The sequence below is a fragment of the Strigops habroptila genome, chromosome 2 (assembly GCF_004027225.2).
Source record: "Strigops habroptila isolate Jane chromosome 2, bStrHab1.2.pri, whole genome shotgun sequence".
Lineage (NCBI taxonomy): Eukaryota > Metazoa > Chordata > Aves > Psittaciformes > Psittacidae > Strigops > Strigops habroptila.
This window is the reverse complement of record NC_044278.2, coordinates 111556495-111808821: the sequence shown is the minus strand read 5'-3', so window position 1 is coordinate 111808821 and position 252327 is coordinate 111556495. Positions and strand designations below refer to the sequence as shown.

Below are 252327 nucleotides of genomic sequence, written 5' to 3'. Positions count from 1 at the left end.
AACCTCCTTGCTATATGAAGTATTAGAGTGCCTTCCTTTCTTCCTTAATTTGCAATTGATGAGGCATCTCTAAGTAGTGTTATTGATGAAGTGCTCTATTTGCTTTTCACTGCCCTGTTTTGTTCTTGGCCTTATCCCCAGGGCCTGTGAAACCCTTTAGAAATTCCCACTGGTGCCTTTGTAAATGAGAACCAAAGCTAATCACCTCCTGGATCTCTCCTGCTGCTGAAGAAACTAGGCAGTCTGCTCAGTGAGTCTTTCTGCTCAACAATGCCACATTTTCCAAAGTCCAGTTCAGAATTTTCTCTCTGTGAAGTGAGTTACCTCGGGGGCTCTTACAAGTGATGGGAATTAAATAAAAAGCCCTGCCTCCTGACATAACCAAAACCAATTAAGGACAATTCACAAGACTGTTTTATAACTGATGTAAAACAAGCATAGTTCAGTCTGTTAACCTACTTTTGCTTGCCACATCCCTCATCATTATCTTACAAGTATCATCATTTGGGGGTTTTTTTATGAAGGAATGTTCTACCGTTTTGTGATTTGAGCATAGGAAACAGTAAAAGAAAATTAACGTCATTGATAAGTAATAAAATTATCTATGTTCATATTTAATGCCATATGGCTGACACAGCCGAGGTAAATGATATCCCGAAAGAGAGAATGACAAGGAACTTTCTCGAATCAAAGGTGTGAAAGATTATTTCCGAGTAAAGGATAAGCAGACATCCTCTGATACTTTCTGAACTTGTACATGGTTGTAACTTTTGTTTGTAGCACATAAGAAGTGTACAATACATAGCCTGGCTTTCTTACATGTTTAGAGGCTGTCAAAGCTGTGGTGAATACAGCACAAAGAGGATAATTTTATGTATCATGTAAAACATGAGTGTGGGGAAGTAAAATGTTTCACACTTCAGTCCTTCAGTGTGAAAGGGAGATAGTATTTGTGTCCATTGTATTTAAATTACGTGCCTGTTGAGTAAGAAGGGGCTTTCTAGCTCTGTGTATACGTAGTCCATACATCTGGTATATGACAGATGAATGTGCCAGATGTTACAAACCCAAATGTTCTCACCCCTGGAACTCCCCAGCTTTGCTGCTGCACAGCCGAACACAGGCCTGCCATGTCTCACACTGTGAACACAGTGCTCCCCAAAGCTAGGGACAGTCACACATCCCAGGTATCCCAGCACAACCTGCTCATAGGGGATGTTTGGTCATGACCTGTGACTCCTTGACTAAATGTACCTGGAGCATTTGGTGTCCGAGCAGAGGAGGAATCATCCTCTGCAGTGGTCAAGGAGTGGACCGTGAAGCAGTACCACATGCTCAAATGATTCTCTCTATGCAAGCATGCTCCCCTGCTGCAGTCTTTGTTATAACCTGCCCTTACAGCTCTTCAGACATTCCCTTCCCTCCTCCTCTTCCGCCATCACACAACCCAACACAGTTTTTGAAAGGCCTATAAATAACAAGGGAGGAAGAGCCCTAATCCCTCCTGAAGGGTGGGCCGCCTTGTCCCATTCACTCCAGCCCCAAACATGAAAATCATATCCATCCTACCACTAAGCTCTCCTTGCTGGAGCTCTGTGGATCTCACATGTTTTCCCTGCTATGCTCACACCATTCCTGTGTCCTGTTAGCCAGTGCACTTAAATTATTCATGGGCAATGGCAGCTTCACACACTGTGCCCTTCCTCTGTAGTAGTCCACATCAGTGAGTCAAACAAGTCTGCAGGATGACTGAGTCCCATGATTGTTCTGAAAACCACACAACCAGAGACACCCTTGTTTCTCCCTTTGATTTACTAAAACGGTTCTCAGATTTATTACATTTTCTTGTCTCCTTGATGTACAGCTTAAGGGCAGTGGGCAGCCAATAAAAGATTCTCAGCGCCTCGGGAAGGGTGGATTGTCACTGGTGAGATCCCACTGTGATGTATGATCATCAAATCACACTGGAGGTGGCATGTGTTCCTTTTGTCAGGCTCCATCAGCTGATAAAGTATGAGGTCAGAAACAGCAAGAGCTTTGGCACACACAGAGAGGCTGATGAAGAACAACGTGATGTGGCTGTGATTTGGAGCTAGAGCTGCTTGTGGTGGCAAGAACATCTGTTACAAGATGGTCACGGGGTACATGCATGGATTCGGTCCTGCTGATGCATGATGCCTGTGCTGTTGAAGCTGGAAACTAGTCAAAACCAAGAGAGGGACTTACAGCTACACTTAAATTGTCACCACGTCTCCAAGATTGCTGTACTTGAGGTTAACCTGATCAGACTGGTCACCTTAGCTCACCCGTGACATGGTTCTTTACTGGCTGTGATGGCACGCTGACAGTGCTTTTGCCTTGCACCCCCCTCCACATGTTTGATAGAAGCAGAAACTAATGATCAACCCCCCCCATGGCAGGGGGGTTGGAACTAGATGATCTTAAGGTCCTTTCCAACCCTAACTATTCTATGATTCTAAGATCCATGAGCCTCTGACACTTTTTATTTGCCACTTGTTTGGGGTTTTTCTCATGCAGTCGTGTACATATTGGTGCAAGGTGTTACAGATGTGGACCTCTGGATTCAACCTGGAGCTAACCCTGCGTGCTGTAGCTTGATACCTGCTTACAGACTACTTCTGGTGAGCAGAAAATTTATTCTGCTTGCTGCTCTACCTGTGTAGTGCTTTCTTGTCCTCACTCTCATCACCAGCTCGTGGCTGCTCACAGAGTGAGATGTTAAATATCACACAGGCTAATGAGTACATCACATTCCATCCCAATGTGTACAGACCACTGCCTGGAATCAGGCATTTCACCCATCTTTTAATTGCCTTATGCTTTTAATGGTCTCTGCAGATACTGATTTATTGCAATGTACTGTAGCATGCATTTGCTTACAGCTAAGCAATGATAGCTGTGCAAGCCGAGCCTGACAAGGTTAGTACTTTAGTGCTGTAACAGGCTATGAAGTCTGAAGGTGCAGGCACCCTGTTCGCACGCAGCTGCCTCACCTCCTGTGTGCTGCATTCCTCAGTCTCTAGGGGCAGGACTTCCATTACATGCTGCAAAATATAACGTAGTTTTAGAAGATCAATTTTTAGTGTCACTTCAAATAAAGTAGTAGAGTATCTTTCCTCCTAAAGGACTAAATACATCGCAGCAGCTGTCTGGCTGTCTACAGCTTTGGGCTGCAACACTTCAGCAACTCCTTGCCATCCGTATAATGGTCTCCAGTCTAGCAAAGTTGAAGTTAGAATTACTCACAGGAGTTAAGTTTGAAAGTTCTGGTGCTTATTAAACCACCACTGGAAATAAATGGATTTCCAGAACCTGTAGGGTGATCAGGCAGGAAGGAAGGACATTGGGGCAAGAACTGGTTTTGATATTGTGAACCATTAGGAGCGTGGTTTTCCTGAGCTCTCAGCAGCATGTGCACTGAGCAGTCTTGTTAAGATGGAGATAGGTGTTCACATGTAGGGTAAGAGTCTCTGTACCTCTTAGATCTCAAATCTTTATTTTACAGTCCTGATTTATATGTCAATTTTCAGGCAAACAGTCATTTTAAATACAGGTAAATTTATGTCTACACTATCTGAAATAGTTCTGTCTTTATATAGTGCATGTGCACACAGAGATCTTAATCTACAGCTGCTGTGTTTAATAGCTACAGTTAGGAATGGTTAAGAATACTTGATTTTATCTCATTTATGCTTATTATTAAGGAAGTTGTGTACTAGTGTCAGTGTTTTAATAAAACACAATAAAATGATGATGGTACGATCTGGAGGTGATATTAAAAATGAGAAGGACACATCTAGAATATAAAATACAGTAGGAATTAATTCCTTTTGGTTTCCATTTTATTTACCTCAGTGGCAGAAATTTCCATGAGGAAGGCTCATGCAGTTCTATGGCTTTCTTTTAGAAGCAACGGAGTGTTCAGCTCTAGTAATGCAAGGGCTGGGGAGTTGGAGGCTTAACAGTGAGTGTAATGCAAGTGAAGTATTTGAGAGGTGTTTGATTATCTGCTCTGTTTAAGTAACGTATCTGCAGTGCTTAGGTAATGTATCTGAGTGCTGTGCTGGGCCAGAGGAGAGCCAGGCTCAATACAACATGGGTATGGCCAGACTGCTCCAGAAGGAACCAGTTCTAGTGTGAGCAGAAGCCAACTTGCTCCGCCTGGCTTCATGGCCAGCATCTCTCCCTAACCCCTTTTTATTTAGCAGTGTGAACCTATCCAGGGAGTTGTTTCCCATTGCCTCCAAGGCCATTACATGCCTAGTATGGGGATGCTGGCCAATGCTGCTAGGAGCACCAGGCAGCTGGAAAGAAGTGTGTGTGCTTCTCCCAGGAAGGTGGTAGCAAGTGGCTGGTCAGGGAAGGGAGCTGCAGGAGTGTGCAGTGTCCTACAAGTGGTCTCAGACTCCGAAGTTTTGGCATGAGCTGAAAGGACCAGCTACTATTATTACTGTTCTCATAGACATGAACACCACTTTCCTCCTCCTGAAGCTAGTTTCGGCTCATGGAAGCAGCATCCATCTTGTGCTTATCCTGCCACTTGGTTTGTAGTCAAATCTGTGCTGTGTTCACCAGACTAATGCATGAAAGAAATATCTAGGCTGCAATGTCATGCATACCAAAAGTTAGGAAATGCTTGGTTTAAATTTCCCCGTATAACCTGAATGGATGCTGCTCAGACATCCCATCTCTGTGCTGGATGCATGAAGGCTCAGGACAAAAAACATAATGGGACAGTGTAATTAAAAATCAGTTTAATGCCTGCACAAAAGTGTGGCTGAATTCAGGCTTCACAAACAATTCCAAATATGCCATTTCTGGCCATATTCCAGGATTTGGATGTCAACTGCTTCTACCCTGCATAGCAAGACTCTGATGTGGTGCTGATGTATAAACTCCTGCAATTTGTGAAGGCCAAATCTAAGCATTAATTGTCTTATGTGAGTGTAATAAATTACCTTACTATCATTTACAGTGAGTGCCTCCTGAGCCTTCAGTACTGTAACTAAGAGGCTTTGGTGGTCCTGATACGCTCATTCCTCTGTGCATGTCTGTGTGGTTTGGGTCTGGGATGTTTAAAAAAGATTGCTGTCTCGTGTGTTTGGCTAAAAAGATAAGGAGGAGGGGTACAATCCAGAATCCTCTTTCCTGCCCTTCAAAGGCAAGGGCCTCCATATGCTACTGTTGGATTGTTTATGAAGGAAAGTGATAGCCCTAATTTCTCAGCTGGGGAATTCCTGCCCCTGACAAGGAAGGGGAAGGATGAGAAGTAAGTTTTAGTCCTGGATCTGTTTGCACTACTGCAGAGAGAGAAGCCTAAGACAACCTTTCTTTTTCTTTTCTTCCTGCCTGGGCATGGCACCCCTCTATCCATCACGGGGGCCCCAGAGTTGGTGTGATGGGATTTGCGACGTGAAGCACCATCTCCCAGCTGCAGCTGCTCTGGCAGCTCAGCAATGCCTCCAGGCAATATCTGCCAACAGGTTCAACCCATCCTCAGCACGCTGATAGATGAGCTCAGGTGGTTCATGAGCGCAGACAGGTTGAAGGCTGATGCTTTGGCTGGGACACGTTTGCTTTGGCCAGCTCTCCTACAAGTACAACTGCAGAGAGCAGAGGTGCTTGTGGGGTTGGCAGTTGCCTGAGCCAGCAGGAATCAGAATGAGCCCTGGCTTGAACTCTCAGTGTGTGGCCTCACAGTTCCCTCGGATGCTTCAGGCCTGCTGGCGCGTTGCCAGCATGTTTTCATGCCTAAGGAAACTGAAAAGTGAAATAACAGGGGTTTAACATGAAATGTCTCAACCAAGCAGAGTGGAATTTCCCAGGGCAAAGATACTGCTTCACCCCAAGGGCATTCCCTGTGCAGAGTGTGAATACCTGCTTCCAAGAAATGGAGACTTGATCCCTTCCCAGAGAAAGGTCACGAGAATCCTTTGTAAAGGCAAGGGTTAAGTAACGTAGGATGGACTAGCGTTCCCAGTAAGAGATATTAATTCACTTTTAGAAAGGAAGAGAAGAAAAGGAGAGAAATGTCCTTGTTCTGCTCAAACATATCTTCATGGATAAGATTTAAAGCCTTTGTCTGTATGAATATGATGCTCAATAACCTGAACATCTGTTAGCTCAGTGCCCATTATAAAAATGCTTGGATAATATGCTATAGAGCACATTCCCACTCTGATTAAACTTAACACAAAAACATTTCAAATTTATACTATGGTGACAGTGAATATGAACAAAGTTATTTTCTTCACTGTGGGGCCTGTGAAGTCACAAGGAATGTAGCTGTGATGGGCAGCTTAGGAAATCAGGGCTGTGTTCACTCACAATGAGCATTTGCTGTTACAAAGAATATTCCGTTATTCTCTAACGATGATATCAATTGCTACTAGTCCAAATTAACTGTTTTGTTGATAACGCTTTCAGAGAGAGAGGCTAGAGCAGGAGAGGGGAAAGATATAATGAGCGAGATTTTCACCTTTGCTCTGCCCCTTCTGTAATGAGTAAAAGAAGAAGAGTGAAGAAGAATCCATAAAAGCCCCAAATGCAGCTGGAAGAGATGTTGTCCCGTGCAGAAACAGCCATTGGTCTGTCTTCTAAAGCTGCTTTCAGAAGCACTGGTGTTTTGAGAAGAGGATGCTGGAGACAGAAAAGATGCAGAGCAAGAGCGGAGTGGCTGCCCCAGCTCCACTGTCCAAAGGGCAGTTGCTGTGGGGTGTGTTAGCCAATGTCCCCTAAGTCATCTAAGCTATGCAGAATAGCTTGGATAAGGAACACTTCAAGGTATCTTAAGGCTACTTTAGCCTTACTTCTGGAGCTGTAAGTTCTCAGTTCAGTAAAAATCTGATTTATTATGATAATATGTCTCATAAAGAGAAGATGTCTCGTGTCATTTAGAGACTTCCCATTCCTCCCGTTGCAACTAAAGGCACTGAATTGAATCCTTAACTAAGGCCTACCCCCCAGAAAAGTGCCCGCTGACCTGAGAACGTCACCAAGAGTGTTTCTGTCTCAGATCTGCTTTTTCTTAAATGGTTATAGAGAACTTCAGAGCTCTGATTCTAGTACAAGGCAGATTTAACAGCAGCAGCTGAACTGGTGACCACCCCTGCTTGCCCAAGGGAACTGCTCCTAGGAGAGCCATGGGAAGCATCACTCTGCTACCGGCCAGTGAACCCACAGCCCAGCGTAGTGGGACAAACTGAAACCACCAGCCAGGATACTTGCCTCCTGTTTCCCAGAGAGGAATTCTGAGGTGGCTTTTTTTGTCCATGCTGGGGATTGTTCACTGGTATTTTAAATTGTGAACTTTACATCACCATTTTATCCTGCAGGATAGCGTGTTCTTCACTCGTCTGATAAGAATCGTTGGGCTTCTTTGTGTATAAATCTGTTAGGTCATGCCAGCGTTTTCCAGCTATTGTTTTAGGAGTCCCCTTCCGGTATTTAAAAAGGGGAAATATCTTCTTTAATATCATCTTTCCAGCTTTGAAGCTGTGCTGTACAACAAAGACAGACAAACATTTAATTCTCCCCTAATCCTTTAAATATCCTTACAAGCACATGGCATTCACGCACTGTTAAGCCCGTCTCCTGTAGCAGCTGTATGTCTTCTTTTAACTCTGCCTTTAAAGCCTGCAGCTTCAACTGGGGTGGAACAGGAGCCCGCGATACTTCATCCCGTGGTAGCTGTCTTTCTGGGTGGTATGGAAAGGGATGGTTTTCCATAATAAAGCGATCATCTGGATTGAATTGCAGATATCTAATCCTCACACAAGCTACTCCTGTTTGGTTTTGTGAAGTGAACAAAGACATCAACTCAGACAAGCTCCGGGCTGGATACGGGTATCTCTGGGACCTTCTGATCATTCCAGAGATTAGCCAGCCTGCCTTGGTAACTTTAACACAAAAGGGCAAGCACAGAATCAAAACCTTTTTCTTCAGGAAAGGGGGCTCAAATGGAAGATTTCCTTAACTTCACTCCCCAGAAAAAGCCTGAAGGGGCAGGCAAGACAGCTGAGACAAACCCAACCTTCTTAAGCCTCCTGCTGTGATTTTATGGTGTGGGACTGGAGTGGCCTTCAAGTAGCTGCACTGCAGGATAGGGGGTGGGGTGTTGATGTTCATATGAATTGGTGAGCAGTGATTGATTTAAGCCCCGCAAAACTCTTACTGATTTTTCCCCTTTTCTTCCTCAACATGAAAACTTTCTGCTTGTTTTCCATAGTTTTTCTGACTATCTGTGAGGACTCACAGACATTTAGTCCATTCCACTGGCTGAGGGCAGATAAACTGTAGCAGTATCATATCTGTCAGCTGCCTAACCAGGTCCTGAGGACCTTCAGACCCCATACCCTCCTCAGACAGTCCACCCTCATATAATCCTTCCTGTTAAAGACTCCTATCTGGCATCTGTCCTGAACCCGTTATTTCTTGGCCTGTACAAATCAACATGGAAATACATAATCTTTTTTCCTGGCAGCAATGACTTAATCCATTCAAAGACTTTTTATCCTATCCCCACTCATACCTCCTCTTATTTAGGCTCACCAACCTTAGTTCTTTTCTATTATTTGCATTGCTTATTTCTGCCTGGAGTACTTCATATTACCAAGGTGCTCCTACTCTGCAAGCACCGGTGGGGCTAAAAGCTGAGAGCCAGACATCCCCATTTTGATCAGCGTGGCCATGGGAGCCAGGCTTTGGGCTCCTTTTAGAAAATCTTGCCTTAGATCAAAGGCTGTGAAGCCTGGTGTCAGCATCCTCTGATGGCACCTTAGATAGTTTAATATAAAGTAGAATTTCTGGGGCTAACCTGCCATCCAAATACACAACTGCACCGTTGAGGTGTTGGTGGCCATTGAGAGACTTTTCTTTCTTGCACGCTTTTGTTTGCTGAAAGCTAAAGCTAAACCTGCTCTAATAGCAGCAAGCTTTGGAGGCACAGCAAAGGGTATGAAAAGGACACTGTTTAATTTATTTAATTTTTTTTAAGAAAACCAAAGCAGTCCACTATTGAGTCTTAAAATCACAGATGTAACAAGAGTATTTCTGGGGTTTTGTGCGGTTTTATGCACTTGAGTCACTTACAAAAAGGGTATATTCGATGTTAAAAAGGTAATGAAATGTTTTTCAGGATGGTTTCTTTTTTTCCTGTTTCTTCATGATTTACTTCTTTAAAAGGAACTATCTTGTTGACATTGGAAAGCTTCTCTTTGTAACCCCCTAAAACACTCCAGACATTTTCTATGAGAAGGTTTTAAACTCCCCAGCATAAACAGATGGTCTCTTGGTATTTGGATGTAAGAAGCTAGGAGATTATATTTTAAACCAGACTAGACTAAGTCTGCGGGGTTGGAGGGAAAGTTAACTAATAAGATTAGCATGCGATGGCTTTACAATAGTAAGATCTACACAATTAATCGAGACCACTGTGACACATTATAATATAAAGATGAGATGTGAATATGGGGAAACTCCTTTGATTAGTGGATTTGTTTCTGGAATGAAGGGAAAGGTTGGCTTTGAGGGAGTGTTATGCATGAAATCCTGATTTTAGCTGTACTAATGCAGTTAACTTGCTACTCACATGTGAATAGGGATACCATGTAGCCATGCAGCTTTGATGAGCCTTTTGGGAGCACACATGGTGTTTTTGCCTCTGCTATACACATCCTGTGAGCCTGGCTATCCAACAGGCCAAGGCTAAGATGGGCACACTAAAGAAACCACAGGAGAGAGTACAACAGGTTTCTTTCTTTACACCAGTTTTAATTTGATGTAGAGTTCAGATACTCACAGAGTTACTATGAATAACATATGCCAGCTAGAAGTCTTGCTGAAGGGCAAGTAACATGGAAGAAAAGCAGATCCTTAGGAGAAGGAACCTAAAAAAAGAATAAACCACCACTGGCAAAGTTGTTGTGAGGATTCACAAAGTGTTATTTCAGCCAATATGTGTATTTTCAGATGTTCCTCAGTATTTACCTTAAAGACACTGCTACGTTTGATGAATCAAATAATATGGCACATGCATTCTGACACATTTCTCTTTTTAAAAACTACACTTTCAGAAAATCTATCAAATTCCTTCTCAAATCAATTTAAAGAGATGCAGCCAACTCGCTGAGTCCACAGATATGCTTTTCATAGAGAAAGTTAGATGTCTTTCACTGGTGGAAATTACATTTGTATACAAATTATACTGATATATTAACCTGACTGGCACGTGTGCCCAGTTATTAATGAGATCAGTTTATGGAACTAGCCCTGTGGGCTACTTCTACAAGAAGGAGCTTTTCAAATCAGATCCTCAAATACTAACACAATAATTTCCAGTAAAGATTCCTCAGTCAGCTGCTACTCTGGAGCTAGTGCTCTTCCCTGTTGTACTTAGAGTCTAGATCAGCACAAAAGGCAATTTGAATACATTCCTGGTTTTATTTTCACCATGTCACTCCAGCATAACAGTGTCAAGGGCAATCTCTACCCTTCTGTGGTGTTCATTGACCTTCACAATGACCAGGAACCTTTTCCTTTCATGTCAAATCAACACTGAGAGAGAGATTTTGCCATCAGATCTGTTAACTTGAACATGAGCTGCAGGGGTGCACTCCATTCAGCATTTCACCCAGATGCCTCCCAGCACTGCAGGATTTTCCCGATGTTCCTGCACATGAAGGATAAACAGAGCAACTGTGTCTTGTAGAACAAGGCAGACCAGTCAGCCAGAGTGAAAACATCGCAGGCAGCCCTCCAAAAAGCATAGATAGAGCATCTTTGTTGTCTCAAGCCGTGTACAGGAATGCAGGACATGTCTGGGGAGCGCGAGCTGCACACCAGGCACATGCAGCACAGCCAGAGGGGCTTTAACCGTGCTGCTGCAGGAGATGCAGACTGGCTCTGTCACTGCACGTCCCGAGCAGTGGTACTGCTCGGTTGCCTCTAACCTGGTACTCAGGCAGCAAAGGCACAAACATCAGCACATGGTCACCACTAGCTGCAGCCGCATGCTGGGTGCTTGATCTTCAGCACAGAGGAGGTTGAAACATTACAGAGAAAACAATCATTTAAGCTTCAGCTCTTTCATAGGATTTCCTTATAATGACAATGCAAGATTGGCAAATGCTAGTTTGGGGTTGGGTTTCTTTTTTTTTTTCTTTTTAAACCTAGGTTTTTAAGTCCTGAACAGGCTGCTTTCATAGAATCATAGAATGGCTTGGGTTCGAAAGGACCTTAAGATCATCTAGTTCCAACCCCCTGCCATAGGCAGGGACACCTCACACTAGACCATGTCGCCCAAGGGTCTGTCCAACCTGGCCTTGAACACCGCCAGGGATGGAGCATTCACCACTTCTTTGGGCAGCCTGTTCCAGTGCCTCAGCACCTTCACAGTAAAGAACTTCTTCCTTATATCTAACCTGAACTTCCCCTGTATAAGTTTAAACCCATTTCCCCTTGTCCTATCGCTACAGTCCATGATGAAGAGTCCCTCCCCAGCATCCTTGTAGGCCCCCTTCAGGTGCTGGAAGGCTGCTCTGAGGTCTCCACACAGCCTTCTCTTCTCCAGGCTGTCATATGGGAGGTGCTCCAGCTCCTTTATCCACGTGGCCCTCCTTTGGGCTTGCTCCTGCAGTTCCATATCCTTCTTATGCTGGGGACACTGGAACTGTATGTAGTGTTCCAAATGGGGTCAGCTTGCTTGATGGGTTCTGTGAGTCCTCCAGTAAGACAGTAACTTGTGGCTGAGCTCGTTCGTAACAATTTTGTGATCAAGAAGGAAAAAATGAAATAAATTTTTTATCTTATTTAAACTGATACTTGGGATGTGATTTGGAACCCTATTAAAGGGGCTCTGCCAAAGTGGTCTGCATGACCCAGAATGCCTAATTTAAAAATCAGGGTGATGCAAGCTCTTACTTTAGTCTAAGCTTTTACTGCAGCAGGATCTTCTCCATGTTATCCCTGGTTCCTGCAGCTGCCGGGCTGCTGTGCTGCTATGGGAGGAAACAGAGATCTTGTCTGTGCCGCCCATCAGAGGTTGCAGACCTTCCCACCCAGTGTTCAGATGCAGTGGGAAAGGTCAGTGCTCACCCGGATCTGGTGCAGTTCCTGCTGTGCTGCATCTGGCTGGGCAGGGAAAACATTCACTGCCATCCGTGCCTCCCACCCCCTCCATGTGCTCTTGCTGCGTACATCAACGTGGGCACAGGAGACAAGTCTGGGGACATTTCCTGGCATGGAGGTGGCACAGGGTGGCTTGTGTCTGTATAATTATACCCTCTTATTCCTCTTATCCTGCATCGAAAGTTGGAATTGCTCTTGGTTGCGGGACCTGTTTGAGAGGACCATCATTGCACATGGGCACTACCAGGGACCTGCACAGCCTGGTGGCACAAACAACTGTGCTTTAGGGCCTGGGAGGGGTTCTTGGCTGTTTTTCAGCTCACTGACCTATTTTATTGCAGACATACTCTTGGGTAAGTGGGACTGTGCCCTATTTTTCACCCTGGAGTGCAAGGGGAGCGCTGTCTGCCACCTGTGCTGGAAAGCATGGGTACAGCCGGGGCGGCAGGACACAGGGCACAGGTCAGCATCACTCCCCTGTCCCTGCCTGTGCAGCCCCCAGGTGCTATTTGTGGAGCTATTTGTGAATGGGAGCCAGATATATTGGAGCAGCACTGGCAAAAGCACAGGCGGGCAGCAGCCAGCAGAGCTGGGGTCCTGGGGAGGAGCCAAGGAAAAGATCTCCCTGTGTACCCCATGGGTGTAGGTGGGCAAAAGGCAGATGTGCTTCATGGAAGTCCTAGAGCATCACCAGCAGTGAAGCAGTTGAGGTGTAGGGAGCCCCGTTTCATTTGCTACATCTGAATACAGCACAGCACAGCCTTCGAGCATGGGCAGGGCTGTGATGACATTTGTCCCTTCGAAGCGTCTCCTCTGCTACTCCTTGCCACTCAGTTCATGGGGTGGGAAGAGCCACCCGCTTGGAGATGGAGCCTGGATAACGAGGAAAGCCTCTCGAGGAACAGGACATCACTTCCTCAGGGCTGGCCTGCTAAAAATAGTCTGGCAGGGATGAATACTTTTGTGAAACAATCCGCAGCCCAACGCGATCTGGTGCATGCTGGAATTTCTTTAGGCTAAAATGAGGCATAAAGCAAGGCACGCAGGGAGGGAAGGAGGAGAAGCCCATTGTCTGGTTTCTGGCCTCTCATTAGGGGTCTCTGCTATTGGGGAGAGAGGGGCAATATCTCCAGGGTATGATCCAGGGCAGGGCATAGGCCTGGGGACCTAGCCAGCCCTCCCGGGGTACTTAGCTCTTGGGATACGCAGCTCTCTGCTTTAACTTTATCAGGATCCCATAGGAAATCGCTGTGCTGTAAGACAACACCAACCCATTCACCAGGAGCTAAAATACCATGTGTTACTTGTTAACCCTTGCGGGTAATGAAACCACGTCTTCAGTCAGTAGGAAAACATCACAGCTCTCCTGCAAAGAGGCAGACGGAGCTCCCAGAAGCTGCCAGATGCACATTTTTCTCACCCCGCTCCTAAAATATCACTGCAATTTTAATTTACTCAGAACAAACCAGCAGTTGACTAAACAGACATTCATTATAAAGTCCGTATTAAGAAATGAGACACTTGGGATAATTTTGATTGATTTACTTGGCAGAGTTTTGATAGCTACTGAAAAACATACTATTCATGTTTAGGTGAAAAATAAATGGAGTCAAATAAGTGTCACTGCATAGTACTAGGAGGTATATACAGCCACATGTAAAAATGCATAAACACAAACATTTCTGTACAGCAACTTTTCCTTTCAGTCTGTATAGAGAAACACTGGTTTATAATATGGGGAAAATATAAAGCAGACATACATGCAACAAGGACATGACAGTTACATAGGTCCCACCTGCCTCCCAAGAGCTGCAATAATAGTAACAATAATAATAATAACATTAATAATAAAAGCCTTTTTCAGGGAAAAAATTTGAAACCTGGAATGTTTTCATGTTGAGGTTTCCAGAGAGCTTCAGATGTCAAACATATCTGAAGGCGATTTAAAGGCTTGATTCAAAGCCCTGTGAAGGCAATGGAAAGACTCCATTGGTTTCGGTGAGCTTGGGGTCAGACCCAGCTGTTGAACCACGATCCCATTCTGCCCTCCCCCAAAATCCAAAGTTGAAGTCTGCAGATAAAAATAAACAATCGTATCATACAAAACTTTGTATATAGAATACAAAAGGTAACCGTTGACTTCTTGTATAAAATACAACTTTTCGATAGTATATTTATTTCACATATGTATAAATATAACCCAAATAATATGATTTTTATTATTCCTACCAAAATATTATTACTTTTTGGTTGGTATTTTTTTTTACAAAAGTTTACAAAACAAATAATTCTTTATATTTACAACCCAATACTGTGAAGAGTGCCCAGTCCATGATGAAAAATAGACTATAAGGGTAGTGCACTTAGCCATGGCAAAGAAAGAGAAAAAAGACACTAGCTCTGTTCAGATACAAGTGTTCTGAAGAAATGATACTGGATTCAAGTTTTGGTTGCAAGAGTCTTTTGAGCTCACATTCCAAATGCATCAGGACTGCAAATGGCCTCTACCTTTGTAGAATTTACTTCAGGCAGGATGACATTTTGATCCCAGGAATGGCACTCACAGCCCAGTGTCTTCTTTACTCCATGCTGAGGCCAACAGGGCAAAGCTCAGCTTTGAATCCACCACCGCATGATATCCTGAAGTCTTGGGACCAGCTCCTCAGCTGAACAATTTTTTTACATCATTTGAGGATCTGGAAAACAATCTTGTCTTAATACAGAAATCAGTGGTGGGCTCTTCAATGGCATGTGAGGGTAGTTGAAGTTACCTGACTTCAGTGCTCATTGCTCAGGATGATACCAACTCAGCCTTGGCCTTAGTGTCATCGCAGTTGTCTGTTCCTACCAGAGCTTCGGCAGTCAGTGCTGACCTGCTCATGGACGTGGTGTGTGCCTCTGTATGAGACACATGAGCCGACTTTCCCTCCACTTTGAACTGATGTAGCTGCTATTTCAGTCTAGTTTTGCACAGTTAACTGGGGACTCATTTGTTAGAGTGCATCTGTGTCTCTCCAAACTGAGGTGGGGCACTAGTGACCTGGGCTGAAAAGCTCTTTAAAGACTTGGAAAGACTTGTACTGTCATATCAAAAGGACCATGTGCCCCCAGCCAAAACTGGAGACAAGAGGGAGCTGTCTGGGCAGCTGAGCCACCACGTTACCCAGTGCAGGGGCGTGCAACCATCACTAGCTGGGGCAGCAGAAGGGACTCTTCAACAGGCTTTCTTGTCCTTCCTACGACAAGCATGTCATGGACAAGCCCACCTCAGCTGGCACATCTAGCTAAATGCCCATGTTACACCTTTCCTGGAGGTGCTGGTGCTTGTTTGTGCACCAGCTTCTTGAAACATCATGAACAATTGTGCCCACATAAAATGACAGAGTGAAATGACTGGAAAAGCCTTATTAAAGCCTCTCTTGAGAACTAGGTCAGATAAGTGCAGAGGCTGTTGTCAAGTAGCCTACTCATCCCAGTGCCACTAACAAGGATGAATAAAGAACTTGCACGGGGTAGAGCAATGCCTCTTGGCACCGAGGCATGTGAATGCAGGCATTGTATTCCTTTGCCACATCTCGTTTTAGCTAATTCAGAGGAGGCTGTAAAAGACATCACACCACATCATTTTACAGAACAGCATTTTCATTTGAATTGTAAGATCTGTTCCCTTCTGTGAATTCTCCTGTCTGACTCACTGCAGAGCTGTTTTACAGTGACACAGCACCTCCTTCTGATGTCCTTACTGACCAAGTTCATAGGAGAAACTTTTAACATGGTTGAGACTATTCCCTGGCACCGAGGTCAAGAGGTATGGAACAACCTGTATCCTCACTGCTCTGCTCTGTTTGTCTGTGGTGGCTGCAAGGTTGCTGACGACTGTCCATGGCAATGGTCCTTGCCTAGGATTAACCCCCTCATGATGCACAGAAATTGTTTAGCTGGGCCATCCCCAAACCCAGAGCAGGTGATTTTGTCCAGCACCCAGAAATATTGCCCCAAACTGTTTCATTTACATGCACAGATGTGGCTTAGTGCAGCCTCCTACTGTGAGTAACCCAGGTGGTTGTAAGTGATTTCATGCTAGTTTCAGGGGCTGAGCCACTCATACTCTGCTTGATGGAGGCTGTGGGGACCTGGGCTACCACTGGACCTCTTCCAACTCCCCCCATATGGCAAATGGAAAGAGGGATAGAATGCTGTGCAATCAGAACTGTAACCTCTCTCAGACAGAGATGCTGGCATTTCTGCTGGGGTAAACCTGTTCAGTAGAAGAGGACCGGCCTGAACTATGTGACAGTTGCCTGGGGCTAAGATGAGGACAGCAGCTTAGCTGAGCCACTTCATGCATTTGCCTTCCTCTAAGCTGGACTGGGAAAGTAGTTGGTAAGGGTCAAACCATGAGCACCCTTCTCACTTAAGTTGTCCATTAAGTCACTGGAGTCCCTGCGGTAGGGCAAGGTGGCAAAGTGAGGATCCTGAGCTTTCGTGTAGTTCATCTCATGTTTCCCTCAATGCCCAAAACGATTGTGCTGCTGGCAGGACAGTAGCGTCCTCTGATACGTGCTGCAAGCACTGATGAAAGGGAGGAAGTGAACTCTAGAGCACACCGAGTAACACACTGGATGATCTGTTTCCTTCTTCCCTTGGACAAGACCACTTTTACCCTTTTGTGTGCTACAAAACATAGAGGGCTTAAAACAAAATCATTGGGAAAGCACATGTGAGTTTGTACTGTGTAGAAGTGAACAGTTTTTGCAACACAATGAGATTTACACAGGGCCTGATGCCGTGAGGGCTGAGTAGTCCTGAGGAAGTTAAGGGCCATGAATGTGATGGCTGAAGAGCTCTGGACCGCTTGGGCTCGTACTCTGCACTCAGAGAAATGATGTTCCACAACCACTGTCTGGTGCTTGCGTGTGTGGGAAGCTAAACATGCTTCTCCATGCAGCTCCCTTGAAAAGAACTGGTTTGCAATGTGCTAGGCACCGGTGTGGGGAACATACCCTTCACGTGCTCTCACTCCTTTGTGGCAGGCTTGAATATCACTTATGTTATCGTTCATCAGGGAGACTTCAGTTTTGTTCCTAGAGCAACTCTTCAAACAGGGCAGTCGCCCTACATGGTATCTTAAAGGACAGCCCAGTCACTGGAGTGTAAATTAATAAAGCAGGTTGGTGGCATCTAAAGAGAAAGCTAATGTCCTTACTGCCTCTTCATCTGGTTGACCCTTGGTACTGTCACTTACGAGTGGTTCCCCAAAATTTCATCGAGGTTGATGTCTTTCATCCAGTCATCATTACCAGGTTCCGTTTTCAGTAAAGAATCTATAAAGTCTGAGTCACTGTTGAGTGCAGGTCCTATACTGTCACCTTGCTGGTTCAGAAAGTCAAATGCTAGGTCACTGCCATGGTCACTTCCTTGGTAAGCCCGGGAGTTTTGGTTGGTAGATGTGAAACTGGTTGACGGCAGAGATGACGGAGGTGTCATACTTGTTCCTGGCTGATTCAAGGTGGGCACAGTCTGTCCTCTCAGCTGGTTAGGTCTTATGCTGAGACCTCGTAGTGAGCCAGCGGATTGTCCATTTAGAGTCTGCTGCATTTGGTTTAGAGGAGGCCTCATTTGGACTCCTGCTGTTAACTGATTAGGAGGTGCCAGTGCACGCTGAGGAAAATGCTGGTTGCCTACGCTGCGTTGTAAAGACTGGTTAGGATACGGAGTGCCAGCGGGGAAACGGACCCCTGCGGGTTTCAGTGCATCCTGCTGCTTCACTGCAGCTTCCTGCGGCGCCCAGTTCTGGGCAGTGGCAGTAGCTGTGATCATCACGTTGGCCGGCCTTTGCGCGGGGATACCTGTGGCTCCATGGTTCACGCTTGGCCTCACTTGCTGTGAGTTGACCACCGACCCCGTCCCAAAAGCCGCTGCGTTGTTTCCCTGCGCCATGGTTTGCTGTCGAGACATCATGGGGTTATTCTGACTGGGCAGGACTTGAGTTTGGTTCCTGTGTGGCTGCATCTGATTCATTCCTGAACTCACGTTGTATGAACTTGGTTGGTTGCAAGGAAGGTTCCCATAGCAGCCCATATTCCGAGTGGCAGGAACAGAAGGCATTCGGGTCCCAGCAGGGGTGGACATAATGCTGGAGCTCTGGGTCATGATGCTGTGAGTTGAAATTGGGTTGGATAAGGACATGTTGTTGGAGCTCATACTCACTGCTGGTGAACCACCTGCAAAGGAGAAAACAAAAGCGTTAAAACAAACAAGAGCATCCATGTGTGGTGCCATTCATAGGTTAAAAACAGTTTTCTAGCAGCAGAATTTCTTGAAGAAGATACTTCGCTCTTCAGAGGACTTGCATGAACTTGCTCAAGGCCTTAAAGATGCCTATCATCCAAAGGGTGGTTTGGCCTACATGAAGCCATTCTGCCCTGTAGCTGACACCTGCCAACGAATCACAAGAAAAGCCTCCAAACCTCACATAAGCTCGCTTCTGTGGCAGATTTGCAGCTACATACTCTCTGTTTTGAGGCCACAATAAGTCATTTATGCAATGTAAGCTGATTGCTTATGCAGTGCAAGGTTCTGAATTAATCCCTGAGAGATTGGCTGAAGAAGACCAAATGTTTCTGAACACAGCCAGTGTAGATGGCACTGTGGAGACCCCGCCTCAGCACACAATGAGCTGCTCCACAGTTTAATTCCCTTTGCTATTGTTGCTTCCAGTACAAGCCCTACAAGGAGAAGTCAGGTTCAAGGCAAATGAAAGATGTTTCTTAACCCAATGTGTGGCTCAACAAGGAAATCTTTGCCACATTTGACGTACAAGCTATATTCTTGTACCATTCTGGGTGGCTCCCAAAGTGTGAGAGCTGTTGGATAGGCTTGCTACACAGGTACCACCACATTTTGCGGGTTCCCTGAGCCTCCCCCCGAGGAGGAATGGAGGAACATACAGCCCTGGGGCTTTGCTATTTTGTAGATAGCAACTATTAGCAATTGCTGGACATGGGACACTGCCTTGGTTTGATCCTTCATATATACAACAAAACCACACTGAATTTGACTAACTTTGACTTCATTGTCACTCTTGTATTAGTCTGTGTGATTTGTTGGTCCATCATCAATTCCTTCTTACTGCACAGGTCATGCCTGCACCGTTCTCCAGATACATTGTCTCAGTGTGTGGCACGTCTTCCAGTCCTTCAATCCTTCTAACCTCTTTTCAGAACTTGACAGTTTTCAACATTTGATTTCAAGGGTATTTCAAGACCCATCACAGCTGGTCACAGAAGGAGCTGTCGCACATCTCCAGGATGGATGTAAAGTAAGCTCTTGTTTTCTTGTTCAGCATCATTTCTGACTGTGTTTGTCTTTTGGTTGAAATCACACGGCCTGTTTAAAGTGATATCTGGAGACCTATCAGCCATTTCCTTATGTGTTATGCTGATTTTGTATAACTCTGTTTTTTTAACCACAACAGGCAGTACGAAGTCAGATGCTTTAAAGGACATGAAAGGAACAACTATTACTGTTATCAGCCAAAGCTGCGGTTTCATTGAAAAACATACCCCGCTGGTTTGCAAAGATTCTTGTACATCAGCCCATATTGCCTGACACTAATTATATTCCCTTCCCAATTCTTCCTTATTCAGGCTGTATCAGCTCCCCAGTATTTTTGCTGAGCTCTGCATTTGGTCACTAGGGCTGCGATTACCTACTTAACTCTTTTCATTTTTGGCATGGCATTAGCAGTCTTCCTTGGAGTTTCATGACTAAATAAAGAGTGACATTAAGAATTTGGAGAACCTCTCAGCCAGCTCTTTCAGAAGTCTTGAAGACAAATCATGCGCATACATATTTAAAGAGTCTATGTTTAGGAACAGCTGTTTAATATACTGTTCCTGTTGAAATTTCACCATAATGATGTTCAGTTCTCTCAGACTGAGAATGAAGAAAAAATTACCATAAATTCCTGCCTTTTCTGCATTATTTTTATACATCTATGTGCTATTTTCATTTATTAATGGATGCAAAGGGTTCCTTCTTTTTAAGTACTTAAAAATACTCTCTTCCTAAATCATTATTAACACTAAGCATGACTCCACAAGCAGAGCTGCTTGTTCCAAGTCAATATAAACAGAGGTCCATCTTAAGAAGCTCACATTATCCTGGAAGGCAGGCTTTCCCACCAACTGGAGCTAAGCTGGAGACACTCGCTATAGACAATCTAACTGTACTAACTTAAGCACCTAAATTCAGTCCCCACGCTGGGCAGTCCCTGTGGCAGGAGATGCTATGAGGATCCACTTGGTTTTACCCCCACAGGGACCATCAGATTCTCACAATCAGGGCTCAGCAGACAAGCTCACAGTTAGCCCTGTCTTTGGCTTTGCTAGTGGCTTGACTGCTTTCTGGCAATACTATAACATCTTTCCGCAGGGGTGATAGAGATGGAGGCCCTGATTCTTTGCTCCCTTATGCCAGCACAGGAATCAGTGATGTTTCAAAAGACCTGGAACAGACATCTGGGGAGAGCTGGTTCTCTCCCTCCATCTGAACTACAAGTCTGCGGAGTCCCTTCACTTGCCGCTGGCATGAAGCCCCTCCTGGGGTGGCCCTAGGGCTACCATCACACTGCCCTGCCAATGCCATGCTTCTTAAAGAGCACAAGCGGTCGGGACGTGGGTTGTACTTGTTGTGCAACAGGCAAAGCTTCCTCTTTCTTTGTATTGCTATTTTTATCCTTTTTTATTTTTAACGCAAATATTTTCCGTTCTGATTTCTTCCAGATGGGAAGAAACACTTCCCTGGCAGCGCTGTGTTCAGCAGCTGGGCACCCCAGGCTGCAGCCATTCCCAGAAACGCCTTCCCTGCCCGATTCACCTGCTCTTGTCTTGGGGTTTCTTTCACCATGGTGCTATGGTGAAAAGCAGATAGCAATAAAATGCTTAACCAAGTGTCACCGAGCCCCTATGTTAATTTATTCAACTTTTTGTCTCTTCTTCCATGACCTGAGCAAATCTATTCCCAGAAAAAGGAACAGATTCCCTGCTGTTCTTCCCTTATGCAAGAGTTTCCTAATCGCTCCATCTGGTAGCTCTGCTGCTGAGCTTCCAGTACAGCCCTTTCTCCCAGGCTGTCCCGAAGAGCTGTTGTCCTCTCTGGGCTCACTCAGCAGGGGCTGCAGATTTGAATGGACAAGTGCTGCCAATCCCACATGGTTCAAACCCAGGAGATGGGGCTCCAAATACCACAAGACTGGCAAAGAGTCCATCAGATTAAGAACAACAAGAAAAGCCACATAACAATGGTGATCTACTTATTTTGGAGCCTTTCAAAGATGTGGCTGCAGTAATTTCCATTTTCCCTCTTGGACTAGAAATGGATTGTTTTTAAGCAAAAGCCAAGAATCATAGAATAGTTAGGGTTAGAAAGGACCTTAAGATCATCTAGTTCCAACCCCCCTGCCATGGGCAGGGACACCTCGCACTAAACCATGTCACCCAAGGCTCTGTCCAACCTGACCTTGAACACCGCCAGGGATGGAGCATTCACAACTTCCTTGGGCAACCCATTCCAGTGCTTCACCACCCTCACTGTAAAGAACTTTTTCCTTATATCTAACCTAAACTTCCTCTGTTTATGTTTGAACTCATTACCCCTTGTCCTATCACTACAGTCCCTGATGAAGAGTCCCTCTCAGCATCCTTGTAGGCCCCCTTCAGATACTGGAAGGCTGCTATGATCCAGGTGTAGGATCTTGCACTTGGCTTGGTTAAACTTCATAAGGTTGGCATCGGCCCACCTCACAAGCGTGTCAAGGTCCCTCTGGATGGCATCCCTTCCCTCCAGCGTATCAACCGAACCACACAGCTTGGTGTCGTCAGCAAACTTGCTGAGGGCGCACTCAATCCCACTGTCCATGTCGCCGACAAAGGTGTTGAACAAGACAGGTCCCAACACCGATCCCTGAGGGACACCACTTGTTACTGTTTTCCAACTGGACATCGAGCCATTTACCACAACTCTTTGCGTGTGGCCATCGAGCCAGGTTTTATCCACCGAGTGGTCCGTCTATCAAATTGATGTCTCTCCAATTTAGAGACAAGGATGTAATGCGGGACAGCGTCGAACGCTTTGCACAAGTCCAGGTAGATGACGTCAACTGCTCTGCCCCTGTCCATCAGTTCCGTGGCTCCATCATAGAAGGCCACCAAATTGGTCAGGCAGGATTTCCCCTTAGTGAAGCCACTTTGGCTGTCACCAACCACCTCGTTGTTTTTCATGTGCCTTAGCATGCTTTCCAGGAGAATCTGCTCCATGATGCTGCCAGGCACAGAGGTGAGGCTGACTGTCTCAGTTAATCATTTGATTCCAGGAATGAACCTTTAAACAACACACCAAATCACAGGATTCCCCAGCAAATTGCTGGGGTTGCCAAAGCACTTGTTTTATGATCGCAGAGGTACCAAGCCAGTAAGCAGGGCTCTCTCTGCCTTCACCATGGGTTATTACCTTGCATCAGTGATGCTTGTGCAAATTTACTGAAGGTGATAAACACTCAGGCCCATTAGAAAACAGCAGTTTCAAGACTGCAGCAAGGTTGTTGCTGCTAGAACTTGTAAACAGAGCAAAGAAAGACACGAACATTGCCTGAGCAGCCCTTCCATGTGTAGCCAGGCTGTTGGTGCCATGGCCAGCAGAGGGGCAGGATGTTGGGCAGAGGGGTAGGATGTGAGCAAGCTGCACTTGGGAACTCATTAAAATCATGGCAGAAGCTGAAAAAGCGTTGCTACAAATGATAGGTAGGAAGGAAAGACTCAGATCCTTGGCTGAATCTGCAGAGCCAACAGTTATCAAAAAACAAACAAACCAAAACATCCTTTTTTTTCCCTCAGTGTGTTGTATAAAAAGATACACTAGAAGGCGAAGAATCCTTTTTATACTTACATGCACAGACGCTTTGCAGTATAAAGAACATCCTTTGATCCATCTGCTGCATTTCCCCCACCTCCTCTCTCTCCCCAGCATCTTCCCCTTACTCTGCCTTTGCTCTCAGAGCAGCCTCCAGCTAACCAGCAAGGTGAACAGCATGAAAGGCATGAAACAGGCAGTCCTGTGCTCCCAAAACTAGACTCCAAGGAGGCAAGGGCACAAGTGCTGGAACAAAGGACTAGTCCTGAAGTGTTGGGCATTTTCTGCCCTGAGCAGTTCTGGGAGAAACTGCCCAGTGGAGCTTTTACTCCACTGTTTGACTGATCTAATGAATGCAGCACTGAGGCCTTGACTGTGGCATAGTGAACAGACCAGAAGGTCTGTTTGCTCTGGTTGCCCATGATGCTGTCATGCAAGGTACATCAGTACAATCAGTATGAGGATTCTCATGCTGTACATGATCTGCCATTTAAAGGGAGGGATGGTTCTCATCTCAGTCTCTAAGCAAGATGTACCATGTACATGAGAGAAGCTATCTGGATGGGGTGAGGCTGCATAGTCAAGAGGACACCTCAATATCAAGTATTTGGGTGCACATCTGCCCCAGGCAGTGCTAACGGGAAGAGTACCAGCCCCTCCTTTCCCATGCCTGAGAGATGCAGCATTAGCCTGGATGGACCACAAGCTGGTTCTCCAGATCATACATCAGCACTTCTCGGTGGTGTGGGACAGTAAAGTAAAGAGCACAGGAGAGCAGCAGCCACCACCCCGCTGCCTCTGCAGAGGTGTAAATGGATACCCAGAAAATAAGGACCTGGTGCATGCATGGCTCCCCAGGATGGTCTTACAGCTGCAAGGAAGGAAGGAAGGAAGAGAAGAAGGAAGGAAAGAAGGAAGGAAGGAAGCAAAGAAGGAAAGAAATAGCTTTATTTAGCCCATGGGCACTTACCAGGATATTGGTTTGCTTGTTGCATGTTGACCACATTTCTTCTTTGGTCTTTATAATCTGGTGGTGGTCGTGTCAAGTGTCTGTTCAGCTGATCTTGTGGAGTTATTTTCTCCTAGAGGATTAGAGTAGAAATACGTTATTTTCCTTTTCTTTATGCTTTCCTGGCTCTGTGTTTGCCCACCTCTTTCTTTTCTCAGTACATACAAATCTGAAGTATTCCTTCCTTTCACCCTCTCTGGTGCACAGGAGATGCATTTGGGAACCTCTGCCCTCACCCACTGAAGTCTGTATGGAAAGCTTTTCTGCTGGCTGTATTGTTTTTCGGTCTGGCATAATTTACCTTAAAACCACTGAGAGGGCAGTGCTGGGCTGGTTGGTTTTCATGCCAATGACCATTGCCCTGTGCTTCCCCGTACATGTACATGGTGCTGCCTTTACTCTTACACTGGGAGTGCAAGCACTTCCAGTGATGAGGCCACAACTTCTCTGGATAAATGAAATCCTTCATTTCAAACACAAGCTTTCAAATTGTTTGGTTTTTTTTTTTTTTTTTAATGGAAATAAATTTGTAAACAAAAATATACTCTCTATAAAAAAACTGAATAATTTTTGTTTTGAAAACATGCCCACAAAAACACGAATGTTTTTGCAGTTTTGTGTTGTTCTTTAATTAGTGAATGGCATTAATTAAATGTGTCAGTATTTCTGAGTCTACATCTTTCTAGAGAAAAGAAAGTTTTGGATTCAAAATGTAAGGCCAGCATGAATGGGTCTGCCTTGTAGGCTGAGAGATGCAGATAGCGGTAAATAAGCCACAGGCTTGGGGTGTGTTCCCATTGCAGTCTGGGGGAAACAAAGCATCCTCCCTGCAGCCCTTCCCCAGCTGCCACAGGGCTCCCACATTGCTTTCTGCCTGCCTCAAGGACTTATCACGCTCAGCTTGTCTTCTAGGACTTCTTCTCCATGCTTTGGCAAGCAGGACTACCAAGGAACAGTGAATACAAGGATGCAGAGGGCACGTGTTACTGCTTTTGGCAGCAGGGACTCTGCCCCACTGCACTGGCCATGGGTGATGGACCATGAACCACATTCAGCTGACTCACTTCATGCAGTATCAATGGCAATGCCTGTTTAGTGGAACTGAATTAGTGGGTTCTAGCACTCATCACTGCCAGCAAGACCACAAATATCCCCCATGCCTCATAAAATGACCAGAAACTCCCAGCTGGTGCCTCAGATACCAAGGGAGAGAGAACAACTGGCTGTAAATATCTGGAAATGCAAAAAGAACAGAGAAAGGAGGACTCATCTATGATCCCAGCCAAGCATACAAACTTGGGCTGAACACTAAAATCAAGGTACCTGATCCTTGTTTCCACACAGGCACTTCATACCATGCTGCCTAGGTTGCAAAGCCTGGAAATCAACTTTCCTCTGTGGTTGCAGTAGCATAGCAATGTACCTTAGCTTATCTTGCAAAGAAAACCACTGACAATATTCATATGCCTCAAATTAAGCATATGCTTAGACTGTTCTCATAACGAAACCACAGTAGCTTGGATACTTGAGTTGTTTCATATAAACTGAAGAAGGTTTCAAAAGGGCTAAGCAAAGTGCTGAAAAATATGAGGCACACTTTAGAAGGTCTACGCATTGCCAAAATGACCTCAAAGTTTTGGGGGCTTTCTTCTCCCTGTCTTAGCTTTCTTTTCTATTGTTTCTACGATAATCTTTTCCATGTAAAAGAAGAAATTAGAAAACTTACGGCTTCTGCCAACATCTGCTGCTGTAGAAGGAGTTGTTTTTGCTCCATCATTTGCCGCTGCAGAGCCTGTTTCTTTTCCATCAGTTGCTGATTCAACATTGATTGCTGGGATGAGTTCATGTAACCACTTCCAGTGTTTGGATTTGAGCAAGAACTGGAGCTTGGAGTGGGGCCAGCTCCCTGGCCTACCACAGAGTGTTGATCCTGAAACAGAAGAAATGGCTTGTGAAGGATGAAAATAATAACAAGCATCAAGAAAGGGAAATAATCCTTTTTATGCAATTAGCTCCAGTACAGGACACACAGACCACAGGCTCTTAGGACAAGTGACCATTATAAAGGCTTTGTCAAAATAAGAAGGAGATTGAGTAACTGCATCCCTCATGGAAGGCTCTGAAGATGTGCCAGGTGGTTCCAGTGGAAAACCTCAATGTTGTACCAGGAGCCTGAGAAACATTAACAGAAGTAACGGGGCTGTGCTGGGGATCCTTCAGGAAACTTGCATTGGGCCCTATGGCAGTTTGTTTGACCACAAGGGAACCAACTCGGCGTCTGCTGGTTCCTACCATCTGGTGAGCAGCAGTGAGAAGTTAGACTCATTGCTAGAAGTGGCATCTATTCTTGGAAAACACAGAAGCGTTATTACTTCCCAGTGGGGTGAATGGCGCTGCTTTCATTCGCCCCATTACCTCCCTGACAAGAGCAATCTCTGAGAGGCTGCTAATGGACTCCCATTAGTGGTGGGATTAAGTAGGCTTAGAGTTTATCAACTTCCTTGGTAAAACAAATGTGTAACTGGACAGGACTTTGAAGAGTGCTTCAAGGTCTCCCTGGTCTTCATGATGGATCTAGATCCGCTTCCTTTTCCCTGTGTGAAGCTTCTTGAGGAAGGGATAGCAAAAAGTCATCTCAGAGGGCAATGGGGACTCAAACCACAGACATATAGGATGAGAACAAACATGGGATGACAATATGCTACTCATTTTCTTCTAGCTATGGTTTTCCTTGGCAGCAATACGTTTTCTGTCTACTTGCTCCACCAGTGTTTGGTACTTGGGCCTTTACCAAATCTAGGAAGTAGCTTTCTCAGTCACACACAAAAATACTCAGCCTGTGTTGGAACACTTGATAGTCAGGTATTCCTTAGCCACCCAGCTGCAAAGAAAATAGGATACACTGGGGAGGTCTCAACAGTTATGAGAAACATCATTTCTCTGACTCCACTTTGTTGCAATTCACCATAGGAACCTAACCACAAAATTGTCTATAGATGCAGCAGCATTTTTGCCCCGCACACAGGAATCCACAGCTGGGTTCTGATGCTCCCTGTTATGCAGTGGTTCTCTCAATAACAAGGTGTAGTGCCGGGGTCTGGTCTGCTACCTAGCTAAAGCTCTGCTCCATGGCCATTTCTAACCATGGCATCCAGGGAAATACGGACTGACCAACAGCAAAACAAGGACTGGTGAGGTGAAGCCTACCCATGCCCTGAAGACCATGGGGCATTGATGCTCATCACTTTGCAAGCTCCAGGGAAGCTCATTTCTGTGCCTTAGCTTTCGCACACCCACAATAACACACACACACTACAAACTAATCCAACTTATCTTTCTACCATCTGCCATGGAAGACATGCAATGATTGTATGGGTATTTCTATTTTAAAATAGCTCTGTGGCTTTTAGATGGGGCCACACGAGTGCATAGCTGGCTAGATACAGTATTTGATGACTGTTCCTGAAATAAAACCCATTACTTTCTTCTGGAGCCACCTGCAGCCCCCAGGGCAGTGTTACAAACCCACCCTTCAGAATTTATTGGGCTCTTACACAATTATATCCTGCACACTTTCTCTCAGTTCTCAGAAGGAATCCAGGATTGCTCGGCACTGCCACATTTTTCAGCCCTTATGTTAGCTGCAAGATAGAAAATACCTCCTTCCTCTCAACAGACCTGCTTGCCAAGTTGTTGCGCAAACTTTTTTGTCTTTCTTAAAATATTTTGAAAAGAAAAATATGTTACAATAAATTGGCTTTGACTTCTATATTCAAATGACAACTCTAGCTTGAACCCAGCCACATGTTACATCCATTAATAGAATTCATCTGTTGTGTTTTTGCACAGATAATGCAGGCTCCCCCAAATGTGCTTCCATAGTCCTGTGCAAAGAAAACCCCAACAAAGCCTAACTTTTTCTCTCCCTCATTCCCTGTCAGCCCATATAAGCTGTGGGGAGGGATTTTGTTTTAAGATAAACTGTGCAGTGTCCATTCATGGCACCTATCAAAGAAAGCTCTTCTGTAACAGCAATTGGCACAAAACACCAGCTGCTTGGCAAACAGACCCTGAGAAAACAGTATAAATCATCAACTTGGAGCCCGTTTGGGTTCTTTTTTTGCATTTGGTCCTTTCTCTGCTGTTCATGAAATGTCAGTGCAAGCCTATGAATCTACAATGTGTTACTTCTGCCTGCTGCTCTTCCATCGGCAGCGATGTGATGGGAGAAGAAAGAACAGTTTCCTAATAAATCAGGGGATTAGCTGCGCAGCAGTTTGACCCTTCATGAAACAGTGCTACCGAGCCCATCTCTCACCCTGTGCTTCATCACTGCAGATCGGATGGCAGAAGGGCTACACCGCTGCCAGGGACGTGGGGTTCTCCCCTGCGCTTGGACAAAGCACGCTTCCCAACACCCCTGCTGAGAAGGGCAGATTTGGGTTGGAGCTAGCCCGCTTTCACCCTGCTCTAAGCTTGGCTTTACTGAAGCAGCTTTACTATGACTCCACACATCTAAAGCTGCCGGTGGCCTTTTGAACTTCATTCCTGAGCTCCCATGCCTGTGGTTTATGCACTTTAACTTCAGAAACCCGTGACCAAAGAAAGCCTGGAGTGGGCCATGAGTGTCCTCTCACCCAGGGGTGCCTCTGCCCAGGAGGCTGTAAGGGCAGCCCAGCATCACTCCAGCCAGAGAACCCTGTGTGCTTCCCTGCATGGTCATACCATGCTGCTTCCCCGCATGGGAAGGGAACCTTCTTTCAGCATTGCTTCCAAGGAGGTGACACAGTGGGAGCACATCCCTGCACTCGGGTGTCAGGGATGGGCTGGAATCATCACATCTCTGACAGGTACAAGTGTCTGTCTGCTCCCAGCTCCTGCTCCACTTACTGCACTGTCCTCCAGCCCTGCAGGTGAGCTGGAGCTCTTGCAGGGCTCTGCCCAGTGCTAGCCAGGCAAGGAGAAGCAGTCGAGGGCTCAGCTAGTGCTCACCAAGCACCACAGGCCCCCATCTGCTCAGCTGGTGCCAGAACTCCAGCACAGAGATGCTCTAAATGCAAAGCAGGTGCGTGGCACCCTGTTCCCTGATGTTAGAGTGAGATGTAAAACCTACGAGAGGCAGAGTTGGTGAAAGCTCCTCAGAGCTGGTAACACAACTGGGGTGTTTGTTCGCAAGCGTCACAAAGAACATTATGCTCAAATGTTTAAATTAGCAGCAAACCAAAACGTTTAAGACTGAGTTTGCCTTTCACTGTCCCTGCTGCAGCTGATTTGTGTTCATACAAATGAAGGGAGGTTTTGGCTTCTAACACACATGAACTTTCTGAAATAGACTTTCCTTCTTTAATCCTTTTCTCCTTTTCTTTTTTCTTTTCTTTTCTTTTCTTTTCTTTTCTTTTCTTTTCTTTTCTTTTCTTTTCTTTTCTTTTCTTTTCTTTTCTTTTCTTTTCTTTTTTCTTCTTTCCTATTTTTCTTTTCTTTTCTTTTTCTCTTCTTTCTCTTCTCTCCCTTCCTTTCCCTTCCCTTTCCTTCCCTTCCCTTCCCTTCCCTTCCCTTCCCTTCCCTTCCCTTCCCTTCCCTTCCCTTCCCTTCCCTTCCCTTCCCTTCCCTTCCTCTCCTTTTCCCTTTTTCTCTTTTTCCCTCTCCTTTTCCCTTCCCCTTTCATTTTCCTTTTCACTTTCCCCTCCCTTCTCCTTCTCCTTTCCCTCACACCCCACCAGTGGGTTAGGATCTGTCTGGATATCATCTCTGTTGCCCTTTTTGGGGCATGCTCCTTTCCGCAGCCCAAGAATTCCAGAAACTGAGGTTCTCCAGCAGACCCAAGGGCCAAGCCAAGTACCAGTCTTAATGAGAAGAGCTGATCTCACTCATGCAACTTTAGGAAGCCAAGCACAGGGTGCTCCATTGAACAGCCAATCTTAGCACCCACCAGCCACCTTCTGAGCCACCTCTTTTCTGCTACAACTAATGCAAGCAAAACCAACCCCTTTCTGCTAAACGCTGGGGTTTCCATGGATATCTGAACTCCAAGCACTGCTTGCTTGTGTCCTTGCCTCAGACAAGAAAACAGAACTCCAGCAGGACCATGGCAGAGTGCCTGTCGAGTAAGAGCTCTTTTAGCTATAGTGAAAAAGCTGGAGGGTTTTCCTAGTTTTAGGAATAACTCCCACTCCTGACTGGAGCACAGAGGGCTTCCTTCTGTGGCAGTGTACACTGTGGGAGCCCCAAGTAGCTCCTGAGGTTACACTGATCTGCAGCACCTGAGGATCTGATCTATGTATCAGGGCTGGAAATAACACAGACTGGGCAGAAACACACCCAGCCCAGTGGGTCAATTCTCCCTTGACTTATTGCTCATAACAGCCCAATGAGGGTGGAAAACAGCATCTTCTGAGCACCTCAAACTCATTCAATGTTTTCTCATGTCTGGAACATAGAATCATGGAGTGATTTGGGTTGGAAGGGACCTTAAAGCTCATCCAGTTCCAACCCCCTGCCACGGGCAGGGACACCTTCCACTAGAGCAGGTTGCTCCAAGCCCCGTCCAACCTGGCCTTGAACACTGCAAGGGATGGGGCAGCCACAGCTTCTCTGGGCAACCTGTGCCGGTGTCTCACCATCCTTGCTGAAGAATTTCTTCCTAAATTCTAATCTAAATCTACCTTCTTTCAGTTAAAAGAAATTCCCCCTTGTCCTATCACTACATGCCCCTGTAAACATACAGCATACAGCATAGATGTGAGTCTCTTCTAAGTTCAGATCTCTAACCAAAAACTTCGATCAGATTCTCTCTAAACAGCATGCTGGAGCTCTCCCTTCACTGTACAGAGGGACCAGGATGCATAATTAGGCCCTAGATGCCTAATTTAGACAACTAAGTTAGGAACCCAGATTAGATGATAAGAACATTCCCTTACACTCCTCATTTTAGATGCTTCTAGTCACACTTGAGTAAGATGCCTGGAAGAGTGAGTGTGAACAGCCCTTGATCTGCCAAGCACCAGTGGATCACTTTCTAAGTAAGGATGTTATACAGAGTGACCTAAAAGCCTCTCAAGTTAATCATGCAGAAGATACTATTATAGGTTGAATTTCTCCTAATACCCTGCCAGAGAGTACTTTTATACATTCCAGCAAGATTGCTTTCATATGTAGAAATAGTGTTTGAAAAACCTGAATATTGCAAGATCCCAAGACATGGTTTTGCTGTGTCTAATATCCAGAGATATAGCTGGGTGAAAGCTGCAAAGTATTTCCCTTCAGTAATTTTGCAGAGTGTTTATAAGAAGTTGGCTCAGCCACATGGGACCATCTTCTGTGTTTTTCTCCTGTGAACATCTGAGCTCTCAGGACATAAAATTTCAGGGCCAACCAAGTTTCCAAGGCACATACACAAGGAATCACGGACACCAGCATTTGCAATTTCACAAGCCCAGGCTGTCTGCCAGGAATACTTATGCCTTCATCCAACCAGGGAAAAGAAGCAAATGCTGTGTCACTCCTCCAACAACCCAAGTGATGGAGCTCAAAGAGGAAATGTGGATGAATCCCTTCAGACACTATGGAGCTGGAAACGATTGTGACAGTAGGGAGCACACACCTGACTTCTGCAGCCTCATGTATGTGAGTCACCTGTTGGAGCAATAGGTTTGGATACGCAGTGATGCAGCAGATAGATACCCACATGCAGAGGGATAGGTATTTCAGCACACTCAACTGCTGCAGCTCTCACTGGGAGAGCCAGGCTTTTAAAAAGGTCTGGTTTTTTACACATGCTGAAATTTAGGTGGACTTCGGAACTATTTTCAGAAATAGGTAGTAATTCTGCTACTCAGTGTTGCAAAAGATCATACATAAAAATAGTGGAAAAGGACATTGTGTGCAATCTCCTAGGTAAAAATGGGTGATCAATCCCCACTATTGGTGAGAAACCACAAGCAAGAGACTTTGATGGATAGTTATTTGTGCAGTTCTTAATAGAAACCTTTTCTGGCACTTTGCCTTTTCAGTGCTAACAAGGAAGCTGCTCACTCCTGAGATCCTTGTGAACTGACTTTCAGCCTTTGGTGATTTATGTGTAGCCTTGCCATAATCCCTTGCTGGAAAGCTGCACACCCTATAGCCACTAGCAGGCAGTCTTACAACGACATTCCCACCCCAATGCCTTAGACTTGGGCAAAATGGGAGCTGCATCTTGCCGGGTCCGAGGCTCAGATTCAGCACTTGCACAATCACATAGCAACAGACCCAGGAACAGGGCCTCATTACAAGCCTTGTCCGACAATCAAGTCTTTAACAAGAACAAAGGTTGACAGTGATTAATCATTAAGACATTTCTTGTTCCTTGCTGCACGTGTTGGAGGCAGCCTCCTGCCGAGGCAGTCTGGCAGATTTCCTGTCTGCGCTGTACCAGGGCCCGTGTCCGCACACAGAGATGTCTTTTCCCAAAGCCAAGCACACAGATGAACGTCTTGTCTCTGTTTCTGAGCACGGCAAATTCGGAATGCATGTGCATTCTGCAAAAATAATAAACCCTCAGCTGTACATCTGATTGCTGTATATTGAGGCAAAACAACCTAGAAGGGATTTGTTCACGTCAGAAATTTTCCCAGAGACTTGCAAGGATGGATTATTGGTATTTTACCACGTGTACTGTGATGAACTTTTAATGTCATCTACTGGCATAAAGTATATACGAAGGTCTGCATCTTAGAAAGATTTTGTTTATTTGTAATGAAAATAACATGCACGTGTTGAAAGTTCAACAGAGGAGGTTATTGTGAAATGTCTGCATCAGAACAGGAATGTTGGCTCCATCGAAGTTGATGGCAAAACTCCAGCTGACTTCAACGGGGCTAGAATTTCCTCCCAGGTCTCCATCCAGCCACAGGGGCACAGTGGCACTCTTGGCTTGGAGAGACCTCAGCCTGCACCTTCTGAACAATATACTTTCCTCGTCCATAGACCAGCAAAAAGCCTCTGCTAATGTACCTGGGCAAAGACTATCCTGAGGTCTGTGTGGAGCTCTGGTTTTAAATGTCTCATGCTCTAACAACCACGCCAACAGGCATGAATGATGAAGACTCCTATCAGGTTTTTGACAAGATCAGACACATAATGATTTGTTCTACTTCAGCATTATCATTTGCAATGGCTGTAATATCCACATTGCAACATGCCAAGCCCTTTAGTTTATCACCTCACAATTGCAGGAAACCAAATTAGAGAGGTTTAAGAAACTGCCACTCCTCTATCTAAAACAAGAGCTGGTGTGAGTGGACCTCTTATGCCTAGTGCTTAAGGAGAAGGTATGTGCACGCTCACAGGCTCTGTGCTTCCGCTAAGGAGTGGTAATTGCCAGTTGAGGCAGTGAAAACTTCCTACACTGACTGAATTAGACACTTGTGATTATCTGTCTGTATCTTTGGTGTGGGCATATATTATCTGTCTATAGATATACGTTTTTCATCTAAATGTTCTTGTCTCATTGCCATATGTTTATTATCTTTCCCCAGAATTATCTAGCCTGAGGTTGATACAGAGCATGGAAAATTTCAGCCCACTTAGAAATACTATAAGTAATCAAAATCAGGGTCCTGTACGAGGAAGCATTGGATGAATTCAGTAATAGGTGTCACTCTTGCACATACATGGTTATGTTTAAATGTCCAGTTTGCAGAAAAGTGCTAAAAACAACGCTGAAGTCTTACACATAAGAGGCTTACATATAACATGTGGTTCTTTGTCATCCTCATGCCTTACCCTCATGTTTCCCCCTGAAGTAACTCTGACAGTCCCACTAGCCCAAGAGCACATGGCCACCATACAGGGGAGTGTGGTCCAGAGGTCCCGAGCTTGAGGAGACCTGGGCTGCTAAGATCTCATGGAGCAGTGCATAGTCAACTAGCTAAGCGTGGAATATTTCTTTTCTAAGCCCACCATTTGTTCTCAAAGATAAACCCTCCTGAGGGACATAAAGCTCAGGAGAACATTGTGTGAATGCAGCCATCTTCCAGGCCTGAACCTGCCCAGTGTTGTCACTGTAAGATCAGGTCAACACTGGTGCTGCATTTGCAAATCTATTACTTTCTAACAGATCTAATGGAAATAGAAGGAAACAGTTTGTGCCTTTTCTTCTTCATCATAAACACTAATGCAAAATTCTATAGGAAATTACTGTAAATTTTTTATCCTCTTGTTTTCCATGCTATTCTCTAGTTTCCTTAACTTTTCCCACTGGCATTTATCTAGGTTTTCTTTGAACCTTGCATATCCCTCGTCATATAGGATTCACCCTCCCTACTAATTGTCTGTAGTTTAAACACATTTGTGTCATTTCTAAATAACAACCACAAAAGAAAAAAAAAGGTTGATGACACAATGTGAAAATTTTCCTCAAGCAATGAACCAAAGCAAAGCAAACACCATGAAATGCCAGTTTTTCTGCAGATGGAACAGGCAACCTGAACAAAATATTTAATGAAAAAAAGAAAAAATAATTAAACACAAAGAACAACAACAGCAACAGAAAAACCACATCACTGGGACCAAACGCTTGAATACAAATGGACACAACATGGGTGACATGACTGTCAGAGACACATATTAAGATCAAAGCCCTCCTGCTGTGAATACACAGCAAGAACATAGCATCCTTAAACCAAAGCCTCTTGGGATCTGCTTTCTAAACCAACAGTTCTGAGCTCTGATGGAAGACAACGCCAAGTACTGAAAAGCAATGTGTGAAGAATGGCTCTGACCTGCGTCTCCGTGTGCTGATTAAAGCCTCTGTTGGGACCCGTGGTAGGACCAAATCTCTTTGTTCCAAGTTACCCATCCCGGTACAATGACTGATGCTAACCAAAATCAGCACCTGGGGTGGGGGCCAAGTGTCACTGGGCACCAAAGGGGTGAGGGGACAATAAATCATGTCCCCACTGTGACAGCCCTGGCACATGGGTGTGAGTAAACAACGCAGGGTTCAACGGAGCAGATCTGACTGCCCATCTGCTTGGTTTAAATGAGTCCCTAAAACACAACCTCAACTGTGGTCTTCCTTCTTCTTGCTGAAGGGCCCTCTCCTTCCTTTATAATGATCAGTTTCTTTGTTATAAAACAACTTAATTGGATGGGTATTAATTTTCAGGAATTGACATAAACCTTAGGTTCCTGCCATCCCCTCTTCCTCTCTGGATGAATGTGAGACAATGGTGCCAGTGGCCACAGCAGCCTGAGGGTTTGACAAATCTACCTATTCTTCATCCATCTGTGCCAACAGCATTTTCATGAAAAGGTAAAAACACAGCTTTCCTAAAGAGCACTTCCAGGATTGCCTCATTTTTCACTATGAATTCAAGATGTAGGAAGCAATGTGGTTTTATTGGGTATCCCAGCAGGAAGAATACTTCTTCTCTGGGTGAGTCGAAGCGTAAAGTCAGGTCCCTCAATTTTAGAAGTGCAAAATTCCATCTCTTCCAGGAGCTAGTCATTACAGCCACTGGGAAACTGCCTTCAGGATCAAGGGAGAAGAACAGACCTGACAGATCTTTAAGGGTGCTTTCCATAAAGCACAAGATCTCTCCCTCCCCAGGTGTAAGAAATCAGGAAAGGAAGACAAGAGACTGGAATGGATGGGTTGAGACCTGCTGGTCAAACTAAAGGGCAAGAAGAAAACGGACAGGCAGAGGAAGCAGGGACAGGTATGGTGCGAAGAGCACAGGGACACTGCCCAGTTGTGTAAGGATGAGGTCAGAAAGGCCAAGGAATGGCTGGAGCTGAACTTGGCCAGGGACACAGAGAATAATAAGCAGGGCTTCTGCAGGTATGTCAGCCAGAAAAGGAAGAACAAAGAAACTGTAACCCCCCTGATGAACACAACTGGCAAACTGGTAATGATGGGCAGGGAGAAGGCTGAGGTACTCAACAACTTTTTGCCTCAGTCTTCACTGGCAATCTCTCTTCCCACACCTCTCGAGTGGATGGAGCACAAGGCAGGAACTGGGGGAGTGAACTCCTTCCCACTGTAAGAGAAGATCAACTTTATAAGAAAGACGGGGACACTTCTAGTAAGTCCTGTTGCAATAGGACAAGGGGAGATTCAGGCTAGATACAAGGAAGAAATTTTTACAATGAGGGTAATGAAACACTGAAACAAGCTGCCCAGAGAGGTGGTAGATGTCCCATCCCTGGAAACATCAAAAGTCAGGCTGGACGGGGCTCTGAAAAACTTGGTCTAGTTGAAGATGTCCCTGCTCATTGCAGGGGGGCTGGATTTGATGACCTTTACAGGTCCCTTCCAACCCAAACTATTCTATTATTCTGTGACAGAGGTCACCCAATCCCACTTTCACCCCTGCAGAGTTTAGCTCTTTGCCTGGCCAGGATCTCCATCATGGGAGTTTATACTTTGCCTCACTGCCCCTCTGGCAGCATTACTGGACATGGCAATGCTGCATGGTTGTTACTTTTTTATCTGGCTTCAGAGGGAAAAAAGATTAATCAAAGATGACAGAGGGCCACTACCATTGTATAATAGCACAGGCCTTTCAAGGAGAGCCTGGCATCTCATTGAGCTCAAAGAAAGGTGCAACAGTACTTGGATGTAGTGAGTTGTTTCTTCTGTTCTTTGCCTCCAATCTTTAGAAAGCTGAAATGGAGCCAGCTACAGAGGTCAGAGTAGCTTGATCCACCAGGGACTAGCCCTGCCTTGGACAGCATGCCTGAGAGGAATTATCTGAGGAAAGGCTTCTTTAAATCAGACAAAGTCAAAAAGAATTATACTTCTGGCATTTATTTAAGCTATTTACTGCCCAAATCTTGCAGCGTGGGAAAGAATAACAGACTATCCAGAGCCTGCCTTATGCCAGCTACCAGATAACGAGCAACTCTGAAGAATGGGGCAGTTGGTGCCAACAAAAACCTTCTTGGACTTCTGCTCATTTTGCGTTATTCCTGTGCAAGAGCAGTGAAAACCTGTTTTGTATCCCTGTTTTTAAACAGACCTACTCATGTATGAAAAAGAACAGGTGAACAGGGTATCACTGTCCTGCTTGCTTTCAGGAGAGGAAAACCCAAATGCAATTGCCTGTGTCTACAAATCATCCTCTAATTATGCTGTGGCATTTCCCACACTTGGGAAATAGCAAAGTTCAGTACCCCACAGTGCAAGGACTAGGGGTCTCTCTGGTTAGCCTGTTACACTCATGCTGTCTCCCCTGCCAGACAAGCCCTGGGCTTTGCTATGGGGGACACAGCCTTTTCTGCTGGCAAAGCGTTTGAAGAGGCATTGGGGAGATTCAAGTTCTGGCCCCACCTTTGCATGGAGGTGGAACTTGGTCCATGGCTTGAAGAGTGAGCTGACCTTTCTCTTTTCTCTCATCCTTTCATCTAAAATGACTTCTCAATTAAGTTACCACAAGCAGTAGTAAGCACATCCTGGCAGCAAAACATTCTCTTTTCTGCTTCTAAATGTGGCCGTAGCTAAATGTTTTGTTTAAGTTTTCCATGTTCCTGCTATTCTGTCTGGAGAGGTCCTTGGGTCCTTGTTTCATGTGTCATCAAAACCGCAGATGACATAAACTTCACTGTGAACTTTGCTTTCTTGAATGTATAGCCTGGCTTTGACTGGCACCTAGCCTCTCACCCCTATAAGGAGGAATTGTTTCACTGCCTCCCCCACTGCCACTGTGTTCTCTACACCAGCCCTTTTCCTCCTCAGTCTCATAGCACATACTAAAAATATACAGGTAGTACTATCTTTAGAAGCAACTAATATAGAAATCCTTTGTCAACATTACATTGCTCAGCTTTTCTGCAACAATTTGTAGAGCCTGAATACGTTCCATGAACAAGACAGCAAGCAGAACTGAGAATGAAGATGTTCAGCATCCTGATGGTCACAGTCACAGAAGCTAATAAACACATAAACTAAGAAAGGAATCAATTTATTGTTATCAGGCTTTTCAGGGGACAGAATATGTACTTCTCACTGCCTGGTGGCAGGGCTGAGAAGATATAAGTACAGTAAGGAGCCTTTCATAGGCATCTGCAATGTCTGTTGAGATGTTACGGACCGGACAGCTTACACAAAACACTGAACTAGAAACACCTTATAAAACCCCAACACTTAACTGTGCTTACAAGGAGAGAAAGCAAAGGAGAAACCAGATGAACTAAATGAACTGATTCTGTGAGTTGTACTACATTCCGTAAATACTTGGTTAGACAGCACAGAGGTAAATAAAAAAAGGAGTTGGCTTGGTTTGACTTGGCTTGGCCTGTAGAGGTCATCCCTTTGCAGTCCTGACAAGAGAGAACTGTTCATTTATTACAAGTTTGGATTATTTTGGATTTTAGATACTCCAAGCCTGCATATTTGCTCTACTGAAAAACTATCTTGAACTCTGACATCCTTTTCCCTGTCCTAAAAAGCAAAAGTTGGATTCATTCTTGGGCAACAGACAGCATATGCCTCCTTTAACTTCAAAATAAGGTTTAAATGGGATTTACTCGGCTCACTGGTTTGTGCTATCTTGCATAGAAATAGATTTTACCCAAAGGCTGCTTTACAGGCTGCTCCTGCATGTGACCTTCCCTCTGGGCCACATAAAAGTTTCTGGTAAGTTTATCAGATGTTACAGGCTGAAGAAGCCTATGTAGACTGTGTGGATTCAAACAACAGGAAGAGACTGACACAGAAGAATTCATGTGCATTTTGATAAAACATCTCTAAAATACTGTGTCCCCCTTGTTATTACAAATACAGAAGTGATATGATGGGAAATAATGTGAGTTTTAACCAATGGCATAAAGTACCTCAAATGTGTGTTGGAATATGTATGATTGTGTGAATTAGATCACTTGGGACGTGTAGGGCTAGAAAGGGCAGGTTTATGAAGTAGTTGCTTGGCATGGTAAAGTGCTCTTTCCAAGTTCATCTTGTTCTCCAGACCTAAGAGGTGTCAAATTCAGGGAATAGCCCCTTTCTAGCAAGGTCTTGCTCTTTAAAAATGTTTCCTTGATTTTAATAACAAGGATGTTAGCTGTGCCTCTTGATTTCTGCCCTGCTTCTCTGCAATAATTTTTGTGTGACTAATCAGAGTTGAATCTAATGAAAATAAAGTGTTAATTAACTTTATCTAATCTCAATCTAATCTGACAGCAGCAACCCACATCTGCTGCCTTGCTGTGCACTCCTATTTGGACCACCTACTATACATGGATAATTAGGTGTCGCAATTACTATGGCATCTAAACCAAGAGAGTGCTGAGTGATTCAGACAGCCATCTCAACAGCCAGGCCCACCAGTCCCTGCCTTCCTAGACATGCAATGGGCAGGAGTTATGTATTGTCCCATCTTAGAGCCAGAAATGGATTCACTTCATGTCGTTATAAAGTTGAGTATCTACTCAAGTCACCCAGGCTCAACCTGTTGTTCACGAAGTGAAGGCAACTCATTGCCTCTAGAGGGTTACTGCTCAAGTCTGGCCTCTGAAACGGATGGGGTGAGTCTGGAGGTGTCCCTGTTCTTCTGCTGAGTGGAGGAGCTTGGAGGGCTAATTTGGACATGAGATTATGTTGAAATGAGACAAGTCTCACCTGATAGTAAGAAACACGAATAAGAAATTGCACAGGCACCAAGTCTGTAGGAACAGATTTAGGAGCAAAATGCAAATGCATTGGAAAGATCCCACAGGGCTTTGGACCAGTCTGTCATAAAGACAGATTCTTGTCTGCTGTGATACGCTCAAGGGGAAGCAGGCCAAAGGATCCCTAAAATGGCACTTTGTAACCCTGCTTCCATGTGTATTAAAGTTATCCATCAACACCATGACCCAACGAGATGTTTAAGTTTCTTAATTTCCTCAGGCTGATATCAGTGGGATATCACTGCAATCCAAAGAGCTCTTCATATTACACTTAAAATACTGTTTTTCACAATTCTGGGTATTTTCCATGTGTTCACACAAAGACATTTCCCACATTTACAGTAAAGTCCTTTTTCCCAGCTATGAAGATGAACTGAAGTTTATTCTGTTTGGGATGATCTGGTTGCAAACCAGTTAGGCTCTGGAAGTTAGGAATACTAGTGTCTTTGTGAATCTGGAACAAAGTATCATCTTTTTCTGCCTTTGATTCCCACAAGACCTGTAGAGCCAGCACCATTACCAGACAGGAGGCCTGAATGGTATTACTGAGTCATCAACATACAATTTTCCATTCCTTCTTCTTTTGAAAACATTAGCTTGTTAATAGGACAACAAAAGTGTCATTAATAGTTTCATTTAGCCTGCAGAAACTCTGGTGCTGGCAACACATTTGGGAGATGTGGGGACCCAACCTCCTTCAGAGCTCAAGCTGTGGAAGCATGGCTGGAGGGGAAGGAAGTGTCTCTGTGCACCATATAGAGATTTCCAGGTTTCACTGGCTGTTGGGGCAGGGTACATTTGATCTGGAAAGACAGAGACAGAGTCATGGAGCATCCAGGTGGCATTTGGAATGAGAAGCGCGTTTTAGAAAGCTCGTATTACACCAAAAGGCATGGAGGGGAATGCTTGCAATAAAATATTGTTATGGTGTGGACCTTAGTAGTAATTTACATGCCTTTAGACATTAAACTGAATGTGTTCCTTGTTCATTACTCCTGTCCTTAATGAGCTTATGCTTGTGGCCTGCCTGCTTGTGGCCGGTGCTGTTAGTAACTAAGGGACATAGAGAGCAATGTGCAGAGAACTCCAAATCCGAACACTCTCATGGAGACACGTCTTTGCTTCTGTCCTGCACCTCTTGAGCTCTTCTGGGGGAATTTTTCCAACTAATGCCTATCTTGTACATACAGTCATTTTGCAAGGATAAGGGACAATCTAATGTATTTTCCTCCCTCGTTCAAATCAGACTGATCTAGTCTTTGTCCACACACACTGTGTGATCTGATTTTCCTCTCTGAGATAAGTCTTCCTAAGCTGCTAAAAGCTGGTCTGAAAAGCCAGCTCAGAGGTCAAGTGAGCAGGATTTCATGATTTCACTGGATACCTTTAAGGAGAAAATGAAAGCTTTGGGTTACACTGCTAGTCTGCCTGCATTAGACATAAGCTGGGTGCAATGAAATCTTGCGGTGCTCAGTCCACTGGTGGAAAGCACATCCACCTTGAGACACCAGCAGTCCTCTAGCCAGGGCAGCTATGAGTTTGGATAAACAAAAACAAATGAAAGGGCCAGGCTGACACATTACAAGCTGGTGTAAGTAAAGATCTCCAGAGAGTCACCACAAGGACTTTGACTTTTCTTTGCTCTGTGAGCTCCAGCAGAGAGAAATTCTCAACTGAAATTAGGGGAAAAACTCCTACCAACTTAATGGTACATGAGCTCCCCAAGAGTTTTCATAGCTCTGCATGCAGAAGGATCCCCAGCCTCTGCAGCAAGCAGACGTTTAGAGGCATGGCATACTGAAAATATGTGGTATAAATGGCACAATGGTTATATAGATAAGCAGACAGCAGCTGATATATTCCTTCCTAACAAAGAAGGACAGCCCTCTACATCTGAGAGACCTATCAGCATCTTTGATATCATTGTTCTTGGGGGAACTACTGAATAAAGGGTCTCTGTCTTTTTGAGCATAATTACAACTGATTTTTTTTTCCTGATAAAGAATGTAGTCATTGAGCCATAATGACATTATTTGACGACTTAAATTCATCCTCTAATCCCTCCAAACTGGTATAAATTATTGAATAAGTCACTCAACCTTATAAAAGCACTTTAAAAACATTTTGTTCAGCATGATTATGATCAGACAGAATGTAGCAAGAGTTACAGTAAATTAGACTCATGCTCCAAGCTGGCTGCCATTCAGTATACTCATAGCTAAATTCTCACCTACTGAGTAAGACACTCTGCCATGGATAAATTAAGACATAGTCAGTTCTAAAGTGTGTTGGCAAGGACCTTTAGTTCCTTCCCATTTTTAACAGAGCACATCCATGTGATTTCTGGAGGTACCACCAGAGCGCTGCACAATGTTGTGCCTTGGAGAGATGCTGTGGTACCCCTGAGCAAGCTCAGGAATAAGGAACATTAATTTGGTTAGAGCTAATGTTTCTAGCACATCATTTCCAGCATGCAGATTAGCTTCTCAGACACTCCAAGTTTCTCTGCTGCCAGCCTAAGCAGTGACACAAGTTAACCCTAAGGTGCCTAAATCTCATCCAGAGGCAAACCTCCTTGCTTAGGAAACCACATCCACCAGCATCAGAGCCACTCCTGTAGAGTTCTTGTGCTGTGAGGAAACAGATCTACCCTGAATTCAAGACCACCATCAATGAAAGCCTTGCTGCATGCACCATGTCTCATCCTACCACTTCCCGTCTCTTATATGGCAATGGTGATGAAATACTGTCTTACATGATAAGGCAAGTCCTCACAGTGTTGTGGTACTGGGGTAGCGAAGTGGGATCCTCATCTCAACTGAGGTCCCTTACGAAAATTATGATCACTTAACATTGGTGATAAAATAACAGCTATAGGTAAGATAGGTGAGATAGCTGAGAACACAGTTTGACAGCACTAGTAATCATACAAAATTTGTTAGTTTTTATTAGTAGTATCAGTGTGACAAAACAATTATTCATGATGCTCCTTAACAAAGGGCATGTTAACTGCTTGAGTGTTACAAGTGACGATGACAGGTAATGCATACCAATAATTACAACAACACTGCTGTAATTTCTACATTTCTCTTAACTGCTGATAGGTAGCTGACAACTTTATAAAGCTGAAATGTCTTCACTAAGCAGCACCATGTGATTCCCTTTCCTCCTGCCTAGTAGAGTTGCTACAACCCTTAGACTTGAGGCGCAGCCATGGACTAGCAGATACTTTTGAATCAGGTCCATTCTGAGGAATTTGACCTGTCTTACAAAACACTGCCTAGGTTTGTTCCTGTGCTGGAACGGAGAGCCAGTGTGCTCGGGAGCCAAGCCAAAGCACTAATTCTGCCCAGCTGCCAAGGTATTCTGGGAAATTTCTGCCCACAAGCTAAACTTCAGCTTGTTTCTCTTCATTGTAACTGATGCCTCAGCAGAAACCCCGGCCTGACCTTCTCTGCTGCTCTTTATATTGTGCAAAAGTCAGTGACAGATCCACAATACAGCAAGACCCAATACAAGTTTCCCATATGAGTTATAGTTGGCTATAACAGCTTTCTCCTATCCCATTTTCTATTCTATCTATGCTATTCTATTCTATTCTAAATAAAAGACCATAAGAAGTAGCAAACAGCTCCAGTTACCTGAGTATCCTGTTTCCAACAGCAACTGATAATAAATACCTGCAGTACAAAGAACAGAGTACAGAGAGTGCTTCTTCCCTTCATATACCTTTTCCACGTCATTTCTGTACGCCTGTCAGGCTCTCCCAGATTTCTCTTGTTCAAGCTGAAGAGTACTGGACTATCTAATCTGTTCCCAGTTGAAGGCCATTCATACCTCTTGATCATCTTTCTTTACTGCTTTTCTCTGATTCTCTTCAAGAGAGAATGGAACTGCAATGCAGCAGTCAAAATGTGGGTGAATCATGGGCTGAAACATTGGGATAATGATGTTTAGCAGTCTGCTTTCTATTCCCTTTCTAACACTTCATACCTGCTATTTGCCTTTCCAATAACTGTTGATCCCGATATTTCCAGAGAACTACACATAATAACTCCATATATTTCTCCTGAGCAGTGGCAGGTAAGTCAGAGCTCACGATTTTGTACATATAGACACGATTGTTTCTTGTAACCATGTCTGCTACTCTTTATTTATAGACATTCACCATTTCAGAATGGTGAAATGAAACCTTTTTTTCAGAAACCTTTTCTCCATTTTTTGCTGCTGGCTTTTGGTTTTACACTGAATAATTTGTGCTATGAGCAAACTTTATCGCTCTGTTATCCCCTTTTCTAGATCTATGTGTCTGTTGCACATCAAAGGTCCTGACCTTAATCCCAATGATAAAACTTCTTTATTAAGAACCTGACTATTTATCCCCATAGTTTCTTTCCTAAGTTGATCTGATGTCTCTCTGGGCCATTGATAGTCTGAACTTTGTCAGATAAGAGTCTCCACATCTCCTATTTACATAACAGAACTGAAAGGAAATGGAAATTCCTTTTAAGCAAGAAGGGGAGCAGAAAACAGGTATCTGCCAAAACAGAACCAAGATCCACACTGGCACTCCCAAATTACATTCTTGGCTGTACTTTCTGTAACCAACCAGCAGATCACTTCCAAAACCCAGGATAAAACCCAAAGATCCCAATATCCTACATTCTGGCATTTAGAGATGCCAAAACAATCCCACATGTGAGATAAAGAATCTTGAAGTCTGTTCTATTCTATACCAGCTAGAATGGTCCTGCAGGGATTACTGTCACTGGCCAAGATCATTCTTGCCTGACCCTGGCCATGATCATTCTTGCCTGACCCTGGCCATGAAATGCTCCCTGTGCCTACAAAGCAGTGAAGAGTACAAATCTGGTTACACTGGCTTCCTGGCTACTTAGGGATGCCTGTACCTGAAAAAACTGAGTTGCCCTCTGACAAGTGTACATTGCTTTCATAGCATTGGAGTGACACATTTAATAATCTCTATCCTTGTATTCTACCTGGAAAGCCAGCACGTGAGGTGCTGATACAGTGAACACAAACCCAACATTTGTATCTTGGGGAGAAATAAAGCTACCACATTTGGATTATTACCTTCATGTTTTTTACTATTAATTACAGGCATGTTTTGAGAAGTGAGAAAAATGTAAGGATCACTGAGATATTCCTTTCATCATGACGTCTCCTGCAATCTTCTGGACCAAACCAAGCATACAGCTGGTATCTCTGCAGGGAAGATGTGGACAGGAGACTGAATAAGGTCACTTCCATAAGCTCTGAAAATGTAGACTGATATGGGCTTTTTTCTTCCTAGATATGTCAGGCTGGAGCATCATTACATTAAGAGGAAGAGGTGAAAAAAGAGAGTACAGATTTATAGGCGAGATGGAAAGATCCAGAAGACAGACTTCTGCCTCCCAGGGGAGTAATCTGCCAAAGAAAGCATCGAGTGACAGTAATACAAGGGGAAACTTCCTGATCTGCTTTCTAAGACCTCTCTGAGCTTTCCCTCAGAAGACAGAGTTCCATATTTCAGTGCCATCACAAGACCAAACAGCATTGTTTTATCTGAGGCCAAGTTCAACCTGGCAAACACTTGTGCCAGCGATGCCCAACATATTAGTCTGTGTGACCACTGGGCCCTTCTACTTGTTGTCAGAGAGCTCATTCAGAAAGATTTGCTTCATGTCAAATGATCCATGGTGCTCATCACTGCTTTCCCACCTGACAGCCTCTCCCTGATTCTCTCTTGCCCTACGCTGTTGAGTTTTGAACATTGTTCACATTTATATGGGAGAGGATTTGTCCAGTGTGATATTCCCTGAAAACTGGCCTTTGATAAAATCTTCTGTGCAACACCAGCACTCCCTCCCTTTTGTAATGACTCAGATGAGTAGGCCAAATGACTCAGTGGTTTGGAGAACTCAAATATCAAGAGACTATTGATAACAGCCTTCCTTAGCTTGAGTAAGGATTACAAATCTCAATGCTTTGGGACTGAAAGATTCCCTCATCACCCTCCCAGATCTATAAGTTGTTTGTACTCTCCCTCCCCTGAATTGCAAAGGCATAATTGGGTGATACTCTGATGAGAAACTGGAAATAAAACTTTCTTCTTTCCTATGGCTGCTTAGATGCCATGCTGGGATCTTCAGGGAACACAGCATGAAGAGACCAGCATTATCCCAGTTTCTGACCTCACAAGACCAAGAAGTGTTTTAGCATTTCCTCAGACTGCACCTTCTCTGCCTCTTTTCTCAAGGAAAAGGGAATGTAAGCACCTGAGATTGTTGCCATATTTCTACTGAAATGCAAAGGACTCAACTGCCAGAAAGCCTCTGGACTAACTGGGCATGGAAGCTGTAGATGAGAGTAGCATGCCCTTGTCTCCATGTCAGGTCCTCCCTCCTGTCCACCACAACAACTGCATCTGGTAGCATTAAGCTGTGTTAGCAAAGACTGGTAGGAGAAAAACAGACATTTCCATGAGCTGGAACAGTCTTAAAGCTCATAATGGGAGATGAGACACTGCGCAAAGAGAAAGACTGTGAAATAGATGAGAGGAAAAAAAAGTAAAGAATTATTACTGCTTTGCCTGCATGTCCCTTTCCATACACACATAGGAAGAACCCAGAACCACAGTGACCAAAATAAAGATGCTATCCAGATAAATATGTGTTGACATATTTGCTTTGATGTCGGTTAACAATAAGGAGTAGAGGGGACGAAAACCTTCTCAAATAATCACACTCTTAAAAGATTACATTAAGCTTTGATACACTGTTGATACATCCAGGCAGGAAGAAAAGATTACTTAAACTGAATGTGATTTTTACATATGTAAGTAATTTTATTTGTGCACATTTTTGTTCTACTTTCTCGGGGAAGGAAAATGTGATGTGCTGCGAGTGCCTAAAAACTTCATTTTGACATTTATCTCATTTGTTGAAAACAGATCCCTCCGAATTGATTTAATAAAAACTTCAAGTGCCAAGTTTCCTGCTTGGAGCAATTGTTTTAAGCAGTGAATGAAGGTATTTCAGCACCCTTCTGCCTTTTTTTGTTCCAACTCTACAAAACCACCTTTTTTTTTTTTTTTTTTTTTTTTTTTTTACTTCCAAATGTTCACTCTTTTCATTATTTCTTAAAAATTATCAACACTGAGATTCTGGCTACTTTTTGTTCTGTCCTAAATCCTGTCAATTCCTTCTCTTGCCAAATCAATAAGCAACCGAGTGAAGATGGGAAAGAATTAATACCAAACTTTGTTGGAGGTACTTAGCTTTTTGGCAGTGTGAGTGTTCAAACGCATTAAAAGTAAACAAAACATTTGCTTGTACATATCTGCAAAAAGCTATCAGGTTTTATGACAATAAGAAGGCAGCTGCTTAACTACTCCCCTGGTGTTCCAGATAGGATTTCAGAGTGCTAGGACTGACTCACATGTCATTTGGCACATTTTGTAGAGGGACAACGTACCTTGTTTTTCAGTAGGAGGGAGAAGCATCGCAGCACTGAGAACAACAACATTGCTCATGGGCTCTGAGTATATGTAGAATTCCTCAAACAGTAGGATTGACAACCTCCCTTCTTCCTCTGGCTACTATTATTACTGGAGTTGTTATTAGTATTGTACTAGTTTAATTTAATTACATTGGGTGTATCATTGCATTCTGACAAAGAAGTCCTCTGGTGTTATTGTCTTCTATGGTGTTACAAGTCTTGGGACAAGCACAAAGGAAACTTGTCAGATATAAGAACTAAACTCAGGAAGCTTGGAGAGCTTTGAATTGCAGTAGTAGTTGAATCTCAAAAGACAAAAGTTTGTCCTGCCTCCCCTTCCCAGTCATCCACTTATTTTCTCATAACTGGGACAACCACTAAGCTTTCCATGGTGCTGCTATCTGGGGCCCACGTAAAACTCATTGGTGGCAGGGATGGCATAAATGGTCTTATTCTCCCATCTTCTTGTTATTGGGAGAAAACACCCAAGTGATGGATGATGATGGTGCTTCCAATAGCATGGATTCCCTCTGAAGGAGCAGGTTGATCTGTGCACCCCAACCAAAGGAGTAGGTGAGCCCATGCCTGAGGGTGAGGAGCTTCATGGAGTGACCCCTCATGGAGACCAGCCCCAGAAAATTGCACATCCTTCAGTTTCAGGATCCAGGTGAGGGAGAAAAGATTTGATCTTTCAAGCAAGTGAAACACACAGTCATCCAAACAGCATTTTCTTAAATCCCTGGCCAGCTGGTTAGCCTTTTACACACCCATCATCTACCCACCTACCTGTGTGACTGCCTGTTATTTTCATCACCCTTATGTTTTAACTCCTCCAAGTCTTTGAGATACAATCTTTGAAGAGCTTTGGAAATTAAACCTTACAAGTCCCTAACAATTCACAGTCTTCCAAGTCATTACTATGAGCTATTGATAATTGCTAGTACAAGGAAGACATAGAGCTTCCAAGTTGAATTAAGCTGACAACACATAATAGATATATGATGCATCTACATTTCTACTCTCTTCTTTCTCTGTTTCCCTCTCCCACTCTTGTCTTCTTTACCCTCGCCATCTTCTTTCTACTTCTTAGCCCTAAGATCTACTCAAGGATCATGCCAAGGCCTCCTGCTGCTAAAGCAAGACCCCTGGTTTATGGTTCCCAAGGGCTTAACACTGGCCTTAGAGTCAGCATACTGGTGCATGCCTAGTCCCATCCACTCCACCAGCAGCAGAATCACGCTGAACCTACCCATTTGCCTCCCTGTAAAGTTCTGAGCTGAATCTCAGGTAGCATATGAAAGTGGAGCCCCACAGCAATGCACATTTGTATATGTTCAAATTCTGACTCTAAAGAAGGATGCTTGAGCTTATGATTTTTAATTCCTATCAATATGTGCTGTGAGGTACCATTTCTCATTTTCCATGACAAACCAACACAGGTATCTTTGTTACTGTTGGCTCATCCAACTCCAGTTTACAGAGAACTTCTCATGACGGCTGCTCAATGGATCTTATTCAGATGGGTGCCCATGCGTGCTGCGCTTGTTTTCTTTTTCTCTTTTAATCAGCTGGCAGAGCCCCAGATATTTCCTGATAAATCATATCTAATGTCTGCCTTGTGGTTTTCTGATGTGAACAACAACAACAGCAAAATAAAAAACCAAAGTGGTAAAAAGCAATATTAAAAACACATTTAGTGCAATGACACACTGGGGGGAAATGAAGAAAGCACTAAGCTCTACCTACTTCTCTACAACCACCTTGAAAGTTTGAAAGTTACAGTGAAAACACAGTGGGTTGTAGAGTGAAGCAGTAATGAGAATAGAGGATTAAATCAAAAAACAATTAACAGTTTTATTCTTGACATGCTGTTTCCTCCTTTTTGGTTTAATTTTATCTTTTTCATTAAAGCATTTGCATAAGTGCTTAACTAAGGTGTTAGTAGCATTATTCAGTGAAGTTCAACATTTTGCTGGATTAGAGGCACACATTTATCAGTCCCCATTGATGACAGTTATTGTTACTGCAGTTCCTGCTATCAAAAGCTTTCCCTTCCAAGGCTTCTGTAGGCTCATTTTTCTTCCCACTTACTCTTCTAGATTTTTAACCTTGTATTCTCCTTTATACCCACTCCTACTGATTGTCCTAAAGCTTTCTATTTGACCTCTTTCTCTCTTCCCTTCCACACACTCCTTCCCAGCCTCATGCAATCACAAGCAGTGGTGGCAGCTGTGATTCAGCAGCTGCTTGGCCAACAAGGGCTGGACAACCATCCCACTGGGAGAAGAGCAGCAGCTTCAGCACTCCAAGCAGTGGAGAAAGCAGGAGGTGGGATTCCCCCCTAGCTAGTGGCTAGACATAGAGTGTTAATTTAATCTTCTGTATCATTTGCTCGCAGCTGCTTTCAACTCTGCTTCTCCTTCTGACAATGTCCACGCTTTCCAGCAGATGGCATCTCCCCCTAACTTCTACCTAAGCTCACCATGTGCCCAAAGACAGAGCCTGCAACCGCTTTCTTCTAAAACAACCAATTTTACATTCTGTCTGTGCAGGAAATGTGCTGAGGGAAAGTGCAAGCAGGAATGAATCTACACCATTACACGTTCATTTTGCAGCTTGAGCTAATGTGTTTCTCTCAATGTTCAGATAATTATGGGTTTTTCACCTCTGGAGAAGAACCAACGATTGTTCACAGGTCAGCTCAAAAGAGTGCAGATCATTTGTATCTATTACGATGGGAACTTTAAAATGGAGTATAATCTATTACTTAACGAAGCCAAATGAAAGCAACAATAACAAGGGCAATGAGGCCTATGTACAAGATCTTCCTTTCTTAAGCAAGAGCTGTAGAGCTGGAGCAGTTGCAACCTTCAGCCCACAGCCAGATCCTGCACGAACACACGCAGTAGAACACTTCCTCATGCCCCAGAGTGTAGCTGCACACTGTCTTTCATTTCACCCCTGAGGACAACGTGAGCATGACTGAGTGACACCCAAGAACTTTGTCCCAGTGGTTTGATAAGTTCAGGTGGGCAGGATTTGGATCAAGCAGGCACAGCATCCCTGTCAGCTCTGCTCATCTGTGAATCCACCTCCAAATGCTCCTCAGAGCCCAATTCTTTTGTAGGTCATGATAGAAACAGGGAGGGACAGGGGGCAGAAAGTTGAGGAGGAGGATGGTGGGGGAAGCATTTAGGAAAAAAGTGAAGGACATATTGATGGGATGCACTGAAGGAAAAATTTATGACACTACCTCTTCTTGGGACACGGTGCTGGTTAAGTCCATCTCTATTCTATCTATCTCCAGTCGGTATTGCCTCACTGACCAGTAGAAAACCAGTATACTGGAGGAACACAGATCTTTTCAAACTTAGCTGTTATGGCCATCAAATGAACAGACAGAAATGATGCTACTGGGCTGGTGTGACCACATATCACTACTTAACCATGCTAACAAATAATTCTTCATGAACAGCCCAAAGTTTAAAAACCATGCCTCCAGATAAAACAAAGCAATGTGATTATCTGAAAATCAGGAATCTGCACTGATACCCTGCAAACAGAAAATGAGAGTAAGTATGTAAAGTAAATGAAACACTTTCTCAGGTCTAACTTTTGGCAATCTGGTCTCCCTGAATGCAGTCTACTGAGAATACCAGTGAGTCACATTCCTAATTGGATTTAAGAAGTACATAAAACAATCACAGAAATTATAGTAACCAAGAGGAGCTGTATCAAAGAAACATTTTCTTTCTGCTTTTAGGCTAAAAAAGTCTGCTCATATGAAATGTGATTAGCACTGGCACACTTCTCATATTTGTTAAATTTATTATCATTATTAAATTGCACGACTTGTGTTCTCAATACTGGAAAGATGATGATCTTAGAGTGCTTTCAGCCGCAAATTGACCTAAGGCTTTTATAATCTGAAGCCTCCTTCTTGGAAGGGCACACAAAGCCAACCCAGAAACTGAAGATGAAAACCGAAATATATATAATTTAGTACAAAATCCTGTGTAAATAAAACCTGGGTCTCTATAACATGCTTGCTGGTACTCTGTTCAGTCACGTTTCTACATAATGAGTGAGATTTAACAAAAGCTTTCAGCCAGAGTGTGTTCTTGTTGCAATCACTGGTCATTTTTTTTTCAGTTGAAGAGGGGCAGATAAACTAAAGTTGTGTGTTTTTTAAATTACCACCCTGTCATTTAACTGGAGTGGTCATTTCCTTTAGCGTTCTGGACATGAATTCCATTCCCAAAGAGAAAGCAGCTCAATGGCAAGAGCTGCTAATGCAACACGTGCCAGTTTCAGAGTATCTACAGTAGCTTATTTAAAGTAGCTGTCTAAAATCCCCTGAATTTCTGGGGAAACTGTCTTGGTGCGGACTTTTAAAACATAACCTGAATTACTACTTCAGTCATAACATGGCTTTTTGTCTTCTTTAAATGCCTTGTTTTTAATTGCTCTCAAATTTCTGATTTCAAGCACATAGTAAATGGGCAGGAGGACAGATATTTGTTGCAGTTTTTCCCCCCAAAGGCAGTTTGGTGCCTTAGGAAAAAAGTCAGGGGAGAAGATTAGTGCACCACAGGACCCTTTTTGATCCCGCAGCAGCACAGCAGGAGGCAGTGACCTGGTGCCTTGATCCCGGAGGGAAAGGCAGGCTGCAGCAGGGACCTTTGGGAAGAGGGACATCGGGAAGGTTTAACACAGAAGGCTACAGTCCCCACCACCCTGGGAAACAATCACAGGTTTTAAACAGCTCTTGGTTTGGGCTTTTATGGGAAACCAAGAAGACTCCTGCTCTGCACTGGCACCAAGCTGAGCAGCTCATGCAGGAAAGATGGTAGCAGAAGCCTCCAAATGCAAGGGATGCCAAACTCAAGCCAAGGGCTCAAGTGAGACAGCAGCTGCTGAGCAAGGGATGACATATGTGGCTGAACTGAAGTCCTATCTGCTGCTTATGCAAATACGTAGGGCCACAGGATGCTCTTAGTTCCTTACTGAGGGAACAACTGAAAGCAGGGTGATGAAGAGCTGTGCGTGTGTGTGTATGCTGCAGCTGGCACATGCTCAGCTCCTTCCCCTCCCCAACACAGGCTTGCAAAGGTCTGGAGGGCTCATGGAGGAAGCATCCCCTCAGAATTGCAGTCTCTTTTTTTCCCAATCACTGGCTAAAATGCAAAGGCGTAGGTTCGCCTTCAATCACAGATGTGGTGGAGACCATGGGGGATTTCAGTCTTGGACAACTAAGATCCCCTTCTGCCTATTCACTACGAGTAGAGGCTGCTCTGAGAAATGCCTTTGTGCTGGACTTGTAAGGGGCAGCCTTAATTATTCCCTTTCCTCTTAAATCGTCTCTTTGTGTTAAGGGCTCAGTCGTGATGATTTTTCATTTGAGAGGATTGCATCACATCAGACATGGGGCCATAAATCGTCCAGAACGAGCAGAGTAGTGACAGCACTGGCCTGTTTTACAGCAGGAAAGTGTAAAGTTTATTGTCATTTTTAGAAGTGAAATGATTTTAAAATGACCTAATCTTAAAGAAAAAAATAAAAAACAACCCAAAAACCAGTACCACGCTAAAAGCAACACTGCAGAAAGTTAATGTCTTCCCCAAACAAAGTGGCCAGGTTATGGGAAGGGGTGGGAGTGGGTGTGTTGGTGGAAGTGGCCAGAGATGAATGAAAACAGGAAAGGAGAGTAGCTCTGATGTGGCGCGATGGCCTGAACACCCTTAACCCTTTGCTGTCCCTTTCTGACGCTCGTGTGGCTTTGGGCTGCTTGCCTCAAAAGATGTTCTGACCCGTGAGTGTGCTCTAACTATGGAAGGGATAGATGGACTCATAGATGGACCCCGAGGAGCAGCATCCTGAGGCACATCCCTTCCAGGCTGTCCTTTCCTGGGACACAACACTGCTGGGAGGCTCTGGGATCACGCTCTACTTTGACGAAACATTTGGAAAGGACACACTGAGATAGAAGGGAGGGACAGCAAAGCGCAGCCCAAAGATCTGGCTTGGCATTGTGCCGGTGCAGTGTTTCAGGCTTAGAGGGGGAGAATATTTCCCATGTGTTCTGCACTGGCCTCATGCTGCTCCCCTGAAGCCAACAGCCCCTGCCCCACACCGAGAGCTTCAAAAGCCACAACCTGGGTGTTTCCCTTCTGTTGTTGCCCAATCATTCTGTATGGGAACACCTCTGCTGTCACATGGGATTTGCTGAGCTACCAAAGTGGAGAAACAAGCCCCCCAAGGAAAGACAGGAAACACAGAGGGAGAGAATCCGAGTCCTACTCTGCCTGCTCCAGTGCCACCTTTATCAAGGAACTTCTGTCCTTGGTTGGAAAAGAATGTGAAGGCTCCTTTTTGCTCCTATAAAAGTCATGTCTAACACTCAAAGCTCCTTTGCGATCATGACACGAGAGCAAACCTGGACTGAACTTCCAAGGAGTGTGTTAGCAGCCAGAAAATGCAGACGGGCAGCCCTAGAGGACAGCACATGGGTCAGTCTGAATTAGAACAGCAAGGCTGGGGGGTCTGCAGGGAGTCCTGCAGCACAAAGTCTCCCAAGCAGTATTTGAAGCGAATGATGGTTATCACAAAGGAGCCTGTACAATGCGTGTTCGGAGAGATGGAGCTCCAGCACAGAAATACTTCCAAACCCTACTCTCAGAGACGGCCCACGCCAGTTGACCATATAACTCAACTGCATGCCTGCGAATCAACCTCCTTGCTTGATGCCATCGCTTCGTTTAGCAACGTGTCCCAAAAGCCAGCTATTGGTATAAACCCAGCCTCCAGCCCACAAGTGTTGGGTTGCACTTTCAGTTCAAAAGGGCTTATGAACTCAGGTCCCTTCTCTGCACTGTGCCAGCCCAGTGTCTCCAGAGGCTATGGTGTCTCGTGAGCCTAACAAAAGGCAGTGTATGTCTTCCCCAAAAGGCCTGACTTTCACACTCGGAGCAAATGTTTCAGTAAGTTACAAGGGACATTTCTGTTCAGACAAATGCATTTCTGCAGCCAGCTGCAAATCCATCTAACAGTAATGTTTCTATTTCAGTAGGCAAGTCTATTATGTCAGAAACCGTCTAGCCACAATCCTTCAGAACACAAAAGCAATCGCATAATCCCCTTACTCTGTGTGAGATAAGCAAGGCTCCAATAAATGGAGCACTTCTTCTCTTGAGGATTTAATCCCCATTTGAGGGTTTTTTTTAATTGTTATTATTATCCTTTCTAATCACCCAGGAGTAAGCAAGGATTTCAAATGAAAACTGCCCCTAAAGATTTCCATCTTGGTGTACATGTACATATGTATGACAAATATGCATGCATGTGTACACACACATACATATAATTTTGCATACATGTATCACTGTATTCACTCGTAAGATTCACAAGAACTTTTATTCCGATCCCACAAGCGGGATCCCTTCCCAGCAGAAATATGAAGTGCTGCAGCTCCGTGCCAGTGGTTTCGAGTTGCAGGCTTTAAGCTTTCTCTGACCTTTGTACAGAATTTTAATTCTCTCTTTTCTTCCTTACTTTCCTAGCTCGAGGGTGACGAAGGAGACCTACTGACTCAAAGGGGTCCCATCACCTCAAAAAACAACTGAAAGGAATAGAAGTTGTGAGCTTCATAGGAATCATCACCCAGCCAGCAAGGTAAGTAAAAAACCAAACTTTATGGAAAAGAATTCACTAGATTTCCCTTCTGTTTTGACAGTAAAAGGGGAAACCAGCTCTTTTTCTTAAGTAACAAGACATTTGCAATCGGGGAAAGACATCATCTCCCCAGCTCAGAACCAGGTCGTGGGCTTGAACAGCATGTGTCCCTGGTGGGACTCTGTGTCCAACACTCAGTAGTGAGTTTCTGGACACGGTTGTCCTGGCTGCAGGCCTGCGAGAAGGAAAAAGCAGCTTCATACCATTTCCTTTGGCCTGGAAAGAGCTGCTTTCAGGATAAGTAGCAGATTGCTACTTCAAATGAGGAGCGAGATAGAATAATAAAAAGTCTGGAGATGTGAGAGTGAATCAAGTTTACAAGAACCCTCTGGGTCATGAATGATTAAGTGAAAGGATATTCTGCCCTGTACTAATGCCTCACAATTAACGCAGCATTTAAAGGATACTTAAGAGATGATATATATGAAACAGATCTTACTGGGAATGCTTTGTCTTGGGCTCAGCCCTAAAAGCCCCACAGTTTTACTTTTGCATACACAGCTGGCATGAAGACCCTGCTTCCCCAACACAGCAAAAGCATGAAAGAACAAAAGTTTATACCAAAGATACAAAACATTGAGAGCTGCAAGAGCTGCAGAGTGCCTGGGACCACTTCTGGTGCTAAAAGCAGGAGTGCAAAACGAAGGCAAGCAAAACCAAGTCATTCAAGCTTTTTCCTGTGGCGTGGGACACACACAGATGCCAGACAGGGCATGGCCACAGCAGGGAAGTGCCCTACAAAAGCATCTGCTCAGGCCACAAGCAGACAGTGGCAAGGGATCAACTTGCTGCTATTTAAGAAATTATTTGTCCCCTCAACTTGATGCCACCTCAACACCGGTTTTAATGAAGCGATTTCAGTTTGCACTGCAGACTCCCAGCAGAGATCCTGTGCTTGGGCAGTTACTAAATACCAGCTGAGAGGTCAGGCTGAAGTGGTAAAAGTGCCATTTCAAAACTGAAAAGATATAAACCTTGAAATCTGTCTGAAAAGCAAATAATTTAAAGCTGGTGAAGAACAATCTTTGCAACTGTTTTGACTCGCGTTGTAGCTTTGTATATGTAAAAAGTAATAGCAACTCTTTTGGGATAGATAACAAAAATGCTTTTGTGACACTTTCCACTGAAGCAATATATGCATGAATAGTTCTGGTTATTACACACATATGAAATATCACAATGACATACCACAGTTTATAATTGATGCAAAGAGCATATACAGTTTTTAGTGCACAGACTGCCATTTACTTTATTGTGGAGTGCACTGAAGACAACACATCTGTGATCTGTCTCGCCTTTATCAGCTTTTACAATAGAAGTGTGGAAAAAACCTGCAATAATCACTTCTAGTTATATTGTGAACCAAAAAATTCTGAGGTTAGTTTGGATTATTCTTAGGAGTAAAATTAGGCAAGTGTATAAATATTAGCGTGAATATCACAAGCTTCCAGCCTATGTGCACTGATCCATGATTCAGTGATGTCAATGAGAGAGATGAGTGTCTTGCCAGATTTTGGGCTGCTACAAAAATAAAAGTGCTACTGGTGTAGGAGTGAGGATGCACATTTTGAAGGGGTCAGGCATATTGTTTTCAAATCATCAGTGTTTTGTGGAGACATTGATATTTCAAAATGGTTTTTTGTTGAGGGTTTTGTTTTAGTAGTTTTGGGGGCAAGTGTCTAGTCTAAATTAACTTCAAAATACAGAAAAAGTGCAGAGGGAAACTTTAAATTCTAGTTCTGATATAAAGGAAGTTTTACTTTATTTCTGCTACACATAAAGTTGCCTCCGCATGTGATTAACATTAGGAGAGAACAGACTTCACGGATGCTTCATTTGGTTTGATGATAGAATTAAGTCCTTCATTGAAACATGACTTTTAAAAGGTATAGTTAGCATTAGATTTCAATTCAGAAAGTGAGAGATGTATTTTTCCTATGTCTATTTCCTAATACAACTACATACATTAAATAAACAGAATTAGAAAGATTATTTTATAGCACCAAAGTCACTGAAGTCACTGGAAGCGTTCCCATTGACTCCAATGGGTCCATAGGATAATCCTGCAGATTTCAGCACATTTAATTGAATGAATTAAAACCTTTCTGTTAAACTAAATTAAATACTTCACAAGGCAAATCCTACCCTTCAAAGGGACCTACCCAAAGAGTAGGAGATTTGCCCGAGGTTCGTTTCTAACTGATTCTTCAAGGAGCTACTGGAAGCCTCTTCCCTCAAACTGTTAATTCAATGGGCACACAGCATGAGTCCTCCCATCCCTCCTCGCTCCACTGCCAGAGGTCTGGCATTAGATGAGGAGGAACCACGAGACAATAATAGTGACAGGAAATGATAAATGCTTTTGTCTCTATCCCTCTTTTTGCCTCAAGGGCAAAACTTTTTATTGCAGCCTGGTGGTTTCACCTCTGCTCTGTGCTGGCAGCATGCTTGAGATCAACCTCCGTTGGGAGTGCTTCCTAGTGAGTGTAAATAAGCGTACACAACGTGCATGTGAATGGCTCTGTAGAAACTGGAGGGAGAAAAGACTGCTGGCACCAGTATCCATCCACATACAACAAACTTAAGGAAAGCTGAAATGATAGAGTTAGGAAAACGAGTATAGGCATAAGGGTCATGCAAAGTTGGCACCTATCAGCCCAGCTTGTTTCCTTCAGTAAATGGAATCTGTTTTGCTTATCAACAAACATCAGAGATAGATTAAACAGTGTGAAATACATTGCCATAATCCCAGTTTAGACAATCCTTTTGGCTAAATCTTGTTTTCCAACACTGGAAAACAAGTATTTGACCCTTAGGCTGTTAATGCAGAGTCACAACACACATAGGAGACTGAACAGGACTTTCTTGGCATGATCCTTCTCAGCTGACAAATCAACCAACTGGTTATTCTATCATTCACAAAGTCATTTGCATGGCCCAAGTCCGACTACGGAGATTTTTTTGGAGTGGGAGAAGAGGGCATCCTTCTACACCATGTCCCAGCTAGTGATGCCTGGTGTGGTGAATGGACATCTGGTCTTTGGACAGCAAAACCTCCTGGTTTCTATATGGCTTCCTGCTGTGCCCGCTGTGTTCCCTTTCAGCTTTGTTTCTGCCCACTCAAAACCACATCTCTGTCCTCAAAAAGGGCATGTACTGGCTTAGAGTTTACTAAGGGTAGGACTTGTTCCCACAGTTCTCTTTTGTCAAGCAGTCTGCTGATCCATCTGTGTGGTTTTACAGAGCTTTTGCATAGTATCTGTTGTGAATGTGGACACTTAGAGGGACGAGCTCACATTTTCTTTCCATTGCAAAAACCTCTAATTCGTGTCTTCTAGCTGCCAAGACTGTGAAGGCTACCTGACGCCTGAAAGTCAGGCTGTGTTCTTCTAGCCTGTGCATTATCACAGCAATAAAGGCATAGTTAACTTTTCTGTTTGTGATCTGAGAGCCAGAGCATGATCCAGTCAGTCCTCCCTCAGCTGTCAGTGCTATGTGTTGCTAATAGGAAGGCAAAAAAAGAGTAAAAACTTCTTTCTGTTAGTGAAATAAGCAGATATGACTCATAATGCACACCAGGGACCCATCAGTTGAGTAAGAAGGTATCTTTTTCATTCCATTCCTTTCTGTCCATAACCAGTGATGTTTTGGCATCAAAATGAGTATTGCAATAGAGGTACATATAGTCAAAAGCTTATTTTAGATGTTTTTCTCCAAAAACCTTAGAAGTTGGAAGGCAAGTAGAAATTTAGACAAGACAGGTATTCATTTTATTCTCCTGCTCCTTCATTTTACCTACTTTCTTCCTCCTATGCTTCTGACAGATCTGAGTCTAACTAGACAGGATGCAGTCGGTCCTCCTGGGGTGATGGTACCAGGTTTTGATAGAGACCTGATGCCAAGGGCTGGAATGGAATTATGTTTCAACCTCAAGATTCTCATCAGCTGGGATCACTGAACTTTTCTAGCTGAAGGCATCAGGCAGTAGTCCAAACCCCTCTCTGAAGGGACTTCAGTGAGGTCTAAACTGAGTGCTTAGGCAGTAGTCTTACTTACAGCAAGTATTCTGTAGCTAACGCCTCTGTAGCAGTTCCCAGTTACATGAACCAATCATTCATCCACCCTTCCAAACTATAGCTACTCAACATCAAACCTGGGATGACAGCCACCAGCAACTTGAGATCAGCTCTTCAAAATCCTCCGGTTTTGACTTTTGGCATCAATGTCTTTAGAAGAGGTGGATATGGCAAGTTCATGCTGCCTGCTAAAATCAAGTTACATGCATCTGAGAGACAGCTGTCAAGCGAAGAACTCTAGAAAACCTGACCTCCAGCTTGCCTAAGCATCTTCATCAAGAAAGTTAGTTTACTGGCTGAGTTCTCACTTTTGCAACCTCTCAACATGCAACAGCTCTCATGTCTTGTTCTTTCCATCGTCAGACAGCTCTACAGAGCTGAATCACACAGGACTCATCTGCTGTATTGGTCATGCGCATGAGTCACGTGGAGGGAGATGGCTCATAGCAGCAATCCCGGCCACAGATGTGGCTGACAGCACCAACCTTGGCCATGGAGATGGCTCATAACACCAACCTAGGCCACAGAGATGGCTCAAAGCACCAACCTAGGTCATGGTGTGGCCTCTGAGCAGGTTGCTGCAGCAGGCAAGCACATAGCAAGCACATAGCATGTTGTGTCCCCAGCAGCAGTTTCCCTGTGGCTTCTGTCCCAGACTCTGGCCCACAGTGCATACAGCTCTTGAGGGATCACACATCCACCCAAGAAGCTTTGCCAGGCATGGGCTCTCCTAAGACATGAAAGAGGCCACCACATTCCTGAAATGGGGACGTATGACATAGAAGCTCATGAGATTTGTGAGGGCTGGATTTGTGCATGCCTGTGACCCTGGTGAGATGCTGGAAGTGCCATGACCCAGCTCCCTGTATCGCTCCAGTGAGGAGTCCTGTAGTCCTGGACTGGGTCCTAGGTAGGCATTTTTCAACTCCATTGCATGGCCTCAGAAACTGCTAAGTGCTTCTGGAGATCTGGCTGCGACCATGCATGCTGAGGGCTTCAGAAGACTAGCCACACTTTGGCTGACTTGGACAAATTCCTCTGTTGTGTGAAAGAGACTTTACACAGGGGGTGGTACAACCAGGTAATGCTGCAAAGCTCCTTCAGGATAGCAGGAGACCCAGGCTTGTCCACACGAGGATGTATCCATCAGAGCAGGCACTCTGGCATAGTCCCCAGTGGAGATGTACTGTATACTGACAGGAGTCCTGCTGGCAGCTTTACTGCTGCTGAATGACATTAACCAAGCTGATAATGCTTGTCTGTCAGCATAGACCCCAGTGCACCAGCCAATGATGTGATCAGCAAGAAGGAGAAGGGGTGGCAGTAAGTACCCACTCCTGCAGTTGGCATTGCTGTGCTGGCCCCCATAGAACTGGGGGTCAGGCCATGCTGTATTTGAATTGCACGGGGCTGGACTTTTATTTACCCTGTAGCACGTTTGTATCACCCTGGAAGCGTCAAGAGCTTTAAGACAAGGAGTGACTGTGATTTCTACAGCTAATTTGATGTCCTTGTGCATGGCCACTGTAGCATCATCAGTGAGGATCCAGCCAGGCACGTTCCTCAGTTATGGCTTTATGTCATGACACTAACAGATTTGTTAGATCTAGGTACAGTGCTCAGGTTACAGACAGTAATGAGATGAACAAGGACAAATTCTAATCCTCCCTCTCTGCTTATGATAAGGGAAATGTACCTTTTCTCCAGTAAAAAGTAGAATTTCCCACAGGAGGAGAGTTTTTTGTGTGTGAATATTTCACACAGCTTTATTAGCTGTCAACTGTACGAACTAATCAAACTCGCCTCCATAACAAAAATTGGTTTTTAATTGCATGAAAATTATAAATTTGCATGATGAATGAGGGATCATAAGGCAAAAGAGACAGACCTTTAAAAAAACATTTTAGATTTCATGCTGCTCCAGCACCTTTATTTCTTGTGTCTTCCATGAACCTAAGCTTTTCAGTTTTCCCCCAAACACATGGTCACTGGGCTACAAATGGGACCTGCCACAGCTCCAGCTGGCCTTTTGCCATCTACATATACAGGAGCAGAAACAGCCCTGATTATGACCATGTTTGAATGCAAGAGATACAGTATAGTGTAATTAGAAGAGATTAACACATCACTCAATTCTAAAGGGTCATATAATCATTTAGGACATGGGAACAGTGTCAGTTCCTGATTTAGAGGCCTCAGTTACAGATATAACATGCTGTAAAGTGGCAGACAAAAAATCACAGTGCAATCTATCTTGCTTTCTGAACCCAAACTGACAGCAGGTACACAATGAAACATCCACCAGAACATGTAAAAAGAATGTTCACCACATCACACCAAGGTCCAGTGCTCTGCCTGCATTGTGGTTTTGTTTCAACAAGTTATTTGCAACAATATAGCCCAAAGGCCACCCCAACTGCTGTCACAGCAGTACTGAACTAAGGGCGAAAAAGGGATTTTTCCCATACCCAGCAAGCGAGGTAAGGAGTTTTTCTCCTCTGTTCAAAGACAACATGGTCAGAGGAATGTTTAGAAGAGCTATACTTTTCTGGCAAATGTACTTCTTCTCCTTTAGATCTCTTAAATCCACAGTTTTCAGCATCAGATCAAATGCCTGGGAATCCACAGATTACTTCTGGAGGTCAAAAGGTAACTAAGAAAAGCAAGGTTTCGATTTGCTGTACTGGATCTGCGGATTTCCTTGGAATAATGTGGGTTCACCAGCTGGAAGAAGTTGAAATGCAGCATGCTGAGCAGCCTGTCGGAAAGCTACAGGCTGGAGCAAAGTCATGGAAAAGAATTTCAGATCTTAAAATCTTGGCCCCCACTCCCCCATACCAGGCAATATCTGCATCTCCAGTCTGAATGCTAACAAATGCATCTCTTTGGGGTGTTCTTTTGCCATGAAACAGGCAAACAGAAATTACCCTTATGTGTATGCTTACATCCATCCAGTCCATAGAAACTGCTGGTGAATCATAAGCAAAGTGGGTGGTAAAGGAAAGAAGACAGAAAGAGAAGAGAAGGAAATGTAACAGTCTGCACTGGATCTCTTATCCATGAGTAATAAGGGCAGTTACGGAGGAAAAAATGTTTATCCCTTGCAATTACTAAGTGTACCTTTCATCTTGATCACAAAACTTTGGTAATGAGATTATGCCATTTGGCTGTGAAAAACATCATTTTAGCTCTACAGTATCCTCTCCCCAAGGATTTGTGCAAACATTACCTCAAACATCAAACATGCATATTTTAATGAACTGTATTAGTGTGCCTTCTATTAAACTACAGTTCAAAACACCAGTGTTAATGAGTTCTCCCTGTTTCCGATAAAACAAAAATAGCTGGGGAAGAAAAAATCACTTTTTTGCTGACAGCAGGGTTGAAATGATTTGTGTTTAACAAGTCAAACAAAGCTAGTCTTATTTTTACATTCATTTAGATGGTACAGCTTGGGCGATGAAGCTCAGTGCTGCCATCAGTGAAGCTTTCCTGATTTCCCCTGTAGGGACAGGCCAGTTCGCTGCCCTGTCACAGCAACCTGCAAAGTGTGAGAGGGCTTCAGTGCAGTTACTTTGGATTTGCACCCAGGTGTAAAGGAGAGCAACACACAAGCGCCGGCAGGAGCAAGCAGCATTTTGGGGCATACTTGCTGGGGTGTGAGGGCAGGGACATCAGTCGAAAAGAGCCGAGCTGCTCCTCCATCCTTACAAACAGGCTGCCACAATCGCTTCTGCTATCTGCTCTGGCCGCTCACAGCAGCTTCCTCCATTCCTTCCAAACTAGGATGCAGTCCCACGGGGGAGCTGAGGCATCTCATTTTTGGCAAAGAAGCTCATTCCCATGAAAGCAAGCACAGCTTTTACACCACCGTTTAATAACATGGCAACATTCTCATGCATCAGACTCATTTCCTCACTGCCGTGACTTGAGAAATACATACTGCCATAAAGCAAGCTTCCAGAAAGCGAAGCGATTTGTCAAGCTTGCCTTCCCCTCTGAGATGGTGTTTTAAAAAATGCTCAAACATACTTGTGTCTGTGCTGTTTAGTGTCACTGCAGACTTTGTACCCTTCCGCAGTACATACTAGACAATGTCAAACAGCTTATCTAGAAAGGAAAGCTTTCTGAAAAGCAACTCCAGTTTATGTGAGCACGACTGAGGCTGCACGCACTCGCTTAGCCTTAGCTGACACTGAAGTGGGTGCGAAAACATCAACACAGTCATACAACAGTGGAGCCGTAGGACAGAAGGCAGGGGGTGTGTGTGCAAAGTTTTGTCCTGGTCACAGCTCATAGCCAAAAGTGGGAAAAGCTCACATGGATGAAGATGAAACAAATCACAAGAGTATAACCTGGGCTTAAAAGACTGCACCCATTGAGCGTGGTCTGAGCTGCAGTTTGAAAGCAGATTGGGAAATACCAGGCTGAGGTGGTTACGTAGTCTATGCCTAGGTCTTCTCTATCTATCTGTGCCAGAATGGGATGGTTTGGGACCAGACTCTCAATGCTCATTGCTGGTTGCTTACAGGCCAGGACAGTACTCACAACCCAGCCCCACGGCAGATCTCATGTCTGCCCGTGCACCACCCTGATGGGGCATCCACCCCATTTGAGTTCAAACTTAAACAGGGGAGGTTTAGGTTAGATGTAAGGAAGAAGTTCTTTACTGTAAGGGTGGTGAGGCACTGGCACAGGCTGCCCAAGGAAGTCGTGAATGCTCCACCCCTGGCAGTGTTCAAGGCCAGGTTAGACAGAGTCTAGTGGAAAGTGTGCCTGCCCATGGGAGGGGAGTTGGAACTAGATGATCTTAAGGTTCTTTCCAACCCTAACTATTCTATGATTCTATGATTCTGTGATTCTATGATTCTATCATTCTACCTGCCTTCAGTTCTCCAGAGTGGGGTGAGCCATGGCATCGTGGCCCCTGCCTCTGCTGCTACCATACATCACACCACCTCTCCTGGGCACCTCCTGGGGGACAGAGTCACTCACTCCCTGGAGGTCCCTGTCTTTCCACTGACTGCTGAGGTAATGGGGATCGTAAGTGTGAGAAGCATCATTTTTAGATAAGTACAGTCCAGTGAGGCAGCTGGGAACCTGAGTGATTAGTAGGTGAAATTCTCCCTCCAGGCCTATTATATCATATTCCCTGAAATGCAGGAAATGCCAGATGAGACCTTCACTTGTAGAGATGAAAAAGCACTGCGTTAATGTTCCTATAGCACCAGACCTTTCTGTCACCATTACAGTGTATTGACAATTTTTAGTTATTTTATATGTATGGCATATAAAATTAACAAACATAATTTATTACCCTCTCACAGTGTAGCTGAATGTTTTACACAGAGGACCTATTCATCACTCTCTAACTAGTGCAAACAAACAGGGTTCCGCAGTGTTGATTGATGGATATATCGGGTTTCTTTACTGCTGCTGCTGCTCATACTGCTCTTGAATTAATAGCTCGGAGTTTACTTTGCACATTGTTGTCTCTTTTTTTAAAGAGCATTTGGAACACCTAAAGCCTGATTCTTATTAACACTAAGTCCCTGTTACACCAAAATGCCCTGAATATGTAATTAAATTTTTCTTCTATTAAAAGCTCCTTTCTAGGGTCATAATGATATAAAGGGGATTTCAGCTTGAAGGAGAATCAGAGACAAAATTTTTGCTTAGGAACTTGAAATAGCAAGGAGGAGTAAACAAGTTTCATTGTCACTGTTTCCACAGATCACCCTAGTAATTGGTTGAAGCCTTTTGAACATAATGTAAAAAGCAGGCACTAGCATTATGGGGGCTTCCCATACCCTGCTTGAAAGGGATCCTGCAGTAATGAGTTTAGATATCTAATTGCCTTCATTTTTTTGCAAGAGACTTTTGGAAGTGAGCAAGGTTAGTACCTCAACACTATTGCTTTTGGCTTCTTCATGAAATGCCCTTCCAGTTTGGATCAGTTATAAATGGCTGAAAACCAGCATTTCCCTCCCATTGCTTGTGTTCCTTGGGACATTTCTGCACCCCAGTGAAAGTGATTATTAAACCTGCCTTGAAGGGAGCAAGAGGAGAGCACATACGCCAGGAGAAACTGCTCTGTGTGTGTGTGTGTGTGTGTTAGGCTCTCTTAGAGCTGCCATCTTTAAAAAAACCCTTTCCAAGAGGCATGGCTCATGGTCACATTACTGTGCCTGCTCCCTCACACTGAAAAACAAAGAGTAGATCCACTTTCACAAGCCGTGGGGCTGCTGGTCCAGAATGTGCCAGGTCAACTGGAGACCTGTCAACTGACAAAATACTACCACAGTGAGGGGCTGGTGGGTTAGGTGATCCTAAAGTTCACTGGGGAAGACATGGCTAAGATGAATTCCCACCATTCAGGCACCATTTCTGGCATTCTTTACATTAATAACCTTTTCTGCTATAATCAAGCAGTGTTATTCTCCAACCAGAACTGTGCCTTACAGTGGTCACCTTCAGAGCGACCAAGAGATGTTCAGAGATGGACTATATGAACAGAGCCACTATACACTGGGACTGCATCCAATGTATCTTCCAGTTCCTCCCATTTAGGCATTTTGAGTGCAACTTTGCGTCTATATCACACTGTCTAGCAGCCCTTCACAAATATTTCTTCTGAATCTGCCCAACTCCAGTTTGGAATGCATGCTTAGAAACTGGTACCCACCATGCCGTGCAGCGAAGATGCCTACAGGAGATGCTCCCTGGTGTTAGGTACGAATTACCTTCCTCCTGTTTGTTTTGCTGCCTGATGACTTCCGTAGATGCCCACAACTTTTCTGCTAGGAGAAACAGTGATTAATTCTTCCTTCTTCATGTTCCCCATGTAATTCATGATATCTATCTATATCTTCTCTCTCAAACCTACTTATTGTCTGAAAAGTCCCAGATTAATTACAAGAAAGCTGTTTCTTCCCTTCCACATGCTGCCCCAGGTGGATGCATAGATTGCAGGTGCTGTTTAGGATGCAAACACCTCGTGGTACAATGGCATTATCCCATATGTATAGATGTTCGCATTCTCCCCAGTTCCACGACTGTGACTCTTACCATTCACTTTGCTGTTTTGAGCAAGCTTGGTGAGGGTATGTCAGGTGAGTGCAGACTTACTTAATTCCCTTCTCATGCACTACAGGACTTGCCCTATGTTTCTCTCAGGACCTCAGTAACTCTGTACTGATGGACGAGAAGGGAGACCTGAATCTGAGCGACGAACAAAAACCTGGTTTTCCCAGTCTTTCTGAGCATTGTTTTGAAACTTAAAATATCTAAATGTACCTTTTTGTTTACTATTGTTTATACAACATAACAATTATAATCAATATTTTGATTTCAATAAGGTCAGAGTTGCCTTTTGCATAGTCATGCATGGAAATATATTTGCCTTTTGTGTAAACAGACATATATAAAATAGTTGAGATGCAAATTCAGAAGCCTTGCTGTGAAATCAATTTCTCCTGTGATCTACATTTGAAAGTGTAGCTCTTACCTTGCATCTATTTGCCATTTTGTGAAGTGTTAAGATGCTACTCTAGCGTACATGAGCTCATTTTGATCACACATGAGCATTGCCATATACAGCTTCCGTCAGCATGGAGGATTTTTAAACTGGTTTAAGCTATATGGATTTAAACATTAATGAAATGAAATTCTGACTGCTTGGGTTGCTGAAACATCTAAATCTTTAAAAGCAAGTTTCCTGAAAATACTCATTGACTTTTGTAGGAATCTTGGCTTATCTGAATTTTCGACAGGGAAGTGCTTGGTCAAAAAAATGTAATTTGAAAAATCTATAAAAACTACAAAATTTATGCTAATTCTGAATCCAACCCTATTTTGGAGACTAAAATTAAAGCCATACATATGCATCTAAATAGATGGCCTGTTTTCACAAGTACTGATCTATTTAATCTCTCCCTGACTCAGTCACTTTGCACCAAGACACTTATTTAGATGCACCACATGTATTTCTAATGCTTTAACTTCACTGGCTGTGTTAGAAGAAAGTGTTGATCTCACCGTCTCAATTTTTAACCTTTACAGAACAGTTAATAGTTGCTCACTGCACAGAAGCTTTATGGATAAATTAGTGTGTAGAAAACAATTAGCATGTATTACATAATTTCATTACTTCTGCTATCACTACCATCTCAGTGTTCCTGCTGATATTTATGCATGAACTTAATTTGGTTTAGGTTTTGCTTGTAGCATTTGCGTGGCTAAAATAACATAAAATCTGGACATTTTACATCTTTTTTGTCCACTAATACTTATAGCATAATTCTAGCCACAGAAAGACCAGAGGTGTAAGAAAAATTTGGGAAAAGCACAGTAAAGACTACACCAAATAGTTACCCTGCGGGACACAAGAGACCAAGAGGCACTTTTGAAACATCATTCAAGAGGACATAGGGCAGCAACCATTCTCTTGCTTCTTGCCCTCAGAGTAACATATTATGTTGTCCAGATCCATGGGCTCAGATATAAATATCAAGACAGTTATCTAATCAGCAGCTTCACAACTGCCTCTGGGTTTTGTACGTTGCTTTTGTGAGGCTTGGTTTTGCATAGTAACCTCCACTGTTTGAAAGACTATAATGAAGGTGATTACAATGATTCATTAACATTGTGCCCTTTTCAGCAAACAGTCCAAACATTTCTATATTCCCTGGTATCAAGTACAGTGGTCTTCACATAAATGTCCAAAGGTCCTTTAGCCTTTTTAATTTCTTCCACAGTTTGACTTTAATTAATGATTCATGTGCAAATTTATATACAGCTACTTTACCAACTGACCAGCTTTTGATTTCCTTTGGATTCTTCAGGAGGAAGAGGGAAAATATCCTCAGGGCTCATAACAACAGTAGACCATCTATTTAAATGAATGTCTCCAGCCATGCCATCTACTCCACTTTGCTTAGTAGTGGCCTTCCCACTTGGCTCCTTCAAAGAAAGGGCCACACAAGGCAACAGCCAGAGGACTGTTTTGTACTGTGCTATGAAAGCAGAGGAATAGAAACTCATTTTTAAACTGAGTGTCTTGCTACCACATATCACCTAATACTTATTCTAAATTTTATCTTAAAAGCAGTTAGGTTTTTTGGCCACCAGCACTCTCCCCAGGACAGCCAATTTATCCAATTGCTGGGAATGTGCTGCTAATTTCTAGCCTAAAGTTTACATATTGCTGGTTTCGAAGGTGGTTACTAGGTGCACTGGTTGGAAAACTTGTCAGAAGAAAAGCAAGGATGGATATGTTAAAGCTATATGGGTTTTGGACTGATATTCTCTAGATCTGCATAAATAATTTGACCATGGACACGTAAATCTTACTCTTGAAAAAGATCAGGCTTAATAGGGAGATGAGTAATTGTATCTCCACAACCCAAATTTCGTTAGTATTTTCAGGTGGTGAGTCCAGAAAGTAGTTCAGGAGGATTAAAAATTTGAAGATTTTTTTTTTTAAAGTGCAGTATATATTTGGCTATGGAAAAACCTTCTGAAGAGCTGGTCCAATGCTTCCTGAGGCCCCAGAGCTCGGCCCACAGAGAAATGCTGCTTCTGGAAAAAGCTGCCTTTGATAGCACTTTGCATATGAAATAAGATTTTGACAACACAGCTGTACTTAGCCCATGAAGTAGATTTCATGTTTACCAAAGAGGCCTGTAATTTGTGGATCTAGAGTTATTTACTGCTTTTAAAAATAAAACTCAGCAGTGAAAACCCTGCATGAGGAAGAAAGGATGCCAAAATCGAGGACTGTAGCACCTTTGGGTTCTCCTGCATTGGTGTGGTGGATACTGCTGCTTTCTCACTGTGTTCAGCAGCCCACATGGCTGTCAGATGTTTGTCCGTGGTGTTTCAGCTCCACAGAGGTGGGTGCTGAAGAGGAATCAGGGCTCAAAAGGGACAGTCCCTGGTATGGAAGTGGGAAAGGAGGGCTGTGGAATTGAAAGTGATGATAGGGCTGAGAGGAAGACAGCAAAAGAAGGACTTTGCACCCTCCTTGTGCTATAAGGCTGCCATGGCGCAACAGGCTAAAATGGAAGAAGCATTTGGGTTTCAAGTACCTTTGTTTGTTGGGCTTTTTTTTTTTTAGCAAACCCTAGCCAAAGACAAAAAAACCCCAAGCCAGTCTGTATGATTCTTAGGAATATGTTAGTGAAACAAGTGGGCCGGTCATGCAAACAACCTTTTTGACAGAAAGCAAAGAAAGTGGAGAAGCCAGGTACAGTACAAGGAAATGAGACACCCAGGTTGTTCTGAGTTTGCTTTGGTTCAGTCGATGCAGCAGATAAACAGTTAATGCAGCCATTACAGAACAAATGGCAACAATCAAAAACCAACAGGAAAAAGCCATCGCTTGCCATAATACGAGCAAAAGTACTGCACTGAACATCCTCCCTGCTGGGAAGTGGCAACACCAGATAAAAGCAAGAGGAAAAAGGAAGTATTTTGGAAAAAACTCTCCCTACCCCAAACCTGTTTCTTCCTGCTGGAAATTTTTAGAGCCTGGTTATTACTGTTTAGGCAGGTTTGTCCACAGGACAAACAGAGGATGACGGAGCTGGAGGAAAGCTCCATTCTCAGCCTGTGAAATGCTCACGAGACACTTCAGAGTTTGTGGACCCTGTCCATAACAAGGCCCATGGACTCTGCTATAGGGAGAAAACACTGGAAAGAGACAGGCAGGTTCATGCTTGGCATACTGCAGAAAGGGTTAAAAGTGGTCAGTTCATCACTCTTCGGTGTTGTGCCTTGGAAGTTTTCACAACACCAGATGTGTGAGAAAAAAAGAGAAGCAAGCAAGCAAAGCGAACTCGAGTAGACATCCTGGTGCCCTGGAAGCAGTTAAATTAACACCCAGCAGGGACAAATTTGCAGCTTTGGGAACAAGCTTAAAGTTAGTCTGTTTTCATTCCTGGAGTGAATTTGCAAGTGTATGACAGTGAAGTATAGCCTGGGAAGAAGCAGGCAGCTTTGGATTAAGGATGGATAGCCAGAACTTGCTCCCACCCTCTCTCCTCCCACTCTGTTTTGCACTTAGACTGTGAACCTCCCAATACTTCTGCTAATCCCTATGTCTTCCCATGTCTTTTACCAGTTCCAGTAGGAAAAAAACCCCATTCTTTCTTTTTTTTTTCCATTCTAGTTGAAACCAGACAAGACTGGAGTCACCCCAGCAAATCCAGCTTTAGCTGGGATTGTAGTTTACAATCATTCGGAGAAATCAAGTTCTGCAATGGATAAAGCTGGATGCTTTTCTAACCAGAACCAAAGCACTAAATCCTTTAGTCATTCATCACTCACTTGGAGTCAGGCTGTGGCCTGTCTTGCAACCACTGCAAATTATAGAAAGGACTGGAAAAAGAAAAGACTGTGAGAGTACATCTAACCCATCTTCACAGAAATATGGAAAGCTCTTACAGTGTCTCTCCCTCTTACAGGTTACAGAACAAACGGGCTCCATCTTTCTTCATTTTCACACCTTAGTCATTGCAAGTATTTTTGTATCAGTCAGTCACAGGGAAGTTTGCAACCAAGGTGGGTTGCAGAGCTTTTTATGAGGGCCTGAGAGGACCATTGAATCTCCATTATTCTTCCTCATGTTCATCTTTTGCAAGGCAGGAAGAAACTTCAAACCCTGGAACAGCCTTCCCAGAGAGGTGGTCAATGCCCCAAGCCTGTCAGTGTTTAAGAATCATTTGGACAATGCCCTTAATAACATGCTTTAACTTTTGGGCAGCCCTGAAGTGGTCAGATAGTTGGATTAGATGGTCCCTTCCAACTGAAAGATTCTATTATCCTATTCTATTCTATTCTATTCTATTCTATTCTATTCTATTCTATTCTATTCTGTTCTGTTCTGTTCTGTCCTGTCCTGTTCTCTTCTGTTCTGTCCTGTCCTGTCCTGTCCTGTTCCATTCCGTTCCATTCTGGGCTCATGGACACTGAGATTCTTCTGCAGTGAGTTGTTGCCCCGTGTATGTGTCAGACATAAGTACTCTGAGCTGTGCCTTCCTGGTTACTTAGGAAGCTTAGGGTGATAAATATCCCTCCTTTTCCATGATTTCTGCATTTCTACTGATTCATGACATGATGTGGACATCATAAATCCTCATCTCTTCCTATGAAATTGGAGAATCATTCAACTCCAATGTTTCGACAGCTTCGTCAAGGCTAACTTTTACTATTAAAATACTCTATGAAAGGCGCTTGGCTTTTCAGTCAGATCAACTGCTTCAAGCATGCAGCACCCCTCCAAATTCCAGCTAGGGCTTGACAAAACAGAGCATTGTCAGAGGGGACAGAGAAGTGAGGACCGGTTTTGAAGTGACGACAAACTCAACATGGTTGGCCTTTTCAATGTGGTGTGGGGCTGCCCTCAAGACCTGACTCCTTCCCCCTGTACAAGATGGGAACCAGAATCTCAGGCATAGCCACTACATGTCCACCTACGAATGGATGTCTTAAAGGCCCCCTGGAGATCTGCCAAGCATCTCAATGGGCTGTTTAAAATCAATTTATATGCATGAGGGCAAAAAGAGGCATCAAAAACTGTTGTAACTGCTTCAGAGATCTCCTCTGGGGGACTGTGCAGGCTATGGGTGCTGGGTCTACCGAGAAGACTCTCAGACCAAGAGGCAAGGGGCAGTCAGGTCAAGATGAGCAGATGCGGGTTGATTTGCAGGCACTATCCTAGGACACAAGGATAGTGCCTCTGAGACTGATGCTGGGTGTGGTTCAACTCCAGACTCTTGCAGAGGACTCCTCTGCAATGGTAAACGTGTCTGTATCCAACAACTCAAGTTAGAATAGAATCATAGAATCATAGAATAGTAAGGGTTGGAAAGGACCTTAAGATCATCTAGTTCCAACCTCCCTGCCATGGGCAGGGACACCTCACACTAAACCATGTGGCCCAAGGCTCTGTCCAACGTGGCCTTGAACACCGCCAGGGATGGAGCATCCACAACCTCCCTGGGCAACCCATTCCAGTGCTTCACCACCCTCACTCTAAAGAACTTCTTCCTTATATCTAATCTAAACTTCCCCTGTTTAAGTTTGAAGCCATTACCTCTTGTCCTACCACTACAGTCCCTAAGGAAGAGTCCCTCCCCAGCATCCTTGTAGACCCCCTTCAGATACTGGAAGGCTGCTCTGAGGTCTCCACGCAGCCTTCTCTTCTCCAGGCTGAACAGCCCCAACTCTCTCAGCCTGTCTTCATACGGGAGGTGCTCCAGCCCTCTTATCATCCTTGTGGCCCTCCTCTGGACTCACTCCAACAGCTCCATGTCCTTTTTATGTTGAGGACACCAGAACTGTACACAGTACTCCAAGTGAGGTCTCACAAGAGCAGAGTAGAGGGGCAGGATCACCTCCTTCGACCTGCTGGTCACGCTTCTTTTGATGCAGCCCAGGATACGGTTGGCTTTCTGGGCTGCAAGCGCACACTGCCGGCTCATGTTAAGCTTCTCATCAACACCCCCAAGTCCTTCTCTGCAGGGCTGCTCTGAATCTCTTCTCTTCCCAACCTGTAGCTGTGCCTGGGATTGTCCCAACCCAGGTGTAGGACCTTACACTTGCCTTGGTTAAACTTCATAAGGTTGGCATCGGCCCACCTCACAAGCGTGTCAAGGTCCCTCTGGATGGCATCCCTTCCCTCCAGCGTATCAACCAAACCACACATTGAATGATTGTAATGGCTTTGAATGATCTCTTCCTTCTCTCTTTCCCAAATATATAATAATACATAGAATATACAGTAACATTTCCTTCTTCTCAAGGTTTGGCTGGCTTGCTTATTTAGATTATAAATTCTTCAGGGCAAAAGCTGTCTCTTACACTATGTGTGTACATTACCAGAAACAGGCATGCAGCAAATGAAGCAGGCAGATGGTTCTGGAATAGTTCTGTTGGAGCATCTGGCTGATTTTCTGGATCAGCATCACATACAAATGGTAAATTCACCCGTGAAAACTCACATTAAAGGAACATTACTAGGTCTGTTGCTGTCTTAATGACAGTCATCTGTGGCCTGGGGCAGGTCTCCACCATAAAAACACCAGCAGTAAAAGTGGCTGAGTGGAGGAATAAATATTTGCCATTAAAATATTCCTTCATTTTGAACCCTCAGAGAGACAATTTACTGGGACTTGCTCTTGAGGACTTTGGGGAATTAAAATAATAAGAAGACCCTAGGGAGAGAAATGGGAGCTGGGGCTTGTTAAATTTTTTTTTTTGTTCCTTGACTTCTTGAGGTATTCACAAATTGCCTACAAACAAGCAAAAACTTACAGGAAAGGGGTTTCACCATGCCAGCTCCACATGGCTGTGGAATTATATTGTTTTTCCAGGCTGCTTTTCCAAAATCCCTGCAGGAAGTTGACTCAGGGCTTGACTCCAGCCTCAGATGCACACACAGCAATAGCAGAAATCCTAACTTCAACTAAGTAAGAAGACCTTGTGGATATCCCACCTTTATGGATGAGATCACAGGACAAGACAAACTAACTTGCTTAGTGGCAGAAAACCAGACCTGAAAATATCTCTGGCCTGTTTCCTCCTAGTCAGCATTGCATCTTCACAGTTCCTTATCCCAGTCTTGTCCTGTTACACCTCTTTCCAGTTAATCTAATAAGCAAAACCTCAAGTCCTGTCTTTGGTGATTTTCCCTACTTTACCCCATCATCCCAGGCTTGTAAACTGTAATCTCAGCCACCAGGACCAGGGATCTCCTCACCTGCCCTTTCCTCTTTGTTGCCACCAACATCTTCTGTTGTGTCCAAGGTCCCTTGCCTGTACTCAAATCAACATATCTAGACATGCAGGTAGGTAGAAGATGATCTCCTTCAAATTCCTTCTGTAAAACTCATCTTTTCTTTGATTCTTAAAGAAGGCAGATCAACACTGTCCCTTTGAGAGAGGTGTCATTTTAAATCTGAGTTTATACGGTTCTTCACAGAATGCCATTTTGCCTTATCAGTGGACCTCCCAGGCATTTCCACAATGCTAATAAATAATAAATAAGACTTCAATGTACTGACATTAGCAAAGAACTCATCCAGGCAAGTGCAATGATAGTTTTTATTGGTATCCTCATGGAAGATACCAAGGAAGGTCTTCAAGGAAGATATACCTTCAAAAAGCAGTCCAAATGAGACAACAGGGACAATCTCAGCTACCTCCCAAATCCTCAAATCCAGAAGCATTTGACCTAAGTGGCTATTATTCTAATATTCTACTAGTATAAATACTTTATGCAGAGTTCAAGAAATCTTATGGAACTGCCACACTCTCTGAGCCTTTGAATTACAACGTCCTCAGGAATTGACCATCCACAGTGTAATTGTCTATATATTCATTCAGCAAACTGAGCATGAATGATATAAGGCACTACCAAGACAACTGTCCACCATGACAATACAGCAGCTTATGTCATTTTCTCTCTGGTTTTGTGTTCATAAATCAGCTATGATCCCGCAGTTGATGGTGGTTATGGAGTTATGGGACATACTCAAATTTTAATCCAGAATATTTAATTCAGAAGCCCTTGCATGAAGGAATGCGACCAAAATGGAGCTATCAAGAAAAGCTGTCATCCAAATATTATTTTTATAGAGAACACTGAAAGAAAGGTCACATTGTTGTTTTCTTACACTATGGAACAGTTTCTATTACTGCAGATTCCAAAAGCCTGGAATTGCTGTTATTTATGATCTAAGTCAAATTTAAGTCCTGGTTTGTACCAACTACCACAAGCTACTCTAGGTTTTCTCTCTTCATTTCACAAATATTTGCAAAATAATTCCTTCACACTTGAAAACAGGGAGGCCACCTCACCAAAATGTGCTCTTCGTTTCTTCTTTAGTGGTAAACACAAAGGTCTAGGAAAACATTGGTTTGATATGAATTATGTAGAGAAGCCACATTTTCTTTGTGGAATTTTGGAGGCTAAATGAGAGGTGTAAGTTATCGCTCAGCAGTGAACAATAACAAGAGTTTTTATATCTGCACTTTCAAAAGAGCTATTAGATCTTTTGCTCCTGGTGCTTCTTCCTCCCATAGCACTCCAACCATCTGACAATTTAACATACACTTTTTATTAAATCCATATGGTCCCCATGCTTTAAAAAAAAGCATATAGAAGGCCACATCCTGCTGCTTACTGTGCTGCTTTACACCCAATTACGCTCTCCTGAAAATACATGGAATTACCCTAGGTTTACACCGGAGAAAATAAGAGGATAATCTGTCTCAGCACCTCTGCAGAGCTGCCAGGTTAGTTGAAATACCATCTCTATCCCTTGCGCATGTTTCAGCTAAGCACTGATTTGCTGGGCATTTGAAGGGTGTAATGGAGGGAGCCTGCAAGGAGCGGTCCCTCCAGCACCTGGAGCACAAGCTCCTCACTGGTGGCACATCCCTTGGTGCAGTGCTGTGGCCTTTCTCCAGTCCAAGTCCATGCTGTGTCCCTGGCTCATGGAGCACCTGAAAGGCCATTTGCCTCGTGCTGCAAAATGCAAAGCCTTCCTGTGGGAGAGCCTGAGGCAAGAGGCATGTATAGGACATTCATGCTTGGAGCAGGTACTGGAGAAGGGAATGCTCAGGATTCAGTAGGAAGGGAGACTGGTTGGATTTAAAAGGAGCCTGCTAAGACCTCGTGAAGTAAATGATCTAAGTCATGCCCCCGTTAGGGCAAGTAAGGGCAAAATATGTGTTTAAACTGAAAGAGGGTAGATTTAGATAGATCTTCAGAAGTTCTTCCCTGTGAGGGTGCTGAGGCACTGGCACAGGGTGCCAGAGAAGCTGTGGCTGCCCCATCCCTGGCAGTGTTCAAGGCCAGGTTGGACACAGGGGCTTGGAGCAACCTGCTCTAGTGGAAGGTGTTCCTGCTTGTGGCAGGAGGTTGGAAATGGATAAGCTTTAAGGTCCTTCCAACCAAAACCATTCTATGATTCTATGATCCCATGATCCCATCCACAAAGCGCTTATAAAGGAACAAGGACTGAAAAGGCCCTGAGCTCTGCACAAGGAAATACTGTTGTGGGTTGTAACTATACAGACAACACAGATGCTTCCAGAGCCTTAAAAATAAGGACCACTGGTTGTTCAGGTAAAGTGAGGGCTGAAGCTCTCATGACCACTTGTGTTATCCTTGCCCCCAAAGCCAAGACTAAACAGGGCACATGCTCCCATGTAGCAGATAGAGTGGCCTTGCTCCATTAGAGTTCCCGTTCTCATGAGCTCAGCCTTCTTTTCTGCCTCCCTTGAGTGAATGAAGTTGAATAAGAAAATCTGGAGAAAAAGTCAGCTTGAAATCTTTGAGTTTAATTTGGCTTTAGGTCAAAACCAGAAAGGGATGAATAATATTTTATTTAGTAGATATGGGTTTTTTCTTTCTTTTTTTTCTTTTTAATTGTTTTTTTTACTTCTTCACAGAGGACTAATGGATCCTATTGAATAAGTCTGATGGCTGATCAAAACTTTGAAAATATAGAATAGAATAGAATTTTTTATTCTAGTTAAAAATGACATTATTTTTGTCCAAACCCCTTAAATCTAACTTCAGAAGCATCTTTCTCTGACAGTACTACATTTCTTCTCAAGGGGAAAGTTAGACTTTAAACTTCTACCCAGGCCAGTTACAGATTTTCTCCACATCAATCCAGGTTCTGTATAAATATTGCAAACATGACTAAACCTGTGCAGAATTTGGAGTTTCTAATTATTCCTTAAACAAAGAGTGTTGAATTTCTAAGTGTTTTTTTCATGACTGCGTGTATGTCGCATCTTGATAGACAATGGAAAGATGAATCTTTCCCACAACAATGGAGAATAAAACAAAGCAGCAAACAAACTCTTCATTCAGATCAATCTTCCAGGAAACCAAGATGATTTCCATCATTTTTATGACTTTTCCCTACAGTGAAAAGACATCTAATTAGCAAATCCCACTACAAGTTTGCTCCAATTTGACACAAAGTGAATGTGACAAGCAGAGAAATTATAAGCCTTACATTTCCAGTTAGCCAGCTTGGGCTGATAAAGCCAAGTTCAAATGATTGGGGGGGATCTTAAAGCTGGGGGAGTAAAAATCCAGAGGGTGAGCTGATTCAGGTAAAAATGTGAATTTATAATGTTCCAATGAGTGTTATCTGATGGCAATGTCACAGCAGACCTACACAAATGTGCACTCACAGTTCCAGCTACAAATCATTCCAGCCAGTTCTGAGAGGGTCCTTCCAGTCCAAAATTACATTGCTCTGAGGATGAGCTGAATTACACCAAGCATCAAACCTTGCTTCATCATGAAGAAATAGGGCATGAGTAAAATAAATATTACACATGAAGTTAATTAGTAAATGCTGGTAATTAATCATGCATTACTATTAATGATGTGTAAGAATCCTTAGAGGTAGAAGATGAACCTCCAGGAAAGAAGACTGTGTAGCCTAAATGAGGTGATGTCCCCATTGCTAAAATCAGTGGGAGTTGACCTGCGAGGTTGCTTTGGCTTTTGTTGTCTTTGTTGGAAGATAATAGCAGCAGTGTCTCCTCCCACTCTGATTTAATATTCAGACTGGATTTATGGTGCAAGCAGGTCCTGACCAAGGGGTTAGTGGGCTGTTGTCGCTGTGCAGGCAAGTGCTGAAAGAGTCCACAGAACTCATAAATACCACCAGGTGAACAGGTATGTTCAAACCTTGCCAAAACTGCCATTGATTGACCACTTAATTTCTAAGTATTGTTCCTGCAGCTACAGAATACTCCTCTGAGAGAGAACTACCTCATTTTCTAAACTTCAGCAGAACTTTGGAACAACTGCTAAGGATGTCTAAAAAAACGAGTTATCCCTCTACATCATAGAAAAAACAGCAATTTTTGCTGCAAAAGCTCTGTAATCTGTGTCTACGAAGCTTTTACGCTTCTCAGCTGTGCTGTGGGTCAGGCAGCCATGTCCTGCAGACACAACTGTGGAAAGTGGTTAGATGACAGGAAACTTTGGAAAACTACTTGCAGAAGTCGGTGACGATAGGCAAAACTCCTTCCTTGATATAATATCTAAAGTTTGGCACTCAGCAAAGCTCATTTAGAGCAAGTTCCCTAAGCCAAAAGATCTTGTGGCTGCACAGGTGAGAGATTCCACTACACTCATGATAAATCTTGCATATACTACTATGGCCAAGTACCATCTTGTTGGCTTGCCTCCCTGAGCAGCAGCGCAAGAGGACACAGAGCAAGGAGCTAACACTGCCTCAATCCTTTCCAGAATGTGACCTTGCATTTTTTTTTCAGACAAATAGTAGTGTTTGCAGAAGTCCTGCCTGTCTCCCCTGTGCTGACAGATTGCTGGAAGCTTCATCATGCCTGAATGAAGGAACTGTTAAAATTCAGCTGCCTGCCAGTCTATTAAGAGTACGGGGAAATGTGCCTAAGAAGAAAGCACAGAGTAGCCTAAGAAGAAGAGGAACAGCCAGCAGAGACCTTCCATAAAAGAGCAAGGCTATGCTTGCTTCCTTCCAGCTCTCATTCTCCATCATCTTCCAACCAAGCAACATCTCCCCACCCAAAGCTGCCCATAGGTTTCACCTGGTACCTCTTGCTAAGGGATTTTCTGCTGGGGAAAGTTATGGTTAGTTGGCTTGGGAATTTAAAAGAGTTCAAAGAAGAAAGGTGTCCATACATACAACTATATCTACTTCTTTTAAAAACATCAGACTGTTCACCCAGTTTGGTAAAGAAACTCCCATTCTGAGTGACTCATTCACAACACTGCTACTCTGGAACTTTATGGAAGACTTAGGCTTTCACTTTTAGTAGGTTCTTATAGCTGTTTTCCACATCCACAAATGTTTTCCACACCCACAAATGTTTTCCACACCTATATTGCCATTCCATACCTTCGAATGTGCTGAGCTCAAGTTCCACCAAAACTACTCAGAGTGGCTTAAACATCCCAAGGTCAAATACATTTGACTTGGTTTGCACCTTTCTGGGGTACAATGAGGTTGCATAGTCAAACTTCAATTGGTAGGTCTGAAACTTGGGATCCTGGTGCACAGTGACTTGGCAGAGCATAACTGAGCAATAACGACTGATTTTGTCAGAGCACTGTTCCATGATAACACAGTGGGAGCTGTCCATGTGGTATATTATTGTAGACATATCTGTGGCAACCTTCACCTTCATATCTAGGCACATATTTTATCCACAGAATATTCCCAGAAGTGTGAGGGGTGTTTACAAAGCTCACAGATAAGTCTTAGTTTTTCTCTGCCAAACAGATAACAAATGTGCAAACAGTATTTTTGTCACGTCAGTCAAAAGGTATCTAAAAGCAGAATTTCCTAACCCTGCCTCCCTGAAGAAAACGATGGCATATAAATTAATGTTGTAAAATACATCATCTAAGATAATATAGGAATTAATTAAAATTTTGCCATTCAAAAGAGCCTAAATTCTTGTAAGCTAGAATACTTAGATATGGGTCCAAAATAAGCATGCATCTGTCCTACTATCTCACCTTTCTGACAAGTATCTCCATAATAAATATAGCCGTGACATATTCACTCCACTGAATTCTGAAAAAAGTGTTATGAATATGTCTTTCTTGAAATTCTTATAAATGTGTATCCACAATATACCTGAATAGGTGCCAAATGTGCCATCACCAGCTCTGTGGAAATATGTGCTGAGATGGTCATTATCTGCCACCCGTACACCCTGGAGGAATGAGGCCAGGCTGCAAAAGCCCTTTTACTACTCAGACCAGAATGATTTTCTAACAAGTAAGAGGGAATTTGTCTTACCTGTCTGTGCTGCTGAGAGACTGGATACTGCAAACCTGAGATTTGCTGGCTTTGCTGCATTTTCTGAAGCATCATTTTTTGCTGCAGTGCTAGGGGTACGTTAGGTGGCCTTTGCAGAGACTGGTTCGGGAGAGGTTGAGCAGGTTGCGGCTGTGGCTGTTGTTGCTGCTGTTGCTGTGGCTGTTGCACAGGGGCTGAACCCTGTGCCTGCTGCGTGTAGTGCAGAAGGGCAGGCTTGTTTTGGGAACCCAAAACTGAAGGCATCTGCTGGTTTGTTTGCTCTGAGTTAAAGTGAAACAAAGGCTTTGTGTTGCCATGATGCTGCTCTAGGGATGGCTGAGCGCTGTTGATAAAGTTTCTGTTGAGGTCCTGAGGCTTCTGTTGCATGATTATGTCCATGGGATTGCTCTGGGGAGTGGTTGGTTTATAAACATAGTTGTTCATCCCTTTCGACTGATTTCCATTCACTGGTACCCCAAGCATTGCTGAGCTTTGTGGGCTGAACTGCTGCTGGCGAAAAGAAGGACTGGGGATTTTCTCCTGCATGAAGGGTCCAGGGGAAGGTCCTGATGGAGACAGAGTGGACCAGTTGGCTGTCTGGTTCTGCTGCTGCTGTTGCTGCTGAATCAAGGCATGTTGCTGCCGGTTGGCTGCAATCTGTTTAAGCTGCTGTGCATGAGAGACCTCCTGCCAGTTAGTCAATGGCCGACTGGACGCAGAAGAAACCTGCGATACCTGTGTTTGACTCTGAGGCACCGAAGGGATGGGTGAAGAGGTGGACATGGCAGTGTTGGCCATAGTGAAGGCTGGACCTGTAGAAGAAGGCCTCATCTGTGGGGAGCCCACAGGAGCCTGATTCATGCCTGGTGCATATTCACTTTTTATCACCATCTTATCCATCTGCAGAGATCTCACAGGGCCCCTCTGGTTCTGCTGCCCAAGGTCAATGTTGAATGGCTCGTCTTGTTTTATCGTGGCATTTATCATATTCTCTAGCTCAAGATCACTCATTGGTGGCACTGATATGTTAGTCAGTTCATTAAACAGTTCCTGAAGCTCCAGATCCATCATTTGTTCCCACGAGTCTTCCCCATATCTGTTAGGGAACATGTTCTCATGGGATGTCTGGCCATCTAAGTGTTTGCTGCAGGACATCGTTTCTCCTGGTTCTTTCTTTACCTCTTTCAAAGTCATATTAAACATGCCGTTCCCACTAGCATGTGTATTGTTAGCTAGGTTGTTGGCCTTTCTTTGCGAACCTTGCCCCACAGACATAGTTCCTGACATTGACTGGCTTTGGCAATTGCTAACATGTTGTCCACCTTGTCCCACTGAGATATTATCACCCACTCTTATCCTTTTAATGTCAAGGAAGGAGCTCTCTGAAACGCCATTGGGCCTCTTGTTGTTGACAGGTGACAGATTTACCACCAACTTTCTCTTCAAGGAGCCTTGGAGCTGAAAGAAGCAGAGAAAATAAAATCATTAGATGACTCTGAAGAAACAATCTGTAGTCTGTTTGCTAGAAGACAACAGGAAACTAAGCACTGCATAGTACACAAAGCTACTCTGGGCTTTCTCAGTCAATGTAAGTACGCAGAACTGTAGGAAAATATGTTGTGAGACATCTCCCTGCCACCACCACCCCTGTCCTTCTAGACACCAGCGTTTTTCAAGCAGTGCTGCCTCCTGTTGATCACAGATCCCCGTTTCCCCCATGGGAGCATGTGGAAGGAGGTGGCCAGAGCTGTAGCTGGCAAGGCCTAGGGCATATCTGCCCTAGATTTGCTCCCATGTAACTGTGTCAGACAGATCTAAAGTATTTTTACATAGCAGAGACTAACGCACTCATGAAATATGCTCTTGTGCCTACCCAGTGCTGCAGCATTTCACTCTGATGATCCAAAAGACCATTTTGGACTGCTGTAGAGTCCAAAGGTCCTAGGACACATTCTAATGGCACACACATCCCCATCTTATATAGCCCTATACTGGCCAGAGATGTATATCATTAAAGATGTTAGATGTCAGCATGTTCAAAACTGAAAATAAAGCCACTGGAACCATATTCAGGTTATGTCAGCCAAAGGTCTGGCCCATGATATACTGCTGGATTATTTTCCAGAGACGTATATTAATACATTAAGCCCTAATTGTTTATGTCCTGAAACATCTGTTATAAACCACACAGTCCACGCAACACTGCTCTGAGAACCGTAACTCTATTTCCTTTTCCTTGAATATTTAGAGCGATATTTTCATCTGCTCACAAGCCTTGCGGACCTACTGAAGGAAAAGAGGTTCATGGCTCTGTCCACCCAACCTACACTCATCTGCCATGGTTGAACACACAAATTCCCACCCCACACACACAAAACAAAGATGTAGTCCCGTGAGCTGAAGACTTTGGACTTGGTGCTATGCCCTCAAGCAAGGTGAAGACACCTGTAAGTGGAGTTGCTCTGAACATGTTTCACAAAAGAATGGATTGCTTTTAAACAAACACAGCTGTCATATCTTTAGCTACAGCACATTAGAGGTGTGCACACCAGGCAGTGAACACGCATGCAGCCCTCGCTCAGTCGGCACACACACTGTCGCTGTTTCAGCTGTGAGCAGTCAGGAAACTCTGCAGGGAAACTTGGCCCATCTCCTGCCTTTGTGCACCCGGGCAGGAGTGCACCAGCCTCAGAGGCAGCAGGACACAACATCTGACAAATACCTGTGTGCCAGTGAGAAAATGGCACCCGTGCAAACTGTGATACCTTGGGAGGCGGTTGGTGATGGGCAGAGGGAACAATGAGAACTCTAATTTTCCAGTCGAGTGAGCAAAGATGATTTATGAGATCTTTCTATCACTTTATCTGTATCATGCTGTTTCGTGTACAGAAGTCCACAGGCACGTAGTACTCTGTTGTGGCCCCTATTGCCCTCAACTTCAGGCTTATCTACAGGTAAAAGCTCTTCCCAGAAAACTCCAAGTGTGAAACTTTTATTCTGGTGTGAATACCAGTGAGTTGCTTGCAAAGAGCTCAACTGACAAAATACATATTTCCTCTGTACCTACTTATCCTTCCATTGCATCAGCAGGTCACTGAGTTTAGCCCTTAAAAATAAAGCTTGTAATTTCTCTCTCTGACATCGAGAATCTCATCTCATATCTCAAGTTAAGTTTGCAGCATAGCTTTTGAATCACAGATTGATGTTTTCATTTCATAACGACAGACATGTTGGTGCCTAGTTGTACAAGTCCACAGACCTTGTGCTTTCAAGAGCAACTAATTGTTGTTAGGTGTCCCCTAGGGGAAGAGATTTGGGTGGTCACTTGCAAAGAGCATGGACTGTCTTTGGTTACCGTGTTCCTTCTGACACATGAGTCACTGTACTTTCCTTCGCAAAAAAACCCCACAGAAGCTGCACTTCCTTTTACCATCATCTTTGCTGCCAGTGTTTATTAGAAACCATTCTCGTGCCCCCACATTCATCTTCCTGGGAAACAGGGAAGTCCCCAGGTCATCAGAATACATGACTTGGCAGCGTGTTTTGCTTTCAAAAGTGTTGCTGACAAGAAGGCATTATTCATGAATAATCAATAATGTATCCTCTGCATACATATATGCTTTATGTGGTTAATACACATTTCTGAGTTAACTTTGCTTTTGTTTGACATTTTGAAGCAGAAGGAACTGTTTAAAATGTCTTCATGTTTTCAGAGCACCTGCACCAGGCTTTCTGATACAATCAAAACCATGGGTATTACACTGTGCCGTGCTTAGTAGTTGCTTTTCATCTTCAGCTGAACTATCTGCTAGCAGATATGAGCTGTGAAGTGGTTTGCCTGGTGACATGCACAAGCCAGCAGCAGAGCCAGGGAGAGCATCCTGTTCTCCAGACACATCCCTTAACCAAGCGCTCCCTCCTTCGACATGGGCTGGAGGACTCCTGGTTTCATAACATATGCTCTGCTACGGTGCCCACCAAAAAGGGCACTATGGCGCTTCTAAAGAAGTAACAAGTGCTGGCTTATCACATCTCCCCAAAACCTTGCAAACACTGCCCTCCGAATGCTGACAACACCTCGGTCAATAGATGTCCCCACCTTAAAGCAGAAATAAGAGTGAGTGAGGCTGCAAAGGTGCAGGTGAGTCTCAGGGGGCTTCACTGTGTCTGCTGGAAAGGTTCTGCGTTCACATCCCCTGTGAGTTTGGGATGTGGAGGGTGAGGGCATGGGAAGGATGTGAGCAGCCCACAAGGATGAAACCCCTTCTCCCTCCTTATACCAAGCTGTTAGCAGTTATGTGTCAGGGCAGTTTGCAGGGGGCTGGTCTGTGTTTGTTCAGCAAGACGAACAGTGGCCATCACAAGTCTCTCTGTCTTGCTGTTTCATCTGAATGCTGCCTTCTGTAGGCACTGCTGCCCCAGCATTACTCTGTTTCATTTTCAGAAGGGAGTGGCGCCGGGTTCGATTACTCAAATCTGCAGTTTTCTAGCAATCGCTTTTTTCAACTCCTGATCGAAAGTCAGTACTCAAGCCCTTTTCCCCCAAGCAAAGCACAGACTCTTCAGAGGGCAAAAAAAGACCTTGCCAGATTTCAAGCTCCATCTCTTACAATTTGCAAGCCAGGATTGATTTGGGTCAGTAAACATAAAACCAAAGTTCCTCTAACACAGAGGCACATTCCTCAGATCAAACAGGCTGGTGATTACACATCTCAAACTGCTTGAACGGAGTAATACCGAAAGGCTCTGTGATGGGAAATGAGTGACATGACAGTAAGCAGGAGAGGAGGAAGCTTTCCATGCAAAGCTTCTTCCCACAGGTAGGTGGGCAGCACTGCATGAACCATCAACGAGGACATGCATTTCCTGGCAGCCTGTGTTATTGTAAGACCTGATGAATCTAATGCTGAGCAGGACATTGACAGCAGAGGGCAAAACTCTAGTGATGATTAGGTCTAAACACCCCAGTGTGCACCACGTCCTGTGCAGAGGGGCAGTTAATTTCTACTTGAAACTTATTCGGAGTCTTAAAAGGGATTTAAGAGTGGCAGTTTCTTCTTTAATGCTCCCTGACACCAGGCCGAATCAGCAGGAGTTCCACTGAGCTAATAATTAGGGCTCATCGAAATCTGGTATCAAATAATCCCTCTTTTGAAAAAAGAAAACAAACCACCACCTTTTGCTTCACCTTTCTTTTGGTTGTCATTTTGTACTAAATGTAAAACTAGTAGATTTTGCTGAATATTGATTTTTTTTTCTGGCTCAAAAGGTTTTTTATTTAGAAAATAGAAACAAAAACTTCTTTGGTTCAAAAGCAATATGTCACTGAGAAATTTTACAGATAGTTTTCTCCAAAACATCCATATTTAACAATATTTTTATCACATCTTTGATCCAGTTCTGATATTACCCATTGCCTTGTATTCGTTTCCACAGGGACTGTACAATATGGTCAAGAAAAGAATTTGGCTGCGGCAGCAGGAAATGATAAGGACTATCTGGCTTCACTTTTACTGAAAGTCTTATATTTTGTGTGCTTCATGCAGCTCTTCACTAGGACTTCCTTTAGAATTTGCTTTTTACTTCATTTAATGATGTGTAGTAGAAGCACAGTGCTTGACATAAGTCATAGGTTAAGCATGCAGCAGGCTTGAATTTCACAGCTCATGAGACAAGCAAAAGACAGGCTGTCCCTCTGACTTGCCCAAGTACCTCCATAGTGCCTGCAGATCCAAAAATACTCATTTCCCAGTGCAAGCCATTGTACAAACAGCACCATCTGACTGTCATCTTCACATGCTTATAGCCAGACACTCAAGAATGGACCAAAACACCAAAATGCTCCAAGTAAACTACAGAGAAAATATCCGAGTGTGATGGTTTTAAGTCTCCACTAATCCTTATTAGCTGAAGACGTAAAAGTAAGATCTGCCACTTTTGTTCTCCCATCTCTTTTATTTTCCTACTAAGGTTTGCAGCTTTCTTAGCTTGTGTGGTGGAACAATGGTGACAAAACTCATAATGTGCAGCTAACTTAAACCTCAAGCGATGATCACACTTTGTGAAGCAAGCAGCACGGCAGCATTAGCAGCTCATGTGGAGTAATATTTTTGATGTTAAAAAAGCAGCTTTGGATTTTATGCTTTTAATATAGAAGTAGCAGACAAATTCACTTTAAAAGGTCCCTTCTGGACGTCCTAGACTTTCTCGCAGTATGTGCTGACTGTATCTATAGCTGCACTGTAAACAAAATCCTTCATGTATCTGGGGAGGGGAAGGAGTAAAGGAATTACATGAAAAATACAGAAAATATTCAAACAATGAAAGTGGCCAAAGAAAAAAAAAAAAGAAAGAGAGAAAGAATTCATTCCAAAGGAGGAAAACATGCTGAACACTACTTCTATTTATGCTGTGAAAGCACCTTTGCATCCCAGGGCTGGACCAAGCGAACCACCCCTGGGACTTCGGGCTTGATCCTGAATGACAGCAGCTCTCATTTTTGAAATAGTGGTTCACAGTGTTTGCTGCCAGCCTGCTGCCAGCCTGTGTCCAGAGCTGAGAATCAGAGAATCATTTAGGTTGGAAAAGACCTTTAAGATCATCAAGTCCAACCTTTAACCTAACACAGTCAAGTCCACCATTAAACCATGTCCCTAAGCACCACATCTACATGCCTTTTTAATACCTCTAGGGATGACAACAGTCAGAAGGGCTCTCATTACTGCTGTTTCTATATATCTCCTGAAGTCCGGTGGCTCTGGCTGTTCCCACTCTTGCCCACAGCCACGGCACCAGGTTCACCTTGATGTCTCCTCCGAAGATCTCAGTAGCATAGCCTTTTTCTGAGCACCTCTCCCCAGCCCCTCTGCTCTGCACTTTCTCTGCACAGTAAAAGGGTATTTAATCTTTTATCTTCATTTGCAACTTCTACCTGACATGGCTGAGAATGCGAGCGTGACAGTTGTCTTCAGGGAGATTTTAGCACTCCAAGTTCAGGAAGTCCAATCTGCTGGATGATGCTGATCTGGGAAATGGCATTAATTCTTCATGAAGGACTGAGTGACAGAGCAGAGGCCCTGGGCACACCTCACAAGAGGGAACAGTGTCCAGAGCTGGTGTGTCCTCACAGCACACCATGGCTAGGTCAGGGTGGTCCTACCATGGTTGTAAAGAGCTGTGCAAGAGTAGCAGATGCTGTTTCCCACTACAGCTTGGTTTGCACAGGCTCAGCTCCAGGTTCTACCTGTCTTTCTGATGATAAGCTCTATGGGAAGAGACTCAGTGTCTACACATGGCCTCCTCCATTGGGTCCTGGCTCTGCTTTATCCTTAAGCGTAAGCACCACTGCCAATAACAATGCTGACTGAGAGGTAACACAAGTTTTTGTCCCTGTTTTCTATAGTAAGTGGCACTAAAACTGAATTTATAGTAACAAATAAGGACGTTCCTTGGCTGACAAGTATCCACTTAATTCTCATTAGCTGTGAACAAGGCTGGAATAGTAATCAGTATGTTAGAAATCTCACAATTCACCTTCATTTATGGAAAAATTACATATCTTGCCAACTGAACATACCAACCTAAAAATGCATCCATATTATTCACAGTGTACTGCCTAGAAACATAACGTCAGGGCTCTGGTCCAAGTTGCTGAAGCACAATAATTATATTTTTTATGCAGATTTTACATCTGATGGATTATAAAATATCATGTCTAGCCACAGTCTTTTAGAAGAATAGGAACACAGAGAAACAATAGCACTTTAACTAGGTCAAGATTGCTAATCAGAATGTAGCAGTCATTACTGTGTGCAAAACAAATAGGCATGAAAGATCTGTATTTCTTATCCTGCAAGCTGTGTATTTGTCTTCTGCAGAAGTCTTTTCTGTTCCTTTTGTTTCTTTCTTTTTTTAAGATCCTTTTCAACCATGAATAAATTAACCATCACTTTATGTGAAATCTACAGAAATTTATGTCAACGTTTATTACCATGAAATGTGGAACAAAGCATAATGCAACCTGAGCTTTGGGAAATGCGGCTGCTTAACTGATCCTATCCTGATGAGAAGGAAATATCAAATGCATTATAAATGTTGACAGGATGATCAGGCATGTAAAAGAGGTCATCCAACACCACCCTCCACATTGTTTACCAGTTTCATAAGTCAGCTTAAAGTATTAAAAACACATACTGTCTTGCACAGGAAGCTCCTAATCCTTTAAAATGTGGCTGCTGTTATTTGATTTGCCTTTTAGAGATCAATGGCACAGCAGATTTCATCTAAGGAAAGACTGCTGAGAGCAGTCTCGTCCTGGTTTTCTGCCCAGCATCGCTTCCAAACTGGTGTGCAAAGGCTTTGTAGCTTCATTAGAGCACATATCCATGCCCACCCATGGGCTTTTATTACCTGTCTAAGCACCTATCTATCTCCTCTGCAACACTCTGTATCAAAGGTTCAATGGAGGACGGCAGCAGCTATCCATCCAGCCTTGGAAAATAAGGAAATATTTAGACTATTTCTCTCTTCCTGTAAATCAATGCATCACACAGGACACTCATGCCAACTGTTTGGCCTTGAGGTCTTCTGCAGGGTATGTTACAGTTCACAGGAGATAGATACACTCATCACTTGTCGATTGGAAGAAAAAGATCCCTTCAGCACAATACCCAGTCATGCTTCCAGCATCAGACTCTATCAGCCAGGACAAGGAGGGTCTGCTTCAGTAAAAACTGCCTTCCATCACCGAATCAACTAAGACTCTTAATGAGCAACTGGCAAAATGGCTTCTTGTTAGGAGGCAGGAGTCCTGATCCTCTGCCAAAAACTTCAGTGGAGAAGTGATATTTAGGATCAAATCCAGGCTTGTGGCAAGAGAACATCTCTAACAAGGTTGTTGCACTTGCTTGATGGCTGGGTTTGACCTATATTAGCATCTTCCGCCTGCCTCTCCCCATCACACGTGTTCACCCCATGAAGAAAGACATAAAGTAAAAGCAGTTCTTAACAGCCATTTTCAAAACCTTCAGCTTAAACATGCAGTGTCAGGCCAGGGCAAGTGCACCCCACTAAGAGTTCGACCTATATGAGCAGAACAGGCAAAAGTTTAGAGGGTTTTGGAGATGGTTAACAGCAATGATTTAAGAGCTTTGAAGATACTCCCATGAAGAGAATGGACAATAGAAGGGACAAATAAAAGAGAAAATTATGAAAGTTTATATAATAAGACTCTAGCAGAATACCTGCAGATCTGGAAGGTATTTAGCAAACTTGAATAGCAGTAAATTCAATCCCAATGGAATGATAAACCTTTTCCTGCAATGTTGATAGAGTCTGAGGAACTACATGACAGATCCAGACCTCAGCAAGATCTAAAAAGGGACCGAGCATTTGTTTGGAGATGGGAAGATGCTGACTTACAGAAGGTGACGATAAAATATTTAGAAGGGGATATGAAATATTAAACATCAAGGTTCAAACCAGTTCATGGGGACTGCTACGGTTGTCTGTGGGCAGGGAGAAAGACATAAGGGGGAGGCGAGGTGGTTTTTGCGGGCTTTATCAAGGTGATCATGTATCTTCCTCTGATATATTTGTCATTGCTATCGAGGAGATGCTGCAGGGTTTAGAAAGGACACATGTCTTGCCGTGTTTCAAACCTACTGTACTTCCAACACTTTAGAAGTCTGGAAGAAAACTGTAAAAATGGGAGTCATTTGAACCGTATCTATATGCCTGCTAATTGAACTCCTGAGTTTCAGTTTTAGCCTGGAAACACAGACAGAATGACAGAACAAGAATGAATAGTGAAAATCGGTCTGAGACAAGGGAAGATCATTAGGAAGATCATTACCAGGTTTCAGTAACCCCGAATGCCTTGTTGTCTTGGACTAACACATGTTGCCATTCAGGTGATCTTTCATTATTTGGTCCGGGGTAAGAAAAAGGCGTCTACAAGCTAAAAAAACCCCAACCCAACCATTCAGGTACTGAAAAGCTTACAAGCTCATGCTTAAAAGGAATGTGAGAAATTACAAGTGGAGTGGAGAGGATGAATAAAAGATGTTTGCACAAGCAGACAAATCAAATGCATGAGACATCTCTGAAGAAAGTGAAAATAAGTTTCCCAGATTTCTTTTTCTCTCTGATCAACAAAGAGAATATTTGATAGTACAGAGCATCTAGCAAAAGATTGGCTTTTGCAAAAGGATTTTCTTTGGCAAAAGGAGATGACATGGCAATAGGGTTCATGTGTCGCAAGAGCTGTTGATTCCATCATCACATGGTTTAAAACGTAACACTGAACAGCGTTACACTGGTCACTGAATAGGTAGGAAGAGTATGTGAAGATCAAATCTGGTGCAGGGAAGGCATAAAAGAGGGAAAGAAAATGTGAATGTGCCTTGGCCTGTCTATGGGAGACAGGTTCAGCGCCAGTGCTTTCAACAACCCTCAGACGGACTGAGGAGAGCCTCAAGGAGACAGCACCAAGGCTCAACTTGCAAACCTCCCAGTGATGAGGTGACACGGTGCACACCACTGCCCTTCAGTTCCTTTGTCCCACAGCTCTGAGGCAAAGCCCTGCTGCTGAGCACACACTGTAGTTGGTGGTTTGGATCACCAATGCCAGTGACTAAGACTGTCAGTGCAACCCCCTGTTGTGGATGTTCACGTCTCTCAGCCATCCAGTCTCCAAGGAGCCTTTGTACTGAATGCCTTTATCCCAACTACAGCTTTCTTCAAGGAGATTGTTCATCCTAGACTCATCACTGAGTCCCACAAAACACAGTGGGATGCTGATGAAGATGCTCCTGGTAGTTTTGGACAGGAGCCCATCCCCACCAGCGGTGATGGTAAACCACGAGGGGCTACCACAAACCTTTCAGGTATTTTTGGCCACTATGATAGTTTTCAGTGAATGGGACGGAAGTGGATGCATTACAATCCATGCTTCCTATATGCCATATTTCCTATGTGCACTAATCACTTGTTAAGTGAATTAATGCAAATAGAAACAACACTGAAAAATTAGTAGTTCTAGACCTCTCAAAGATAGAAGCCATCCTCAAAGTCATATTTCCCTCTGCAGCAGCCTTGATCCTGTTTCTAGAGTCAATTGTGTTCACTGGCGTTGAAAATTCAAAATGAGAGAAAAATCCCTATTTGGCAATGACTGAGTGGAATAGCATCCCCTTCCTGACACAACACACCGTGCTAAGGGGACACACTCCTGCAAGACTGGACACAGGCACTACAACCATCACAAGAAACAGCATTCTTTTGAGTACACAGTGAAAACGGCTCAGCCAAGCACTCTAAGGATCCCTCAGGTACAACAGAGCTTTGTTGCATCTCTGATGCGTCACTTTTTTAGCCTACATGTGACAATGCACCAGACGTGGCCAGCAGCAGAACTGTTCAGCTGCTCTGCTGACTTGGATAAGGGAGTCCAGGCACCTAGAGCAACTCCCCATCATGCAGTGGAAACCCTCTGCAGCCGTATAGCTCCATAGCTGGGTGTCTTAAATTCTATCTCTTCAGACCACTAACACAATAGAAGAGAGTTCATTTTCTGCTTCCCATTTGCCATGTTATCCACAGAAAAAAAATAAAAATATTGTGTGGAGAGTTCCTTAGAAGACCTTTAGGATCATAAAATGACACAGGTGTGAAGGGACCTCTGGACATCACGTGGTCCAGGCCTGAAGGCAGAGCTACCTTCAAAGTTACATCAGATTGCTCAGGACATTCTCCAGGCAACTGTTGGACACATCCAAAGATGAACACTTCACAGCCTCTCCAGGCCCCATTCCAGCTCCCTTCTTTTCCTTATGCTTAGTTAGCAAAAGGACTTGTGCTCCTTGACCCTCATCCTTTTGTTGTTTACTTCTAAGACAGATCCGGTACGTAACTGGAAAACTTTGAATATAGAGTGAATAGAGGAAATGTATAAACTTTACTTGTCTCCAAGTCAACTATATATATGATGATGAGGAGGAGGAGATGAAAGCCATCAATGACAATGCACTTGATAAATGTCAATCTGTTTTTATGCAGATTCCTTCAGGGAAAGCATTAGATCAGTAGCTTTTAAATGACATAAACAAAGGATTGACCAAGCAAACTGATTCCGCATCAGATGAATCTGAGTTGCTAAATGATGCTTTCCTTAAGACCAATCTAAAGTCCATCGAGATAGCCAAGTCTCTAAATGGACTTTGCTGGACTTTGTTTCTCTCTCTTTGATTATAAGGTTCTGTGACAAGGACTTTATCTCTATATATTTTTCTGAAAAATACTCTTCATGCATTTAGACACTGTCAAATACATTAATAACGAGTCCTGTTTTCCAGCTAAATTCCAAAAGACACTGATGCATATTCCGTGCCTCTGAAAAGTAGACATATATTTAGGTGTCAAATACAGGATCCCAGTATACTTTAGAAAATACTACACTGGATAAAAAATATTTTTCCATTTTGATAACTTATGTGAAACCTCCCACCTTTACAGAACCAGTTAATGGTGACTAGAAATCATAACAGTTGAAGGGCTGCACAGCAAACTGCTCTCCATGAAGCTCTTGGAGGTAGCAGACCAGTTCCTAGTGGCCAAATGATCACATTATTCTTGGTGCCAGTTAGTTCCTTTCACCCTTCATATGCTCCCCTTTGTTTCATAAGCCTTAGATAGCAAGCTCTGGGTCAAACGTGCTCAGAGGGCACTCACCAACTTTTCAACCTCAGAAAGACCAACCAAAACCTCAGGGTTATCCGAGCACTTCAGTGACACTTTGCTTGCTTATTACTTAAACTAGGCTTGCTTTGGCAGATACATATTTATTCTCATTGATGGTGTGGGAATACATATTTTATAGACTGTTAAAATATCCACAAAAATTAGAAGAGATCTCTGTCTAGAAAAGAAGTCTTACTTTGTTTGCACACAGACTTCTATCTATGGTGGTCTGTGTTTAGGAGAAGCCTTTGGAAAGGCAGGCCACGAAGTCTTGCTTGGAACATGGACCAAATATGAGCAGTCTCCAGGGCAGTTGTTGCTCTGGTGGGCACTGATGAGTTATGTCTTCAGGTCATCAATCAGGCACCTTTCACATGTACTTTAAAAAACAGAGGTGGAAAGTGTTTTGCCACATTCCCTGAGTGGAATTCAAATTCCAGGGACTCCATACATGCTGGTATTTGCTTGCATACATGTTCTTGTCTGTGAATCTGTATTGAAGCCCTATGCAACAGCAAGCCATATTTCCTAGTGCTATGAACAGATGCAGCTACACTGACCTGTAATCAGCGTTTTTATTAAGAACCAGCCCTGGAGCCTGAAATCTGGATTACAAACCAGCGTTTACTGGAAGTGTGGATTGCAGCAGGAACTTTTGTTGGATGTCTATTGCAACAGACTCCTCGCTTCTTTTTAAAGTGCCTCTAGTGTTGCAGGCTTTTACTAAGGGAACACAATAGAGCTGGCAGGAAAGCAACAGCTCTTCACCATCTCAGAAGAGCAAAAATACCCCAGCAGTCCTTAAGGATACAGCACTGCTAGGTAACTGGGACAATGAATTAACAAGGGCTGACTTTTCCCTCCCTCTGTTTTCAAGGATAGCAAGTAACAAAATCTGGCAGGCTGAAAAGCCCCTGCTTGGAGGAGAGAGACAAAGAGGCAGGGCTGAAATTCATCGTGTCAGTTTAAAAAGGCAGAGTTTTGCATTTACACAATATGCCCATTCTTGTTCTCCTTGACTCATGGAAAAATATTGAACATCGGACAAGAATGTAGGAATGTGTCTGGTGTCTGATCTCCACAAAAATCTAAATGCCGTTTGCATTCACGTACGAAATAAAGAACGGCTGTCCGGGCTCCCTTGATGTGTTAAGAAAATAACAGTAGTGATAGCAATATCGTTATAATAACAGCAGTGATATAATTTTAAAGCTGGCTGTGTAACTAGCACAAGCAAAGCACGAACCCAGGCACTCCTAGCCCTTAATCCCCGCCACAGCTCAGCAGAGCTTTCTAGACCATCTGACTGCCACAAGCATCACAAAGGCTTCTCTCCACCGGCTGCATCTGAAGCCACTGTTTGTTATCCCGGAGAAGCAGAGGTTAAACCTTTTCATTGCTTTTTTGACTTCAGATGCCATAATAGTTGCAGTGCCTATATTACCATCTATGGCAGACAGTCTGCATGTCTGCCAACTGTCAGGCAGCCTATTCATCTCCAGTTGCCTTTTGCCTACTTTCTGCAGCAGAAGAATTTCCCTCCACTTGATTTCATGTGCTGCAGTCCTGCTCCTGCTGCTTGTTTTTAAACACAGCCTGGCTTCAAGCCTGGAGGCCATGGGAGCCCGCAGCCCCAAAGAACCTGTGGCTCCCATGTAGCATGCAGCTTGCCAGCCAGCCAGCTATGGCCCTGGTCTGGGCAACATCATATAACTGCCAGTATGTGACCGGGGGCTGCTGGATAAACCCAGTCATTGGCTGGAGGAAGAGCTAAGCAATGGCCTCACTATGGCCTGCACTGATGGGCTACTCTAGAACCCCTCAAAACATCCTCTTTCTGCTTGTCCCATGGCAGAGCTGTGGAACCTGGCTACTCATCCTCTGCCTAAAACCCCCTCTTCTTTCCCCAGTTCTTCCCATCTATCCAAGGAATGCGATCTGTGTGGGGAGGATATTGGTACACATCATGTTTGGCGACTTCTGACTCAGGTATTCCTGGAAATCCCCTCAAGCATCTTTAGGCACTAGTACATCTATATAACATTCAATACTGTGGTATTTTACCATTTTTCTAAAGCCTGCTTAGCAAGTAGGACTGTGCAGGAAGATAGGATGAGCAGGACCCAGGCCATCAAGTCCAGCCCCTACAATCACCCTTTGCCTAAACAAATCATGTTCCTGTTTTAGAGAACCCCTGAAATCAAGAGAGGCAATACTGATATCTGCTGGTTACCTCTTTTTGCTGCCCAGTACGTTAGTGATCTAAAAACCTGCAGACCTGCACATTTCCTGACCCATGGCATGAGCTAGTGACTCACAGGAGGAGGATGAGCAGCTCTGCCAGACCTTGTGACAGGGGTAAAATAGATCACTTGGTTGCATGAGGCTTGTCAAATTGGTGTGTTGATTTTGCATTTTCCTAGGTGCGACCCAGCTCATCGCCTCCTTACCCAGGTTGTGAGAAGCCTCTTGAAATTCCATTTAAAATCCTAACCCAAAAGGATCAGTCTCATAGTTCACAATTACCAAGCTCCAAGCCATGGGTTGCTCTTCCTGCCATTACTGCTTTGTGAAATTTCCTACAGAAAAGAAATGGTACCTTAAAAAACCCTCCCTCACACAGCCCAGCCAGGAAGCCCGCAGCCAGAGGCATTTGCCTACCTCCCTGCTCCCCAAGGAGCCCAGGTCTAGAGCTCCTGAAGTCAACAGAAAGACTGTTGTAGACATCAGTGTGTCTTGGATCAGGCCCCAGCTACCCAAGAGAAGAGATGGGCTTTGCAGCCCATCCAGATGGTTAACAGCTTTAACATACAACCGCTGCCTTATTAAATCTACAGTAAATTAAATGAACACTTAAGACACTCAACTGAAAGTGCTATTGACTGTGGTAATTAAACCGAAATACCCAATTAACCACACCAGGATAGGAAATGAATGTATCATGGGGCACCACTCTGCTGTGATGTCTGAGCCAATCAGATGTTGTCTATACCTTAATTTGGGCTGAAATAATTTTTTAAAGGGAGTTTATGATTATTTAAAGATGTGTTTATATAGCACATGCATATATATGTCTATATATGTGTGTGTATATATATACAGACACATATTATACTATTATATCTAAGTCTTCTGTCTGGGTTCTTAGTCTCACGTTGGCAGAGCCATACTTTTAATTCCAGGTCAGCCACCATCTTCCAAGATAAACTCGCACATTATTAAAACATCTGAATCAGAAGGATTACAAATGTCCTGCAGTGGGCTTTTTTATTTTCCTTTATTAAGAACATTTACATGGAGGTGTCTGCAGCTCCAAAGCCATTTCAGAGCGAGGCCAGAGTGAATGCCTGGCAAAAAGAAATAAAAAATGAGAAAGAGTCTTTTTTCTTACTGTTGAGCCTGTGCTGTCAGGTCTCTGCCTGCTGCTCTAACCACAGCCACCCCAAAGCAAAAGTTTACCTTTAATTAAGACAAAGCATTAGGTCTCTTAGGCTCTGAACCTCTCTCCCTTTCCTCTCCCTCCTTTTTTCAATCAGGAGTGGAAACTTTATCTCACCTACAAAGGTACACTTTGCCCAAATGTTGATGGACTGCAGTGATTGATAGAATCACAGAATGGTTTTGGTTGGAAAGGACCTTATGATCATCTAGTTCCAATCCCCTGCCATGGGCAGAGACACCTCACACTACACCAGGTTGCCCAAGGCCCTGTCCAAAAATCTCCCCTTCTTCGCTCCAGGCAAGTATCCTGAGAGAAGGTGCTCAGCCATCCCCAATGACAAAATGCCCCCAGAAACGTGGTGGGTTTGGGGCTTGGAAAAGATGTGGGTATGGCCACCAGACCCTCCTCTCCCACATATGCGCATGAGAGCCTGGCTCTCACTTAACTTTTGTTTGGAGGGGAATTTGCCCTCCACAAATCACAAAACTGCAGCACTCAGAGTGACAAAAGGCGAAATCAGGTTACAAACCCTCAAAACTACTAAGTTATTTGGATAGTGGCAAGAGGAGTTATTTTTAATGATTCATATCCCAGCCTCATAGACAATAACCAGACAGTGTCTGTGAGACTCCAAGCTTTAATCTTCAGCTCAGGATCGTGCAGATCCTGAGAAAACAGAGATGTGGCAGGGTGGAAAACCTTCCAAATTTGGGTGTTTGAGTAGGGAACACATTTCCTTCCATTTCTTCATTCATCCTATTCATCCTGGCATTGCCCCAAGGATTCTCGCTGGTTTGCCCTAGGATGGTGACCAGGTCCCATTCCTTCCTGGCATCTATCAGTGCCTTGATGTCCAATGGACAATGCTGAAGCAGGTGATTCTCCTTGATGAAGCTGGACCCTGTATCGATGTGGGACCGAGTTCAAAGGGTCTGAAAGGCTGTTCTCTGGCCAAGCTGTGGAGCTGGGGAGGGCAGAGGTGATCTAACCATGGTTCTGCAGTGCTTCAGAGGGGCCTTACAGGTACCACTTTTGTAGGTCTTCTCTTTGCTTTGGTTGCACCTCCATTTTGTCCACTTCCATATGTTTTCTGGACCAAACTGATCTCTTATTGTTCCTCTCCTCATAAGTGGAATTGCAGCCCCTGTGGCCCTCTGCCACTGTTTATGCTGGCAGAGCCCAGTGGATATTGGCAGGCAAACTTGGATGGGATTCACACAGTGAGAGGGCAGGGCGGGAAGAAAGGGCATACTGTGGTCCTCAGTGCCTTTGCTTGCCTTGCAGAGATCATGCCCATGGACAGAGGGGAAGGAGGTCACAGGTGGGGTAAGAGCTCTCCTCACTGGTCAGGAAGCCAGTTTTGAAATGCTTCGGTCTAAAAGGTACCTTAGATGTTGTTAGGTATCTCTAAAACCTGTTTCCTCTCTGAGGAAGGTGCTCAGCTGGCCCCAGAAACTTTCTTCCATTTATCACAGAATGGTTTGGGTTGGAAGGGGTCTTAAAGCTCATCCAGTTCCAATCCCCTGCCACAAGCAGGAACACCTTCCACTAGAGCAGGTTGCTCCAAGCCCCTGTGTCTAACCTGGCCTTGAACACTGCCAGGGATGGGGCAGCCACAGCTTCTTTGGGCACCCTGTGCCAGCGCCTCAGCACCCTCACAGGTATTTATCCAACAACACTTCTGAATATATCGTGATGCCCACTCTACCTTGTGAAGGAGAGGTCATACAGCCATATACAAGATGTGCTGGAACAGAGATGCCCCAGGCTTCTCTGCCACTGACAAAAGTGGCCCACATGTGAGATGCCTGTGAGATGCCCAATTAAACCAACTCTGACTGTAGGCAATAGAAAATTCATATTGGGTTCTGAGGCCTGTCCTTGCTGCATCAGAGCCTAAAAGAAGAACCTGGCCCAGGCTGCCTGGCTACTATTCAAGACGGCTCTTAGTTATAAAGAACAAATTGTAAGTTCTCATGTAATGTCCCTGGCAGAATCCAAACTTGTTAAAAAAAAAAAGAAGCCTGTAAACATCATTCCCACTCAGGAACTGTGCAGTGTTATTTTCTGACCCCTCTGCACTTTGACATATTGCAGAACTACGCAGGTTGAATCTCACCCTCCTGGTCCTGAATGACACATTTCAAAAGGTTTCTCTCCTTTCCCTCACTGCCTAATGCAAAGAAACATCTCATTTTGCTCACATAGATATAAAACGATGACATACAGCTTAGAAATGACTTCAAGTACAACAGGGAGACTGTGAGTAACAGCAGTTTGTGAGCTCCAATTCTGCATTTACCTGCTGGGAAAGGAGCATCAAGGAGCAGGTCCCTGAGCCCTGTACCCCTCTACTGAGCCCTGGGGCTGTGTGAGGCATTAGTTTACATGCCCGAGGAACAAAGTCATGTCATGGAAATCCTGCAAACGTCTTTGCTGAGTTTTACTTCTGCGTTTTCCAGCTCTCAGTTGAAAGGAAGCACAGCTCCTCCGGACCTGAGTTCTCCTCTGCTGGCGGATTATTTATTAAACAGCGATGGGAGGCTGAAGCTGTTTTCACTTAAGAACAGTTCGTTCAAAGCCTAACGGAGAAGCAGAGTTGCCATAGTTACCTGAGCAAGCCCTCAGCACAGCACAGTTCCTTCCTACAACCCAAGAGTTTAGGTCAACTTGCAAGTTTGTCAGGCAAAGCTTAATGATTAGCTGTCTCATGCAAGTGAACTGCATTTATCAAGTGAGGAGGTGGCGTGCAAGCCATGGACAGGATTGTCCCCCACCCATATATTCTTTTGCTGGTCCAAGAAGCCCATGGGGTTCACACCAGCTGGAAATTCTGCAGGGTATCTGGACAGCTGGGGAGGAGTTTGGAGTAAAAACACATTTAGATCTTGGCACAGGTTTCAGCTGTCCAATCCAGCCCATCATTAACAGCTTCTGTACAGCACTGCTCTTCCTCTAGGGGCTGTAAAAATGAACTAAACCTTTGTTCAACCTAAACTTCCTTTCCTTGTCCGCCGTTCCTGCAGACTTTCCATTCTAGTGGTCCTATTGTTTCACTTGGAAATGTCAGAGAGCTGCACAGCATGCCCATTTTATAAGGAATATGTTCCATTTTAGGAGGCCAAGATCATACACTGTGTTGTTCCACAATTAATTTACTTGAAACTTGCTTGGGGTCACTATGACTTGTCTGAAATGGCCTTCTTTCTTTCTTTCTCTCTCTTTTTTTGATTCTTTTTTTGGGCCCCCACATCTGTATTTAGATTGGTAACTACCACAAGCACTAGCTTTGCACCTGAACAAATAGGACTGACGAGGACAAGATTAGCTCCTTTGTGCCGACCAATTTGGACACTGGGCATCTCAATGAATGGGCATTTTGCTTTTGAACATCCCTTACTGGAAGCGGCAAAAAAAAGAGTAAATACCCTGATTGTATCATCTGTTAAGTGGGTCATTCCTACAAAGGGGACTGGAAAATGTGCCTTCCTACTCACAGTTTCCTTCAGTTCTCCTTGCTGTAGAGTTCGAGAGCGCAAAAGGGAGAAGAATGTGCGTAGAGACTTAATTCTCCTGAGGCTCTGGTGGAGTTGGGCAATCCACAAACTGGTACAAACTACATCACCACAGTGCCTAGGTTTCCATATTGCTCTGACTTTTTTCCTTCTTGGCCTCTCTCCCCAGCAGCTTTTTATCATGGTTTCAAGCATAAGTACATCCCTACCAACCAGGACAACTGCAATTTAATTAGGAAGCAGGTGATGTGAGCAGAGGGGAAAGTGGCCACATACACTGGCCACTTCTGTCATTAATAGCGTAAGTTTTGTGAGACCACATTGGTGGGTCTTGCTAAGAGGCTGCGATGTGGGATGGATGATATTGTTGACCTGAGACCAGAGACCCTGAGGGATTTAGGCCCCTAAATCCTACTCAAAATCAATGGGGATTAAGTGTCAAAGCTGAGCAGCTGTCTAAACTCCCCTGGAAGATCTAAGGCTGAGTTATAAGGCGCCCACTCAAGCAGTCCTGCTTACCTCCACTTCCCTTTCTGACCAATATGATTGGCATGCATTTTGGAAGGCATGAGTTCATGTGCCATGGTGCAATTCAAGCAGAAGATAGCATAGAGGAACAGGGGACACAGGATAAAAGAGTAAATGATGAAGCGCAGCGATAAGGATGAGAAGGAAACATGACAGAAGTCAAAAAGCAGAGAGAAAGAACATGATGGGAAGGTTGGACAAGGAATGAAAAAGGAACAATCTAAAGGAAATGGAAAAAGAAGGAAATCACCCATCAGAGAGAATGAGGAAAGGAAAAGTGACAGTTTATGATTTAGTCTGAGGAATACTGGACAACTGAAAGGAAGAGATCTGCAGCAAATCCTAAAGAAGAAAGAAAGAGTGAATGAAGCAAAAGAATGAAGGATGACAGGCCCAGAGAGCCTGTTCCTCTGTATTCTGCAAGCAAGTCTTCATTGCCCTCAAGTTTTAAGGAGCAGCTCACATGTGAAGTAGTTTGTCATTAGTGAACCTTTGCAGGACTCACACATGTTATGATCTACTTTTAAGTTAGATGGTTATATTAAAATAGGATGTTCCTGGCTGGCTGATTAGGACATTGAATTTCCAGAGATAGTAAGCATGGAAGAGCATCATGCCATTGGGGTTCTGCTTGCTTAGGGTCTTTGCATTTCCCTCCTGTCCCTGCCAGTGCTGAGCCAGTACCAGTCAGATGCAGGAGTCTCAGGGAAGCAAAGCTTTTAACACAATGCATGAAAACTAGAAGCTGGGATTAGGAGAACGTCCAGCCTGGGGCCAGACAAGGGAGGTGCTGGTTCGACCCAGCCATATTTGTTCAGCAGAGGCTGGCACAGTTACAAATTAACCCAGGTAGCAGCTAATGCCTTTTGCCTGGTGAGGATGCTATAGGACACAGAAGAAGGAGCTGGGTGTGTTGTGGTTGGTAAGAAAAGGGAGTGTAAAGGGACAATGACTCAAATCTGTAAGAAACCCAGCTTCTTTTTCTGTTTCTCTACCATCTCAATTTTCAGAAGTAAATTACCCTTGATGATTTAGGCCATAAAAGCTTTTGAGTCATCTTCACTATTTAGCTGTGAAAGATGAGACAGTTCAGTTCAAATCACTAATCTGAAGACATGTTAAATAATTAACAGTGTATGGTCTGCAGTGCTATTTACCGTCTCACGGGGCTGCTAGTCCTCTGACCTTCTAACAGCCTTATTTCATAAACAATGCTCTGCAGGGTTGCACACTGACAAAACTTCTTAAAATAAGGAACTGTAATTCAATATCGGTCTAATCAATATGTGTGGTGGAGGAGGTAGTTTGTGCCAGTTCTTTTGGGCCTTAAGTAAATAGAGTGAGTTAAACAATAGGCAAAACTGCAGGGGAAAGAAAGGGAATGCAGTATACGCCGGTGCCAAAGCCTGAATACATTCAAACGATGTAGTAAACTAAGGTCACTGCCTTTGTTAAGAAAATCTTGGCAAATTGCGTCTGCTGTAGAGGTCAGGCAATTATGTTCACAAGGAAACACAAACTTGCATGTTATTTAACATTTCCAGCCTCTGTAACACAGTCCTACGTCAGTTTAAATGTACAACATCCCCATTGAGTAACAGATACTGCTGAACATGCTGCTTTCCTACAGGCTCAGTCCTAACAGCGATAGAAACATTTATAGCAAAGTTGTGTTTTCACTGAGAAGAGCGACCTCTTTGAAATGGAAAATGGTTGAGAATGACTCAAAAAAAATTTGAGTGCTTTATCTTGCCTCCTTCCAAGTTTTATATTTTATGCTAGTTTTTATTTAACTTTGTTTCAGGTTTACTGCTCTTTTTCTGTGTTCACCGTTTCATCTCAGGCTTCTCAGTGCTCTCAGCACAGGTCAGCTTCTCTATTCTGACTGGCCCAGTGTCCTTTATCACAGTATTTGTCAAATAGTGAAAAGATAAGCTATCAGATAATCACTAAATGTTATAGGTTGGCATTAGCAGCAAACTAAAATGCCAGGCCATTCAACATCTTGCAAAATTAAAGTCTTTTCCAAGAAGCAAAAGAGTCTATATTTTTTTTTCTACTTCTATCTTGATTCAACTGAACTGCTAACTATAGTGTGCAGCTTTTGGCTGGAAATGATCTTGGCATCAGAAAACTAGAAGGTAGCAAATATGGCACCAATTTCTAAAAAGGTTCTTGGGAAAATGCTTATACTAGGCAAAATTTACAAATAAAAAAGTCTAAAGAATAGCTTTAGGTGACACCTGGATAAATAGGATATACTGGAGAAGACGAGCTCAGCTTTTGCAGAGGAAAATTGTACTTCACAACCCTAGTGAGGTTTTCTGAAGGAGATAACAAGCGTGTGAACAAGAGGAATTCAGTTGACGTAGCTTAACTGGAAAGCTTGTGCCCAAAGGCGCTCAGCAAGATCACTTGTTAGAGGTGCTTAAAGAACTAAGCTGTTGTAAGAGGGAAGCTCCTCACATTGGTTAAAAGGCAGAATGGAAGCTTAAGAGCAAATTACCCATTTTCACCGTGACAGGAGATTATCGGCAACAAGGTGATAGAAGAGCAGATGAAATTCAATATAGACAAATATAAAATCCAGCACATGGGAAACAGTCCTTATTCTACCTACGGTGATGGGCCCTAAACTCAGTCTTACTCCTTACGAATGAGACCACAAGGTCAGTATAGACAGTGCTATGACACCATTTCAGTGCTCAGCAGTGCAAGTGCTCAGACAGCTAGATGAATGCCAGCAAAGGAATAGAGAGCAAAGCAAAGGCACATCATGCTGGCACTGTGTAAATCCACCCCTTGTCTTAAAAAGAATATAGTAGAAAGAAAAATACAGAGAAGGGCAGAAAGGACAGTCAAAGGGAAAAAAAAAAACCAGTTTCCACAGAGGAACTAGTTAAATAGACTACGGTTTTTCAGCCCAGGAAAGGAAAAATTGAGGGGGGAATATGGTGTAAATGTATAAAACGTTGTATGGACTAGGTGAACAGTGATCAATGAATCTTCTGATGCAAGAGTTGGAAGATATCATGTAAAATGAGCACATGGCAAGCTAAAAGCAGACAAGGAGGTCCTTATGTGAGACATTGCCATGAAGCTATTTTTAGCAAGATGTCATACAGGCTCTAAGTTTAAATGGGTTCAGAAAGCAACTGGATAAATTCATTTAAGAAAAAAACATTCCAGTGATTAAATGCGAATACACCATTTCTTGATACTTAGCCAAGAATGGCTGGAGGCTGGAAGAGCATCCTGAGGAAGGCAAACATGTGCTTATGTGGTTATTATGTTCTTCCACTGATGACCACGAAGAGTGACCACATACGGAACCAGACAAACCTTTGGTCCTAGCCAGTCCAGACCTCTTATATGTTCTTGCTCTGAGATTTAAATCACAACCTTTTTATGTGTGTATGAAATGAAATGAAAAATCACTTTTTTTTTTACTAGCTCTGTTTATCTCAAACTGCTCTCAGTTTGGGGGTGAGCATTTAGAAAATACATATGAAGGAATGCAAGAAATTTTTTAAGGTCTCATGTTTTCTGGCCTGCAAATGCGCTTTGTTATCCATAGATGTTCATACAACAGTCAGGAAAGGGAGCTTTCATGTGGTATAGATTATTGGGTGCTGGTGTAATGTAACAAACACTAATGAATGCTAATGAAGGGATCTGTTTCTGCAGACACGGTTCCACGCAGTTTAAAAGGAAGCTTCCAAACTCCTCTCTCATCACTAAGCCCAAATTCATCCATCACAACATTGAAACAAACTGCTGGAAAACATAAGTATTAGTCTGTCAGAAGCATCTCCCTACACAGCTCTGAGGCTGAATCCACCGTGCTGCAGTCTTCACCTTTTAGAGATCAACTCAGCCATGACTTTCAGAATAAGCTGGAATGTTATTTCCCTTGGGTGAAATCCGTTGAAACTGATGGATATGTTGTTACTGAAAATCCCGGTGGGGCTGAGAGTTTACTTCCAGTGCCTAAGTTTTGAGAACACCAAATGATTTAGTTCTAGTTGTGTAATCCTGAACCGGAAGCAGGGAATGGGTGATCTAAGAACAGGTTTGTCATCTCCAGCCACTAAATACTGACATGTTAAAGCTTTCATTTAAAAACAAAGCATGGAGGAAAACATATTATTGTTCTGCACTAAAGATGAGCAAGTAGATTGAGCCAAAGGGAGCTGGTGGTCCAGGCTGACCCAGTCCTTGGACCTGATGTTGTTTTTCTGGTCCCTTGCCTCCACTTGCCTCATGTTTTCATCCTTTGCGCTCCCTGTTTCTCCTGATAACAGTGCCACAGTTGTTTTGCTCCCTGACGCTGCTGAGGGCTCTATTTTTAATCTCAGTTAATGTGGGGGCCCAAACAAAGCAAAACTTATCTCTCTCATGCATTGTTTATAAAGGGGCTGTTTAGTCTGAGGTCACGGGGCATACCTCTGGCCAGGCAGCTTCACAGCCTCCTCCAAAGTCAAGCAATGCTCAGGGCCAGCCTGACTCCTGCCAACGAAAACTACCTTGCAGGTTTGCTTCATACATGTATGGGGTTTTATCACTGAGGCCTTCTTAATATTCCCTGCAGCCTCATGCTCTCCATGCAGTGTGTGTCATGGTGTGGATGTAGCTCTGTTTCTTGGGCTGTCTGTCACTGCTGTGACCATCTTGGATCTTTGGGGCAAGTGACTAAAGATGCCTTACACAGACCTCAGCAGTTCTTCTTTATTTCGGCCAGAATCAGGACATCTTGACCACCAGGGACTTAATGTGTCTAACCAAGAGGGATGCAGATAGGTTACCTAAAGCAACAGCTAACTCATGATGGTGCCTGAAAACAACAGCTGATGCTCCTGTGAATCCATTTCCTTGGGTACTAAAGGCTTATAAATATGTCTTAAAGCATCTTAGCCTATATATAGAAGCAGAGATCTCAGCACTATTACAGCTTAGGAGGGACCTCAACTTTCTGTAATTCATTACAGAGGTCCTTCTGGTTAATATGTTTGAGCCTTCCTCATCTACCTGAACAATTTTGAATGTAATACAGGCAATGGTCTACCTATGGCAAATGGTATTCATCGTCCTTCAGAGTTCACCAACCATGCACGCAGGCAGCGTTGGTTCTGCACCACCTGAATGGGCAGCTGGAGTATGCCTTATGGTGACCTCAGGAGAATAATATTATTTTCTTTAGATCTTTTTTAAGGATTAATTTCTAAACTGCTTATTTATCTAATTTACAGGAACTGGTTACATTCCAATTTTGCACACAAAGAAATAATAAAACCATTTAATTTCCAAAGACCTTGCTTATCAAATGCATTTCTCATAGACAAGATATTTGTTCAGCATTAGTGTATCAAGACATTTTTCTGTGACTGTGCCAACAGCCACTTTTCCCTGAAGAACTGAATGTATTCGAAATATTTTGAACCCCCACTTTCTGCTTCACTTGCTCAATAATTTCACTTTTATTCCAAAAGCTGATCTTCTTTCATCAGATAGCAATCCATATTATTGCAACCTCCTGGAACAGAGGAATGCTACTGACAAAATGAATATTTAGGTACAGACGTAATTTTATTTTTTGCTCATTTTACTGCAGGAAAATGCTACATTTGCACATTTATAACTAGCATATGTGTCGATGCACTTTCTGCTTACACTGTCCAAACCAGGTTACGTTCTACAAGCATGCTTAACTACTCCTCGGGGTTGCTTTTTCCTAGTCACTTTTAACATACCAACAGCCAACAATTCCACTCAAGGTCAACTTTAGCAAACTTCCATGTATTCGCCTTTCCATGCATTCAGGCAACCTCATGTCCATCACTAGCAGATTCTAAAGGCATGCAAAAATGCACAAGGGAAATTTTATTAAAGGATGCCTATATTATTAACTGCTTGCAGCTGCTCTGTTAAGAAACATTATCAGCCTCAGAAATACTGAAGCTGGTTACTAAAATGTCTAAGCTGTCTTACTTAGTTTGAGCATATATTCTATTTGAGCAAATGAAGTGAACAAGCATGTGTGCAAATGATCAGACATGCTGATTTGTGTGTGATTACTCAAGTCAAATGTTTAATTTGCATAACTGAATGCAAATTAGGTACAGAACTGCAGGCTAATGTGAAGCATGCCATTTGGCGCCTGACAGTTTTAAACATCAGACCCAAAACCTCCATGCTAAGTGTAACTAAATCAGAGCAGTGGAATTCAGCACAGCAGATATCTATCATTTGATTCTGCTTATAATTATTTGCCAATAGGAAGGATGACATGTAAACAAGCAGCAGAACTACGAGTCTGCTTCATTTTCTATCTCTCCAAGAGAAACTGCTACTCCGAGCTTCTAGCATGTTCTTTCTCGCCTTGTATTTTAAATAAGAATCTCTGACAAAGAAAAGCCTTCAACTGTACATGATATGCAAGGGCTCCCCTAACATAGCTGTTTGGTAGGTTTTTTTGTAAGTGGAAGTTTTCCACTGTATGTGGTCCTCAAATTATTTTTAGCTTTGTTTGTTTACAGTCTGGAATGACATATTCAATGTGATTTGATGTTTCCTAGTATTCTTGATCCACTCTCTTCCAAGGGAAGCAGTGGAAAGTCTAGGACGTAGTAACCTGAATGCAAGACCTCGTACGAGGAAAATATTTGTAGAGAACAATCTGACACAGACTGGGACATGAACCGGATGATCTAATGGCCATTACATTGCTGCAGTCTAATGATTCATAGTAGCAAAATGGCAAAATGGCAACTCTAATGCTATTTAAGAGCACAGCAAATAGGGCTTTTTGGTGTGTTTGAAATATTGGCTGATTGTAACATACACTAAAGCACATAAACTCTGCTCAGGATGTCTTTTTATAATGTCTAAGGTTGGTTAGAAACCCAAACGTTTCATAAGCCAGGTTTGGGAGCAGAAAAATAGCCAGGAGATCAAACTGTGGCTGAAGAAATCCCAAACGCCAGCCTACATATATATCTCAATTTGCTGCCTTACATTTGAAGATACAGCCCAGCTGACACTGCTACTGAATGTGGAACTACTGCCTTTTTAAACTGGGAACTACAAAAGAAAGGCACCCAAAGCTCCTACAACCTAGGAGGCAAAAGGTACAGAGTTAAAAAACACAACGGCCCTAACATCCCCAGATGACTGAGTTTGAATACCTAGTTAATGATTTATGAGTGAGTGAGGTTGGCAACGCTGAAGAACTGACTCAGGAATGCTCTGCTTTCTCCATCAAGGGAAAAAGAAGCAGAGGGAAATGTCACAGCTGCCCTTTGGATCTTCCCCACGATGGGCAGAGTCCTCTCAACCCACAGTGTGGTGTATATGAGGCCAGGACTGGACCAGCCCCGCGGAGGGAACTGGTCCCACAGCGCACACTTGGCTTTAAAGAACTGTCAGTTCACTGTCTACATGGCAACTGAAGGTCTGTGCATGTGCCTTGTCCAGATGATGGTTCTGGCTCTGCAACCACTAGAGGAGCAAACATGAAGGAACTTTGGACAAAGGCATTCTCACTTCTGCTGGACTATCTCAAATCCCATGTACAAATCTTCTGAGATAAACCCCAAATCCTGAAGACAGAAATAAACCTTATTTATTCAAACAGACTAAAACTATCTTTTACTACCATCCTGAATAATGTAAAAACCTAGGAGAGAGGCAAGTATTGATCCTGTGTGATGGACTGGTGGAAGAAAGGTTTTCTAGTGAGCTGCGTGAGCCTTCCACACACATATTCACCATGCATATGCATTTCTGGGAACACACTGTATGTTAGCCTGCAAATCGCACTGTTTCACTCCAGGTGAGACAGAGCTGACATCAAGGACAAGGATTGTTTTTCAAAGGCAATATAGTAGGCAAATCTGTTCCTGAAGAACCAATATAATGATGACTGTGAGGCAGATGCAGATATGTCAGGGAGCAGCTGAAATTAATGGAATCACACTTCATTATAATTCAACTAAGGGTCTGACTTCCTGTCAATACAAGTTCACTGGCAGATTCATAAAGATCAATATATAAGTACATATACATCACACTTGACCTGTAGACTGATTTGTCTGACTTCAGCTTCCAGACATTAAAGCCCATTCTAGTTCCGTCCATGTGGCCACAGAGCTTTCTATTCATCTGTGGTTCCTCATGCAACACATGAGGCTAACAAAGTCAGTCCTCGTCCTTCTCTTTTATAAAAGAAACAGACTGAGATACAAGAATTCAATTCAGGAGCACTTCCTTCAATTTTGTTAGACCCAGTACAGATACACTGCTTCTCCTCCAGTAGAATATATCCCTATGAGTTCAGACTTGCAATTCAGCTCCTGCAGCTTGACTTGTTGGCATGTGTTAGCTCAGTGATGGGCAGCTTTGTGTGTGTTCATGCACATGTGTTCATAGTCCCTAGCAAATGGGATATAATTCAAGTAACTGTAAACTAAACTATACTTCAATGGCGGTGGGTTATGCTAAGGCACATTTCCATGTATCTGCCAAGAACTGAGTGTGTGCACATGGACAGTAACCAGTGGTAATCAGAAGAGCAGTTACTGAAGTTGTGGTAACCTAATAGAGAGTCTGAGCAATACATATGTATGGAAGAGGTGTTGTTGTCTGATATAGGTCAGATTTCCCTGCCTTTGCTTAATGACTACTTTATTCCTTTTTCAGTGATGATACTACACAGCTCTTCAGCAGTTGCCAGATTTTAAGCGTCGATTGTAACCTCACTTACAGAAAAAACTCAAAGTTCCTTTGGCTGGGAATTGCTAACTGAAAGAGCTTGATGATTTCAGTGTACTTTGTTAGGAGTTATAATCTCCAGGGAAAAACACAATCAGCATTTGCAATGCAATATAAGTACATAAAAAAAGGCAAGTAGAAAGAGGAATATTCCCCCAGCCAAGAATTCCTGCAGACCGCATCTGCTGATGTCCTGGTGGCTGCTGGGAATTACAGAAAAGCATGTAGGATATTCATGCTGTAAGGGTTCTGCACTACTGACGGACAGCCCAGGTTAGTAAGAGCAGGGTACCCACCTTGGCATTTTCTAGTCTTAGGCTCTGTAGGGAAATTGTTCCGGTTTAAACAATAGCCACCACTGAAAATGGTCCTGCTCCTCCCCTCCCACTCTTTCTTGTGCATTGGCATTTTTCTGGCCTCAGATGAGCCGGGTTGGAGATCTGAGCCAGCTGACAGCTCTCTGCTCATTCCTGTAAGGGTTAGTTTTCTGCTGAGTTAGCTTTCTGAACAGGTTTGCTGGTGGGGGCAGAAAATTGTCAGTGCCAGCTGAAGGGGAGCAGCGGGGGGCACAGGCAGGGTAGAGAAAGAAGCAGAGTCCTCCTTGGCTGCAGCAGCTAAGCATTAAGTCCATTTAGTGGCATCAAAGTATGAAACCATTAGCATTCCTGCCCCAGAAAGGAAGAACAATCAATTCAACTTTAATTCTTAGGGCTTCAAATCTGATTTTTCCAGCAAATATGATGGATGATAATCTACTTCACTTTGCTTACTGCAAGCAGTGCTGGCAGATGATGCTGAAATGGGACAGCAATTTGAACCCTTCTTTTCCCTGAATCTTCACAAATGCAAACTGTCCCTGGTCACATCTGTGTCAGCCCTCAGCAACAGGGACAGACCAGCAGCCAGTCCCATACGTGGATGCATTTGGGTGCCTTGGTGATGGGTAGGTGGGCCCAGGGCTTTGTTGACCCTCTGAGACAGGTTGAGCGTAGCCCAGACCACCACAGAGAAGGATGAGGAGGGGAAGAAAGACACAGGAAATGGGAGGGATGGGGCCATGAGACTGTGATGGGAACTGAGGCATCCTGACTGCAGACAATGCACCCTACAACACCTGGCCAACGTGTCCTACAGCTTCAGTGCAGACTGCATTCCCTTGAATGCAAAGGACCTGTCAATTCATGGCAACAGTGACCCCAGAAAGCTGTTTGTATGGAGTCTGCCCTCTGTCCAAACACTGCTTTACACAGGTCCCAACAACACAGAAAGTGGGCCAAATCTAACCAAACCCAACCAAGCAGTAAGCATTGTTCACCTCTTCCTCAGACGAAACCATCGTAAACGCTTTCTAATCGCACTTCCAGATGTCTAATACAAAATAAATACCAAAAACCAGCTTCAGAAACATAAAGGCTGCAAGTGACGTGAGGCACATGGAGTTCAGGTTTATGTTGCTCTCTTCCCTGGGCTGCCATGCTGCCCTGGTCTCACCCCAGTGTGCATGCAGTCACTTTGGGGGTGCCAAGACTAATCCATTAGTGCTGCACGATGTATGTGGAGCAGTTCAACAGTGCGACCTAGAAGAACATAAATCACCCCTGACACAGCAGCTAATTAAGCTGGAAAGAGCCAAACATCCTCAGTGATGAACCACAACAACCTGGTTCTTATTTTGACACTCCAGCCTTGTGAGGTGTCCTCAGCTTCTGAAAGGCTCCTTAGCTCAACAGATTTTCCATGGAGCAAATGGCACATCAGCACCCACATATCCCACAAATATAAAAATGGAGAATTGAGAGGTCTCAAATCTCCAGTCTGTGCTTTTATTCTTCCTCCATTCTCCCTCTCTCAGACTTTAATACTATTTTTTGTTATCAGCTGGCAATTTGCTGACCTCTCACTTCTTCCCAACAGCTGCAGCTTACAGACTTTGCCTAACATTATTCCAATGAAAGTTTAATGAGATCTTTGCTTTAAATAACCTAATGAAATAGGGGTACCAATTAATCCCTTTGGGCCAAAGTCAGCTCCTCTTTATTTTTGTTCTCTAAAAGAGGCTGTAAAAGTCCCTTCTGCAGAGGGTGGTCCTGTGGAACTGCATGGAGATTAACCCATGGGGTTCGACTGAAACTGTGTGATGGGGAGTTGGAAATTTTCAGTCAATTTCCATTGCAGAAACATTGACTTGTCAAAACCAATATATTTTGTGGAAAGTATTTCCAATGAAAAAAGCATTACAGAATTTCAGCGTTACAAGAAACAAACAAAAAAGTCTTCCGACGTAAAACGAAGCCAAATGTTAAAATATAAAAATTCAACATGACACGGAAATTCAGACTTTTCAGCTGGTTTAGCAGAAACTTTCAACTATGTGAATAGTTTGACCTCCCCGAGTACTTCCCAACAGGTCCTCAACAGCATCCATGTTACGCGGCTGCGCAGAACTCCTCAGGTCAGAAGAGGACCTTAATGTAAAATCTGTCTACACCTATGTGCAAAGCCAGACACAGCAATGCCACTCAATGATTTCATCAGTCCCGGATGAGATGTTGCAATATTCGCTGTGCCTGCTCTTGAGGACTCTGACATGGGCTCTGCCTCCACTGCAGATCACAAGTCAAGCACTGGGATATTTGGTGAGGTTAAATGCTTGCTGGATGGCTGGGAATGGCTGGGCTGCAGTAGCACAGACCTCTGGGCTGGCTCTTTTATTCTACTGAGCTAAATCAATCTGTGAGCTCCCCACCGCTGCTTTTGGATGGTTTTTGCTCCCTGAATTAGCTCATTTAACATTCATGTATCTCAACATTGCGCTGCAATCTGCAGTGTAGACAGAGCACTATTTCTAACCTAAATTTATCCAGCTTCAGTTTTCAGCCACTGGATCCTGTTATGTCTCTGTCTATCCATTCTAAAAACCTTCTATTATTAGAAATAAGATACAGAGTTGAACAGATCACATCCATCATCACTTTATGATCCTCCCACTGTTTTCCTCACTTCTAAACCACAATCTCCCTTCTCTGAATTCGGATCTCCTTTCTCAGCCTCTTTTACAGCAGGGAAGCAAGCGCAAGGCTGTGAGTGTGGCAATGGCTGGGGATGAGGTTCTTATTGGAAGAGGGCGATCAGAGGGCAGAAAGTACTGGCAACTGCATCTGTTGTGTTGCTGGGTACAGCATGACTGCAGGCACGCTTGCATTATGTCAATGTTTCACATGGTTGGTGGTGCTTGAAAGATTATTCTGGCTTTGGCTTGATTTCTCACCTGATAGGCATTTAGCTTCTGTTATGCCCTGCTTTGTTCTAGCAGTTATACATCAATAAAACTACCTTCTCTTCTCCCCCAGACTGCCCTCCAAACCTTTAAGTAAAGCATGCTACATAAAACCATCTCTGCCATCTGCCTGGCTGTCAAACCACGACTGGTTTGGGGAGAGCTCAGTTACGGATCTCATCATGCCAGATCAGGTTCATCCACGGGGACGAGGAGAATCCTTTGTCTGCAAAAAGCAGTTTGCAAAGTTCAGTGCAAGTTCCCTGCATGGTCCTGACGTTTGTGCTCTGCCCACACAGCCGAACTGAACAATGAACTGTGGGAAACATTCCTCTGCTGCTCTCGCTGAGCTGCCAGAGCGGGATGCAAAGCTAGGATTTATAGAGTTAAGAATTACACAAGGTTATATGGCTGTATAAAATGCAATTAAGATGCAAAGAATATTTTACAGCCTGGCTGCATCAGTGTCATAGAATTTCATAGCTGACTGTGTGTTTTTCCATTTCCTAGAGCACTCTTTAAAAGCTGAAGGAAATGTATTAAAAGCCAACGAGATTAAATTATACATAGTTCCTATTACTTTGCTCTTATAAAAGGACCTCACATGGACACCTCAACCTGAAGCACAGGAATGATGAGGTTATTTTTGCCATAAGCCAAACATATGTCCTTTAGGTTATGTAAGAAATATTTGTGGTCCCTGCTGGTGTTGTCAGCATGTACATCATATATTAGATTCCCAAATACACAGAAATACCCTGCTATTAAAGCTAAACAAAAGGCATTTAACGGGTTGGACTAATGAATTTCAGGAACTGATTATCCATGGCAGTATGATACTGGCTGACGTGTTAAAACCAGTGAAATAATGTAGGACCTTGCCTAAATAAGATTTATACACAGTGCCAGCTAGCTGGTAAAAAATAGCAATAACCTTTTAAAACATTAATTTAGGCTTTTATTAGAATACAAAGAACCTTCAGTTTTTGAAAGCAGGCATTGTCTCCCCTTTTAATTTCAAAAGCACCATGGCTTGAATACAACACAGCAGGGTGTGTGTTTTCTAAAGTTGGGTTATTATCAGAGTGCTCAATGCAGTTTGCCAATAAGCCTTTATTTGGCAAAGCTTAAAACTGCTGACAAATGAGATTCTTCCTACAGCAGTAAAACCAGGCACAGTTAAATATGCCTAATTACAAAAACACACCGAGAACCACCGTGAAGTACTCGCATCGCTGAAAAATGAAAAGATGTCTGCATCACAACTGAGGGGCTGGCATCCCGGTGCCATCTAACCACACGGGTTAAAAACACAGAAACCCCAAAGATCTGGGGACAAGCTCCTGCCTGGCTTACGCCTGATGCAATCTCATCGCAGCCAACAGTCCCCACCCTGCCCTCACTCAGCCGGCAGCGGCCCACTGCTGTCAGCCGTGCTGCTTCTGCTCCCGCAGTCGTGCTGGCTTTAGGAGCTGCCCAGCCACAGCCAAGTGAGTGCCCCATAAGCAAGCGTAAGCATTGTAAGCGTAAGCAGAGGGTGAAATCTGAAATTACATTTCTCATCTTGAACCCTAAGTTCGATGAACTGATTGTTTGCCCACAAAAGTATAGCAGTGCTTGTTTTTCCAGACCTCTGCTACTCACTCTCTGTAGGTGTGAACAGATATAGAGACAAGAATATAATTAAAACCTTGATACTAAATGAAAATATAAATCTGTGTAAAGTGAGATAGTTCTTCCTGTCCTTCTCCAAGGTAAGACTGGGTCACTAACAGGCTTGTTTCTTTTCTCTAATAGCGTAGGATAACGTGCGCTTTGGGTTCAGAGGTGAAGCTCACACCAAGACAATTATACATAGCACTGATGAACTGTATTCTAACTCCAAGGGAATTGCTAGTGTTTTGTGGGAGATTAATTTGCCCACTTGGGCTAAAGGTTGTTTCTAACGCACCTTTCTGTTAATGTACCTTTCAACCAGCAGCATTTGTGAACTATTTGTGAGCAACATTCTCTGCTGAGAGAATATAAGCAATGAAGAACCACACCGAACACAACTGAGAAACAGAAAATGACTAACAACTGCATTTTGATTGAGGAACAGAGTCCATTTAGTTGACAGAGTATAAAACTTCTGAGCAGAAAACTCTCTTGACCTCAATTTCAGGACACTTAATAGTATTCCCAGGCAAAACAAAAGACAAACAGGAATAAATCAGTACACCTCTATGCAACATTGCCATTTCATACCTATGCTGTATTTTTTTCATATTTTAAAGACTTCATATTTACTAGAAATATTTATAAAAACACATTAGGAACCACAAAGGGAGTAGCTCATTAAAACAAAGGCAAGTACCCAGTAAAAATGCCAGAGCCTCAAATAAAATGTCCTGTAGTATAATGGAGTGTCTTATTTGTTACTGTGTCCTGTTGTTTCCTTCAGCTACACTGAGTGTCCCTGACTGGGGATTTACAGCTGTTGCCACAGTGTGTCTCAGCCACTTAGACTGTATTTAAGACAGAGCTTAAGGATTTAATGTTTATTCTCACTACTTTCAGGATCAAGGTGACTGTGTTTCCAACATAAGTTTTCTGAGCATTACACCCCTGAACTCAAATTTCACTTTGAAAACTAAAGTTATTTTCCCAGTTATCCTGAACTAGCTGAGGTCTGACACATTTGAGCCTAAATAACATTCGCGATATTGTCAGAAATGCCTGAAATGCCTAAGGAACCCCAACTTCCCTTTTCAAAAGCGTTTAAATCATAAGGGAGCACCAATTTAATAGAGAATCAATTCACTTAGGCTCCCAAGTGCACCGAGTCACTTTCAAAAATAAGCCCCAGCCTCTAAGGTCATGTAAGTGCTTTTGAAAACTTTACACGCCAGCTCAAATTCACCTTAATTGTATTGATAACAGAGTTCAGGCTGAAACAGGATTCCTGGGAATGATGTGTAACCAAAAAAGATCCTGTTTTCATTGTGGGATCTCAGGTTAGGCTTGCAGAGCTGGCAGGGGGAAAGAGAGGAGCTTTTCATTGATCATAGGGGATCTGTAGATAATTGAGACACAACAACAGAGCTCTAGATGTGGATCTTTCTGAAGAGGGCAGTTGTTAAAAGGATCGGGGGAAACTTGAGGAAAACAATACACAGTATATTAGTCTGGAAATTAACAACTGCCCTTAGGAGGAGCAGTATTATACGTATGGAAAGTGCACTGTTCGAGTCACTCAAAGTTATGCTCATACCTAAAACTAAACTCCTGTTTATGATGTGCTCATAAACGGCTGTTATGTGAGCATGTGGAGGAGTGTGCTGTGGTCCCCCAGGCCAGAGGAGCAGGGAAGCTGCAGGAGGTTCAGAAGACAGCAGCAGAAGAGATGAGGCAGATGGAAGGACCAATGCATGAGAACAGATCAAGAGTTAGGTACGTACAGCTTGCCTGAGCACTGAATTAAAGCGCCCAGCTAATATAAACGCCTTGGGAGCATTATTATTTATAGGGGTGTTTCAAGCCAGGGAATGTCAGGGATGGATTTAAAAAACTGGGCACAAGTAAGGCATACATCACTTGGTAAGTCAGTGTGTGTCAGCAGAGCCGTGGTAACTCTTTACCTGTGCACTTCTAGCCCAAAAGCTCATTTGCCCTAAACTGCCCTGAAATAGGTTAGAGCTAAGCTGCATCAGTTGCATGCTGGGAGGGGGCACACAGACACCCAGTGTGAAGGAAAATAGAAAAAAAAACCCCAATATTCTGGATATCGGCAAAGAAAAACCCTGACTGAAATCTACTGGCTTTTATTATCGTGTCTCTGGGAAGAAGTGGAAGGCTTATCGCTTGAGTTGTTTAAAAGCAGACTGACAAAATACAAGACAGTGTACAAAGAATACCTGAACCAGCAAGGAGATTAGTTAGATGTCCCAGAAGTCTAGACAGCTTTCTTCATCTCTTATTTCTGTGACTTTCAGATGACTTTCTGAAGAGTATTGGGTGAAAGAGTCTAAACAGAACAAAAGCCCCTCAGTTTCCCTTTTGTTCCAGGATTCCGTTTAGTGGACCATTTTTTTAACCTCTCTGACGTTAGAAGAAATGTTTTCCCACTTGCTGTCTGAAATGAGGAGTGACAAAATGCCCTGAGAAAAGATGTTCTCATAGCATTTCCATCTGGGACAAGACACAAAGGTTGCCAAAAATCTCGTGAGAAAGTTTATTATCAAGAGATTTCCTTCCCCATCTTTCAAATCTCTGCTCAGCACTACAGTATTGCCAAAACTGACTCCAAGCTGTGCTTCTCCTGAAAGCTGTCCATCACTCCTGCTGCAGTTTTAGGCACAACTGTAACATCTGCAAGAAGTGAGGCTGCTGGGCAGTGTCAGTGAGGGTACTGGAAGGAGGAGCTCTTCCTTGGAAGGCAGTGGTGGGCTCGGTGTGGGGAGCAAGCAGATCAGGACACCCCTCAGCCTGCTCTGTCTTCCCAGCATGGAAGCCCATGGTTCAGCTCATGCAACTATATAAGACTTAGTCCAAAGCTAAACCACCCCATAACACATATAGTGATAGACTGAGCATCCTTGGCACCAACAGAGACCTTCTGTTCCATCACATCACTTGCTAATCCTTGCTAATAGCTTGACCACTTGTGTTTCTACCCACACAAGCACCCCAGTGATGCTACCTTCCTTGTCTTATTCCTTGGACTTTAATGAGCTCAGTGCTTCCCCACCAGATAGTCTTAGAGATCACCTTCATGGCAAGTTCCTGGAATTCTTCAAACAAAACATATCCTGCAACATATCACAGATAGACTGCAACTAGTAGTGAAGTGCCTCAGGAGCCTGGGGGTGTCTCACTGCCATGATATTACTTACAAATACATATATATTATTCCAAAAGAAAACTCCCAAATGTGCTCATGTTCAGTAGAATAACAACACTTATCTTTTTTCAACATGAAATGGAAAGGTTCTTCACAGGTTTCTTCTCACTCCCCTTTCATAGAGATATCACGGGGGAAAAAAAAGAACAAAGAGGAAAAACGGAAGGAAAAAATAGAAGATGAAGAAACTTAATTTATCAGCATCAGGTATCTTTATCAGATTTTTCACTTTTAATCTTCTAATCGAAATCAGAAAATGTAAACATGAAGCTTTCTGATTAAGAGTTTCACTTCTGCAAAGGACCTTTCTCCTAAAAGATTAGCATACACATTAAAAAAATCAGCTATGTACAACACACAGCCAAAGCCTTGGCCTTGGGGCTGCACAGGTTTTAGTTTACAAGCATGGGAAGTCTAAACACAAGACTAAAAATGTTCTTTGATACTGGACTGATTGGAAGAATCCCAAAAGCCTTGAAGAGGAAAGATGTATATTTAGAATTAGCAAGGAAAACAGCAATTAAATACAGTAAACAATAATTAAAATATTGCAATATAAAGACAAGGATGTTGAAAACTTGCATCGACTAAAGCTCATACGAACAGCATGCTTTTTTCCAGCTCAAACCACAATGCCCAAGATATCATTATACAGGACAATGTGGAAGAAAACTGTTTTATACCCATGTTACTCTCACTTCATGACAGTTACAACTGATTTCAGTGGAAATGTACTGCCTTAAAGTTAGGGGAATGGTAAATCAGGACATTTTATGTCTTATTTCCTGATAAGAAAGCATCTGACTTTTTAAAAGTGTGATGGGCCTGATCCTTGGCTATATGGGCTTATTACACAGCCTGCAAATCCTGGCCAGTGTACTTGGTATCATCTCTTGAATGAGCCTGAAAAGATCACGATCCATGTGACAGAGACAAACAGAAAAGCTATAGAAAAATCTGAAAAAAACTAAAAAAACCCAGATCTATTTGAACTTACAAAGTTTGGCAACTCAACAGATAGACACTCTCAGCTCCGGGCCATGCAGCCTTTGATTGCCAGCTATGGGAATGTGCAGGTGCTAAATCACCTGCGGCAGGGCTGCCCCACGGCTCCCTTCAGGCAAAACCCTGCTCTTTGATCCCTCCCCTCATCTCAATGGGAGTTCCCCCTTCCCCAGGCCTGGGCGGACCACGGGAACTGGAAATGTTCTCTCTGCAGATGAAATCTGCCTCACAGATCCTGTACCTCAGCCCCGCCGCTCCACACAAGTGTATTGGAGAGCAGAGAACAGGGTTCCTCACAGTTTTCCAGAGGTATCCAAATGCTTGGTGTGTGATGTGCCATGGACAGGCAGTAGGAAGGAGATGTCTAAATTACCTCTGCAGTACAGACCAGGATAGGCAGTGACATAAACTGGCACACTCCCGCTGTGGGATTCACTGTAGGACATACACAGAGAATACACAGATACCCTTTATCACTGCTCTTCCCTGAGACCACAGCTGCATTTCAAAGGATAGCACATAAACTTTGAGTTGATGGATTCTCCTAACGTGATACATATATGTTGCCATGCTCACCGAACAGCAGCCTTTCTTAGGAAAGCATCTTGCAATGCTGTACGGCAAATTTATTGTAGTCTTTGAAAGAGCACAGATCCACCTCCCCTGTAGGCTTGTGCAAGATCACTAATCTAATCAATCACAGAGATTAGACTCACACTTCTGTAGTACCCATTTACACTACACCGGAAGTCAAATTAAGACTGTTTTTGCTGTATATCTATTTGAAGAAATTTAGAGGAGTGAGTATATTTGCTACTTCAGGAAGCTGTCAGAGATGCCATGTGGGCACAGCATGTCCAAACGGGAGTCAGGAATGAGAAAGAAAAAGTAAATACATGCTTCAAGCTTTTACAGAGGCCAGCAAGTCAACACCACAGGCTTAGCCCCTAAGATCAAGTTGCTCAAGGGGCTTGGGTCAGAAACCCAGGAAGTAGTCAGTATGGATGATGCAGGTGTCCATGGTAAAGGTAAGGCCTGTCTATGTCAGATACAGGATGTGGTATGGGATTCATACCATGGGATGGCTCTCTGGAACCTCTGAAGACAAAGACAAAGAGCACTTTGTCCCATTGCTCTTTCACAGAATAAGGGTGCAGCACCAGCTGCAAAAATTGTATCTCCAAAAATATAAAAAATCTGAAATAAGTAATTGCTCAAGGAGGACAACAGTCACCTATGCTATGGGCTATTGCCATTGCTTAAGGTGCTCAGAGTATCATGAAGACAGTACAGCATGAAAACCTGAGACAGAGAGAAGGAAACAGAGAAGGAGAGACGTGAGGAAAACCAAAACCTAGCTATTTTAAAATACTTTGGAGATGTTAATATTATGCCCATTTTTGTGCTGACAGTTTGGAGACAAATGCAGGTATGTAATTGCAGCCTATGAGACAGAAAACAAGCCAGGAATATCAGTATCAGTTTTTACCTGTGGTCTTCAAACAAGTTTGATGCCTGTCATTTGGAACAAGAATACCAAATGCTGACCCGAATCTCCTCTCAGACCAGGTTTTATTTCTTATCTTTTAATTCTCGTTCCTCTTAATTGTAAAGAAGAACAGAATCAGAGTCTTGAGTCTCTGAATATGACATCTTCTACAGCAATTGATTCAGCGGCTTAATTCTGTCGTGACACAACAACAGGAATAAATGTAGGTACATGTTAAAAGCATTCAACACAAAGCACTTTTTGGCAGGCTCACTCATAACTGTCTACCCTGAAGGTTATTCAGTTAGTTTGTTTGCACCTTTTCCTGTAATACATCCAATAATAACTGTCCTGCAGAGGACGTTTCTGTAAATGAATGTTCCCCTGAATTAGTAGGTTAATTTCTATGCAGTAGGAAATGTTCTGATGAGTGTTCAGTTGCCACCACAGCACCAGCAAAAAACAGAGGCAGAAAAAGCCAGATAACCTCTGCAGCCAAAGACCTTGGAGTATTTTAGAAGTGAGTTGAAAACCTTCTGGGCCAGATCCTCCTCTGTCATTTACATTCACACAGCAAACCACATCCTGTCATTGAGACCTCGGAGAAAGCGAAAGTTCACCGAGCAGAAGAGCCCTGTGCAATCATTAATCGCTCCAAGCAGGGACATTGCGGCTCCTGCCTGAGCTGGAGGACACAAATACAGGGTTCTTAGGAACACAAGAGAGGCACCAAGTTGCTACCTCGAAAGCAAAGCTGCCCTCAGGTGGGATAGCTTGAATGGGGGAGAAAATAAGAAATGCTTTTTGTTGATACTTCAAACAACCAAAATGCTTTCTTGATACTTGGAACTCATCCCCAGCAGGGAATAACGTGAAAATAGCGATGCAAACCACAGGCAAGGGGGTCGATCCACAAATGGTATGAACTGATAGCACTGTGAGAATGCGGCTGACTTGATGCTGTGGAGTTACCTGGGCCTTTTATTTCATTTTAGTGAGAAATTATCACATAGCTTAGTGAGGAAATCTTTCTGCCTTCCTCTTCCTCCTCTAACAAATCAGACCTGGACCATGCATAAAGGGTTTGTATACACAGGAAACTAAGCCAAATTACAGATGTGAATTTGAAGTAGATTAGTTAAAGCACATTAAATCCTAATATGGAAGGTTTCATTCAGAAATAAAGTAACTGTAACTTTCTTTAGAAATGAATCAAGCAAACTAAAGGCTCCTTTATGTCTGCATAAAAGCATCCACCCAGGGGTTTAATAGGTTTTACCTCAAACACTTTACATTCACATTTTAGTTATTTCACTCTTGTCTTCCATGCAGATAAGCCCAAGCAGTACCACTTTAACTGAGGTTTTGTTTCAGGTGCCAGCTTAGCCTCTGCAGCCACTCTTCACCCGAAATACGGGTATCTATACAGGGTTTTGCACTAGCTTTCCTAAACTGGTTTACAAAATAAACCTAATTCAGCTTCTGTGTGGAGATAAGGCCTAAATAGCTGAAAGAATGGGATTTATAGATAAATGAGGAGGGATGCCATAAAAGCTCCATTGATTTCTGGCTGTGCTTCTGTTCTAAATCCCATTCTCTCCTAGTTTGCTGCCTCTGTTGAAGACTGTTGGATCTTTCTTTTTTTCTTTAAAACTTCATCTGAGTTTCAACTTGCTTTACCAGACTGACAATGAAGACTTAATCCCTCTTGGAATTTGCAAGATGTAAAAGGCTGTGAGTTACCCAGCTTGACAGGGCTCTGACTGGGAAATTGCAAGCGCTGTTTGTTGGTACAGGTTGCTCTCACTCATGGGAGCCATCCCCACCTTCAGCTGGGACTCTGCAGAGCCAAGGCCATCAAAGAACAGGGTGGTAGTGTGTAGAGCAACAAAATCCCTCCCTTTGCATATGAATCCAATCTCGTTTCAGCTTCTGGCTAGATGCAGACTTCTACATGGCCACAATTTCACTCCATAGTTTGCACATTCTGTGTTGTTCAGGAACACTCCAGATTGACACCACAGGCTTTTGGATTGTTTTTAATCAGCAGAATAAAAATCCTAGGAAAAAACAGTTTGATCCCATTCAGACACTTTGGTTGTGCTTGGTAGAGATGGAGTCCTCATTGTGAATGATACCACAGCTGGTAAAGCATTTAAAGGATGCTAGTGGCTAATGACAGTGACAAACATCTTTTAGGAGGACACAATTTGCAATCAAGTAAGGGAAATATTTATACATGCCATTATCACTTCCTGACGGGATTATTGTAATCCATTATTTGCAGGCTTCCATGCTACCGTACTTCCTTGAGGGATTTGAATTTTTGCAGAACTGTGGCTCCAAAATGCTCATCCCAGCCAAGATTCATTACTCACGTTACAGGGAAAGCTCCACTGACTTCCTCTGCAGCACAGAAACTGACTTGAAAGACTTTTTGCTTATACACAGAATGAAATGGTGATTAATCCATCATACCTATAGCACAAAACTGTTTTGGGTCTGAATTCCAAAGGTATGCTATAAATTACTCTCATTTGACTGAGCATCTGAGGTTTTACTCACAGTCTAAACTTATTAAGGGCCAAAATTGATGTTGGTAACACAAAAGTGTTTGCATTCTGAAAATCGGTGAGTAATGTCACATCAGAGACCAGCCTCTGTTCTCTTTTGCTTTGATGCAACCCCACGAGTTTCCATGGATGTCAGGGGCTGCTGCTCAGCACTCTGCAAGATCACCCTGCTCCTCGAGGTGCAGCTGTGTGCAGTTTCAGAGCCAAGAGGCTTTGAGTCACAGCCACTCAGCACACGGCAGCAGGAGCTTCAAGATGTTGCCACCAGCATTTCTTCTTCTCCAGCCATAAACTACTGCCTCCACCACAGGGCTGGCAAGCAGGAGCACAGGAGGGGTGCTCAGCCTGAAGGACAAGGTGAAAGCTGGTCTTACCCAGCCAGTGAATGGTGCACTGCAGAGGCTGAACCAGAGGCTCCATCCTGCCCGCACTGAGCTGGGGCTGGTAATGCTGGGACAGGAGTCAGCAGAGAGCTGCAAGTGGGAGATGCTTTAATTTTTGTGGTGAACTTCATCAGGGTTTTGTCAGTCAGCACCTTGAGTTTTTGCAAACCTCAGCCTACAGGAATAGCTGATGTTGGGCAAGACAGCCCCGATCTTTCAGCCTCCTCAGCAAGGGCCCACCAAGCCCTGCTGTGCCACCTCACCTCCTCCCAGAAGAGCCTGTGACAAGGCACACTGTGAGGGGTTAATTTGTCCAGAGACAAATACAAAGCTGTCATCAGCTCAGCGCTAAGCAGATGTCTCTGAACACTTTAAAAAGAAGACACTATTTCTGCAGCAGTGGCAGGGTTCTAATAGCATAAAGAGATCACCTTTAAACAGTAAAACATACATGACACAACAGTTTTTGGAACATCCTCACTGGCATCGGCTAAACTGAGATGAAAACAACATCACTCATTATAACGAATTTTGACTGACAGTCCCAAAACCCACCGCTCCTGAAGAAGACATTATTTTGAGGCTGAGTAATCATTAGAGCACAACGATGTGATAAACAAAGCTCTTAACTGCAGTCGCTGCTGCCAGCTCCGCACCGCAGAGCAGCTTTGCGTGGGGTGAGGGTCTTAGGGTGAAACTGAGTCCTTCTGACAATTTTATTGCTCTGCAAGATGCAGCTCCTTACACAAGCACAGCTGAGCAGGAAACTGCACATACCCCAGGTCCAAACAGGTCCAGGTATAAACCCTCCCAGCAGTTATTGGGTATCACAGACCTCACCATCATCTACTCCACCGGCAGGATGCCATTCTCCAACCTAATCTTGGGAAGGATGTTTAATGTACGTGTGAGCATGCACATTTAACAAACATGTAACTAAACTCACTTCCAAGCTCTCAACCACTGACACTTCTCTTCTGGAAAAGGATAGCAGAACAAACAGCGTGTGACCAAGGGACAGTCCCTTTTGCACAACACACTACTCAGAGGTGGTCAGACGTGAGAGCAATGAGCATAAAACTGGTAAGAAGTGAGACAAAGATAGAGCCTAATTTGCTAGCAGTAGTGATGGTTTGAAGCTTTTAAGAACCTACCTCAGGACCATGTCTTTCTTCAAAAGAATAAAGGGAGAGAGACCAAGATACCCAAGGGCTAATGTTACTTGGAAAGAAAGATGGAGCTGTAATCAAGCTGACTCTATCAGCATGGAGAGCTGCATAACCACCTCTGTTTTCTGCATAGATAGAAAAGGTCAGATTTCTAGCTACTAATCAGTTGCTAGAAAGCAGCCTCAGGATTTGGTCTTGGCATCATTTCTGGAAAAGGTTAAGAAGTCAAAGTTTATTATTGTGACATTCTCAAATAATTAACTTATGAATGAGACATGATTTTTTATCAAGTGTAAACTTACAAGGCATCTTCTCGTACACTCAGCAATACAGAAGTCATAGAAGAGTCTGGGAAGTAGTTTCCACTGCCTTAGTGTATCAATCTGAGACCACAGAAAATGAGGAAAGGGAAAGAGGCAAGGTCTGTCCTCATACCTGATGAAATAACAAGGTGGAGGAAGCCTTAAAAGATAAATGTCCCTTCAGAAGGTGGAGACAGTTTGCAGACGCCCTTGTCCCTAAACGCAGCAATGGGGCAAGCATCAGGGAGAAACTATTCCTCTTCAGAGGCCAAAATGGTTAATAAGACTTCAAATCTCTCACCCCAAGGGAATGCAACTTTGGTTCATATTTAGTTGAACTAAGTAGCCTGTGATAGAGAAAGGACACTAGATGTAAGTATATGAATGATAGGCTGCATTGTTTGTATGTTGTTGCTCCGAGTCCTTTTTGCAACCCTGAAAGCTTCCTAGGAGCAGTCTGGAAATGGGAGTCTGACTGTACTGATCTCCAGTATTTCACCAAAGCCAGTATTTCCTCCTTGTTTTAATAGCATAGTTTGAGATTTGAGGCTATTTTAGCAACTTCTGCATGCAGTCCTTGATGTGTATTGCATGAATCTTATCTAAGGCAGAATTCAGCCACTGGGCTTGGGGTAAATAAGATTTGAATGTGTCTTTGTAAGCCTGCTTCTCCCACGACTATCTGGCACAACGATGACAAGGAGGTCTTTAATCATTACTTCTGGTTGCTGTCATTGCTGTAGTCAGTGACTCAAATTTTCTACTAGGTGAAACCTGACAGCAAAGCAAGCTGGAGAATGATTTTGTGTGGAAAACAGTAGGGGGGCACAGAGTAAGGTTGTGTATCACATAACATTAAATCATCTCCTGGTGGCAGACAGTGACTCTGTCTCATGTAATAACAGTCTGTTTGGTCTTAAATCTTGATGAAGCAGTCAGCTGTGCTGACAGAAAAACAAGAAACCAAGAGGGCAGGTGGGGCAAAGCAAAAGTTCCTCTAACTGCTTGGAAATGAAGCCCATGCTTCATGGAGGCAACATGAACAGTTAATACATGAGCATCGCTCCCTTCTCCCTGCTGCTCTTGACCTGGTAGCCAAAAAACACAGCGCACATGTGGTGAATTTGATCTCTAGATAACTGCACTCAGTAGAATTGTAACAGTGCATTAGCATGAAAAATAACATACTGCACAGCTGCGTGAAAGTGGATCTGGTGCTTGTCACATATATTTTAATAGAAGATGCCTAGGAGGTGATCTCAGAACAAACATGTCACAAGGCAGAAGACAAAAAGGAGAAAAAACACCCCCAAATCGCTATATGTTCTTAAAGGGGTTTTGACATACAACGTGTAGGTTTACAAGAGCTGAAATAAAATTGTTTCAAGCTAGAAATCTCCGTATTCCTTTTTATACAGTGAACCTCAGGCAATGAGGGCTTTGGCAGATAGGCTCTGGTGAATCTTGCTGTGGTGGTACAAGAGAAGAGGCTCATTGGCAACCCATCCCTTCCCTCTACCAGCCGATGTACGGGAATGTTGGTCAGTGGCTTGGCCACCCACCCCACAGCCTGGTGTCATGGGCTGAGCTCCTCTCGATGGAGCATTGGGGTCAGGAGGCGGGAGAAGATGCTGCCTTCTTCAGCCTCGGCTCCCAGGCAGGACAACCTCCCAGGGTGGTTGGGTGGATGGCTGGGGTGGCAACAACTTGTATCCAGCAAGATTCACCAGAGACTATTGACACCCTCAGAGAAACAAACCCACTGCACTACCTCAGGTTAGACCAGATTTAGGCAGCAACCTTAAATGTGCAGCATTTTCTGTGAGTCCCTAATCAGAGCCATCTATATATGAGCTTCTATTTCAAATTCTTGCAAAGTGATTCTTCCCTCGTAAAAGATACAGGGATGGTAGCTACATGTAAATAATAAATATTGCTGTGACTGCTTATCTTTGGAAGGTTTCAAATCCAACCTCCTCCAAGGTCTTCCCAGCAAATATTTTAGAGCTGTATCTTACCCACAAAAACTTTGCATTCCTGAACTGTTTATTGTCCATGTGCTGATAACCTTGACAGTCCATTTACAAGGACTCAGCTAAAACTCGGAGGGAGGCTGGCAATCGGTGTGAGCTTTCCAAAACTGTTGTCTTCCGTACTCGTCCATTTTGCAGCATAACAAATCACCGACTTTTTAAAAATCCCTTGTCATCAGTATTTTGGCATGTTTCACTTCAAGAAGGCAAGCCAAGAAAACTCAGTGATGATGTTATTAAGCTAGACAGGGAGCACCTGAGGATTTCAGCTCCTCTGCACTATTAGGAGAGGTTTTATTTTATTGAATGCCATGACTGTATTAGGATGAATACCTCTGTTTGCATCTGAGAAAACTCCCTTAACTACCAGACTATTGGGTGAAACAAAGGCTTTATCTGGCAATTTTAACTCAAGCCCCAGTAAATATTTTTCATGGATAGAAAACTAAGCGTAAATGACAGATTTAGCTCAGGGGAGTTATGGTCAGGCCTGAACTGCGCTGACAGAGCTCTGCTGGGAAGCCTGAATGCTGCCTGCGTATAGCCAACATAATCAGCCCTGTGACCTTCTCAGTTCCTAGCATTTGACAAAGGGAACAAAGTACTGCATGAAAAGCAAATCTCTAAAAACAAACCCAGTACGCTGTTCTGAGGGGGTGTGTGACCAGGTACCTCTGTTTGGTGGGATAACAGCCACCCCAGGTAGGTTCTCCCAGGGATGCTCACTCAGGTACTGGGGTGATGGGTAACCTCTTTAGAAAACAAAACAACCACTGACCGCTAAGTGAGGGGAGGGGAACTTCTCCTGGGAGCCAAGGCAAGGACAGGAGAGCCTACAGACATTTATTTTTTCCAACAGGGAAAGGCTGCAGCCACAGATATATCCATGAGAAGAGCAAAAAGACCTCCAGAGTGGTGTTTGCGAGGGGGGATGAGGAATCATCAAGAGGTGATTCAGGGAAGGAAGAAAGCAGCATCTCCTGCTGGTGCCTGCAGTTGTTCCCTTTGGAGTGGTCCAGCCCCTCATCAGACTGTCAACACGATTAGGGCTGCGTGAGAGGGCACAAAGCCTCTGGAAGCTGGACCAAGCTCACAGATAGTGGAAAGGCCCTATCCCATGAGGTGTAGAGAGGAGCCTCAGGGAGGATTTCGCTCTCCAGGAGAGGGACTGGAGCCGGGCCGTGAGGCTGGCTGGGATTCATGGCCTTGGACAGCTTGGGAGAGCTGGCTCTGTCCAGGATGCTGGTGAAGCAGGGGAATGAAACGGGAGAAGGCAGGGAGGCCACCACGCTTCAGCAGAACTGTGCCGAAATCGAAGCCTCTCCCAGGCTGCTCTGATTCACTGAGTCAGCAAATTCCAGCAGAAAAGCCCCGTTTCCTGCGTTTTCTTCTGACCCAGCCTGGTGCCGAGGTCCCTCACCCAAGATGAAAGTCCCACTTGGCCCCTGAAGCAGGGAACATAGTGCAGAAAAAACAACCAGGAGAGTGTGGGCAGAATAGGGCATGGGCATTGTAGAAAGAGTTGGCATGCGGGTAAGTGGTACTGCTGGAAAATCAGACTGCTGAAGGCCTTGCTCCTGGTTCGAGTGCTCATCCCCTCCTTACACAAGGAACACAGCCAATGCCAATGACCACAACAAGCTGGGGAAGTGAGCAGAATTCATCCTAACATGAACAGCAACGTCTTATTCCATGCGCGGCCGTGAACGTGGCTGTGCAGGGAAACCCTGTGCTCTGCTAAGCGACTGAAGCATGGGAGACTCTGTGAGAGCTGGAGCAGTTCTCCCAGCCCTTGAGGAGACTCACAGCTGTACAACACAAGAGCACAAATCTGCAGGGCAGACCCTCCTGGTAACTTGGACTCTTATTGCACTCATAAACGAGGTATCTTAGCCTCCAAAAATGAACCTCAACTACTGCAAAGCACAAGTTAAAGCCTTTATATCATTGCCTTGTCTCATACTTCATTTAAATGTCTTCATTTCTTTTCAGAAGGCAGCGGGGAATCCTCACTAGACGTGTATGTGATGGCCAGCATGCAGGGACTGAGCTCATTTGGAAGGCAGGGGTGATTTCAAAATCAGGCTTCACATTAAGCAATAACACTGAGGAAGGACAAGGTGTGGGAGAAGGGGGTGGATCTGTGTTTGCTGAACACGCCAACTAAAGCTCTGTTTGTTGAGGAGCTCTAGGGATCAAAGCCTGAGCTCAGCTCTGCTAAAGTTCATTCCTGCTCCAGTTCAACAGAAGAAGGCACTGGGAGCCCAGCAAGAGCAGGTCTGTCTGCACAAAGTGCTCAGCAGCACACGGGCTAGTGGCATCTACAGTTGTCATGCAGCTATCATGTAGTTGGGTCACAAATCATTTAATCTCAGAACAAATGCAGAAACATTGACCTCAACAGGAGAAGGATTGTTCCCTTCTGAGCATTTATCCCCATCACAGACTGTATGGGCAGGCAGCGCCAACCCCAAGGAGATGCTGGCTTTTGCAGTCCTTCCTCCCATCAGCAACCACTGCCCATCACTGCATCACAGGGGCCGCCTGCCTGGCTGCAGGCAGCACAGACAGCATCACTCCCATCGCTGCGGGCTCAGTGTTACTGCGCCCAGTGCAGGGCTCACCAAAGTCATCTCAGAAAATCTCATTAAGCTCGGCTCAGTTTATTTTACAAATGAGGAACTGACTGCGGAGACCTTCAGATCCCTCAGATAGCATAAATCAGCCCGTGACTCGAACAAGCTGGAGGTCTGGCTCCCAGATTTGTATGAGGCTGAGCATAAAAGGCAGCAGAACCAGGGTAGAAATGGCTGAAGGATGCTATGGTACAATCAAATCCCAAACGCTAGGACTGGCAAGCTGCTGCTGACTAGCAGTCTGCTCACCAGATCACCACGGCTGCTGGGACAAACAGCAGGTCTGCTAAGCCTATGGAAATCAGTTGCCTGACCACCCTGCAGGTTATCAGATAGCTCCTCCACCTCCCCAAATGGTCCCTGCTCATGTGGTGCCCAGATAGCACTCTGCTGCCAGAGACAGAAATAGTTCTTATATGGAGTGAGACTGCAATGATTTCCAAGACAAAATAAAGAATAAGCACAAGACAGCACCCAACTCCAAAGTAAATTAAGTCATTCCAGCTGCTTCTCACTCATGGTAGTTTAAATTGGGGTTGCATTTTAAAGTTATTCTGTAATTAGTAATAAATTTGAAATTGACCCAGAAAAACAGAGGAGTTAATCTCTTGTCTTAAAGTGTGGGAGGAGGGTATCAAGTTCTGGGATTTTCACGTTTTCTTTTTCTTCTTGTCACCTTATTTCACTCAAAAGTGATAGCTTTAAAACACAGCGATGAAAAAGTTCTGTTGTTCTGGTGTCTTCTAAAATAAATTTCACATGAAATACAGTATGTGTTAAAGGCATTTGGATTCCCAGGGAATGTGGGTATACATTTCACTTGTCCTGTTACAACTTCCTATGAATTTACTCAGCTGGCTTCAATAAAATGAAAAAAAAGGGGGAAAAATCTGTGGGAATCTTTCTGTGTGTACATTACGAAGCTACTAGGCCTTTACACTGATAATTTAACACCAGCTAAGCACATGAGCACAGATGGGAAAATCTGAGTAATTTCATGTGCTTTCCAGCTTCTTGCTGTAGAGATGGACGCTGAGCCCTGCCTGAATGCTGAACTCCCAAGTACCTCTGCAGGGCTGACAGCCTCTCGCAGGGACTCAGCATAGCTCCTGCAGAAGATAAAGCCAGGCGATGGGAGTGAGTAGGACTTTACACTCTCATGGTAGCACCTTTCTAGGTAAGGAACCCATAGGTTGAAAGCTGGTGATAAGGTTTATTTCCTTTCAAGGGACTAGCCAAAGACGTGGTGGAGGTGCACAACTGAGAGCCGTTTTGAGATGAGTTTTCCAGCGAGGGAGCCATGGGGAGCATCCCTGCTTGCTGTGCCCCAGGAAGAAGCAAGTGTGTGTGCAAGTGGAGCAAGGCCCCTTTTGTGAGACCCAGCCAAGCAGCCTGAGTTTAACATTACAAAAGCCACTGAGTGCTGTAGAAGCTGAGGTCCCATTTGCAAAAGGACCTTCCAGCTTTGACTCATAAACTGGTAATTCATGTGGGGCTAATTTAGCACAGCCAGTGTCTGCAGGGCTCCTGAGTCAATGACTGTGGCTCTAGAGCAGCACCCATGTGCATGCCATACAACCAGCCCCTGCTCAGCCCAGGATGTTCACTTTACACTATTATATGACCAGGGAGCTGGTGGTGCTGGTGGAAGGTCTAGCTTGGGTTTAGCCTGAATGGCTGAAGGGGTCACAGTGCCCAGCTTTGCTAGTCAGTGCTGCTCTCCAACCATTTCTGTAAGTCAGACATCATGAATGATACCCCTCAGGCACATAGGGTCAGGCTTCAAAAGAATGTGGGAAACTGCAATGTAAATAGGTGACTTAAACAGGGGAGATTTAGGTTAGATACAAGGAAGAAGTTCTTCCCTGTGAGGGTGCTGAGGCGCTGGCACAGGGTGCCCAGAGAAGCTGTGGCTGCCCCATCCCTGGCAATGTTCAAGGCCAGGGTGGACACAGGGGCTTGGAGCAACCTGCTCTAGTGGAAGGTGTCCCTGTCCGTGGCAGGGGGTTGGAACTAGATGATCTTAAGGTCCTTTCCAACCCAAACCATTCTATGATTCTACAACCACACTCAAAGAGGTGCTTTAGTCTTCTAGTCTTGTGTCCATGTCCCACTGGCTTCAACAGACTTGGTCTTTACAAAAGCTCCACACCAGCTGGCACCTAGATCCCCTTGGTGTCAGCAGGGTTTGGCTAAAGACCTCTTAACCCTGGTTGCTCTCTATGCCTTTAGGAAACTAAACCTCATTGCAGGTCTGTGCTGGAGGAGGTTAAATCTCATTGAAGAGGAGCCCAATTGGCTGTGGAGCCAATGTGGCGAGGACACACCAAATCTCCATGTTGGTGGCAGGCGGGAGTGCTGTGGTTAGCATCACGTTGGACGGCAGTGACTCTCCGCTCCTAATAAGGAGGTGCAGCTGGGTTAATTGGAGGCAGCTTTCAGCACTGAACAATGCTTGAACGTTCTCCATGGGAGCTGCAGCCAGACAGCACAACTGCTCTGCCCCGCGCCATACTCTGTGTGCGACAGAGGGGTTGTTACTATTAATGTCAGGAAAAGTGGTCAGCCTACTAAAGGACTGGGTGACGGGTGTTTCTGTGGCTGCTGCCACCTTCCCAGCACACTGAGGACCACACACCTCCAGAGATGAAACTGGGAGGCACTCACGTTGTGAGCCAACAGACTGTATTCTTGTGGTGGCAGCAGCCTCACATGGAAACCTACAGCATACGCCATCCTGGCAGTATGCTGGTGGCATTCGGTAATGACCTCTAGCAATGCGTTCACAGAGGTTGAAAGCACATCTGTAAAATGTACTACCTCTGGTTTGGTGCTGTGCTCCAAAACAAGCTATTGAGCAGCTGGAGCTCTTGAAGGATCACATAACCAGGTACTCAGTTCTCCTTTAATAATTCTTCAAGCCTTAAAAAACTATTTTTAGATCTCTCATTTGCTGAATATATGATTTCACTGCATAGTACGGCATCCATTTGGCTGCATTACCATTCTTAGCCAACCCTTTTGACATCTACAGCTGTTTTTCTGTCCTAAACCCCCACAGAGGGACTCATCTAAGCTTGGACAGTGGGGAAGGTCATTCCACCTCCTCTGATGCTGCAACATTCCTAAAATCTCTACTTTTCAGCACCTGCCCTGCATTTTGGGAGAGTAGGAATCTGAGATCCTCTAAGCTGAGCTTTTGGAGATGGCACAATTGGTTCTTGAGGCTTAATTTCATTTTTCTAACATATTGGTGAATTATCTGCAAGGCTTATGCTGGTTTTTTTAATAAAGTAACTTATATATCAGGATGAAGATCTCACATGCCCCAAAGAAATTACTCCTAAATATTCAGAACAGCTCATTTCTGCATGGAACTACTCAATAGAATACTAACACCCTTTTCCTCAAAAAATAATATAAAGAAATATAAAGTAAATGGTTATTCTCCACAAAGCACCTTTCTGGAAAAAATAAAATAAAATAAAAATTGTATGCATTTTCAGCCCTGTTGAACATCTTCTAGAAATAATAGAAATGGTCTTTCACACATTTCTGTCTTTCTGAAGTCCTTACAGTGTTTTAGCTGGCATTTGCTGAATTGAAAACATAGGCTTTGACCAGAGGCTGGGTGGTGTCATTTGTCTGGCTGCAGATGTCACAGCAGGGGCCAGATTTTCACTACATTACCACAACAAGTTCAAACAGCATCTAATTAGTGGGTACCAAAGACTGCTGCCCACCTTCTCTTACAATCCCAGGAAATAGCCACAGGAAAACCTTTCCCCAAAGCAGCACATGATGAAGTTGAGTTTTCATCAGCTACCTCAGCTGGTCCCTCTCAGCCCCTGCACCAACATCTGGCCCTGGTGCTAGGGCGAGAGCCACGGTGCCCACGCTGAACCTGATGGGCATGAGCCAACCAAGTCACTCAACAATGTCTTTCCCAGCTCTCTGGAGAGCCAGCTCTTCCTCCCCATGGTGTCAGAGAATGAAGAAGGTGGCAACCTCCATGTGTTTGATGTTCCCTTCTTTCCACAAGCATCATGCGCTGCCTTGCAAACCCCACGTATCTCCAGCCTCCCATGGGAACCTGTTCATGCAAACTGAGTACGTCTGGGCATTGCTGTTGATTGGTATCAACAGTTACGGTGACCTCAAGCTCTGCAGAACAGTGAGCAATGTTAAGCCATGTTATGCTGACCATGTTAATGAGTTAAATCCCTCCTTCAACTGCAGGAAGTGGTGTTGTGTGAAACCCCCAGCAGAACAACCCAAACAGGGTCATGGATTACTTTTGAAAGGTAGTATCTTTCTAACCATCCCCAGCCCCACATGTGGAGGGAGCTGTGGGACAGACAGGACAAATGAACAGACATGCAGATGTAAAGAAAGGGACAGAAAGCGGACAAAAAGATGGAAAGGGAGGAAAACTGGTGTTCTTCAGCTTGGGAAATAAGGACTGGGGGTATGTCTGCCCATAGCTTCAGCAGTTGAAGTTGGTGAAGGCAGGAGTATGGTACGTTGGGGTTTGATAACATAGATAGTGCTAGAGCTTAAAGGCTGTTAACCTTTCAGGTTTGTTTTTATTTAAGTTAAAAACTAAAAGCAGCAGCAAGTGTTCTCTCTGGGCTTAACAACTGCTAAAGCCTCATCTAAGGCGTCTCTGGACCTGTTTCTGCAGGCCCCTGTAAGTGTCTCCTTCTGCAGCAGCTTCTCTGGCACTCTCCTTTTCAGGAGGCGCGGACTTCCTCTTTCCCCCTCCAGCCATGTCCTCCACATCTCCTTCCTGTCACCGCTGGTTCTCACAAAAGTCCTGTTCTCAATAGACAAGCTCTTCCCTCAAGAGACTTCTTCTCAACACCAGCCTACCACTTCGGGTAAATAAAATCTTGGTCCATGCTAAGCAGGAGTCCTCAAAATAGTCATCACCAACCACAGAGCTGACACAACCCAAAAGCTGCTTTCACAGGATCCTATTGAAGAGCAGCCATCGGAGGATCTGTCCTCAGTTTCCTGAGCACAGAGCTGATGGTTTGCTGAAGACGAGACCATTCAGTCCCAGGCTTACTGACATAGCAGGGCTGGGGGTGAATCCAGGAGCTGTACAACAAAGAATGACAAATGCTGGCAGAGGATGCTGAAGGGGTTTTTTTGGCAAACCAGAGATTTCACGGTAACCACAAGAGGACTGAATCCTCCCCTGAATACCTCCTTATCAGAAACCACATATTTCAAACTCCATGAAGCAAAAGCGAGTAACTTCATATATTTGTCATCAGAACCTGCTTTCACGTTAGTGGTAAGCAAAAGAAGGTGTGAGGTTTCCAACGACCCAGTAGTAATTTACGTAGGACTACGGCAAACACACCTACCTACTCACAGTATATTGGCGTATGTTTCATAACAATTGGTGATTTGAAAATCTGCTTCCCAGGGCTGTTGCAAACCTTAATTTAAGCCTTAAAAAGCTTTGGAGGAAAGAGGCTTCACTGTGTTTCACCCCTTTAGACATAAAAGTGGGAAAAAACCCCAAACCACCAACTGTGCAAATCAACCAAATAGTAGTCAAGTCATCACCTACCATATTCATTTGGAGGTGAGACCATTTGGATTTTTATCTGTCATGCCTGTGCAAGACAAATAACACTATGCGTGTATACGATCCCTTCAGGGAATTAATAAATCCTCAAAACACCTTACAATGCTCATGATCAGCCCTGTGGAAATGATATTACTGATTGTCACAGCAAAGAGATGTATCAGCTGTCTTCATGAGAAACAAAACTAAGGAACAGCACACAATGTGGGTTTGGTTATTTAGTTAATCTGTCCGCAATTGATCAATTTTCCACCCCTGAATAAGAAACACATAACTATTTTTAGGTCAAACATTAACAATTGGGGCTACCTTACATTATGGGTGGGAAGACAACAGATCAGTTTTTGAACAGAGAAAATAAGAAACGCATGTTTCAGTCACATTGTGACTCAAAGCCAAGAGAAGCCAAGGAATTCAAAGATATTGGCTAACTCCCACAGAACTGCTTGAAAAGCCAACTTTTAGCCCCAAGTGAATTTCTTCAGCGAGCCATAAGTCCCTAAAGCTGGCTTTTAAATGTTACTTGCTGACACAACCTTAATCACAATGCTGCAAAAGCTGTATGTACACAATAATAATGTTAAACTAAATGTTTCCAGTGTTCAGAACTTTTCAGGACTCCCACAAATACCCACATATGAAATAAAATATTTAAGGAAGAGCAATTTAACTTGGATATGGTGACTAAAGGCAGTATATGCAGCACTGGTTCTGTCTGAATATCAAATAAAAAATTCAAAGGTAAAAATACACAGAGTAACAACTCAATTCTGATGAGATGAGAGTGAATATTTGTCCATTCACAATGCTCAGTCAGTTAAATGTTAGTGCTCAGAGCAAGGATCCACATCTCCTGAGTGGGTTTTTGTCTCAGTCTCACACAGGTCTGTTCCAATGCTGGAAATGATTACCAATCAAATGCTCTGAATCCTCTGCTTGAAGGATCCTGTGTGAAAAGCATTGCTGGGATAGACTGACATTTAAAAAGCTTAACAGATTTCCCCCAGAAAAGGAGATTGTCAGGCCAGGATTTACCCCCGGTCAGAACAGGACTGAACAGGACTGAAAAACCTGCAGTGTTACAGTGATACCCTACCATTGACAGAGCCGGGATTCGCGTGGTCCATACAATCAGGAAGAGACCTTGCACCCCAGCACTGATGATTTTCTGAGCACTTTCAGATCCCTGGGACATTCCTGGGGTCCTGCCTCCCAAATACTTCTGAAAATGAGGCTTCTTCTAGTTGTGCTATAGCGTATCTCATGCCAAAAACATCTGGGAAAGGTGAAAGCTGACAGAAAAGCGCCAACTTCTTTTTTTTTCACTCTCTTGCACATTGTTTGAAAAAGGTTTAAAGCTAAAATAAACTTCTCTGAAGCAACGCGCGGTTCACGGACAATGGCAGCAGCTGCAGATAGCTGAAGTTCATTCCTGTTTATTATATTCATTAAAACTGAAGAGAGAACTATGGCAGCACCAGCTTAATGGTCGTCTGAACATAATTATTAAGAAAGCATTGTTCTTTGGAAAGATGCAAAGTGTCAGACGGAACTTCACACCCTTGTCATAAACCCCCCACTTATTTCCTACCATTAATTGGATAAAATGGGCATTGTAGGATTGGAGGTGGAGGGAAATGGGTTAATGAGCGTGCGTAGGAGGCAAATGACACTGGAAACTCAGTTGTCTACAGAGAGTGGGCAGAGGAAACAAAATCAGATGTGAGCAAATTTCTGGAAGGGAATCGGGTTGACAAAACTCATGAGACAGCACTTTGTGTTCTGATCATCCTTGAACAGTACGAAAAGCAAAACTCTGGCCAGTTTGCACATGTGTTTCAAACAACTAGTCAAGAGAGAAACAAAACCCAGCCATGAATCAAGGGGCTGTATCGACAGCCACAAAGCAAAACTCCTTTTGGAACCCAGCCACATCCTTGCATCCTACAGCGTGCGCCGTGCAGGCGTTCGCATGGCGCCTTTTGCTGCCATGGAACTCCCTCCACCTGGCTAAAAGCTGGGGCAATTCCCCACTGTAAGCCCCGGTGAACCCCCTCAGGGCTCGCTCTCAGTCTGCCTTTTCTTTAGTGGTCTTTCTCCTTTCCAAGATCGACATTGACTGCCTTGCAATGGTTGTCTGATATTAAAGGTAACTTAGTTCTTGCTGCTCCCCTGTAAGCAGGCTCGATGCCAAGAGCAGCACACTGGTTGGATTCCATCCCCTTCACATGCAGGCTGTGGGCTGACTTGCTCTTCATGATCTTTGGGGTCAGTGTATGAGCTCCCATGGCTGCACCTGAAATCTGGGTGTCTTTCCATGGGCAGGTGTGGACAGTAAACCATCTCTGAGCCTACAGGCCACCCTTCAGCTCTTTCACCAGCCAGTGCCCTCCAGTGGGTGTGATGAATGTAGCTATGGGGCAGCACATCCCAACCAAGTGAAACACCATCTTTGTACGCATACAGACCATCAAATCCCATGGTTCATGATCTGTATGTGAACCATGAAGTCCATCCCACGCTGCCCAAGCACAGATCTGCAGCACTTTACATGCCAAAGCGTTGGACGGGCCTACAAGCTTAACCAGGAATTCTGCTCCCTTCTCAGCCAGGACCCCCACTGATTTCTGTGAATGTTTTATGCTTCAGAGAAGGAACTGTTGAGTTGTTCCTGGGCTGTAAAACTTATTTTCCTTAGCTGTTAAAAAAAAAAAAGGCCTTCAGACTCGAGCTGGCCTACACCAACCCCCATTCCATAGCTATTCCCAATATTCATTGGTATATAACTGCAAAGGCAAATTATTGGACCCTTTGGAAAAATACATTCTACCTTTCAGCAGAAAGAACAGTGATTCTTTAACAAAATTTACTCCCTTTTCTGAGACTGACTTTTCTTTGTACAAAGCTGTGGGTCTTTTCTGGTAAGTACCAGGGATTTTTGGTACAAGGATAACTGGCCTCACCTTTCACTCCTATTAGCTGGTAATAGTTTTTGTTTGTTTGTTTGTTTGTTTAAATTTATTCCTGCTAGTCCTCATGCACAACCAGTTTGTGCATCTAAATCAAAGACATCCAAATCCCACTTCTTCAGCCTGGTCTCTCACTGGAATGATGTTTATATGACTGTGTTGCCCTTCTGCCTAATTGTCTTCTCATCCCTTCCAGGAGTTTCAGTTGGATTAATTTCAGCTTAATGGGGGGGTTGGAGTCTCAGAGGTCACAGCTGAAGATCTAAGAGGGCTTCCAAGCGCCTCTGAATGACCATCCTGCCCATCCTGAAGTTGCACTAGGATAAAACCTAGGCATGCATCATTCCCCACTTTGCTGTTGACCCCCCGGCTCCACTGCAAGGGCAATAGGCTGTCCCCAGACAGGTCCTCCATCAGATGGCTAGAGAGCCAGGACTGCACGTTGGCTCCTTAGGTGCTTTAGAAAATCTGACCAAATATAACTTTTGGGTCTACATTTGTTTTATCTCATCCAGCAGTTCATATTGTACAGACAAAACTCCATTTGTGCCAGCAAACCAAGGGCAAAGAATGCATTACTGTACTCCTGAGCTTGAGTACAGTAGCAGCTAGTAGCTACTAGCTGTAGTAGCTACTTTTGGCCTTCTCGCTAAATCTTAGAAAGTCATTATACGTTATACAAGTAATTAACTGTGATACAAATGCCGAGTGATCCCTAATTCCTTGTTGCCTTTTGCTTACTGGGTTGGGTGTTGACAGTACTTGGAGGAAGAGACCCACACATTGAGTGTAAAACTAATCTGGTCAAGATTCAGATTTGAGGAAATTCTAGATTGTGGTCCAAAATGTTGTGCTTTGAGCTGCTCTGTAGTCTGTGTGTTTCACAGCACAGGGGAGTAAGAGTTCTTTGCCGTAATTCTTTCATACATGATGAAGTGGGAAATTCACCCCTCAGCCCTTCTGAAAGCACACTCTGTGCACAACATTCAATTAGTGCTTCTGAAGGCAGCACTAATGCTGGAAAATTGCCGGTCAGACCCAAAGAAGGGCATCACCTATAAAACAATTCCAAGGTGACCAAACCTTGCTGGAGTAGATATGTACCTGTCCTCCCAGCCAAATGCCTTTCTCAGATTGCATGTTATGGTCTGCGTTGAAATTAATGCAACTTCTTCAGTGGCATCCAAAAATTTCTCAATGACATCGTGAAAAGCAGAAATTTACCATGTTTATTTTACACTGTTTAAACCATCTTCCTCACAGTCTGACTACATTGTGTGCGGAGTTGAATGGGAACTTACTGCCAAAAGAAGAAGTGGGTTCAAAACGGAAAGGAACAAGTTCACAGAGGACAGGTTCAGTGGTGTCCACATCTGGTCTCGCTATGCTGGTGACTGCTGCAAGCTGACAAAGTTTGCCATGTGAATGATCATCTAATTTCCTGCACTCTGGTTTCAGTACCAACTCCTCATCATTACTAGACACAGGGATCAGGTTAGATCGACCTTTTGCTTGCTACCTCTAGGGATATCCTTGTGTGCTGTAAAGTGAGCCCTGCTGGAGGTTGTGTCTTAGTCAGATGAGTTCATTCATGACTTCTTACTGGAAAAACACTCAAAGAACAATCTGAATTTAGGGTTCACTTTCAGCACAGGTAGTGAGGGGAATGTTCTTCAAACTACCATCTGAATCCACTTCATTAAAAATAATAACATTTTATTTTAAAATTATACCTACATGTCATAGCCAAAAGGCCTCTGGGATACTTCAAAACTGAATTAAAATTTTAAGGATGCATTAATAAACCAAGTAAGGAGATGATACAGAATTCTTCAGTAACTCACACATTCCTTCTATTGACTTAAGTAAAAAAGAAGAATTTCAAGAAAAATGTTACTTGATTCTCTTTCCTAAAGGGAATCTGTGTGTTATTGAGGATTTTTGTACCTTTATGATTTGGTTTATTCAGATAGTACTGCTATTTTAGTCCAATTTAAATAGTGTGTTTTTCTTTAAGAATAAACCTGTTTACATTTGAAATCTTCACATCTTTCATGTGAGACTCGAGCAATCTATTTCTATAATTTAAATTAAACACAGACAGCATTCAGGCAGCGCGTGCTGTTACTGAAGCTGTAGGGAAGTAAAACAACAGGCTTCGGGGAAGTTGCTTGCTGAGCACCTGGAACAAGAATTTGCTGAAGTGATAAACCAGCTCTTGACAGCTGCAACTTGTTCTGCAGGTGCAGAAAGCTCCTCTTCTCCCTCTCAGTTCCTTCAGCTTAGTTCGGTTCAGTAATGACTTCACTCAATGCTAAGACGCCACTTGAGAAATAAAGCAAAGCAAACCGAGTTTCCCTCTCTAGTCTAGGAATAAAAACTCTGCACAAGACATTTCCACCCACTAGTTCAAGACTGAAGGACAAGATGTCCTGAAGTAATCTGTCCAATCCCATTCCTGAAGATGGTTTTCCTACATCAAGTAGCTTTTAAACAATAGATTAGTTTTGACATACTTATTCTTGAATTATCTGTCCTATTCAGGTAACAGACAACTTAATACTGTGTTGTTCTAAATTAAGTTTTGTATTCCAACTCTGTGCACATGTAATTTGATACAAATCACCAGAAAAATTCCAATAATAAAAATGGCTCTATTTCATAACATTATCTGTTACAGATAGCATTAAAATTCAAATACATATGTGGTAAAGTATGCTATGATTTCAATGTGTATGTATTATATACCCTCTAAATTGTTAGAACCACCCCAGTTTTAGTGTAAAATCAATTTTTAGCTGGAAATCAATATATTTTAGGTGTTATGAAACAATCACTTCAACTTTTCCTTTGGAAAATATCTAAATGATACAAAGCAAAGCAAGACTTAAAAAGACTATTTAAATTAAAGTTATTTACTTGCCGATTTAAATCACAATTCTAACTGGCACCTTAACTCATTCTGTCTTACATATATATATTAATAATGGCATACCTTTAGCCCATCAAAGGGCCAATTTCAGCCAACAAATATAGAAGATGAAATTTATTAAAAAACCCCACAACAAACTGAGCTCAAAATTATTGTATCTTACTTTCTACCACTGGCTATGAAAAAACTCTTTGAAGGAATTAATTTATGTTAATACGGGAAAATATATGAAGAAGAAAAATTATACGGTTGCTTCTATATTGAGGTTTAAGAAATGAAAATGCAGAAGAATGGAAAATACTGTTTTCAAATGTATTTGGGGAAGGCAGAGGTGCTGGGCTAAGGGAAAAAAGCTCTGCTCCCACTTTGCTTCTGCTGCACAGTGCTGAGAGTAAACTCATGCAGGAAGAAGAAAAGGTGGGGCTTTAAAAACTTGTTTCCCCACCAAAAAGCCTTATAATGTAGAAATGTGGGCATGAGAATTTAAAGCTGCTACGTCTTTTCCTTTCACTGTTTCATAAATCACTTGGCTCTGATCTCACAAATACTCCTTGCTCCCTTGCAACTTGCAGCGCTTTCTTTTTTTCACTGCAGCTGCAAAATCTGTAACTCCAAAGTCATCAAGATGCTGCATTTTGAGGGAAGAAGGGGAGGAGGGAAGGGGGAATCCATTTGCTTTGAAGCCCTTGCTCCAGAGGATGTCATCCCAGTTCCTCGCTGGCCTATCTCTTAAGCCTGTTAAAGGGTACTAAAAGAACTGTCAAAACTTGCAGTGCAGTGTGGCAGCACTTACTCCAAATCCCATGAAAGTAACTGGTCTGGTGTGATAAAACAAGCTAGAAACAAAAATGCTCTTAGTTAAATTGAGCTGAGGTTGATGACGCTTCACGTTGGCCCCTTTCCAGGCCACAAACATACCACCCTTTCCTGCAAGTGCTGGTGATTAGAAAGACTTCTCTCGAATCACTTAGTGGGATCTTCTGGTTTATCATTGCCCAGATCCTCCTACACTGACCCCAAAGATATCAGTTCATTGGTGTCCTCAGGAGAGACCGGTGTGTGCCTCGGGTGGAGGACAGAAGAAAGTCAGATGCTGCTGGTGGTGACTCCTGAAATGACACCTTCCCTCGTGACTGCATGATTCAAACAGCCGGTTGTACCTTCTCAGGCTTGAGCATCGAGTCCAAACATAATATCGTTTTCATCCATCTCCTCATCTCTGCTATAATGTCACATACACCTTATGGTCACCAGTTTGTGAGGTGGTCCCTACAGCACACAGGAGGTACACTCATCTAGCAGGCAGATACAGCTCAGAGTTAGTTAGAAATAAAACACGTCATCAACAACAAGCAGCGTCTAGCAGCAAGATGCTATAAATCCATCACAAGGGAAAAGATACCCACTGCATGGGTTAAAAGTGAGAGAATATTTCCTTTTCCAAACACACACTCAGAACTGCCCAGCAGGAATGCAGGGGAGGAAATGCATGGCCAACTGCAACTATTCTCAAGGCAAAGGATAAAGCCCCAAAGTCAGAAAAATATGTAGAAAACCAAAGGTAGTTGCAGCACAACTGATTTGGCATTTTTTTACTGGCCTCCTGGGATATATTTGTATAAAGATCATGTCTAGGTCATATTTTGCCTCCTTTTCCTGCTCAAAACTTATAGCTACAATGACAGGCAGAAATCAAATGCTTCAGGGCACACTTTGTAAAAGCAAGATTCAACTCTGGTTTACAGAGTCAGGATTTAGTAGGTTTCCTTTGCTCCTCACACCTCCCTGTGGCACCTCCAAATTAGATAACGAAGACTACGCCAACAAGAGGCTGACTTAAAGGTAAGGGGAAGACACAGCATTGCCTGGGTTACAACGCTCAGCACAGCACAATGATGAGTTCAGTTCATTTTGGGAATTCAAAGCCCCAATTTCCCATGGAATTGCACCCTAGGGATTGGACCAAAATGCTATGGGCTTTCAGATTAAATCCCTACTGTTGACAATGCCAGCATCCAACCTCACTCAGGAGTGTTCAGCTGAGGAGTACGCAGGTCCTTTGAAAGCCATGGGATCACCACTGCTCTCCTCTAGTCGCATGTAGACCTATTTCAGCCCCCATTAAAAACTACATGCAATTATACACTCTCCATAGCATAGTACCATGTTGTTCCTCCTCCTGTTAAACAACATCTTGGGCAATAAACATTCGGTGCTCCCCAGTCGCTGGGCGAAAGCCAGCCGGCAGACTTCCACCCAGATCAGCAGGCAGCAAGGCACGCTTGGGGATGTGACAGGCCACACCTCGGCACAGTGGGGCTTCGGATCGTAAAAGTGAAATCAAATTAGCTAATTAAGGAGCCACTTTGTTTCGTTTCATGGAAATGGAGTAGGCACCTCAGCTTTGTGCAAAGCTGGGAGTGTGTTCATGAAAGGGACAGTGCCGGTACCCCTATATTAAATAGCGTATTGGCCATAAAACAAAGAAATCAATGCATCCTCCACCCTTTTATAGGGGAAGCAGAAGTCTTTCCAAAGTGTAGTTAGAGTTGTTGTGGGGAGGGAAGGAGGGCGGTTTTACTACTGATGTCATTGCCAGCACAAGCCTTTTATGGTCATGACTTAATAGTTGTGTCTCTGCTTCAAAATCAACAAAGAGCAGAGAAAAAAGGCTCGCTTCCTCCTTGGGAAATGGTGTATGTTCAGGGAGGAAGCTGTCTTCCTGTTTTCTCCATAATTGCAGCTTTGCATGGTTTTAGCAAGTTCCACAACTTTAAGCCTCTTCCATATGGAACGTGTTCCTCTAAACATCTGGCTCCTTTTTTATTGCAGTGATAAAACAGATTTATTTTCTACAAACCATATAAAATATTACTTTCTCAGTGCATGCTCTACCGTGCCTCTAAAAGTAAAAAAAAATATACAAAGAGATCAATAGGCTCGCATGTTTTCTTGTTACTAGTGGCAAAATCCTTTTCTAAAGAAAAACTGAAGTATTAATTCTGAAACAGGAAAGTAAGAAAGTCTTTATTATCTCCATGCAAATCAATGATACAAACTCGGATCTAAAATGAACTACAAATCCAGCCAAAGCACATTTCTTAGATCCAAGTCAGATTCAAACGTGTATCTCTCACACTGGTTCTTAAGCCTATACACATCCTCTTGTAACTATCACTGGAAGAGGACAGAATGTTTTTGATTAGTTTAGAAGTCATCTTTCTAATTTGTCTGGATGATATTAGAAAAGCATGGCCCGTGCCAAGAAATTCAGAGGGCCACACAGTAACGAAGAGAAGAGCATTGGCTGATTATCTAATGGCAGTCTGGCTGCAAAGTCAAATTTCAGTGGGCAGGGCACTCAAGCAATAAACCAGGAAAAAAGCCATTATAAATCAACAGATCGTCTTGGCTTCCCATTCCATTAGCTGTTATTTTTAGATGTACCGCATGCATGGCTAAGCAACAATGCTGCAGAGTGCTCCTCCAGAAGTTCTAATCTTTTTCTCTGCTCAGTACTTCACCTGCTGCTGCCTGAAATGACACGAGCGTTCACTGCATGCAACAAGCCTGAAAACAATCTATAAACAATATTGCGAAGGATCCGGCCAAAGCTCGCCACAGGGATGTTGTCCAACGGTGGCTTCTTTAGAGAAGTGGAAAAAAATAAATGAGTCATTTTCTAGATGCTTTGACAAATCCTGAACTGAGCAAAGTCTGGCTTTGTGCATCAAAAAATGGTGATGCTTTATACCTCAGCTTGCAGCCTTTTGCTGCCTCCAAAGCCCATCTGCCCCTGTGGGAAGGGACCAATGAAGGGAAAAGCGACTAGGGTCGGGTTGTTTCACTGGGAGAAGAGTGGGGATGAGAAACAGTGATGAAAATGGGAAGAAATGGGAAAAAGGCTTCACAAGGCATGCAAGCTGTGTGAGTGGTGCTGTCTGGAGGTCCTTGTGGGGCATCCCTGTGCCTGACCACCACAGCCTACATCAGGACAATAAACCCAACCGACTGTCCTTGCCATACCACATGTGCCAGACGTGCTTCTGCAGTAAGGAGGACCAGGGCTGGGGTGCCCCTCACCAGCAGGACAACAGCTGGATAAGACAGATCGAGCATCCTGGTACCACCCTGTCAGTGCCCTTTCCGGGTCTCTGTGTACTGGCATCCACCACCTCCTAACAGAAAGTTTTCTGAAACATGTAAAGGACAGAGAATGCAGCTCTTTGCTTGAATGAAGACTGCATCCTTGAACACACAAGGGTTAAATCTGCATCTTGTGCATCTACAGTCAAAGCCAAATCTGGGCCACCCAGGCTACAGACTGACTGAAAGCTGAAATGAAATCAACTGCTCTGTGCCATGGCTCAACAAGAGAGAGGAAGGGCTAAATCCAGTGTGAGTGGCACAGGTCCTATCACTGTGGCTGAACCAAGGGTCTGCCTTCACATCATAGCATGGTTTGGGTTGGAAGGGACCGTAAAGCTCATCCAGTTCCAACCCCCCCTGCCATGGGCAGGGACACCTTTCATTAGACCAGGTTGCTCCAAGCCCCTGTGTCCAACCTGGCCTTGAACACTGCCAGGGATGGGGCAGCCACAGCCTCTCTGGGCACCCTGTGCCAGCACCTCAGCACCCTCACAGGAAGAACTTCTTCCCAATATTGAACCTAAATCTCCCCTCTCTCAGTTTAAAGCCATTCCCCCTTGTCCTGTCACTATTTGCTCTTATAAAAAGTCCCTCTCCAGCATTCCTGTGGGCCAGATGAGAATGTGCATTTTAGGGCACGGTAGTGGTACAGCCACAAGCTACTGGTGCTTCTCAGGTCTCCCTGCTCTTGCTGCCCTACTGAAGGGAGGACACAGGGCAGAGACTTGACTTGGCTTGGCTTCGCTCCTCCTCCACCACCACATGTCAAGGAGGATCCCTGATGACAGATACTGACCTGCATCCCCTTATGTCCTGCCTGGAGGGGTCACAGTCTCCCTCCTGTCCTTCTGACCAATAACCAACTCCCAGTCTAACTCTATGTAAAGAAATTTTCCGGTGAATACTTGCAAATTTTTTGTGCTTAATAGTGTCTGTGTAATGCAGCAGGATAATGTGAAAAGTAATTCACTTAAAGAAAATAACACCCCTTTCTCCAAATTTTCTACCTTGTCCACATAACTAGCTTTCTTGCTGAATTAATGTATATATTGCATGAAAGACTTACTGAAAACCGTTAGGCACTCTCTTACTAAACACACCCAGTTTTAAAACTACCTCAAATTTACTTAATTTAAGAGTACAGTCCAGGAAGCTGCAGGTGGAAAATTACCAGCCATGGAGAGACCTCATTACAAATTTACACCTATGTTTGTCATAATCACTTTAGATATCAGTGCTGCTTTTTCTGATGCCCACCATACTTTCTGATAAAGGTAACTGCAGGGTACCCACAAAAAACACCCTACACGTAATTGCTTTGAATCACAATGCTTAGAGCCTTGTTTCTGTGTGAAATAAATGAATGAGTAAAACCACTCAAAAAATTACTCTCTGAAATGTAATATCCTATAATTTCTTTGAATCTGGTTCCAAGCCACCAAACGACCAAAACACAGTAAATACCATAGGACAGGCTGCCTTCAGAGGATGAGAAACCTTGTTATTGGAGGTTTGCAGGAACAGGCTATCCAAGTACCTTTTTTCAGAACTTGATCATCCTGCCTTGAGATAAGATGGGAGAAGATGGAGTTTGGCCTCCTCTTGAGGTTCTTTCCAACCCTATCTTCTATTATTCTAGCTGAGCAGCTCTGTTTAGGTTGAGAGAACCCACATGCCACCACTAAAGCTAAGCATTATGCTGAAGTGCTTTGCCAGAGTGATGCACAATTGCACAGCAGATACAATATGTCTCATGGCTTTAGGATAAACACTTTCTTTTTCTAATACTCAAACTCTCCCACAGCAGTAAGAAGGCACAAGCTCAAACAAGCATTGCTGCTGGGAGAGCTGCTTCCTTGCGCCTGCTATCTCTCACTTAGGCAACAGGCAGAGAGAGCTTTCCATCTGTTGTACAGGGCACAGAGCATTTTTGCAATCTGATTTGGAAGCCTTCACTGAGATCAGCGAGGAATCACCCTGGTTAGTGTGTGTTTTGGTTTAGACTGTTACACTCTTAACCACCAGCTGCACTGGAGAGGTAGCACCCATCTTCCTGACCAACTCTCAAAGGCAGATGTGCATGCTCCATTACACTAAAAAGAAGTACAGATTTGACTCCTGAACCTCCCCTTCTCAAACCAGGGAATTTCCTGCAGTAATAAAAATCATTTCCTACCTGACACGAAGCTTAGATCCTAAGAGAAAGCCCAAGTCCTCTTTTTCCTCTCCTTTGTCCTCAAAACCCAGCACTGCCTTGAGTTCCAGGGAAGTTTATGCATTTCAGAAGCAAAACTACATGTGTCATCCTAAGAAACCTAAGAAGAATTGACTCAGCTTGGTGTTCCAGTGTACCAAGTCCTTGCTAGCTACCACTGCAAAAGACCTGACCTAGTAGATGAAAAGTGATCCTCCTAAACATGAGTACCATAAAACCAACCAAACAAAAAAACAACAAAATAATGGAAAGCTGTATTTTTGTGTGCAGTTGCGTTACCTTAGGTGAGGCAGTTCCTAACAACTAGGGACAAGGTAGGTAGCATTTACTGTGTTTGCACAGGGTGATTGGGGGTAGGTCTTTTAGGTCCTCCATGCCTCATTTTACCTTTGGGCAAACTTTCTCAGAGGAGTGTCATGCTGATTAACTCATTAACATTAGGAGAGAGCTTTGCATTCCTTGGATAAAGAGACTGGGGAAGTGGGAGCATGCCATTATCATGTCTGGGTAATGAAGTAAACAGTCCTCAGCTGGTGTCAGTGGCAGGGATTAGCTGGTGTATGTAGAGCATCTGTTACATAAACTAGATCTCAGAAGCCTGTAGAGTCAGATGCTATAAATCACTTCACTGTAGTTGAGATGTCTATTTTAATTCATGTTCAGTGAAATGCAGTTAAGGAACTCAGTTTAAAGGCTGGATACTGAGTCTTTGCTGCAAATGCAAAAGGAAAGCCAAGTGTCTGTGAAATGAAACCCTCTGCTTTGGTAGTGCTTCGTGTTTCCATAGTACCAGCAATAGTGAACTGGGTTTTAAAGCCACGTGAAGCATCTGAAAACCCTGATTTCTGAACATGTAGGAGCTTGGATGGACCATACTAATGAAAACCCAGCTGATGAGATAACATTGAATTGGTCAAGTAACTGAGAGGTTACTGTGCGGAAGAGGTTCCTGAGACCTATCAGCCTCTCCCCGCCCCGGGAACAGCACTGTGAAGCAGATCATAGAGGAAGACCAGCGTCCTCTCAGCAGAGGTGGACGATATGAGCCTCACTGTTACACTGGGAGGGGCAGGTTTCAGCTTTGAGGACACATGTTCCAAAGGGCCCGTGAGACAGAAAGGGTGGCAATAGTGAGGCTTTCTTAAGCTTTTGTTATCTTGGCATCCTCCCTTTGTTGCTTCCTAGTTCCCTTTCCCATAATTAAATAGCCCTGAAGCCCTAGCATGGGATTCACTTCCATCCTTGTCCCAGGACTACAGTCCTTTAGCCCCTGGGGAAAGAAGCACCTTCCAGGGGCAGTTCAACCTACCCTCAGGCACTTTCTGAATGTGCTTGTCTCCTTCCACTGATTGCAGAGATAGTCCAGACAAGCAGCTCAGACAAATGGGCCAAGTGTCTAATCACTACAATGAAGTAAATCCCTCTTCCCAGGGATGCTGAGGGGAAATCTGGCTTCGCTGACATTCATGGGGCTGCAATGGACAGAGATTGCTTTCATCCCTCTCTGGTGCTCCACACTTCATTACTGTTCAAGTACGGAGAGCTTGGCTTAAATCAAACAAGATATATTCTGTGCTGTTGTAGGCAATCATTGACTGTAGTGTTACCAATTTCTTTCCCTAGCAGACCAAAGGTTTTTATTCAAACTTCTAAATCCCTTCTCAAATTGGCTGCTTTGGTGAGAATAAAAAAAGCTTTTTTTTTAAGACACTCCTGAGTTTTATGAATGTATGCAAATTAAAGCACCTTAAAAATAAAGCCTGCTGCGTCTAAGGGAAGTCTGGAGAGCAGTCTAAGTGCAACAGGCTGAACAGTTGTAGTGTTGTTGTTTACTTTTCCCTCAATCATTTTATTAGTTAATCTTCCTGGGAACAGACTGATATTTACTCATCCCATGAGAGAGTGGAGTCATCAGGAATCCAAATGGTACCAAGGGATAAGGCTTAAGGAATCCTACCATTAGTTATGAAATGGGAGGAAGTGGCACAGTTCTTTGGTGATGGACTGTGTTTTTCCTCTTGTAGATTTTATCTGAATTTCTCCACATTAAATGGGGATATAGTATGAGTTGTCTGTGGGCAAAGTAAATGCCAACTGCAGAGAATGATCCCCCATCATTAAGACCTAGGGGAAAGTCTGTGGCCATCACGGCTGTACAGCATCAAATGAAATGACAATGTTCTATTAGAAAAATAATACATGGAAAGGGCCAAACACCACATTTTCCCGTGATGTCCTCATGGCTCCCAGCAGTGTGCCGTTCTGTGCCACGCAGACTCACCAGCACAGATCCCCAGCAGCCTCGGTACCTCTGTCTTGTGCTCTTCTCCAAGAGGAGGAAGTGCTGTGGCTTTTTCCACCTCCCTACAAGCCATGCTTTGCTTTCTTTTCAGCTAGTTGCAGGTGTATGAAACTGCTGTTAAGGCAAGGGTTTAGAAGGCACAAGATCTGAGTTCACTTCCATGCTGTGTACTAACTCTTCGTGCAACTTTGTGGACAACCCATATACCTGTGTCTCTAGTAGGAAATTAAATGCACCTGGGGTTGTTCTCTGGTGTTCACCACCAACACTGCACCACAGACAACATCCAAATCATTACACTCTTCTAACTTACAAAGTAGAGTCTGCATATACACACAAATTATCTACTGGGAATGGTGAGCTGTGCCAGAGAAATGTTTGAGTTGGTTTGAGACAGAAATCACAGAATCATAGAATAGTTTTGGTTGGAAGGGATCTTCAAAGTTCATCTAGTCCAACCCCCCTGCAATAAGCAGGGACATCTTCAACTAGACCAGTTTGCTCAGAGCCACATCCAGCCTGACCTTGGATGTCTCCAGGGATGGGACATCCACCACCTCTCTGGGCAACCTGTGCAATGTTTTACCACCCGCATTTTAAAAAATTACTTCCTCACATCTAGCCTGAATCTCCCCTCTTTTAGTTTAAAACCAGCAACCCTCATCCTATCACAACAGCCCTGCTAAAAAGTCTCTCCCCATCTCTCTTATAGGCCCCTTTTAAGTACCGAAAGGCCATAATAAGGTCTCTCAGGAGCCTTCTGTTCTCCAGGCCGAACAACCCCAACTCCCTCAGCCTTTCTTCGTGGGCCATTCAAAGAGGTGATCACATTTGTACAGACAATCATGTCCCACGAGCCTGGGACATGACTGTGTCGCCACTGTTTGTATGCAGCCCTTTGGAAACAGTTCAAATACAAGAGTGTGCCCTGGTGCAGTCCTTTGCATCTCACTATCTGAGAGTATTTGACACCCTGATCTAGGGTGTATAAAGCTTTGTTCCATAAATGGTCCCAGTGGAAGTCAAGTGACATGCTACACACACCATGAATAGACAGCTCAGAGTCTGAGGCAGGCTCTAACATACACGACATGCTCAGGTGGATGAACACAACCCCATTCACATATAGGAAAATGCAACTGGTCAGCTGAATTGCTCTCTGGACTCTGATTGCATTGCCTAGGCCTCCATTGAGTAAAGAAGGAGTTTAGATACTACAATGATGTGTTCACAGTCTGGAGCTGGATCCTACTGCATGGGTCTGCTGAGCCACGGTAACTCACTTTGCACATACTGGAAGACTGCAGCAAGGTAATTTGTCCTAGTTTAGGCTGTAATTAACTGGGGTTGAAATAAGTCTGTTACACTGGCTCCAGGCTAAGAGCATGCATGCACATGGAGACTCCATATCTCAGCTAAGGTGTTGTGGCTTCACTCATGGTAATTTGGGCCTAAATCTGACCATAGCACCTTTTGAACTAGATCCAAGTAGAAACTGCCATGCACAATGGGTAAAGGTTTTGCCTAAGGGCTGTGGAAAATAAATGGGACTTGCATTCGTATGTTTCTCACTCACCAATATTTATCCCACTTACTACCATTTCATTGCCTTCCACAGAATTATTAATTCATTGTAGCATACGTCAGAGAAAAATCAGGAGCGCTGTCTTCCCCTGATAGTTCTCAGCTACTAAATCATTGGTCATAAACTAAGAAAGGTAAGAAGCAGAGAAAATAACCCCTCTGTGAAGAATAATTTGCTTGAGGATACCCGTATTTCATAATACTATTGTATTTGTAAGTGAATCTCCAGTAAATCAAGATAAAGCATCCATTTAAGTCATGCATGTAGTCCAATCTGACAGAGGTTTGTACAGAGCCTGTAACAACTTGGGCAGCTCAGTCAGTCTTACTGCTCCTCTTGCTGCATGTATATATGCTGCTCTTCCATAGGTCTCTGCTGAAGCTGAAGAGTATTTTCGGACATGCATATACGGCTCTGTGAAGTGAGGCCACTGCAAACCGAGTGGATGGGAGCCAGCTCTAGTCCAGAATTACACTTCAGCTAATGCATCCTGCTGATCTGCTGACAGCAAGGAGGAAACAAACAGGAGGTGAAAAAGAGAAGACCCACAGAGCAAGGAGGCATTGGAGAAGGAATCCAACCTCTGAGACACATGAAAGGAGCCCCAAGTCTGACCTCAAGCCACACAAACCACCTGCACAGAGCTCGGTGGCTCCTACACACCTAGGTTTGTCTAGTGCTGTCAGAGAAGCTGATAACAAGATGTGAATGAAGTAGCCATATGTCAAGAGTATGTGGAGGAAACATAGCACACTGCTTTTCCATAGCACAGCTGTGGAGATCCAGCAATCAGAGCTATGGAGCTCACCACCAGCCCTTTAGTCTGGTCCCACCTGAAGGCAACCATGATGTGCGGTGTCTCCCTCAAATGTGATTGCTGTTCAGCAAGCTCTGTGCTCACCATCATTCCCAAGAGGTCACTTCGGCAGCTCCCAGCCAAGAGGGCTGACCTGCAGGCAGAAGTTGCACTGCTTCAGCCAGGAGGGAGCACAGATAACCATTCCAAATGTGCGTTACAGATAGGGTTATACCATGGCAAGTTGCATAAATGAGGGCGTACGTGCAAGCTGACACGCACAGTGAACAAGTAGTTGAACACTGGAGAAAGCCCACTCAGAGCCAAAGCAGCTTGATAGACCCTGGGAAATGTCTCAGTCACTGAAACAAGGATCAGCACACAAAATCAGGCCAAGCTTCCCTTGGGAGATAGAGGGGAGAAACTCCCAGCACTCTGACAAGCACGAGGTCCACAACACAAGCAACAGTGGTCTTCTCATGTTCAAGAACACACTGATACTCACATCCTCAGGCAGGGGGATGGACGGGAAGCGCACTCCAAGCTTTGCGGTACCTTGGGGAGTCCAACAAGGGCACACAGTGGGATGTCACCTTGTTTATCTCACATAAGAAAGTAAAATAGGTAAGTGTGGCTGCCAAAACTGTACAGAGGCAGTCTTGCCTCATGAAACCACACCACAGTGTGATCATCTTCCTCTTAGCATCCTCGGCATCACTGCAGACCACACTGACCAAAACCACCCTCTGCACTCCACAGGTCTATTCACTTCACACCATTATAGGACAGCAGACAGTGAACAGCTACCAACACTGAGCATATTGTGGTGGTGCTTGGCACTGTCTTTCCCAACCTCCTTATCTTCTTTTCCTCTACTTAAGGCAACCAGCTCAACCCCATGGTGATGACAACATCACACTGATGCATGGAGTTATCGTTACGGTCTTCTGTCATGGTCACTGCTTGTCCCATCACACAAAGTGGTGTCTGCATGAACACCAACAAGTGCTTGGAACAGGTTTTCTCTGCACAGCTTGGCTTTCACACAGCTGTGGAGAATGAATTTCTGTGGTCCCTTGCAGGGAAGCAGCGTTCTTCCAAAACAAATAAAAACCTCAAACCAAATGAAACCAAAATGATGTTTTTTTCCCCTAAGTAAACCCAAAACTGGAAACTTGCATTGTCATAAAAGAAGTGCTGACTGATTCCCAAGCAGGTAACAAAAACATTTACCTTCCGGTAAATCAGATCATTTTGACCATAGAGTAGTACAGCACAGCATGAATTTGTTCTTAAGGTCAGGTCCTTACCTCCAGCATATTTCTGCTCATGGCAGGCCTAGCACTGCCTTTGACTCCTCAAAACCTTTCTAACAAGCCCTTGAAATTACAGAGCTATCCAAATGCAATGCAAAGGCAAATACTTGTTCATGCTGGTGTCTGGCTGGTGAGCAGCAAGTTAAATAAAGCAGAGTCATGGAGCTGAGAGACAGTCCTGCAGAGCACAGATCCATCATCACAGCACAGTCGTCCCGGCAGCTTCCCACACGAGGGACACACCAGCTCTGCTGGCTGCACAGGAAGACCAGATTCAGCTTCCCAGTTTGCAGATGGCATCCCTTGGATGTTGGGGTGTTGGGGGACTCATGGGCTCTCAGTCCCATGTCCCATTGTCCCCATGTACAGTCCTGATGCTGCTCTGCATCATCCCAGGCACTGCTGCAGCCGGTCACTGTGAGCGGTCAGAGGCAGCATGTATTGTGAGGGCTGTCAGCACTGCAACCAGTTCCAGTGACTCTCTTTTTGATTTACATTTTCTACATCCTTTCTGAGAAACCTCAATTGTCTGTTTAATCCCTTAGCACTGGAACAAAAGCATTCAGCTCTGCAACCCAGGATAGCGGGTGCAAATTTGATACCCATTAAAGCTGAGGAGTTACCAGGCATAAAAACCCATATGGGGACAGTATAATCCCTAGTGTAATTCCATTCATTTTCATGTACCAGTGGTGAATCTGACACAGCAATCGGGATTTCTAACTCACACCAGCTTCCCACATCCCTCTAGTGTGTTCACTAGAAGCAATTCCAGCTTTGATTTGTACAGGTGTGAGCAGAATTAGGTTTGTTCTGCTGATGTTCTGATGTTTCCTGCATGCTCTGGTCACAAGCAAGGACCACAGCTGTGCTCTCTCTGTACAAAGTTTTCCATACCAAGTAGATCGCTTTACAACTGCATCTCTTCTAACTCTGCTGACTTCCAGAGTGTGATGGGAGCTGGGTTTAGGAACAGGCACACTGGGCAATGGCATGAAATACTGTGCTGCAGCATGCCTCAATTAAGGCATGACCCAACCTTAGTGCAGGAGCCAAGCACTGCTCTCTGCAAAGAGCAGAGATGTGCTTCAAAGGACTGTTACACAGAAGGTCCCAAGATGACAATATGGGCCTGACCATTTGTAATACACTTACCATGCAGCTGAGCATGTGTGTCCTTGTTTTATTATCTGGATAACAAATTACACATCAGGATGTATGAAAGTCACAAGCATTATACCCTCACTTTATGGGCCTGGTGCTAATGTATGCATTGGGTTTAAAGCACTTTCTTGCAAGTTAAAACCCGGCTCTGCTAAGAACTGGTGTAATTCAATACTTCCTTTGAAAAACCTCCCATAGGAAGATTAGAACAATCTTAGTGATTACAGTCTATCTGGGGTCCACAGATGCCAGTAATCTATGGAAATTGTGAACTCAAAGGATTTATGTCTAAATGTGATTTAAAATCCCCTACGAAATTTCCATCATGGTGGCGCGTTTTTTTTAATGATTTCTTTCTTTCTCCTCTCTCTCCTTTTTTCCCCCCTCAGACTGAATGTAAGTAAGTGGCTCTAATGTCTGTCTCAAAGACAAACAGGCACAAGTCACACCAGAGCCTGCCTCCTTTGTTGCGGGCACCGTCCTCCACGGTAGTTGCACCAATTGCCCCAGACGAAGGCTCTGCTCTGGAATCTGTCTGCAGCCCTCTCCTTGATGAAAGACAGCTGTGCACGGGTTTCAGTTTATTCTGCTTAAAGATCTATCACGGACTCCCACGTGAATGGGAATGCAAAGATAAGTCACAAATCAAACCCGAACCGTGCAGTCCACTTAGGCGAACGCTATTTGTGCCATATGTTTTGCAGGTTCATTTCACTGGAACAGTAAATTGGTCTGAAATTAGGGCCAGATTTTAGAAGGCAGCACCAAAGATGTGTCCGCTGAGCACACATGCACGTGAACTCAGCCAAAGGGACAGGTCATTCCCAGCCTGCAAAGAGGCAGGGTGCATGGACACCTACATAAAGGATATGGGGAGGGGCACATCCCATGGGCTTTGTGTGTGGGGTGCTCATGTACAGCTCTTCCAGGTGATTCCTCAGTGCCTGTCTTCAGGACTCTGACCTTGACACCAGCTCTTCCCTCTGTGGACACAGTTTTTACTTCTCAACATTGGTACCTCTCTTGCAGATCCTCACATACTTAGGCTGACATGAATCCACAAACCTTTAGTATAAGCTTTTCAATTACAGAGCTTTCAAACAACAACAACAACAACCTTGTCTTCCCGGCCTGTTCAAATAAACTGTTGCAGATTAAGGCCTGAGTTTTTGTCAAGTTTAAACAAATACATAGAGCACAAGAGCTCTGCAGTATTGCATTCCCGTGACAGCCGGCTCCCAGTAGCTCTCCAAGGCAGAGCGACACACTGATGGGATTGCTTGCCCACCAGCTCCCCTTTCACCAGCACAGAAGATGCAGATCCAGTGGGTCCTTAATCCAAACCAGGGTTTTGGTTTTACAGCTCTGGAATAAGGAGGTTTTGCTTACCCCAAACCTGGCTTCAATTTTATCTCATTTCCATAAATAGCACTAGGAACCTTTGGCAATGTTTTGCCACATTTTCCAGTGGATGATGGGCAAAGACTCAAGGCCAGTGCTATATAAGGGTATCTGAACAGTGTTTCTCCTGCCTCTTTGCACCTAAAAGCCTCTCAGGTCTCCCACCCAGATGTTTTATCCTCTTCTGCTTTTCAGTCCGTATTTTCGAACTGTCGTTCCCTTGTGTTTCACCTCATTTCCTCCCAGTTTCCACCTCCATTTTGTCACTTAATCATGTGGGCCTCTGTAGCCTCTCATTTGCTTGTGGTAAATCTGGCATCTTTATTAAATCCAGACTGTTTCACTCAGGGGGCACATTTACAGGTAAATCTCCTTATAGGCAGCCACCTCTGACTCAATAGTACATTTAATCCTGAAGCTGTCAAACAAAAAGTGATAAATCATCTACCTCCGACCAAATAAATCCTGCTCTTTTCGTTCAACCGTGGTGCTTCTCCTGCATTACTGAGGATGGGGTGTTGGCTTTGGCTGTGATAGCTACGGACTGAACTTTTCAACACTTAAAAATCAGCTCCCTTGTCAGCAGCATCTAAACTCCTGTTTGTTTAATTTGTGCTGAATCGGGGCCTGAAGAAAGTGGTTTTTTCTTTTCTGGGTTTCTTTCTTTTTGGTTATTTTGGGGGGAGGTGGTTTTGGGGCCGGAATCGGGGTTTTGTTTTTTGGTTGGTTGGTTGGGGTTTTGTTTGTTTGTTTCCTAATGCTGGAAGAATGAAAACAAATCCAAAGAGGCAAGTTTGGATCAAAAACCCTGCTGCAGACCTAGGAAAGAGTTAAAGGCAGCCTGTCTCCATCCTAGGGAGTGAATCAGTAGGCTGCTTTGCCCGGGCAGCCCCTGCTTTTACACAAAGCCCCATTGAGAGGGCAGGATCGGGCTGCAGGGCTTTGCGGAGCAGTTGTAACTCCACAGCCCGCTCTTTTCACTGCAAAGACCCAGCAAGGCCCATTGGCAGCTCCCGCCGAGTCCATGGGCTCTGCCAGCCAACTGCTCCCTGTTTGTTCCTTTCTCTTAAAACAACAAGGCATACAGGGAACATAAATACAAAAAGCCCCCGGTATGTGTGCAGCATTAAGCTGCGAGAGCTGCTGCTCCGGCGCACGGATCTTAAAACCCTACCGTTTCTTCTCATTTGGCCGCGTTGCACCTGCAAAGTATTTTTTATTCCAGCATTCTTCTTAAACACAGATGTACACGCTGAGCCAGGAGCCTTCTGAAGTGCTCTGTGTTGACTTAACTCCTTCCCTCTGGGCTCCAGCGACTTCAATAAGATCACTTATGCCAAAGCAGACCGCTTTGAAAAGCCCCACTCTCAGGTGCACGGCCCATGTGCTCCAATTTGAATGTCTAAATTTCAGCTACCTATAACTACCCCTTGACTGCCAAATATAGCCTAATCCATACAGCCCCATAAGTCCCTTGATTTCGGTGAGGCTGTTCAGTACCTATTAAAAAATCAGGCCACTTGTTCCAAAGTGCTCAGACATGGATTTAGGCCCCAGATGCTCAAAAACTACGGCTTAAATTTAGTCATCTGCATCTGTATCACTGGCAGAGTGTTTTTATTTTTGGAAGCACTGAGCCCCAGCAGCTCCCATTAATTTCAGTAAGAGCTGCTGGGAGCACAGAGTCTTGGAAACCTCTTCTGGGGAAGCTGTGCTAACATTAGACTCTTGTTTTCAGAAGCATTGGCTTGAAAAGAAATGACACACAATCAGGAGGAAGGAAAATGTTTGTTTAGCCTTCCTATTTAATAAAGCTGTTCCATGAGCAATGGATCTGGTAAACTCCAGTTTCTCAGGGGTTGGTGCCCTGTGTCCTCAAAATCCCACCATGAAACAGAAATTTGCTCAACTGCCCCTCATGGTCCCAGCCTGCTTGGTGGGACAAACTGCTGTGCCCAGAGCCTGCTGGCTGGCTGGGGAGTTGGCTGCTGCCACTGAAAGCTGAGTGACAGCTGCCTTTCCTCCACTGCCAGCTTATTTCTTCTTCTTTCTTCTAAAAGGCTAATTTTCATGGAAACCGCAGGAACTTACGTGTTGCAGGCCTTTAACCTTCTATCAAATTTGGTTGAAAAACTGCCCAGAAGTTATTATGGGTGAGAAACACAACTGGATGAGATTTGTTTCCTCAGGAAACTCAGCTAAAAGGAAAAACTAATCAGAAACTTGTGGATATCTGAAAATTTCAGGCTAGAGAACTGAGTTATAACCAGTAAGAAAAATCTACAAAAGACAAAGCCCAGAAAGTTCACAAGACTTTGAGACCTAAAGGCTATTGGAAGTTCAAATGGAGACACAACCCTGAATACAATAGCCAACATGTGGCATTTTCTTCCATTTTAACCTATCCCTGCATGAGACAGGCAAAAGTGGTGGTGTGTGTGGTTCCTCTACATGGAAAGCACGTGGCTCACATGAAGGGTTCGAATCAAGTCTCACATTCAGGTAAATCCTTGAGCAACGCACAGGAGTGTTGATAGCTACAAAGTCGATAATTCACACCAAGTCGAGGATCCCAGCCTCATGTGCCACAGCAGTTGCAAAGCATGCGGTGCCTGGGGAAGAAACAGACTAACAGGGATTTCTGTGGATGACATTTGCCATGCTTTTTAAACAGTTATAAATACAACCTCAAAAGCTATAAATTCCATCTGTGTTCACAGCTGAAGGAGACACCAGTAACTCGGTCTTCTCTTCCATGAGACAGGAGAAAATGTTAGGGGAGAACACTGTGATTTTCTAGAAAGCAAGAACATGAGGAAGAGAAATCCATGGCAAAAGCCGTTCAAATATGTTTAAAAAAGGATGCTTGGGAAATGAAGCCTATCAGGGCAGTGGAATTGTGTTGAAAAACATAGGAAATGCCCCATCTTAGGATGGGAGGGAGAGCTGCCAGGCTAAATCGATGGTCTTGTATTGCTCCTTGAACCATGATCACTCTGGCTGTGGTCTCCAGGACCTGTTTTTGGAACAAGCACCCAAAGTTGAAAGATGGGAGAAGATTTATTCTCCTTCCCCTTTTATCTTTCATGTAAGATGAAACTGTTGATATAAAATTTTGCTACTACATCTTCTGAACAAGATATAAACAGAAGTTGTATACGCCAGACATAAGGGCTCAGCTGCCCTCGCTGGCAGGATACATCATTAACAGCTTTGGCTGTAGATAGCAATGCAGCAGGCAGTTAACATACCTTGGGGGATGGCAGCGCCAAGATATTCAGAAGACGAACCTAAGGCAAGTCCTGGGGTGGGCTGGGACAACATGCAGGAGTTTTATGAACTCCATATGTGACCCTTCCAAACTCTTTTCTACATGAATTGTGAGGAAAATCCCCAAAGAACACATGTTTATGAAGCAGCAATCTTGCAGTATTTCATTGTGAACGCATTGAATACAATGCTTCCAAAACACACTGCCACGGCTGCCAGGGATGGGTGACCTGGGCACTGGGTGTTCCGGGTGACCTGGGCACTGGGAACACCCAGTGCCCTGAATGATAGGTGCAATGCCTGCTGTCACAGGGTAGCAGACAGGCTGCCAGGGCTTCCCTTGTCTCTGTCTATCTGCTCACCAGGCTGCATTGGAAGCTGGGAAAGCCTGTAGACAGCCTCCCAAGCTTTCAGGCTCCTTGAAATCTTTCATTCTGCCCAATAAACTGGTAGGATGTAGCAAAAGGCAGTCCTGGGACACCGGCTCCCAATAGCCAAAACTCCCTAGTCACCAAGTGGTCCCCTCCCATCTGCAGGGACCTAGCAAACCCTCCACCACTGCAGCACTGATGCCTCATCTACTCTTCTCCCACGTTTATGATCAAGGAATACAGCGCTAAAACTAGCAACAAACCCACAGCCGTTCTCTACCCTCTAGTTTCAGTAACTGGCCATGTTTTAACCGCTCTCTAGGGTTTAGGGTAGCAAATGTCACTTGAAATCTGGCAAGAACACATTTTTTCCCCATTTTCTCATGGCAGCGGTGGTAGCAGTGAACATGACTCTGAAGGAGTACTGTCTCACTGAATTTTCCTACCTGCTTGTGTTTGTTCAGTTTGATGGCAACATGGAGCAAGCTTTGGCCAGTCTCAAGTGACTCATTAGATTGCTGAGAGCTGTTCAGAGAAGATAACTGAAGGAACAGACAACAGGAATAATTCCTAACTATGACAGTGGACTGAGCCAGAGTCTGAAATGGGTGCTGAAGTATCACAAAGTGAAAACAAGGGCTACACAGCAGTAATATATGGCAGTGAATTTAGAGTGTGAACCCAAGATTTTGTCTCATTCGGGTTTCGTAGGCTGTCCTCAGAAACACTTAATGTAGGGTTAACAAAGAGCACTGTAATACAGACGGATCCTTTCTCTTGCTGGGGACCTGCACCCTGCCAGATCAAGGACTGAAACATTTGTGCCTAGATTTCCAGTCCATGTATTTTACACACTTCTGAACACTAACAACAATGCTGTGACTCTGTAGGGATACATGCATTTAAACCAGCATCAAAACTCCTTTATGGCCAAGATTTTAGATGTTGAATGCACTAGAGAAGAGAAACATTTGCACTGTGTTTCTTATTGTTGGTTGCCTTTCTGTAAGTGCTTTCAACACCACCAAATTAGTCCAGAAGTGGTTAAATGCAGCTAAAGGGAGCTTTGGAGGACTCGGTGTCAGCTGGCATTCTAATGAGAATTAGACAATCGGAAATAGACAGCTCTGAGGCCAAACAATTAGCCAGACAATTAAAAGGCTCTACTGTACAGGGTTTTATATGGGATAGGATAATGCAGCCGCAATATTTGTGCTAATAAGGTAGACGGATAAGAATGAAGTTAATTTCCCTTCTCAGCAGCTAAATGAACAGATCACTCCATTTCAGTCAAGCCCAAAAGGACGTAATTTTTCCCTGATTAAAAAGAAAAAAGGAAAAAGAGGTAAAAGAAAGAAACAGAAATGGTACTCTCTGGCTATGGAAATAAAGCTGGATATTCAACTGGTGTGGAGCTTGCAGAGGCCCAGCGCCACCCTGCTCTGTTCTGTCTTCTGCTCTCTGCAAATGCAACTTTAACCTGTGTCACGGCTAAACCTCTCCCATTCTCATTTTTCCACATGTACAGGATATTATGCCCATCTATTTTAATATTTTTGATAATATGTTGCTCACTACAGATCAGAGGTATGACAATTTCACATGAAAAATGAAAACAGGGAAGACTATAAACACATTGCCACTACCCCAAATATGCAGGTAAGTTTCCTGCATTTGGAGAAATTGCAGGCTATGGCACACCATGGATGTGGAGGATGACCCTCATCCTGGGTCAACCCCCTTCCTGACCACAGTGTCTCCCTGCGAATGCAGTACACTGAACTAAGAAGACACGGGCTGGAGACCAGAGTGACTCCAGGAACATGCCCAACTCCAGAAGGCTTCTCTTTCCCCTGTATTTTGAAATCCTTTACCACTCTGACCCTACAGCGTAGCAATGACATGCCAAGAGACAAGCAAAGATCCAAGTCCCATTACCCATACAATTTTTACAGGGCCAGCTCAGTTACTGCAGCAGCATCTTACACTGGTGCTTGCAATCTCCCTGGTGGCAAAACCCTCTGAACTTTAACATCCACAGGGGCTACACTGAACTGCACCCAAACCCCATGGCACAGAGCAGATGCTACCAGCTTGGTACAATGGACATGGTCCCTTCACCTAGACATGGTCCTGAACAGCCAGCTCTAGATGGCCCTGCTTTAGCAGTGGGTTGGACCCGATGATTTCCAGACGTCCATTTCATCCTCAACCACTGTGTCAGTGTATGGCTCTGTGCCATGCACATGTAAAACACCACGCTGAACATTTGTATCCCGTACTAGAAGTGTCATCTCTGGGAGGGAGGGCTGGGAGTTTGTGGAGATGTGTCTCTGAGCCCCATTCAACACACACACACAGATATGTACACACAAACAGAGCCATCTGAGGTTTCTAGTTCCCTGTGCTATCCTCCCCTCGGCTTCAGGGAGCACAGGCTGCTGTCAGAGCCTGCCGTCACGCTTTACATTAGGTTACTGGCTTCTGTGGTGTACCAGCAGTCATGTGTTGCTATTTAGCATGGAGCACCACCAAAACAGTGAAAACGAGCTATTTTGGTTTGGTGTCTCCTTGCAGTTACAAAAGACCAGAAGCAAGTTGTCATACACAGGATAATTGAATCCCCAGGAAAACAAGCCACTTGGAAAATGAGCTGCTGGTCCATTTTACAGTGGGGCACACTGTTGTTTTCCTGCTGTGATGGCAGCGTTCTGTATCTTCGAGGTTTACCGCACATGCACAGGATAGGTCAGACGTGGTCAGCTTTCCACATCTCTCTCCTCCCTCTTCCCCAGAAAAGCTATCTGAATGGACGAGTGACAGTATCACACACTCAGAGGCGAATGCATTTACAGTGCATCGGCATGGCTTACTTCAGTCTGTAATTACCGCATTATGGCTTCAGCCGAGCCATTTCTCCAATAACGCCCAGATGTACCAATTACTTCTCCTCTGTAATGAAAATAGATGAGAAACAGGTGACAAGCCCTGTTTGTAGAAGAGGGAGGGAAAGAAAGTTCTGGCTAATCAGAAAATGGCCCTGACATGAATCCTGTATCAGAACAGCATGGTGAGGGTGCCTTACGCTCACCACTGTCTGGCAGGTCTGATGCTGAAGATCACAGAGCTATCACTTTAATATATTTAATACAGGCATGTGTATTATTAACCAAAATCTATTCTTGGCCACTGGAAACTGGAAGCATGTGTTCGAGGCTGTGTTCCCATCTCGCCAGCCCTGGCACCATGAACTCTGGCCAAGTTCTGCTCTACCATGTGCCTCACTTTCCAGCCTGACCCAAGGCAGGAGGCCCCTTTGTGGGATCAGCTGTACACTGGAGTCCTTACCCCTTCCCTACCCTGTTTTTAATAAGGCCTTTTTGTGCAATTGCTCCCTGGTTCTTGCTCTTTTTCTGACTAGGCGCACATGGAGTCAAGGATCTCCATGGCGCAGAGACCACTGTCCAGTGGGAGCTGCAGCTGCCTCTTCCCTGGGCACACTGACACAGAGACCAAGCAGGGGTGTAAGATGCAAATAGCATCCCACTGGATGACTGGAAACTGCCTTTTTGACCAAAAACCCTTTCCCAATAACCACTATATGAAAACATGGTAGGCAAGCGGGTTTGTCCAAAAATTCCTGACCGTATCAAAACCCCTGGAAAACAGGCAGTGCCTTCCTCCATGTGAAATCATTCTGCATTCACAAGCAGTAATAGGGGAAATTTTACAAGGCTGACATAGAATGCTCATATTGATACTAGCACTGCTGCCTACAAACGACGGCACTGGAGAAAGAGGAGTTACACACAGCTTCATCAAAGGGCCTCAAGCATGCATTTGCTCTGCCTGGCACATTCAACTGAAAGCTACTTAATTTTCATTTTGTTCTTCATGCACATTACATCCTCACTAACGACAGTGAGGAAGAGTGAGAACTTGGCAGTCCTGGGGTAACTGTTGGACTTGATGATCTTAAAGGTCTTTTCCAACCTAGTGGATTCTATGATGCTATGATGTAGCACTGGTGGGAAGGTTAGAGACTTATACTAGTCTGTAAAAGAGCAAGTCTTAAAACCCATGTACAATAGCCACTGCCTCCCAGCTAATACATGAAAGAGTGAGGGCTTTTTCTGCTATGACATCATTACGATTACAAATGATGCTGTAGCACTTTTACTGGTATGTGGGGATGTGTCATTCACATATGACTAACAGACACTTAATCATTTACACGATTGACGTGTTAGTGCTCCCCAACCCCCCACTGATTCAGTCACATTTGTCAACTCGCTTTTGTTTATTTTATTTTAAGCAGCTCTAGCAACAAGATGTGTGAAGCCTTACTTTGGGTTAGCAGTACAGTTATCCCGAGGACTGAATCACAAATTCTCTGTGAGCATCGCTAAAGGATTTCACCGGTGCAGACCTCAGGCAATCAGTAGTGGTTTCTGGATGGGTTTTGACATACTGCCGGTAACCAGATGAGACCTGAGACCTCCTGAAGTCAATGGAAAAGACCTGCACGGCCACAATCTCACCCAGTATGATCCCAGAATGCCTATTACTCCAGGATATTTACTACAAGGAAGGGCAAGCTGCCCAGCTTTTGTTTTCTATTGAATTTAGCTATCATTTCTTAGGTTTCCCCATTGTGTGGCTTTGGCTTCTGAGCCCATCTGCTACACTTCAGGGTATGTTTTCGTTGTGGTGCGTGGGCTCTTGGCTCATTAACGTGGTGTTAATGGACTATGGCAGCTAGAGCCTTCCTCCACTCACTGATAAGACGCTCCTTCCTGAAGGAGATTTGCCCACAGCAGATTCAGCAGCCAAAGCATTTATCTGCCATGGAGTGTTAATAACTGTTGGGTTATAATTACCAAATCTCAATATTTACAGAAAACCAGCCTCTCTATTGTGCAACTAATAGCACAATCTTGAATGTACGAAATGCCAAATTGCTATGAATGAGGAGCTGCTTGCTAGAATTCAAAAGCAATTAAAGGGTAAGCAGTAGCTGACATTTAATGATTATGCTGTTTACGAAGGAGCTGCCACTTACTGGGCACAGTTCTGGCAGTGGAGATGCTTTATGGGACAAAAGGACATGGGAAGCCTCCTCCCCAGCCACACCACAGAGAGAATTGGAGCAAAACTCAAACCATTTTCAAACCTCTAGGTATAGGGAAGAATTTATGATGAGGGTGGTGAAACACTGGCACACCTTGCCCAGAGAAGTGGTGGATGCCCCATCCGTGGAACCCTTCAAGGTCAGGTTGGACGGGGCTCTGAGCAACCTGATCTGGTTGAAGGTGTCCCTGCTCATTGCAGGGTGGTTGGACTAGATGACCTTTAAAGGTCCCTTCCAACCCAAACCATTCTATGATTCAAGTTGCCTCAAACAGCTGACTGGCAGCAGCTCCCACTGCACCTTCTTTAGCTGCTCTGAAGTGGGATCAGGTTGTACACTGAACAGATGATGCGGCTCCTCTGTTTACTACTGAAGAGAGGGAAAGTACATTTAGTTCCCCTGTCTGTACTCCTTAGCTCAACTGGCCTAGTGTGTAAGTCCTTAAATGTGTTATGAGTCTTCTCCACATGAGTGAGGGATCTGGCCCTCCCCATCTGACATGTTTCCTCATATCAGTAATTATCCTGCACACTCAAATAAACAGAAACAAATCAGGGTTTTTTAATTGTTATTCCTTAGACAGACTTTTTTTTTTTTGATGGCCCAAAGCCCCTTTTTTAATTCCTCAAAGCAGTTAAAAGTTCTGTTCAACCTGGGTCCAACAGAAAAATCTTCATTCAACTTAAATGGAAACATTTCTGTTTCCCTGACAGGATTTTTTCTTTCTTTCTGTTCTTTATTATTACAAGGCTGAGAAAAATTTCAAAACAAAATTTTGTTTCCTAATGGAAAAACAAGCCCCCTCAGTTATTTTGAAAATGTCAAGATACGCCTGCTCTGCTGCCACCAAAACCACTTGCTAAATTTCACAAGTATTGGTTAAAAGTTTTGGTTGATCCAAAACTGTGGTTTTTTTAATTATTGTGCAGCAAGGAAAGCCTGTGCCCTAGAATTTCATCCCAACCTCCAGAAGGCAACCTTTATCCACGTTATCCCAGAGCACGCTGGAAATCTTGACTGCAAGGCTTCCCACAATACATTCATATCATGTCATAGAATCATAGAATCATAGAATAGTTTGGGTTGAAAAGGACCTTAAGATCATCTAGTTCCAACGCCCCTGCCATGGACAAGGGACATCTCACACTAAACCATGTAACCCAAAACTCCATCCAGCCTGGCCTTGAACACTGCCAGGGATGGAGCATTCACAACTTCCTTGGGCAACCTGTTCCAGTGCCTCACCACCCTCACAGTAAAGAACTTCTTCCTTATATCTAACCTAAACTTTCCCTGTTTAAGTTCGAACCCATTACCCCTTGTCCTATCGCTACAGTCCCTGATGAAGAGTCCCTCTCCAGCACCCTTGTAGGCCCCCTTCAGATACTGGAAGGCTGCTATGAGGTCTCCATGCAGCCTTCTCCAGGGTGAACAGCCCCAACTTTCTCAGCCTCTCTTCATATGGGAGGTGTCACCTGTAGGAACTTTACACTGATTTAAGTGCAGCAGAGAAAGCCTGCCTGGTTATCACTGCACATCTATGGATATCATGCTTAATCCAAGAACCAGGACCTGCACAGGAGACACTCAGCACAGCATGAGACCCAGACCCAGCCAGGCCTTGCTGACTGCACCTTGCAGAGGAGGAAACCTGGCAGAGGTTCCCGTAGCATCCTCATCCCTGCTCCAAAAGCCTGGCCAAGGGGATGGAGGGCAGCCAATATCTGTGCAGGGGGCATATCTTGGTTATTGTTCTGGCTTCAGCCAGGTCCTGCATTTGCCCTGGGAAGCGCACATTTGAGACTGTGACTCTGAGTTTTAAGCAGCTTTTGCAACCCCTCTTTTCCATTTTCCTTGCTCCCATACAGCCTGCAGCACAGTGTGGTGTCCCAGGAGCACAGCCCAGCACCTCACTCTTTCTCGCAAGGAGCAGTGTAAGGATAAGCTGTTCAAACCAGTTCCTGTGCCTACTCTAAGGTTTTGGATAGGAAAGAAATCCACTTTTGCTAATACTCATTACATCTAGGGATTAAGTTCTCTATCTCTCGGCACATTTGGTAACTATTTACTTAACTAAATGGTGAAAAAGAGAAGCCTCAATTCTCCAGAGTTGCCTCCCTCAGCTTGTTTATCACTATGTTGCAATGGCTCTGTGGTTGTGAAATCTCAAGCTGAAAACTCAAAAGGAAATTTCTAGTGACAAGCTTTCCTTGAGGCTGTAAACAAATAGAATTCATTAGGAGGAAGGAAGAGAAGCAGAAAACATCAAAATTAACATGTGCATGCACACACGGCTTTTTCAGAACTGTGCTGAGGGAAAAAAAAACAGTAGAAATCCTTACGCCAGGCTTGTTTTTCCAAGGATAACCAGCTTGTTCTAATGCTCCCTGCAGGCAGTGGGAAGCTAAGCTTTCTCAGACTGCAACAGAAGTCGGGTCGTACTTTCAGGCAGCCTATTTTGTCTGCCATGCCCTGGAAGTGCTTTACCCTTTCTACACCTGCTTGTGCAAACTCCCAAACACAGCTTTCTAGGAGTTCTCAGGTGTTTGCTGATAGACAACGTATTTGCTTAAAAGAAAAAGAATGAATAATGAATTAAAAAGAAGCTTCTGAGCCAACTGTACTAATGGCTTTTTACCTGTAGCACCCAAGAGCTTGTATATTCTGGCTTAGTGTTAAAGAGCGTGCTGATTAAACCATAATATTATGTTTTGATCTAGCCTACAGCTGGATGAATTACTGGCAGGAAACACAGCTCATGAATTCAATCAAAAATCCTTTCATTTGTCACAGCCGCTTCCTGTCCGTCTTTTAAACATCTGCTTCTCTTGTTCGCGACAGAAAAAGCCTTTGTTAAAATAATAAGCATTCACCGATCCATCCCTCAAATAAAGTGTGAAGTTTCTCAATGAAGCATGGCTTCCTCCCCCCCTTCAGGTTTATTTTATGTATCTTTAATAGCTTCCTCGTACCCATCTCGTTCTTTCTGCTTGGAAATCTGGGAAATCTCAAGCTGACAAAAGGCAGCACTTCGGAAGCACGAGCTCGAGCTGTCCCCGGCCTTTCTGCCAATGGGACCCAGCATTTGGGATGCTTTGCTGCAATCCCTGCCAGGAACCTCTCCAGCTCCTTAAATGGAAGCCACTTCCTCTCCAAGCAGCCATCCAGTGTCCTGGGCAGAGGTGTTTCTCCAATATCCTCGCTCTCCTATACTTGTGAAGCTGCAGGTAGGATGAACATCCACTTGTGGGAAGTAGCACTGATCCTTTCTCCTCAGCCCTGGAGCACCTGCAGCTCCTCCTGGCATGAGGGTCAGGCTAGGAAGAAACCCAGAGCAATTCCTTCCTTAACTTCCCATTTCCAGCCATTTCAGTGACTACAATCCCACATCTACGCTATTTAGTCAGCAATCTGTGCAAGTGATGGCTATCAGCTGTGCAGCCCCCTCTTGTTGTCCTTAAATATCTCACAAATCCACAATCAACATGGTTATGTGCACATTTGGCACTATCAGCAGCTCTGCATTTCTTTACAAGCTTCTACAGGGAAGAACACCAGTCTTCCAGCGAAATTTAAATCCCTACTTTGAAGTAAACATCTTTCTTTGCTAATTACTTCTTAATAATTAATTACCTACTTCTGTAGTTCTGAAAGCACCCTGGGTGTTTGCTTCTAAACTTGATGATCCATTGCCCAGCATCGAAATGAAGCTAACTCTGAGGTGAAGACTAAGAGTTGTCTAACAATCCTTAATAGCTCCTAGAAAACCCGCCAGCACAGGGATTAGGCTGGAAAATTTAAGGCTGGAGAAGAAGCAGCTGTGTTAGAAAGATCCAGTAGTACCTGCATGGGTCTGCCTGCACGCAGCTCACAGTGTGCCCACCCTCTGCCTCTTCCTAAAGCTATCCAAGGGTGGATAACCCAGAGTAACTGAAGTGGGCAGGGTAGGGGCAGATGATGCCTCGTGGGAAGTGGAGCTGCAGCATTCTTCCTCATTCTGAGGGGCTGGGAATAATGAGCCAGCCCAATTAGCACATCCTCATGGTTTTTTGCATCATGCAAACTTTCAAAATGTGAGACGCTGCTTGCAAGTGACTGAAAGCTAAGATTGCATGTGGAACAGGCTGGCGACAGACAGGAGCAGAAAATGATTAGGGATACCGACATAATGCTTTTCCAATGCTCAAATAACTATTTTTTTTTTTTTAATTTCCAATTTTCCACTGTACGCTTTTTTAAATTTTTATTTTAATGTGATTATTTTTTAAGTATAGGTTACTTTTTCTTGCAAGAAAACCTCACTTTTACTTTGATTCTTTACTACGATACAGCTTCACCTCATGATCCCAGTTTTTAATCTCAATAAAAGTGATGTAAATTAGGGTTACACCAAACTTAAGAATTCTTGCAGTGGGTCAGCCCAAACATCAGTCTGTCCCAGTGTCCCATCTCCAGCTTGGACTGACAGCAAGTACACAGGAAAGCGGATGGGAACACACAGGAATAAATCCTTTGTATTTTCCATCAACTGCCAGCTGTTTGTGGCTTAGGGATCTCCTGAGAAAGAGCTAGGATGTTTGCATGTCATGGCTGTCAATGCACTTTTCTTCCTGAGATATGTTTGACTGCTTTTCACCTTGCACATGTTTAGCACATACAGCATCACACAGCAATGAGTTCCACGGTTTAACTGTGCTCCCTCCCTCTCCCTGTCTGGAGCTCGGCACCACCTTCATACTGGATGTCCCATAGGTCTTGTATTGAAAGAAACAGCCCAAATTGTTTCCTGCTGACTCGCTGGAGGGCATTCATGGTTGTCAGCACCTCTGTCCTATCCTCTCACTCCCTTTTCTGACCAGGGAGTCCCAAACATCTAGAAATTGCTCTGTACTTTGGGTTATCCTCACAACTTTGATACCTTTTTATTTGTACTAAACCCCTTCTGAGAAGGAAAAGCACAACGAGTGAATTCATACAGCTCTGTTTTTCCTCTTTTTCACTAATAACTACTGGAGTTTGATTGGTTTTGCACAGGAACAAACTGCTGTTTTCACAGAGCTATTTACAACTCCAGGATCTCATTCCTGAACAGACACAGCTAACACAGTCTATCCACTGGCATGTTAGCTGTGTCTGTTCAGGAATGAGTTAGGAGTTTTCCCATGCACAGCACTCCACATTTATCTAAATTAATCTCGTCTGCTCTTCTATTGTCTCACTCCTAACCATAGTGAGTGTCTTCTGCAAGTCTGTGCAGTCAACTTCCATTTTTATTACCCTTAATAGCTTACTATCAATAGCCAACATTGACACCTCACTATCCATCCTCTTTTCCAGATTGTGGGAGATAAGAACTCCAGTCCTCCCCTGAGCCATTTCTCCACTGTCGCAGCTCACTGACAAACCCATGTGTCTACTGGTAGAACTTGTACTGCTTGCTGAAAGAGGTTTTACACCTTTGACAGATGTGTCCACACTCAGAGCACTTTGCCACATCAATCATCTGATGGTATTTTTGTACCAATACAAAAAAGCTCTCTTATGGTTTACAAGTTTACAGGGGAAGTTCAGGTTAGATCTAAGGAAGAAGTTCTTTACTGTGAGGGTGGTGAGGCACTGGAATGGGTTGCCCAAGGAAGTTGTAAATGCTCCATCCCTGGCGGTGTTCAAGTCCAGGTTGGATGGAGTTTTGGGTTACATGGTTTAGTGCAAGGTGTCCCTGCCCATGGCAGGGGCGTTGGAACTAGATGATCTTAAGGTCCTTTTCAACCCAAACTATTCTATGATTCTATGATTCTATGATCCCTTGGACACAATATGAAACGTGGGGTTGAAGTGCTTCTTTCCAAAAAGGAGTGGAGTGGTTAAAGCAGAGAGATGTCAAGGTACTACATAAATTTGGTTATTTAACCTTGGGGTCTAAATCATGAGGGTAGTCTCTAGTAGTTTCTAGTAGTTGATGGGAAAAGAACTCCTCCAGGGGTATAAATTAAGAAAGAAAAAAAGGAGCTGACAGCGAATGTAGGAGCATAAATTATTTTCTGTAAGTAAACAAGCAGACAGTTGCTGTCAGAGCTTCTGCTGCACATCCCCACACGGCCACGGTAAGATTTCTGTGGAGCCCCATGTAACTGTGGTGGTGAATTCTAATAGGTACTTGGAGGGCATCTGAAAACCAGTTACTTAAGATCTATAATATCTTTCTGTTCCAGTTGACCCAAGCTGGGGCACTTCTCAAGCATCCCATTTTCCTGCCCTCTGCATTATCTGGCCTCTGAAGGGTGCAGGGCAGCTGACTGAGTGCTAATGCATGCGTATGAAAAATCCCAGACATCCATCACCTTGACTTTAAGCTTTAAACAATAAGAGACAAGATAGAGCAAGATGGGAGGCAGAGTTGCTGCCCATTCACCTGCCAAACTGCAACATGAGGTCTTGCATGGGATGTTTGCCTGCTGGATGCTGCTGTGGGAAGGTTGCAATTAAGAAGGCAGTGCCAGGGCAGGATGCTGAGCCATGCAGTGACTGCATGAGGTGAGGCACGAACTGGCACCGATGCCTCATGCCCAGGAACATGCGAGTTTGGAGCCTCCCACACCTCCTTTGTTGTTCTATTTTCCAGAAAAAGGACATTAAATGCAATTAGCAGGCAGCAGGTTTCAAGCAAACCAAAGTAAGCATGTTTCCATCCAGTGCAAATTAAACAGCAGAGCTCACTGCCATCAGCTGCTGTGGAGGCCAGAAGACAGCAGCTAGACAAACATGTGGAGGGAAAGTCCATTGGAATTACTGAACACAAAGACACCATCTCTGGCTGACGAACTCCCAGCCTTATGATGGCACTGGGAAAAGGACTGTGCAATATTCACCCGTTTTCAGATGGTTTTCCTCCAGCATCCACTCCTGGCCAGGACTAGGACAGAACCCTGGACTTGACATACCCCTTTCGGATCCACTATAGTTATTCTTCAGCCATGTGCAAAAGTCCTAGAGCTCATTTTAGAATTGTGTGTGCCCTACTCCAAGAAACCCCTCTTGCTTTTGACTTTGAAGGATCAACTAATAGACCCAGGCAAAGTAAGCTCCACAGAATCTCATTTATATAATGCACAAGATCCTAGATACATCAGTCCTGCCAGCATTTCTCCTTCCATACTGTTCCTCTTCTGTGTATAACCTGATTGAGAAAGGCAATATAATCCACCAGACTGGGCACTGTGCAATGCCAGGGCAAACAGGGGAGATTGAGAGCATGCAAGAATCTGGGCTTTTGTACCACCTATGATTATGTCAGCCTGGGGTTCAGAGGTGACTACTCAGACTAAAGAATTACCCTCCTCCAGCCTCTCTATTGAGCATCTATTTTGCCTCACTAATTGTTAAATGCCAGAAACTAATTTAATTTTAAATGATTTTTAATATCATGCATTTTTTAAAAAGGCTATGAAGCTCCTACGCTTCAGAATCACAACTTGACACCCAATTCCCATCTGTCTCCTATTAACAAAAACAACCTAGATTATCTACAGTCGCATGTGGAAAGGGATATGAAAAACCAATGAAGACGATACAGTGTGGACCACTAAGCAGTGAAGAGCATCTCAACTGTACTCATCTGAGCCAGTGGCTAGTTTAAGGAATAGCCAAATGAAGAGGAGACAAAATGAATGGACAGGGACAATTATACACATTGACAAAGTGAAAATCCATTTAGCAATGCGTAGAGTGACTTGCTTGAGTTCAAGGCCACTCCAAAACTCCGTATCATCATATAAAGCATCAGTTACATGGGCAATCTTGGCACCAGATCCTCATCCTAAGTATCTGAATGAAAAGAGAGATGTGCCAGAAATAGTTTGGATGGGAGAGAACACGTACATGATGAAGTGCAGACTGGCCTACTCTCTCTACACTGCTGCCTTGCAGGGAATTTGGGTGAGCTTTATCAATGGGGTGAATGTGAGCAGCTGCAGGGGTTTCCTACAGGCCTGAGCTTGTGTGGTCCAGGGAGAGCAGATGCAGGTAGACGGGAGTGCTAAGGCTGGATTCCCCCACAGTAATCCTGAAGGACGGAGGCTTTGGGCTTGGACAGCCTCCATGGATGTGGATTACTGACTGCCTAGGGGGAGGAAGAGAAGCTTGTACAGCAGAAGAAAAGGCTGGATTTGTGATCAGCAACTCCTAGGGAAGATGGGACAGGTAGAGGGGAAACCATGAACAAAACTTGCTGCTGAAGCGCAGCACCTTGCGCTATTTCCCAGCAGGAACCGTAGAGCTCACTTTGCTGTTGCTAGGGCCCAGGGTGGCTGTTGCTGCTGTTGTGTCTATAAATAAAGTTTCCATTCCAGGATAAACGAAGCAAGCAGTGGTCGCTTTTTAGGGAAATAGCCCATTCATCCCCTGGACACCCAGAGAAACAAAGGATCTCCACATCCCCCAAGCTGTGAGCAAGCTTGCGCAGTGGAGGCAGGCAAGGACCATCCCTGGCTGTAGCCTGAGGCTGCCTGTGTGTGGAGCAAACGGGAGCTTCCTGCAGACACACAGCCGGTTCCTCACGCTGGGAGCATCACACGTGACTTTTGTGTTGGGAGAATTCCACTGCATGTAATTATTCCTTTGATCATGTTAAAAGAGCAGCCACCATGTGCTTGAATTGTGGCTTTGCTGTGAATTACTAATTTGGAGAGGGAGAGGAGGCTGTGAGAACAGCCGGTCCACGGAACGGGCCTCTCTAACAAGTTCCTCTTTTATCCCCTTTTCTTTTCTTTTCCAATTTGTACATATTTCAACCAAACCAAGTTGCTGTCAGGACAAGCAAATCATTCCAGGAACTGCTTTCATTATTGATAACAAAGTGGAAGTCCTGTGCAGCGTTTGCTTTGGGCCCAGGCAGCTGCCCAAGGACTGCACTTCAAAGGTCTCTCCTCAGCACTAGCCTGGGTTTTGAGCCACAGGCTCCTCCAGTTCAGGACCTGCTTCTCCTTTCATTTCTCCGCTTGATTTAGGCTCACCAAACACCAGCAGGCTTGGTAACATGCAAGTATCCTGCAGCAGAAAATGAAGTGTCTAAGGCAGCTGAGTTTTATTACCTCAATGAGCTGCTAATTCATGAGGGCGGTTCATAGTTAGACAGTGGCGAGAACTGGGTTTAATAGGAAAAAAAAAAAAAAGCTGGATTTTCCTTGAGGATGAGAAAAGCTCCTTTCTGGGGTATTCACCCATGTCCAAAAGACTCGGAAGGTCAAATGCTACCAGAACGCTGCATTGCAACCTAGCCAGCAGTCCCTAAGTCCCATCACTATCTCATGCTGTGGTCTATCCCAGGTAAGCACTGAGGTAGTAAAAGATGAGGGTGGCTTTGGTGTGCACTGCTTCATCCCACACCAAACAAGACTATCCAGCTATGGGAAAGAGAAGTCAATGGCTCTGGCTCGCAGGGCTTGCTGGTGGCTGTACCACCAAGGCTTGCCTCTGACACACTGGTGTTCCCTGCACACAGCCACTGCAGGAGAATAAACCAGAGACACACCAGCACTGAGTATGTCCAAATGCTGCGCAAGGCTGGGTTTGACAAAGTAGCACTGACTCCATCAAGCTCTTTGGGGGGGTTCAGAGGCTGCCTTCATTTTTTGCTGCCTCTGACCCCGCTGCTGTGGGGCATGAATCTGCCCTGAGCCCATGCTTGAGCAGTTTTGCATCCCAAATGCTGGGTGGTCCTCCTGGGCTGATGGGTGCATGAGCTCTAAAGACACTACGGCCTCTGCTACAGTCAGATCGCTACAGGCACTGCTCTGCTACTGTGCCAGCTCCCGGCTTATATTGACTCCAATAATTAATTGCTTTTTCTATTTTTAAATATGAAAGGGTCTCTGTTTGGCTGTCAAGTGCAGTTATCGCAGGCACAAACCCGCCAGTTTTCAGCTGAAATTTATCCAGAGGTTGTTTGGGATTTGTAGAGCAGATCTAGAAGCTTCATTTCTCTCCCGAGTGCAGTTCCTCTGGGGTTTCATTCAGATTTGCCAAGCCTCATACAATTCCAACCTCCCTTTCCCTGCACCTTTAGGGTTGGGATGGAGCACCACAGCCCCTGGGTGCTGCCTCAGCTGGGCTAGCCAGAGCTCTGCCCTGCTTCACTTGCTAGCCTTGAACGGTGCATCCTTCCTGCTCATAAATCACATGTACTGGAAGGGGCAAAGTAGGTGCATTTCCTCTCTTTGTGCCAGACTCACTTGAGGGCTATGAGAGCATCCCCCTCCTGATCTGGGAAACGTCCCAGCGCTGGGGAAGCAACACAGGTCCCAGCCATTCTCACAGCAACACGGGCTCGTCTTTATTGAAACAGGATCACAGCTACCTCTAGGGAGAGGTTTAAACTGTATTTTTTCTAATGGGATCAGAATAAATGTAAGCCAGCAACATTAAAGTAATAGCAGCAGCAAGGCCAGGCTGCCAGCGTGACCTGGGGTGACTGGAGGCTGCGATGGGGGCAGCCAGGGCAGCGCAGGAGCAAGGTAAAGCCTTCACAGCATCTCCCACTCTTTCGCTGTTTACTGAAAGTGCTACTTGGGCAAGTAGTTAAGGGTATTTCTGTCCTGTAAGTTAAAACACTAGTGAGCTTTACCTACTTTTTTGATTTATCTTCATTTGTAATGTGAGTTGACCGTGTGAGTTGACTAGTGAGTAGCCTAGCAGGCTGTTTTCCCAGGCTACACTGGCAATGCTGAGTTTCTCTGTCTGGGTGTGCACTGATGCCACTGCACTGCAGATAGGGCCATGGGATACCACCTCCTCCCTCTGAGGCACAGGGCTGGCATAAGCCATGGTGCTTCCTGGGATAGAAACCATCGGTTAATGGCTTGGGGATCTAAATCTGCTTGGGTGACAGAAAAGCCAACCAGGCCTTTTCATCAGGCTGTTCTGAGATGCCCCACTGCAGTGACAAAACCAGCTTCTGCTGGCCAGGTTTTCTAGTGCTGGCCATGGACATCCATCTGACACCACCACCTTTCAGCTGGTGGTATTCCCACCTAGCCACTCATTAGCTAAAATGCCTTTCTGGAAGCAGCTACAAGTGGCTGTACCTACACCAAGGAAAAGGCTGAGGTTAAATCAGGTTTGCTACCTCATGTTAGCCAAACCCAGTGGCAGACTGACTCACTTTTGGTAACCAGCTGTGGTTGTTTAAGATATTACCACCCTGGGTGTTTGACTCTGTTGGAGTCACGGCCCTTGCAGCAGAACCAGCTGGAGAAAACAAGCAAACATGGCTTGGGCTTCCCAGTTTGCTGCCTGTCATCTCAGTGTGAAGCAGCCTCCGTGCATTCTCCTCAGCCCTGGGCTGCCAGGATGCCTGTGGCTCGGGTACATGTTGCTTTCAGTGGGACTGGGGAGGAATAATCTAGCAGAAAAGAGGGATGGATGGCACTGCAATGCTGATTCCTGGAGCTAACCTTTCAGAGAAGGTAGTACTCGAGGGGCAACTCAAGCCACCCAGATCTGACATTTCTCTCTGAACTCAGCCTAGTGTTAGGGGGGACAACAGGCAATAGAGTCACAGCTGAGCTGTTAAGAAGTCACAGGGACATCCCTGGTCTGCACAGGTACCCCCCATTTGTGTGCATGACATTACAACTCCCTGAAGCATACCCAAGGGCTCACACCAACCAGAGCAGGCTCCAAGGCTCTCGCAAGGATTTTGCAATATGACGGGGGAGAATTCCTCCTTCCTTTCTGGGAAACCTGGCAGCAGGGATAGGAAGTCAGACATGCCACAAAAGTAGTAATCAAATAGTTTTCTTAATCAGGGCTCATTCTGTAAGAGCTCCAGCAGGCTCCTGAATTTTGCTGACTTTGGGAGGGCTGATACTAGTTCTGCTTTGAAATCTGGGAAAAACACCCAGCAAGTAAGACGGGCACACATATACCTTGAGTTATGTGCAGTACAAAGGGTGTCTCTAGTGTGACAGTGTGTGGCACCTCACTCTACCCTCATCTGCACAAACCAGGAGAGATTCCCACACCAGGAAAGAGAGACTTACGGCCTCTCATTTTCTTTTTGCTTCATCCCGACTACTGAGATGAAGCAGGCACTGAGATAGCAGTGCCTTTTCACTAAGCTGAATACTTCCTTTCCAAGACACCTAAGCACTGACTCCTGCAGAAGCCAAAGCCAACACTGTAATAACACCTGCGCAGCACTGCCGAGCAAAAGGTCAAAATCAGGCTCACTGTACCACTCATGCTGCCTGTCTGAGGAACTGAAGGTAGTCTTAAAGATTATGTTAGGGCTTTGGGAGATTTATGACATAATTCCAGGCTGTCTATGGGCTTTCCCCCCACCTCGTTTAGCTGCCTACAAATTATAATAAATTGGAAACACTAAATGCCTGAATATCCAATATTCAGAGTCCCTGACACAGCAATGGTTGATGTTTGGAGTTTCGCTTCTCAAAGTGAGTAATGCTAATGTGTGTGACCGCGGTCACTATATCACTGCGGCAAAGACCCAGTTACAGTGATTGGGGACAAGAATATATCAAACCCCAAAGGTTTAATTCTGGATGTATTTCTCCACTCTGATTTCACAATATGACGCTATTGTAAAATGGGAGAGCTGACTCCAGAGGCTGGATACTTTGATTCTGTTATTGATCTGCTCCTCCTTGTCTCCTCATTTGATTTTTTCCTGGAAACATCACAGGAGTTTTGTGGATTTTATTGAGCTGTGCATTTTATGAACCAATTTATGCACCATGCTCTGCTCTCAGCTGCACCATGGCAATTCTGGAGCGATTCCATTTCTTATTCGGTAACAGGGCAGAGAAATCACTGCAATCTCCCAAAGTTCATTCCACCTTTAGCGCTGCAGCACAGTCGTTTTCACAAGTAAATAAGAAGAGTTGAAGCAAAATCCAAATGTCGACTCTGGTGCGAGAATTTCACCAACTAAACAAATTCCCAGCAATTGATCACGCTTGTAAGGTACCGGAGAGCAAAAGACGTTGTGCTCCCACACAAACAAAAGTGATATTTTCAAATGTGATAGCTGCATCTGAAGTTAAAAAAAAAAAAAAAAGAAGAAACCAACAACCTCAGCAGCAGCACAAAACATCCTTTGTTGCCGGACGTGAGAAAAACACTACAGTTCTAAAAAAAGCCATAGGAAGGAAGTGGAAGAACCTCAGAGGCGAGTGGGAGTGCGAAAGGAATGTGGCCGCATTTTTCCCCCTCCCTGCATGTAAGCTCGCTGTTTTCAGGCGAAGGGAAAGCTGCTGGGGGAGTTTTACTATTTGGGAACTTTGCTGTTCAGAAGTGCAGTGCATGTGAAAGCAACTGACTCGTCCATGCTCTCTTTCTGGGCTTCGTAGCTAAAACATCCCAACTACCCCCCCAAAGGACTAGCACGTTTAGCATCCAAGTTCTGCGCTTGGTTCTACTTCTGTAAGATCAAAAGGATCTAATTTCTGATTATTATTTTAATTCTTGCATTACATTAAGTTTTACCACCCTGATGCCCCCACTCTTTGCAGCCTCCTTGGTGCACCCACAACCAATACAACACAGGAAGGAGCAGGCACTGACGACTTTGGCACTGAAACATTTGGAGAAGCTCTGAATTGTATCCCGTGTAGCTCCCAAGCCACTGACATTGCCAAAAAACAAGCAGAAGAAAACAGAAGAGTCATTTGAAAACAATGTCGTGAAAAGGAAATCAATTTTGTATGCATTTCTGAGATTAATGACCAGCATAAAAGAACGTCTGGACCGCAATCTTAGGAGGTCTTTATGTCACACTATGGCAGAGACTTACAGGAAAGTAACACCTATTGTCTACTTACAGTTACCTGCATCTTTAAAACACCTAACTGGATCACCAGGTCAGAAAGGAGCCTGATGGCCCTGAATAACAAATTACTTGCTAAGCCACAGTCACTGCTGGCAGTATGTCTCCAAGAGACATACATTTGCTGATCAGTGCTATATGGGCCACATTGTCTTAACCTGAGAAGATGCCTTGTCATTTCAGCATGAATTTGGATTCTCTGGAGAGCCAGCAGAAAGAAAGAAAATTGGAGACTTTGAACTGAAATAGAAAAAAAAAAAAAGGAGACTCAGAAAAAAAGCTACTGAGATAGTACAAATCTCAATATACCAAGGATTTCTTTGTTTATTTCTTAGTGATGTTTGTCATCCCACTGCCTGGCTACATCTTGCGGTAACTGTGAAATAGCTTAAATTTTGTTTATGGGAGAGTGATGTAAACTCTGAAAGGCTTCACCTTTCACGTTCCCTCTTTGCAGCAGTGCAGTACGTTCCCTCTCTTCCCAACAAGGACTGTAATTTATATTTAGCATTTCTCTTCACTTGCTTTCCATTATTAATGAGGTTTGCATGAGAACATACTTTCTGTTTTGTTCTAGAGCTTGTTTGCCCCTCTGCTGCCCGCAGCCACACTGTGCATCTCTATAGGCTGCTGCAGAGAGCAAAGGCAGTCAGAGAGCACAAGGAGGACAAGGAGTAGTAGTAATGATGCTCCTGACGAGCTGGGCTAGCCAAGAGTCTGTCTCCTCCTTCCCAGGAAGATGAGAGGGGAAGCAGTTTTGTTTCTTCATAAAAACTGTGACAGAGCCCCCACATACCTCATGGATACTGTGGCTGCCATACTTCATGTTCCTAGTTGATAGAGATTTGCTGTTATCTCAGCGTTAATGTGGAGGAGCTTATCTCCATGTCCAACGCTTCCTGTGGGAAAGCATGGACCCGACTGCTGCCTTGTGTTTAGCAGAACTGATGCTGGTGCAAAACAGGTGGGAAACCATGTCCCACTAAAAGACTTTCCAGGCACCTCTGTACAGCAGCACGGAGCAGGAACCTCCTGGTTTTTCTCACTGTGGGCTTCCTCACAGGTACAGAGACCAAGCAGAGATCCCAAAGATGGTTTGCTCTAAGCATAAGTTTTTAGTTACATGCATGAGCAACCACGAGAGCCACTGCAAATAGGAAAGAGTACATCTTTTACAGCTCCCTGATGAGGCAGAGTAAGGCAACACCTCCCTTTTTATGCAGGGGTCTGGCAGCCAAAGAGAACTGAAGGATGTGTCTAAAGCACATGTGGGAAGTCCGTGGCAGGGCAAAAAGAGCCATGACTTCCCAACCGGCAGGATAAGCCCTTTCCGACGCAGGCCCTTTTTCCTGTCCTTCGTAACAAAGGCCTGACTCAGGCCCTTGGCTCTGGGTACTCTGCACTGACCCACTCTTCACACAGACCTTTCTCCAGGGGTGGTCAGAGCTCTCGAGTTTTTGTATGGACTTCTCAGTGCTGCAGTTAACAGCAGCTCAGGGAATACCAGATGCCAGGGTGATGGGCGCCTTCCAAACATACCGATAGGCAGTTCCATAGGCAGTTCCTGTGGTTCTGCTGTTCTGTTTATGCACGCAAAACCAGCCCCGACTCTTCTTCATCTCCTTCTGCACTGAGACATCTGGAGCCCTGATGGCCAGGGAGAGCCCCAGGAGGACGGTCCCAGCGGAACACGCGGTTACAGCATGGAGCTGTGATTGAGGAGCTCGGTGCCCAGTCCTGTCTTCATCTTCTTGGGTGATCCTGAATAAACCTCGGTGGACTTGATCCACAGCCCCTCTGTTTTCTCTGGTTGCCTTCAAAGTCTACGAGGTCAGGATACAGGTTTCTCTACGCCTGTGGGCCACAGTCATCATGACCACTGCATAGAATTATAGAATCATCAAATGGTTTGGGTTAGAAGGGACCGTAAAGCTTATCCAGTTCCAACCCCCTGCCACGGGCAGGGACACCTTCCACTAGAGCAGGTTGCTCCAAGCCCCGTTCAACCCGGCCTTGAACACTGCCAGGGATGGGGCAGCCACAGCTTCTCTGGGCACCCTGTGCCAGCGCCTCAGCACCCTCACAGGGAAGAACTTCTCCCTAATATCTAATCCAAATTTACCCTGTTCTAGTTTAAAACCATTCCCCTTTGTCCTGTCCCTGCATGCCCTTGTAAAAAGTCCCTCTCCAGCTTTCTTGTAGCCCCCTTTTAAGTACTGGAGACTGATCTCTCTGGAGCCTTCTCTTCCTCAGGCTGAACAACCCCAACTCTCTCAGCCTATCTTCATAGGAGAGGTGCTCCAGCTCTCTGATCACCTTATCACCAAGCTCAGGAAGAGATCCAGACTGTCTGTAGACAGACCATTGGTCCCCGTACCACTAACAGAGAGGGACAGATAAGGAGCATTTCTAGTGGTCAGCGCAAATGCTGCCTTCAGTGCCCAGTCTGCTTGTTGTACAGGGCAGCTCTTTCTCTCTCAGTTCTGCAGCCCCTCGAGGTAGGACCTGTCTCCTACAGCCTGCAGTGCAGCAGGGACTCCCTCCGGGGTGGGGGCCCTCCATTCCCGCTGGAATACCGAGAGCCATAACAGGAGCTCCGTGGTGGGAGGCAACACCCACACAGGCAGGGAATGATGCTGGGAAAATTCCTCGGCACTCCTCCCACGGCCCGTGTGCCCCAGCTCTGCCAGCAGACCTCTGCGGGGGGCCCTGGGCCTTCCCTATAGCCCCTCTGCTCCCTCCATCGCACAGCGGGATGCGCTGAGGATGCAGCCAGGGTGGTATAAAGCTGCTCTGCATCGCCTGCTCTTGTAGGCTCGACAGCAACCAGTCAGGACAAGACTGTTCCCAGAAATCATTCTGCTCTCACGTTAATGAGATCACTTTTTATGAAACAGTGTGAAAAGTTAGATCAGATGTGTTTTTTCTCTGTGGGAAACGCGTTGCTATTTGTCATTCGTAGGATGGCAGTGTGAAGAGCTGCACGCACTCTTCCCCTGCACTTTCCATCTCCACGCTTGGGTGAATGGGGTGTTTTCCGTGCCTTCCACCACCACCAGAGTTTATTTTTAACCCACTGACTGTCACTGTGCCTGTTTGGTGACTTCCAGTGCGAACAACAGCTCAAAATTGGCTGTTGCAAAGCTGATACTCGAGCTAGTACCAACCAATTCGGCTTTTGGTTCCTGCTCAGCAGCAGTGAGCGAGGTGAAAGTGCTATAACCCTTTATTACCCAGCCCCTGAGTCAGTCCAGGCCAGGTTTTTTTTTTTTGTTTGTTTTCTTTACAGCAATCTCTTGAGCGGTTGCAGAAATGCAAACAGAAAAGCACTCCTGACAGATTGAAAACAATTAGGAACATCTCGGAGTCACTGGAGCAGAGATTTTGTTATGATAATAAAGAATGTTCTTTGCTGGTGTATTATTTTAAAAGGAGAAAATTAAAAAGAAATATATCATGAAGGAGCTGACAGTGCTCAAACCCACATCCTGTTGTTATCCATGGGCCTGGTACTATATACCGCTGGCAGCTGTGAGATGAACTTTCCCATTAGGCCCCTTCCAAGCCCTTAACCCTGACCCAAAGGGACCTTCTTTCCCTCTTTTAAAGGGAGAGAGAGAAATCAATCTCCCTGCTGATTCAGCTGTGGGCCTCTTATGTCCAAAGAATATTAGCACTGCAAAAAGAAGATGAAGGAAAAAAAAGTGCAGATTGAGGTTTTTTTAATGATGTGGATCGGTGATATTTATGGACTAAGGTTCCTATCCCTGGGACCCATTTGATGCAATCAAATTACTTTCATAAAGCATCAAAGACTCAGATTCTAAACTGAAAACCCTTGTTTGGTCTTAATTCCTTCCAGCATGCTTAGAACTAATAATTTCCAAGACCAGATTAAAGTCACGGATACTACTACTCCTAGGTCTTGTAAACTTCCTCCTGCAGGACTGCCCTACTTGAGAACCATAGACACTTTTCTCAGGCTTCTTAATAGCTACACACATGTCTTTTTAATTTCCTAAGACAAGGCTAGTTCCTTTCAAGATGTTCCACTGGCTCACAGCTATTGCTGTCAAAACTTGCTTGCTCTCCTTCTTTAGCCTGTTCTTCCTCTGCTTGCCTTCTAGGAATATATTAAGCTGTATTTTTTAACACAGCAGCATTTCCTTCTTCTTAGCTGCCTTGTTTTACAAAAAGAGAAGAGAAGAGAAGAGAAGAGAAGAGAAGAGAAGAGAAGAGAAGAGAAGAGAAGAGAAGAGAAGAGAAGAGAAGAAAATTGAAACGCAGAAAGAAACTCAGAAAGAAAAAAAAGAAAAAGGGAATGAGAATGGGGGAAAAAGAAAGAAAAGACAGTGAGAAAGAAGGAAATGAAAAAGAAGGAAATAAGAAAACAGTAACAGAGTGAAAAGAAAAGAAAAGAAAAGAGAAGATAAAAGAAGACTAAGACAAGAAAAGACAAGAGAAGACAAAAGAAAAAAGAAAAGAAAAGAGAAGATAAAAGAAGATTAAGAGAAAAGAAAAGAGAAGATAAAAGAAGATTAAGACAAGAAAAGACAAGACAAAAGAAAAAAAAAGAAAAGAGAAGATAAAAGTAGATTAAGACAAGAGAAGACAAGAAAAAAGAAAAGAAAAGAAAAGAAAAGAAAAGAAAAGAAAAGAAAAGAAAAGAAAAGAAAAGAAAAGAAAAGAAAAGAAAAGAAAAGAAAAGAAAAGAAAAGAGGAAAGAAAAAGAAAAGAGAAAAGAAAGAAAAAGAAAGGAAAAGAGTCCCTCCACACTTAACCCTAAAGCTCAAATCTCTTCAATCTTTGTAAAAAGCTAACAGTGCCTCATTTAGAGGCAGAAGTAAAAAGTTCACCAGAAATGCCCCCATCTGGAAACATTTACTGGCTTAAGGTATCTCTGTCTTTTGCCATGTTTCTGTGAAGTCACATTTACAAGCTAAGCCAGCCTTTCTGCTCAGATAGTCAGGATACTGAGGCAAAATAAACTCTAGCCCATAGCCTTGAGGGTACTCATGGTGCTTTGTAATATGCCACTGTCACAAAAACCCCGTTAGCTCAGCACTGCCTGCAGGACACGCTCTGAAAGAAAGCAGCCATTTCAGGAGGTCTTGTACCAAAGGCTTATGCCTATTTTTATATACCCAGAGTGACTCCTCTGAAGCTACTGAACACAGATCGTGATGGTCTTTGAGGGAGGACCTTAGCTTCTGCCCCGCTAGCTGGGGCAGGTCCAGGCAGGGAAGCTGGAGGTGGATAAATGGGGGCAGCTCTCTGGAGTGCTCCAGCCAAGGTGAGCAGCCTCCATGGCTTAGTGAAGATCAGCAGGTTAGCACATCCCAGGCCTGCCACACGGCCAGATCAAGGAGCATTCCAGGCTCCTTGGAGCCTCCACTCACAGTTCATCCCCAGCAATGTCCCAGGGTAACTCACTTAACTTCAGCTGCTTTCACATGGATTCCCACCAACCCAGCGGTGTCCAGGCCATCATTTTGTTTTTCAGACTCATGGCACCTCTCATATACTCTGAGTGCGGATAGCGTCCATGGACAGGGCCGGCTTCTTCGATGCAAGAGCTCTGAGAAGCAGAAAGAGTGAAAGCCTGATGGAGAGATGTCTCTGGAGCTGAAGATGCTGAAGACTCCAGCATCTCTAATGCTTTTACCATGGTTCTAGAGACAGAAAACCAGAGGGAGGGAAGAACAGAGGAAAGAAGCGGGGATGCTACTGCTTTGTAAAGTGAAAAGCCCTCCCTTCAGCAGAAAACAGCAAAGCTGCCTCCTCCTTAGCCTTTCATAGATAATTCTGCTGGGGGCAGAGTTGATGTCTGGCATTATCAGATCAGAATTAGGCTACTGAATTCAGCAGCCTGGTTAAATCCAAAATTAATCCAGGTAATTCTGTGTTACCGTGACAGTAGAAGGATGGATAAATGCACTTTAAACCCACTACATTTTTATGTTATTTCTAGCTTTGGTATCTAACAAGAAGTATCCAGGTTGGAAAACTCTGACCTAAAGATTTTCTCAATTTCATCTGTGAATGAACTCAACAAAGGTTTTCCTGGCCTGAGTAGGAAGTGGTGAAATTTAACTCATTCATGTGCCAAAACCACTTTAGGATCCTTGGTGATGAAGCATTATGGAAGAGCTGAGTGCTCAGAAATTATGACTCAGCCTTTCATCTCTCCTGTCCCACCCCCAAAAATTGCAATCAGGAATTGGCTCAAAAATTGCTAATTATTACTTTTTTTTAAACAACTGGTAATGGAGTAGGGAGGTATTTATTGGACTCCAAGGTTTGAAGTGACTGTGTTTATCTTCCCAAGCTCTTCTCTGCTCCTGAAAGGGACCACTCTGATTTCTCCTTCCCCTTGGTGCAGATCTAGATGTCAGGTATAGGTAACCTAGGAGGAGCCACAGTAGCTCCAGTGACTGGGGCAGGGCCGTGCAGTTTGCATCTCCTCTCAGAGCAATGCAGCTTCACAGCTTCTCTTTTTGTCTGTGATCCCTGAGTGTGCCACAGACCAGGGCTGAACCTGATGCAGGGATCTCAGAGAGGGAGGGAGGCCACGAGGCTCCAGCTCTGAGGTGGAACAGGCCACGGCAGAAGACCTAAACCTTTGGAGTAATCACGGGACTCGGGGACCTGGAGATTGAAGTGAGACCATCCTCCAAGGCGAGACTGCTGCTGCAGTCAGGCAAGCTGGCAGGCCGGCAAGGATAAGGTGTTATCATAATCCTAATTAGCTGCTGATTTACGATCCCTGATTTCATCATTTTGTGGAGCGCACAAAGAGGACTCCAGGGGAAAAGAGCCTTAGCACAACGCACACTTTCAACACAGAAACTGGGCTGCCAGGATCACATCATCTTTTGGCTCATGGACTTACACAGTGGAGAATAGGAATGTGCTGAAAAAGAAAAGCCCTCCCTACTTCTGAGTAGCCCCTAAAGTTAGGGATGTGACAGGAGCTTTGAGAGGAGTGAAGTTTTTAGAAAAAGATAAAGAAAAAAATATAACCATATGTGATCATCTAATCGTGTGAACTCTTTTCTGCTGCCATCAGAGATAGAACTTATGAAGAGGACACTAGTGCACATCACAACCCTGATAAAAATTATTATAGGAATAGGAAGAGCGGGTTTCTGTAGGCTTCACATTTGGAGGGAGGAGACCTAAAAGACAGAGTGAGGAGCTGGTGATAGAAAGAGCAATCTGGGAGTTGGAAGTTATAACCATGCGATGTGCTGACCTTTCAGGCCTTAGACTTCAAATGAACCTTGGCAAAACAAGACTGTGCAGAAGGGCAGGCACGATGGCAGCAGGGTCATGCCACATGAAACGTGAGAAAACTCTGCATCAGGCAAATCAGAAGCAGTCAACTCACTCTGCAGCTGGCCCCATCAGCACAGCTTCCCACCCCAGGGCAAGCTCCGGTGTCTGTCTCCTGTTCATGGGCACCCACACCTCCAGCAACAACCCAGAGACCTTTGTTCTCCTCTTTGGCACCTTTTTGCCTAACTATATCCTGTGGTTGGAAAAGAAAATGTTAAGGTAATTCATCTTCTTTAGTGCCTGTCTCTGAAAGACAATTAGTTTTCCGGAAGTATACAGATATGGCATCTTATCCATCATTCTGCAGCCAGTGGAACCTTTCAAGCCTATGAGTCTTCCCTCCAGAAATCCCAGTGAACATGGGGTGTGGGGGCTCCATGAAGACACAGGCACATAGAGCACCTACACCAAAGTCCTCTGCTGCTCTATCTCACAGTCACCAGAGGCTGAAGGAAGAGTCTCACAAGAAGCTGTTTCTACCATGTATTATCAGCTATTGTAACCATCACCAGCAGCTGTTCAACACCAAAGGTATGAGAAGCTCTAATAAAGTGCTTACATTGCCTCGGGGATAACTATTTCTGCTATTATCAGTGGGGAAACTGAGGCACGCAGTGGCAGGGAGCTGCTCATGGCCACACAGAGAGTGAGTGGATGGAGTCCAAGCTCCTCCACCGATGCTCTCAGCTGCGATCCTCGCTCCAGGCCATGCTGCCTGACACCAGGAAAACACAAGGAGCAGGTCTGCAATTCCACAGCTTACAAGACTATAAATACAGTTCAAGGTTGCGGTGATACAATAATAATCCGCAGGAGTGAAACCAGAGCCATTTATGTGTGTGTGGATAACCGAGGCTGGGAGGTGTATTTGTAACCCTGCTCCAAAGACTTCCTCTCCATTTTACTTTGAGCAAATGCATACTGTGCTGAAGACAAAATACTCTCTTCACATGGCTGTGCTTATTTGGTCCTTTCTCACCTTTCAGATGCAGTTTTTCTCCTTTCCTTCCCTGCCACTTATTTCCTCCTTGCCATCAAAATTCTTCTTTCATTCCTGCTTGCCTGGGACCACAGGAGCAGCCAGCCAGCAGATTTGCTCAGCTGGGAATAGTGCAGAGGCTTTCTGCCTTGGAGAACCAGTGGCGTGATACAGACTAGTAGGAGGCAAGTGTAGGAGAAGAGAAAAAGCTAAAGGCAGCAAAAGGATAGTCTGGCTTCCAGAAGGCTGCCTGGGAAGTCTCTAAATTGTACAGTCGATGTACACCAAGCTGTAACCAGGAATGTGGAGTAAAGATGGCTATCCCTGCCTTCCCTCCGGCACAGTTTGGGAGTCAGCTGAGAAGACAGGTCACTACCTCCTTTCCCTCATGCACATCCTTCCAGAGATGTCCTTCTTGCTTTTCCTGTCTCCCTGGCTGCCTTGCTATGCTCAAACCACAAGACACAGCTGGAATCAGGTCAGGCTGCTGGGCCAGCACACCTCCCCATTTTTGGTTGATTGTAATCTCACCTTCTTGTGTTTCCAACATACTCATCAATTCTCTTTTCTGTAAACAAGTCAAGGCTTCACTTCTATCCATTCACAGTTTTGGCTTTGTGAGCTTTTCCTGTGAATTCACTCTGTGTGTTAGAATGCTAGATCGTGTTTAATCCATGTCTGTTCTTCAGACCAGCCTCCCTGGGCAGCAGCCCCAGCTTCTTTTGTACCACTGTCCCAGGGCAAGGGCTTGGAAACTGGACCCTTCCCTCTGGAGCTCTCTTGGCTTTTCCACTCTTGTTGGCTCAGCTCCTTTCCCTACCACCTGTTCTGGGAACAGCAGCTACTCCCAGAGCACCACAGGCAATGACCCAAGCTGCTTTGTGCCCTTAGGACAGTCTAAGTATGCCCTTGTTTGGGGTGCTTTTCTGTACCAAACCCTCGCGTGGCCTGGCTTCTCAGAGTGCTGGCAACTCAGGTCAAAGTCAGTAGGTAACAAACAGGCTCAGCATCCCTGAGCATTACAGCCAGGCATGTGGGAAACAGTAGCACCCCAACTGGGGACACGTCGGACCATGGAGCCTCATTCAATTCCCAGGGGAATCAGCTGAAGTCTTTAGGTGAAGGTCATAACTAGTCCCAGTCATGTCAAACAAGTAACTCCCACAAGTACGGTTTGCACCAACTGGTTCAAATGCATCACATTCCTACTCTAATCACTGACTAAAGAGGAGGAAACTGCACATAAATTGTGTTATTGCATGGGCTGGACTTAAACCCCTATCAGTTCATGTCTCATTGAAACCATAAATCTTCTTCAGTGACAGCAAGTTTTTATCAAGAAGTAACCATATATTCCTAATATCTGGCAGCTGGCCTAAGATCCATAGTTTATAAAACTTGTTTTAAAATAAGCCGTAAAATTTGTTACATATTATTACTGTAAATCCCCAGGGTTCAAAATGCAAGAGCTGGACCACAGAATCATGAGACTGGCTTAAAAAAAAACAATCCAGGAGATTTGAGAAAGAAAATAATGAAAAGAATCCAACATTTATTCAGTACCAGGTTTCTGAAGCTATAATACACTTGGACTAAATGTTCACAGCATTTTTTCCCTTCAACCATGATGGGGTCAAATACTTCTGAGCAGACTTGAGATTTGTACTTTCTCCCTTTCTTTAGGGGGCTGCTGTTTTACCAGAGAAATAGTACTATTAGAACTTGCCATCGTAAACGCATGAATTCGCTGCACAAACCAAACGAAGTTGGGTATTATGGAGTAAATCTTTTTGTTAATAATGAAACTGAGTATGGTGGAGTTATGCCAGAAGTCTGATGCCATTCTGGTTAAGACTAGAACATTATATTGTCCCAGTGATACTAGCAGACATTTGAATAAGCTGTCATAGTTGGCAGTAAAGCCAGACCTGCCCAATCCAATACATTCTTCAGCTGACGAAATGGACCAAAATGATACAATGGGATCTTCATGGGCATTAGAAGGAGTTGGAAAGGGTGAGGCGATTTGGCAGGTGTAGAAATGAGATTGGGAAAAACAAGATAAATATTTTCCCTCTGAATAATTGTCCACAAAATCTGCAAGTGAGGCAATAAAACCCAGCTTACTGGAATAACTCCGGTCTGTGAGAGAAAGGTCTTTGGTGAAGATGATGCAGAACAAGAAGTGAGAAGAAAGGAACATCCCATACAAATGTAGCTGTGATGCAGCACTGTGTGAAGGCAGGATGGCTTTGGGAACACCAGTGCCTCGTGGGCTCCGTGCTGCCCAAATCCTGTTCAGTTCTAGAAGTGGAATAGCACAGCCAACAGTTTCCAGTCATTCCTCTGGGAAAGGCAAGCAGCTTCTGGTGTTTGTACATGGCGTTCCCATTATAAAGGCTACTCATTTTTTATGCATATTTTGGGCTTTAGTCAGAACACCTACTCTAAGTAGGTGTAATCTAATGTAGTACCCTACTACTTCGGTACCTAAGGTTAAAAAAGGAGCTCACTTTCTTTGCTATTCACACTGCCCGGCTCTTGGCAAAAGAAATACATTATCTGTTCACATGGTGCCTTCTGGCATCATGTTTGAGCTAAGAAACCTAGCTGCAGAGTGGTAAGGATCTGGTTGGGCGGTGTTTGGATGGTCCAAGGATTTGAGAATGCCTAAAGCTGCCCAGAAGTAACTGGGACATTTAAATAAGGCACAAACCACAGCTAGTCTCCTGCTACCCTACCCTTTCTCTCTGCAGGCTGTATAAGGAGCTGGAGTAAGCCAACCCTACCTAGCAGGTTGTTTGAATCATAACTAAGAATGCCTGTTGCAGACAGCCTGAAGATGAATCTGCTTGTTATTGATTCTGATTATTCTCATGTCAAAATTGATCTCCGAGGCCCCACAGATCTCTGGTACAACTGGCATCCAAAGATGCATAAAGAAGGAAAAGGTTTATACTTGGTGAGAGGAATACTGACTTGCATACTTGCAGTTGCGTCTACAGAACCTTCTGAGAAGCATTTGGCCCTAAGTGGCTGGCTGGGGCTCAAAACATTTCTAGAAGAATCACAATAATCTTTTTTCTAGGCCGAGATGATGGTGTGTAGCTCCCCTGAGGGTGCCCTGTAAGCAATGAAGGCCTTGTAAGCCTTTATGGGAAGACTGAAGCCCAAGCAGAAGGTGAATCTGGTCCAGGTCTATCTGGAATAGGTAGATGTGCTCAGTCCTGAACAAGCAGGAGATCTGGTCTTGAAGAAGGGAGCACTATACTGCAAGCGCAGCTCTGAAGAGTACTGTGCATCTTCACCCTTCACTGTGTAAGACCAGCACACAAAGTCATACAAGCAAAAGGAAGGATTCTGCCCCTACAGGAAGCCTTGAAACCTGTGTTGGAAATCTTTCCTGAAGATGACACATTTATGTGCAAGAAGCACATAAAGGGAATATCACAACCTAAATTTCATAAGATATGGAAATATTTACTTTATCCATTGGATGGTGCCAGAGGTTTTGGATATTTGGCCATTCTTAAGCTGCTTTACTTTTGTAAATAATTGATATAACAAGACGAGAAAAAGTACTTACAAATGGCTCTGCTAGACACCAATAATCCACATGCAGCCGAAGGAGGTCACTTGCCTATTTTGATTCCCCAAACAACAAAACAACCCAAACTCCCAGCCCTGAGACACCCAGTGCTTGCTGATGAGCAAGCCATGGAGTGCCCGCATGTACAGAGATAGGGCAGGTTCCCCATCCAAGTGTGTGGTCCAGCTGTGCCTTGCAGTGGGAGGAACATCCTCTCCTACTGTTCGGGGCTTGGGAGTGGGATGGGTAAGTGCTCCCTGGGCTCTCATTACACTGTGGAAGCTGTGGGACTCTCCTGGCCTTAAAGCTGGGATTTTCACAGGGGGCAGTGGGAGCAGGGGGTATGTATATGTCTATCCCCTGAAGCTGTTCTGAACATCATCCAACTGATGGCTAAAATTTGGTCCCAAGTTACATCTTCTTGGACACTGGTAAGGGCTTCTGGAAATGCTGGGTTTGAGTCTACACTACATTAGTGTTAATTATCAAGGGATAACCCTTTCCCTTCTCACAAGGAGGCTGTTAAAAAGAAACTGTAGGGCTGGAGGGTGGTAATGCAGCCACATCTTTCCTTGTCTTCCCTTATCTCTGCCCCTCTTGAGAGCTTCGTTTTGGCAGATGGGCCTGGTTCACAGAATTGCTTGCATTTCCTCTGGCCCAGCCCTTACAGGAGTATGCGCAGAGGGAGAGAAAAGCCTCTCCTCACCAAACTACCCAGAAGTCATGCTCATCCATGACCTGTATAGACATATTCTCTCTTCAGGCCAACCTAAACATGTAAGAATCTCCACACTTGTCAACAGTGTAACTGGAAGAATTGGGTTACGTAGCATTTAACAGGCACTCTCTCAGACATGTAGGTTATTATTGTGATCATTGTGCCAACCTACAACCCTCGTCGTCTCTAGGGATTTCGCTCTATGTATTCAAATGTACCAGCATTTGTTACCTAAACCTTGACTCACCAGAGCTTATGCATCTGCTGCAAACCTTTATTCTGAAACTAGCTGTGCAGTTTATTCCCCTGCATATGCTTTTAATAATTGAAAAGCAGCTACAATCTCCTCAGCTGAGTGGCATTTGCAGCACATTTGTCCATATTGAGAACTACGTCTGCTTAGTATTTGCAAACCAAGATAAACAGAAACAAAAGAAAGGAAAAACAATTTACAGCTTTCCAATGCACACACGTCCAGCAACATTTTTCTCTACCAGAAAATGCATCACAAACACACCAGGCCAAGAGCGGCAGATGTGAGGAGTGCCAGCTCTTTGAAATAGTTTATTTTACAACCAATTAGACCAATCGTCTGAAACCAAAAATTCCCTAAGTTGGCAGACACAAAACTCTGCTACTTCCTTTTTTTATTCCCCCTAAAGGTACTCACCTATATTTTTATACCACGTAGCAAGCTGATGTGTATGCAGTGAAAGGTTTAGGGAGGAAACTACCACCTATAAGGTCTGCTTGGCCTCTGCAGTTTTTCATGTTCTTCCTGTATAGCTCAGGGACGTGGGAATGGAGCTGCTTTCTCCCAAAGGCATTTCTAGAAGTGCTCACATGGTCCCCACATTCTACAGAGCATTTTGGCAAGGCCCCAGGACGTAGAATCGTAGAATCATAGAATCACAGAATCATGTTTTGGTTGGAAGGGACCTTAAAGCTCTTCCAGTTCCAACCCCCTGCCATGGGCAGGGACACCTTCCACTAGAGCAGGTTGCTCCAAGCCCCTGTGTCCAACCTGGCCTTGAACACTGCCAGGGATGGAGCAGCCACAGCTTCTCTGGGCACCCTGTGCCAGCGCCTCAGCACCCTCACATGGGAGAATTTCTTCCTTGCAGCTTGCAGCTATTCTGGACCCTGCAAGCACCCCCAACCCTCATGACCTCTTGCATTGCTCTGTGTATTTTTTATCATTTTTTATGTTGTTATCATATAAGAAAGCTGATCACAGAGCAAAAGTCTCACAGAAATTATTCCTCTCTGTTGAACACGGACTGGCTGCAAAGGACAGTAGAGGCAGGTCAAGGAGGAGACCACCAAGACCAGCAAAGTGGGAAGCTGTCTTGGCTTCTTGGTGGTTGTTGAACTGTCTTTAAGCATCTGCCCATGACGGTTTTACAGAGGGGTTGAAGGTAAAGGGAGAACTTCATGTTTCGTGCATTTGAAAAATTCCTCTCCAAAACTTCAAAGAGACTTCCTTGAAAACTCAATTAGTGGCCAAAGGGGCCACTAAAAAAACCAGTTAGTGGTGGCAGAATCAGAACCTGTAGGAACTGACCAGAGAGCCCATGAAGCAGAGACAAGTAGCTTATGTCTGGTGCAAGTGAGAGGGGGAAGTAAGTCATGAGACAAAAAGATGATGGTACGGTCAAAGCAATGAGTGAGGAAAATTACCTTTTTCACATCACTTTTTGAATAAATTCATTTGCCTTTCTGTTCACACTGCCTTTACATTTGGAGTCTTTCTAGAGATGAGTGAGTTTTCAGAGTGCGCTCTCTGCACGCTCAAATAACAGTAATTGTGAATTACTCCTTTCAGAGAGAAATGGTGGATGAAGTGGCTAAGCCACTGTCCATCATATTTGAGATGCTGCAGCAGTCCAATGAAGTTCCCACTGACTGGAGAAGGGGAAACATAACCCTCATTTTTAAAAAGGAATAAAACAAAACCGTATCCTGGGCTGCATCAAAGGGAGCACGACCAGCAGGTTGAGGAAGGCGATTCTCCCTCTACTCTGCTCTGCTGAGAACCCGCCTGCAGTCCTGTGTTCAGCTCTGGGACCCCCAACACAAGAGGGACGTGGAGCTGTTGGCGCAAGTCCAGAGGAGACCACAAGGATGATCAGAGAGCTGGAGCACCTCTGCTATGGAGACAAGCAGAGGGAGTTGGGGTTGTTCAGCCTGCAGAAGAGAAGGCTCCAGGGAAACTTTAGAGCAGCTTCTAGTGTCTAAAGGGGGCTACAAGAAATCTGGAGAGGGACTTCTGACAAAGGCTTGCAGGAGGAATGGTTTTAAACTGAAAGACAGAGATTCAGATTAGATACTAGGAAGAAATTCTTCCCTGTGAGGGTGCTGAGGCACTGGCACAGGGTGCCCAGAGAAGCTGTGGCTGCCCCATCCCTGGCAGTGTTCAAGGCCAGGCTGGACAGGGCTTGGAGCAACCTGGCCTTGTGGAAGGTGTCCCTGCCCATGGCAGGGGGTTGGAACTGGAAGAGCTTTAAGGTCCCTTCCAACCGAACTCATTCTATGATTGTGTGATTCTATGATAAGTGCTCCTGGTGTAACTTGCCCTGGTTTTACCAGATTTTGTGACTTGCTCCCAAGACCAGAAACATTCCCAGGAATGCACACTAGTGTATGTTAGTCACTAGTTGGCTAAACAGCAAAATATGCTGTGTATTTAATGAGTTATCCTCAATTTAAGGCCTATAAAGAATCTACTTTTCCAATAGACCTTTTTTAATTTAGCCCCATTTGCTGAAGATTGCCCATTTAATGCAACACATCATTATGTTTTTATTGTTAGCTTTTTATGAACTGTACCAGATTAGCTGCAGAGAATTTACACTAGATGCCCTAATTAGACCTTTATAGGTAGCCATAATTTTCTTTTCATGTACCCATAAAGACTGATAAATTAATCTGCAGGAACATGAACTCCGTCATCTTTTTTCCCTCTTCACCACTCACTCCTTGTTCTGATAAAGCCCTAATGAACCCACTTGCACAATTCCCTTCTGTTTTGTTTTCCTTTAAAGGCTAATTTCAAGTAGACAATTCAACCAACTGCAGTATTTTTCCATATATGATGCCAGAGAATAAGCAGCAAGCATAATCCTTTCTTATATGATTTAATCATTTCCATTCTCAGTAGAAAACGATCCATCAACAATGGCAAACAAAGAGGTATGATCCACAAAGTTTAACTTTAACTGGATCATTTATTTAACAGAGGGGAAAAGCAGATAAAATAATGAACAATAAACCCGTCACCTGCTAATTGTCAGTTAATTAGCAATAAAATGACAGAGTAGGAATAGAATCTCTCCAAAAACACAGTAGCAACAGAAGGAGTTTTGAAATTGCCTCTCACAGAAGACAGCACTCTGAAAGGATCATCCAGTCTCTGATGCAGCAAATACCATTTTTGAGCAGCAAAATCTTGCAAACTTCTTTAAATATGTGCTTAAAACTTTGCTAACTAGAAATTAATTTGGGGGTGAAGACTGCATAGGGATGTTTTGCTTTAGGTAAGATGACAATCTACTCTACCCACTTGATTGTTGCAGGATCACCACTCAGTATTTTTCGTCCTCAAGATAGAAATCAGTGAAGACAAACAACAGGGTCTATTCATTAGTGCTGGCACCCACTGGCAAGCTGAAGACCGTAACTTTTGCTCCACTAAGTCCTTATCAATGGCTTGTCTTCTTAAATATTGGTTCAGATTCAGCAATTGTAGAGGGAGTTGTTGCATTCATACCTGCAAAATGGCTAACTGCACTCCTAAACACACGTACAATTTCCTCCTTGGGTATTGCAATGAAAGAAGATACACCAGCAGTATCAGCCAACAGCTGCATACGTGGAAGCAACGTGCTTGCTAATGAACTATTCAAGATATATCAGGTAAAAAATTGACTTTGGATTATTAAATGAATGAAAACAATATTAGTGATCTCCATTTATGGAATGTGGTGCTTAAGAGGTCTTGGTCATGTTTCAAAAAGTGCATTACACCAAAGTGTCTGCTGTAGTCCATTACACCCAATGCTAAGGAGCTAAAACGCAGTGCTAAAAAAGCCAGGGGTGGGGAGGAATCACCACAGACAGAACCCACAGTGAGTGGTGAAGGAGCTGAGTCACCGCTGGTGCTCTGTGGGATTACAGTGTGTGGAGGATGAGGCCCTCATGAACCCTGGAACCAGAAAGTCCCACTACAAAGCTGTCCTTAACACAGGGCATTGTAGTTTTCCTTGGCCTCCTCTTTTACTAGAGTGGGATAATTTTTTTGCTTGGTTTTCTAAGGAAAAGAAGCATATGTGGTCCTACTCCATGTGTACTTGTATGTGAATCACAGAATCATAGAACTGTTTAGGTTGGAAAAGACCTTTAAGATCCTTGACTCCAACCATAAACCAAACACTGCCAAGTCCACCACAAAACCATGTCTCTAAGTGCCACATCTACACGTCTTTTAAATACCTCCAGGGATGGTGACTCCACCACTTCCCTGGGCAGCCTGTTCCAATGCTTGACACCTCCCCTGCGGAAGAAATTTTTCCTAATATCCAATCTAAACCTTCCCTGGCACAACTTGATGCCATTTTCTCTTGTCCTATCACTTGTTACTTGGGAAAAGAGGCCAACACCCACCTCGCTCCATCCTCCTTTCAGGTAGTTGTAGAGTGCGATAAGGTCCCCCCTGAGCCTCCTTTTCTCCAGACTAACCCCCCACAGGTCCCTCAGCCGTTCCTCATCACACTTGTGCTCCAGGCCCTGCACCAGCTCCTTTGTCCTTCTCTGGACCTGCTCCAGCACCTCAATGTCTCTCTTGTATTGAGGGGCCCAGAACTGAACACAGGATTCAAGGTGCAGCCTCACCAGTGCCCAGCACAGGGGGACAATCACTGCCCTGGCCCTGCTGCCACACTATTGCTGATACAGGCCAGGATGTTGTTGTCCTTCTTGGCTACCTGGGCACAAGCTGCTCATGTTCAGTGGCCGTCAATCAGCATCCTCAGGTCCTTTTCCACTGAGCAGCTTTCCAGCCACTCTTCCCCAAGCCTGGAGCATTACATGGCATTGTTGTGTCCCAAGCACAGGACCCTGCACTGAGCCTTGTTGAACCTCATACCACTGACTTGGCCACATCCCTTTGCAAAGCCTTCCTACACTCCAGCAGATCAACATTCCCAGCTAACTTGCTGTCATCTTCAAATTTTCTGAGACTGCACTTGATCCCCTCATCCAGACCATTGATAAAGATATTAAACAGAACTGGCCCCAGTACTGAGCCCTGGGGAACACCACTTGTGACTGGCCGCCAGCTGGATTTAACTTCGTTCACCATCACTCTTTGGGCCTGGCCTTCTATCCAGTTTTTTTACCCAGTGAAGAGTATACAAGCCATGGGCAGCCAGTTTCTCCAGGAGAATTCTGTGGGAAATGGTGTTAAATGTTTTATTAAAGTCTGGGTAGACAACATGAACAGCCTTTCCTTCATCCACTAAGTGGGTCACCTTGTCATAGAAGGAGATCAGGTCAGCCAAGAATACTGGCATCTGCTAGCCTTAACCCCACATATTTGCCAGCCAATTTTAACCAAACATTGAGTTTTAAATGAATCTGAAAATATTTTAGGTAACTAGCTGGGTATTGACAACAGGCAGACAGATACAGAAGGCAGAAGTGTATTGATGATCCCACTGAGGCACAGCTGACAGGTTCCTTAGTAGAAATCAGCAAATCCACTCTAGGCAACCAGAACTCACTTATTCACAGCCCATGGAACAACTGGATGTGTTTCAGGGGGATGTTTCCCCCACACGGACTGTGTCAGTGTAAATCCGGCACTGCAAGGTGACATCAGGACCCAAGTCCACCCCACCATCAGGTAACTCAATGGGAGACACCCAACTGGCCTCTAGATCCATGAGTCAACCGCAGTGACTGAGGGCAGGGGGTGCCCTTCCTGCCTCTGCCCCTCTTGCACCTCAACCCCCATGCTGAGGAGGAAGAGATGCCTCACACCACACCAGGACCCTCATTCATCACACTGTGTCTTCAGGCTCATTTCCAGCAGCTCTCAGCAGATCTGCTTTAGCCCTGTGCTAAGCAACCAGCACATCGACTGTTAGCAACACAGCAAAATTTAAACATCCCAAATTTTGCAATCACACATTAAGCAATCTTGCTCCTAATTTGTGCCTCCTGCTTATTAACTTCTGATAATTTTTATCCAAAACAACAAATAGGAATAACAAAAGAAATACATAAAGAAGGGGGTGAGAGTGGAAAACATAGTTCAAACTCCTCCTAGATATAATCGATCCAAGAGCATAATGAATTTTATACCAAGCACCAGTCTTGCCAGCCTCACTTAATTACAGGGCCATACACATAACCCCATCAAATTAAGTAATCAGGGACACATTTTGGCTCCTGGACTCAGGCAGTATCTTCTGCTTACACTGGGGGAAAGAATATTAGGCCTTTGGAACAGCTATAGCCTGTGTGTGATTTTTCCCATTATTACTGGCAAGCACTCAGGATGTGTTTTTGCAAATGCATGGTTCACCAGATAAATCTGAAAGGCCTGTCGGACTCTCAGCAAGAAAAATGCTCCTTACCTCAATCAATGGGTAATTCTGAAGGGGTTTTTCTCAAGTGAGTATATGTTCCCAGTAAATAAAAGACAGACTATGTTTTAGTAGCGCCTACATGCATGGCAGCAATGCCAGATCTACCATGTGTTCTGGACGAACGCTGGCATCATTGTGAATGGCATCATCTACCAGGTGCTGACACTGTGTGTGTTACAGGGCTCCCAGAGGGAGCAGGTTCATTAGCCATGTCCTCTACTACTATCATCTGCCTTTGTTTAAACCCAGGAACTGAAAAATGTCACCCTAACAAATAGTTATTGCTGCCCTCAAAGGCTGGTATTGCTGTCTAACACCTGATGCACCACAACGTGCTCAACCCTGTCCAGGTCCTACCCAAACTGTGTGCTCAAAGTCTCCTTTGGGCTCGCCATAGACATTTAGAGGCAGGGGTCCAACAGGAGATGTTTGGCTCATAGCCTGGGTTAGAACTGAGACATGCAGATGTGAGTCACTGCATCCTATAGCAGTAATTCACACCCTACCTGTTTCCTCAGGCAGCGCTACTGCGTAACCAGGACAATGAATTATGCTGCTCAAAAGGAGCATTTACAGAGTCTTTATGAAATACCCTAATTCTTAAAGGTGCGAAGGGGGCTTCTTTTAGAAAGTATAAAAGCCACAGGAGCTCAGCACCATCCCTAAAGGGACTGAACATTCATGGGATTGGACCTTTTGGTCAAGTCTGTGTTGTGGTCAACTTGAGTATTCTCAGTGCATACCAAAAAGCAATACAATTCATCTTTATGGATTGTATGGGATCTGCTCGATGCCTCCGCTGCTCAGCAGGAGCAAAGTAAAAGTGTGGTCCATATATTTTTAAAGCAGGATCTGTCCTATGTATTTTACAAATTTAAAGCATTGCTTTAAAGAGCAAAAGCTTTTTGTGTCAGAAATCATTCAACAGAGTTGGAAACATCAGCGGTATCCCCAATGCAACAGAACCACTCCCCAAGCATTCAAAAATCATGAGTCAGATGCCCCCCTCCAACAGAAAAATCACACAATTGGCTTCAAAACACGTACATAAAAATGTAATTGATTCCAAATATGGTTTTGGATTTCTTGGGATATAACTGGGGTCATGTTTCAACCATCTCTCTGACACCAAAAGCACTAGAAATTTTCTTTGTTTTTCAAATAAGAGCTGAGAGATTCTCACATAATCCATTGTTTCTAGGAGCTGGGGTTTTAAGCAAAACAGCAAACACTGGCTCATGATAAAATCACAGAGCTGGCAACACTGCTAGTGTGATACTTTTCTCCTACCATTAAAAGCCTGGCAAGGAAGGAAAAAGACACTGAGTTGCTCGTAAGGCTCTAAACAAACTCTCTTTTTGCATAAAAAGCACCTTTTCTTCAACTTCTGCTCTGTGCATTAAATCTGATAGGGGTCAAACTCTTTTTATTAAGCCATCACTTCTGACCAGCAGAGTCATCTACAGCAAGAGCTGCACTGGAGAAGTGAAGTGTGAAGACTTCAGTGCCCTTCTAGAGGTGTCACTGGGATGGGAAGGCATTCACACTCAAGACACTGGGATAAATCCTGAGTACAAGACATGCCATGTGGCCAAACGAAAAGGTGGATATGTATCTTTACACCAGGCAAATCAGCCCTATGGTGGCCTCCTCTCCCTATGGCCAACAGCAGCTCAGTCTCCAGTGTAGTGCAAAGAGGTCTGTACTGTGCCCCATGACTGCCTCCTGTCCCTTCGGCTGTCACAGAGCTTGTCTGGCCATGCATGATGGCATGCTGAGCCACAGAGAAGCTTAGGCGGGTAAGATCTCAGAAGCTTGGATAATATGTTCTGGCTGGGTCCAAGCCTTATACATGAGATTGCTGTCAGTACAGAGAAGAAACCTCAAGAGCTGCCTCAGGACCTGTTTGAGTTATATTATAGAAGTACCCCAAAAGCTTTTACCTCTTAAATGGTCATATTTATCTTTCTCCTCCTCTGGCAAACACTAAGAGGCAGGGCATATTTCACCTATTTATAGAGATCAAGGCAGGAGCTACTCACCCTAAACTATTTTTTGTTTTATTCAATGGACAAGAGTAAGCATTTCTAAGGTATAATTTTTCTGACCCATTTTGGGTGTTCATTGATCAGATCCTAGCCAAGGTGTTCTTATTTCTCTCCACAGGACACAATGGGATCCAGGGAGATCAGCTCTGTACTAGACAGACAGTCTTTTGGACAAGGGCACTGGAGGACTCAATAGATGCATGTACAATAAGATCTCCTTATTGTACCTCCTGCAAGGTTTTATGACAGGACTGGCACCTGCCTTGTTAAGGAACAAGGAGAGAGAATCATTTCCCACATCAGCATTCAAACCCCACAGTCACTCCCTAACCACAGGGAAAGCCAAGCCTGTAACCACCAACAAAGCATGTTTTGCATCCAGCTCAGATATAAACTGTTCCTGTGCTCAAGAAAACAGCACTATGCCTAAAATGTCATTTAGAGCGTCATATGTCTCCTCTTGGATTCTTTGGACAACATGAAAACCACTGTCCCCAGCCAGTTTTTAATGAGAGTTGACTAAGGCCAGTGAGAATTTGGTCATAGCTGTGTGAATTATGGGCCCATAGTTTTTTCCTAATGAAAAGACAAAGACATTTTTGATTACAGTCTCTGCTCCTTGCTGTCCTGGGTATTTTTGTTAATTTCTGTAGGAGTTCTCTACATAAATAAGCAACCTGCATCACATCTGGGTGGACTGAGTGGCTACAGGACAACATTTCTCACTGTGCCTCCCTAAAGTGATTCCTGTCCAATATGGTCACATGTAACAGCACTGAGCTCCATTGTCAATACTCACTGGGAAGAAAGATTTTAAAGATGCACTTGGAATTCAGTGGACACAATACACTCAAGAATATAACCTGCCTTCCTCAGCACCTCAGTCCCTTTCGGGTCTAGGAAAAAACATAATAGTCAACTCCGATGTGGAGAGTAAAGTAATTATTCTGATGGGGCCAAAACTGCAATTTGTGTCACCATGAAGAACAAAATATGGATACTCCTGTTTTCCTGCAAGGGGGAGCTGACACAATGCTCACTGAGAACGCTAAGCCAGGCTTTGAATGAAAGGCAGTTGTTGTTCTGAATCCCCTAACACCGGGCTCAACCGCAGTGCCGACTGCCCTGCTCAGCAGCTTCATAAGGCATGCAGGGAATGTGGTAATGGACTGACTAAACTGCTTGCAATTTTTTTAAAGTCAATTTAAAACGGGAAGGAAGTGAAAGACCAAAGGAAAGTGAGCATAGTGCTGCTTTTCGGTCCTGGAGTGATTGTAGTAATTGTAATCTTTTATATCTAGCCACTCTTCACAGTAATATAATGAAAACGATGTCAAGATAGAATAATTTGCTAAACATGTAGAGGGAAAAGGAAACCCAAGTAATAGGCAGCATAGGTTTAAAATGAGTGTTTCCTTTTTTGTTAAAACACACACTATTACCAATGGATAAAATCTTAAAGGAGAAATAATTCAATATGCCAGAATAGGGCCACTGTGATGTGGTTTGAAAACTGGCTGAAGGTTCATAACCGAAGGCTAATGTTCATGTAAATGTAATGAGTTCTGCCCTGTGAGGCAATGCATGAATCAGTGTATTAAGGTGCTTTATTTTTTTCTTTAGTATTTATTAATGATCTGAAAGAAGAAATACACAGTTCAGGAAAGAAATCGCCAACTGCTCACAGAACTGGAGAAACTGCAAGAAACAACGTGAACAGGAATGCTGCAAACAGAAAGAAACCTGAAGTCAGAAAGTGTAAGAAGCTGCAATTTAATTAGGGCACAGAAATGGCAACTTGTTGCCCATGGAAAATAACTACTTGGCTTACCTACTCTCAGCAAGGTGGTGTCCAAGTGCAGATTCTGAGAGGCTGAGAATACAGAGGAAAAGCAGATGAGTGCCATAAGCACGCACACCCACAGCCTCAGAGGTATCTGTGCTCTCAGCTCCAGCTCCTTTCTACAGGAGGTAGGTACCTCTGTTCTCAGAAATGAGTCCCACGGCACAGCATCATGGACCAGAGGGCATTAGTCTGCAGTGCATTGGCCCAATGGACATGGCCGAAGGAGCACAGACACACAGAATGGTTTTGAGTGGCTGCATCACCCCAATGCTGGGTGCCTGGAGGGCACCCTTGGCTGCAAGTGAGCTGACAGGGCTGCCCTGCCCGATGCTGGCATGCAGTGGGTTTGCTAAGGCTCAGCACATGCAGCTCCAGCCCTGAGGGCTTTGGATGGCCCATAAGGTGATGATATGCTGGAGAAAAGGCAGAGTGAGAGGGGTGGGGGCTGTTCATCCCCTGGCAAGCTCAGGATGAAGAAAGGGGATTGTACCCAGGAGGCAAGACAGTGTGGTTTGAAAGGGAAACTGAAAAGCTGTATGGAAAATCTGGCAAGAAATAAGTGGGAGAAGTTAACATGGATGATAACAATCTGCAAATGCTTAAAGGGTGTAAAAAACAATCAGAAAGGAAAAGAATTTATGACCCACTTTCCACAAAGTATTCAGCCTCCTTTAGCTATTTACATCTGCCTATGCCTTGTACTCACAAAGAAATGGGAGCTGAGCCCTTCTGAAAACCAGTTACATAAACACAATGAGAAATTGAAACAGGAATTACATCGATGGTGCATCTCAAAAAAAGACACCCTGATGCTGTGATGTTGTGGGATGTCATCCCAAAGCACGTTTCATCACTTGGGCCTTTCTAAAGTGGACTGAAGAAAGCATTAGCACCAGTCCTGCAGGGAATCTGTGCTTCTGCAGGGAAGGAGGCAAAGCTATTTGCACCAGCAGGTGTTTTCCTCATCAGCCTCAAGCTTCTAATTACGCAGCACAGGTTCACTTTTGGGCACGCTATAGGAAAAGAGCATTTTGAGCCCAAACCCGTAGCTTCCCAGCCTCCCTCCCCAGCTCTCACCCATTTGCAAACAATTGCGAAGGTGGAAGAATTCAGCGAACAGATGTAGCCTGCCCCCCTAGTCCCATCTGTTCACATCAGAAACCACCACGCAATCTGGCAGGGAGAGCTCTCTCTGCTCAAGATAAGATGCTGGCCTGGGCTGGGAGGGGAGAGGGAAAGGAGGGTGCCGGGTGGTGGTCGTGGGTCAGACCGGAGGGGCCCTGCCACTGCTGCATGGGAAGGTTGCACAGCATCTGCCGGTGCCACGTCTGGCTCAAGTCGGAGTGAAATCCTCCAGCAAAGGCTGTCAGAACACAAAGAACCTGCGTGAAGCTCACAGCATCCCCCTGCGTGCACATCTTCCCATGAGCGCCGCCACGGCGAGGAGGAAATGTCTCTCGCTCCCCAGCCAGCCAGAAGAGGCTTGTGAATCTGGGGCTGTAGGCATGAGAGGATGTGCCAATACACAGTGTTGAGGGGAAGGCTGAAGTAAATGGGCGGTCGAAGGTGCAGGCGTGAAAGGAAGGGGAATACAGACTGCAAAATGTCTGGATGTTTGCTTTCCTGCACTACAAATCATTAACCACAGTTCCTGGCACCCTTGACCGGGTTAAAATCCCAGTGATTTGGGAGCTTCAGTGACATGGGCTTAGATCCTGTGTATCCAGCAGTCCCTGCTTCTTCCCTAGAAGCCTGACCGTGGGCATGGCGTTTGCACCCTTCCCTTCACCACCAGCTCCTCCTGCAGCCTTTCTGCTCACCTGGAGCTGCTCCAGGCTGCTTGGGAGCATAGGAGGCAGTGGCAAGGTGACGGAGCTGTGGTGTGACAGCCACCGGCGATGCTGCCAATGCATGCTCCTCCCAAGCCTCCTCCTTCTCTGTCTGTGGAAACAGGCTGACAGCACTTTGCTCCTTCAAAGGGTGTTGCAAAGATCTAGATCCATGAAGCATTGAGCTAGTGCATCTTCAGGCTAGTCTCTAGGCTATGAAGTAGCCACAGCACTGCCCTAACTAAGCCGTCTGTGGGTTGTCCTTATGACAGGAGTAAAACCAGCAGCCAAGGTGCAGTGTTAATGATGAGAAATGTACACAGCCTGATCCAAGTAAATACAGAGATACAACATCAATGAAAAATAGCAGAGCTGTTCCTCCCCCACTGCTGGCATAATTCAGCTGTTCATGTGCGAGATCACAAAACATTAATGGGAACACGCAAAGCCATAATGCTCTTCTCCTACTGATAGCTGAGGTACAAACTATTTTTAATTCAGTTTTTTTTGTTGTTAATAGGTTTTCTTGCCTTGGTGTTTGGGGGTGCTTAATATCCTCTGGGAAAGATAAACATCAGTGATTATTTTAGGCCTGTATGACCTTGCTGAGGAGTAACATGACTCCGTGCAGGGCTGAGAGCAGACTTGGCAGAGCTTAGTTGTAAGGAAGTCTTCTATTGTGCAGACTTGCTTTGCCTGTGAAGCAATATGTTTTTTTGCCTTGCAGAGTGGAGCTCAGAGAAAAAGGCCCAGCCTGCACCAAACTCTTGCAGAAAATGACTGACTCATTTTCAGAAAGTCAAACAGGATCTCAGGAGGAAGTAATAACTGGCCTTCGGAGCTAAACACTTCAAACCCCTGCTCTTGCTCACCCTCGCAATGGCAAAGGAAGAAGACAGCAAACGGCAGTGGAAAACAAGGCACATTCTGTTCCATTCCAATCAGTCTTTGATTGATGGCAGATTTCACTAAATCTCTACAAAATGCTCACCCTGACATCCCTGCCGATGTTCTCTTTTAAACTAACAAAGCAGCGTTTCAAATGCTTGACCACATCTTGGTTGGCCAACAGCAGAGCCTCTTTCCTGAACAGAATGATTTGTTGTAGCAGAGACTGGAGAAAGCCACAACAGCTGTAACTCTGCATGTGCCTCCCTGCACAGCCCTGCTGCACCTGCAGATGAACTCTCAGTTCTGAAGCCGAGGCAAACAGCCCTTGCAATAAATGAGTTTATTATCTGTCAGATGTCCAAACTACTGGGGGGCACTTGAGTCACCGATGGAGTTATGAACAAGGGACAGGTTATAACCAAAGCAGCACAATGCAATTATTTTTAATGCTGGACTATTGCTCCTTTTAAATCCTCTGCAATTTTGCCAGGGAGGCCCAGGGCACTGTAGTGGTCTGAGCCCTTCTTCCTTGCATTCATACTACGTGCCCTGTACACCTGCACCATGCAGCATGTGGCTGCAGTCCCACACAACACTCCTTTCCAGCTGCTGCACCCAGCCCTAAACAGAAAGTCACCTATTGGGGTATATGAGCACAGCTGTGAGCTATCCTAACTGTGCTCAGCTTTCAGCACAGCCCCAAATCCTTTTTGGATCAATTTAAGATTGTGCTTTTGGGCTGAGGGTCCTTTTTTAAGACAGCATAAAGAAATGCAGGACTGGTGTAGCTCTCCCTGAATTCAACAGAGTCTCTGCAATACGCTGAGTAAAGAATGTGGCAGGATCTCAAGTGCTTCAGTTTACACATGGGTCAACCTCTAAGTAAAAGTGCTGCCAAGTAGTACAAAGAAGTCCCCAGGCATCCAAGAGGCTCCAGGATACCCACTTCACGAGTTTATCTTTGATATCTTCTCCCCATTAGAGGGATTTAGGTGATCTCAAGGAGGCAGAAAACCCGCCTTGCTCAGCTCCGGAGATGCGCAGGAGAAGGAAGGTGAACTCCTATAGCTGTGCTGACGTGTAGTGTGAGTTATTCTGCCTCCACAGACCTTCTACCTGGCTGGGACAGGGGTAAAGAAACACTGCAGGAATTCACAGCCCTTGCAGAAGTTTGTAGTAGCCATTGGAGCAGCAAGGCTCTGCTAGGGGAAGGCTGGGGAATATGGGTGTCTCCTCATCCCTCATCTCCACAGCCTGTCCACACTACTGCCAGCACCCTTGGTTAGCCCCTGTAATTAGTCTTTGCCTAACCATGACCTTTCCTTCTCGCTTGGCTAACCTGCAACGCTGCTAGGTGGTGAAAGGTAAGACTTCAGGGACAAGACATCACTAAAAGAAATGGAGAAAACTTCAGTGTGTACAGGGGAAGCTTTGCACACTGCTGCCTAATGCAAAAATGCATTAGGATAAGGATGCAGTTAGGTTTAAAGTGAGTTTACAGCTTCATCCTAACTTCCTCTCTGCTTACTGCCCTGAAGCTCAGGCAAGCCCAGTGTAAACAGAGTGAATCTCCTGGGGCTAGAGGAAGGAGTGAACAGAGGTTTCCTTCCCTTTTCTGCCCACCTCACCCCAGTTCTGCCAGCTTTCCTTCCCTGATGCTTGCAGAACACAAGCACCAGTGACATCCATATCTGGGGGCCTGGAATGGTACAAGCTAACAGAGCTAGACTTGCTGTTGGACATTTCCTTAACTGGGCCTGGCTTAGTGGCTATTAAGACCACTTTTTCCCTTGGGGAAGGAAAATAAAGCAGGAGCTCCAGAAGCCGACTTCCCAAATTTCTCTGACACCACAGCATGCGTGACTCCAGAAAACTGCTGCTCCAGTTCATACCAGCCAGCTCCTCCCTGGCTACTGGAGGAAAAGGTGAGAAATGTTAAGGTCCTTAGAGAAGGAAACATCAGTAGTTCCTTGGATGGAGCAGCTTACAAAAGAACACAAAAGTGTGTTTTCAAGATGTGGTTCAGTTTAAGGATGACTCCCTGAAAGATAAACAACTTTGCAGATACTTTCACTGTGCACTCGGTTGAAGTTTTTCCTTTGGACGACAGTGGTAGAACTGGGTCCAAGCGCCAGTGAGAAGCCCAGCCTTCATCCTCATCAAATATTAAAAACAATCCCTCCATTTCCTAAGACCTCACTGCTTTTAGATTCATCTACATCTGTTGTCCTCTTGGCTGCTGTTGCTGAAAAGACTTGGAACAAACTCCTGGAGTAAACCAGTGCATCTCAGCTGATATCAGTAGTGCAGCACCGGTTTGCACCAGTGTCCCCAGCCACACGAGAATCAGGAAGCTGAGGTTACATAAAGGGTTATTTGCACTACAGGAATGAATGACAACGCAGTTTCAGTTTCCTGTGTGAATACATTTCTTGCATCCCTCACTTGTGGTCTTGCTCACACACTGCATCCCAAGCACAGCATGCTGTGAGGAAAGATTAAAGATGTTGCAGATCTCGTTAATCTGGAGCATCCCTGAATATGCAGCTACTACAACTCTGTGGGGAGGGCATGAATTTCTGTGCTAAACCTGCAATGTCATAAAACAGCAAAGAAGGTGAATAAAGCAGGATAAAAGTAACTTTTCTTGAGCAGATGATTAGCTTTAAAGCAACAACTCTTCAACTCCCTGAGTAGGTCTTCTTCGGGTGAAAGCTGTCACAGTTCCATCAAGCCCAATTATTTACACTAGTTTATTTGTCCTGCTGTATTTGGAACACAAGGTTTGTCCACTTCTTGTTGCAGTGGTAAACTTCTTGGGACATCACAGCCACGGAGCAACTGGAAAATCAGGTCCCAAGATAAATCCTGCTAAATGCAGTGAGATACAGCGAGGAGGCCATGGGTTCACTGATGAACCATGGTGTTATCTAATCTTTAGCCCTTATCTAGATCACAGTGAAATCAATCGGAGTTTCTGCCTCCTCCCACGTTGGCAAGATCTGTCCCCAGCTTCTCAGCTACAGCTCCCAGATTACTGCAAACCAGCCTAACATCAGAGACTGTGATGGCACCCAAGCAGCCTTTTACCTTTGGAAATAACCAGATGATGCTGTCAGCTGCAGTGCATAGATGGAGTCTCCTGTCATGGGAGGTTTGGCAGGATTCACCTCCTAAGCACAATCACGGGAGGACTGCAAGCACCAGGTTTGTCACTGGCTGCTGCAAAGCCAAGATTTCCCCATGTGTTCCCTGACCAAACCCTATAGAAAAGCAATTTTGCTTTCTCCTGTTCTTACAGAAGTCAGAGCTTTGCGAGATGACAACTTATGATGAACATTTATGACACTCTGAGAAGTGTATGTTAAAAAGCATTCCCAGATGCATCTATTCTAACACTGAACAGTCAGGTAGGAAATTCTGATTTAAGAAAAGAAAATCAGAACATGACCCCCACAAAGGTTCTTTCCCATAGAAAACAGATTGTTTTAAACAACCAGAAGCCCTGAGAGCAAGAAGAGGCCAAAACAAAACCCTGCCATTTCCCACCTGCTCCAATACATTTTGGGAAGAGGCAAGGCATGTGCCTCTATCTCAATTAAACAGAACATGAGAACATGGCATGGCAGCCAGGGTTGTAGGGAAAAGTTGCGCTTCCAACAAATAAAACCAGGCAGCTGTGTTTTAATACTTCAGAATAACCCTGACAACCCACAGCTCTTTCCTGTGCACTCAGAGGGAGTGTGGTGAGGAGGCAGAGGCTAAGCAGGGATTCGGGCAGAATCCAGCCTCCTGGATGAGCCCTGTGGCCCCAGTTACTCCTTCTCTAATGTGGGAGTAATGGGATTGGCTGCTTTAGTAAATTGTTTTGAGATCTGCCCATAGAAAGTGACTTGTAGAGAGCATGCATCACTATTAATTCTGCCTCCAGGGAATAATGGCACTACTCCGGGTCCGGGAAGCAGTTAGTTTTTTGCTGGACCTGGCTGGGCCTTGATTCATTTTTTTCCCTGTTTACTCTATGTATTTACTTTTTGCACTTCATTCAGCGTAGATAATGAGAACAGTATAGTCTGCTTCCACTTTTGTTTCTGGAACACATCAAAGACTTTAATGGACTCGGACTCAGCAGAGCTCTAAATGCTCCTTTCTGTACAGATACAGCCAATTAAACGGCCCTGTTGGCTTCCAGGAGGATTACTTGAGATCTCATTAGTTGCAGGGCTCTGAATTCAGCCCTTAGACGAGAGTGGACACATTCTGCCAAAGAAAGGAAAAGAAAAAAATGTGGAAAATAGCAAAGGATTTTTATTTTTTTTTCATCTCCTGTATTTAATGCAATCAGCCTTAGCAAAGTGCACTGCACTCCTCCTTATTAAAGCAGTCCTGTCCTTTTCTTCTCTCCCTGCCTTGGAATTGCTACAGAGGGATAAAGTTCTGCACGGCTCTCTCACTCACACAGTTGTAATAAGTCAGAGCAGGTTGGCTCCCTGCCCAACAAAACACAAACTCCCCTGAAGTCTCCAGCTTTTCCATGGCAACACCACAGTCATCAACACAGCAAACAATCGCTCCAACCCCTTCCACATCTCCCCTCTTAGCACTGGGAAGGATAGCATTGCACCCAGCCCATGGACCTGTGCTAATTGTTGGGCATGAAAGGAGATAGAGACGGAGATCGCGTTACCCTCTGCAAGAGCTTTAGGTGAGATCAAAGAGAAGAAAAGGCACTGAAACACTCAACTCTTCTCAAGGTACTTTTGCTTAAAGGAAAAGACTGTCACTGCGTGTACAAGACATGAAACACCAAAAAGTGTAAGCAGCTTGAGACTGAACGGGGGTGCAAACAGCATGACAAAGAGAGTCCAACACTGGGTAGAGTCCCTTAGTCCAAGAGAACCACTCCAAGGTGTCTGATCCTCGCCGTGGTTATCCACGTGTGCTTCTGCTGGGCTGGTGCCTGGCTTTCAGGGGCTGACAGCAGGCTGATGGTTCTGCACATAGCATTGCTCCCCAGCTCTGTGCTGTGAGTAGCACTGCTCATGATCTTCATGTGGAGGGAGCGGTTACACCGCCGAGTCCTGATCTGCCACTGCTTTTCACTGGCATCCTTCACACCTGTCCAAATAAGGGGCAACACCAGGACTGAACACCACCATCCTCATCTGGTAGCGTTTTACTCTCACTTTGCATAGGTATATAAGACCTCACAAGCTGTGAGGCAATAGAAAATGAGGCCCTTAAGGCCCCAAAATATCTTACTTAAACTAAGAGCTAGTGGTTTTCAAGGTGTGGTCTGCAGCCCCAAGAGGGTCTGAGGACTACTTCTGAAGGGTCTGTGAAAGCTAAGCAAGAAAAGCAAATCAACTGCCACAAGGCTTAAATTAGCTGTAAATGAACCATCATATGCATTGGAAAACTTTCAGAGGATCTGCAATTTGTAAAAGATTGACAGGTATGTCCACAGGCTTTATATTCCCCTGTAGACATGGCAAGAACCTGCTCTGTGCAAAGAAAGCTACCTTGGTTTTGGATAATTTGAGGGTATACGTGACAGTGTAGATAACAGCATGGGCAGTTCTCTGCTATTAAACCTCACCAGTGTAAACTCAAGAGTGGATATCGTTTTCCTGGCATAAGCAATATTATAATTTCTTTGGACTATGATTTTGCTTGTTTAGTTTTAAGGCCCTCATTAAAGTAAAAAACTTTTGTAGGCCGGAAGTGCCATAGCCCTTGTGGACAAAGTAGAATTCTGAAGGTAAAGTGGCCCCAAAACAGCCATTTCCAATTCAAATCCTGGTGCAAAAGAATGTCCTTCAGGCTTTACAAAATTGTTTAGCTATTTTTATGACATTTGAAAAAATTATTTCTTTGGAATAAGTTCAAAATGGAAATAATACAGCAAGTATTCAGGCTTAAATGGAGGCTTAGGTAGCACTGTGCTTTCAGCATGCCTGGCCTTGGAGTAAGCCTGCCTGGAGGTATGAATCTCTGCTGCTGGACCAGTGACCTGAGGGTGTCAGTCTCCACAGTGAAATCCCACCACTGTTAGTCTTTCTTCACTGCACATCTGACTGAGGCACTCCAGGCCATGGTCCCCCCTACAGAGGGTCTGCAGTTTGCCTTGGTCCAGTACAACCTGTGGGAGAATTTATCCATCCCTTGGGGTGAATGGTGCAAACAAGAACCATGAGCAGGATTTTGGTGCACTAACAGCACTTGAGTTACATGGGTTTCAGTCCAAGTTAGTGCAGAACTGCTCTAAACCATACCCTCAGCTGGATGAACTTGTTCAAACCTCCATTAGAGACATATTGGTGTGGATACTAAATAGCTTAAGGGTGAGCTTTCTACACAATAGACATACATAAAGCTTAGGTAGGATTTGCAGCAACTAACACAAAGCTGGATACCCCCACTAACACTGAGTTTCACTCTCATTGACATCAACAGTACTTTGCATGATGCCCACAGTGTGGTGAGGTCCTGCTGATGATAGGTTTGGTGCCATTTTCAGATTGCTTCACCCTGCCCGCTGACCCTGCCTGCTGGGTTACATCTGTGGATGTTCAATGCCATTTTAAGACTGCTTCACCCCAGCTGCTGGGTTACATCTGCACAGTACAGGTGCCAAAATATAACCCGCTGGTCAGTGTGTGTTATGCATTTGTTTCTGTGGCTCATCCACAGAGGAAATGAGTCTCTAAGCTACTACCCTAAAAAAGCTGGTTCTTCAGCCCACACTATGATAGCTTGTAAATTTAATTCTAGAGGTCTCTGACCTCTAGAATTTGGTGGTGGTGAAAACAGTGGTTAGCATGCAAGTCTCTGTGTGTTAACATGAACAAGGAAACAAAAAAAGAGGTTACTCTATGATTATGTACTGATGACCTGAACAAAGCCAGACAATCCAAGCTGAGTTCTGCTCTGAAAACGTGCTTTAATTTTATTTTTCCTTATCTTAGGAACATAACATTTCACTTTAGATTAGAGCCTGGTCCTTTTTATTTCACTGGCAACATAAGCACTGACTGTCTTCTCTGTGAACAGGGTCACTAGCACAACCCCAGTGACACAACAACACAACTCCCTCCTGGGACTCCAGCGACTGTGTGATGCGCTGCCACAGCAGTCTCAAGACGTACAAAACCTACAGACCCAGGAAAGCAATCTGGAGCTTTGTGTTAGTCTGCCTCAGCTGCTGGTGGTTCTCTGCAATAGGTTGAGGAGCTTAAGGATGGAGATGACATTCCCCCTATCACTCCCTCATGTGCCACTGGCAGTGGCTGCAGACATGCATCAAGATGGGAGCCCCAAGGGGATGCCTCAGCTAGATGAGATGAGATTGGATTCCAGCAAGACCACAAGAGCAAAGATCAACTGGCTTATTAACCAGAGATGAAATTTCAGCCTTGCTGCTACCAGTACAGATTCTCTTCTTTCTCTCACTAGTGTTAATCAGAAGAAAATAATGAAATTGGATATAAAACTGAAGGGTCCTGCCCTAGCCAAGGGTCTACATGTTCACCTTCTGCTTTGCACCCAGCCACTCGAGTGCCTTTCCATAAGCAAAGCCATTTCCTGTCAGTAAATCAGACCATTTCACTCTGTGGCACCAGGTACGCATTCTCTTCATAGGCTGATGGAGTGAAAGCTCTCAGCCATCTTCCTCATGTTCCTGTGCAAGCCAATGAATCTCTTAGCTCACGCTCGGAAAACAAAATGTTAAGTAAGTCCTTCATACCACTGTCCTACTTTTGGGTGTAGCCCTGCCCACATCACATCAAAGGTGTCCCTTGCCATTAGCCACAGCAGCCCCAGGTACCTCTCACTCTGGTTTGCATGTCTGCACCCCCCACCACATCAGAGTGCTATTCACTGCTGGCCCACAGCTCTTATACACACCAGTGGGCAGCATCACCGGTGTGAGCTGCAACTGTTTAAATAATAACCAAATGCTTCTGCTTAATTTTGTTCTCTTTTTCAGGACAGTTTTCATGAACAAGCAGACCTTCTGCCTGCTGTGAGCAGGGAAGGCACTGACCGTGTCTTCTGCTCAGAAGCTCATCCTGGCTACTGCAGACAGACTTGGCACCACCCCATCCCTTACCTGGCTAAGAGGTTCATGTGAGGCCACTCTTTTATTTCTGATACTGTGTCCTAGCAGTACAGCCCCTGTCTGAAAGAGCCTGAGGGCCTTAGTGGGGCCTCATAAGCACCTCTGGGTGCTGAATTGCCCTGCTTGGTTTGGGAATCACTTGTTGTGCAAAGTGTGCGTCTGTCTTAGCATCTGCTCACTTGAGTTTCTGCTGGAGGGTAACTAGACAGCCCTTTGCCTCAGCAACTGCTGTGTAAGAGGAATTGCTGGAAGTGTTTCTGTGATGCAAGAGCAGACAAACAAATGAAAGGGGGAGGCAGCGAGAAGAAGGGTTGATTAACTGGAGCATCGTAACCATGGTCTACTGAGGAGTGCCATAAGTAAAATTAACTGGAAATAAGCACTGACAGAGGCTGCTGCTCATTCCTATCAGGCAAACCAAATGAAATCCAAGGGTGCAGAAACTACAGGACCTGTTCAGAAAAAAATATCTCATTAATAATGTTAGTAATAATCAGAGGTATTACTGACATCTATGACCTTGCATTTGAATTTTGCTGGGAAAAAACCTCTAAGACACAGGAAACCTTTAAACAACCCATTTCTAGGCTATAGGGTCTCCCAGTCTCCCCCATCAAACAGGCTGTGCAACCATGTCCTCACCACCACAAAGTCAATGGGACAGGGGAAGGACAAGAAGGCCTGCTGTCTGCAATGCTCAGTGCCCTGCTTGTACAGCTCTTTTAACCTTTGCTCAACAGTGCATCTCATTTCTGCTTCTCTGCCGCATGCTTTTACCAAGGCTCCAGCCTCCTTCCTGTCATTCCTTGATAACAAGGTAATAAATGCAGTAAAGATACTGATATGTTAGATAAGATAAGAGGGGGTTACAAGAGACACTGACCGGCACAGTTGTTCATGCAAGACTTAAATGTGTCTTGCTATAGGCAGCTTCGTTTTGCTTCCAAGTGCATTGCTTCTGTGATCTTGTACCCTTACAGACTATTTCAGAAGAAGCTGACAAGCAGCTACTGTCTCCTGTGAGAGGCAATAGCTCTGGACTCCCCTACAGAGCACTCGCAGGAAGTTGGTGCCCACAGGAGCTTCAAAGTGAGCATACGGAGAGGTTTGTGAGGCATTAAAAGGTGATGGCTAAAGAGGGATTAAGTGTTGAGGGAGAAAGCTTGATCTGAGGAGACCAACCGTATCAAGAGAAGGAAGGGCACAAGTTCTACACATGTGAAAGTTTTGTAATAGGGCTTATAAAACGGTAGGTCTGACTACTCGGTGCCAGTTGCACTGCTGCTGTGGAATTGGTCAAATCAGATCAGTAGGGGTTTTTTCCTTGAAAAATGAAAAAAAGAACTCAGCAGGAGCCAAGTTCTTTTTCTCCTCCTTGAAAGGATGATTATTCTGCTCTGCAACAATTCACTCTCCTATTCCCAGGGTAATTTTCAAGCTTCCTTTGCTTACATGTCATAGGATTGTACAGAGAAAGACACTCAGGCACTGACAGCAAAATTTCACTCTCCTTCTTTGCCCTTCAGCTCTGCTTCTGCCCTCAGCTTCTGGCACTGGCCTCTAACACCACACTAAGATCGATGGTTACCACATGTGCAGGGAAGTCCAGGCATCCCAGCACCCAGCAAGGACCAAGCACCCGTGAGAAACAGCCTGAGAGAGGGAGTTTCAGCATTAACACTGGATTTCCTGGCTGGGACCTGCCTGTGTGTGGTATGCCTAGAGTCCTTTATGGGTAAATCCCTTCTTAGTAAATTATTGCCTTCATTCTTTAAATATATATTTTCAGTAATATATTTAAAGAACAAAGAGCCAAAACAGAGGGAAAGTAGAAACAGTGACAGATCAGAAGAAGGCAATGATAAAATAACAATTCAGCCTACTCTAAAGGAGCAACACTTACATCATTGGCAAGAAAAGAAACTGGACAGTCTCTTGCTAACACAATTTGGAATTTTCCTAGACCACACATACAAGCAAGGAAGGAAATGGGCCTTTTACATTTGTTCTCTAGTATTTCTAACTTTTAAAGAAACAACAAGGCCTGTCTTTATACGAGGCGTTTAAAAATAGTGTTTTCACTGTACAGCAAACCAAAATGTCATGTTAGTACAACAAGCATCATTTCAGAAAGTAAATAGGTGACTACTTCTTATGTAAATACAAAGAATACTTTGACCTCTGGCACTGATGGATGACTCATTGACAGATGCACTGATGTCTCATGTTGGGGTTTTTTTGTGAGCAATGGCTCGAGTCTATATTCTTGACTCAAGCAAAATCTCCTAGGGATACACTCCCCAAAGCACTCCAGAGATTTTAGGCTGAGATCCAAAAACACGATTAGGTGTCCAGTTCCCATTGGTTTCAGTTCAATACAGAGAAGATAGATGCCTAGATGTTATAAGTCAAAAAGATTTGGACTCCTAGCTGTTCCCAGATTGACCATTGGGGTACAGGAGAGGAACCCAAGGGTCCAAGGGGTCCAACTCACCATCAAGCACAGTCACAAAAATACTACTAAGTTTGTAAGAACATTTCCTTTCTAAGACTTAATTGCTCTTCATTTAATTGTAATTGCTTTAAATGATCTGCACATGAGCACACAACACAATCCCGTTACAGACCATTACAGCGGCATGTAGACAGCAGCACTACCAAAACATATTTAGAGTTCAGAGACACGCAGATTCCAGAGCATGAGTCGAAATGTAAGAGATGACCAGGACAGCCTCCACATTTTCTGCCTTTCCCATACCCTATTTAAGAGTCACTAAAAAATACAAGATAGTGGATGTACTACTATTCTTAAACCTTTGGCATGCCCTGAATCAGGCCAGTAAGGATGGCTTCTCCAGTATAGGGTCCTACTTCAAGGAAGCAGCACTCAAACTGAAAAGCATTTAATCATATGTTTAACTTCAAACATATCCTTTAAGTATTTTCCTGAACTGGAGCCTTAGCATGCACAACTGCATGCTCACTTTGTCAGCACCCATGGTCTGTGGCAAGACACCAGAGAACCTACAAATGCTCTGCCAACTCACAGAAGTTTTTGCTCCAAGTTTCTTGTGACAATGATGCAGGACCTTTGAGCTCAGCCTTTATAAAACTAATGAGAGGAGAACACACTCATGGTCATTAGATCTCCAGCTGAAGCACAGAGGGAAAGACGGCTAGAGAAGCAGTGTGAGGGAAGATGAGGAGAACATGTGGAAACCATGTGTTCAGCATCTCTCTGTTAGCCTGGCCCTCTGGCCCTTCCAAGCTAGAAAAACAACATTACGAAGCAGTGTCAGGAGCATGAAAGGAGAGAAGGGAGGGCAATAGCCCAGGTGACAGAGGGGTGACTGTGGAGGAGGAGGAATGGCTAATGGTTTTGGGAAGTGGAGGAGGGGGGCAGCAGAGAAGGACTTTACCAGGGGAAGGAGATGAGTGTGACTTCTGTGACCAAAAGAAGCCATGGTGAAGAGTCCTTCTGACCTGTGTCAAAGAGCCTGCTTTGATGACAGCCTGGGAGATCTAAGCACAGACAGTACGTCCTGGGAGAGGGCTCTGAGAACCACATAATGGACTGTTTCAGTAAACAGCCCTTTCGACACATTGGTCATCCAAATGCAGTTACCCTTCCGCGGCTTGACAGAATGAACACCCATCTAGTACACTAGCAAGGGGTTTATCGACCTCGCCAGCCAGCCTGGCTCTGTCAGGCCCCTTAGATGTATTGTGTGTGGTACAAATGTATGTTACATCTGGTTGGTATATATAGAAAGTTTTAGAAGTAGACACTGTTTACTCAAGGACTGGATTAACTTCTGCAGAGCTATTCTGGTCCACCTGTAAATACATGTACTAAAGGGCCTTATGAAAAGTAGTTACTGTGTACTGGCAAGTGGCACTTTCAAAAACCTAAATACCTCATCTTATGAATGCTGGGGTTTTGTTTTGGTTTTTAAGTACCAAAACCGACAGGATCGTGTTATACAACTACTGGATACCGATTTTTCCCCCCTTTTTTTTGTTTCCAATTCAAAGCCAGTTTTCCTCCCAATCCCCAAGGGTTAAAAATGTGTGTGTTGAACTTGCAGTCTAAACTGCTGCTGGGAAATACCCTGGTCATGATGCCTTTGCACAGATAAATAGTGAGGTCTGTATGGCCACTGACCAAGGCAACGAGAGGGGAAAGGACTGCGGTGCTCCCAGTCCTGCTCACACAGGAGCCTCACAGACTCCAGCGCAGGCGTGTCTACAGCTTCCTTAGCTGCTGAGTGGACACTGATGGCATCCTAAGAGCTCCAACACAGAGGATAGTCACACACAGTCCGAGGACGGCCTTCATGCTGCACCTGGGGCTGTGCTCCATCTTCACAGATAGCAGATTGTGCCTTCAGGTTGCCTCAGGGAAGCCCTCGGAGGACAGTCGAGACCTACCCAAAAGGGTGGCTCAGAATAACTTCGCCTGGAATCAACCATTATCTCTGTTCTGTAAACTCATGACTTTGAGGGAAAGCAAGAGGATTTTGTGGTAAAAGGAAAAAAAATAAAGCAGGGAGGCAGGGGGATGGGGCCAGAGGGTGTTTGCAGCTGCTGGCCATCAAATCTCAATTCAATCAACATGACTGAGTTCCAGCTCCTGAGAAAGAGAGCTTTTGACGACGTATTGACATAGCCTGAACTACAGTGGTCCAAGTGGCAGTGCTATAATTATAAGGATTATATTTAATACTGCACTTGGAAATGAATGTCTGAAACACTGGGACTCTCTCTCCCTAAAAGCTGGCCAAAATATGTCCTAGGAACCATCATGGTAATACACAAAGTTGGTAGGAAAAAAGAAACATTGGAACTCAAATCATTATGAAAGGGGATCATGTGGCTGGCAGCTCAAGTCTGCTGGGAGTTGAGCAGTGAGGAGGAAAAATGAGTGTGAAAGGAAGGGCAATTGGATTTGCAGGAAAAATGGAAAGTAGTTTTTAAAAGTACAGAATTAACTGGTTTAAGGAAATCAGTCACTTGGTAATTAATACACTACTTTACTTACTTTTGAATTTGGTTCCTTTTTGTAGCATGTCATGGACTTGAGCCAGGCTGAGGCCTGCTTGTTGAACAAAGACCAAAGCCTGCAAATAGTTCTAGACTTGCTTAATTCTACACATCTTGATTTCAGTGCGATTAAGCACATGCATAACTGTTTCCGGGAACAGGGCCATAGAGGTAAGCAGCCCCATGTTGAAGACCAAGTGTATCTAGCTTGGAAGGATGATGAACCAAAAGCTTTTAGAGACGCAGAGAGAATGCATTTCTTTGGAAAACAAAATAATTGGCTATAAACTAGCACAATGGCTGGGAATAGAGAGCCTGATCCTGCATTAGGCTGATGAATCCACAGTGCCATGTGCACAGTAATTCCTATACGTGGTTTCAGGAGGGGCTAATCTGATCAGGATAAAGACTCAGAAGCTCAGATGCTGAGCTACCACAGCAGTGAGGAAAAGGGGGGAAAATGAAAAAAAGGGAGAAGGGGGGAAGGAAAGGGAATGAGGGAGAGGGGAAAAAGGGGAAAGGAGAAAGAGAAGGAAAGGGAAAAAGGAAAAGGGAAAGGGAAAGGAAAAGGAAAAAGGAAAGAGAAGAAGGAAAGGGAAATGGAAAGAGAAAGGGAAAGGAAAAGGGAAAAGGATAGGGAAAAGGAAAAGGAAAGGGAAAGAAAGGAAAGGGAAAGAAAGGAAAAGAAAGGCTAGGATATCAGTGTCTTGAGATGGTTTCTAAAGCAACAGAACCCTAAATAAATGGTCTGATTTTCCAAAGTGAAAAACATAAACTGAACAGCCCATGCAGCATTTTCGCCAACTGTCACTGGGGTGGCATTTCAGAAATCTGGTGGAATGACTCATCCCAAAACAACAACTGTTGCCAACAAGGTCTTTCCTCCAGGTCTAGTTATTTGAATGAGAGAGCTGTGAAAACAAAATAAACAGAAACATCAGAGACAACTCCTTGTCTTGGGGTTCAACTCTGAAGCTTCCTCTGAAGCCATCCACTCTCCAAGGTGCCCCCCCAACACACTGAACGGGGATCCAGGTGATCCTCTGGGCCGAGGAAAGCATCAGCCCTGCTGGAGTGAACCCCTTGTTCATTTAAACAAGTTCCTGCCTCAGCACTGAGGCACTGCCTCTCACACCATGCATATGTGCAGGATGCATCCTCCTGAGCCGTTCTGCCCTCCCCGTTAGGGATTTCACACTGCGGCAAACATTACCAGGGGAAGCGTGACCCTGCCAACAGGTAGCACAGTTCTCAACTGGTTTGAGACAGACCCTTAAATTTAGTGGGGGAGGACCTGGCCCAAGGAGTGCACTGTCATTCAGTAATTAGACACAGCCCTGTCAGCACCGATAAGCATCTTTCTTTGGCTAGTACAAAATACAACAGTTTCAAAGACGCCTTCTGAAGCAGTGTTGTTTTCCTGAATAATTTATGTCCCTGAGTCCTCTGAAAATGAGCAGCATACACACTTCAGTGCTGCAACAGCTACTCAGTGGAGACAGTGCACATTACGTTCAGCGAGCTCATTGCTTAAACACTGTTGCCATGACTATAAGAAAGTGATTATACTATTGTTTACAAGAGCCTCTCGGTAAGAGAGTAGCCAGAGTTTTGCCTCAAGTCACAATTTTGGGGGAAGAAAAAAAGAACCTCACAGGTGTAATTAACTTTGTGGTCAAGATAATTCCATTGAAAGACTTTGAAAACTGAATCCATTGTATGGTGAGGAATGAAAATAAGTAAGAATCAAAGTGTCTCAGGACTTTCGACTCTCTGTTTTTCTGACTGTTGCATTGGTAAATTCTACAGAGAAGAAAAGCTCAGCTAACTAAATAACTGTTGTAACTCATTTTGAAGGAAGAAATCATTTATAGGGCAAGCACCAATGTAGGAGTTCAACTGCGATGAGTAACTCTGTAAAAACAAACCACTTGGTACACAATGTAAGGGAAAAATACTAAAAATCTGACTTAGAGGAGACATTTGGGATTATGAAATATGGCTTTTCAGTGTCATGGAATGAAATCAATACCTAGAGCACTTAGTTCTGAATCCTTTAATGCATATGTCCAGTACATGACCCCTTTATCTCAATAGTCTGCTGATGATCAATAGTTTCCAAAACCAAGAAGTAACTCTGAAGCTGTCGGAAAGTCGTCCTCACATTTCCTACGGACAGTAACAGGCCACAGAACACAGAACACAAAGCAAAGAGATGATTAATAGAGTGCTGGACTAGGAGTCAGGAAATCTGGGCTCCGTTCCCAGCTCTGCCACTGACCTGCTGTTTGACCTTGGGCAAGACACTTGACCTTTCTGTGCTTCTGTTCCTCCTTCCATTCTTTGTCTATCTTGTCTCTTGAGGCCCTAAGGTATGCGGGGAAGGGCACAGTCCTCACTGGGTGTTTGTGTAACACCTACTCTAGGGAGGTGCCTGCAAAGCTCTGTAATAAAGCCAGGGTACTACAGGGATGACTCTTGCACAATAGCATGTTTTGTTTCAAAACAGCATAGCTGAGATGAACCTTCTTGGGGTTTCATCTGTTAGCCCAGGATCTTAGCAGGTCTTTCAGCCAGCTGTAGGCTCAGGCAGCAGGTAAATGGGTTTGCAAGACCTGCTTCCTCACAGTGTCAGAAGCACTTTCACACCCATTTTTAATCAGTACTAATATCTCTGCACCTTGATTCATCTGGGTTTGCAAGTGCAGCACAACTCTAACTGAGTGACACAAATAAAAATAGCTACAGGAGCCATTGCTGAACAAAAGGAATTTCTTCAGGGAAATGCCAACACCTGTATGTGAAGCCACGGGCATGAGGTATTTTCGAATTAAACCCAAAATAAATTGCAATTTTTCAGTGAGTGTGTTGGGATTTTGTGTAAGGTATTCCATTAAGAAATATTTCTGAGTCTTTCTCCCACCCTCAGCCATAAACATGAACCTTCCTCCATTGCTACCAGATGGGAGGCAACACATGCAGGACAAGGTGGCTCCCACCTGCTAGTGCTGCGGTGCAGCTGCAGCCTCGATGGAGAGCAGATGATTTCTTAAGTACATGCTTTCAGTTCCAGTCCTGCTTTGCTCCCACTTTGCTGGAGCATCAAGAACACGAAGTGCTCGGACACAGCCGACTTAACTGGGAGGCCAACTGGAGTACAAACTGATGCAGAATCAAGAGCAAGTAAAGCAAGAAACTATGAATCGTACATTTGTGATTGTGAATAAAAAGTTGGGAAATGCTTTTCGCTCCTAAAAGGAAGGGGCACATCTTGCACTTTTACTGTGAATCTTGGCAATGTGGTGCCATAAAAACCCAGCTCTGGGAGTCATTTGATTATGTGAAAGACTCATTTGGGTTTGTATTTCCAGTACTCATACCTGTGGGTCAAAGGCTGAAAAGGTGATTCGAGTGCACCTCAAGACAAGAAGTCAAATAAGAAGACTCCATCGACTCATAAACATTGCCTGTGGCTCTGCCAAAGCAAACATTCAAATCTCCTGTCTTAGGTTCCATCAATAATGGATTGGCTTCTAAGCCACAAAACCATCAGATCTCAATGCACTTTACAAAGGTGATAAATAGTAGAGGAAACTTAGGTTTATGGAAGTGAAATAACAAGAGTAATCTGTTGAATAGATCCTAGAGTCAGAGTAGAAACACTGAGGGTTTAGTTTACAGCGTGCTCACCTAAGAACTGTTGCTTGAGATCTGAAGCTATTTTGTGTTACGTATTGGTGTTGGCACTTCAGTACAATCATGGATCGATTACCTGCATCTAATAATACTTTGGAAGAACTTGACAAGGCATGAAAAATTCACAATTTGGCTCTCAAGTGGCTATAGGAAGCTTTTCTTGGGAAATCTGGGCCATAAACAGTTTATGCTTTCATCTAAAAAAAATAAATAAATCTGTCTCTTAATACTGTTAAGTTGGCATCAACTCCTTTTTTGCAGCCAAGACCACTGCCTCTTTTACTGCTCAAAGCTGTTCCAAACTGTAGCAGCGTGATATGAGTAAGATCCTTTTTAGGTTTACAGCCACTGATTCAGATCTGTGGAAAACGCAGCTCTGTCATGAATCCCATCAGCTTCATCCCACTGCTGCTGGGACTGCCATCCCTGGGAACACTCATATGCAGACACTACAAAGAGGCCAAAGATAAAAGACCTTGTTCCTCTTCTCTTCAAGCAGCCAGGTGGTTAAAGTTTTTCTGCATACCATGTAACTCATTCTGTCCCCTCTAAAGTGTTGCACAGTGGTTTCTTTAATCACCTCCCTGAAGCCCACAGAAGTGATGGTGTCAGGTCATTGCCATGTAGAGCTGGGCCCTCAGCAGAGACCAGGGTTCCATCTGCTAGGCAGTGTGATGGTGCCATCTGAAGAGCTCAAGCGTAGAAGGGAAATAGTGGCACAACAGGAGACGTGCACAAGGTCACAGAGATGCTTGCTGGCAGAGCTGGCACCTCTATGCCAGTGCTTTGTTAGCTGGAGCAGCTTGACAGCTTCCAGCTCCTCCTACACCACATAAATGCAATATAAATGGATCAGTGGAGATACTACCCTTCCCAAAGCTGTCAAAGGGTCCAGGACAGAGCCCTTCTTCTCCAGTAATGAGACATGGGTGAAGCTTCAGTTTCATGAGCCAACAGATTTGATAAGAAAGGCAGACTACAATTAGCCTCTGAAGATGGTATCTTGGTAGACAGGACCGTTGACAGCACTTAGGAAGAGGCATGTCACGCCTTTCTGATTCTGCTGACTAACCTAGCTGCTGGGGGTTTTTTGGTCACTGCAAGCTAACTGAACCCCACACACACCTTCTGCAGGCAGTGTTCTTTGCAAGGAGAGAAGTAATGGTAGTGAAGTAAGTCAAAGTTTCGGCAGAGCAGCTCCTCTCACTCAGATGTACCTTTCTAAGGTTCAGATTTCCCCACAGAGTGGCTAACATTTTTGCTGGAGTCACACTTCTCAACACGGAAGAAACAGAAGCTGTGTATCGCTCTCCTTTGTTGTGGTGGTACACACAAGGGACTCAATCTGAGTACTGCAGGGGATGCAAGAGCTCTATCAGAGGACCTGCTGTAACAGTCACGGAAGTTAAGGAGCTCATGGGTTAGCCTTGGAGAGCATGTCAAGTCCAGGCAGGCAAACTGTTGCTATGCTCGCTACCTAGAGAAACTTCGGTGGTGGAAACAGTGTTAAACAGTTTCAGAATGGAGGAGACTTTCATTAAATGCATTCAAAGCTTAAAAAGCTTCAAAAGAGACAAGTGATTTGACTGGACAGCTAGGACTGAAAAGGCTCCTACACGGGCACACATTTACAAATTAACTTGTTGAACTTTTCATTAGAAATAGCTTTTATGCAGCTTCCAGGGGTCTTCTTGAGTTTGGCTCAGAAAACGTCTCACAGTCGAGAGGAACAAAGATTTTAAATGGTGCCCATGTCCACCCTAACCAAATGGCACCCAGCAGGCCAGAGGGCCCATGACAGCAGATCGAAGTTTTGTACCCACATAGGCAATGTAACTTACTCATTTTACCTGCCTCAGTTACATAGATTGAATTTATCAGAACCCAGCTTCGCTCCCGCAGAAGCACAAAGAGTGGACAGTGGTCCTGCACCTCAAAACAGAACATTTCATTGCTCTGGCACCAAACTTTGTTAGTCAAAAGATCCCACCCCAGCTTTGTAGAACCCATCTCTGCTCACCACACCATAATGTCCCTTAACCCTGTAGCTCCTCACCTTACACTGCTTCCTTCAGAGCGCTTCCAGAAGTTAAATACATCCAGAACCAGAAAACAAGGCTATTTCTGCAGAGAACCCTGGCAGCAAACTAGCAAACAAAGAGCTTGGGAGATGGGGGAAGTGTAAACTTGGGCCAAAGATACCAGAGTACAATCCTTCCTTTTAAAATACTTGAGGATCATTAACGTTAGCACAGGGGAGGCCAAACCTCAGCAAGTACAGTGTGGATCATAAAACAAGTTATTAGGAAACTAAGTCAGGGCTTCCATGATCATTAAAGGATCTCCGCATAACATAACTGCCTAAATTGAGGTTGAGAAGCCAAACTTGGCTCTTGGCACCAGTCAGGCAGCCCTGTCTTCCACTGAAGTCCTCAGGGAACTGGGACAAACCCATTGACTCTTTCAGATCTGTTCTGCCACTGATGAGGATTTAGGAGGAATTAACCCATTCCCCTCTTCCTTGGCTACATTGTCTTTATGGGACTGTTTTCCTTTCTCACCTGCTTGCAGACTACATCCGGGGAGGAGGCCATTTTCACAGTCACTCTTATGAGTACTGAAAACATTAATATATTTACTTAACATTTTAAATTAATCCTTATAATGATAAACTCAGTACAAATTTGAGAGGGGTGAAAGTAGAACACGCCACCTGTGACTGATGACAAACATCACTTAACACACTCAGAGCCATTGGTGTGATGGCTGCAATGAAAGAACGTGACTAGAATAATATAACAATGCCCATGAAACAGAGATCTCAACTTGCACAGTGCAAAATGAACAGTGCTCAGCCTATGTTAGAAGAACGAAGGAATGAATTGGCCGCTGGAGATTTGAAACTGCAGTGCAAGAACTTTGGTATTACCAGTTCAGTGCTTAAGCCACTGAGGAATGCCCTCCAGAGCTAACTGTTTATATATAACATAAATAATATAAACAGCTAAGTGCTGGAGGACATATACATACATATAGATGTATGTATAAAAGAAAGACAGAATATTTTATCTGCTCCACTCTGCACCATGAAAAGTAACACCACCATATAAATAAACAAATGTCAGCTCTTGGGAAATGCACAGAGGCAGAAAGTACTAAAGCTTTCCTAGTCACGTCCCGGAGAATAAATTTCTCCTTCACATGTACCCACATCCATTGGTCCTAAAAAATCTGGTCTCCACTCTCCAATTAGAACGTGCTGCTGCCAAAGATGCCTTCTCAAAAATCAAAGTAACGCTGCCAAATTAAGCTTAAACCAAACCCCACTAAAAAGTCTCTTCTGCCGTTTTAAACTGTCCACTGGGAAAAGATAATTATCAAATAATAGTATCAACAACTAGATAATCACTTCAAGCTCTTTGATATGTTCAAGCGAACGTTGTTTCAAACGTTATCAAGTGTCAAATATTTACTCTTGAGTACAACTGTGTAAACGACCCATCCAATGCCACTAAACATGGCAGGCACACGTGTAACGAGAGCAGTGGGACCTGCAGAGCTAAAGAAACAACCCAGCTATTTTTAGGAGAGGAAGCGCGGGGATAATCTTGGTTTTGCAGACAAAGAGTGGCTTGATAGCCAGAACTCCCCAAAGAGTCTGACTGCCTTTGCACTTATCTATGTGGGTTATTTTAACTGGTGGACCCACAGCAAGGCATGTGGAGCTTTACAATCCCCCCATGGAGTCAGAGACGTGTGTCCAACCTCACAAGCTCAGTGTGAGACTCTCACAAACGCCCCTCTTGTGCTTCCCTGTGCCAGAGCTGCACTTGCCACAAATGAAGTTTAGACGTGCACCTTGTTCCAGGACCCTGCACACCCCCAACCCGCTGTCTGTTGTAAGGAAAAAGTCTGGAATTAGAGGAACAGTGCATATAAAGCTTCTACTGGATTTCCTCTTGGGAAACACCCCATAGAGAATGAATTCTGCTTAGAGATGGTTCTCTTCCCCATCCATTTACAATGCAGAGGACAACAGGCTCAGTCTGCCTTGTCCTTCCTCTTGTCCAAGCACCCTTGGAATAACTGGTAGAGCAAATTCCTCCTCCAGGTACAGCTGGAGCAAAGCCAAGACCTGGTAATTTCCTGGCCCATCCCTGCCCTCTGCATTTTCAAGAACAGGAGCACAGTGCTGTACTACCTGGGGTATGACCCTCGGCCACTTGAACTCACCCCAGACACTGCAGTTTGCTTTTCCTTTTCAGTATTTGCAACAATATTCTAAGGAGCTCTTGGTGAGGGGAACATGTGCCTCCATGACACAGAGATGTGACTTTGAACCCATGCTTTTCTCTGCACCTTAATTAAGCAGTCCTACCAGAGCAGCAAATGAGGAATGTCTGTGTCAAGCACAGAGTGGGAGGATCAGCGATGTGCAGTGATACCATTACAACAATACTGCCTCATGAGCCAGCATTTCTTCCGTGTCAAAACATGGTTCAGGGCCCCAAACGTCATGCTCAGTGAAGTCATGTACCTTGTCAGCAGGATTACTGAACGCTAGCATGCAAAATTGAGAGGGACTTTGTTAGACCTTTCCCTTGTCAAAGGCACACATTGTGTGGAGTTACCTGGGAGCTAACACATCTTGCAACACAGAGCAAGGGCCATGCATGACATTGTCCAGTGAAGAGCTGGGTTACGATCACTGGTGGTGTTTCAGAAACAAGGACAACTTCTCTGCATTTCAAAGATGAAAATCTTCCAGTATTTCATTTGGAGCTGTTTCATTTAGCACTATCAAACAGCTGCCTCCAGCTACCTCATAATAATAGTAACAACTAGTAAAAAAAGTGAGATTAAGAAAACTCCCAAAACAAAACACACAGGCCTGTTCCCTGATTTCAGAAAGTGGATTTTTTCTGGGATGTACATTATTAGACAAAAGGCTTTTTCTTTTTTCCCCCCACATGACAAGTGCAAAGCATTTCATCAATACACACTGGAAAAATAAGATAATGGCTTTCTTGATTGTGACAAGGAACATGGGGAGATTTAATCTGCGCACTGAGTCAGGTCGAAGCGCCTAAACTCCCTTCGGACACAATGTTATCGCATTCACGCTTACATCATCACCCTCACGAATGATGCTGAGTAACGCAGCCCCGAACGTCGATCCACGCACCGCAGCGAACTCCCGGGGAAGAAGGGAGAAACAACCACAAAGGTCCCGTTTTAGCATACGTCAGGCACTGAGAAAGATAAGTTTGATCTCTGGAGCGGAGGGAGAGATCTATTTTCAGCCGCTCCAATAGCAGCCACGGGCCTATCAGGACGCAGTCACTCTTAATATTTCACATGTGTGCTGAGGACGAGGAGTTGGAAGGCAGCACAGCGCAGCACACGCCTTCAAAAGCGCGGTACAGGGACTGTTCGTAACAAAGTAACAGGAGACAAGGCTTCGCCTCCTTGACATGTTCAGAGCGATTTCCAGTTGAACAAGGTCCAACATAGCATTTACAACGCGGCGGTGCCTGGAAAACTCTTGTAACGCTGCTCGGCGGAACGCGCGCGGTGATAACAACAACCCAGCCCTCGCTGGAGATGCTGGTGCTGGTGGGGATATCGCTGTGAGCTGCCTGCAAGCACCGGCTGGACACAGCCGAACACTGGCTCTCACTGCTCAGCGCTGCCCATCTGCCTCCTGCATACAAACTGGCCACGCTCAAGGGATGCGGCAGCAAACTGCTGCCTGGAGTGGAAATCGCTGCCTGAAGCCCTAATGGGCGGGATAAAATGGGGCAGGGGGGCAAATCTGAACATGAGTGAAGCCTTAGTGCTACTTCTCACCCCTGCTTGGGGGCATGCTGTCAGCTTGCTGCCTGTGCCCTTCCTCGGGGATGCCTGCTGTCACTACCTCGTGGGGTGATGACAGGGGCACGCAGCACGTTTTTAGGACCACAACCTGGTTTAAAGGCAAAAAAACAACCCCGGCAGTCCAAGAATCCCTTCGAGGGAGGGAGGACACGTCCCTCAGCTGCCCTGCTCTGCGCAGGGTAGACCTGTCCTCCGCTCCTCACACCCTCCGTGCCTCGCAGGGATTATCACAGGGGGCATGAGGCACAGCGGGCGGGCACGGACACCCCCCCAAGGACCGCCCTCGGGTGCCGGCCCCACCTTCACGCCTCGCCCAAGGGACGGCTGCCGGGCCGGGTGCCCTGAGGGGATCCCGGGGCGGGGAGGAAAGGGGGGGCGGGTTTCTCGCCGCCGCCATGCGTGCAGCGCCTCCCCGCCGGCAGGGAGCGCTGTGACTCACCGCCAGGAGGGCCGAGGCGCGCTGCTCCCCCGCCGGCTGCTCCCCGTTGATGCCGCCGTTGCTGAGGAGGTGCTGGTGATAGTCCGGCGGCGCGGCGCCGGTGGCCGGTCCGGTGGCGGCGGCCGGTCCGGTGGTGGCGGTGGTGGGCGCCTTGTGGTGCTTGCCGGCCTTGCGGGCGCCCTGCCCCTGCTGCACGAGGTGGAGGAGCTGCAAGGTGCTCTCCCGCTCGCGGTCGGAGCTCTCGGCGCGGCCCCGCTCGTAGCGCCCCTCGCAGCTGAGGTGGTGCTGGCGGCACACGGCGATGCGGGCCCGCAGCCGCTCCACGATGGCGCTGTGGACACGGGGCGCCGACGGGCCCCCCCCCAGCAGCCCGGCCCCCAGCCCCGCGGCCTGGGGGGGAGCCGTGTCGCCCATCGCTGCCTGCCGGTCCTGGCCCTCCGGATGGGTCGGTGCTCACTGCCGCATGGAGAAGGCGGAGGGGAAGGGGGGGGGGAAGGCGGGGGCAGCGGCGGGAGCCCGAGCCGGGGGCTGGCGGCGGGGCGGAGGGCGGTCAGCCCCGCGCCCCCGGCCCACCCCGACCCGGCCCCCGGGCGGTGACGGCCCCGCGGGGGGTTGACAGATCGGGGAAGGGGGGGACGGGACAAGGAGTGGTGGTGGGGGGATCGTTAGGGTCGGGCGAGCATCGGCCGGACAGGGGACGGGGGGTCTGGGGGCTCCGCGGGGCAGAAAGGGCTCCTGGGGAGAGGGGGGATACGGGGGGAATCCGCCGGGGGAAGGAGGGCGGAAAAAAATAGAAAGCGAGCCGCTGCCTCCGAAATGAATCCCCGGGCGAAGGAGATCTCCCTCGGGAATGAGTGAGACTTGGCAGGTTTATTGGTTTTATTTCATTTCGGGCGAGCGGGGGGGTTTATTCCTTGAAGTGGAAATTTAAGGCATCGGCGGCAGGGAGAAACCCCCGGCGGCCCGAAAATCCCGATTTGGTGGAGTAGGGGGTTGTTGGTTGGTTGGTTTTTTTTCTATTTCTTTTTTTTTTTTTTTCCCTAAAGTCTTCAGTAAATGTGCAAATAAAGAGCCGGGGAAGGAGGAGGAGGCGGCTCGGGTTAGTTTAGCCTTTGTGCTTTCTCGTTTCTCTCGCCCGCTCTTTGCTGGCCACTCTTCGGTTTATCACCGTGTCCAACTGTCTGCCGCTAAATTGTAGTTCCTCTAAAAATAAGAGAGACGGATCCCCCGGTCCGGAACAATGTCAGTCAGTGGACTTCCAGACCACGCTTCGCCTGCAGTTAATCCAGCCACTGGATAAAATCCGTGTTGCTTTCAGCGCTTATTTCCCCCCTTAGTAATAAAGCAGCAAGCTACGAACCCAGGCAAAGAACTCCTCTCGCGTACTTTCCCTTATACTCCCAGATATTGAATAGTTTCAAGTACAGTTTCAAGAAAAGCAAAAAAAAAAAAGGGGGGGGATGGGGGGGTTAAAACAAGCTAAAAAGCCAGCCCCTCTTCAGACCGTAATTACAAACGCAGAGTTGCACTTACAAACTTCCAGCACTTTGCACCCAGAACCGTCCGGCCACTTTTCCTTTGTGTTTTTGTACGTTCCATCCCCGACCCGCTGGGGCGGCTGCGCTGCTCGCCGCTGCGCTGTCGGCGCTGCCTCCGCCGGGCGCTGCCTCCGCCGGGCGCTGCCGCCTGCCCGTTGCCCCTCGGCGCGGTGCGGTGCGGAGCGGCGCGGAGCGGGACCGCGGTGCGCGGAGGCGGGGGGCGGGTGTCACCGGCGGCGCGGCCGCCGGGGACGCCGGGGCGAGGCGCGGAGCCTCCCAGCGGCCGCGGAGGGGAGTCGGGCCGTTGCCGCCGCCGCTCCCCGGGAGGTATTTGCATGGGAGGAAGCCAAGGAAATCCCCTTTCCCCTCCTCGCTCTGTACCTGGGTGCGCTGAGCCGCCGCCGCCGCGGAGCGCAGCCTCCCGCTCTCCCTCCTCTCTCCCGGCGGTGAGACCTTTGGGCGAGTGAGTGCGAAGGAACGAGCCTTCGAATCAATCGCGGCGCTGCGCTGCCCGACCAGCTGGATTCCTCTGGAACAGGCGGTAGAAAAACAAGCGGTGCCTCCCCGGGCGCTCGCTCGCACGCACGGGACGGCCCCGGGACGCGGGAGCTGTGGACAGCGGGTCCGCGGCTGCTCCCGCACAGCCCCGGCCGTGCGGTTCTCCTGCCTGAGCCCTCCGGGCAGAGAAGGGGCGGCCGCGGCGGCGGGACCGGGCCCCCGGAGCTGGCCTTGCTGCAAGGGGTGGCCGGCGGGGTGCTGGAGGTGAGCTGCGAGAGAGGCGGCAGGAATAGCTGGGAGCTGGTCGGCTGTATTAAAGCAAGACGCTGTCGTGCTGCCGTGGCTGTATCTCCCGAATTCCCTAATAACTCTCTGGGAATAAAAATGCGCTCCCCCCCTCCCCCCCCCAGCATGCAGAGACACAACCCTGGTGGAAAACCTTTCAGGACTTAGAGCCCCTAAGACAAGGGTGCATCATCTCATTTAGTGCTGCGGTGGGTCCAGTCAGAAAAACGCACAAATTTCATCACATCATACCAGGAGCATTAAGCTGTGGGTGAGGAGGAACTAGTGATAACCCTCTCAGGTGGTTTTATCCCTTTCCAAGGTCATGCACATAAATACTTTGAATGCCAGTGATGAAATGACACATTCCTGGAGATTGCCCCCAAAATACTTAAAAGATCCTCAGCACTGGACATACAGGAAGTGCAAAAGCCCCTGCTTCCATGACCCCTATCTCCTTGATGTTGCAACAAACATCCATGAAGGTCTTCAAGATCTGGCTCTGTGGGCACCAGCCAGAGCCTCCAACCCATTCAGATTTATCCCAGCAAAGACTTGGATTCTTCACTGTGGGACAAGGTCTGGGGAAGCCGAGTTTGTGGATGTGCTGCCTTCAGAGGAAGGTGTTACTGCTGACAGGAAAAGGGGATTTTTTTGTTCAACCTTGAGCAACTGAGGAAGAGCGGGTTATTATTTGATAGGCAACAGCACTGTGCATCTGTTGAGAACAATGGGCTGGCACAGGTGGAGAATAAAATGAAATTTTAATGTTTGTAAAATAATAGGCAGTGTTACCTTTGCTTCAGGCCTCGCTGGAGCTTTTATTCGCTCTTTACAGCTCAGATGTCAGTGCTGTGTTTAGGAAGGTCAGTCACAGAGCGCACATGTAGCAGCAACACACGAATCTCGGGGAGAAGAAGGAAGGGTGTTTCGATCAAAGTCTGGGCTGGGGTCTTCAAAGTGGCTATGGGAACACTAAATGAGTGGTGCTGCTGCAGAAGGTACCAGGATAGCTGCAGGAGTTCTCTTTGACAAGATTTTGTAGAACACAGAGAATGATCTTTCAAAAGTTATAGTGTAACTCCAGAGGTTTAGGATGCACTTTTTGCACTTTTTGCCAAGCAGCATCTCATTTGCTCTGTGGTTTGATACGTCCCTTTCAGGGCGAGAGGCAGCTGGTTGCAGGGCAGCGCTGCAAGTCCCGGCGGTGGCTCAATACGCAGTAAATACTGCCCCTGGTGTTCCCGAGGAGGAAGTACCCCAAATCCCTCGGTTCTTCAGGTTTTGCCCAGAGACCCCGGCGAATGTCCCCAGCCCTGGACGCCGCTGTCATATTTGGATTGGCTTGTTGTCAGTTTTCTTAAACGCAAATAGTTCTTACATTATTGTAACATCACTCGCAATTCATGTCATAGGCTTTCTAATATACATGATAAAACATTAACATAATTAATAATTATGAATAATTAATTAATTTTTCTTTTTCCTTCTGTTGACACTGATTTGTGACCACTTACATGACATTGTACCTTCACACGAACTGTCATGCTTGAGCGTTGAATCCCCTATTGCTGTGGAAGCTCTGAGTTCCCCACATCAGCAGCCCCTTCCAGGGCAGCAATGCACTTGTGCTGGGTTCACAGCTAGGAATTCTCACCACAGACATCCCATTGTGCTGATAACTTTCCAAAAATGGAACAAAGAGACTGTGATGAACCTATGTTGCTTAAAAACTTGAGTACATGCTTCAACCGAGGCACACACCTTGCTCATCTGTGTTAAGAAATCACATATCAAATTGCTTCAAAGTTATGTCAGCTCCACCGGAATGGCACATGCTTAATATCAATCCTGCGGAAGATTTTGCAAACTGGAGCTTTACATTTTCAGCCACATCCATTACTTGTTTTTCGGCACGGGTTCTTGGCCGTTTCGAGTTACTGCAGTTACACATATGTGTGTTTCCTGGGGTATTCCCAGCCAGGCAGGCTCATGTGCCAGGCAGCTCACCTGGTGAGCTCTTTAACTTTGAGGCAGAGCCTGACTGACAGCGCCTCAGTCAGCTTTCTTGTCTTTGAGTTTTGGGCACAAGGTACATGCAATTATTGCTCTGTGTTAACTGTAGAATAAAGCCATCTTTACACACACCCCCCCCCACCAGTTTTTTAATTAAGAATATAATCCCTGAAGCAATCTAAAGAAACGGTGTCTACATCTTATTTAATAAACAGAGAAAAATAACCCAAACAACCCCATACCATCACTTACTACCTAGAAAAATACCAAAATTGAGGGCAGTGGAGCAACTGGGGGGTTATTATCAGGTTCTTTCAATACCATTTCACATATTTCTCACATTATCCCCAGGCTGGTAGAGCATACGTTCTTACATTCTTTTTGTCTAACCTGTAAACACAGATTAGAAATTGCTACTTCTTCTTTCTCAAAGGAGAATCAGAAAGTCAACTTTATAAAGCCTGTTTTGTGCGCGCCAGAGTGCTATTGTATTTACGCATGTTTATCTAACACACCCACTCTGTTTATCCAGACAGACTTAAAGAAGGATAAAACTACAAGTCTGTCTGTATCCAAATACAAGTAAACTAGAGGAGGTAAGCATGGGAATTGCCTGTAATTGCCTGACAGACTGCTAGAAATGCTGCTTTGGGAAACAGGCAATGACTTCACTGTCAGTAACAGCTATCTACTATTGATCCACAAAGACTTTCTTTCCCAAATCCGATGGACACAGTGAAAACTTTTCTTGTTTTACTGCAACAACTGGACACAGAACATAGACTGAGAAGGGCCTTCTCTCCCAGGAGTACATCACATTAGTAACCCTGATCCTCTGCGTAAATACCTCGTGTGAACTTTATCGTTACCACACTCCCGGGTTGCAGAACTTCAACTAGAGCAGGTTATTGAAACATTGCAGGAACAAAAGTAATTTCCAAGTATGACCATTAATCACCCGTGCTGAGCCTAATCACCTACTGAGCTCTCTTCATTGTTCCCTTAAGACAGGTACTTTATCTTAATTAGAGCTACTACTTCAAAAATTAACACTAAAGACAATTAAAAATGGCCTAGCAGAACAAACGTTACATTCTCTCACCCCCTAACTCCATCAAATTCTCCAATATGGAAAAGGAAGTATGAAGGAGCAGTCAGATTTCTGACTTCTCCCATCATTGGGAAGCCACACAGAATTTTTCTGCTAGAAATATTCTTACTGAATATTTACTGAATATTCTTACTGAGTATTTCTGTATATAGACAGTCTCAGGGGTAAGAGCCCTCTTTGCACCGCATGCTGTACCACCAGGACAAGTACCACCATTTACAGCTTGTCCTGGAAAATTTGATCTGCATTTTTACATACATGGTTCTTCTAAACAATCTTTTTCTTTCCTGTGGTGAAGACAAATGTAAACATGATGTCATGGTGCTTCACAGTCTCTGTCTTACAGAAGCTCTTCAGGTAAAACAAGAGCCACAAAAATACTTCCTTAAACCACGACATTTGGTGAGGGCAATATCAAAGATGAAGAAAGACTATACCTGCACACTGTGTCAGCCCCTGCCAAGCCAAATCGAGTATAGGTTTCCTAATAAAATAGGAATCAGTGATGTTGATTTGAGGCACTGTCTTAGTCCAACTGGTGATGTCACAGACAAGACACACTGATGGAGGTGTATTTCTTCCAAGAAGCTCAGCATGATACTTTTGTATCTCTCTCTCTTAAGAGACAGAAAAACAGACCTGGAAGAAAATGCCTGTGGGAACAAGAAAGAAGTTGAGAGCTCACACCTTTTAGGTTAATGAAGAGGAGGTGATAAACATGATCTGGGATGTGGTAGGTATCAAAAGATGAGTAAAACTAATCACTGGAACAATTTACCAATTTTCTTTTTGATCAGAATGTATGTAGTCTTGAAATAGCATCAGTAATCAGTGAGCCAACATTTCACAAACTTATTTTGTAACTTGGCAGCAAACAGTTCAAATGTGGCAAAATGAGAAATCGACCGTTCATTTTGACTGCAAAGTTTTTAAATAACAATCATACAGTCTTGAGAGTTTCCAGAAAATTCCAAAGGCTGCAGAAATTAAGATCGGTCAGGAAGGCTCTGAGGGGACATACTGCATTACGTGGTACAAACCTCAGTTATTTCAGAACAGTGTTCCTTTGTAAGAATGAAGTGACACCAAACATGAATCTTATTTTATTATTCTACAGAAGCCAACAAAAGTGTACAGAGGTTTTGTTAACAGAAGGAAGTGGGGCATCAAGGGACATTACCTTTCCTAAAAGAGATATATTTGAGATGGATTCCTGAGCACTTGCTTTGGTAACCAGGGAGATAGGTATAAGATATATCAAATCTCAGAATATTTACGTATCTAACTCACAGTTCAGGTATGGAAATGATATCTTCAACATAAGTTTACTTGAGCGTAAGCCTCAGTCTGTTTACTGGGATTTTTCATCTCAGTTTTATAAATCTTGTATCTGTATGGGGTACGAGGGAGAACTGATGGTATTGGCTCGCCCTAATAGCACACAAACCATTGCTGCATTTGAACTGCTAAAATATAAGAGCAGCTCATTTCTTACAGTGAATGCTGGAGGAAGGGCACTGAACAACAAACCAAAGGTACGGTTTCTATGGAAAAATGCAGCAGATGTTCACCATTGCCTGGCCAATCAGAGCATCTGCTACCAGTAGAGGGGCAGAGTGAATGTGGGGATTTCTTCTGGACAAATCCATGAGAAATAAGGTTTCATTTTCTTTGCTTCTGAGACAGTAACTTGTTAAAAGAACCCTTCTTATACTGGGGGCCCCAGAGCTGATCACGGGACTGCAGGTGGGGTCTCGTGAGAGCAGAGGGGGAGAATCACCTCCCTCAACCTGCTGGCCACGCTCCTTTGGATGCAGCCCAGGATCCAATTGGCTTTCCGGGCGGCAAGCGCACACTGCCAGGTCACGTCCAACAATACAGTACTTAACCTTTCCCAACTCCTCAAAAATCTACTCCCCTGGTCCCAAAGAAGTCTGGGACTTCATGAGATTCAGGTAAGCCATGCATCATGTTGCTGAGTAACTACTATTTTCTGTTAAGCTACCCTGGAAAAATTCTTATTTATCTTGCATGGCCACATTAATTCATTCTCCTTAATTTTTTAGTTACTGCAAGTTGTTGCCATTATGTTTGCACAACATAAGTTGATGTTTAAAATCTCAGTAAATTGCCCCAGCTGCTTATCAGAGGCAGCAATGTGGGCCCAAATGTTCGTTCAGAGGCTAAGCCAGACTCGGTCTGTGTGACGCCTATAATGTGACTCATCACCTACTCTCTGAAGAGAGGATGACTGCTGTGCTGTAAACGGAGTCGGGACTGCAGAATATTTCCTCTGTTGCCTTGCAACAGTCTATACTGACTCCTCAGAGGGGAAACAGATCTTTGCATTTGGGCCCTGTTTATTGTAACTACCATTCTAAGCGGTTGGACTTACTTGCAGATAACAAGCAAAAAGGAAGGTAGATGCAAGTCATAGGTTCTTGTATAACACAGCCTTCCCTTTCCAAACATGCCTTCTTCAAAAGGTCTCAGCATCTCCAATATCTGAAGGGGGCCTACAAGGATGCTGGAGAGGGACTCTTCATCAGGGACTGTAGTGGTAGGACAAGGGGGAATGGGTTCAAACTGAAACAGAGGAAGTTCAGGTTGGATATAAGGAAGAAGTTCTTTACTGTGAGGGTGGTGAGGTGCTGGAATGGGTTGCCCAAAGAAGTGGTGAATGCTCCATCCCTGGCGGTGTTCGAGGCCAGGTTGGACAGAGCCTTGGGTGACATGGTCTAGTGTGAGGTGTCCCTGCCCATGGCAGGGGGGTTGGAACTAGATGATCTTAAGGTCCTTTCCAACCCTAACTATTCTATGATTCTATGATCTCCTACCTTCCCTACGGTGCAGCTGAATGTAAATAGGTGGAAGTTTTATTTCACAAGTAAATAGATATGAAGATGTTATTTTTAAGAAAAGAAGGAAGCTGACAGTGACCTATGCAGTAATTCTGGAAGGACTGATTTGATAAAACTTTGGGTTATCATTGACACAAATGAGAAAAAAAATACAGCAAATTCTCAAACAGTTGTTTAAAGGCAGATGGATTTAAACATAACAGCCTAGAAAGAATCTTGAAGACCAAGCAGAGATAAAGTGCATACAGATAAAATAGGTAATTCAGTTTTTTTATAGATGTTGTTCAAAGAGCTTTGTGACCACTTAATCCATTCTCTCTTCTTGGAAACTGTCTGCATCATTCATGTAGTCTTCAAGATCACTGTATCTCTGCAAATAAAATAAAACCTGTATTATTTTATCAATGTTTCATAAGTGAATTACATAAAGACTGCTGCTTCTTGTTCTTCAATACATTAACAAGCATGCCAACGATTCAGATGTAATGATATCTGAAAGCTTGCTAAATACAATTGTACTACATGTTGTCTTAAAATAGTCCATAAAGTGTTTCTGAATAATTCAAAGTACTTCAGCCTAAACAGAAGAGTAAAATAGTCTCGCTGCGCCTCATGTACGTGTTTCCAATGCTTCTAAGTTACAGCTTGAGTCTGTGGTGCTGCTGCTGTCACATGAAATGGGAGCCTGCCCACCACAGCCCAGAGATCATGCAGCTGTCAGAAAGCTTCATGTCACAAGCTGACACAAACTGCGTGAGCGCAGGAGTATACCACTGTGAGAGAGACGGGGTCAGCACAAGTGGATGAATGGTTGAGTTGTATTACTGAAACCCTGTAATTCAGAACTGATCAATTAAATCAGACATTTTATCTCAGCTTGCTTTTATCTACTTGGAAAAGAATACATCAAACAACTCAGTTGTACCTTCTGAATCCACCCATTGTCTTCCAACTGGCTGAAAAGCCGTTCTACTGTGTCTTTGACTGGTTCATCCTCCAAACCATCCAACTCAGTAATGGAGCTGCAATGCAGGTACAACTTGTATTTGAAGTGCTTCAAATTATGGTAAACTCTTGTCCGATTTGCACACACCATGCCAACCTTCAAAACCTAGGCCAAAGTGAACAAAATCACTCTCTGATAGAACTGCGATTATCTTGACAATATAAAGAATGGCTAAGTCAGTCCAGTAAGATTTTATGTCAGTCTAGGAAAAGGCTCTGAATAATGAAATAAACAGAATAACACCACATGCATAAAATCAGCATAAACCCCATATAGTTTTTACAGCCACAGTAGAATAATTCCTGAGCAAGCAGGCAGCCAGTGAGTCTGTGCAATGGCAGCTTATCAGTACTGTTTTGTTGCACACACAACCTGTTTATAGTTGGTAGTATCTCTCCTATCTCCTGGTGGAACTTCATTACAAAATCATTAACAATTTAGGCAACCATCATGTTGTGAAAATAGAGAAAGAGAAATTATTTGATTACTTTTTCATCAGTATGTACTACTTCCCAGAGACATGAAATACCAGTTTTAGCATTTTGTAGAGTAATAGTATTCGATATTTCTTTGAGAAATACATATAAATACAAACAGACATACACCTAGAAACATGTATTTAATAAATATATAGAAAGATTGTCTTCCTTAAAATTAAAATCTGAAAACTGAGGGTTTATAAATGCAAATGTTAATCTGGAACTGCCTAGGAGGTATAGCTAGGCCATAACGCTGTAGAAATCAAAGCCTCTGCTGCATCTCCCACTTAACACCAGTTTTACTTCTACAATTTCTGTGCAGAAAAGACACAACGGTCTTATTTAATAGTTTTTTTTTTTACAGCAATCGTTATAGATAAACAAGTGGTAAATATGCATGTAAATACATAATCAGAGCATGGATTAGAGGAGATTCATTATCATCTATCAGCGCTAACATTAAATACAGGCATGTGTTTGCATGTATCTTGAACTCAGATGTTATTCAAAGATGTTAAGTGGTCAGGAATACCTGAAAATACTGGGTAATATACTGATTGGTTACAAGAATCTTTGGCCATCCTAAATCTTCACGAAGAATACGTGAAATTGGAGGTGTGGGGAGGGAGAAAGAATCAAAGTTCATCTATATTTAAGGACAGACATTCTGCATTTCACAAGAGTGAGTTTTGTTCCATTTCTACAAGAACAAGAGTTCAAGTTCATAAAATGGCAAATTAGAAGAGGAAATCTGTCCCCTGCGAATGACCACAGATGCACCCAGGGAGGCAAAGCCTATCAGGTAAGAAATCTACATCTGGCTGGTTTTCAGAGGTCAAAAAGTGTTTTTCTACACTCAAAAGCAACATGATTAATACATGTGTGAAGAAAATCAGCTCCTGATACATACAGGAGAAACTGATGTAGTTTTACTGAGAAAAAAACCCCATGACCAAATGTTTGCATCTGTGAGCAGTTCCCCAAAACACCCAACCTACTTGGTATCCACACCTACTGACAATGACAGTAACAGAAAAGCATAGTTATAATGATTTTATAAGCTAAATTAATATTTATTGGTATCATATATTCTTAAATATAGGAGTATAGTTTCTTAAATGTATCAACCAGCAGCTCAACTGATATAAGAAGGCATAATATGACTGAAGTCAAGACACACTCACTTAAAAGACCTTTTGATCTGATCTTCAGTAGATGGTTATTAACTGATATTTTAACCATCTTGAAATAAAAAAATTCCTATCACTACATTGCAACTCTACTGCTTATGTACATGTACTTATGTACAGCTCCATTTTCTACTCTCCCCAAAACTGGGAAGCTGTGTTTGGTGCTACATGTGCTTCTGAAGTGCAAGACCTACCAACCAATGCATAACCTTGATTCACTCAGATTTCCAGAAGCACAATTCCAAATACTGAAACAAACAAGAACTGAGCTGTGGTGTTTCATAGAGCATTTCATAAGTTTTCAAGTATCCCAAGCAATGAAGTGCAGCAATGAAATCGTGAACATTACGTGATGTAAAATAGAAGATACCATCCTGCATCCAACTGATGGCCCAGTTGTTCCCCTGCAACAACAGCTAGCGGGAGATATTTAGGAAGTTAGTATAACATGCAGGATGAACACCAGAACAATCATAACATTAACATACAGCTTCTAGCAGTCAACAGTTAAGACTGTCTGTATCATCCCAACTATCGAGTTCCATAACTGTGGTAGAAGCTTCTCCAAGAACCTGTATAATTCCTTTTGGGACTCACTAACACTTTTCGATTCCAAAGTATCTTATGGCAAAGAATTTTATAGTTCATTTATGCACGAGGTGTAAAGTATTTCCACCTTGGAGAAATGCCAAAGCCAAATAGCTAAATGTTGTATAATGTAATCACGTATTGTGTTTTTAAAGCAAGAAAGACTGCCTAAAAATACAATGCTATTTCCGAATGCAGCTTTGGAAAGAATCTCAGTACTGTACTCATGCTAATTTTTTCCTCTCAGTGACTCTGTCCGAATGCTTAACTTATCTCCTGAGGCTGCCCGTATCAGCCAAAGTTGTGTTAAATCACTTTGTATGGAATGCAGAAGCACAGCCTGACAATAGCACGACATGTAATGACTCAATCCATGTCCTCTAAGCATGATTACAAATGGAAGCAGAACACCGAGACTGAGAGTAGAAATGGGTTTACAATCCAGGTGACACAGGAGCAAAGGGGTGTGGGGTCACCTATACCTCTAAACAATTCAATTCTTCCTCACCATTGAGGAATGAGAATTGGCACCCACACACATAACAATCACTGCAAGCCTAAGCAAAACTGGAACAGCTGTTTCTCTTTCTATTGGCAAAACAGAATACTTGAGAGATGAGAGAAAAGGAAAGTTTTATGCAGAAGAGGAGGGTTGGAGGTCTGTTTTTGTTCTCTCCACATCCACTTTGCTCGGGTATTTTCAAATAAAACTTCAGAAAACAGTCCAACTATGTGCTTCCGTTCAACCTGACCTGCCAGTGCTGAACTGCCTCCTCTTTCAGTCAATTAAGTTCCTGAAGTGCCAGTTTCATGTAGCTCTGTGTGCCTTTTCTCTTTTTTTCCCCTCCTTTCTTTTTTCTCAATTGGCAGGATGAGTTGATCAATGTGTTGCCAGCAGAACTTCAAACACTACTTGAGAACAGTGCTTTTAGCAGTCTTAACTTACAGGTCACTATAAGAACATGAATGTTGCATTACAAAGGCACTATCAAAAGTTACTGGAAAGTGCTCAATAACTCCGTCTCCTGGGTCTGTTCTACAGCCCCTGAGCTACATTGGCAGGCATCTCAGCAGATGCTGGGGTCAAAGGTTAAAAAAAAAAAAAAAGCTCTCATTTTCTACTGTTAAGCTGAAAAGGACAAAAATGAACTAGGAAGTTAGTTCAATATTCAAAAGGATATTTCAAGTTTTTTCCAAAGTGAAAAATGGCCAGTGCTTTCTGTAGGACAACATTTGGACAGCAGAGAGGCAATTTCTACTGTTATTTCCACCAGTTAAGTTGGATGTTGAGCAAAGATTAAATTCTTGTGCTAGTTCACTTATTATTTCTGGTTAGGTAAGGCACGCACTTCCCATGAAAACCTGATCTACATTTAGAGACCCATATGTAAGAAATAGTGACTGTACAATGGAATGCAGTATCAGTGCTAGTATGAGTGCCAAGGACTTACTGTTTCCCTGCAATAAACATAGGGAAAAGCCTTGCTGGAAAAGCCTAGCTCTTAACTATCATGCACACACAGACTTACCAAAGCAGAGGATGAACAACTGCTGCTCAGAAGGGTTTGTCATCTATTCAAGAAAAACTGCAGCATGGATTTTCCTAGATTCTACATTACAGAGCCCAATACGATGACATTGTGATAATCACTCTGGCACCCCTCAAATCTCTTAAGTTAGTTTGCAAAGACCTAAACAATACAGGCGTGAGCTTCAGTAAGGTGTACTTCCAGTTTGATGTCGGCTTCACTTCATTTGTATATAAGAAATCCCATTACACCACATTTCAAAATATATTGTAAATACACCTTGTTCTGACACTTTTTTCTCTTTAGCAAATACTATGAGGAACTGTAGCTGTATTCAAAAACTATTTACACTCACAAAGAAAAGGAATACACCTTCTAAAGCTGCTGAGAATTTTGATACACAACTAGCAATATTTTATCTTGACAAATTGTGTGCTTTGAGTTATCATAAAAGGTCATGAATTATGTAAGAAGATCATATGCAGACTTAATCATAACAATTATTGATAGCTGTAAATTTGAAGGGAAGATCCCTAAATATTAGGAACACCCAGGTTCTTAAAAGTCAAGGTCTTCAGAAGTCTCAGCTGTGAAATACAAGAAAATTGATTGCTCAAGTCATCTGACTGCTCAGTGCCACATCATGTCACAACAGGAAAGGTGTGTTTCATTCCCAAAATAGAATTTAATCCAAAATGCCCTAGTAGAGACAACTGAGTGACAAAAACATATCTAGTTTGGACAAGTAATTCTGATAATGCAGTAATGAGAAAAAGGCTCTAATAAAATGTACTGAAGTAGTTAGGAACAAGTCTTCTCAAAAGGAGACCAGTAATTCTGCCCAGGAGGGTTGCGGAGTCTCCCTCTCTGCAGACATTTAAATCCGCCTGGACACGCTCCTGTGTAACCTGCTCTGGTGGCCCTGCCTTGGCAAGGCAGGGTTGGACTGGATGATCTCCAGAGGTCCCTTCCAACTCTAATGATTCTGTGAATTTCAAGTGTCAATGCAACTGAGATGTCAAGATACTTCATCCTGAGTGAAGAGCTAAATGGTAAAGAGTAGATGTGAAAAAATCCAAAGCATGAAGCAATAAATTCTGACTAAGCTGTACTTGGACTATGAGAATGACAGTGGCACTATTCACTCAATGCTCTGACCCAGAGCAAACAAGAATTACTGGAGTGCACATGGGTGCTCCAAATGCTAGAGGCATAGTAGGCACAGAATTAGCAAACCTAGTGACCCAACGCAGAACAAACCTCACCTGCAACAAAATAGAAAACGCAATCATTCAATGGAGACGATTGTCTGTTATATAGAAAGTTACTTTTATAATATTTCTGAAAGATAATCAATGCAAGATTCCTGCTGGGAAAGTCTTACAGGCATTACAGGCACACAGAAAGGCAAAAGGCTTTTAAATGATCCAATTGCAGTGAAAAGACATTCTGATATTTAGAATATAGGTAAATCTGAGGCAAATGTCATTCTTGATTTAAAGCCTCAGACTCTGGCATTGGATCTATTCAAGATTAAAAAAAGTCATAGTATTTCTCGGGTACTTGGTGAAACCAGGAATTGCAGGCATGTTCAGAGCATCACAGCTGTGTAATTCCTTTACCACTGGTTTTCCTGTCTTTAAGATATGCATCCACTTTAGGATTTTGAGTCTTCTGTTAAATGTTCTCTGGCTAAACAAAAAGCTACTTAGAAGTAACTGACTGAGTGCTCGTATCACCACTCTGGTTAGCATGATCTTCATGCAAGCTTTCAGCCTCTTTGAAGCACGGTTTCAGACTGCCTCCCCATGCACTACAAAAGACAAGCATGCTGAGTAGGATGTGCAGGATGTCAGGTACCTAGAGTTTACTTGCCCTGGATGACACTCAGACAGTACAGATTTGAAGCAGAAGAAAAATTGAGACAAGTGTCAATTTTTGACTTGAGGGTGAGAGTTATCAATAAACCCTATTGTAAGGCTTTTTGATCATGAACTCCAGCTCACAGCTGGGTATACTTGCTAGCGCTTACCACAGTGCAAGTACATGTGCTGCATCAGGTGCTAATATTAAGTGGCAAAAGTGGGAAGGAAACAGCACATCAATCATTGGGATGCAGGCAAAAACAAAGGTCAGAGAAAACCATCACATTTATTTGCTTCCTAAGAGTTAGGTTTATTTGAGGATATTTTTCATTAGTGCTTTCCCAAAATATAAGAGAGGTTGGAGGGGGGGGGGAAGGGGTATGCCCCTATTCATCCTTTCAAGTTTCATAGGAACTTTCTTCATAATTCCTAGCTAAGTCTAGGAATATACTCCTCCAGACTGCAAAATGGTCATTATATTTTAAAAAATTAATAAGGTTTAGACATGGAAGTGCAGTGGCTTAACGCCTGTCTCTAGCATTACAGACATTAGATGTGTTGATAGGATTTCTATTCTTTGTATGATTTTCCGTAACACTAGACAAAGCTTAACAATAATCACATAGGGTGCTAGTTTGAAGTTACCTGTTTGTCATCTGACATGAAGTCATCCATTTCCAAAGTTCTGCTATTATAAAGCTTTCCAGAGAGCAGCACATTAAACTTACAGTACCGATTCAATTCGCAGGCCTGACAAGACATATATTTTGGATTTTTCAAGATTATGTGAACATTCGGGTAACAATCCACACGCTCCTGAAAAACAGATTCCAAATAACATTAAAGAATCTCCTTAAACTGAAAGATGTCTGAAATAGGCTGCTGAGTACTCTGTACTCACACAAGATTAGTGTAAGAGAAAGCAAAGAGATTAAAATTTGAAATCTTCCACCATTCGGTTGTGAACATATACCTCCTCAATCATTTTCCAACACTTCACTCAGTTCTAGTTCGTTAATTCTTTCTTTCGGCCTCAGACCTAAGGAATGGCTTCTGCATCCTGGCACTCTCACCTCCTTTGTCTTTTTGGAGGAGGTAGGAGTGCAACTGTATCAGTTGGTCTGCTTCAAACAAACACACTGTATCTCTCCACTGGCCACACTATTATTACAGCGATATTAGATAACCCTATCACACTAATACTATTCCAGCAATTTGTATGCAATGACTGGCTTACTTTATATTGACTTCATTTTTTTTTTTTTAAGCAGTAGAAGTTTCATTATGAACATACTGGATCATCTTTTTTGTGAGAAGAAGAAGAAATTTTGTTTGACATTTAGCAGGTCACAAAAAATCCTCAAAAAGTCATCTGCTGAATTAGCAGAAGCATTCAGATTAACTGAGAAGAGATTCTGTTCTGTTACCTGAATGTTTATCAGGTTATACTTCTGATATAAATATCAGAATAATTAGAATAAATAACAGAAGTATCAAAACAAGTTACATAAGAATGACTTTCTATTAAAAATAAGTATACATATATAGCACTTATAGTATCTTTACAGAGAATTACAGTATTAAAAAAACCCCATCAGTAATAGTATGATTTGGAGCCTACTTCACTACTGAAAGTAGAAGCTACATACCTTGTATCGATCTTTCCAGCGACTTCCAGAGATTAGGCTCTCAAGACGAGGCTGAATGAAGCGGTCATCCAAATAATGAAGTGAGAGCAACATATCCTGTGCATACTTCTTTTGTCTTGTTCCACCTGTTCATTGAGAGTTGTTATTAATTTGCTGCCAACTCTATGTTGTACAAGTTTCTTCAAATAAAACCTTTAAGGACATTATGCTTCTGCATACCAAGAACTATGAATGATTTTAACAGATTATCCCTGAATACATTTGCTACTGTTATCCATAAAAGTGATCCATGCAGCTCTGATAAACTGATATATTTAATTGTTTTATAAGTCTGTATCACAAGAAGTACATGAATAAACTCTACAATCAATGTTAAAGTGAAAAGCGGTCATCCCAAATGGAGAGCCATTCACTCGATCCCATTTATAGGAATGGAAGAGTGGGGAGGGAAATAAGTGTCTTGCTTTTTGTCCAGTTTATATAAGTTCTCATAATGTACAAGGGAAGAGGTTGCAATCCACAAAAATTAATAGCTCTGAGCTGCTTCAGAGCAGAAATTCTGACAACTCTCTTCATCAGTTACAAGGAGCACACAGGAACCAGCCTTTACACTGCAGCAGCACAGGCAGGTGCCTTGAGTTAGTCAGCATAAGTACTTCCAAATACTTACTCAAACAAAAGAAATAAACAAGTATGAGGACCGGTAAAGCCACCACTATTCCACAACTGTCTCCCAAATATGTGCTGGACTCCAGGAATGAAAAAGGACTTTCACAGGTGTAGGGTAATTCATACTATCTTGAGCTTCAGCATATAGACACATGCGAGTTAATTCACCTACCTGCCTGTGTCTTTTAGTAATGCTGTTATGAAGGAAACACAACCAAGATGGACCACTGGCTATCTTGCTTTTTATATAAAACCAGTTAATTGTCATTATCATTATAGCCACCATAATTACAATTGTTTTTCCATATACACTTTACACATATTTTCAGTAAGTTAGCTATGCAAAGAACTTGAGGCTGTGACAGACCATAAAGAAATCCCTCACAATAAAAAGCAAGCCTGCACTCTAATACTACAGCAGCTGCTCTTGATTCAAACTCATTCAGATATTCACTTCCATTAACTCAGAAAAATCCATTCTGTGTTATAAAATATATCTTTATAATGCTGGGTTGTGTTCATACGATACCATGTTCTTCAGAAAGACATACAACCTTCAGAATACAACCTCCAACTCACCTGCGTAGCTGAGCTACTTCCAGCACCTTGGCAGTAAGTTGTTAGTTTTATAGAGTAGATACAATTTGAAATAGATGGAAGCTACTTTACTTATTACTTTCCATAAGCTTGTTTTTACTTGGTAAAACAAAACTAACATCCGAAAGAACTAGCTGTGGTAGATGAAAGACATTTTTAGCTCCAGGAATACGGAGCCTTTATTCTGAAGTCCGTGGTGTACGCCATTCTCTCTAGTTCCTGATGACATCAAAACATCCTCTCTTTGACACTTTACTGAGTCCTTCCACAACCTGACACTGACAATCCTCTCTCATTAATCCCATCTTTACAGTGCTTCTGAAACTACATGTGAGGTTGCCATTCAGCCCCACTAGGTCAAGTGTCAAAAAGCACTTCCTCAGCAAGGACAAGACCAGATGTATTGACTGCCACTAAAATTCATCTGAAAGCATGAATGTTTAAAGAATTAAAAAGATATGGAATAATCTCCATAAATAAAATTACTTATTATCTATCGAATTCCTCAAAAAAAAGCTATGAAGCACGTGAAACTCTGTCAAATCAGCTGACCTTGCAATGTTTTCATTGAGATATCTACTTTGAAATTCATTTTGCTTTCATGCTGGAACTGTTACTGCCGATCAGCAACACAGAAACACTTCCCTATATCTCAGAATGTCTCCTAGGCTTAAAGGAATTAAGTCTACACATTTTTCCAAGATTACTCTATCCTTTTCAGAAAGATTTCCCATTGCCCCCAAGTCAGAGAGCAGCAAAACCAAAACCAGATCTCCGGACTCACAGTACTATACTCTAATCAGGAGACACATCTTTCCCTAGAATAAATGTCTTTGTATAACTTTGAATGCACTATTGTATTATTTAATGTGATTTACTTACCATATAATGAGCTCAGAAAAGTGTCATCAATTGCGTTTATGAGGAAAGCCTTTACTACTCTTTTGAAGTGTACATAATGATCACAGCGAGATACTGGGAAGAAAGCAATATAACCAGAGTTGACCAAAAGAGAGAAAAAGAAGATGTAAGCAATGTTAAAAGTCCTCTAAGAAGAATTCTTTTCTTCTATTATCATAAATTTAGAATTTTAAAGTCATTTAAAACTGGATTTAAAACTCATTTCAATATACAACACCTGCATCTTTAAGACCTTGTCTTTACATAGGGCTTCTCATCCCAAAGATCTTAACGAATTTTTAGCATTCTTAAGTCACACATCCTTTCAGCAAGAAGAGCTACAAACACTAAAAGAAGAAAACAATTCTATGACTAGCAGGAAATAATGCAAACCAGAGAAGACCAGGCTTATTGTTTTGGGTTTTTGTTCATTTTTTCTTTTTTCTAATTTTCTTTCAAATATGAACAATTCTGCTCAGGTCTTTACTGGGGAAAAAATAACACAAATGCTTGTGACCATCTACACCAGCGCTGACTGTTCTGTCAGTACATACTTGCTTCTGAACAAGAAGATATACAAGAAGATAACTAGCATAAAGTTCTGCTTCAGATCCCTCTGCTCCATCCAGATACCAGTTTTTACAAAAGAACAACCTGAAAAGTTTTCTCACTCTCTGCAGTTTGGCTGAAATTTTCTCCTGAATTCAGACGCCCCCCCAAAGACCAGTGCTCCTCAGTCTCAACCACCATCAAATAAAAATACCCTAAGAAAAGAAATTAATAAAAATCCCAAGACCCCAAAACCCCAAACTCATGGCAAGCATTTTACATCAATCTCCAGAACAGAACGTGGCCAGAATTAACACAGCTGCTTTTAGCATGTATCGTAAGATGGAAGATGCTTTTAGGTCTCCACTAAATGACTGCATCATAGTAGCCTATTTTATCCTAAATCAGACCAACTTAAAAAATCTGCAATAGCATTTCCCTTCCTTCCCCCCCAATTATACTCTCCCTTTAATAGGATACAGAAAGACCGTAAAAGTTTACTGTGGAAATCAGACCACTTCCACAAGAAATTCAAGCCTTTTAGGAATCTGCTTTTAAACTACCCTATCCTATTACACGGTATTTGTATTTTCACTCCATTAATATTTATTACCTCACTACAAGCAAGCTGTACATAAAGAATTGTCTCTAATTTTGATCTTACAGTGTGGGACATAGTTTGCCAGCAACGTGCTATTTGATGTATACAGTTCCTTGTGCCGTGGCTGGTTTCCACTCGTTATGTGCTCTGTGTCACCATCATCATCATCTTCTTCCTCTACTATAAAATCTTTCAAGCTGTCGCAGTCAGTGTCACTACCTTCTGTGGGTGTGAGGGGCAAGTGAAAGAATGGTTCCTCTTCTATTTCTGCTTCACTATTAGAATCCTAAGGAAATTTAAAAAAAGTGTTTCAAACATATGAATTTTCAGTATTTGCAGTGACAAAATACTACATATACTAGATAAGATTTTTGACCTTCTAATTACACCTTTTGTTCAATTAACAAGAAATACAGTTTCTAAAAAATACATTATTCTGTGCTAGAGGACAATTACTTGGCCATCTCCATGTACCCCTCTTCAGGCTATTTGTAGGAATTAAGCTAACATGAGATCTCTAAATTACTTCAGCAGGTATTTTGCTTCTTGATAAAAATAACTTGATAGTCCTCTCACGCTAAAGAGAGTCCTCTTCATGATACAGAAGTTTTTCCTTTCTGACTATGTAGAGAAGATACCTGCATTCTAAGCTGCTTAGTCATCAGAATGCCTGAAAGAGCAAATGAAAGGAAATTCTTAACTCTTCAGTGATTAAAATTAAACCAAAGAAAGGTTTTCAGCAGTCAATATTGCTTTCTCGTTAATGCAACAACTGTTAAAATGTGACAGAACTACTGATTTGTCAGAAATAACCCCCACCAAAATAAATGAAATCCCACTGATTTATATCTATTTGTGTTCCCCTACGTTCAATATTTTCTCCAATTGAATTTCAAAGGTAAAATCCAGACCTCACAATTTTCACTTCTGCCAGATCTCCGAGTTGCTCTTTGTCTTGCAAGTTGTTTCAATTTTGCAAACACTTGCTGTTTCCTATTAGTAGAAACATTTTCTGCAGAGCAGGCTTCATCAGGTTGTAGTTCTCTAGAATTCTCATCTTCATCTATTATACAGCGGCGCTTAGCAAAAACTTTTCTAACAAGTATATCACTGTCCTCACTTTCATCACTGTCATACAAGACAGATGTGTTCAACCTTTTACGCTTCCCAGGCACAATGCACTCCTCATCCTCACTACTTTCTGTTACTTCCCCATCGTGGCTTTTCTCTTCATGACCTGAAAGGCTGCCCTCCACAGCAGTTTCATCTTTTTCATCTATTTCATCTTCTGATGTGCTAGGCTCTTCCTCCTCAGAAGTACCCGAGGATTCATCATTGCTGTCAAGTAGTATGATCTCCCTCTTAGTGCGTCTCCAATCAACTCGGGATTTGGATGATGACAGTTCTGTTACTGCTGTCTTTTTTCTTGTTTCATACCTTCTGACCACTGTTTTTATCTCCATTGGAAGGCTGTAACAATATAAGACCTAAATATAAACGGGTAAAATAAAGCACTTACTACAGTATGCCATTAAAAAAACAGAAAAAGAAAAAAAAGTTGGAAGGGCATGTGGATTTTGTCACATACACTTACGACTCAATATCATTATTAAGAGACACATGCAGAAATCAGCACCAACCAAAACTAAGCATGCACAGTAACTTCTGCAGAAGATATGCCTTGCTAAAAAGGAAGATGAAGAGCAGAACTACCCACACCCAGCATAAACGAACGCTAAAAATCAGGTCTGGAGTGCAGCTCCAGGCCCCATCATCCCTCAACACTCGAAGGAAGCCTACAGCTGAGGCCGAGGGCTTCCCTGCTCCTGAGGCGTTCACCGCTCCCTCAGGACCATCCTTAGCAGGCCCCACTGAGGAGCGGCCTCAGCTGGAACGGACCACCCTCCGCAGGCTGTCGGGCCTCCCCCCCGCCCGCCGCCAGACCCGGCGCGGCAGCGGCGCCCTGAGGCGAGCTGCTCCCCGCGCCACTGCACAAAGCGGGCTGGTCCCGGGGGAGCAGAGCTCATCGCGCCCGCCGCAGCCGCCATGGCGCACACCGACCTCCCGCCGCCCGCCCGCGGCCGTTACTTCTACCGCTACCGCTCCCGCGCTCGGGCGCCGGACCGCTGAGGAGAGGCTCCGCCCCCCCCCGCGCTCCGCGCGCCGCGATTGGTCACCGCCGCTGTCACTCAGCTGCCGCGGTGTTTACGGAAGTGCTGGCAGGAGAGGCGTCATGGGGTGTGCGCGGGTTGCCGAGCAGTGCTGGAGAGCGGGAGATCACGGGTTCGAGTCCTGCTCCCTCCCCGCGCGGGGTAGCAGGCTTTGCTCTCTGCTCTCACCCCGCAGTGTTAGAGAGTGGAGGTTTAGTTGTGATCGCCTTTGTGCTCACCCTAGATGCATTGCTGAGGAAAATCGGTGTAGGCCACCCAAAGGGGCTGCCGGCAAACATCTCCGGTGTCAGGCCTGGCCTGAGGCTTATCCTGCCAAAGAGGCTTCTTCAGAGCCACCACAGAATAGTTTGGGTTGGAAGGGACCTTCAAAGGTCATCTAGTCCAAACCCCCTGAAATGAGCAAGCACATCTTCAACTAGATCAGGTTGCCCAGAACCACATCCAGCCTGACCTGGAATGTCTCCAGGGATAGTGCATCCACCACCTCTCTGGGCAACCTGTGCCAGTGCTAACTTGTGCCAGTGTTTTACCAACCTCATTGTAAAGAATTTCTTCCTCACATCTAGCCTGAATCTCCCCTCTTTGGTGGGAACAAACCCACTAGATTTATTGTGTTCAACCCTCAAATGATGGCTGGCATGAAAGTGGGTTGTGGCAACTGTAACTATGGGGATGTGGTGGGAGTGCAAGCCTGGCCCCAGCCGGAGCAGAAATCCCAGTGGTGTCCATGCTTGGGAGAGCCCCTGTCAGCCCCCTCTGTGGGCCTCTTAGAAGAAAATAACACTTCCTTTGGTGTCTGTACGTCACATTTTGGGTATGGTGCCTGCAGTTCCACACTGGGCTTCTCAACCAGAAGTGGGAGCACGCGGAGGGCCCTGGTTCTCTGTGATTCATGCTATATCCACATGGAAAATCAGAGGCTGGGTGACACAGAGAGGTCCTACCACTGCTGGTACTCAAGGAGAGACCTGCCTCTCAGCACAGGTAACTCTTTTTATTGGTAACAGCAACTTCGCAGCATGCACTGAATTGCTGAACATGTGCTGTTCGCAGCTTGGGCTGGCCCTCACATGGGGACCCCCAGAAATGGAGGTGAGGGGATGGGGAGTTTGATTCAGGATGGCCTGGATGTTGTCTTAGTCACAGGGGAAAGTGGGAGTGTTGCAGCAGAGGAGTTTGGAAGATGGAGAGTACAGTAATATTAGGGGAGAAGCTGCTGCCTGAGCATTCATACACCATCCAAGGAGTCGCACACACACCAACTGAGACTTTAACTGCTAGGACTGGAGTCCCTTTGCAGTGTGCAACTCCAGAGAGCTGATGGGTGCTCCTTTTGATTCCTTACTCACACACACACTCACAAGAACACTTCCTCCTGCTTCGGGCTTGACCCCAGGTTTCCTGCAGCAGAGTCATGATCATTCAATTCTGGGAAAAAATAGCTTAATAAGAGTGATACAGCAAAAGGGACAGCTCTAACTGGGTGCCTCTGGAGAGGGATCCCAAACAAAGACCCGTGGGCAATTATGCCCTTGTGATTTATGCACCCACCCCTCACACACCTTTTTAGTCCAATAGTGATTTTTTGGTCTGGGGTCTTCTGACACCTTCTTGGATTCTTTCTCCATCTTCATACAAACAGGCTGTTAACTGTTCTTATCTTGTTGAGTTGCAGCTTTTGCTGACAGTGGTAGCTCCTTGTCTTCTCTTTTGTGCTTTTTGTGCAGCTGCTCATCAGCAGAGCACGGGACACTAAAAAAGCCCTAGACCTCAGATAAACATTACTTAACAACAACTAAACCATCAGTGTGTTATCATTTTTCTCACACTAAAGACAAAACACAGCCCTGTACCAGTTTATAGGAAAATTACTAAGAAAACTAACTTTATTCCAGCTGAAAGCATATTTAGGTGAAAGTCCACAGCTTACAGCCTGAAGCTGCAGCAAATCTAGCTGCTCATGCTAAACAAGTAAAGCTAAGCAAATAGCATACTAAACTACAAAATACTATAACTGACTCAAACTATTTAAAACTTATTTAAGCTGAATAACTAAAGCCTCTCAACAATAAATTCATAAGGAAGCAAGTTGCAGTACTTTCACTGCCCAAAGAACAAGACATTTTGTGGATGAGTATATGCAGGAAATGATTAACATTTACAAGAATGAGCTTCTGTTGCTTTTCTGCTTGAAACGTTTATGGTTTAGGATGCTGGATTCTGTTCAGAGTTAATACTCTTACAGATGCATTTTAAGAGTAGGATTCATGACTTAAATTTGCTCTGCTTTGCTTGGTGTGTGGTAGAAAACTACTGCTACCTTGTAACTCATTCTACTGATGTTTTTGTACAGTTTTAACAAGATCTTGTAAACATTTCCATGTATTTCTTTAAAAATAAGTCATAATGAAACCACAAGGAGAGGAAATACCTGGAAATGAAGCACAGCTCTTTCTCATCTTATTTGCATAGCAATGCAATGGATTTCACATGGTGAAGAGGTGTGGACAGGTGTTATGGTGGGTTGAATTCCCACCAAAATGTTTATATTGCAAGGATTACAATAGTTATAATTCAAGGATTATATTGCATTAAGGGATTTATACTCCTGGTCTGAGATTGCTTTTAATTGCTTTAAACTTAAAGTCAGTACGTGAATTTTCAGATAAATAAGCGGATCGGAGTTTGCCCAGGATTTAATGTTTCCCTCAAACAGTGGTGGAAGTTAACATTGCGGAGTGCTGCTCTGTCCCTGGTCTGCATCCCGTTTCTTGCTTCCAACGTCGCCACCTAGTGATAAAAGGCGTGAAGAAAACCTTGTAGTTGTCCTGTAGTACAAGAGACGGTAGTAATGAATATATTGTACGTATATATGTATGAATATATATGTATACATGAATATATATGAATATATATGTAATGAATATATTGTATGTAACTGAAGAAGATATATAATAAAGATTTTTTTACTTAAATGACACAAATATTTTCGCTTATAAATGCTGGCTTCTGAAGGGCAGCTGAGCAGCTTTTCTTATGCACAATGCTGAAAGATCTTGTCTTGATTTTTCTGACGATTTTTCAGGTGAGTTGCAGTCCCAGAGGAGCCTGCAGTGTGTGCAGTGTGGAGTCATGTTGTGTCCTCAGATTTCAGAAGTGGATTTCCAGTCAATAGACAGAAGTTTTCCAAACAGGCCAATTTTCCTCAAACCTCCTCTCTAAATTTCTCAAAATGTTCCCTACACATTAAGCACTCATCTGCCACATCAAAAATAAATGCAGTTGATTTTCATGTGTACCATAGCCTTTTTACTGGGCTTGTGGAATCACTTGCCATGTAATGGCTACAGCATCTCCCTTGTGCTGAGCTTTCTATTTTACTGGAGTATCCCAGTTCTCTATGATTTTAGATAATAGACAAATTAGTATGTTGGAAACTTGAATTTATTTTAAGTGACAGCCCCTACTAGCCACTTCTGTTGCTAGCTACTTTCACTGCTGAGTATTCGCTGTGCTG

The 252327-nt window shown here is 44.3% G+C and overlaps 2 protein-coding genes across 4 annotated transcripts; both read right to left on the bottom strand.

Annotated features, from left to right (window-relative positions):
* Positions 1-13672: 13672 nt before the first annotated feature.
* On the bottom strand, positions 13673-228466 carry MAML2 (mastermind like transcriptional coactivator 2). Of its 2 annotated transcripts, XM_030475828.1 has the most exons (6): positions 228242-228466; positions 226709-227911; positions 79857-81314; positions 25794-25997; positions 24029-24140; positions 13673-18371 (listed from the first exon to the last, which is right to left on the bottom strand). In XM_030475828.1, the coding sequence occupies exons 2-6, from the start codon at positions 227120-227122 to the stop codon at positions 17389-17391; spliced, it is 3171 nt and encodes a 1056-aa protein (XP_030331688.1). In that variant the 5' UTR covers positions 227123-227911; positions 228242-228466; the 3' UTR covers positions 13673-17388. The 2 variants fall into 2 exon arrangements, with proteins under 2 accessions (XP_030331688.1, XP_030331687.1); XM_030475827.1 differs by lacking the exon at positions 228242-228466 and having other exon boundaries at positions 226709-228235.
* Positions 228467-233243: 4777 nt separating this feature from the next.
* CCDC82 (coiled-coil domain containing 82) lies at positions 233244-248803 on the bottom strand. 2 transcript variants are annotated; one of them, XM_030477118.1, is made up of 8 exons: positions 248701-248803; positions 247551-248109; positions 246703-246925; positions 245472-245564; positions 243324-243448; positions 242320-242490; positions 235943-236128; positions 233244-235387 (listed from the first exon to the last, which is right to left on the bottom strand). In XM_030477118.1, exons 2-8 carry the CDS (start codon positions 248100-248102, stop codon positions 235322-235324), a joined length of 1416 nt encoding a protein of 471 aa, XP_030332978.1. In that variant the 5' UTR covers positions 248103-248109; positions 248701-248803; the 3' UTR covers positions 233244-235321. The 2 variants fall into 2 exon arrangements, with proteins under 2 accessions (XP_030332978.1, XP_030332977.1); XM_030477117.1 differs by having other exon boundaries at positions 247551-248126; positions 248701-248778.
* Between the last annotated feature and the right edge of the window lie 3524 nt (positions 248804-252327).

What these genes read in the sequence shown, in the direction of transcription:
- MAML2 (XM_030475828.1), bottom strand. Translation starts at nt 227,122, where the DNA reads ATGGGCGACACGGCTCCCCCCCAGGCCGCGGGGCTGGGGGCCGGGCTG. An exon ending in GCGCCTCGGCCCTCCTGGCG is followed by an intron (nt 81,315 to 226,708) that starts GTGAGTCACAGC and finishes TGCTTCTTTCAG; the next exon opens with CTCCAAGGCTCCTTGAAGAG. An exon ending in TCTCTCAGCAGCACAGACAG is followed by an intron (nt 25,998 to 79,856) that starts GTAAGACAAATT and finishes CTTCTGTTTCAG; the next exon opens with GATCAACACTCTGTGGTAGG.
- CCDC82 (XM_030477118.1), bottom strand. Translation starts at nt 248,102, where the DNA reads ATGGAGATAAAAACAGTGGTCAGAAGGTATGAAACAAGAAAAAAGACA. An exon ending in GGCAAACTATGTCCCACACT is followed by an intron (nt 245,565 to 246,702) that starts GTAAGATCAAAA and finishes CTTTCTTCCCAG; the next exon opens with TATCTCGCTGTGATCATTAT. An exon ending in GCTGGAAAGATCGATACAAG is followed by an intron (nt 242,491 to 243,323) that starts GTATGTAGCTTC and finishes TCTGTTTTTCAG; the next exon opens with GAGCGTGTGGATTGTTACCC.